At 43.3% G+C, this 288,358-nt stretch overlaps 2 protein-coding genes across 3 annotated transcripts; both read left to right on the forward strand.

The window, feature by feature from the left end:
* The first annotated feature begins 21,368 nt into the window (after positions 1-21,368).
* FGF9 (fibroblast growth factor 9) lies at positions 21,369-47,862 on the forward strand. Of its 2 annotated transcripts, none has more exons than XM_089775609.1 (4): positions 21,369-21,510; positions 22,209-22,472; positions 29,897-30,000; positions 44,146-47,862. In XM_089775609.1, the coding sequence occupies exons 1-4, from the start codon at positions 21,369-21,371 to the stop codon at positions 44,389-44,391; spliced, it is 756 nt and encodes a 251-aa protein (XP_089631735.1). In that variant the 3' UTR covers positions 44,392-47,862. The 2 variants fall into 2 exon arrangements, with proteins under 2 accessions (XP_089631735.1, XP_089631734.1); XM_089775608.1 differs by lacking the exon at positions 21,369-21,510 and adding an exon at positions 28,971-29,010 and having other exon boundaries at positions 22,348-22,472.
* Positions 47,863-68,038: 20,176 nt separating this feature from the next.
* Positions 68,039-169,556, forward strand: LOC149525859 (uncharacterized). Its single transcript, XM_089777894.1, is given in 10 exon segments — positions 68,039-68,242; positions 79,132-79,197; positions 84,924-85,335; positions 128,148-128,802; positions 128,804-129,309; positions 129,352-130,431; positions 138,046-138,125; positions 158,264-158,434; positions 158,671-158,844; positions 169,488-169,556. Coding segments are annotated over 10 exon segments (3,417 nt in total).
* The last annotated feature ends 118,802 nt before the right edge of the window (positions 169,557-288,358 follow it).

A 288,358-nucleotide genomic window follows, 5' to 3' on the forward strand; every position in this document is an offset into this window, starting at 1 on the left:
ATTGGTTTTTTTGATTTAGTTGAGGAAAAGAAACAAACACAATTACTATGTTTAAAGGCAGATTAAAGTTCAAAAAGTAAAGTGTCATTTATACAGAAATAGCTTTAAAGACTAGATCTAAATGACAACATTCAGTCTGGAAACACAGAAAGCTACTGCTTGTCCCTCAACTTGGAGCCAGAGCAGACACTAGGGCATTGACTGCCCCTTGAAAGCTAAAGAAACATAAGGAAAATAAACATATATGTAAGTCATGAACCATTCACTGTCCCCTTCTAATGGTGGCTAGGCCCCATAAAGAATGATGAGTTTTGGCTAACAGAAATAGATCTTTTCTTTCAGGCAGTAGAACCTCATGCACTGATATTCTGAGGCCTCCAAATTCTATCCTTCTTGCTTCTGACCCACCAGAGTGTTGGTGTGACATGTAAGAAAACAGAAACACTAAGAAAAGAGATGGAAAGAGAAACAACACATAATGAAAGACAGCCCTGAAGCCTTTTGGAGGCATCATACTAGAGGTGCTAGAACAATATGTATAGTGTACATGCTGAGAGCCATTGAACCAAATAGTACACTCTGTATATATAATGGAAGCCACTCCAAGCCAGGGGATGCAGCAGCATCCCTAGTTCCAGCACCTATGCATCATATCATCAACAAAAAGATATTGAATAGATCCTTGCAGACTTCTGATTAGCTGGGTGGGAATTGCTACCTAGCAACAGGTAGGGATGTAGCACATACACACTGGACTTTGTTGTGTGTGTGAAAAACTGGAATCATCTGCACTTCAGTAATAAAAAAGAAAAGTCCTCAGAAGGTATTATGAAGATGTCCTGAAAATAAGCAGAGGAATTCCTGTCTTAGGCCGTAAATTGCCAAACACCATTTAAACCTGTGTATGGACTGCACATATGGACCAGATCTGAATTTTAGTCTTTCCCTTTATATATCTTAGTAGAAGTTAAAACTCAGTACATGTGAAATCCAGCCCTTTATAAAGTTAGAACTGCCTGGTGTGTAAGTATGACCATGGTGTGTGTGTGTTTGTGTGCGTGTGCGTGCGCGCGCATGTGCACATGCACATGCACGTGCACATGCAATACTACATAACTAAGACACCAATGTGAGGGCTAACAAGGATGCTGACATTTGTGAGTGTATCCAAGAAAGAGTGCAAATGTGAGGAATAGTTGCTCAAATCAATCTCTCAAAACGAGTGTATGTATGTTCCTTGTTTTGTCATTAGCCAGAGTAATTGGCATTGAGCGGGTAGCACCTCTAATGAGCTGTTTATATTCCCTAGTGGCTTAAGACTGGAAATTAGTTAGGCTCATGCATACTATACCAGTGAACAGTCTGCTGCTGAAACCTCTTGTGTGAGTCTTACATCCAGGAAGTTTGAGGCTGCTGCCTAATGGTTGCCATGAGCACAGCAATTAGGGCTTGAACCTGCAGGCTGCTGAGCATGGCTAAAGAAGTACAGAAAGCTAGCACTCAGCATTCGATCAGCACCTGTACGTAATAGCTTTATCACGGTCTGGGAAAATGTGCATAGTGCTCAGCAATGTCAGCACGCCTCCATGCCCACACTGAACTGAGCACAGAAGAATTAAGGGGAGAATGGGTGTGACAGGAAGGAGAGGCAGAAATAGAGCGTGGCCTGTGTATAAGGCTTAAATGCAATCCCATGAATGCAAAAGAAAGAAGTGCAAAACAGCCATTTTAGGATTTTCAGCTATTCTACCAGCCAGTCAGGAGTAGTGGCTCACTATACCGTAGCTAAAACTTGCTCTGAAAACAAATTAATATTATTAGTCATATTTACTATAGTAGTGCCTAAGGGTCAAGCAAGAATGGGGCCCCATTGTGCTAGGCACTGTATTAATTGAGCAATGGATGGTCCTTGGCCCAAAGAGCTTGCTGTCTAAATAGACAAGACAGGACTAGGTATGGGAAGGATTATAACAAGCAGAGTGAACAATCTGATGGCAGCAAATATTGTTTTAGTTGCATGACTCCTTTCTCTTTGGGTGTGTCTAGACTACATGCCTCCTTCGACGGAGGCATGTAGATTAGCGAGATCGGAAGAGGGAAATGAAGCCGCGATTAAAATAATCGCGGCTTCATTTAAATTTAAATGGCTGCCCCGATCTGCCGATCAGCTGTTTGTCGGCAGATCGGGGGAGTCTGGACGCGATGCCCCGACAAAGAAGCCTTTCTTCATCGACACAGGTAAACCTGGTTTCACGAGGCTTACCTGTGTCGATGAAGAAAGGCTTCTTTGTCGGGGCATCGCGTCCAGACTCCCCCGATCTGCCGACAAACAGCTGATCGGCAGATCGGGGCAGCCATTTAAATTTAAATGAAGCCGCGATTATTTTAATCGCGGCTTCATTTCCCTCTTCCGATCTCGCTAATCTACATGCCTCCGTCGAAGGAGGCATGTAGTCTAGACACACCCTTTATGGGGAGGTGGAGGGTTACAAGGATAGAAAGCTGCTAAATGGAAAGGGAAAAGAGGAGGTGTGAAAGGGACAGGGCAGGGGAGAAGAGGAAAAGAGAAGCAGGTGCAGAGTGAAGCTAAGGTGAAGAGACTCTGAGGGAGGATTGAAGCAAACAGCCCATCACTACAGGGCAGGGAAAGTCCAATCAAAACTGTAGAAAGTTTTCTCAGTGTCTAGAGGTCTTTGCTTTGGCTGCTTCTATTATCTGCTAGTCTGGCTGACTCTCCCAAGGCCACATAGGTACTAGTGTCACCAGTTGGGTACTAGTGCTGCCAGTGTGTATGTGGGGACTCCCTTTCACAGTTCATGGCCCAGCAGGGTGCTGAAGGCCAGGTGGCTGAAGGCAAGGTGGTTCCAGTTCCTGCTCCAAATAATATTGAACTATTTTATACAAGGTGGAAAAGCCTCAGCAGGAGACTCATCTAGTGTGGCCATTCAGACATTCTCGGAATATCAGATCATCCAGTACTTTCAGTCCTTTACTGGCATGATCCTCACCCCAATGACATGACCTCACATGCACAGTGCTTGTGAGGTCACACCGCTTGAGCAGACTCCAATTTGAATAATGTACCACCTTGTCCCCCCCCAATGTGACTCCATAAGCACAATGCTAGTGAGCAAAGTGCTCTTCAAAAGAATATTTTCTATCCAATACAACACAACCCTTTTGTCTCTATATCAAAGGAAGGTTGAAGCTCAATACAAATGGTCTGCCTAGACTCACCCAACAATGCCCAATCACTCACCTGGGAGATGGGAAACCAGATTTCAAATCCATGCTTCAAATCAGTGAGAGGTAAGACTCTGAACCTAGGTCTCCTATATCTTGGTTGACTGCTCCAACCACTGGACTATAGGATATAAAGTGATGGTGGAAGTGGTCACTATCACCAGCTATGTGTTGGGTATGACCTGATCCAATAAATGTGCTCTAAGACAGGTTCTGGGGCACCTATCAGATTGTGTCCTGTAGGTAGAATAGGCAAAAGAAGGCCTAGTTTGAGGATCCCACCATGTCTTACATGTGAGTTATGCACCAGGAGTGAGGTGGCAGCATGCATGCCTAATAGTAGAAATTTAGGCACCTATGGGACTTTACCAGTGGAAAATTGGGCACCTAGGGAATTTAGGCACTTATCGTGTAAGGCAGCAGCTGACAGAAGATTCTGAAGATCTAAATTTTGGACTCCGTTTATTGTTTTAGCTCTTAATTTTCATTGACCTAGGTGGCATTCCTTTGCAAAGAAGGCTAAAAACATTTGAAGCAATGAAAAGTAAGTATAGGATTCTCTGACTTTTCACTTGTAATAAAATGTTAAATAATCAAAAATATAATTTCACTATTTAAAGACAGGGGCCAAAAATTTCAATAAGGGAAAGCCAAAATCCTTATTTATGGTGACCAAGTTTACATCTAGAGTTCCCCTCTGTGCTGAGTAGAGCAGTTCCTTTGTCTCTGGTAGTTTTCTCTGGCAAAAGGGGTTGCTACAGTCAGAGGCGTTGTGTTTCTCCAACTACAAATAGGGTGGTCTCTCACCCAGTTTTCACCTGGACAGTCTGGGTGTTGGCTTGTGTGTCCAGATGTCATCTGACAAGTCCCAATGTCCAATCTTTTTAATCTGTGGAAAAAATAGCTACCCTAAGTAGAGGAAGGAGGTAGTGTAGCAGCTGCTACCACCTCTTGGGCTAGGCTGCTCATGTGGATAATGGCAGCAGGTATCCTTGCAGATCCCACAGGTGACGGGCAGGGTGGCATTGGTGGAGGAGGAGCAGAACGTTGGAGGGAAGAGGTAGAACAGGAGGCAGGCTCTTCTGGGTTTGGTTACCAGCCATTAAAAAGAGGGCAACCCTAGCTTCAAAGTTCACCTCTCCCACCCCACTTCAAGGAGTTAACAATAGTCCAAGTGAAAAAGGCAAGGCTGAAGTAGTCTTAGGGTGCATCTACACTGCACCTGTAGGTTGAAATATGATACACAAATTGTGTAACTTTTTTCAATCTAATTTTGAAATAGCTTATTTCAAAATTTGGCACTGTCTACACAAAATAAAGTGCTATTCTGAAACGCCCCTTAACTCTCCTGGAATGAGGGTTACAGGGAGGCTGGAATAACACGCCCATTATTTCAAAATCTATTTCAAAATAACGGGCACCGTTAAAGATGCGGAATAGCTATTTTGGGATACTTCCGGTATCCCTAAATAGCACCGCTGTCTAGATGCAGGCTTACAGTCCAGGTTCATTCCATTCTCGTTGCAAGGGTACCAGATCAACTGTCTCCGGGAGACAGCTAGTTTTCTAACTTCTTATAAGTCTAAGGGCCTAGTCTGAACTTTCTGAGCTCTCAAGAAAAGAAAGGTAAAGTTTAGAAAATCCCTCCTCTTATCCAGAGAGTCAGGAAATAGAGGATCATCAGCAGCTTGTCCTCACTCTGTGGGTTCAATAAACGCTATAATCGGACTCTGTATCCCTCTGGGTATGTCTACACTACCCCCCTAGTTCGAACTAGGGGGGGTAATGTAGTCATATGGAGTTGCAAATAAAGCCCGGGATTTGAATTTCCCGGGCTTCATTTACATAAAGCCGGCCGGCGCCATTTTTAAATGCCGGCTAGTTCGGACCCCGTGCCGTGCAGCTACACGCGGCATGGACTAGCTAGTTCGGATTAGGCTACACGTGGAATGAGGTGTACAGCTAGTTCGGATTAGGAATCCTAGTTCGAACTACCTAGTTCGAGCCCCGTGTAGCCGCGCTGCACGGGGTTCGAACCAGCGGGGTTTTAAAAATGGCGGCTCCCCGCTTATGCAAATGAAGCCCGGGAAATTCAAATCCCGGGCTTCATTTGCAAGTGCGGTATGCCTACATTACCCTCCTAGTTCGAACTAGCGGAGTAGTGTAGACATACCCTTAGAGCTGATTGTGCCCAGAGAAGCTTATTAACGTCTTTGTGGTAGGGATGGAAGTCCATTCCACCTCAAGGCTCTCACTAATTAGATTTTTTTAAATGTCTTGTAATTTTAGGTATCTTAATTTTGGGGTGCCCACCAATGTTCCCTCTAATTTTTTCCATCCATGTGTGGAATAAATTTCATTATGTGCTCCAAGACATGTGTGAATATGCACCACCAGGAGAAACACATACTGCCATCTGTAGGCAGTGAGGGCATTCTGCTAATCAGCTAGGTGGCACCTGAATCTCTCTGGGTGGTCACCCACATGCTCACTTTACAGGAAACACTAGTGCCCACCTTGAGACATCTTAAAGGGGCTTGAGTTTCTCCGGGCTGGTGCTCAGCACTATCTGAAAATCAGACCCATTTAAGGTGTCCTATTTTAGTCACCCATATATAAGACTTCCAAAACCAATAGACATTTTGAAAATCTTAACCTTGGAGTCTATATTTAGGCCCCTGTTTTTTAAAATCTTGGCCTGTATACCTATATCAACAGCATATTTGGTACTGGTATGTACATTTAAAGATTACTGTATCGGAAGTAACTTGATTCCTTGCTCCTCAACTGAGAGGTGCAGGCATGGGGATCAAGTTAACTTATATTGTGTCCTTTTTCAAATGCCCTTTTAGATGACTAACTCTTTTCAAACATCGTTATTTTGTTGATGCAACTTCATACTTTTTCTAGTTTGTTTTTTTTAATTTTTGTGACTTTTACTGTTTTTTACTTTAAAAAGAAAGACAACCTTCAATCTCATTGATAATGAAAAGTCCATAGATGTTTGTAATAAAGTCTCAACTTTTGAATAGCATTGGAACTTGATAACATTGAATATAAAGTAAACACTAGATTATACAGACTTTGATTATACCTATGGGAAATTTGCAAATGATGTACTGGCTGCAAGACAGCTCCTGTATTGCTCTCTGAATAGTATAGAAACATTACAAATTACAAGACAAAATAATAGTGAAAGTGGCATATATGGGTTGAACCTCTTTGGTTCAGCAGTATCTGTGGTCTGTCATGATTTTAGTGAGCCGGATGTCCACTTATAATGGGTATAGCCAAGTTTGTTTACAGCCACCAGTCCTGACTCTCAGTATTCTGTGCTGTTATTTAGATCCAATTTATCCCTAAATATTTTCTAAGAGCCTATTAAGCAGTGGAAGTGTTGGTAATGCTGCTAGACAATATTGGCCTCCTGTGGTCTGGCAAATTCTCTGGTTGAGCACTGCTCAGGTCCTGAAGGTGCTAGACTAGAGATGTTCAACCTGTATTGACTCTAAAACATAGCCAAAATATTCAGATATGTACACTAAGAGCTAAATCCTCATGCTCAATCCATTGATTAATGTTGAACCTTCTGAGTAGATGGATGGTGAAGAATCTTCCTCCAGCAGCCTGCTTAGCTGCTCCTTAGAAACTACTTCAACTTACTAGCTGAAATAGACTTTTGCACCCTTACAAATACCCATCTGTGTTTCTCTCCCGTGGTTTGCCTCTGCTCTGCCCTTGCCTGCTCTGCTGGGGGTAAGATTTGCCAATGCAGAGTTTTTGTGGATTGTGATGAAATGGTAAGGATCCATGTTGTAGTGAGAAAGTAAGACAGAAAGGGACAGAGCCCTAGCTAGTATGAATTATTGTAGTTCCACTGATTTCAATAAAGCTATGACAATTTATATCAGCTCAGGATCTTTCCCTAAAGATTTTTAAAATAAGAATACACTTCTTTGTGACTTGAAATAATTAATTTTACAATATAATATATACTTAACCCATGAAGGCTCACAGTCTTTGGTGACCATCTCTGGGAACGTACACATTTTAAATAAAGGTCAGGATTTGACCATGAATGCTGTCTTTGCATCAAATTTCTTTGTACCTAAGGGCATGTCTACACTAGGAAATTATTTCAAAATAATTACATTTGAAATAATAACTCCTGAAATAACTATTTTGAAATAAGCTTATTTCCCAAGAAAAGGAGTACAGATTTCTAAATAACCAGCCCATTATTTCAAAATAATGGGCTTGGTAATGAAGATGTCCCACTTAATATTTAGAAATAAGGGGGGTTATTTTGAAATAACTCTCTAGTGTAGACCAGGACTAAGAGGCTAGCAGAATAGGGCTCAAAGTTACAGAAATAAAACAAACTGAAAATTGCAAGAACAAAAGTTATGTAAAATATTTCTGAGTCATGAACAAAGTTCAGATAAAATGTTTTTGCTTGTTCAGACTACAATTTATGGAGGAGTATAACTTAAGACTTGGCTGGAGAATTTTCCTGCATTGTTGCTATATATTTATTTGTAGGCATGGCATCTATTAAAAGTTAAGGGTTTGTATGAGGGCCTACCTGATATTGCAGGGGCAGGGCTTGTGTGAATTGTCCCATTGCCTATAATAGGGCTATCCAGCGGAGTGAGGGAAACAGAATCAGACCCAGAGTTACTGAGTTTATGCATATACCTAGAATGAATAAACTTTCAGTACTTTATGATGATTTGAGGCCAATCTCTGGGATTCCTCACTGGCTAGAATAGTGCTTTTTTTCTAACACTATTTCAGTAATGACAAATTTTTAAAAAGATGGAAATACAAAAAAGAATAAAGCCTCTCCTGAAGATTGATTGTAAACTTTTGCAAGGCAGTGTCTGAAAGCAGTTCTTCAGAGAGCATAGATTTCTGGGTTGAAATCCAAGTTGCTGATTCCCATTGCTGCTACATTTTTCAAACCCTCTTGTTATGAGTTAATAAAGCTCTCTTGGAATAAGAGCTGTGCGGAGAGGACTGCAGTCCCCAAAATCATTTTCTAGGAGTCACATATTCATGAGTTCCCCAGACTTTTTTGAGAACTGCTTCAGAGGCAAATAGTACAGTGTCAAAAACATTTTGTGATTTAAGAATTTTTGGCCCTGCATCTTCTTTTCTTGTGAAATGAGAGGTGACAGGTACAAAGACCCTGACTAAATACCAGTGTGAATGGAACTAGCTGCATATTCAGGCACAGGTTCAAAGACTGAAGGACCAGTTTAACCCTCAGAAGTGTACTGCAGAAACAACTCCATGGGGGTCAGAGAGGGAGAGAACATAAGAATGGTCATTCTGAGCCAGACTAATGGTCCATCTTGTCCAGTATCCTGTCTCCCAATAGTAGCCAATGGCAGATGCCCCAGAGGGTCCACTCCTGTCAGAGGCAGAGACACTCAGACCATCTTGACTTATAGCCCTTGCTGGACCTATCCTCTATAAACTTACATAATTCTTCTGAAGAGCTACACTCAGTTGCTTGTGGGGAAGTCTGAAGCCTAAGCGGGTCCCTTTCTTCTTGAAAAGCCAGAAGGGACTGTTATAATCATTGGCTGACCTCTTATATTGAACATAAAACAGGTTGCCTCTGGGCCTCCTAAATCCCAAAAAGCGAGCCTGGGGAGAAAAAGTCCTTGTGTGAAAAATGTTTATTTGTTGCTGGACCATACACATTGCCCACACCATAAGATGACAAGGTCCAAGAGCTGAAGTGTTGTATATAGTATAAATTACTAAGTGGATGCAATTTATTTTGTGTGGGCTAGAAGGTCAGATTATAGCCAGAAAAGTATCTAAATGGAGGTTGTAAGAAGGGATAAGGGAAAGTAACTTTCTGCATATTTCATCATATACCTTTCAGTGGGGGCTTTTGCTCTTCTATCCTTCAGCATAATTTATACATGAATCAAATGGGTGCAATTTATACCACCATAGTCTTCACTGGATGCACAAAGCTCCTGCAACATTATTTGCATCAGATTTACTAAGTTCCAAAAAAGGTAGCTAACCCTCCTTACAGGATCAATATAAACAGTACCAGTTTTAGGGAACTGTGTAGCCCATGGCTGCAATGATGCCACAAACTGGAGAATCTCAGGTTTCATTTTAATGGATATTTTAGCCCTTTTTGATTGCAAAAATAGCCTTGAAAATGTAAACTGATCACCAAATTTAAAAATTTGGGTTAATTTTCTAATAATGTATGTGTTATTTAGAGTCTCACCTAACAGCCACTTTGTGTAACCAACAGCCATTGGTCCATGGGTTTGTTGGTAGACTTCTGATCAATTGGTGGCTAAGCTACTGTTCTATCTGCCTTGCTGGAGCTGGCTTATCTGTTGAACAGTCAATTTGATCCCGATTAGAAGAAGTTACAGCTCAATAACAAAACAGACAATGGACTGCACTCACCCCAGAACTGAAAGTCAGTTAATCCTTCGTAGTCATTCTCCACTGTGGCATGCAAAATACTTAATACAATGAACTTACATTTATTTATGCACTTTTATTATATTTTATGTGCATGGCTGATTGTGTGTGTTGAAGAAAAGGATTTGAAAACAGACGACAATCTTAGTAAAGAGACTCAGAACAGATTAGAGGCCCCAGGGACTGAACCTTTACCCTACAAGAGGCGTTTCTGAAACATGGTTGAAATGCACTGCTAGGGAACATTGGTCCATGGAATGGTCTAACTTCATTTCCAGTGTCATCAGTCTTGTACCTTCCATTAGTTTTATTCTAGAGTATAATATATTGTGTGATTCTGTGAAAAGAAATACAGTTACACCATGTTGGCAATTTAATATAGACATATAGATTTTGTGGATGGATGGAATCAGTCATCCTGTTAATTCTTCTCCTTATCCCTCCTTAACAAGTGCAGTTTTTCATTTCCCATCAAATACAACAATTTCTCATTTTTTATTAAACCAGTACAACCTCTCTTTACTAATGGGAGAAGCGGTGGATGTCATATACCTAGACTTTAGTAAGGCATTTGATACGGTCTCGCATGATATTCTTATTGATAAACTAGGCAAATATAACTTAGATAGGGCCACGATAAGGTGGGTGCATAATTGGCTGGATAACCGTAGTCAGAGAGTTGTTGTTAACGGTTCTAAATCCTGCTGGAAAGGGATAACAAGTGGAGTTCCTCAAGGGTCTGTTTTGGGACCCGTACTGTTCAATATCTTCATCAATGATGTAGATATTGGGATAGAGAGTACGCTTATTAAGTTTGCAGATGATACCAAACTGGGTGGGGTTGCAACTTCTTTGGAGGATAGGGACATAATTCAAAATGACCTTAGCAAGTTAGAGAAATGGTCAGAGGTAAACAGGATGAGGTTTAATAAAGAGAAATGCAAAGTGCTTCACTTAGGAAGGAACAATCAGTTCCATACATACAAGATGGGAAGCGACTGTCTAGGAAGGAGCATGGCGGAAAGGAATCTAGGGGTCATAGTGGACCACAAGTTGAATATGAGTCAACAGTGTGATGCTGTTGCAAAAAAAGCAAATATGATTCTAGGTTGTATCAACAGGTGTGTTGTAAGCAAAACTCGTGAAGTCATTCTGCCGCTCTACTCTGCACTAGTTAGGCCTCAGCTGGAGTACTGTGTCCAGTTCTGGGCGCCACATTTCAAGAAAGATGTGGAGAAATTGGAAAGGGTACAGAGAAGAGCGACAAGAATGATTAAAGGTCTAGAGAACATGACCTATGAAGCCAGGCTTCATGAACTGGGCTTGTTTAGTTTGGAAAAAAGAAGATTAAGGGGGGACATGATAGTGGTTTTCAAATATCTAAAAGGGTGTCACAAGGAGGAAGGAGAAAATTTGTTCCTCTTGGTTTCTGAGGACAGGACAAGGAGTAATGGGCTTAAAGTGCAGCAGGGGAGGTTTAGATTGGACATTAGGAAAAAATTCCTAACTGTCAGGGTGGTCAAACATTGGAATAAATTGCTAAGAGAGGTGGTGGAATCTCCCTCTCTGGAGATATTTAAGAACAGGTTAGATAGACATCTGTCAGGGATGGTGTAGATGGAGCTTGGTCCTGCCTTGAGGGCGGGGGGCTGGACTCGATGACCTCTTGAGGTCCCTTCCAGTCCTATGATTCTCTGATTCTATGAATGGTGTAAAGCAGCGGTGGGCAACCTGTGGCCCGCAAGCTGCGTATGGCCCACTGGGGTTCCACCTGCAGACCGTGCACCCCTGTGTTTGTCTCTATGCACCTCTCCCACACTGGGGCCCTGCGTTTCCTACTCCTCTCCCTCCCAGCACTTTTGGAGCACCATGAATCTGACGATTCACCCTCCGTTCCCACTTTTCCCCTCCCTCCCAGAGCTTGAATGCAGCAAATCAGCTGTTTGTGGCTGTTCAAGCTCTAGGAGGGAGAAGAGGAGCAGGGACGGAGTGTGAATCAGTGACTTCACAATGCTCCAAAAGTGCTGGGAGGAAGAGGGAGGAGTGGTAAGTGCAGGGCTATCCAGTGTGTGAGAGATTTGGGGGGAAAGGGCAGAGAGGGGGCTCATGGGCTGCAGGTTGCTCATCACTGCCATGCTGCCCACTGAGACAAAGGAGGGCCAATCATGTAGCCAACTCACCAGTCTTGGTTGCCCATTCCTGTTGTAAAGGTTACAAACAAGTCAATCTTTCATGCTTCTGGGCATGTCAATCTTTAAGCACTGAAGCTTCAGAAGAAACTTTCCATATGGGCAGACTAACCCATTACTGTCTATTTCAGAGTTTCTTGCACCTTCCACTGAAGCTGCTAGTGGTCTGGGCCACTATCGAAGCATGACTATTGGACTAACTGTACCACCGGTCTGATGCAGACAGTAATTCCCATAGTGTCCAGCTAATGGCTATTTAGTGCCCAGCTGTATGTGAATGAAAAAGAACCATATTGTAAATATAATTAACATGAAGTGAATGAAAATCTAGCAATCTGGAGAAAATCTTCAACAATTTCTCACATAGTTTTAAATGTTCTTCTTTTCAGTTTTCAGGCATGTGTTTCATATATTGAAGTCATTAGCATATCTAAGAAATCCATGTCATTGTAGTTTATACTGTGTGTAAAGTATATTCAGTCATCATAAGGTAAATAATTCATAAGTAACAACAGATATGAGCCAACAGTTAACATATGTGTCTGATCACAGTACAGAAATGTGTGGGAGAAATTTCAAACATATTTGGCAATGTAGTGCATACTTCCATCTTATCTACCTTGAGATATCCCATATATATATATACAGAGAGAGAGAGAGAGAGAGATTATATATATATATATATATATGATAAGATCTCCTTAATACATATAATGATGCATCTTGCTGTGGATAATTGATAATAGCATTATTTTGTTTGTGCCTAAATCATGACATTTGAAATCACACACAGTTAATTCCCAATGACAGTAAGAATTCTCATTTTCAGCTATGTTTGTCAATATGAGGATGCACCAGTTCTTTCTCTATAGGTCCATGCACTAATTACTACAAGTGATAAAGTATCATATCATAGAAAATTCATGCAGGATATGCTACTGCAGTTTACTTTATAATAGTCTGGACTGAAAAATTAAGTATAATGTGATATTATCCAGCACAGGCTAAATGTGTTTCATTCTTCTGCCATCTGTGATTTCCTTTTGTTAATCTAACCCACTTGAGTCCATATGGTATCAGTAGTCTAGAACAGACAGACTGAAATAGCATTTGCCTATACATTATTTGCTTTTAAGATATTGTTTATGTATCTATCTTAACAGCTTAGCTTTCTCTCCACCCATTTTGAAGAGGAGCTGAAACACTCTCTTCCTCACCTCACAATCTCCCATAGTCGTCCTTGGTGACTTCAGCTTCTATGTTGATCACCTATCTTGACCCTTAGCTGCATATTTCTTCACACTCACCTCTTCATTTGAGGCTTGAGCTACAGCCCTGGTTCAACTCTCCCACTCATTAAAAGGGCCATTCACTTGAGTTGGTCTTTACCAAGCAATGCAATCTTTCTGATCTCTCTGTTGCTCAGTTCCTCCCTCTGACCATCATATGATCTCTTTTAGCATCTCTTATGACTGAGTCCTCCCAATGCCCTGTCACGTAGCCTTTCTACTGACTTCCAGTCAATTAGTTATCTACTCTCAGACCCCTGTTCTAATGATAATGTTACTGAGCCTCTCAATGATTGACTTTCCTTCACCTGTGACTCCTTTGCTCCTCTCTCCCACAGACAGGTTCACCCTGGCTTACACCCTACCTCTGATTCCTCTGCTGTTGCTCTTTCACTGTGGAGCATCTCTGGTGGAAACCCTGTGACAGCCACTACAAATTTGTTCTTTCTTCCTTTAGTTCTGCCATCTTCCCTGCTAATCAACTCTACTTTTCCAACTTGAATGAATCTCCTGTGCATAATCCTAACAGTCGTTTCCCTGCCTTGACTCAATTTTCAATCCATCCCTTCCTGTGAGCAAACTTTTAAATCGTATCACATGCCTAAATTCCAGTTTTTATGTGTGCATCTGATAAGCAAGTTTTTCAGGGTCACCACTAATGTGTTGCTTCTCATTTTGCACTATACCAGGTTATTGTCTTAGAATGTAAGAACTTGAAGGCACAAGTATATGTTTAGCACAGTCCTATTGCTCAATTCCATTTGTACCTAGAATGTCATAATCAATAATAATAATGAGTAGTATCCTGTCCTCCGACAGTGAAGTTTGCAATAGTGAGACAGATATCCAGCAAATCTCCCCTAAATTCACCTTGTGGGTTACATGCAGGACCCAGACCCGCTGACAGGAGTGCAAAGAGGGTAGTTACCCTGGGGCTTAGCAATTCAAAGGGGCTGGTGACCCCTGGTCCCACCTCTTTAGCCCAAGGCCTCACCACTTCCAGAGCACAGAGCCAGCCCCTCCTACAGCCTCTGGGGTCCATGGAAGCTGTTTGGCCCCCCGAGCAAGACCATTTAGGATGCAAAAGTTGCAGCCTCTAAATTGCAAATACTGGGTTCCTCTGGGAAAAGGAAGTTGGAGCCCCACTGAGAGCTGTTCCCTCCTTGGTGATGACTGATCCCTTGTCTTTCATGGCAACATGGCTCCTCTATGTTGCCAGTGGATCCTCTGTCCATATCTGGTTAAACAGTTCCTTCTGCTTAGGGGTGGAAGGCACAAAATAAGAGTTAAATGTTGTCTGAAGCAGCATTAACTCAAGCAGATATATGAGCAGATAGCTATACAGATTAAGGGAACACGACACACAGAATAGATGCTTCTCTGGCACGCTGCCTCCTAAAATAACAACACAACACTGCTTTAAGGTCTGATAACTCAAGACTTTCTAGGACCAGAAACAAATGTTATTTGTCCTTTTGGAAAACTGAGAATCCTTTCTTTCCAATAGTATAAATCTTTGAATTCTTCCTCTACAAAGTAGAGGATCTTAAACCTAATATTTGTCCAGGACTCAAATTTGATCATCCTAGCAGTGAGGCCCAACTGTATTTTGGTGAATCTCCTCCACATGTTTTTGGGAAAAGAAGGTGAAGCAGTAAAAAGTGCGACACATGCACTGTATTTAAAAAAATGTCAAACTTATATGAAACACGCAGGAAGTTTATATGGTGGTGCAACAGGGTGCTAGGAACTACAGTCCTGCTTAAAGATGCAAGAATGTGTTGGTCCACTCTTTTAACAGGAGTTAAAATCCTGTAGAAAACTAAGAAGTAACTTCTGATGACTCATTGTGATAGATGCAACCTTTTAACTCCACCAGGAGATAGGAGAGGTGGGTGTGAATCTCTAGTTGAAGGGAACTAGAGGTGGAGACATTTCTACATAGATGTCTTGGGGATAAAAGAGTAGGTTTTTAATATTGCTTGAGGTGTCAATAAAGGCAAACTTATGTGAGGGAGTGCATTTGACATTATGCATCATGCATAGATTTTGTGTGGTGCAAAGCTGGAACACCACCTACTTACGGAGGGATATCATATTTGGGATATCCTGCATAATTCATATGTGGCTTTGATATTTATGAGTAATTCAGACATCAAAGGCTCAAGTCAGATAAAACCTTTATGACACAAAACTTCTATATCCCATATGTGTGTATGTACTTCTCTTTTTCTCTTAAATATTGTGCCGCTATTTGTGATAACCTTGTAGCCATTTCACCTGCACTCTGCCCACTAACCCATCTCTACTGCTGACATTACAAACTTTTTAACAGCTTTCAAACACCCACCTACTCCAGGTGTAGATTGTATTATGGTAGTATGGAGAAGCCCAAGTCAGGGACCAGAATCCATTATATTACTAGGTATTGGAGACACAGGTAATAAAAAAACTCTGCCCATGATGAAAGACAATTGATGTATGTATATTACCAATACATGGGGAAAGACAACAAAACAGTGAAATAGGTGTATGACTGGCACAAAAACCAGAGGTCCAGCCAATATCACTTTTGGCAGAGGTAAATTTTAAGGAGGGATTTTAAGATTTTCAGCTGAAAAGCTCTTTCCATACATAATGGATGATATGAAGGAGCATGAAATAGCTTATTAAAAAAGTGGACTAATCGGCAATGAAGGTTTGCTTTGTTGACACAGAAGTGGTAATGTAACAAAGTAATCGGAAGGGCTGATATATGGTTGTCTACCAAGGGTTGAAACAAATGCAAAGGTGGCTCCCTGCCCCTTTCCAGGGACATAAATATAGGTGTGTGCACAGGGTGTGCCGGGTGTTCCTGGGCACACCCTAATGAAGGGCGGATTGGCAGACTGGCCGGCTGGAGGAGGAGGGGTGTGATGGGGCAAGCCCGTCCCTCTGCCCCCGCAAGAAGACGCTGGCAGCTGGCAGCCCCGAGCACTTCAAAAGCTGGGGCAGCACACCATGAAGCCGGTGGAAGATGCGGGAGGCCTTTGGGTGAGTGTGGCCCCTCCTCCCCACCTTTGTACCCCCACTGCTGGCTGCAGTCTCAGGTGCGGCTCTGGCAACGGCAGAGGAGCCGCTCACAGGGGTAGGGGGTGGCCGGGCTCCCTGCCTCGCCAACGCCACTCCCCTACCTGCGCCCCAGTGGCCGATTGTGCGCTCCGAGCCCGAGAGCCGCCCCCTCAGTGCTGGAGCCCCGGAGTCTCGCCACTGGCCAGGCCGCGCCACACCGGAAGGAGTGCCTGGCTGGTCAGGGCTGCAGCAGCCGCTTCTTGCGCGCTGGGCTTGGCCCCAAGCTGGGCTGCTGGCGGCCGGGCTCCGGAGCTGCCCACATGGTGGGGGCCCGCTGCTCAGAGCCCACCCAGGGAAAAAATACCAGCCGGGAGGGGGGGCGGGGCTGGCCAGGCGAGGGAGGGGTGGGGATGGGCAGGGGAGATGTGGGGCAGGGTAGGGCTGGCAGGCAGGGGCAGTGTAGCTAGCCTGGGGAGATGCGGGAGAGGGGCAGTGTGGCTGACTGGAGGAGATTGGAGGTGGTGGTGTCGGGGGCAGTGGGGCTGGCCAGGGGAGATTGGGAGGAGGAGAACTGGGAGGCAGGAAGCAGGGGTGGCTGGGAGGGTGTCAGGGCAGCAGTACTGGTTGGGAAGGGTTGGGGAAAGCGGGGAGGGGCGGGACTGACCCCGGCACATGCTGATCCTAGGACACTGTCAGTCCTACGCATGGTCCTGGCAAAGCGCGAGTGAGTCCGGCTGCGGCTCCACAACACGCTCAGGGGATGGGGCAGGGCTTCTCCTCCACCCCAAGGCATCAGACTCAACCAGGAATCACCAATTCGGCCCCACACAGCTTGCTCTATGTTGAACCTGGAGGATAAATGTGGCTTCCGCTGCCTCCGTATGCGCGTCCTGCTCAGAGTGTTGGGGCTCTGTGGTTGCTACGGTCTCATGTGAATCTTGGAGACCTTCCGCCTGGCCCTGGGCCAGCAGCTGGAGCAGTTCCACAGACTCCAGCCCCGCAAACTGGAAAGCAGAAGGTTGGGGAGGAGAAGGGGAAACATAGGAAGGAAGGGGCTTGTGCTGAGGGGAGGAGGGCAGGTCAGGAGAAGAAAGGGGAAGGCACCAAGGGACAGGGTGCAGGAGAGACAAATGCCAGGGGACCAAGTGCAGACAATGAGGAAAAGGGCAGGAGGGGAGGTGTCAGTGTGGGGGGGGACGACAGGGTGATGCTGGGAGAGAAGAGGGTTAGGGCATTGAGGGCTAGAGGAGGGAGGGAGAGGTGCTGGGAGAAGGCTTGAAAGAAGGAGTGGGTATGAGGAAGGTGGGGATAGAGCAAGTCATGTGTGAGGGCACAGGGGCATGAGGAGAACGGGGGCAGAAGGTGGTGAGGGGGTGGACATTAGGGAAAATTAGGACAAAGGGTAGGGGCAGTAAGGGAAGGAGGAGGCACCAGGAAGGTGGAGGGCTAAGGGAAGGTGCAGGTGTCAGGGGATTCTGGGGGTGAAGCAGAAAGGCAGACACCTGCAGGGGAGGGACCAGCACCAGAGGAGAGAGGCAGAGCAGGTATGTAGAGGGAGGTGTTAGGAGAGGGGATGATGAGAGGTAGCTCACATGATCTGAGTGGGGCTACTGGAGGAGTGGGCACAGAGGGGAGAGAAAGGCTGGTGGAGGGGTGCAGGTCTCAAGAAGGGTGAGGGCAGTGAGAAGGGCAGGAGTCAGGACAGCAGAGGAGGAGGATGGGGGCTAATTTGGCTACGACAAATCAGGAAAGAGATCTTGGAGTTATTGTGGCTAGTTCTCTGAAAACGTCCACAGTGTGCAGCTTTGGTCAAAAAGGCAAATAGGATGTTAAGAATCATTAAGAAAGGGATAGAAAATAAGACACAGAATATCTTACTGCCCCTGTATAAAACTATGTATGCCCACATCTTGTGTACTGTGTACAGATGTGGTCTCCTCACCTCAAAAAATATATTTTGGCCTTGGAAAGGGTTCAGAGAAGGGCAACTAAACTGATTAGGGGTTTGGAACAGGTCCCATATAAGGAGAGGCTAAAGCGACTGGTACTTTTCAGTTTGGAAAAGAGGAGACTGAGGGGGGATATGATAGACGTCTATAAAATCATGAGTGGTGTGGAGAGGGTGAATAAAGAAAAGTTCTTCATTAGTTCCCATAATATAAGAACTAGAGGACACCAAATAAAATTAATGGGAAGCAGGCTTAAAACTAATAAGCGAAAGTTCTTCTTCAGACAGCGCATAGCCAACCTGTGGAACTCCTTGCCACAGGAAGCTGTGAAAGCTAGGATTATAACAGAGTTTAAAGAGAAGCTAGATAATTTCATGGAGGTTAGGTCCATAAAAGGCTGTTAGCCAAGGGATAGAAATGGTGTCCCTGGCATCTGTTTTCAGAAGCTGGAGATGGATGGCATAAGTCAAATCGCTTGATCACTGTCTTTGGTCCACCTCCTCTGGGGCACCTGGTGCTGGCCACTGTCAGCAGACAGGCTACTGGGCTAGATGGACCTTTGATCTGACCCAGTATGACCATTCTTATGTTCTTACGTTGGGGGGAACAGGCACCAGGGGAGCTGATGGAGCAAGGGGAGGAGACATGGCAGCAGAGGAAAAAGGTAGAGGTTTATAAGATATTTATTAATAACTTGGGTACCACAGTGGCACATCCGAACATGCCACATGAACTCAGTACTGGTGTACAACACAAACTTCATTCTGCTCATAGGAGGAAACTCTTAGAGTGAACACTTCCCCCAGCCTCTCCGCCCCCAAGTTAATGTCACCCACATTGGGTTAATGCAACTGCAGGATAGTTGCATGAGGGAGATTTGGTGGGGGACAAACTAATCCCTATTGGTAGGAGAATGGTGGGAAAAGTCCTTAGAGGGGGATTACATGACACCTTTTACTTCTGGTCATGTGTCCATCTTGTCCTGAAAGTGTTACCCCCAGTGGTGTGACTAATGGGGGTCAGGGGGTGTGGCTAATGGGGATCGGAACATGGTTAACAGGGGTAAGGGGTGTGGCTAATAGGGGTCAAAGAATACATTTAAAAAAACTTCTTTGGGTGCACACCCTAATGAAATGTGCTGCGCACGCCTATGGACATAAAGTAAATGTTTAGTCCTATTATACTGCAAGATATCAGATTTTAAATCTGTCACTAGTCCAAAACTGATTATTTTGCATTCTGTACTTCAAACTGTTGTACATGATGTGGGTCACATCCAGAGTTGTCCTTACCTATACACAGAATATGCAGCTGCGTAGGGCACCCAAAAATTTGGGGCACCACTGGGTTTTAGTATCCACCCACCGGCCTCTTCCTATTCCTGTTCTATGGCTTTGCTTCCTCTTGAGAGGATCTAGTGAACTTTTAAAAAAAAACTATTAGCAGAACATTGAACCTGTGAAAGAGCCATTCAAGTGGCAATGCAGCCATTTAACAGGCATGTACCAATACCAGGAATATACTGTCAGTTTCTGAATTTACTGAGTTAGTCTACAGGACCCTATTTTAAAATTTGCTTTACAATATTTCATTAGTGTGTTGCTTTGAAGATTATACAATCACATCTCTAAACAATCATCATTCCCCTCTCCCTTGGCTGCCATGGGGCATAGGGGCACCAGTTTACTGTGGATGGCCCCATAAATCCTAAGGTTGGCCCTGGACACACCAGCTCGATAGCCACCTTCATATAAGAACCACCAAATTTTTCACCTACTTGGAAAATTCTTCCTCTTAAAGACCAACATATCTCCAGTTTCCTCCACTGACCTCTTTTGGCCATGCCCCATCAGAGGGTTATGTCATTCAAGCCCCTCCTTAATATTACTTTTTCATCCAGCAACCTATCTCCTAAAAGTATTTGCTCTACCTTTATTTTCAAGGGGCTGGTGGAACTGTTCTCTCCATGCATTAATTACCGTCCCCCACATCTGCTCAAGTAATTTTTCTGGAAAATCAGTAGACCCTTCCGGTTCCTTCAATTCAGTGATATGGGTGTGAGACAAAATGAATAAATCACACTATATTTGTTATTAACCTCCCCCCCCCACACACAGATTGTTTACAGATGAGTTACTTTAAAATTGCCTTGGGTTGGAGTTGGCTCGCGGAAACACGCTGAAGGGCCCGGTTCACAGAGAAGTGGTTTCACTGCGAAGCGTTAAGGGAGTCAGCTGCTACAAGGGACTTTGGAAGCAGCACGGGGACACTGTGCAGATTCTCTACTGTTTGCTCCCGTTTGTAATCCCACGCTTTCAAGCCGTTTGTAACCCCACGGTTTTATCCTAATTCTCAACTGCAGGAGTCTACAGCTTCCTCCGAGCAAAGAGCGAGGCTCTCCCGGGCTTCTGAGTACTCTAGAGCACAATAAAAAGAGAACGAGAGAGCGCTCTTTTTGTGGTGAAAGGCAGAGGAGAGCTCTCCCCAAAGTGCCCCCTACGGTGCAAATTGAGCTACTGGCTGCGGCGCCTCCCGTCCCCAACGCCCCTCGCCTCCCATGCGCTGTGGTGTGACAGTCCCGAAAGGGGTCAGGCTCCTGAGAAGAAAAAAACCCACGTGGTAAAGCTGAAGAATAATGGGGCTCCAATTAAACTATTTCACAGACTTCCAGGTGACCGGTCGAATCCCCAAGCTGCGCTTCAAGGGGTCAGACGACAGCCCACTTACCTGCAATACTGTTTGTATTTGCTCTGACACAGACGCTGCTGAAGAGCGGGTTTGATTTCCAGTCTCTCCTCCCCCCCCCCCCAAAGTGACCTCTAAATCTCTTATCGCAGATAACACCGGGAAGGTCAGAATCCACGTTCAGAGTAGTTTTCCAATTACAATGATAATGCTATTTTATCCAGTGCCATGGTGGACTTGGCTCTGCAGAGATCTCAAAAATCCTGCTTCCCGCAGCAGTGTGGCTTTATACAATAAGCACGTGTTTCATTATACCATAAAGTTTCAGACATTTGTTCATTTATGTGCATGCATGCATTGCCGCAGAGCAGTAAGAGAACTACTTCAAGTGCAATAGAGCTGTAACAGTATCTGTATTGCAGCAGGTAGAGCTGAGCGCTAGGACCTCGGAGAATCCTCCCAGTAGCAATCAGGACTACCTTAAACCCAGCCCAATGCCTCTTCCTGCGCCACTCTGCGTGCTGGATGGAGATCCACAGTCAAGAGCTGCAGCTCAGTGCTGGAGTACAACATTTCACAGAGAGCCCTGCAGAAGCAACACCTGTTTCGAGCCAGCCAAGAAAGACACAAGCACTTGTCCGTTTCTGCTCTGCTTGTGGATCGTCAATAATTCGAACCCAGCGGACATCTGCTGAGCCTCCCGAGAATTCTGGATAATAGATCTGGACGTCAAAAGTTTTTTTTCTTTTTTTCTTTTTCGGATTTATCTCCGCCAGCAACGTGAGATTTCCCCCGCCCCTTGCAGGATTCATGCTGATGTATGCAGTCTGTTATAGAGTAAAAACAGCGCATGCCTTTCTGGAGTCAGAATCCATAAATCCTGACGTAGCCTGTTCATCTTAAAAAAAATCCCTATAACGCCTAGGTATTTAAGTTGCTATGGTCATTCTTATCTTAAACCAAATGGAGAAACTACGGATTTTTTTCCTTATTACAGTTGGATGGGCTGAAGACCTTGCTGCTTGCTAAGAGCTGGGGATATATATACATATATATATAGATATACACATATATATGTTTATAAATATGTCAGTGTGTGAGTATAAAGTGGTGGTTTCTTAGACTAACAGTGGTTTGACCTTGACCCTGTACAGTCAAAACAGAATATTACTTTTATTTATGCATTTAATGGATTGAAGAAAGAACATTTTCTCTGTAACTGCAATAGGGAGGGGAAGTGGAGTGGATATACCCAATCTTATATCTCCTGGGTTTGGCACCATTATTGTTTATTCTTGTTCTCTAAAAGCAGAATCTTCTGATGGCTCCCTTAGGTGAAGTTGGGAACTATTTCGGTGTGCAGGATGCAGTACCCTTTGGGAATGTGCCCGTTTTGCCGGTGGATAGTCCGGTTTTATTAAGTGACCACCTGGGTCAGTCTGAGGCAGGTGGGCTACCCAGGGGGCCTGCAGTCACGGACTTGGATCATTTAAAGGGGATCCTCAGGCGGAGGCAGCTATACTGCAGGACTGGATTTCATTTAGAAATTTTCCCCAATGGTACTATCCAGGGAACCAGGCAAGACCACAGCAGATTTGGTAGGTATTATCATTAACCCTTTAGTGGTCATGTGATGAAATAATGTGACAGAACTAATAAAAAGGGGGAGGGAGACGGGAGGAGAATGACCTATTGTTATTGTTATGACGGGCCAGCTAAGAAGAAATGTGTACGGAAATGCAGATACGCGGGTGGCACAGCTGCAGCAGTCAAAGCAGCGGCATTTACCAAGTCTCAATATTGTTAGTAGTAATATGTCCTAGCTCCAAGTTCGGTTAAAGGATAGCGATTTGAGGAGTTGTATTTTATTTTTTCAAGACGCATCTACTAAATGGGTTGACTTCATGAGTTTAAAGGGCTTTTAAAATCAGTAACCACTACAATTTAAAATCCACTGAGTTTCCTGAAGGGAGTGGCTCTCAGTCTGTAGACACTTACGGAAGGTTTTATTTTAAATTGTTTTCATAAGCAAACTATCTGAATTATAAACTGATTGTCTTGATTCTCAGTGAGGGATACAACTGCAGACCCTCCCGGTCCGCACAAGTGCCCTCCCTGAATCTCTGCGAGCATAAAACAAGATCATAGTCATGAAATGAGAATAGTGACAATATATCTAGGAGGAAGGAATTATATAGGGCGCTCAGGTATCCAGTTAAGACCCGTGCTCGTCATTTTCTATAAGCCTGCAGCAAAATGTGGGCTCTTTGAGCTATGTGTGTGTAAAGCTGGGAGCTAATTTTAAAGAGCATTCCGTGGATTTCATTTTCAGAGGTCGCTATTTGTGACTCAGCATTGAGGAGTGGAGGGCTTATGCCTTCATCCACTTTTTAGAGCTGTGTGCTCACACACTAGTCAGATGGATTTGGAGCTGCCCTACTGGCGATGCAATTGTAAAGATTCGGGTGCATATATAAATTGGACTTAAAGATTTTTAAGGAGGGTGGTGCCTTCCAAGTCAGCCAGGCTTCCAGTCTGTTGGAAGGAGTTAACTTGTGAGTGAACCCACCTGACTGCACTTAAATTAGGTCGTAAAAGCAAAGTCCCGTGGTGGGTTCCCCCCCTTCATGTTTTAATGCCAGATGTTGAACAAGATCTAAAGTGTATTTTATTGCTTTGTGGGGCTGTTTAGATAATTCCAGTGTTGTAAGGGATGATCTCCTAAGGTACTTGAGGGAGGGCGGAGAATTCAAACGTGTACAGTCACCGTATATCAGCCGGCATCGGACTTTTCTAGGATATTTTAACATTGTTCAGTCGCACACAGCCGCAGCACTCCGCTCTCAGGGCTAGCAGCAGCTAAAAAGGAAACTGGCCCGGCTCTCCCTCATGATTGCTTTGCTAAAAGATTTGCAATTGTATCAACAACGACGTGCAGAGGAAGTAACATCCATTGAAGGCAAAAAAATACTAAGGGAAACGCAGCTAGAGTTTCCAGCCTGGCCGAGACTCTGGTGGAAAGTGTCAAGCTCTCTCTCAAGTAATATCTGCCCGATTGCTTCTCTCTCTCTCCAAGGCCCCCATTCTGTGGGCGCACCCCCAGATTAACGTTCTACACCGGGGGCAGGCCCGCGTGCCAGGACGGAGCTGAGCTGCTGGCTGAGTTTGCAGAGCTCCGAGAAACACTTTGCCACGGAGCGGCAGCAGAAGGCTCGGGCGCATCCCGACGCGAGCTTTCCTTGCTCGGCAGCTAGCAGGTGTACGGCGGCCGCGCGGCGGCGGCTGCTGCAACTTCCCGCGTTGGCTTAGCAGGAGGGGCTCTTCAGGGTCCTAGACCCCTCCGGGCTCCGCCCGCTTGGAGAGGCGCCCCCGGCTGGTCCTGCTCCACGCCGCGTGGTTCCGAGCCTCTGTTTGCTTGCCCGGCGGGTTTGCAGCCGCAGTGCTGGGGAGCCGAGGGGGCCGCTGCTCTAGCACTGCGGCGGCGCATCCGCGGAGGAGCTCTGTGCCCTCCCGGCGCTGTGCCGAAGCAAAGGGCTGGGGACTGCTTCTGCCCGTTTGCAGGCAGGGCGGGGAAGAGGGGGCAGGCAGCTTGGCGAAGGAGGGCCCGCGGATGCTGTAAGGGGTCCTGCTATGACTTATCGTGGGGCGGTATTGTCTCCTGGCACGCGTGCCATGGCTGGTGGAGCCCAGGTGGCAGGGCGCTTAGTAACGCTGGCTTAGGCTAAAGGCTCCTTTCCATCTTCTCTGGTGCATGTCGCACGTACAGCCAGGTCCTTCCTGTGCCAGGGCTAAGCGGCTCACATTTGGGCTGGGTGGGGAGGGCAGGGGGGTGTCGGGACAGAGCCAGGAAAAAGTGCCTCAGCAAAAGGGAGGACAAAGGCTGTCCTCTCTCCTTCAGCTGTGCGCTCTCTGGGAGCCCCCTTTGCCCCAGGGGAGCCCTCAGCTAGGCAGTTGACTTTGGGATGCTCTTGCGGAGCCTTGCTTATTGGCATGCAATGAGCCCAGATCGCCTGGGTTTTTGGGGGCCTTCCTAGGTTGTATTTTTTTTTACGGCCAAACACGCCCCTTTAAAATAAAATCGCGCAGTGAGAGCAGAATGACGGCCCCCGTTGACACCCTGTGTGCTCAAGGCTTGATGTCTCTGGGGTGACAAGATTTTTGGATGCCGTCTAGGGCATTCGGTCGGCAGCGGAGGCACCGTGAATTCCGTAACTCCGGGGCAGTGGGCGGCGCGCCCTGTGCGGCAGCCCCGCACGTGCTTGCACAGCATGAAACCCCCAGGAATCGGCAGACGGGGGCGGAGGGAGCTGCTGAGGTGACCTTCGCCGGGGGATGCGCAGCCAGAGAGGAGCGCGGCAATCAGCACGTGTGCCACCCGGCAGGAGGAAGCGCCTTCCAATCCCCCACTCGACTGTCTGTCTAACTCACCGGTGGCCGCTGTGTGAGGCTGGTGTGAGGCTGCGACTGTGTGAGGCTGGTGATCTGAGTTCTGTTCAGGAGAAAGGGGGGCGTAGGCGCGATAGAGCTACCGCGGGACCAGGCCGAGCCTGTAGGAGAGAGGGATTTAGGCTGAGGAAGTGTGCTCTCCAACGTGGGAAAACAATCAGTCTATTTGGCTGTCTCCTTGTGGAAGCCAGTGTCCAGTGGGGGCTGCTTGGCCTGACCTAAAGCATCTCTGCAGCAATCCTTGGACAACAGCTGCAGTGCATGTGACTAACACTTTCACCTGCTGCTGAATGAGGGAGCAGACAATAGCTTCAGAAGCAGGAGTGGAAGTGGATTCTGGCACTTTCCCCTTTTTCTGTTGGTGCGGTGTACATGTGATCTTATCTCTCCCCCCCCCCCCCCCACACCTCTTCACTCTCTTCTCGGAAGGGGAGAGGGCTGGCATTATAAAGGGGGGGAAAAAGGATTTAGCTAGCTCAGTCCTTTAGTCTTTGAATTGTAGAACCATAGGGTTAGAAGGGTCTGCAAGGCATCTAGTCTAACCTTCAAGATTTAGGAATTCTTGTGTCTAAATCAGGAGAGGGGAACATTTTTTGTGTCGGGAGCCACATACAAAACCCCTCACTGAGGTGGTGCTGGACTGAGAAGGAGAAAGATACTCCCCACATTCCTCTTGCACACCAGAGTCTAGGGGGACCCAGCCTAGTAGATTTTGTGTATTCCAGCACAGTGGTGGGAGTGTGTGAGGGGGTCTGGAGTGCCAGTACAGATTCCCCAATGCTGGGGGGGGGGTGGGGGGTGGGCTGTGAGTCTCAGAGGCTGCATCCAGCCCCTAGGCCTAAGGTTCCCCACCCCTGGTCTCAATCATCCAAGACAGGCCTCTGTACAAGGAAAACTTTCACAGAATTCCTAGCCTGAGTAAGTACTGCATTCCAGGGGGGCTGGATGAGAAATAAAGAACACCAGACAGAAGAAAGGAACCCTGCTAGAAGAAGATCTACTACCTGCCCCCCACACCAGTTAGTGAGTGCTGCTGTTGGTGTGCGGTGATGATGATGCAGCACTCCCCCGTCCCTGCCCCCCAAAATGTTGCAATGCCTCTGAATGCAGTAATTATAACAAAATGCAGCATCCCTGGACCTGCAGCTGAGTTGCAGTTGTCATTAGCCAATAAAACTAGCAATTTTTGCCAGCTATTTTAAGTTATCTAGGGTCAATATGCCTCTTGAGGAGTTGTATCTGCTCTCTGGAGTTTTAATTGGCCTAATGTGGCCATGTAGGAAAAGAGAAGTGACAGCTGTGACTGGCAGGCAGTACTTCCCAACTGCAATGTTTGTTCCAGCTGAGTGCCAAAATCAGAGCTTTCCAAAAGTAGGCAGTAGATGTCTGGGGAAAGAAGCTGCAGCAGCAGGATCTGTACCGATTGGGGGAAAGCCTGGGAAATCCCTTCTGTTCTTCACTCCCTCCCCTTCCCATTTTGAGCTATCTGTTTCATGTGTTTGAACTGCAGTAACTTCACAACCAGAGAGTGTGTCTTTTCCTCCTCTCTATTTTTTTCTATGGTAGCATTATCACTTGCTAAATATATTACAGCACAGTTCTATTTACCTAGCTCTTTGGCTTCAGGTCCTTTGTGGCTTTCTTCCTCTGTGCTGGGCACCTCATTACTGCCTATCTGGAAATTTACAAATAAGTCACCAATGGCAATGATGCTTATTTAGTGTATTAGTAATTTATGACATTATTGGTGCTAAGTGAAAGCTGCATGTGCCTCCATCCTGCAATAAGACAAATAACCATACTAAGTGGAAAAAATGTGCAGAGGATGGGACAAATACAGTCCCTAGCTGAAAGGTATTCATTATTTAAATGCAAAGAAAATACATAAATAACGTCAGTCTTATTATTGTGTATTATATTTTTACTAGATAAAAGTTGAATTTATTCTGTAAATGGTGTACCTACCCACCTCTCATGGCATTGGTAGGAAGAGAGGAATTGCTGTACCTAGTCAGACCAATGGTCTATCTAGTCCAGTATATCCGCCATGGTCCAGTATCAGATGGTAGGAAGGTATAAAAAACACTGCTGCAGACATTTATGGGAAGAAACTTCTTCTGTGGGAAGGTTATTCCAACTTCCTTAGAAGGTTAGCTTCTGTCTTGAAGTGGAAGTGTTCAGTGTCCGAGAAGAAGATTCTTACAAGTTTTTAGAAAATTATAGTCTCATTTTGGAGGCTCTCAGATTTTTTTACTAGAAATGTTCAAAGGTATTCTGGCCTGGTATTTTGATTTGAACTACCCTAAATTTGAAGGGAAAAATCCCATTTAATGTAATATCTGATTCAATTTGTAAGTACAATGTGTACATTCCACAGACTATAAAGTAAAAATATTCACAAGGGCGTAAGGCCAAATCCTGCAGTCTTTGAACTGGCAAAACTCCCAATGAAGTCAATGAGAGTTTTGCTTCAGTAAGGACAGCAGGGTAGGCCCAAAATAATCTCTTGAAGGACTCTAATGCATAACATAATACTAGTTGTGAATGGTCTTGTGTATTTAAAATCAGATTGCTCTACTGTAATCTCAAATTTGTGGGTTCATGCCAGTTACCTTGAAAAAAATCTGCTGTTACATTTCCAATAGAACTTATGTCAGCATTTTTTCCCCAAGACAGTCATAAATGTGTACCTAAATATTTGAAATTAGAGTAGCATTTAAGGTCATGCTCTAATTTTATAAATGCTCAACATGACTAACTTAGAGCTACAATACGAAATGCTATAGATAATATAAGAGTTGACCTAATTTAAAATTCCTTAGCCATGTATATCATGTAATTTGATAGTTTAATGAAAATCTTAGAAGAAGCCTAAATAACAAGATTTGGAAGTATTATATATGCAACGATAAAGGGAAAACTGTAATTGTTTCAATGGGCTGATCATGTCTGAAATACACACAATATTTATGGTGGTGGTGGGCCATCTCTTTTTTTTTATTATTTCAAAGATAGAATTTTGGTAATTATGGAATTTTATCCCACACACATTTGTGAAACCCTCTCTCTAAGTGTGTATAAAGCAATTTAAAAGAGAGGCCTTAATATGTCAGGGTTATCAAAATTGTAAACCTGCTGTGTAGCACTGAATAATATATAAAGTAATGATCAATAGTCCTTTGTAAGGAATACATTTCATCTTTACATAATCTTGGCTACAAAGTTTTCCCATAGGCTTTGACTTATATTTTATTAGATTTATGTGGCTCATGCCTATTATTGATTAGCACACACACTACTTTGTGAGAGATGAAAAATTAATTGTTCAGAAATCCATAAAAATACTCTTCATTAGCCAGATGAGACTCAACACTGGAATATTAAACAATTATGTTATTGTTTTATGTAAATATAATTTCCAGTAAGTTTTTTAGATACTTTAATATTAAGCTATGTAGCTGCCTGGATATACATATTCTACCAATTTATTGAAAATGCTACCTTACATTTTATTGTGTGGCTCAGAAAATAGCTTAATGCCACAATATGCTTCTTTTGTATTAATGCTGTAGTATAATTGAGATAATAGTAGTCTTGCATCATTCTCCAAAATGAAAAACAATGTCTATTTTGTTCCACTGAAATTCTAGATTTATACAAGTCTTGGGTGGTAGAATCCTCGTTGATGAGGTAAGCAATTTGCAGGGAGGGGAGGGGAAAAGAGCCAGAACTAGGTGACTTGGTGTTTGGTGATGTAGATACTCTTTGTATCATGCACATGCATGCTGAACACTGGGAACTTTTGCAGAAGCAGTGCTTCTCTGAAGAACATTTTGATCTGTAGTGCACAAATGACTCTTTGGGAGATGAATGTAAAATGTGCAAAAATAATTTATTCGGGATTATTTAGAGCAGGAATGTTTCCATTTTCAAAGTTAGGATGAATAAAAATCTTATGCCAGAGAGTTAGATGAGTAGTTTGTAGACAAAAGTGTGAAAGTCTCTGGATTGTATCTCAAATTATCATTTTTCAAGTTTTTGGAGGACCATGCTGTGAGTAGATTTCTTTCTGTGTATGTATTATTAATTCAATAATGCTTGGAAATAAATGCTTCTCATAACAAACATACAATATTATGTTTTCCTCTTGCAATTTTGATTAAAACACGATTTTACAGATTTATTTGGCAAAACATATTTCATAGCCAAAATTAACATGATTAAAGAATCTGAATACTTCACATTTTTTCTTTGAATATATTGTTTGTGGTGCAAATCAGGATACTGATAAAACATTTGCATAATATGACCATGCTGTAGAGTTTTGTTTTAAAAAATGCTGGGAAAGGTTGAGAATAATCTCTTGGCTGGACACCATTCTGCTATCTGCAATGCATCATTGTTATAGAAACTTATGAGAGTTAACTGTTTCACATAAGGTATATTTTAAAATAATTGAGTAATTCTTTTGTTTGTTCGAGACACACCCATAAAGTGGAAAAAACAATTTTGATATCTCCTTGATCAATCAAAAGAAAAAAAAAATCTGTACATTTGTTATTTATATATTTTGCAGGTATACTGGAATTTATCAGTATAGCAGTGGGCCTGGTCAGCATTCGAGGGGTAGACAGTGGCCTCTACCTTGGAATGAATGAAAAAGGAGAACTGTATGGCTCGGTAAGTTCCTTATCAGTTTAAAAAATCGTGCTCTCCATCTGATTGCTTTAATTATTATTAGCATTACAGTAGCTCCCAGAAACCCCAATGAAATCTGAGGCCTATTGTGCTAGGCACTGTACAAACCCATACTAGCTGCTGCTTTAAAAACAGACTAATTTAAGACAAGATGAAGCAAGTCAGTTGTAACAAACAAGTGGGGAGGACAAGGGTAACAGAGACGGGGAATAGTGATATAGACAGGCTAACACAACTTTTTTTTTTTAAGTGATGGTGGCTAAGAAGCCATTTACAGTAGCCATTGTAGGAATGTCAGTCTTAAGGAGGGATTTGAAGTAGGACAAGATTGCTGGTTTGTGGATAAGAGGTATATGATGAACTAGACAAATAAGGGATACAAGTTATCATCCTTGGAAAGTGCAGCAGAAGTTCCAAAAATGAAAAGGTAGGGAGAGGCTAAATTATGCATGGCCCTAAAAGTAAGGAAAAGAAGTTTGTTGCTCTTGTGTTTGAAACTTAGCAAGATTGTCTGTGGCATGCGAGACGGGGCAGAGAGGGTTTGAGGAGAGAGGACAAACATTGTTTCTAGGGATTTCCTGTGTGAGAGTCAAAATAAATAATTAGTGCTACCAGAGAAGGAGGGTGGCAGGACTTATGAAGGAGAGAACGGGCCTAGAATGGAAGAAGATCATGTAGTCACTGGGCTTCCTTCACAGGCAGGAGAAAGTAGATGCTGGTGAGGAGCCAGAGCTGGAGATTGGTGAGACAGGCCTTGCAATGGGAGGAACAAAGGAATTTAAGGTGGTGAAGAGTTTTGCGTGGAGGGAGTCACTGAGAATGAGACGGGGAGTCCGTGAGAAAGGAGTTGGGGAAGAGTGAGCTGGATAATAGATGATAGCTGCATCAGGGCAGGGACAGGTGAGAAGAATCGGAGGAAATGTCTGCAGGAGTGAGGGAGGAGATGGGCGCACAAAGAACAGAAGAGAAGCCCCGTATCCCCAACTCATGTTCCATTGGGGATGATTTTGAGTGGGGAATATGTAGAAAAGGAGGATCTTCCACATGGGAGAAGTCCAGCAGAGCAGTGTCCACGAGAGATCCAGGTTTTGTGATTTTACCTGACACTGTGTTCTGTGAGAGCAGGGAGATTAGAGGTGTCAGGGATGACTACCATTTTTTTGGAGCTGGAGCATCAGGAGTGAAATGTGGCCTGATGGTAGAGAGGTTTTGGGAGGGGAGTTGAGAAGAACAGAAGCAAGTCAATAAAAGGATGTGGGAGGCACAAAGGGGGAAATGGAGGGAAGATCAGTGTTGGGACAGATATCACTAGAAACCAAGAGGAGACCCAAAGGAATGTGGGATGTGAACTGGCAAAACTAGGATGGGAGATCCAGGAGAGGTAGAGAGGAGATGATGGTATGGGGCGTGCAAAAGGGAGAGAATATAGATCAATTTGGGGTATGGCATAAGGAGGAGGAAAGACTATGATGCAGATAAGAGGGGTGAGAAAAATGCCTATGACTCATAAATACACTATCAGCTCATGTGTCAATCTTAAAAAATAATTATTGTGGAATCAATCAATAGTCCAAAGAACCAGTTAAGTCCTGAAGAAGTTGTATGATTGAATAATGAAGAGAAACAAGTGTACTATTACTGATTTTCAGTTCGGGTACGTCTACACAGCAGCTTTATTTCGGAATAACGTTAGTTATTCTGAAATAATGTATTGTGTGTCTACACAGCAAGCCCATTATTTTGAAATAAATTTGAAATAACAGTCTTTGTACTCCAACTTCTATAAGATTCAACAGAGCTCTGGTATTTCTATGGCTGTGGCTACACAGCAGCATTATTTTGGAATAACTGACATTATTCCGAAATAAGAGTCTGCATCTACACACAAGCAGTTATTTCGACATAATGTCAAAATAATGTTGAGCTGGAGGAGTTCTTGTTCCAACTTCTATAACTCTCATTGTATGAGGAGTATGGGAAGTTGGAGGAAGAGTGCTCTATTTCAGAATAAGTGCTGTGTAGGCGTGCCCAAATTCAAAATAAGTTATTTTGACTTAAGCTACACAATTAGCATAGTTCAAGTTGTGTAGCTTATTTCTAATTTAGCCCTACTGTGTAGATGTATCCTTCTTGAGGTGAATCATTTTAAGTAAATAAACACATGTTCAATGAATCAATTCAATTACATTTTCAAATTTTATTTAAAACAAAAACAAAAGGAAAGGAATTTAAAAGGACTCCTTTTTACTGAAGAGGCTTTAATACATAGATTTGAGAAGTTAATTTTAGTAATGTGACAGATCTTTTCCATGTTAGCTTTGTATTCTGTGCTTGTAATGTCACACAGAACTAGTGAATATACTCCTAGTAAAATGTTTCTTTAAAGTTATATTTAAAAAACTGCTTCAGAACAAAGGCTTTCCAGACTAGGAAGTTTCATTTTTTTAAATGGATGACAAGAGATTGCTTGTCCTCATATTACAAAGATGCAGCATACCAAAGATTGATGGTAATCAAATTGTATTTCTTTCAATGAGACATAAGATCTAATTGCTACTCAGTGTTATAGTAGTCAAAAGCTTTATCGACACTAGCAAAATTAGTACCCATATTTCAGCAACTGCCAGCTACAGTGCTAAGGCTAGTGGAGACAGTGCACAAAGCAGGTTTTTATGACTGTCAAAAGTGCCTAGTCTATGTTGGTGTAATAGGACCAAAGCAGGTACATTTCTGCATGTTGTTACTGTTAACAGGTGCCAATTTTGCTAGCATAGATCAATGTTCCTTCTAGTTTTTCCATCTGTGTGCAGAATAAATTTTATGTGCACCGAGGCATGTGTGCAGATGTGTACCACCAGCAGAATCACATGCTGATGGCTGTGGGCGCTCTGGATGCTCTGCTAATCAGTTGGGCCATTTTTTAATCTCTCTTGGGCAGCTGCCAACCCACTCAGTTTACAGGAAACACTAGTGTAGATTCATTCAGTGTGAAGAATATGTATTTACATTGAAATGTCTGTAGGTGAATACCAAAAAAGGCATAAAATGTGTCCAGTACTTCCAAATCAACTGCCTTAAGGCACACATCCTCCCATTTGTGTGTTAAAAGTCATGGAATTTGAATCCTTATCCTGACATATCTTTAGTACCATTGGAGATGGGACAGGTGGCAGAATGGAACACACAATGTATCTGACATTTCTCACAGGAGGCAAAAGATTGCTGGGAACAACAGTGCCAGTTTTGTCATATCTTGACCCATCCATGCTCCCCCTGGCTCTCTTAAAGCACTGCCTATTGGGTAGAGCCCTGCTAGTGGTTTGTCCTCCCCTCTTTACTATATGTAAGCTTCAGAGAAGGAGCTTGTCCATCATAGCATTTAATTTTTTTAATGGCTGTAAAATGATTTTTCTTTGTAACAAGCTGCTCTGAGGTGGGAATATGCTAAGCAGAATGACTGTTTTCAGAGTCTTCCTCTCCACCCACATCTTCTGGCCTTGGCTATTCAAAACTGAGTATCTGTGTTGCCTCCATAGAGAGGCCAGAGGCAGTTCTTTGTGGTCATAGTTGGGAGGATGCTTTGTTGTAATTTTTCCTTCTGTGAAAAACCAACAAGGAATCCTGTGGCATTTTCAGGACTAACACATTTATTTGGTTATGAGCTTTTGTGGGTCAGAACTCATGAAATCTTATGCCAAAATAGCTTATGCCAAAATAGTGGCTGTCTTGTCACAAACGAGTTCTACTAGTCAAATACACAAGGAGGCATTGGAATTACAATTCATCCACAAATTCAGTTCTCACTCTGATCATCATCTCCTCAATCAGGACAATGGATGGCTGGGATATTACCAACCTAACATTCAATGAAGGTGCCAACAGCTCTCTGTGTGGATTCTTGTGTTAGTTCCCTTTGATCCTTATTTGCTTCCTTTTAACTATCCAACCTTCAGGTGCTTATAGGCACCAGCTCTGCCTACTTGTTTTTCCCTTTGATATTTTCATTTCCTCTGCTCCTTGTTTCCTGCTCCACCCCTTCTCCCCTATTTATTTTGGGTCTGCACATCCTAAACTCATAACTCCAGTCATCTGAAGAAGTGGGTTGTGCCTACGAAAGCTCATGATACCATCTACATGTTTTGTTAGTTTATAAAAGCACTACCAGACCTTTTGTTGTTTTTTAAGTTTATCCTGTACAGACTAACTCGGCTACCCTCTAAAACTTCTAAAATAGCTTTTCTTAGTCTTTAATGTGCTATAGGACTCCTTGTTGTTTTTGCTGGAACAGACTAACACGGCTACCCTGCTGAAACTTGTCCTTTTGAGCAGCTACTTTGTCCCATCCACTCATGTTGACTCCCTTTCTTTGCATGCAGAGAAGACTCAGTATGATTCCTATTTACAATAGGGCACATGCAACAAGATGAGATTTAATATAGATGTAAATTAAGTTTTATTATTGGACTAGGAAATTGTATAGAAAATAGCTAATTAGATTAAGATCTGTGAGAAATAATCTATAGAAAACTAAGCATGATCTGGCATGATAAAAGTATTGTATTTGAAGAGATAATGTTATAACTTGTGTGTATTACTTAGGAAGATAATGCTGCTTGTGTATAACATCATCAGGACTTCACCTGCATCATTATATGCACTTCTGGTTTGTTCCAGTAATTTGGAAGGACATATACAAGAAATCCTAAGACTGGCAAACTAGACATTTTGAGGAGAGAGATTTTCATAGTCCACAGAAAGTAACTTAGTATGGGTAAGAGGGCATAATGTCACATTCCATAATACTTTTCAGACTATAATGTAAATAAAAAAGAGAATTATTTGGTTTTTCAAATGGTAGGATGAGAAGCAAGGAAAAAAGTGAAAACGTTTAGGCTATATGTTAGAAAAAAAATCTTAAGAACAACTGGGATAGATGAGTAGTCAAACGTCACTGCAGATATGTAAGAACAGGAAAGAGAAAATATTACTGGAAAATAATTTCACTTTGCAGTAACACTTAGCATCTTTGGTCCAGAAAAATCCAAAATATTTTATCAGAGGGGTAGCTGTGTTAGTCTGAATCTGCATAAACAATGAGAACTCCTGTGGAACCTTACAGACTAACAGATTTATTGGAGCATAAGCTCCATCTGACAAAGTGGTTCTTTGCCCTTGAAAGCTTATGCTCCAATAAATCTGTTAGTATGTAAGGTGCCACAGGACTTCTCGTTGTTTATCCAAATATTTTAGACTCACTTTACTTCACCATCGTTGTGAGATCAGCCTCAGATGTGTGGGGGAGCAAGGAAGTCATTAGGTATACAACCTTATTGCATATCATAGTGGCACATCTGATCCTGTATCCTGCCTTCTGGAAGTAGCCAGTGCCAGGTGCTTCTGAGGGAATGAACAGAATAGGCAACTGTTGAGTGATCCATCTCCTGTCATCAACTCTCAGCTTCTAGTAATCAGAGCATGGAGCTGCATCCCTGTTCATCTTGGCTACTGTCCATCTTGGCTAATAGCTGTCCAAAATTAATAGTGTGTTGTTTTTCTAATGAACCTAAAAACGTGTTCAACACTGAAGTTTGAACTGCATCCACCGTATTGATTCTGGAATGATAATGTTGTTTATATAATCCCAGTTCTGTAATATGTGTGGTTAAATCACCACAGAGCCTGTAGGAGGATTGAGGCCTAGAAATCTAGTTTACCAGAACTTGACCAAATTATTTTTACTGACAATCTAAAATATTTTAAATGCTATAAATAGCCACTATTATTTGCAAACTACTCAAAAAATATTTTATGTGGATATTGATATAAAAAGTTATGGATTTTATGAGTTGAAACATTGGTATGTACTTAAAGGACAACTTTATCTAATGATACTGATTAAACAGCTTGGCTATATTTTATACTAGCTGGAGTTACCTGGCGTTGCCCGAACAAAATGTAGAAAAACAGTAGTCCATTATCTTTTTTTGAAAGGTAGAAAAGTTGTACTGATTTCTATAGAGATTAAAATATAGGTCTGCATCTTCCCCGGAGGGTGGGGGTGACACCTGGGAGGAGGGGAGGTTACACACAGGAGGGGTGCCCCAGCTCGCGCCTGGGGCTGCAGGTGCCTTGGTGGGCAGGGCAGGTGCCCAAGCCATAGTGCGCGTGAGGGGTCGAAGCACTGTGTGCCGGTGCGGGGGATGGGGAGAAAGAGGGTTGCTTATGTAACCTCGCGGGCGGGAGGGGGCAAGTCCCATATGACGCTGGGGGCTGTGGGCGGCGGACAAGGGACTTAGGGTGGGCGGGCGGCCCTTGCAGTGCAGTGAGGCGAGTTAATTTTTGATGTTTACAGCTTGAGCTCAGGACTGATTAAGGTACTATTGGACCAGAAACCTTCTCCTGGATAAAAGATTATCCCATGTAAAGTTTGGTTGTGGTAGCTTTTATAGTGTCCAAGTTATTAGCGCACAAACTTCTCCTTTATATACTAGATATATTCTATTTAAGTACAGTTTGGTTAAATTAGTATGTCTGTATCTATTTTAAAAGTGACTTCATATTGTCGTGTCTTACAATGCAATATATTCAGAAGAATGAACATATCTGACAGGTCAGAATATTTGATTTTACATATTTGATATCTTTTGACCCCATAGAATGTGGGAAACAAGGATGGCCTGGGGCAAGTTACACACTTCAATAATCTGAATGTGTTTGAAACTATTCATTTATTGTTTTCATTTTTTCCTATTATCATTTTAAGACTGATCCAACTCCCATTTAAGTCTGAGAATTTTTCCACTACCTTCAGGTTGGGCCCTATGTCAGTTGGCATAATATAAGTCACATAAACTTTGTTTTCAGACTCTTGGAAGTGCTCACTGAAGGTATGTCTATACAGTAACATTATTTCAAAATAACTTAGTCTGTGTCTACACAGCAGGCAGAAATAATGCTGAAATACTGTCAAGCTGGAGGACTACTTATTCCGACTCCTGTAACCCTCATTGTATGAGGAGTAAGGGAAGTCAGAGGAAGAGTGCTCTATTTTGAAATAAGTGCTGTGTAGATGCTCCCAATTTCAAAATAAGCTACGTATTGATGTAGCTCAATTTGTGTAGCTTATTTCAAGTTAAATCCTGCTGTGTAGACGCACCCTGAGACTCATTCAGCTAAGTATTCTGAATTATAGGAATGGATCATGTTGACAGCTGTACACTTGAGTATGGCAGGCAACTCTATAAAATAAAGAAATGTCACTATATGGCACAGAAGGATCCAAATCCTGTTGGCAGTGAAGACAATGGAGGGAAAACTCCAGAACTGTCCCTTTGATTGTTTTCCTTACAGATTGACTGCCTTGGGAGACACTGGTAAAGAAAGCAACACATGATCCAATCCTGCCTACATGAATTTGGGGTAGATCTTCAACTTTTGAAGTCAATAGGTCTATGCCAATTTATACAGCTGAGGCTCTGCCCTGGGAGTTCTGCAGTTACTTTCAATGGAAGCCTGGGCAGGCCCTCAGCCTGATCATCCCACTGGGGATGAGTTTGCAAGTATCTTATTCAACTGGCTGTAATTAAAGTATTCCTATCTATACATTAGAGCAAATAAATAGATGTACGCAGTGCATAGTCACTGCTGGCACAAGTGATCAATTTGCGCTAAAGTTATTTTCATTGCTTAAATAAATGACTACATATCTCATGAAAGCACATATTAAAAACTCATTCGAGGTCCCAGGAAAATTGCAATCCAAAGTGTGAGTGAGTGAAAGAGACTGGTAGATATCCTATGTCTTTGAAGTAGGAGCATCCTGTGGCTTGAAGGGGTTTCCATTATGTACTTCCATGATCTACCCCAAATTCATGTAGGCAGGATTGGATCGTGTTGCTTTTTTTACCAGTCTCTCCCAAGGCAGTCAGTCTATAAGGCAAACAATCAAAGGACAATTCTGGAATTTGGTTCAGTGGCTCTTAGCACTCCCATTATGAAAACATTTCCTTCACTCCTGATAGATATTCTATCTCTAGTGAAATCTGTGGAAAAACTCGCAGGATTTAACAATCAATGCTGAAATTTTCTCCTTATATAAAGAATACAAATTATTTGCCCTTCTGCTCATACTGCCAACAAGCAGACCATGAGTAGCCATATGAAAGTATGAGATGACTTGAGATGGGTAAAATGTTATTACCTAATTGGAATTCAACCAACACATGTGACCTAATATCCCGGCTTTTGTGAAAAGTGCCATGGAATAATTAATGATCATAACTGACTGATTTCAATTTGACATTATCTGATAGTCATCTCCTTTAGCCATATAATGCCCTCTACCACCATATTTGGCATTATTTCAGAAGCATTAAGTTTTTTTGTTTTTTAAAACCTTTTTGTCATAATTAGTCAAATGATGTAATAAATAGTATTAGGTATGATAGCATTCTGGCTGAATATTGCCAAAAATATTGCTTGAACACATTTATCTGAGAGGAAATGGCAATGTTAATGAAATGATATATTCAACTATCACACTTATCCAGCTCTGTCACCAACTCAAAAAGACAAGTGATGCTCCTCAGTCATCCGTACCACTTCCAACAGTAGCTGAGGTTTCCTTAGAGGTGTCCTATCCAACTGTAAATCAAACTTGCTTATTATGTAAGATCAGACAAGAAAGTAGTATGGTGGATAGCTGCTGTAATATCTATGATGGCTCTTCAGTCAGAGTAAATAATATAGCATGCTCGTTTAATAGCCTATTCAGTCTGAGACCATTTATGTATATAATAGCCTAGTTTTCTTATGGAAAAGTGCTTCATATTAAAAGGGTCTGTTCATTACATTTTGTATAATTATGTTTTCCTCTCATTGAACACACAACTTTCATTACTGTGATGATATTAATGGGAGATGCAAGCACATATTTAGTGGAAACTGTCTGAAAACATGACAGATCATAGTTGTCATGTAGAGTAGATCCCAAGAGCACTGAGCAAATCCAGTGTATTTATATGTATGATGTCATGGGACTTTGGATTAAACATTTACATGTAAAGTGTCTAATTTGATTCAATTCAATATAATAGTTTGTGTGAAGCAGGGCAAAATGATGGGTTGCACAGAAATAAGTGTATGACAAACAGGATAGATAGCATATTTATTGTCATTTTAGTAAGGATAGGGCAAATGATCAGATTTAATTTTTTTTATAATGTTCGATGTAACGGTAACAGGCTGTAAAAGGTTGAAAGATACTAAATATTTTTGCATAGGATACTATACTTTATTTTCATTTAATAAGCAACACAAATGGTTAATATGAAACTTTTGTCCAGTAGAAGTAATTAGCCTTAGAATGAAGTCATTTTCAGAATAATACCCATAAGGAATAAGCATTTTCTTATTTCCATACATTTTAAATTAGCTGCTCCACAGGAATATATTTTTAAAAATAATCTAGCCAGGCATCCATTGTGGTGTCTGATAGTCTTGCACTCTAATTCATAGTCTTACTTTTAATGGGGCTGGCAGAAAGTTTTGATGTTTTAATTATTGTTTTCTCCACTGCTAAGTAGTGGATAATATATAAAAAGAGAAAGGGGTTTCCATAGTAGCTAATGTTCACCAGATTTTCTTCCAAAGGTCCAGGTTAGCAGACTTCTGAACTAAATCCATATTCACCACTTGGGCCCTGTGATCTAATCAAATAGTTCAAAGATACATATTAAGAGCTACAATTAAATAATCTAAGAGGCAAAACATGGAAATACAATAAAATGAGAATTGATCACTTTATAGTAGTATATTTTATAAACCGTCTTAGTTGGAAATATGATGTATTGTGAAACATCTGATTTGGATAGTTCTGAGATCAAATCTAGAGCACCGCCTTATTTGGTTAGGGCCTCAAGATTTGGCCCCAAACTGAACAGTTTGGTGAAGGCAAACAGACTTTTCCCTAGCAGGAGTGGAGATTAATTTCCACTTCTATCTCATGTAGATACGTGTGGTGTACTGTTGCATTCATCTAGTGACATTAAATTCATTGTACTAAAAAGTAGCCACTGATCACAGCACAGAGAAGCAATGGAATATTCTAAGGCCAACTTCTGTTTTCAGACTGTGCACAATGTACTTTCAGAAAATCACAGCCAAAGGGGGAAACGCCAATAACATTCCCTCCCTAAACCTCAGGATTGGCTTTATGTGAATCTTTCACACATTGAGCTGGAAGGACAAAGGGTGTTGCTGATGGGTGCCTGTATGTTATTGCTCAGAACTACTGCATGCACGCATCATTCTCTGCTCCTGTGTATTCTTCTTCATCTAAATCACATGCTTCTGTCTTGAGTAAGATGCATGGGCACTTATATTATGAATGTAAACTGTTACAAATTTTTGCAACATTGATTTATAGCAATTTCTTTCTAAGTACTTGTAGGGCCCCTATTGCTATGGCAGCCAAGGATTTTGGTATGGGAAGGGGATAGGTAGAGCCCTGCGCAGATACAAAATGTTGAATCTGTATCTGCAGCCACAAAAAATGAGCCGCAGATATCCCCGAATGTGGATGTGGATATACAGCAGATATCTGTGGATTTGCTGGGAAGACAGAGTCAGATGCAGGGAGGACAGAATTAGATGCAGTTAGCATTTGATCATGGTTTAGTGTTACTGTTACATCAATAGCTAACAGAGGGCCTTGTCTCAAACCCATCAAAGTCAATGGAAGTCTATTTACTGCAATGATTTGTAGACCAGGCATGAACATCTGTTCTAAGCAGTTATACACATCAGTTTATGATATTTTAAATGTATATTTCACATTAAAATTTGATAATTTATTCATATACATAAACAATCACCTATATCCCAGTAAGAAAAATATTACAGTGTTGGCTATATGACTATCATACCAGTTTTTTTCCTAAACTAATTATTTTGATATGGTACAAAAAAAGGCCTAGTTCTGTTCCAAAAGGAAAATAAGGGGAAATTGGGAACTGTTCATAAAATAGAAATTGAAATTGTGAGATGCAAAATATGTGAAATGAATGTAGAATGCAGTGTTATAAATAAACTCAATCAAGGTCTGATGATTGAGTATACTGCAATGTTGCTATAATTGATTATGCCTTCCAGATGAAGCGCTAAACTATTTTAAACTGTGGACCTGGGTATGGGAAAATATTTATAAAAGTATACATTTGATAGTATTAAAGGACCATTTCTCAGTATATATGAAATGTAGAAGACAATAAATAATAGGTTAACGAAAGGACAGAATACCGTTTTGTCAAGTTCTCTATTTTTAACAAACACTGATTCTGCAGTGCATATCATGTGATCTGATTCCCTGCAGGGAGCAGAAAACTTAGTCTGAATTAGTTTCATGTCCCCTGTGGAGCTAAAGGCACAGCATACAACACCAATCAGCATCTGTTTTTGAATAGCAAAAACAAAGTAATTTTTTAAATCATCCAATGTAAAAGAAATGTTAAAACAACAAGAGCAGCATTTAAAGATTATTTGACTAGTGTGAGAAAAATCTTGATCTCAGTGATGCATGTGTAATGATCTATATATGTTGTGGCTACTAGAACCTACTTAATTCTCAACTTTTTAAAATTTTCAGTAAAAATGTGTTATTGGTGCAATCCCAGGTCTCAAAGTCAATGGGGCAGCTTGTATGAGTCAGTCTTACACAAGTAGCTGGTTGCAAGATTGGACCCACTGATGCTTGAGGATCTATCAAAAACAAGTATTTTTTTCTTAATTTTCTAACCCCAAAAAACATGAACAGTGTTGCAATGTATAAAATATTTAATTGACTTGCCATCAAAAGTGCAAAACATATAATTACAAACATCTTAAAGTTCTCTATATATTGTAATCTAGAATGTACACGACACATGTGGGAGAGGTGAGTCATGTGCTTAAGGACCAGGGTTGAGAGTCAAGATTATATTCCTGTGTCTGTCATAGATTTCCTTTGTGACTTTGGGCAAGTCATTTCACTTGAAATTTGTTTTCTCATCTCTAAATTTACTACCTAGTTCACAGGTGTGTTTTAAGGTTTAATTTGATAATGACTGCAAAATGCTTTGAGATCTTCTGATTATAGGCAATGTATATAACATACAAAGTATTATCATCATTTGAAAAAAATATAGTGATTGGAGTTCTATAATAATTAAGGTCAGATCTTGAATTTAAATCAGTGGAACTATGCTGATTTACAACAGCTGGTGATCTGTCCTCTAGGACCTAATTCTAGTCTCAGTTATGGTATAAATCCAGAATAATTTGAATGAGTCCCCTGGAATTACAGCTGACTACAGGGTTTAGCTAATAGATGTGGCTCCTGTTTATTTCAATGAGAACTGTGCATATGACTCTAGGGCCAAAAGTGGCTATAAATTCTCTTTTCTGGAGTTTGGGAGTTCTTTGCATCTTATGAAGATTTAAAGCCCTTTTTTGATTTTTTTTTCTACTTAAGTTCTTTCCCTCACTCCGTAGTTCTTGTGTTCTGATATGAGGCATTCTCAGTGGCTTGACATCACTGTTCAGAGGGGTGTGTATTGAAAAATAGCCCTCAATTTTGAGTTCATTGGCTCTACAGCTCTTACATTAGTCATGAAGGACAAGACATTGCAGTCTTTGCTTTATTTTGCCCATGTGAGTTATGCCAAGGTCCTAGGCTAAGGACTTGGGGATCAGGCACAAAGAGAACAAAAGATAAACTTATATATCGTATGGTAGCTGTGAAGAATTGCTGCTTAGCATATTGGTCAGACTCTAGATTCTGTTTTTAATAAGCTAAATAACAGATATTACAATGGTATTTCTTTCAATTTTGATTACTCTGGAACAAATTTGCTTGGATTTTAAGGCAGTAAGTGATATTTGAAACCCACAGAATAATTCTGTTCTCCTTTTGCTGCAATTCACAATTCAAATCCTTTGCAGACAAAAGGGAAAAAATATGATTATTAAGAAAAAAAAGTCATCCGACTGAGCTGCTTGTCTCCTTAGAATGAGTAGTAATTAAAGCATTGCTATTTTTATTGTATTTAAAAACAGGTTATTGAAAGAGCTTTTTAGCTGTCACACAGTTTTTTCTATGTTGTGTTTGTTTTAGGCAATACATAGGGCATGACTACACAGCAGGGCTAAACTGAAATAAGGTACACAGCTTGAGCTACACTAATTGTGGAATTTAAGTCGAAAGAGCTCATTTCTACTTTTGGTGCTGTCTGCACTAGGGATGTTAAGTATCAGTTAATTGAATATTTGTGTAACCTCATGAATTCTTATTGGTTAGTTGACTATTACATAGTCCCTGGGGGTGGAGCCGTCAGCAGCGCAGGGTGCCAGGCAGGAGCTAGTCTGTGGGGGGAGCCAGTTTAAAAACCAGCTCCTCTTGTGGACCGGCTGCTTGTTGCGCTGTGCGGCTGCCTCTGATAAACCCTGTCTGGAGTGGGGTTCTGAGCTCTCGTACCCAGTGAGAACTAGAACTGAGCTGGGCTGCCTGCCCGCCTGGCTCCTAATACACTTTAAATGCAGAACTGCAGCAGGGGTAGGTACTGGACCCGGCATGAGCCAGAACTGAGCTGGGCTGCTGGCCAGCCTGCTAAAAAATTTTCTGGGGGAGAGGGGGAAAATGAGTGTAGTCCTATAGCATTAGCCTACAAGCTTTTGCGTATCGGTTAATCGACTACACTATTACATCCTTAGTCTACACAGCAGTTATTTCGAGAGAGACAGAACTCTTCCCCTGATTTCCCTTATTCCTCATACAATGAGTGTTGCAGGAGTCAGTGTAAGCAGTCCTTCAGCTCCAGTCCTACTTGTGCGTAGACACGGGACTGTTATTTTGAAACAATGCTGCTGTGTAGATCTAGCCAGAGAAATAACAGAGCTCTGTTGAATCTTTTTTATAGTTAATAAGAAAGTTTACCTAGTACATTTTGCTATACTTGCACTAAGACACTGGTATCGATAAGTAAAGATAATCTAGTAATATTTCCTTTAACTATGGTAATACATGCATTAAGTGAATAGAAAGTTATTTTTAGTATTTGTTCCTTACTATATTTTTTTCTTTTGTATCCTCAGGAAAAACTAACTCAGGAGTGTGTATTCAGAGAGCAGTTTGAAGAAAACTGGTATAATACATATTCATCAAATCTATATAAACATGTGGACACTGGAAGACGATATTATGTTGCATTAAATAAAGATGGGACTCCAAGAGACGGGACTAGGACTAAACGGCATCAAAAATTTACACATTTTTTACCTAGACCTGTGGACCCTGAGAAAGTACCTGAACTATATAAAGATATTTTAAGCCAAAGTTGACAAAGACAATTCCTTCACTTGAGCCCTTAAAAAGTAACCACTATAAAGGTTTCATGCAGTGGGTTCTTATTGATTAGCTGTGCCATCACATCAACTCCACTGTTGCCAAACTTTGTCGCATGCATAATGTATGATGGAGGCTTGGATGGAACATGCTGATTTTGTTCTGCACTTAAAGGTTTCTCTTCCTGGGGGAGAGCCTCTGCCCACTCGCTTGATTTATTATGAGAGAGAGAAGAGAGTGTGTGTGAGTGAGAGAGAGAGTGAAAGAGAAAGAAAGAAGCAAAAGCAAGGAGGAAAAAAAGGACTGATGCATGCTGGGAAATAGACACGCTTTTAAATTTTTGATCAGTTGTACTTCATCATATATCAGCATAGCTGCCATACTTTGATTCATCAGGATTTTTGGCTGATGGCCTGCACAAGTGTACGCTGCATTTACAAAGGCATGGAGGGTGCAGTCTTACTTAAACAAGAGACTTTTCAGTTAACTGCTCACTGGGTATCATCCCCTTGAGTTCAAAGCAAAGACCTCTTAGTGAAAAAAATAAAAAGTTAAATTTATTTATAGAAATTCCAAAGGCAACATTTTATTTATTTTATATATTTATTTATTATAGAGAGTTTATTTTTAATGAAATATGTACAGGCCAGATAGGCATTTTGGAAGCTTTAGGCTCTGTAAGCATTAAAATGGCAAAGGCCACTATGAACCTGTGGTAAATTCATGCAAGTAAATATAAAAGGTGCATGGATACAAAAACAATTCTAGTGACCCTAATGTACTAAAGGCGACAATCTATTCTGTGCCCATATTATTGTAAAAGTATGCACACCACTCATGACATTGAGTATTCACTCTTCTGACTGCTTGTTTCATAGCTTACCCCCAGAGGATTAAAGATAAAACTGGGTCTTTAACTTTTTTCTGTGTCTGTAATATTTCCTCTCTGATAAAGTGGCTTATTCCATCATTGTAAATTTCTCAGTTGTGGAAAATATAGGGGTTGGTATATACTCTACTTGTTAAAACCTATTGCAGATTATACCAAAGCTAAATCATAAATGTGTGGGGGGTTTTTAAAAGCAGAACACCAGAAACAATGTAACTAACATTAATGGTTGTACTAATTAAATATTATCATAGATAGCACAGGATGGTGTAAAAGGGCAAGAACCAGGTTAACAAGTTCTCTCTTGTAAACATGTTTATTTGTGCACTTCACCATCTGCTATGAAATTATACAAGTTCTATAGGGGTCATTGTAACATCTTTTATGGAAAATTGCTTTCAGTGTGAACTGTCATAATACATGGTATTAGCACCCTTCTTAAAGTAAAACTTGCAAAATGAAACTAATAAATCTCTATCAGTTATGACAATGAGGGGAAAAGTATTATACTTGGTTTTTTTCCCTGAAGTTACCTTCAAATATTCATAAACTATAAGTGAGATTACAATGTGTAATATACTTTATATGGATTTTGTATCATTTTATGTTAAGCACCTAAACACCTAATGTTACTGGTAATAATTTTGGAACTTGTTAGGAAAGATTATTTTTCACAATACCCTGAGGAAAAAGGAGCAACATTATTAGCATATTTTAAAAAAATTGAATTTATAATTCTTGTATTACTTAAGTTTTGATTTTACTTCACTTTGCCACTGAATCCATTGGGAGAGAATTTAGGCCTTAATATTCCTAGCCAACTGCATGCAGGACTGACTGTGATCATAGACATATTTTGAGGTAGCTATATTTATTTTCTAATCCAATTTTGATAAGTAATCTTTTTTTTTTCTCTAATGCACAATTATCTGTGGTATAAAATGTATAATTTGAAACCGAAATCTATTATGGACCAGCATATGGCTTAATGTCATGGGTACATGACTTTTCTATATTCCCACATATAAAGGATAGCAAAGGCTGTGTGTGTCTTGACTCATACGACTAGTACACTAAATGAAATAAAAATGTGCCATTTTACAATTGTTTTCAAATGCTAAAGCTATATAAATTAACTTAGTTGATTTAAGATATTGTTGAGTATCACCTATTTGTGTGTGTAGGGACTATGTTATTGTTTAAGAAGTTACAGCATTTTATAACAGTTTATAAAGTCATTTGTTTGTTTATTTTTAACCCCTTCATTGTTTCAGAAAGAGTCAGAGTCTGAATACAGGTTGACAGAACACTGAATCATTTGAGCAGAAGGTTAAACCTTTCTGGTCAAAATAAAGATATGAGTTTCCGGTTCCAAGTTCAATTAACTTCAAGTGTTCAGTTATGAACTACAAAAAGGTGGATTATAATTGAATGTACAGTAATTCCACAAACAGATATTAATGACAAAGGTTAACAATGCCATTAGTTGAAGCCACAGTCTAAGTATTAACATTGAGTTTCCTTGGATTTTTAGTCAGTCAGACCATTTATAACACTTAACATGTTTTTATTTATTTTTTGTATTTTTTTAAAGAAAGGATTAAAAACAAGAAACTTTTTATGAGCTTATGGCAGTTGAAACAATAAACTGTACCTAATTAACTCAAATAATCCATAATGGTGTATAAATATTGAATTTGTGTAAATATAGAAATATGGAATTTAACATAGGCATTATTGTGAGACTATACTGTCTGGGAGTTGGCAGTGGGCCACAGATCCTTTCATGTCAGGTTCACTGGTTCAGATTCAGCTCATGTCAAGTAGTGAACAAAAGTTTGTTTGGTCACTTATGTAAAATGTTTGTTTTCTAATAGAGCAAGGTTCACATAACAAAACCACTATTACGTGGGTGCCAATTAGTGCCCTTGCCAGGGACTGAATGGGCAAGGAGACTCAAATGCCCTTTCATTCCTCACATGGTCCTTCTAAATCAAGTGTGAAGATAATTGATGGGGCAAAGTGAGGAAGCTTGCACTACTGCTGTTCCTGTGCTGCGGACAAAGAGAAGTCTTCGTTTTCTAGTGCTGTCAGTCTGGCACCTTTTTTGAGCGCTAAAATTCACATGGAGAAAAATCTGAAAAAATTGATGTTATTTACTTGATCTGTAATGGTGTGTAAATACATATAGAATTATGTAATTTGTATAAATATATTGTTATAGAATTTTGAAAATTGGTATTATTTACTTGATGATCCATTAGAACTGTTTCTTACAACTGTCCATATATGTAATTATGGCATTTAAAAATATTTTCTACGGCTCTTACTGAAGATGTGAGAAAATTCCACACAGAGTAAAATCATGAATGTTTATATTTTTTTTAGCTAATTTGGGATATGGGGAAGCATTTCTTTCTGACAGGAGTTGTTTCAGGATTTCACTACAAGTAAACCTGTACACTATTGGCCAGACATAATGGAAAAAATGTGTTAAGATCCAAATTTAGGTGGATGTATCTCTTGCTTCTGATCTAAGTCTGGTATGTGACCAGCAGTATTCAAAAAATAGCAAAGGGTGGGTGGGAGGTTTGGCAAAGGAGAAAGATGCTGAGGGTAAGATGACAAAAATCAGAAGAAAATAGTTTTACATTGTTACCACTCAGAGTGGAATTTCACCCACTCTTTTATTTAGAAGAAAAGTACATTTTTGTTTGATGACTGTATAAAATCTGTGGAGATGGGGGAGGGGAAAAGGCAGTGATCATTGGAGAAAGAGTGAGCATTAGCAGTGGGGCCTGTGTATGGGGATAAAAGTGTATTTAATAAAAACATGGGTCAATGAGAATTGACAATATAAAGCACTCCTACAATATAGTTTCCTCTGTAAACTGAACATAGCAGAAGGCAGGGGACGACATAGAAGCAACATTGTATGTTTAGGGTAGGGAGTCTGTCTCCTTCATCATCTGAGTTGATGGTTGTGACACTGCTAATTCTAATATTTAGAATTTAAGATTATTTTTTCTCTATCCAAAAACATGAGAGGAGAATTAGTCAAGAACATAGAAGTGACAGTACATGTTATCCTAGCTACACGTTGTCACTGCAGTTGATATCAATCCCACATTGGCCACAGATTGTGATGAGAGAATAAAACGTTTGTTTTTAGCTAGAAGGAAACTCACAAGATAAAACCTGGACTGTAATGATTGTCTCATTCGCATCATAGTGTAAATCCAGTCTTAGTCCCTTTTTTGATGCTTGTATATTTTTGAATAGCCTGTGAGCATTTTCTTTTACTTATCCTTGCAGATCAGTGTTTTTTCCCCTTCTCATTCATCATTTTTGAGGTGCATTATCTGTAATAATCTCCAAGTAAAGGATTCAGAAAATCCGATACTTGATCTTTATAAAGGTGAAAGTAATTGTATGTGTTGCAAAGGATATTGTGCTCTTTCCTCTGATGTACCTTGAAAATCTTGTCTCACTGTAGCCAGCACATGTGGGGCAACAACATTCTTTTATTTTTCATGTTTGTGACTGATTGTGAATATGAGCTCCTGAAATGGTTCTGAAGAATAAGAATGCATAGTCTTTCTATGAGGCACCTGGCTATCTTTTGCTCTCTCTTACATTCACATACACCTTAGCTGGTTTGCATTGCAATAAAGTAATAATTAGTTTTATATTACTTAGCAAGAGGAAGAATTTTGGCTCATTCAAAACTCTTTTCTGGGGCAGAGGGAAATTATTTGTATGTGCAGTCTCATAAAGTGTGACCATGAAAGAACTAATGAAAGAACCTTAGAATTGAATTAACTTAGCAGTGTTTAGTTTCTATGTTTGCTCAAGAAATCAGACCATCAAATTGAGGTGATGTGAGAAACGTGTCCCATAAATTGCTTCCATCTTTTAGAACATGGTCTTCTATGTATTTCTTATTAATAGAGGCAATACTTCTATGAAAAAGAGGTTTTTTTAAGCTTTGCCATTCATGTATCTTCTTAAAAAGAGCATTCACTGAACTGAACTGTCTCTACAGCAACTCAGTTAATCGCTGCTAAACATTGTTTGGAGATTGGTTATAAATCTCTCCTTGCAGCCGTGTTCTTCCTGGCTTACTTTATTTTATGCTTTTTTTTCGATCTGAAACCCAACTCCCACTTCATTTCCCCCCTCCAAATTATACTGTAGGCTGTGCTGTGCACATTGCGATTCAGCTGTAGCCATTTCTACACCATTGTCCTCTTTGGCTATACTAATTTTCTCTTTCTGATTCTCTTACTTTTTTTGCTGTGAAGACATTAATGAGCGGTTCCCTCCTTTATTTTTTTCTTTTGCTGAAATTTCCTCCCACAACAACATTTATAAAATATGGAAATTGTTGCAACATTTCAAGACCATAAATCAGTTATCATGCTAACACTTGGGTATGCCTTGCAACATTGCTTCCTTTTATAAAATACAGCTGTATAACCTCTTACTCTCTGATGTTGAGGTCTAGTTCTGGAGAGGCTGTAAAGTAATGCACATCAGGAAAAATAACCCCAACTATACGAACAGTATGATGGAGGCTAATTTGGCTACGACAAATCAGGAAAGAGATCTTGGAGTTATTGTAGACAGTTCTCTGAAAACTTCCACACAGTGTGCAGCAGCAGTCAAAAAGGCAAATAGGATGCTAGGAATTATTAAGAAAGGGATAGAAAATAAGACCCAGAATATCTTACTGCCCTGGTATAAAACTATGGTATGCCCAAATCTTGAATACAGTGTACAGATATGGTCTCCTCACCTCAAAAAAGATATTTTGGCCTTGGAAAGGGTTCAGAAAAGGGCAACTAAAATGATTAGGGGTTTGGAATGGGTCCCATATCAGGAGAGGTTAAAGCGATTAGGACTTTTCAGTTTAGAAAAGAGGAGACTGAGGGGGGATACGATAGAGGTATATAAAATCATGAGTGGTGTGGAGAGGGCCAATAAAGAAAAGTTATTTATTAATTCCCTAAATAGATGAACTAGAGGACACCAAATGAAATTAATGGATAGCAGGTTTAAAACTAATAAAAGAAAGTTCTTCTTCACACAGTGTATAGTCAACCTGTGGAACTCCTTGCCAGAGGAGGCTGTGAAGGCTAGGACTATAATAGAGTTTAAAGATAAGCTAGATACCTTCATGGAGGTTAGGTCCATAAAAGGCTATTAGCCAGGGGATAAAATGGTGTCCTTGGCCTCTGTTTGTCAGAGGCTGGAGATGGCAGGAGACAAATCACTTGATCATTGTCTTCGGTCCACCCTCTCTGGGGCACCTGCTGCTGGCCACTGTCAGCAGACAGGATACTGGGCTAGATGGACCTTTGATCTGACCCAGTACGGCCATTCTTATGTTCTTATATATGAAGCTAAATGCAGCCTGTAGTCTCCCAGCTCCTTAAAATGAGCAATTGATAAACTGCTTAGTTCGAGGTGGAACCTGTATGTTGGGGCTTGTTTTCTGTGAGGCATGTCTCTGTCCAGAACATTAGGGGATATACAGTGTTTTTAGGCCAAGTAGGCAAGTCCTTGTGCCCCAGCAGGTTGCCAGAAAGATTCTCTGCTGGGCAAACTTTGGGTGGCCATGCCAGAATAAAAAGAAAAAAAAATGGTGTTCAGAGGAGCAGAATGAATGTACTTCAATCTGTTCTTTTTCACCTCTGTGCTGGTCTTTTACTTGAACACATAGCTTTAAAAAAATTAAATTACTCTTGGACAGAAACTTTATAAATTCAGGCCTTGTTATTTGCAGTACACCAAATGTGACATGACTAGATAGATACCGGGGAATGCATGGCAGTTTGTGGGCCAACATGCAGCTGGAGTATCCTGATGGAAAATGGGATTGTTGGTAGGAATGTAGTCTTCAGATCAGATCCAGTCATTATATAAGTGAACTGAAAAGTCAGTACTTGATTAAATTGACCATGATTCATTCATGTCAAAAATATTTTTCATGTGGAGCCTACAAGCTTCCTCAGTTTTCTGAATTCTTGCACACACCTCACCGCTCAGCTAGAACTTCCTTTAGAACTAGGTAGTGTCCCTCAGAGGATGCTACTCAAGAAGTTTCCTTCTGAAAAAGCACCAGATAGGTTGCCTTTGAGAACTAAGGAAGAGGTGGTAGCAAGGAAATGAGCCCCACGAGTGGGGGCATACTGCAGAATGTGCAGAGAAGAGCTGGTCCTGGGGTTCCTCAAAGAACTTTAACTGAATTAATACAGTCTGGATGCAGTTTAAACTCTCTTTTCATGGTGTCCTTTTATCTTTCTGTTGCGGGACATTATTGAGGAAAAAAAATTAAAAACCAGCAAATAGTTCTGCAGCACCTTAGAGACTAACAAAAACGCACCATGATATCATGAGCTTTCATGGGCACAACCCAGTTCTTGAAATGAATGGAGTAAAGGGGTCCAGGTTGCAAATAAACAGCAAAAAAAGAGAGGGGATGGGGAGGGAAAGAGAAGGGCAAAATTGGCAACATTTTTTTCTCCATTATGGTACAACTACATTGCATGCTTATTTTGAAATAAACTATTCTGGAATAGGTAGTCTAAAATAGCTTATTTCGAAATAGCATGTCTACACTGCAAGGAAGCCTTAAAATTAGTCCGAAGCAGGCTTCCCTAATGTGGGCATGCTATCTTGATTTAGAGCCCCAGGAGGCACTGGGGAGGAATAACTTAGAATGACCCTGTTAAGGAGCTTTTACAGAATAGTAGCAGTGGAGCAACTATACATGCCTTATTTTGAAATAGCTATTTCAGAATAGGTGTTATTCCTCGTAGAATGAGTTTTACAGATTTTGGAATAAGCCGTCCATTATTTTGAATTTTTTTTGAAATAATGGAATGGCTGTGTAGACTCTCGCATTGTTATTTTGAATTAACACTAGTTATCTCACAATAATGCTGCAGTGTAGATAGATGCATCCTTAGCATGTCCATGGTAAATGAGGCTAATAGAGTGGGCTATAAGTATTCAAAGTACCCGATGCTTAGCATTTTAATGTCATTAGGATGTGGAAAAAAAGCATCCTATCCAGGTCAGGTCTTTGTTTAAACCTCTATTCAAAGTGTCCAACTTGTAAATGAAACCCAGTTCTGAAGTTTCTCTCTCCAGGGGATTTTTGAAATTGCTTTGAAATAATAGACACTTTTAGATCCCTTAGCGTGTGCCCGGCAAACTGAAATGTTCTCCAACAGGTTTCTCTGTTACCATTTTGAATATCAGATTTTTGTCCTTTAATCCTTTGTCATAGAGAAGCATCAGCTTCTTCATGATAGGCCCAACAAAGAAAACAATAGAACCCCACTGGTCATCACCTATAACCCTTAACTTAAACCCCTCCAGCGCATTAGCAACAATCTACAACCTATCCTGGAAAATGACCCCTCACTCTCACAGGTCCTGGGGGACAAGCCAATCCTTGCCTACAGGCAACCCCCTAATCTCAAATTATTTCCAGCAACCGTGCAGCACACCTCCATCATACTCATCCAGTAACCCACCCCTGCAATCAACCCCGGTGCCAACTCTGTCCACACATCTATACAAGCGACATCATCACAGAACCTAACCACATAAGCCACCACTTCAGAGACTCATATAACTGCACATCCACCCATGTGATCTATGCCATCAAGTGCCAGCAATGCCCCTCTGCCATGTATATTGGTCAAACTGGACAGTCTCTACAACAAAGAATTAATGGGCACAAATCAGATATTGGAAATGGTAATGTTTTTAATAATAAAGGTAGTGGGTGAGTAAGAGGAATTCCTGCAGAACAACTGGACCCATTGCCTGCCTGTGCTCATTTTTAGCAATGCTCAGCAGGTTAGAGGCAGAGAAGAAAGCTGTGACAATTTGTTCTTATAAAGATATCTATAGCAAAGTCCTATCTGTGATGAAAATTAAAATAGAGAAGTCCAGTATAATCAATGAAATAATTAATGGAACTTATTTCTTAGACAAGATAGAATAATCATGAACATTCCTTTTTTTTCATGGCCCATTCATGACATCTGAGAACTATTTCCCAACGTTTTTGACAGCATCCATTAATTGTATATGGCTGTATTTCAATAGTCTGTAAAGAACTCTTAAAGCAAACGATGGTATTTGAGCTTAAGTGCTGCTGCAGAAATACGTAGCAAGAGAGTTCCCTCTGGGAAGTGCCATTTAATTTGATTACAGATGGGCTTGAATCAAAATCACAAACCAAATACTACTGTGGAAGTTCAGATATGCATGTGAATTATTCTGGCCTCAGAAGGGCCACCCCAGACCCTCTTCTTTATTGTATTCTTATGCAAGAGATAGCTGGCGAGAGCTTGCCACCACTCCCCCCTAAGCAGTCTGAGACTTCTGCAATGGACCACTGCTCCCTGTTTTCAAGTGAGCTGGGTCTATGTGCTGGCCAAAACAATCTGCACAGAGCCTTGGGAGGGGGAGGGAATAGCAGGAAGGAGCCATCCACCTCTTTGCTGAGGTGATGGCAGAACACCCTAGGGCAATGGATTTCAGTGTTAATAGCTGAGTAAAATAAATGGGGGTTTTCCATAGTTGTAAATTGACTGAAATAAATTGGGAAGTTCACATCTCACAGAGCTATCTTATCCAGCTCTCTGCAGAGTTGGATGTCACTGCAGCAACTCATGTTTCATAGGGTTTCCTTGTAACCAAGATGGCTAGAGATATTATTAATAATAATTAATAATAAAATAGAAAGCTGAGATCGGTGGTCTCACATAACTCCAGAAATGAGGCCCTCATCATGTGGCCATAATGAGGCAATCTAATGGAGAATCACTGCAACAGGACAATAGGTTCAAGGAAATAGGGACAGCTGATTATGGAAAGAAGAAGATCAGAAGCTTTAGAGTCACCTCATCTTTCTCAAGGGACAAAATGATCAAGTTTAAAAGGCTTCAAACATTGACAGTAAACCATAGCTGAGTCTTCTAGTCCTCATTTGTTACTTGTCTGTTCTCTCAGGGGAGAGAGTGAGTATCCTTTCACTGGTTCCCTATAACAAATAATTGTTATGATTTTGGAAGATGTCTGAAATGCGCAGCTTCTCATCTGCTGTTCTTATAAGTGACATTTATGGAGGTGCCAGACAACTGGTTTCATTTTCTCAGTCCTGTCAAGCCATGTGATCTGATACAAAAAAACAATCTTGAAGCGTTTCATTCTCTTATGCCATTTTCTAATCAAGAGCAGAGGTATCTTTTGCTCAGAGGCAAAGGACACAGTTGACCCATCCACCCCAATTTTTGGTAGGTTTATGTTTCATTGTATCTTACACTTTTTGTGCCCCCGATTTTGCAGGCTATAATATCACATCACAAGTATATATAACTTCTCCCACCCACCCAGTTTTCTGAAATGATGCCCCTGATTAGGAGCTGCTTCTTACAATGATTCTGTTCTATTCTTCCTCCTCCCTCCTTCACTTTCCCAGATTCATCATTTACTGAGCTTTACAGACAGTGGAGAAAAATGTTCTTCATGCTCTAACCTTGAAGCCCCATACTGTCATCATAATTTTTAGTTGTGGGAGACTAGGGCTCCCTATGAAGTGGGTCAAAAGTGTTCCTTATTTGGCTAGGGAATCTGCTGTTGAGAGACACAATGGAGTATATGGTTTCTGTTTCCCAGCCACTGAGTGTATTCCCTCCACAGCACTGTTTGCCCCACCAACCTATGGAGTGAGAGTTCAGGCACAAGATTACTCCTGCCATTATAACTTTTGACTAATTCCACTGAAGTAAAGGCAATATAAATAAGAACGTCATTAGCTCACTTGGACCTGTCCTTTCAAAACAAAAACACCTCAAACAAATACAAACAAAGCCTTCCAAAAGTATACAGAGTGGCAAATGGATAATCATCATTTTAACTCAATGGCTGTGTCAAGACTGGCAAGTTTTTCCGCAAAATCATCTGCTTTTGCGGAAAAACTTGCCAGCTGTCTACTCTGGCCGCTTGAATTTCCGCAAAAGCACTGACGATCTCATGTAAGCTTGTCAGTGCTTTTGCGGAAAAACTATACTGCTCCCATTCAGTCAAAAGTCTTTTTCCGAAAAACTTTTGCGCAAAAGGGCCAGTGTAGACAGCAGAGATTTGTTTTCGGCAAAAAAGCCCCGATCGCAAAAATGGCGATCGGGGCTTTTTTGCGGAAAAGTGCATCTAGATTGGCCACGGACGTTTTTCCGCAAAAAGTGTTTTTGCGGAAAAGCATCCTGCCAATCTAGACGTGCTTTTCCGAAAAAGCTTTTAACGGAAAACTTTTCCGTTAAAAGCATTTCCAGAAAATCATGCCAGTCTAGATGTAGCCAATGGGTTGTGGCTGGTATTGTCTGATATAAAAGTCCTCTTTTCTCTGCAGGAAACTGTTTTGACACAAACAGCTGCATCATGCCATTAAACTATAAGTAGAACTCACCTTTGACTTTCAGTGGGGACTTCTGCTTAAAATCTAATGACCCAACATAGCTGCCTATTCGTATTTGTTTTACACAGAATACGGGCATTGGGAGCTCTGCCCTGGCTAAACTGATGCTGCAGAGTCACATGAAAGTATATAAAACAACACTCAATTAGACAGATGCCTATTAGTGCTTAGCTAAACAAGATGACTTAGGAAATAGTTTACATTGAGGCCTTTTGTTCCTGATATGTCCAGATTGACACTCCAGGACATGAACAAATGGATGAAGGGGCAATACTTCTCTCCTTTTTAATCCAGGTATCTGGGAAGAGTCAAGATCAGTTGTAGAGAGCCCAGATGGGTATCATAAGGCACTATGCATAAAATCTAGGGATGATTATGGAGCTACAGATTATGAAGTTCCACACCAGTGCTGTTTTAAGTAGCACCTGCTGATAATGCCCACTTAAGAGACTATTACAGCAGTATTGGAATGCAAGGGTGCTCTGGCCATGCTTCCTTTCTCTTGTCCCTGCCTCCCAAATGGAAGGAACAAAAAGGAAGGCAGGGTTGAGCTGGTGATATCTGCTCTATATGCTACCCAGAGTTACCCCATGTTGGGGGAATCTTCACCAGGGCAGATCCACCAGGTTGCTGCACTGTGGGCAGAACAGGGCTGAGCATCTGATCCAAGCTGCAAAGAAGTGGGGAGACAGGTCCCCACTTCCAACAATGTGATGCTTACAATGGAAGAGTCTGGAATGGTCATTGCTCTATTTTCTTATTGCTTCACTCCTCTCTCTGTCTGATCTTGTTAAAGTAGCTGCAGTCCAAGAGAGACAGACAGAGACAGAGTGTGCGTGCATGTGCACGTGCGGGCGTCTGTACCTGGAGTTCAGGTTATCTAGGACAGGATCAGTGACAGATGCTCCCAAATAAAGTCTCCTCCTCTTGGCAATCAGAATATTCTAAAAGAGTCCATGTAGAGTGACTGTTAGGACATCATATGGGCTTTCAGGCGATGTTTTGTATGTGCATTTTATTCATCTGTTTGCCTGTTATTCCAGCAGATGAGTTCTCCTGAAGGTGGTGGAATAGTAATTAGTGAGTCAATATTTGCACATATTTGACTGTTATTAGAAAACACTGAGTTATAACGGTTAGCAATGCAATATGTGTCCATATTAGACAATATTTATTACTCTCTTCTACATTAAAGCATAGCAACAGCCTATTAATATTCATAGCATTAAAAGTCCAAGTCTTGCTCTCAGTGAAGTCAAACACAAAAAAATCACATTTGTTTCAGCGGCAGCAGGCAGTTTTTAGCTTAGCAGCCTGATTTACAGTCCTTGCTCAGGTAAGTAGACCCAATGATTACAGCGGGACAACTGTCTTGCATAAGTTCTACCTACCTGAACAAGGGTAAGACGACTGAACCCTCATCTCTTCTGGGTTTAGGTTTGATTAGGTTTAACATTTAAATCAGAACATCATGCAACATCATTCTTACTGTACATTAAGCATTCTGAAACCTGTTAGAAATATTTGTTCATGTTCTTAAACGTCAGCAAAGTCTGGCGTAGCATGGTGCATTCTTCCCAGCTTCCCAAGAGCAAAGTGACCTTGATTAGTTCAATCCTTTCTTTGAAAACAAAAACATGCACTTGGAATGTTAATTAATCTACAGTTAGTTGGCTATCCGTCTTGGTTTTAATTTGTGTTAATGACAATGCATATTTGGGGGTGGGGAAGTTCATAATTTACCATGGAAATCTGACTATCAGAGGTTTACTAGAATTCTTCCCATTACATTTCATATGAACTACGTTTAGGGGGGAAATTAAACAGACATTGTTAAATGCAGAATCAATGCATGACTGATTTGCATTAAAAGAGATAGCTGAAAAACTAAGACTTACGAAATATATCACAATATATTTTCAGTTCACTTTGCTTTAACATTGCATAAGAGTGGTCACATGCTTTATAATTACTGATGAGGAAGCACTTCTTAAGTACACAAGTGCAAGCAATGACCTCCTTAGTTTTAGTCTTGGTTTTACTAACCAACAAGATGGGCTATACTTCTACTTGCAAAAATATTTGAATGTACCAGTGGTTTGAATATAGAAAGGACACTGTATTTGTCTTACAGGGCCCAGTCCTATGCTACTGCCCAACCACTTTACACTAATCCAGCAGCATAGAGTGGTCTTAAACCATGCAGATCTAGTCTCTGTAGCAGTGCTCTTGCACATAGGGATCCTCAAGAAGCATAGAACCGCCCACTACAGTGGCTCTTATTGCACTCCGTATCCCTGAAACCAATGCAGGGAGGCAGGGTTACTGAGGCAACCCTGGATGATGTCACAGCTTGATGATGGGCAGATGGTACAGATTATAGCAGCCTCAAGGCTGCTCTAAAATGTCTTTACAGATATGACCTGGGTGCATAGTAGCTCTAGGACTGGGAAAAATTGGAAGTGTACTTTTTTGTCACCTTCCTAAACTTCAGCGAAGGAATGCTCAGCACAGCTGCTGATTTGGCTCAGAGCGGCTATTATAAAACAGCTGATATGCTGTTTGATTTTCTTGTACTGATGCTGCAGTGAGTCAGCAAAAGCGCGGCGGCAGTGGAATACAGGCAAGACCTGCAGCATGAGTCAGTATTAAGTCAAGAAAATTCCCTGCTGTTATGTAAGTGACAATGCTGTCAAACTTCACTTCCTCCTTTTCTGAAAAATACATGAATGTAATAAACTGCACATTCACATTTTTCTAAAAACTGTGGGTATTTTTGTTGCCTTTCCCAAATCCTTTTTAAACAGATCTTTTACTTCATCTAAATCTTTGTAAAGTGTTCTGGCTAAGAGATAAACATTTATTTGCACTAGCAACTTTGATAAGTTTATCTTTTGTCTAGTCTATTCATTACAGCCTTAATTTCTGTTTCAATAATAAGCTGCTAGGACCAGGGAACATCCTATCTGTTCTAAGCAAATAAAATAATACTACAGTACTACACAAACTCTCTTAAAAAGAGTAAATGTAATATTCATGAAGGATTGGTACTAATTGCAGCATTTTGCAGGATGCCCATCAAAGCTCTTCCAATATCCCTCCATCCTGACTATAATGTTCCTGTTACTTCAGTCCTGGCAGAAGCTGCAGGTAATGGTTTTACAATATAGATTCAGGAATAAATCCTTGTCCTGTTTAAATTAGTGAGCATTTTTCCACTTCTCATATTTTCAGAAATAAGAAGTCCTCGTCTAGTCTGACCTTCTGAAAGTTACAGATTTGCTAGATTAAACCAGGAAACATACTGTTAAAGTTGAAAAGACCTATTAGGCCATCCAGTTCATCTTAGAAAAGAGATGATAAAGAGGCAAGCGATGGAACGTTCATCTTACAGCAGCCTAGAATGGGTTAGTGAGGCTGAGGAGAGACCAGTTAACTGTACAGGCCACAGTTAAGGACATTAGCTGCCATAAGTAACCCCTTGAAAAATGAAAGAACCCAGCAGGGAAAGAACAGGTAGGACAATGATAAAGTCACAAATCTAGCAGTAAAAGGCGCTGGGGGGAGGGGACTGCAGTGAGGGAGCCTGTTGCTACACTCTGGACAGTAGAAGAGAAAATAGATGAAGAAGGTATAGAAGAAGACTGGGAAAAGGTGTTAAAGTTTAAGGTGGTGCAGACCTTGGCTGCTGCTTAGAGGATCTCCGAGCTGGAACCTGGAGTACAGGGCATGCTTTGGTTCCCCTAGCAGACACTGGGAAAGTGGCATGGTTTGAGCAGCAAAGGGAATACTGCCATCTTGGAAGAAGAGACTGATAGCTGAAGTGGGGGGGAGGGAGGCCCTGGTCACAGGGCCAAGCAATGAAGACAGATCTCCTTGAGGCGCAGAGAGTGTGAGGGAGTGGTGACAGGGCCTGCAGCGAGTAGTATAAGGGGGCATCAGACCCCAAAAGAACAAATCCTTAGAGCAGCCAGGAGGAGCCCCGGTGATGAGTCGACCCCTTAACACATACAATAGAGAGGCCTGTGAAATCATGAATGCTGTGGAGAAAATGAGGAGGGAATTTTTATTTACTCCTTCACAGGAATAACCCCTCTGAGACTTTTAAACATGCAAGGCACTGCATTTAGCTATCTGGAGTGGAAATGAATCAACTGCATAAGGAAACTCGCACAGAGCCAAACAGACATCATCTTCTTATCCAAGTGCAAACACATGAACATAATACCCAATGAACCAAAAGTGAAAAACACATTACAATCTACTTATCCCACAGACTACAATGAGAGATTATGACATTAAAGTTACAAAAACTAGGTGTCACTCAGCAAGTTTAAAACAAACGTAAGGAAGTACTTCTTTACACAAGACATAGTCAACCAGTAGAATTTGTTGTGAAGGCCAAAATTATAATGGGATTGAAAAAAGAAATAGATAAGCTCATGGAGGATAGGTCCATCAATAACTTTTAGCTAGGATGGGCAGAGATGCAACTCCTTGCTCTGGGTGGTCCTCAGAAGATGGGATTTGACAACAGAGGATGGATGATTCAATAATTACCCTATTTTGATCATTCTTTCTGAAGCACCAGCCACTGTGGAAAGGCAGGATGCTGGAGTAGATGGACCATTGGTCTGACCCAATATGGCTGTTTTAATGAGGTTATGGGAGAGCCAGAACATGCTAGAATTTTTTTATTCTAGGAATAGCAGATTAGAATAAGACATGTGTTAGTTATTATATGATTGATCCGGCTAAGAAGTGTAGAATAAATTAACTGTTTGATGCAAACTTTATGTAAATCGGATTGACAGGTTGGTTATGTATTTGGTTTGGAACATCTTGATGTCCTAGGAAACATGCTTTCCACTTCTCCTGGTTACAAGAATCCATCCTGAACTCTTCAATGAGCTGCAACTTCTGAGCAAGCGTCTTTGACACAGGAAGAAGCAGGAGATGCCATGGAATTGAACTCAGACCCTGAGTTGGTTGCAGGAATCAATATGCACAGTAAATACCAGTCAGATATGGCATGTATGTAAATTTATGACTCCTACTGGTGAGTCTGTGTACTAGTGCTACCTTGCAGCCATTTTAGTTCCAATTAAGGCAGTGAGTAGGGATGAAATGTGCATCACCTGCTTAGTAGAAAAATACTTTTCCTGATCCATCCATATAAATGGATGAATAATAATGTCACTATCCTTCACACTCAATGGATGCTGCAGATTGGCTCAATTGCCACTAACACATGACCTGCACCCCTTCCTTTCTGCTCCCATTTTTGAATCTCTGGAGGTTTATGGATGCAGTTCAAAATCAAACTGTGGCTGGGTCTCCCTGGCACCAGGGTGGCCTAGTGGTTAGATCCCAGATTTAGCTGACAGAAAAGAGGTACAGACCCCTACCACTTATGCCCCGGGACTGGGAATTCTAGCCTACTATCTGTATGCAGTCCTTTCGTTTGAGGCATGGCCCCAAGAGTTCACATTTCTCCCTCCTCACTGAAGCTTTTGAGTAGTTTCCCCCCTTTTGCCCCAGGGATGGGGGGTTGGAGGCTTACTTGCTCCTTTGGCTGGCCAAGTGGACGAGCTTTGGCTCAGGTCCTGAAGACTGCAGAACCACACTCCTGTCTCCTTGCTGGTCAGCTCCTAACTGAGCCAGGCTCCTTTCTTTTATCCTCCCTCCAGGTCTGGCATTGGCTACAGATAAAGCTGGGGAAGAGCTAGCTAGGCTAAAAGGCTTTGTTTGACTCATGAGAAGCCAGGCCCTTCTCTCTTCACTCTCGCACACTAACCAAGGCTGATTAAGTAAGTTTGCCTTTTGAGTTACACTACAGGCACAGATCTATCACAAAGTCAGTCCTTCCCACTAATATTTTTGTTTCTCTTCTTATAACTTTCAGATGTGACAATATCATTCTTAAGAATGAGACTGAGAATTAGCTACACTGTTCCAGGTCAAGTACCCATCATGTTTAATTGCTGAGCACAGATGATTATGTGGTATAATTTCATGCAGTAAAATATACTAGTTACATATAGGGAGGCCAGAATTTCTTCTCACGGTGGCATAGATCAGGATTAACTCCATTAGAGTTAGTAGTTCCACCAGTGTAAAACTGTTGTGAGGAGAGAATCAGACCCACATTACCTAATATGGATATTCTTGAAGAAATGCCCACTTGGTTGTTGAACTTTCACCTTAATTGATACTTCATTATTTTCTACCACATTTCCAGGAAAGCTTCTGCTTAAAAAGAGTTGGCATGGAGTATAGTTTTTAAGAACACAACACTTACAATTCCCCAGAATACTTTTTCTGTAAGGGTGTGTCTAAACTACATTGCTCCATCAATGGAGCCATGTAGATTAGGCTGATTGGCAGAGGGAAATGAAGCTGCGATTTAAATAATCGCAGCTTCATTTAAATTTAAATGGCTGCCGCGCTGAGCCGACAAACTGAACAAACAAATCTACATGGCTCCGTCGACGGAGCCATGTAGTTTAGACATACCCTAAGTGGGCAAGTTAGCAGTTTTGTTTAATATGTGAATGACAACCTGGTTCACATCTACCCCAAGTTCTATGAAGTGTCCAGGGATTTGCACCGGGAGGCCAAATGCTTATTCTATTTTTTAACTTAGTGGAAACCACTTGGCTTGGAGCTCATTTTCAGTTTTAGCATCAGAACTCAGCTGTTTGAAATAAGGATGTTAGCAAGTAGTCAACTGCAGTATCGACTACTCACTCCCCCAGCTTGCTACCTCTTAAAATTCGGTTCCCCCCAGCACCATCTCCATAGTGCTACCCTGCTACTCCCACTGCTGTCCAGAGCTGGCACGAGCCAGGAATGCTCAGTCCCGGCTCGAGCCGGCTTCTGGAGCTACCCCTGCTGTGGCTCTGCAGAGCGGTCCTTATCGACTAATTGTGTAGTCAATATAAATTATATTGACCACACGATTAGCCAGATAATCACAATTGAACATCTTTAGTTTGAAACTAACACACAGCACACCAGTCTGGCGAGTAATGCAGTTGCTGAATTTAGCAAAATGAAACAACTATTTTTTTCTTCTGGGGTTGACTGCTAAAAAATGTTATGACAGAAAGTTGTTTTTCTGTGAAGCTTATACTGGTTCTAACCATTTTGGGCTGGTTTGTTCCTGCTTAAAGCGTGGGTGTTTTTAATTTACTAAAATACGTTTTCAGTATTTTTGTTATGTTAAATTGTGTCAAATGTCAATAGTTTCAGGGAATTTAGGAAAATTATTATTCACACCTCTGCTATGGCTCTTTCTCTCAACAAAATCTAAGAGGCCCCCTATAGTTGCCAGCTCTTTCCATAGGCTGGGATTGTTTCCTCATGGTGAAGGAGCTGCAACAGCCCACTGAAGTTAAGTAGAGAAAATCGGCTTAGAAAAAAGAAGAAAATCCGACATTTCATTGGAACATTTCAGTTTCTCTTGAAGGTATCAAAAAAGAACAGCTTGTAGTGCCAGCATCAATCTGCCTCTTATAACCACAGCAGAAGCACAAATATTATTTTACTTTTATGTTTTATGAAATTGTATAAGTTAAGGTTTAATATTGTAAACTTATATTTTAATAAGCGAAGCAGCACCTACACTTTAAAATGATATTATTTAAGTGAGTGCCTTGCTTTGCTTTCTCAACTCCCTATTTCAATTCTGGCCTGATTTTGGTAGTGCATTCTCATTAACTATAGTTCATGATTCATGCTTTATGCCATTTGAAGCTGGCATTCCAGACTCTTAGATGATGTACAACTTTGGTTCCACTTCTAAGAGTTTGAGAATGTGGTTTCTAAAATCTATGCAGAATTGAAGTCTGGAATAGAAAGTATAATAGTAATCAGAACAGTGTGATTTTAGAGGCTGATACTTCATGAACCTCTAGGCTAGAAATTAATGGAAAAATGGATAGCTAAAATACTGGTTAGGGCAAGTTTTTGGTCTTGTTACACCACTGATACAGTGCAGAAGGCCTATATTGGGGGCCAGGAGTTGAACCCCTGTATTTAGAGGCTTTTCATAAACAGAATTATTTTGTATTAATACACGTAACCAGATTGTAATGTTTCCTAAATATTCCAAAGCCCCAAATTATGACTTTACTTTTAAAAATAAAAGGACTCTAAATCAAAACGTTTTTAAGCTAGCAAAGAGTGAATACTTGAACTGATATGTAATATATTGTGACCACAATCTTAAACAAAACTCTATTTCTCGGATTTCAAGTATGCAGTATATAGATAGGTTTGATTTTTATTTTTTAAATTGCAACTAAGGGTAACTTTACACATAAATGAATTGATTCTATTATAATTTGCAAAGATCTAGGAAAGCTAGGAATGGTATTCCAATACTGCTGGCAAGATGAGAAAGTAAGGTTACAGAACTAAGGCTTGGCCTACACTATAGATTGAATTTAAGCACATTAGATCAATTTTCTAAACAAGTCCACACCACCAAGCCTGTTGCATTTTATACTTCTGCTTTTCATGGTGAATAACAGTAAAATTCGACCCTATATTGTTGTCTTTAGTGTAGAGTACTAAAGTCCATGTTCTTGGCCTCCAGGAGGTATCCCATACTGCCCCAATGTGTCTGTTCTGGCCAGGACTTTCAATTCTGCTGCTCTTCAGGTACACAGAAAAAGCTCTGGGAAAATTTGAATTTCATTTCCAGTGCAGCCAGCATGGCGAGCAGACCTCAGTGTAGGCAGCACACCTCAGCAGCACATCTGACCAGGAATGTCCAGGATCACAAATGAGCTGTAGGATGGAGTGTGCAGGAGATCCTGGACCTCATTGCTGTGTGGGAAGAGGAATCAATTCAGGTAGAACTACAAAGTGTCAAAAAAAAATGCTAATATCTATGTCAAGATCACACAGAGCATGGTGGAAAAAGGATACACCAGGGGCGCATCTGGTCAGCCGCTGGTGAGTTTTAGCAGTGGCTGAATCATGGACGCCTGGGGCAGAGCAGCTGGGGTGCTGCAGGGTTGGTCCCGTAGGGCCCGCCCCTCGGCGCTACGGGGACCAACCCGGCAGCACCCCAGCTGCTCTGTCCCAGGCATCCCCAAGTGCAGCTGGGGTGCTGCTGGGTTGGTCTCGCAGTGCCGAGGGGCAGCGCTACCGGACCAACCCGGCAGCACCCCAGGTGCTCTGCCCCAGGTGTTCCCAATTCAGCCGCTGCTGAAACTCACCAGCAGCGGCTGAATCGGGACGCCTGGGGCAGAGCCAGACTATCGGAAGGGAGGGCTATGAGGGGTCTGGGGTGGCATCCCCCCACCCCAGACCCCTCATAGCCCCCCCTTCCGATAGTCCAGCATATTTGATAATCTGGCACCCCCTGGGTCCTAAAGGTGCCAGATTATCCAAAGTTTACTGTAGTAAAAAAACCTATGCGGATGGAAACCAGCAGAATCTGGCAACCCTGCTCATGGGCAACAGTAAACAAAATGTCTCATGGGCCACATGTAGAACCCCAATGGGCCACAGGTTGCCCATCACTGCCTTAAGCTATGGCAGCTCACACTTAACTGGTATGTCAGCCAAGATGGTGGCTCTCACATACGAGGATATTAGTCAAGGCTATCTAGTAGGGACAGTAAGAGACTCATGTTACATATGCTCAGCTGCAGTTTATGTAACAGCTTGTGAGGCATTTGGTGCTGTCCTCTGATTGGTGGCAAGGCTTTCATTGATCCTGCTCAGAAGCATAAGGTGTTTCAGGAGCCATAATCCAATTCAGCCTCCTCAAAAGATAATTTAGAAATTATGTGATGGTCATTACTGACTGGACATATTTGCATCAGTGTAGTGGAGGGTAAAGGGCTCAGTGTCCAGCTACCGGTAACACTAGCCATTTAGTTACACTCTCTGCAATAATAGTGGTATATAAGCATAGATGTATATGTGCAAAATAAAGGGAGAAGTGCAGTGCATATTGGTGAGACTGTTATGAAACTGTTATGAAACACAGTCATCTTTCCTTCCTAGTGGACAGTCACATTTCCCTCCCCCCCCCCCACACCTGTTCCTGGATTTTTTTATGTGTGGAATGCTGGCAATGCACTTGGTTACAATGTGGGAAATCACCAGATTCTAAAATACCATTGCAAACCTCTTTGTGTCCCTGTTAAAATGACCTTCTTTTTGTTTAAAAAGAGAAACAAAGAAACACACCTAGGTAAACAAAGCAGTGCAAACATTGCCAGGTGGGAAAAAAATCTGGGTCTTGAGTTAGGCCAGTATTATTACAAGATATGTTTTGCACTAACCCCAGTATATAGAGAGGAAAATAAGTTTGAAGACGGGACTTGGGATGTTTGATCAGAATGAAAATATTGTAATGAACCTGCTGGCCCATTATTGGTGCTGTGTTATTCTCCGGTTTGATATCTGGTCAGTAGATAGTTCCATTCTCCCCAGAAGATGTCAAAGTGAAGTACAATCTGAGGTGGGAGGAAAGTGGACTCATAAGAAATATGAAGGTTGCATGAGATCCAGAACAAAGCCACAGGTAGCAGATCGGATGCTGTCTCTGGAGAGAAGGCTGGGCAGCAAACATATCCTGCAGCTGGCAGGGGGTTAGTAATTGCTGCAGTAGCCTACTGCTTGGAAGATGGCCAAACGGAACACTTTGGCTACGTCTAGACTGGCATGATTTTCTGGAAATGCTTTTAACAGAAAAGTTTTCCGTTAAAAGCATTTTCGGAACAGAGCATCTAGATTGGCATGGATGCTTTTCCGCAAAAGCACTTTTTGCGGAAAAGCGTCCGTGCCAATCCAGATGCACTTTTCCGCAAAAAAGCCCTGATTGCCATTTTCGCGATCGGGGCTTTTTTGCGGAAAACAAATCTGAGCTGTCTACACTGGCCCTTTTGCGCAAAAGCTTTGTGCAAAAGGGACTTTTGCCCGAATGGGAGCAGAATAGTATTTCCGCAAGAAGCACTGATTTCTTACAGTAGGAAGTCAGTGCTTTTGCGGAAATTCAAGTGGCCAGTGTAGACAGCTGGCAAGTTTTTCTGGAAAAGCGGTTGATTTTCCGGAAAAACTTGCCAGCCTAGACACAGTCTTCCTATCATACTCTGTATTGGATTGCCCTTAAATGCTGGATTAGGAACTGTTTTGAGATTTTGTTCACAGTGTTGATGTAGCCATGCCAATCCCAGGGTACTGGAAAGATAAGGTGAGCAATATTGGTGAATGAGACCAGCTTTCAGGCTACACAGAGCTCTTCTTCAGAGCTGAGAATGGCATTTACGGGGTATGTCTACCCTGTGATTAAAAACCCATGACTGGCCCATGCCAGAGAACTTGAGCTCATGGGCTGCAGGCTAAGGGGCTGTTTAATTGTGGTACAAACGTGAGCCCAAGCTCTGGGACACTCCCACCTTCCAGGGTCCTACAGCCCAGGCGGTGTTTAGACACTGAATGTTTATACTGCAGTTTAATCGCCCCTTAGCTTGAGCCTCTGATAGCCTGAGTCCTTAGTCAGGAGGGTTAGTGGGTTACAGGTTGCTGAAAGAAGCCATAAATCCATTATCTTTATTAAGATCATTATTTTAAGTGTCTAGCAAAGTTATGATTTTAAATAACCAGGCTTGTCTTTTGAAGGTGCTGTGCAGGTTTCCTCTGAGGCCCAGGGTGGAGAGATAAGATAGGGAGGATAATTTTGTGAAAGGTGTTTGCCCAAAGGTGAGATGCTGTTTTATCTTTTATCATTTTGCCATGTGAGCTCATTTGAAAGTGTAATGGTTGTCTGGTTTCACACACCTAATTGTTATTGGGGGTATTTAGTGCACTTGATGAGGTACACTGCAGCTGCAATAGGCATATGCAGGCCAAGGATCATGAAAGATGTATTGTGGGGGTATTGATCATGGTAGCAATTGAGATACACCTGCAGGTTTTATAGCTGTTGTTCTGGTGGAGCCTGCTGCTGATTTGAGTTGGTGTGTCCTGACCTCCCGGGAGTTTGTTTCTGATAATCAGAAGTGGTAAAGTTGTGGAGGAGGGGTTGTTTGAAGAGGGATTTTGGGAAAGATTTCTTTCAGGAAGTGGTCCCCATTGAGTAATTGTTTAATGATACTGTGATGGGGAGCACTCACCTTGCACTAGGCAGGAATGGGGTAAACCCAACTCTGAGCGCTGAGAAAGCCACATCCCCTTCATCTTACTGGGCATGCTCACAGATAAAGTTGGGGCCGGTGGCTGGAGGGAGACGATGTGCCTTGTCTGCCCCAGGGAAGCTGCAGTGACCACTGAAGTACTACAGCACAGGCTAAAGCCAGCTGCTCCTAGAGATATCACAGGATCCAGAGGCAAACAGGAGCAGGCAAACCACAAACAAGGAAGGGAGACAGAGATCCACACTGGAGATGAGCTGACCACATCAGGAAGCAGACCAGAGGAAGTCAACAGCTATCAGGTGAGTGAGCCTACACTGGGGAGTCAGCATGTTTTGGTCAGAGCATTTCCCCGCTGACTCAGTGGCAAGAGCTACAGCCATTAAGAGGTCCCTGGGGTGAGATCCAGTGGAGTGGGAGGCTCTGGACCCCCCTGCTGGGGGATATAAACTGTTCCCCTGTCTCCTGTCCCTTGAGGAGGTACTGTACAACCCTGTGAGGTGGGTGGAACTTATTGATTTTGGCCATTAGGCCACACTACCCTATAGCTGGGGGGAGTTACAAACTCTTGCTATTGAGCCACACTGCTCTGTCAATAGGGGTGAGTTATTGACTATAGGCCATTGGACCGCACTACCCTGAGAATAGGGATGAGCCATTAACCTTAGCCATTGGGCTGTGCTGCCCTGCGAATAGGGATGAGTCACTGACTCTTGCTATTGTGCCCTCTACCTGACAAATACGGGCAAATTTGTTGACTCTGGCCATTGGGCCACCCAGCCCTGGATCAGGATGGATTTGCTGACTTTGTCAGGTGCACCACTGAGTCGTAGGACTGCAAGTAGAGCCACAGGCATGGATTGGAGAGAAAAAGACTAGAATTGTGGGAATGCCACAAGGGAGATGGGCACACTCACCCTGCACTGGGTGGGGTTGTCCCCAGCTGCGTGATGGGGACCACTAGAGAGTATCAATTGTGTAATTGCTCCATGATACTTTCCAGGGATTCCAGTGGTAAGATACAGCTAGTGATGTGCAGGTGGAGCCAGCAGGGTTTCTGTACTGAAGCAGGTTCTCTCAGATTATTTGAATGGCCTATTCTTGATGTGATCGACTTCTCTGGTGGAGTGTCCATGTTTGAAGGCAATTTTAAACCTGTCAAAATGTGTATCTGACCTTCAGAACAAGACAGAGGGGATGATCTGACTCTGGGATTTTCCCATCAGCCCCAGTGTATATTGTGTTGAGATTCACCTTGGTGGAGCAAGCCCTTGCAAATCCTTACCTGTTGCTTAAGCAAAGCCTTAGGTGTTCCACATGCCCACTATACTGAGTGCAAGTGCATTCTGTCTGAACAGGTGAAAATGTGAAACAGAGTGGTACCTGGCTAATGGTCTCTCTTTTGTGTAGTTCCAAGGTGAACTTCTGTGTTTAGACATTGATTTGTATTGAAGATCCTGACTATATATGTGTTAGGCTTGGAGTCCAACCCCTGAGATGAACCCAACTGTTTTTGCTGAATGTCTTTATGGCTTTTATCAAACCAAAATCCAGCCTTAGTGTAAAAACAACACATTTTCTTTGGTTCTTTTCTTTCAAATAATTTATCATCCTCTCCATTTTAAGATGCCATTTCTACAGTCTTCACTGGGAAAGGACAAACTCTTCCAGTTCTGGAGTTTTAGAATTATAGTGGGGAAGAGGGAGGGGAGAAACAAGTTTGAAAATGTAAGGTAGGAATAATCCTGAATTAGGAGTAAGGTGAGCTGCATGACCTCAACAGGTGTTTTCTGTCTCTAGCTTCCAGCCTACTATGACTCTAGGGTGCCAAGTACAGGACTAATTAAGAGTCTGAAGGCAAGTTGGGAAAACAACTATGGAATTTAATAAAACTTGCCTGACCTGCTGCATGAGGGAACGTCCACTCCTGAACGCAGGGGGATAGAACAATTTGTACAGTGGGAATGCTGAGAGCTATTGAACCAACTGGAGACCCTATATTTGATGGATTCCACTTCATGCCAGGAGGTGCTGCAGTACCCTCCTCTTCCCCTCCCCCCCACTTCTTGTTCTAGCATGTGTGCCTGACCTTTCCCTGAAGGATATCAAAGGACAGTAGTAAGGCAGTGAACACTCTACAGGCAGTCAGACCTAACTCTCATTGGCTAATCTTGCAGTGAGGGCTTTACACAGTTTCTAGTAGCCTCCTAATCCTGCCCATTTCAAATTCACCCTTTCAAAGAATAGCATTTGTGCAAACATTTCCCTCATATGCAGAGACTCCTGTTGCAACAAAGAATTACAGTTATTTCAATTTCATTTTTGTGGATATTTTTGCTCATGAAATAATGGCTATCAGGGAGGAGGGTCAGCTGGGCTACTCTTATAAGAGAATGCGCCAACTGCACACCTGCATGGCATATCTCACTTGTGGCTTCAAGCAGCTCTCAAGCTTTGGTAACATCCAGAGCCAAAAACGGATCCCCATCTTCTCAATGGCATGAAACCAAACCTCAGCTCCAATTCACTCCTCCCTCTCTGTGAACTCTGAAAAAATTTGGTTCCCAGTGAGTTCTATGGCCTGTGCCTAAATCTAATCTTTATATATTGCAGAAGGTGTTTCCTAACATCCAAAGTAGAACACCTTTTTTCTTCTTTCTTTGGTCTTATCAAATACTGGAGGCAGCTTGGTTTAAGGAATAAATATTGTTAGTCAAATAAACACTCTCTCATATTGGCCAATACAAGCTATAATTAATAACTGAACAAAAAGTCACCATCCCCTATTAATAAAATACTGTACTGGAACCATTTCAGTTTTGAATACACTTTCTGAAGAGTGTTTACATGAACTCAAAAGTTTATTTATCCAAGAGCACTTTCACAGAAAAGCATCTTTTTGCATTACCGTATATTTTCCTTGCCAGTTTATTGACCTTTAGCAATGCATGGCTATTAGTTTGGCTAAAAAAAAAGATAAAGTTAATCTTACCCTGCCATGTGTAATGTCTTTGTAGCCATTTTATTAAAAATATTTTAGAGGCTGGAATGGCCCATGGGACTGGGATGAGGTTTGAGGTTTAAATGGTTTGGATGAAATGAGTTGGTGGACTCTGCTCATTAGTATCTGAGGCTTGCTACTATCACAGGCCAGTGTTTCAATTGACAACAAGAAGTTCATTTTACATCCTCAGTAGCATTGAGCAGTCATGGAGGCTACAACAGATGTCTCAGATTGTCCATTCAGTTTATTGGTGAGGCATGTGGATGGTGCAGTGTAGGAGATACTTGTACTGCTTTTGTGTGACTAATCAGAGACTTGAGTTTGGTTTGCCACCTGTTCTGACACTTTCTGAACACTAAGCCTCTGACCCACCTTTTCCCCCCAGTGTTCATTTTAGCACAATCCTTCCATAAAGTTCAGAGGCCAGCACATACTGGCCGCCCCGCCCTCCCCCTTTTTTTTTCTTAAATCTTTGGGACACCCATCTTGGATGCTGGCATTTCTATAATCACCCACAAGGCTGTGCTTACAAGAATGACTTCAGTGACAGACAGTGATAATTTGTTGGTCAGAAGCATGAATGCAGATCCTGAACTGTGGATGAGCTGCCCATGGGAGGGGACTGGAAGGGGTGCCTGGAGGGTCAACAAAGGTGGCTTTAATTAACCTTTACACCTCCACTCCCAGTCCTGGGTATGTCCGTCCTTGACTCAGTCCCCAGCATAAATTAGGTATGCTCTACTCTGTCTCGTCTGCCTGTGGTCTCAAGAGATTGTTCTAACACCTGAGGATTACCAAGGGGAGGAGTTCCTCATCCCTTTTCTCTGGCACAGTCCATGTGCCTCCATCTGGAAGTGGAGATGGCACAGGAGATGCTATGATTGCTCTACAATACATCATCTCAGGATTCACTGACTCAGAGGTCTCCTCAGTGGCTGGCTAGGTCAGCTTGAGAGTTACTCTGTGGTGCTACAGTGGCACATGGAGGCCATCACACATTGGATGATCTGAGCTGTTGTGTAGATGCAGGAAAAGCAGTCAGGAAGGAGACAACGGCACAAGATAAACCATCCACAGGAAACACCTGAGGGATGTTGTGGGATAATGGCAGAGCCATTAGTTCCCTAAAGCCTGCCTCCTGTGGAGCTTATCAAACTAGTTTGACGAAGCAGGCCAAGGCCTGAGATTGACACGAACAAAGGAGTTCTGGCTGGGTTAGAAGCAGTACTGTGACAAGGGTGGGGCAAACGGAGTGTTCGCCGTGGGAGCATCATAATTGGGGCACAAAGATGCAACAAATAAAACTAATGTCATGCTCTTTACTTTTGCAGGTTGTGTGCTAACCTAAGTCCCAATTTACATGAGCCTGTCTTGAGGTCTGACACAATGAAACAGGTGTGGTGAAAGGCTCACAAAGTCTTTGTTTACACGTTTTCTTGAAAAGCATGAGGCTGAATTTACATGGAGCATTTTGAATGTTGAGCGTTTACAGTGTTACCAAAGTTAAAGCCAGAAAACAGTTCACATTGGATGCAGTGGTTTTTTAATGTGCGTGCATGCGAATACGCTTTGACATGGTGTTGAGCATGGGGAGAGCATTAAAGGTATTTCATTGTTGACATTTGGCCTAAGTATTCGATCCCCTATAACTCTTTTCCATTCACAGACATTATAAAATATGTGCCTACTATTGAAAATATATTTTGTTACATTACTATACTATTTTTTTATTTTTCTTGAAGTAAAGATAAATAAAACTTAGTAAACTAGAGAGATTTTTAAATTTGGAGAGAGTGCACACAATAATATTTTGCTATGGAGGCAAAAAACCCTAATTACGGAACTGGATAGAAGGACTCTTCCTGGGGAGGGAGCCATTGTTTGGGTGCTGATTGGGGAAACCATTGTGATACAGGTACCCTCTGGGATGCCTGAAGAAATGGGGCCTGCTTAGATTGTCCTGAGGAAATGGCAAGTCTTCAGGCAGCATAGACACACAGACTGATGTTTTAAAATCTTAAGCTTTGCTCCTACTGTTAAAATAATCCATACTGTTGGCCAGTCAGCCTTCTTAAACCAGATTCCCAAAGGGGAGGACCACAGGTGCCAAACTCAGTTGGATCTGCTGGGTAAACATAGCTGAGGAACAGGTTACTGTAGCTCAGGACCTATTTGATGAGCAAAAGAGCAGCTGAATTTCAGCCCAGAAGAAGAAAAAAAACACAGGGGCTGCACTCGGGGTGGGGGGGGGGGGGGGGGGGGGGGGGGAAGAAAGGAGACAGATTCAGTTTGTCCTGGTTACAGGGCTATCATAATAATCCATTTTGACCTTAACATCCATGGAAAACTTGCAAAGTAACCACAATGCCCACTACTGCTATTGGGAGCCAGGAACATTCAGCATTTCCTAGGACTGGACTATCAAAATTATTTTAGTAGGACATTTAGTAGGGTGTGTCTAGACTGCAGGGTTTTGCCGACAAATGTGGACTTTCGTTGACAAAACTATACCTGTGTCTACACTACTGGTGAGTTCTGTCAACAGTAAGTTGACAGAACACGGCAGTTTTGTCAATGGCGCTAAACCTCATTCTACGAGGAATAATGCCTTTTGTCGACAGTGTTCTGTTGACAAAAGGCGCTATTGCATCCACGCTGTGGTGGTTTTTTGGAAAAAAAAAAAAAAGAGCGGCTTGCTTTGTCGACAGAACTGGCTATAGTCTAGACACTCTTTGTTGACAGAGGCTTTGTCGACAGTGTCTGTCGACAAAAGCCTGTAGTCTAGACATATCCCCAGTGCTGAATCCTGGAACAGGATAAGCTCTAATGCAAGAAGGTTGCTTTTAATTAATTAGTAGCACATGCCACATGAAAAATAATGATCAATTCATTTTAATAACTGCTATTGAAAGAGCTCCAATGGTGAGCTTAACTGCCTTAAGTTAAATACACATTTTTTACATTAATGGGTCCCAAAAGATAATTTGTCAGAACAATTTTTTTTGTGCTACCAAAAAGAATTCTATCACTCAGCATACACCATTTATTTAATTAGCTAGCAAACATATGCTGAAAACTGGATTAATTGTACTAATTTAAACAATTGTACTGGCACAAACCACTAATAATTTAGGCTTATGGGGGCTGCTTTATTTATTTCCAAAAAATTGTTTCTACTACTGTGTGATAAAATAATATGTAACCAAACATTTAGATTTTTATGATGAGCTTCAGCTAATAAAAATGTTAGTTAGAATGGAATTAGTTGCCTTAAGATCCTGGAATGGTATAGAGTTTTATCAAAGGCAGACAAGTGAACCCAGAATCTTATACAGGCAGTAAGTTTGTTTGTTTTTGTTTGTTTTTGTTTGTTTTTGTTTGTTTTTGTTTGTTTTTGTTTGTTTGTTTGTTTGTTTTTGGTTTTGACTCAGCAAACATTATTTTTAGTGATGGCATCAGTCAGTTCTTTATAAGTAAAATCATGCTTAACTTCATTCATAGAAAATTGATGTGTCTCTGTTGATTCTCTTTGTCCCCCCCCTCTTTTTAAGGGAAAAAATAGTTTTTTAAAAGCTTGTCTTCATTTTACAGATCTCTGTAATGTTCTACTGCTATAATTGAGGGGTTGATGTGAGTGTAATCATTTTGCAAGTCTAGATCAAATAATGTGGAAATATATTTTTTGAAACCACATCCATGGAACTGATCATTGGGGAAACTATAATCATACTAGTAAAAAAGCAATTAACAGGGATATATTAGCTATTGGTCAACCTCATTATTGGCACCCATGGAAAGCAAGAGCAAAATTTATCCTATCAACTGCAGTCTTGAACTTCTTGCTGAGCATAATGTTTAGGGATGTGTTGATAAACAGAGCAGTATTACTTGAGTATGTGCTGTAGGAAACAGAGGTTGGACCTTTCAATGTTGCCATTCCCAATCATTCAAAAATCACCTTTTGCACCATAAAGCCACAAAATAAAAGTGGGCTGTGCTCGTGAAAGCTCATGATACCATCTACATATCTTGTAAGTCTTTAAAGTGCTACCAGAAGCTTTATTAAGTTAAAAATTATGAGTTTTGTAAAAAAGGCAGCATTTTGGGTCCTTTTATACTTGCCTTTGGATTTTGAGACTTTAGATTTTGTTTTTAAACATTTCTTCACTGTCTGAAGGGCCAAACATTTCCTTTTTGTGAAATTGAGACTCATGTGGTTACACAACTCTAGGAGCTGAGACTTACAAATGCAGCAAATATCACAAAAACCTGCACACTCCCCTGTGTGCCAGGGAACTCAGGGATTGCATTGCCTTGGGCAGTGAGTCTCCTGATTAGTGGTACAAAAGTGTGATGTCACTGCTTAGCATTCCTTTGCTTCCTTCGCATTTGTGTAAAATTTATCTAGGCAATGGTGATGCTCCATTATTTTAACAAGCATTCAACCACATATACATGCACAGAGATTATATTTGCATCTACCTTAACTGAGCTTTGATTTGCTATACTGTGCTGCAAATATGCTTTCTATAAACTCTGCAACATAGGCTTCCACTCACCCTTGCTTTGAAACACACTTTACTGACTCACTCATTCATGCATTGGACAGCACATTTAATGCCTTGATAACTCCAGTTTCTTCTTACGCTAGTCTGGAAACAGAGTCCCATCATGCCTTCTGCAGGGTGGATTTCCACTGTCTCAAACTCAATCAATCTAACAACTGATCCTTTTTTTGGTGTTCCTTTCATCAGAGTAGCTGGGTGCCATACATCAGAGTGAATACAAGCTTTATCTATTGCATTTTCAACCAAACATTTATACTCTTAAGCTCTTCATGTCTAAACCCCATCTACTTTTGTGAGTTCAATTGCAGTCCCAATGGACTGCCAGTTCTGACCTTCTCTTAGCTTCCCTCTCCCTACTCTTCTGCTCTGGCCGTCTGTCCAATGCTGTTGCTGTATCAACTGTCTAGATTAGTCCTCTTTCTTTTTCTATCACACTAACTTCCCATCTGTTACAAATATATTGCTCAAGTCCCATGTGATCTGATCCTTAACAAAACAAGGAGCTCTTATTGGCTTCAACATACTCCGAGGAAAAAATAGGTGGTATGATTATCTGTGCTTATGTAACCCACACACCTAGGCTGTGTCTACATTGGTGCGATCTTGTGCAAAAGCAGCCGCTTTTGCCCCAAAACTTGCTGCCTGTCTACACTGGCGGGGAGTTCTTGTGCAAGAACACTGACATTCTAATGTATGAAATCTGGGCTTCTTGCGCAAGAACTATGATGCACCTGCTCAGGAATTAGCCCTCTTGCGCAACTGTTCTTGCTCAAGAGGCCAGTGTAGACAGGCAACAAGAATTTCTTGTGCAAGAAAGCCCTATGGTTAAAATGGCCATTAGAGCTTTCTTGCGCAAGAGAGTGTCTACACTGGCACGGATGCTCTTGCGCAAAAGCACATCTCTTGCGCAAAGGCACATGCCAGTGTAGATGCTCTCACCTGGAAGAGTTTTTGCATAAGAACTCTTCCGCAAAAGAGTTCTTGAGCAAAATCATGCTAATGTAGACGTAGCCCTAGTGTGGTTACTGAGCAATGCAAGTGGTACTAGACCACAGCAACAGTTAAGATCGAGAGACCTCTACAGCGTGGACTGGGTGCCAGCTGGCTTTTAGCTCAATGGGTAGAGGCTCCTATACTCAGCTTCAGAGGTCCCAGGTTCAAATCTGCCTGGTGTCGGTTACACTACTAAACACCAGAAAGGTGCTAGCCAGTTGTTCACGATATACAGTCCCTGACATTGTTTGCCTAAGGCTAGATTCTGTAAGGTACTGAGTACTAAGGTACTGAGCACATGCTTAACTGTTGTTTCAATGGGACTCTTTCACTATTCTTAAAGCTAAGCATATGCTTAAGTCCTTTGGGCCAGAATACTCAGGAACTATCAGGATTGCATCTGTACTGTGCAAAATTATTCCAATCCAGCAGTGGGCAATCTGCAGCCTGAGGGCCGCACATAGCCCATCAGGGTTCTATGTGTGGCCCGCAATGCTTTGTTTAAAAAAAAAAAAAATTGCCCAACTGCGGGGTTGCCAGATTCGGCTGGTTTTCCCTCCACACCTTCTTTTTTGTTTTTGTTTCCCCCCTACCAGTATTACTAAAATGATACACATGTGAAGTGAGTGCTGATTATACACAATGCTGACTGAGAGCCGTGCATTCCTTCTGCATCCAATCAGAGCACTGCTATGGTTCAATCAGCACACCCCACAAATTCTAAGTGTGCAAATGCAGTTAGCAAAACTACCCTATCCTGTGAGACCTTCTAGGTTACAACAATCTTGCGGTCCACTGGGATGGAGGGCCACTCACATGACCTACTCACCAGCCTAGGTTGCCTATTGTTATTCTAAAGTCTCACTGCAACAAATATTGCCTGCTGTATCAGTTTCTGAGCTTTGTGGGATAGTTACAGCCCCAAGCCTGCACACATGTGTGTTTAACTGTATGCTTGTGAATAGCTCCCTTTAAAGATCTGTTTCCCTAATCTCATACCATAAATTCTCCAAACACCAGCTGGGCTACGTCTACATTGGCATGATTTTGCACAAATACTCTGTAATGCAAGAGTTTTTTGCGTTAGATTATTTGCGCACGAGAGTGTCTATATTGGTCCGGGACTCATCGTAAGGACGATGAGCTTTTGCGCAAAAGAGTGTCTACATAGGTGGGACGCTTTTGCACAAAAGCAGAAGCCCAGAACCATTTTGAAGAGGGCAAAAGGGCACCAGCCCTTTCCGGGTGTGACGTAGTGGGGGTACTTGCTGGGCTGTGGTGACCTCTGCTGTCTGGAGCAAGACCCAGCAGGGAAATCCTTATTATGCAAAGGTACCATACCGGTTGAACCAGCCTACTCCCCATGGAGAGGAACAAAGGAAGGTGGAATGCTGCCCTGGCTGGGGGGCAGGGCTGGAAGAGGGTTTTAGTTGCTGGCCGGGAGCATGGAGGAGACAGCCTAGGGAAAGGGGCTGGAGTTTAGGGGCCCAGTCTCCCCCATCTCAAGGGGGCCTGAGGCATCCTAGCCCAGCTCTGTGACCAGATTACATCGGTGCTGTGCTGTATCCTGGAGAGGCAATAAACTTCCTCTATTCCACCGGCTGGTGCAGTCTGTTCATACCATTTCAGGGTGCAGGAGATGGGGGACCGTCACACCGGGGGCGGGGGCTGGAGCTCCTTTGAGACACGTGCTTAAAGGGATCTCCCCGGACAACCGTTTCTCTCCTGCTGAGAGCTGTAGGACCTCTTGCAGGGACTGGCAGCCGTAGCAGTTCTACTTGTGGTTTCCCTCTGCTTGTTGGACACCACTACCTTGTGCCTTAGTGCCATTAGCTGATTTTTGGACCTTAGCTCTCTTTTTGTGACATGGAGCCGGGGTGGCCTTGTGCCTGCTCTGGCCCCTTCCAGCCATTTTGGAGTGCCTGAAGGTGCTGCTCCAGGCTGCTGCACTCCTCCTCCGGGACCTCGAGGTGCAGGTTGCTCTGGACTCCCTCACCAGGGAGGCCATGGCGTCCCTGTGGCATCCCCACCTCACTGTTGAGAGGCCCTTGTGGAGACTGGACACCAGTACCGACTGGTGGGACCGGCTGGTCCCGGGGCAATGGGACGACCAGCAATGGCTCTGGAACTTTTGGATGTGAAAGCAGATGTTTCTGGAGCTGTGTGCCTGGCTCACCCCTGCGCTCCAGAGAACCACCAGCCGGCAGCGGGCACCCATCCCCATCAACAAGAGGGTCGCCATCGTAGTATGGAAGCTGGCCACCCCGGACAGCTACCGATCAGTGGCACACCAGTTCAGGGTGGGCAGATCGACTGTCGGTGCCTTCGTCATGCAGCTAAGTCTGGGGGGGGGGAGGAATGTGAGGGAGGGTGCTGCCCAGGGGCAGGCAAGACTCCAGGCTGGGGCGATGAGGAATGCCCCATCACCCAGGGGTTTGAGCCGTCCCTCTCTTGCACAGGCCTGCTGGGGGGGGGGGGACCTGTGGGGCGAGGGGCCCCTAGTGTGTGTGAGTGTGAGGGCAGAGGGCATCACGGGGGGGGGGGGTGAGAAGCCCCCAAGGGAGCACACACTCACCCTGCCTTATGTGATGCGTTCCCCTGTGTGTTTCTGTGCACCCTTCTGCAGGTTGTCTGTGCCATCAATGATATCCTGCTCCAGAGAGTCATCAGCCTGCGGGCCGTGGAGGCTACGGTGGCTGGCTTCGCTGCCCTGGGGTTCCCCAACTGCGGGGGAGCCCTGAATGCAACCCACATCCCCATCCGTGCCCCGGAGTATCGAGCGGCCCATTTTATAAACAAAAAGGGGTACTTCTCCATCGTGCTTCAGGCCCTTGTGGATCACCATGGCCGCATCCCGGACATTTATGTGGGCTGGTCTGGCAGGGCACACTATGTCCGCATCCTACGCATCCCCGGCCTGTTTGGCAGGCTGGAGGCGGGCACTTACTTACCCCAGTGAGAATTTACTGTCGGGGACATGCCAATGCCCACATGTGTTGTGGGGGATGCAGCCTACCCCCTGCTGCCCTGGTTAATGCAGCCCTACACTGGGCAGACAGACCACAACCGGGTTACAATACATGGAGGAGGACCCTACTCCAGGGGTGGTCCTCTATGCAAACATACAACACTGGGGGAAGGGCGGAACCGAGTGGGCCCAAGCCACACTACTGTGGTGTCACCTGGGCTCAGGGGTGGAGGGCATGAGGTGTGGGGACAGTGGCCAAGCTGCCTGACTGACCCTGTGCTCTAGGCTGGCTGTCATAGCCCCACACCTTCCATCTTAGGCTCTGCTCCTTCCGGGAGTATGGAGCTAGTCCTCCTCCCCCCTGCAACTTTCCCAGGAGCCTGTGAAGGCTGTCAGCTCCCCTGCATAAGACTAATTGTCACAGCTTCTGGATCTCATTAGGTTACAACGTTTTGCAAACAGTAACAAAATATTCCTCAATAAACCATCTCTAATTAAAATTGTGTTAGTCTATATGAGTCCTGAATGCAATGACGAACCGACAAGTGTTTTGCATGCATTTGTTTTGAAGAGTGTTAAGTTTGTACTTCAAAACGTGTCAGATTTCTTGGTACTTTGGTGTATTCACATGTAGCTAGAAAAAGGGGCACTCTGGTGCATCTGGTCCCAACAAACCTAGATTCAGTGTCATTCATTTCCAGACTACATATGTTGTAATCATGGGATGAGAAGATAGACACTTTAATGTAAAGGAATGTATATGTAGGAGAATCAGTTGCCTCCTTCATAGGAGCCTAGCAGAGCATATGAGAGGCAGAATTCATAGTTGGGAACAGCAGTTTTATAAAATGAAGTTGAATTTAGTACTTGGGATTTATCAGTGATATTGAATAATAGATCCTACACCCGTCTTTTCAGTGGAATGCAGTAGATACATTAGCAATAGTATTTTAATAATATTTGATAAAGGGTTGGAAACTGGTAGGACAATAAACAAATGTTAATAAATTGCTCCAAGTCAAGTCGAGGGAAGCACCATCTTGAGACTGGTACTAAGCCTGCTTTTAGGGTCTAATCTTTTAAAGAGCAGAATAACCCAACTCCCACTTAAAGCAGTATAGCTGAAAGCCTCCAGCAAAGAATCGAATACCTGTAGCAGGATTAGACACCACCTTATATTATGATACTAGAAGGGAGATGTTTTGAACACTGTGAGGCCAGAGAAAATAATCAGAAAATATCCAAAAAGGACAGGAAATAAAATGGAATTCATAGAAGGAAAAATTAGAGCTAAGAGATTTTTAATGGGAGAGAGCTACTGGGGATGGGGCAATTAGTGGATATTAAATGAGTTTGCAATAAAAGTAAAGAGGAAGCATGCAGGAACCCTGCTGTCCCTAAATTGCACAAGGATAGCAAGAACTCCCTCTGACTCTGTTTGGCTTGGGGAGCTTAGCTCCCTCCTCTGTGGCTGGTGAAAAAAGCACTTACCAAGCAGAAGAATCTAAACAGTGAAGAGCAGGTGCCTGGCTGAGGCGTTCTAAGGCTTACTGCCTTTTCCGCCAATGGATGGGAAAAGCAACAACTCCTGATAGGGGAAGATAATGTGTTCTATCAGGGAGTCAGCTATCCCCTTCCAGTCCTCTAAAAGAAGATCTGCTTCCTTCCACTCCTCTCCCATGTGGGGAGGAAAACAGATGAACACTAGGGCTGTGTCTACACTGGGCCACTTATTCCGGAAAATCAGCCGTTTTTCCGGAATAAGCTGTGAGCTGTCTACACTGGCCCTTGAATTTCTGGAAAAGCAACGACGCTCTACTGTACAAAATCAGCCGCTATTCCGGAAAAACTATTCTGCTCCCGTTTGGGCAGAAGTCCTTATTCCGGAACACTGTTCCGGAAAAGGGCCAGTGTAGACAGCCCAGTAGTCTTTTCCGGAAAATAGCCCCGATCACGAAAATGGCGATTGGGGCTCTTTTCCAGAAAAGCGCGTCTACATTGGCCACAGATGCTTTTCCAGAAAAAGGGCTTTTCCGGAAAAGCAGCATGCCAATGTAGATGCTCCTTTTCCGGAAAAACTGAAAATGGAATAGTATTCCGTTTTAAGCAGTTCCGGAAATTCATGCCAGTGTAGACACAGCCATGGGGTCTCTTTGGAAATGTCTTTATAGCTTTTATAAGGTGAGAAAAGGTATTGTGGATTTCAAAGTTTCCAATTTAAAGAGTCTCCTTGGCCCCTCACGGTTTGACTATACTACAGAAAAGATTGACGCTGCTCCTGTTGATCTTCCAGGGTTTGAATTAATGGATCTAGTTAAGACAGCTAATTCAAACTGAGAGGGGTACTCCAGTGGATGCTGATAGTCCTGCTTCCATGAGGAGTAAGGGAAGTTGAAGGGAGAGTGTTCACCCTTTGACTTCCTGCAGTGTGGACAATGCCAAAAGTTGAGTTAAGGTAGGGTATGTCTACACTACAAAGTTAATTCGAACTAACGGATGTTAGTTGGAATTAACTTTGATAGGTGCTACACTAGCGCTTCGCTAGTTCGAACTTAATTCGAACTAGCGGAGCGCTTAGTTCGAACTAGGTAAACCTCATTCCACGAGGACTAAGCCTAGTTCAAACTTACTAGTTTGAATTAAGGGCTGTGTAGACCCTTAATTCGATTTAGTGGGAAGCTAGCCCTCCCCAACTTTCCCTGGTGGCCACTCTGGGCACCACCAGGGAAACTCGTCTGCCCCCCTCCCGGCCCCGGAGCCCTTAAAGGGACACGGGCTGGCTTCGGTGCCCGTGCCAGGTGCAAGCCTGCCAGCACCCAGCCAGCAGACCCTGCACCTGGCACGGCTTGAGCCAGCCACCCGATTCCCCCCAGCCCTCCCCCTCTTCCCGGGACCAGGCTGGCGGCTCCCGGGAGCTTGCCCAGGAGCGCAAGAGGCGGGCACCCGCCTGGGCTAGTGAAGACATCGTGGACCTTGTCCACGACTTCCGCACTAGGCACAGGAAAGCGGCTGTCTAGGGCAGGATAGCCACCAGCCTGGCCACCCAGGAGCAGGTTTGCATGAAAATCAAGGTGGTCCACTGAGACCCCCGACCCTGAGCCCTGAGCTTACAATGGCCGTCCTGGGTCAGACCAAAGGTCCATCTAGCCCAGTAGCCTGTCTGCCAACAGCGGCCAACACTAGGGACCCTGGAGGGGATGGACCAAAGACAGTGACCAAGCCATTTGTCTCGTGCCATCCCTCTCCAGCCTTCCACAAACGTTGGGTAGGGACACCACTCCTACTCCCTGGCTAATACCACTCCATGGACCCAACCTCCATCACTTTATCTCACTTCTCTTTAAACTCTGTTCTAGTTGTAGCCTTCACAGCCTCCTGCAGCAAGGAGTTCCACAGGTTGACTATTTGCTTTGTGAAGAAGAACTTTCTGTTATTAGTTTGAAGCCTGCTACCCATTCCTTTCCTTTGGTGTCCTCTAGTCCTTCTATTATGGGAACTAATGGAGAACTTTTCTTTATGCACCCTCTCCACCCCACTCATGCTTTTATAGACCTCTATCATATCCCCCCTCCGTCTCCTCTTTTCTAAGCTGAAAAGTCCCAGTCTCTTTAGCCTCTCTTCATATGGGACCTGTTCCAAACCCCTGATCATTTTAGTTACCCTCCCCTCTCCCAGCCTCTCTCTTCCCCTCTCCCACCTCCTTTTCCCAGTCTCCCCCAGTTTTGTTCAATAAAGAGAGATTCTATTTTTGAACACAATTGTCCTTTATTTTGTAAATCAGGAAGGGGGGCTTGGGAGGGGTAAGTGGAAGGAGGTGAGGGAGGAATGGGGTACGAGCCCCCGATGGGGAGGACTGGGCTGGCTCTGCGGGCTTCTGGGGGTGGAACCTCTCCTGCAGCCCCCCAATTACCCCCTCTCCCCAGATGGCAGCCTGCGGCAAGTGCAGCCGGGCTGATGGCCGAGTGCTGTGATGTGCCCAGTGTGGGTACTCCGGGCAATCCAAGCCAGGGCTGCTTTGCAAGCGGGGCACCCCTGAGAACTGTCTGCCTGGGGTGGGGGTCGGGTCCCTTAAGCACAGCCCTCGGCTAGCCTAAGGCAGCAGCTCCACGCTCTAAGTTGTACTCTGATGCCCTGCCGGCACTGCTTCCGGCCATCCTTAACCCCGGTTCAGGGTCCACTCTGTGTGGACATGCTAGTTCGAATTAGCAAAACGCTAATTCGAACTAGTTTTTTAGTCTGGATGCGTTAGGTCGAATTAGCTTAGTTCGAATTAACTAATTCGAACTAAGTTAGTTTGAGTTAGCACTGTAGTGTAGACATACCCGTACTTTGACTTCAGCTATGCAATTAACATAGCTGAAGTTGCGTATCTTGATTTGACCTTGTCCCATAGTGTAGACATACCCTCTGGCTGTGTCTACATTGGTAACCCTTTCCGGAAAAGGGATGCTAATGAGACCAGTCGGAATTGCAAATGCCACGGGGGATTGAAACATCCCCCGCGGTATTTGCATGAACATGGCTGCCGCTTTTTTCCGGCTTGGGGTTTTGCCGGAGAAAAGCGCCAGTCTAGACGGGATCTTGCGGAAAAGGGCAAGTAGGAATAAGGGATCTTCCGGAAAAGGGCTTATTTTCCGCAAGATCCCATCTAAATTGGCGCTTTTCTCCGGCAAAACCCCAAGCCGGAAAAAAGCGGCAGCCATATTCATGCAAATGCCGTGGGGATATTTAAATCCCCCGTGGCATTTGCAATTCTGACTGGTCTCATTAGCATCCCTTTTCCGGAAAGGGGTGCCAATGTAGACACAGCCTCTGTGTGGTATATTATAAAGGATCATGCTGGAATTTCAAATCATCACTCTAAGAGTATGTGTTTGTGTGGGGAGGTGGGGGAGGAAGGGGTAGAGGTTCCTGGTCCTGCTTACAGGCTAGAGCAGTGATGGGCAACCTACAGCCTGAGAGTCACATGCAGCCTGTCAGGGTGCTAAAGCACTATGGGATGGGTCAGTGAGCTGTGCTTTTGCTGCCTTAGGCTATGTCTACACTGCAGTTTTTGCTCAAAAACTCATGGAGCGTCCACACTACAAGCATGTTTTTGTGCAAGAAAAAGTACAGTACGTTGTCAGAAGACAGGACTTTTTGCACAAGAGTAATTCCTTTTTCTACGAGGAATAAGCCTTTTTGTGCAAGAGCTCTTGTGCAAAAAGGTGTGTGTAGATGGGCAGCAGGATTTTTGCGCAAGAACTAGCCTCCTGGAAAAAGTACACATGCTCTAGTGGCCATTCCATGCTAGTAATCACAGCTCTATGGTTCCTGTCTGCTGGCCCCTCCTTGAAGGTGCAGCCACCCTGGAGAAGCCTCGTGGCAGAAGCTGATCCCAGACAGCAGCACCTCCCCACATGGGTCTCCCTGCCACAGGCTTCAAGACTCCTGTATGTCTGCCCCTGAAGCCTCTCGAGACCCCCCTGGTCTTCATGGGGAGCAGCCCCAGAGGTCACAGAACCCACCCAGGGGCACAAAAAAGTGTGCGCCCTCCTGATCTGGCTCAGAAGTTGGAGGCCCTCCTGGAGCTGTGGGGACAGGAGGAGGCCCTGCAAGATCCCCAGGCCACACGGAGGAATGCCAACATCTTTGGTCGGATGGTGCAGGCCTTGGCCAATCGCAGACACCCATTCCAGACCTTTAAACAGGTCCAAAGTAAGGTAGAGGAACTGCAACTGGCATATGTCCATGCCAGCAAGCGCTCAGGAGCAAGACCCCACACCTGCCCCTACTACAGGCAGCTCCAACGCATCCTGGGGGATGAGGAAGAAGATGCCTCATCCACCGTCGTGGACACTGGCCTGCAGACCCCTGTCGTCGGTGAGCAGGAGGGTGACGACCAGCCGGCTGGGCAAGCTGAGGAGACCAGTCCCACTGTGACCCTGTCCCTGGAGCCAGTGGCTGCTAGCCAGGATGTCTCCCAGGCCTCCTCGGACACCAGGGATGGATCCTCAGGTGAGTGATGTCTTTGTCACTCACTCGGAGGGATGGGGGGGTGAATGGTGCTCCAGCTGGACACCATGCTGGGGTCTACGCACGTGCAACCCTGTGCCGCATTACTGCGCGGCACGTGGATGCAACAGGCAGCCCCAGAGCACACCTGGGATCCTCCTGGACACACACGTCCTGCCAATGGGGGTGTGTGTGTGTGTGCCTGCGTGCGTGTGCGCGCGCCAGCTGGGAGCAGGCTAGTCACAAGGCACAGGCCAGACCCCCCCCCCACACACACCAAGGAGTGCTGCACACACTACGCAGCCATGCCTGCCTGTGTGAGACAGCAGCCGTGCCCATAGACAGGGCTGCGAGATGCCACTGTGTGGCTCCGAGAGCCCCAGGCTGCTCCTGGCTCTCCTGTGGCCCCTGAGAAAATCCCCCTGTGGCCACACTTCCCTGGGCTGCTTGGCCTTGGGTGGGGTGGGAGGGAAGCAGGCAGCCCGCTGCCTAGGTGCGGACTATTGGTCATTGCTCACAGAGGAGGGCACAGCCTCAGGGACAGTGTCTGCAGGGATAATTGACCGCCCCTCGCTCTTGTGTGTTTTCCACAGCTGGACAAGCCGGGAGTGAGGGGCCAGCCAGTCCACCGCTGCCAGCTGCCACAGGTTAGGGGACACAAAGAGGCACCAGGCTCCAGGACCAGCTCTTGTGGCAGCATGTGATGGCCATTGAGCGCATGGCAGACGCTGGTGGAGAAGGCTCACACTGACCATGAGTGGTGCCTACATGACTGGGACTAGTTCATGAAGTGGTGCCATTGCTTCGGTGACCTCTTGGCCAGCATGGTGGCCCATATGGCACATGCTGCTTCCCATGCCTCCCACCCTCCTGCCCCCCTGCCTATGCCCCCTCCTCCTGCCAACCCTGACCTTGCTCCTACCCCCATTATCACCATCTCCATGTGCTCCCCGCACCTACCTATCCACCAGGCCAACAAGATGCTGCAGGCAGCCGCCTCGCAGAAACATGAGTCCCCCTCCCAGTTTAGCGCCCCCCCCCCCGCCCACCTTTCCTTCATGTAAAATAAAAAAAGTTTATTTTTGGTTGCAAAACAAAGAGGCTTGTTTATTGAAGTTGGGGGAGGGAGGGGATGTAGGCGGGAAGGGACATGGCTGCCAGGCAGGCGCCCCTTGCTAGGATGCCCTGGGGACAGTTACTGGGGTGTTTGTGAGAATCTCCTTCAGGGCCTCCCAGATGCCCACCCTGGCCTGGTGGGCCTGTGTGATGGGCTGTCACTAGCCCGGGGGGAGAACGGCCGGAGCCACCACCCGCAGACAGCCGGTGGCCAACCCCAAGCCACCCAGCCTTACCCCGGCGTAAGCCGGAGGAACCGGCGGGACTGCCTGCTGCCGCCGCGCCTGCACCGGCAAGGGAACGTTAACCCCTTCCCCGAGGCCCCGCCGGGCGGGTGCAGGGCAGCGCAAGGCGGACGTACGGCGGGGGAGAACGTCGGCACGCCGCCGGAAGGGGAGGGCCCCCGGATAGCGTCCGGCGCGGCGGGCCAGTTCAAAAGGGCCCGCTGCCAGCGAGGGAGGGGGCAGCCTCCTTGCTGCGGCGGAGGAGCTACCCACGACCCAGGACGGACCCCGAACGCCTCCAAGGCCGGGAGTCAGCCTGGCCTCGGTCCCGGGGCCACCGGGACCGTCACTACCGCTGGTGGTTGGTCAGCCCCCCCTCCGACGGGGGCCGAACTCCACCGCGCCGGAGCAGGAGGGAGCAGCCGAGCCGGGAACGGACCCTGCCCAGGGAGCTTTCCCCGGAGACCTCGTCCGGATGACCCAGGACCCGAACCACTGAATCAGGGTAGGCCCTGGGGATTGGGGCTGCGGCCCCAGGAGACGCGAGAAGGGAGGAAGGAGCCCGGGGCAAGGCACTTTTGGCGGCCGTGGGTAGACGGGTTACAGCCGGAGCAACCCCCGTCTACCGCGTCGGGGCGCGAGCAAACCCCGGTGCTTAGGGCCCCGGGCTGGGACCCAGAAAGAGGGTGGGTCTGGGTCCTCCTCCCTCCCCCAAAGGAGCAGGCGGCGCTAAGCAACGCTGACTTGAGCGCTCAGTAGAACTGAGGTACACCCCGGGTGGGTGGAGACTGGATTGAGGGGCTATAGCCCCATCCCGCAGGGATGGGTGATAACTCAGGGGTCCGCAGACCCCCCCTTCCTCCTCGGGAGGGGGTGATCACACCCGTGGGCCTGGACCTCCGGGCCGGGGGCCGGGCCAGGATAGACGAAAGAAAGAGGGGGTAGGGGGTCCTCTGAGCCCCCCTCTCACGCCAGGAGGGGGTAATTGCACCCCTCACTCCTCACAGACTGCCTAATGGCAGCTCTCTGGGGCTGCTCAAATGCACAGCCCACTTGGCTGGCATCTGCCCCCTGCCCGGGAGGAAGGCCTCCCCATTTCTCTCCACAGTGTTGTGGAGGACACAACGTGCTGCGACCAACTCGGCGATGTTGTGCTTCCCCATGTCGAGGCAGGTCAGCAGGCAATGGACGCACACCTTCAGACAGCCAAAGGCGCACTCCACCTGGATCCTGGCCCAGTTCAGGTGGGCATTAAATTGTTCCCTGCTGGGATCCGGGTGTCCGGTGTACAGCTTCATGAGCCCAGGTATGAGGAGGTAGGCTGCGTCCCCCCCACGATGCACAGTGGCATTTGCACATCCCCAACTGCAAATTCACGGTGGGAGAAGAATGTGCCCTCCTCCAGCCTGCAGCACAGGCTGGAGTTTCTAAAGATGCGGGCATCGTGTACCCTGCCTGACCACCCCACAAAAACATCCATGAAGTGTCCATGGTGGTCGAACAGGGCCTGCAGCACCATGGAAAAGGAGCCCTTTCGATTGATGAAGCGGGCGGCTTGATGGTCAGATGTTCGTACTGGGATGTGTGTCCCATCTATGGTGCCCCTGCAGTTGGGGAACCCCAGGGCAGCAAATCCAGCCACGGCTGCATCCAGGTCTCCCATCCGGATGACCCTCTTCAGCAGGATGGAGTTGATGGCCCTCACCTGCAGAAGGACACAGAAAACACACAGAGGATGAGAGAGGGGGAGTGTGATCCCTTAGGAGGTGCCTGCCCCCCTTCCCATCTCCTTTCTCCCCCAGAAGCTCCCCCCCCATGAGTCTGCCCCCCCAGCAGCAGGGCTGTGTGAGGGAAGGACTGCACAATGCCCCGGAGCACGGGGCTTCTTCCCACCCCCCACAGCCAGGACTATCCTCCTCTCCCCCGTTCAGGGACTGCAGCCTCAGAGGGCCCTACACCAAACTGGTTGCCCACCGACCGGTAGCCGTTCAGGGTGGCGAGCTTCCAGAGGGCCAATTCTCCAGGTGGATGGTGGGCCGCACGTGGGTGTTGCTTCTCCAGAGGGCAGGGGTGAGCCAGGTATGCAGCTCCAAGAACATGTTCTTCCTTATGCAGAAGTTTTGGAGCCACTGCCAGTTGTTCCACTGCTCCATGACCAGCCAGTCCCACCAGTTAGAACTGGTGTCCAGCCTCCAGAACCAGGCATCAAGTGCAACACACACTGCAGCATGGCCATGTGGGGCCAGGACATGCCCAGGGGCAGTTCCGGCTCCATGACAGCAATAGAAAGGTTGTGGCATCCCAAGAAGCACAGGGCAACCACAGCAGTCACTGATGAAGCGTTGCAGGCTACAGCAACAAAGAAATGGCAGTCCGGAGGGGGGAGGGTGTCCCTTTAAGCACGTGTCTCTTCAAGGCTCCAGCATCAGCCTTTGGAAGCAACTGGTAACCTTCTGCCCTTCCCAAAGTGGTTCCGGGTGGCCTTTCTTGTACAAGACCATCCACACAGTGTAGACGGTCTCTCTTGCACAAAAGCACATGCAGTGTGGACGCTCTCTTGTGCAAGAATTTTTTGTGCAAAAAAATTCTTGTGCAACAAGCCTGCAGTGTAAACGTAGCACCCGAGAGCAGCCTGTTTTTGCGTTCTTGCCTGTTTGTTATGCGTTCTGTGAAATATAGTAATTTCAAGAGTTATGTCGCAATCTCCCGACAAGCCCATTTGTTTCTGTGTCTGCTATGAACGTAACATGCTATTGGATTTGTTTTCATCTCAGTACAGATTCTTCATCAAATGGAAGTTACTATTGATAGGAATGAGGATGGGAATACCTGTGATTTGTGCGCACACATATACACTTATTTTGGCTATGAGCCTGCCAGGAGACATGAAACCTTTTCAGATAAATTCCTTCTCTTGTCCATGGTCTTTTTTCCCTACTGCATACTGCCAGCACAAGCTGATGTATTGCTGCATCACCATGCTGACACATGAGCTTCTCTTTGCGCATAATCAAACAGAGAGCTCCACAGATCTTTTTCTCTCAAATGGGACAAATTTCCCATTGAATTAATAAACATTACAAGGTAATTCAGATTTATTCTTGTTCATATTATCCCTAAGAGCCCAAGTAACTGTTGCCCTGTGCCTTGTGTAGTCATTTAAAACTAGTGGAAAGTATCAAACTTCCATCCAGCTGCTGCTTCCAGGTAGTAGTCTGCTCTTGCTTTTTAAAATAACTTTCCTTCAACCCCCCTTGGCATTATGAAATCTCCAGCCATTAGAAGATTTCCCCCTGTAAGGGTTTTCTAGAGAGAAAAGAAGGGGGAAAAGATCCAGCCCAAACGTCTACTCTCACAGCTGCATTATGTTCCCTTGATTCAATCTTAATTGACCTCACGTTGGTTGTTTCCTCCTTTTCCCCTTTTCAGTCTCTGTAGACCATCTGACATGCCTAAGCTATCTTAGGTACTTGGAGGAAAAGAGAAAGAACTGAAAAGTCATCAAAGAATGGTCTGGTCTGCCAGGGGTAGTCCCTGATGGGCCCTCACACCACCTGCACCTCCGCAGATCCAGGAGATCAGAGCTCCCGTGGCCCCAAATTGCCATTCCCGACCAATGGGAGCTATGATCACCCACATGTACGGAGATGCAGGTAAATATAATGACAGCAGCCCACCAGGGGCTAATTCACCCACATGTACAGAGATGCAGGTAAATATAACGACAGCAGCCCAGCCATGTCTTAGACAGCACTACTGCCTACTGCTGCCTGTCTGTCAGGATTTTGCCTTCCTAGACTACTTTGTCCAGTTTCTGGTCCCCTCTTCGCCAGAGAATCCCACTGCTATTATGGTCCACAGATCTTCCCTCCTTGTGAGGGAAGGGAGTTTATTTACTTTAATACTTCCCCCTTCCCAACTGGCCTTTGGAGGTATATAGTTCCCCTGGGAGTTGCAGCATGCTGGAATGCTAAGTTGTTAGAGCATGACTGTGCTGAGCTGACTCAGAGGGCCCAGCACACTGTTATGCCACTCAGTATTACACATTTCTGGACATGGATAATCCTTCACCTGCCTATATTCCTGAAGTAATTCTGTCCAGCTTTTCTTTCATGCTGCAGGTGACCCTGTAATGATCTCACAGAGCCTAATCCATGTACTGCTATTTCTGTGTATTGCAGGACACAGGCTGTGTACATTCCATTGGGAATCAAATTTTTGATTAGCTAACAAATTTAAACAAAATATAAATGATCACCTCAAGAAAAGGTGATATAGTTATGTTGCCATTTTCATAAGAGTTGCAGAAATACCCAGAGCAAGAGATCTCTAGCGATCAGTATTGCCAAGCCCAGGTGCTCAAAAATTGTGAACCAGGCCCCCAAAAGTAATGAGATTTTAAAATAAACAAAGCATTTTGAATTCATATTTGCATCCAGTTTTCGGAGCCTTTTGGGTACACTTACAGACTCATACAATCATAGAATCCTAGAACTAAAAGGACCTTGAGAGATCAAGTCCAGTCCCCTGACTGCACAGCAGGACCAAGCAGTGTCTAGATCAGTGGTTCCCAAACTTTTCAGCATAAGGCCCCTTTTTGATTTTTGAGAAACCCTCACCCTCCCTCCCCAATAGCAGCAAAACTTGTTGAGAAAAAAAAAAAAAAAAAGAACTGACCAGGGCCAAAAACCAAAAATAGCAGCACAACTTGGGGGGTGGTGGGTGGGAAGGGGCTGGGTTGCCTCGCGCCCCCCCAGGAATTTCATCATGCCCCCACCAGGGGGGCACGCCCCCCAGTTTGGGAACCCATGGTCTAGAGATTATCCCTGATATTTAACCTGCTCTTAAATATTTCCAGTGATGGAGATTCTACAACCTCCCTAGGCAATTTATTCCAGTGTTTAACCACCCTCACAGTTAGGAAGTTTTTCCTAATGTCAAAAACATAGACCTCTCTTGCTGCAATTTAAGTACATTGCTTCTTGTCCTGTCCTCAGAGGCCAAGGAGAACAACTTTTCTTCCTTCTTCTTGTAACATCCTTTTAGATCAGTGTTTCTTAAACTATGTTCCGCGGAACACTGGTGTTCCGTGAACAACTCGCAGGTGTGCCGCAACTTCTTCCTTGTTTTTTGTTTTTGTCTTTTTTTGTCTGACATTTTTTTTTTGGAAGAAAATTTTCATAGGTGTTCTGCATAAAAAATATTATTGTTTGGTGTTCCGTGGTCTCAAAAAGTTTAAGAAACACTGTTTTAGATACTTGAAACTGCTATCGTATCTCCTCTCAGCCTTCTCTTTTCTAAACAAGCCCAGTTCTTTCAGCCTTTCCTCATAGGTCATGTTTTCTACACTTTTAATTATTTTTTACTTGGGTCACAACTGCAACCATGAAGGCTAGAAAACCTATTTTTTGTTTTCAGATTAAAGCTGAAATGAGAAATAACATGACTTTAGGAACTGGAGCTTTATCAATACAGCCATTACCATGAGACTTGTAATAAAACTGGGAGAATTGGAACCATAGAATTGGCCTGGCAATCAGATCTGCCAGTGTGGACTCCTGAAAGCCTCCCTAGATATACAGTATTTCCACTAGTGGATCTGACTGCTTGATCAGGGACAGTAACGCATGCTTATTCGGTCATCACTGTATTTGAGATGTTTTTCACATTAGTATCAAAGCAGCCTAGTATAGTTTCTTTAAGAATATGTCCAAAATAATTCTTGTCTCATATTTCATTTAAGGTCAGAGTTGTGTTTATTGACTTTTTAAATAAATCCTTGAAAATTTGGACTGATTGTCCAGAATTGTTATGGTCATATCCCATCCTTAATCATATCTCCATGGATTTCACTGGAGTTATGTAGATGTAACCGAGGACACAATATAACCTAATTTGTTTTTTAAAATAGACATTATGGCATACTTTTTCAAAGACGCATTTAGTTTCTGTCTAGCAGTGAAGTAAACATCTTTTCCTTGCATGACTCTGGTTGCTTCTTTGCTATGCATGAGAGGGCTGCTGTTGAAGTGAAAAATGAGTCAGCTAAAATAAGAGTCCTCATAATTTCAACATAAAACCCCAATCATTGTTTTTCAGCTAATGTCCAAAAAAACAGGCCTCCCTGTGCAGATTGAGCTTTGGCAAATAGTACTCTAAGTATTTTAACTCTTAATTATTAATTTCACCTACAGTACTTTAACACAGATATTTTCCACAGCAGCCTTAAATAATGTGATGCTACTCTTAATATACAGCAATTTTTCTTCTTAAAACAACACAACTCATACTTTTGTATGCTTTTCTTTTGTTAGTGTAATATAATATGATCTACTAAGGTATTAATTCCATGTTGCCATCACTCTTCTTTGCAACTGCTTTCCTCATGTTCATATTTTAATTTTTCACATAATTAAGTGAACCACAACATCCTTTGTCACCAGGATTATGGTGTAAAATGTTGTTAAATTATGTAAGGGTATGTCTCTGTCGCCAGAGGCATGTAGATTAGGCTACCAGGCATAGGAAAATGAAGCGGCAATTTAAATAATCGCCGCTTCATTTAAATTCACATGGCTGCCGCGCTGAGCCAACAAACAGCTGATCAGCTGTTTGTCAGCTCAGCGCGGTAGTCTGGACGCATGGGGGTCGACATCAAAGGCATTTGTCGACCACCCAGGTATGCCTCCTGGGATGAGGTTTACCTGGGTGGTCGACAAATGCCTTTGATGTCGACCCCCGCGCGTCCAGACTATCCCGTTGAGCCGACAAACAGCTGATCAGCTGTTTGTCGGCTCAGCATGGCAGCCATGTACATTTAAATGAAGTGGCGATTATTTAAATCGCCGCTTCATTTTCCTATGCCTGGTAGCCTAATCTACATGCCTCTGGCGACAGAGGCATGTAGTCTAGACGTACCGTAGATGGAGTCACTTTCACTCTTAAGCCTTGGAGGATAGAAAGATTGGACAATTTGTATGAGAGTCCAAAAGAGGTAAGAGGTCAATGACATTTCTCTCTATTTAAAAAAAAAAATTCCTATAGGATGACAGAATGACATCATCACATTGTCTGTGTCCCCAGGAGCCTAGCCCCACCCACTCCCAGCCAGGGCTGCCACACTGCAAACCCGACCTGGCCCTCCTTTCTCAGCCAGAGCTGCCACAGCCTTGGCCTGGGCCTCCCTGGCAGCTTGCGGGGAGGAAGAGCTGGGGCTGTCTACTCCCAGAGAGAGGGGGGTTGGGGAGTGTAGTGAGCAGGGGGCACAGCCTTGTAGTAATTTGTAAAGGTTTTTGTAAGAAAACATTTGTTTGAGAATGGTAGCCATCTTTTCTTTCCAAGCCATTCAACTGAAAATATATTTAACTAAATGTATTGTACGACAGTGATTTACTAAGCACTCTCACATTTTAAAATATAAACCTAATAAAATATACAACTAAGTTCTTCAGCAGTTTTACAGAAGAATAACATTGCAGTGAGCTGTGTGCTGCCAGAGTTACAAATACTCTCAAACAGCCTGTTTTAGATTTTCTTGGAAAAGCTTGTGATTTCTCAGTTATTAACCACTTTAATTTAGAAATGTTGTGCTTCATTCAGGTCCAAAGAAATATGAGAACCAGAGGGCTTGATATCGCTGTCACTGACACCAATGTAAATCAGGGGTGTTGCCACTGAGGTCAGTGCTGTTACACCCAGGTGAAAGCACGATGACAACAGAATTAGGCTCAGAATCTTTAAGTAGGAAACAACTATTTTGAACAACTGGAATGATTGCTGACATTGGGTCAAATCATCCACTGCCATGGAAAATGCATGGAAGGGGAAAACATACTTTTCAAAATTCAAGCTCATTGGAGCATGGGAACCACAGGACATCATCCCGCTTATGAATAGCAGTAGATCCACACATGAGAGGCAGGACATGGCTTGCTAACCAAAGAACATATGCACAATTCTAAATCCAACTCTGTGGATGCTGGGACAAGTGCATGGAGAAGCAAATTCAGAATCAAGTCAAAAGGGCATGTTAATTCATGTAACATACTTTTTTTCTGGTTTCCTCAATGAATATGGTACACCAAGTTAGATTAGACTAACTGATGCTCTTATAGGCTCTTACTTATTTAGACTCCCTTATATTATTCACTCTGTCACACATTTTACAGAAATACTAATAATGAGAATGGAAGAATACAGATTGAATGAGTGACTCAGGTGGGTTAGCCAAATCACTTGACATAAAGCTATATGGGTGAGGTGTGATAGCTGATCAGAATAGAGTTAGGTGACACAGCTATAAAAACACATAAGTCCTTCCTGCACACCAATTGTCATCATTGGTATTGTTATCACTAGTGAAACGGTGCTAATGGAGAATTACAATGCTGTTTTTGACTGTATATACACAGCCTTTGAGAGAACTTGGCAGGGCAGGCAAGTGTAATTAGTTCATGTGGTTACATAATTTGCCTAACTTGATGGCTTTGTGATGCCAGTTATGGTCCCAAGAAAACTCAGGGATGAGATTTGTGAGAGGGAGATGAAGCTTTCCTGAGAGCTGGACTATGACTCTAGAATTACTACAACAGAAGAACAGAATGAAGATAAAACTTACTACCTTTAGAACACAGAGCAAAACATCACTTCCCTCACTGATGATAATAATAACAATAATAAAATAGTAATAAAATCAACACATTATATCCCAAAAGAGAGAAAGGGAGAGAGATACTAACAGATATCATAGTGATTAGTGAGTTATAAATATCTACACATTATATAGATCTATGAGACATATGCATGCGATTCATTTCTTCTGCATCCAGTGATGTTGCTTTTATATTTTGTGCACTGTGGTACTAGAAACCTAAGAGCTGAAAACAGGTTTTTTCTCTTGGTGCCATAGAGTAGTTATGGGGGAGGGGAAGGCATTTGCCTCCTACCTTGTGATATATCTTTGGATAATCTAGTAATAATAATAATACTGTAGTGTTATGGTTCTCAAGAACAGGAAACATTAAGCTTGGAGCATACTTAAAAAAAACAACAAAAGGTTAAATGAAGGTTGTGTCTGTTTTAAAACACTTGTAAATTTAAAGTCCCTGCATTTTTTTTCTTGGGCTTTTACACTCTGCTGATATAGAAAGAACAGTCATCAGTCATTTTTAGCTGCTGCTCTCATATGCAGGAACCAATAAAACATTTTAGGTTGAACACATACATGTTATGTTTAGAACAACCACCCACTATGTACCATATGTTGTCACACTCTCTTACCAGAATGAAAAAGAATGAGTTTTCCTGATTTTGTTTATTTTAAGGTATTTCAATTTAATATCTATTGAACCTTGCTTAATTTATTTTTAATTTACAAAAAAACCCAGACATTTCTATTTTAAATAAATGGGGGTGCAAGTTGTTATGATCATAGTATTGTAACTCTCTTGCAACATTGTAATCCTTTATTACTGGAAGAAAATTAAATTTGACAGATCTATATAACTAAATAGCAAATATACTACAGGCTACTTCTTCAAAGGCTTTATCCTGCATGGTAGTGGGGTATTCAGGCCCCTATGCAGCAAAATATGCATGTTTATGTTTAACATGTATTTAAGTGATTTCTAGATTGGGCCAGAAAGTATACCATCTCACAGCATACAGCTGTAATAATATAAGAAGTCATGTCTCATTTACAGATAATGCTGCAATTGCTTTATGCTACTACTTTCTCTAAAGTTGAACCTTAATAGAAACTAAGGTGTGGGTCATCAAAGGTATTTAGAAGCCTAACACCCATTACAATTAACTGAAGTTATGCACCTAAATACCTTTGATCTGGTCCTAAGTTCCAAGCCTTGGGTAGTAGCACACAGCTCTTGGTAGGCTGAACATTGTTTTGTGTCATGAACATGGTTTGAGGCAGGGATGGAAGAATTTTCCCCACATCCAAGGATATGACTTCCATGTATCATGGTCTCCCTCTCTACTGTAGTATTAGAAAATTGTAGGGATCATCTAACATAACACCATCATTAGAAGTTAAAATAAGGGAATGATTGGGTTTTTTTTGAGGAAACTCTCTTTCCCTCCAGGTGGTAGGTAGAATACTACCTGTGAAATCCAACTTACTGGAGGAAAAACTACTAAACATTGTCAAGAGCTGTGGCAATTGTGGAAACATAAGGTGACTGGAGGGCTTTTAAAAATCCTTATTGGGTAGAAGTTCCTGGAATTGAGATAATATTTAACTATTTAGCATTTTTATTTTATTCTAGTTATTAGTATATAATATTTTAGTGACAAGAAGAGCAGTGTTCCCCTTTAAATTTCTTTCTGCATTCCTGTCTTTTATAAATTCAGTTTGGTACATTTGAGCTCTATGTTTTTGCTGTTAATAGGAATGACCTGCCAGTTGCCATGATACCCCTTTTGCTATTACATTTTCTAGCCACTGAAAAGCCAGTGCATTTCCTTTTCTTGTTACTCTCTATGGCTACATATCCTGAAATAGCTATCCCGTGTCTTAACAGCAAGCCCGTTATTTTGGGCTCACTATTCCAATGTCCCTGTAAACCTCATTCCATGAGAAGTAAGAGATGTTTCAGAATAGCAGGTTATTTTGAAATGTGGTGCTATGTAGACAGCACTAAATTACAAAACAAACTATTTCAAAATAAGATCAAAATATGATACGGACTTTGCATAGCTCATATTGAGTATCTTATTTCAAACTTAGCCTATGCTACTGCACATTCCACATTAAAGATAATTTAACAGACAAAGTATAAGAGATCCAGTGAAAGGATCTGGAAGACAAATTCAGCCTAAAAATAAAGCATTTTTAATAGGGGAGTTAATTGATCATTGGAACAACATATAAAAAGCTATGTGAATTCTTCCTCAATATTCTTCTTCTAGTTCAAACAGGAATTTATTCAGAGAAATCCTAGGGCCCGTGTTATACAGAATGTCAGAGTAGATGACCAGTGGTCTGATCTGGCCTTGGAATTAATGAATCTATAAATCATGTCAAAACAGCTAAATTCATTAATATCCAGTGTAATTTCCAGATCAGTACAGAAATAGTAAACAAGAGGGTCTACATTTATGCCTTTAAACTTTCTGCATCTAATCTTCCATTAATTACAAGCTTTCATTGAAGGTGGAGAGATGATTTGTATAGGCAATTACAATGATACCCTTGCAAGAGATTAAAAGCATCTTCTATGGGGAAAAACAAGATATTCTCTCAAAAAATGTGTAACCTGATGTTGATATCCCTGATGTTACTATCCTGACTGTTTGTACTTCCCCAGTTAATTAACCTCTTATCTTGACACTTGCACCCCTGGAGTGAAATATGGGCTACACTGAAGTCTGTGGGAGTTTTACCATAGCCATGTTCCATTGCTTTGAAATACTGATTCAGTCATACTAGTTCGACCTTTTCTGCGTATTTAATAGCACTTCAGAGCATCTTACAAAATATTTATTATGTTCAGTGATTTTGTTCTAATAGTCTTGAGTGTTATTTGTAACACTAGCACATACAGTATTTTCAGATTAAAATGTGACCTTTGAATGGTATTTCTTGAACTGTATCTTACATCTTTTAAAGTTACAGACTAACACGACTACCCCTCTGAGATATATTATAGGGCATGGTAATATGATGGGAGTTTCTTTGGAGCTAGTTAAATGGGGCTTGACTCATGATCTGCTAGTCTGATGTGATTGGAATACATCCCTTGCTGTTGATTGGAAGGTGTTAGAATAAAGAGACAATTTAGCTGTATGATATAGTTTCTCTATACCAACTACAGAATGTCTCTTAGTATGAAATATCTTCCAAACAACTGTTATCCAAGCTGCCACCCTCATTCAAATCCCTCCTAAAACCCAGTTCTTTCCATGTTGCCCATAAAAAGTGAGTATATTTACCAAACAAACAAAACTTCCATGGAACCATCATGCTGATCACATACCACAACTAACTGTGTGATCTTATTACAGTAACCCTTGCCTTTCCTTACCCTTTCTCCTGATTGTTTGTTGTTGCTTCTCATTGTGTCATAAAAAAAGTTAGATGAAACACTTTGAGGGAAGGATCAGATCTTTTTCTTTTTAATGCACTTTGCATACTCACCGTCTCTATACAAATAAGCAATACACACATATTATGTCATACGTAGATCTCAAAGAGCTTTACTTATGAAGAGAAGTGTAATTATTAGCATTTACACATTGGGAAACTAAAATTTAGAGAGATGAACACCCAGATCTCCACAGTAATTTAGGGGCCAACATATTTTTGAGGATTTGTGACTTGTCCAAGGTCATACTGCATGATATTGTTAGAACTGGGAATAAAACCCAACCCTCCTAATTCCTAGTCAAGTGCCCTATTTATTGAATCCCATGGCTTCTTTATTAATAATTGGACCCAATTAATGGTTCTTTTGAAATGCTGACTATGTCTTTCTCTGGCTTGCAATTTATTCATATTTGCAGTGTTGATGCAGCTGTGTTGATCACATGATCTGAGACACAAAGTGGTGAGGTAATATCTTTTATTGGCCCAATCTCTGTTGGAAAAAGAGACAAGCTTTTAAGTTTACAAAGAGCTCTTCTTCAGGTCAGACTTGTGGCCAGTAAAAAGATTTCTATTTCTACGCAGATATGACAGTAACACTGTATCAGATGGCAAGACGACTTTTAGTGAAAATGGAGGAAATGAGTACTTTGGTTTTCATAACTGAGGCTTGCAGCAAATTTACTAACTTATTGGAAGAGATACGAACACTCAAGGAGCATGCTAATATGCAGAAAGCCACATTCTTTATTAGCCAATAACCGTAAAATCTGGCAACATTTTTGAAACTTCAACCAACACATTTGAATAAGTGGCAATGACAAACTATTATTACCCTATTTCCTTTAGCATTTATTATAATAATATTGAAAATGATGGCTTCCTTTGGCATTCAAGTGGAGGTAATGGGTAGTTCTATAAGAATTCCACTGTAAGCATTAACAAATGTCTTCTTGTTATGAAATGTTACCACTATACCTTACAAAGCAATAGTGCAAAGATGTATCTGTTTCTAGTTTGCAAAACTCCATTCTTCCTGTGTCATCTGAAATGGACACTTTTTTATGGAAGTAAAAGACACAAAAATCTGCTTGTGAACTTTTTGCTGCTAATCACCACCATGCTCAGGTGCTAGAATTTTCACACATAGCACCTAAACAGCTTTGGTATGTGACAGTGTTATCACTTTTACTGCAAGTGATGGTGTCTGATGCCTGCTGCACAGATGACACAAATAGCATATGTGTACCCAAACTGAGGATAGAAATCAAACTCTCTCTGTGAGAAAAGGGTGGTGGTGGCAGAAAGAAAATCTAGACTCATTAATCAGAACAGAAAAGGAGTGACAAGCATTTACAAAAGATTGCTTTCCCAGTTCTAGTTAAAATACACATTTGTTACAAAATAACAAAGTCTCTGGTTAAATCTGGTGGATCAGAGATGTGGAAGGCATAAACTCTTGTTATATTTTGGCTTTGCCTTTGACTCAGATGCCGCCTAGGGCAAATCACTTGGGCCCAAGTTTCAGGTGACCACTGATTATGTATTTTGATTTGAGTGCCCAACTTCAGATCTGATTCTTGGAGCTGTTCAATATCCTCGACTTCCACAGGACCTGAAGGTGCTCAACACTTCTAAAAATTAGCTTAGGTTCATCACAGAACATTGAGTTACTCTAAAACAGTGGCTACATCTGAAAATTTTGGCCTCAATCTTCTTGCCTCAATTTCCCCATCTATCCAGTGGGGATAACAGTGCTAACTGACCCACTTTACAGGGTTATTGTGACAAACAATTATATATAGATAGAGTGGCACTCTCACGGAGAATAGTGTCAACGATTTGCATGAGTAAAAAAAATTCTGCTATCTCTACTGATATGAATAAGACCTGCTTGCCACAGCCCCCGTGTTTATGAAAATTAGCTTATGAATATGCATAACTTGAAGATGCTTTAGACAAAATCTCTCATGTAAAATATAGATTTTAACGTTACGATCTGGGGAATGTGCATATCCTGTTTGTATGCATGTATTATTTGTTTATGTGACATTAGAAATAAAGTGTGGATCTGTTTATAATTTCAAATGTGCTAATGAGGGCCATTAGTGATGCTCTGGAAACTTAATGGCTTGGTGATCAAACAAACAACTTGTGAATGGTTTTATTGTTCTTGAAAGTCCAAATAGTGGTTGGTCCTAGAAAGGCATGTGGCCAGGCCACCTGATGCTGAAATCCATTTTGTATCTGGTGCTTTTCCATTCAAGGTGAGAAGTTTGAATTGAGCACAAAGAAGTCCTGCCTTGGATAAAAGGGTTATAAAGTGGGGAAAGGCAAAGAATAGGCAGATGCCAGGAACCTGCCCCCTCCTCCCGTCTCCCTACTTGCCACCTAAGATGCCTGCTAAGACATAATAGGGGGAAGGATTGACCCAAAACTAGAAGACATCTAAGACATAATAGGGGGAAGGATTGACCCAAAACTAGAAGGCTGCTTAGCTTGTGAGAGATGTTTAGAACATCTCTTTAGGGTAAGAATTTGCATCTAACAAGTTTCTTAGGGTATGTCTACACTACAAAGTTAGTTCGAACTAACGGACGTTAGTTCGAACTAACTTTAATAGGTGCTACACTAGCGCTCCGCTAGTTCGAATTTGAATCGAACTAGCGGAGCGCTTAGTTCGAACTAGGTAAACCTCATTTTACGAGGACTAACGCCTAGTTCGAACTAGCTAGTTCGAACTAAGGGCTGTGTAGCCCTTTAGTTCGAACTAGTGGGAGGCTAGCCCTCCCCAGGTTTCCCTGGTGGCCACTCTGGCCAACACCAGGGAAACTCTATGCCCCCCTCCCGGCCCCGGACCCCTTAAAGGGGCACGGGCTGGCTACGGTGCCCGTGCCAGGTGCAAGCCTGCCAGCACCCAGCTAGCAGACCCTGCACCTGGCACGGCACAGAGCCACCCACCCAATGCCCCCCAGCCCACCCCCTCTTGCCGGGACCAGGCTGGCGGCTCCCGGGAGCTTGCCCTGGACCGCAAGAGGCGGGCACCTTCCTGGGCTAGTGCGGACATCGTGGACCTCGTCCACGATCTCCGCACTAGGCACAGAAAAGTGGCCATCTAGGAGAGCTGCCAGCCTGGCCACCCAGGACCAGGTGTGCATGAAAATCAAGGGGGTCCACTGAGACCCCCGACACTGAGCCCTGAGCTTACAATGGCCGTACTGGGTCAGACCAAAGGTCCATCTAGCCCAGTAGCCTGTCTGCCGACAGCGGCCAACCCTAGGGACCCTGGAGGGGATGGACCGAAGACAATGACCAAGCCATTTGTCTCGTGCCATCCCTCTCCAGCCTTCCACAAACTTTGGGCAGGGACACCACTCCTACCCTCTGGCTAATAGGACTCCATTGACCCAACCTCCATGACTTGATCTCACTTCCCTTTCAACTCTGTTCTAGTTGTAGCCTTCACAGCCTCCTGCAGCAAGGAGTTCCACAGGTTAACTATTTGCTTTGTCAAGAACAACAACTTTCTCTTACTAGTTTCAAGCCTGCTACCCAGTCCTTTCCTTTGGTGTCCTCTAGTCCTTCTTTATGGGAACTCAGGAAGAACTTTTATGAATGCACCCTCTCCACCCAACCCCTGCTTTTAGAGACCTCTATCCTGTCCCCCCTCCGTCTCCTCTTTTCTAAGCTGAACAGTCCCCGTCTCTGTAGCCTTTCTTCATCTGGGACCTGTTCCCAACCCCTGATCATGTTAGTTGCCCTCCCCTCTTCCAGCCTTTCTCTTCCCCTCTCCCACCTCCTTTTCCCAGTCTCCCCCAGTTTTGTTCAATAAAGACAGAGTCAATGTTGGAAGAAACGTTATCTTTATTTTGTACATCAATAAGAAGGGGGGCTAGGGAAGGGTAAGTGGAAGGAGGTGAGGGAGGAATGGGGTACGAGCCCCCGATGGGGAGGACTGGGCTGGCTCTGCGGGCTTCTGGGGGTGGAAGCTCTCCTGCAGCCCCCCAATTACTCCCTCTCCCCAGATGGCAGCAAGTGCAGCCGGGCTGATGGCCGAGTGGTGTGATGTGCCCAGTGTGGGCACTCAGGGCACTCCAAGCCAGAACTTCTTTGCAAGCGGGGCACCCCTTAGAACTGTTGTCCGGGGTGGGGGTCGGGACCCTTTAAGCGCAGCCCTCGGCTAGCCTGAGACAGCATCTCCATGCTCTAAGTCCTCCTTTTATGCCCTGCCGGCACTGCTTCCGGCCATCCTTAAGCCCTGTTCAGAGTCCACTCAATGTGGACTTACTAGTTCGAACTAGCAAAACGCTAGTTCGAACTAGTTTTTAGTTCTAGATGCGTTAGTTCGAACTAGCTTAGTTCGAATTAACTAATTCGAACTAAGTTAGTTCGAACTAACTTTGTGTGTAGACATACCCTCAGTGAATTAGGACTATCTGGCATTTTTTATTTATTTTAACTCAGTAATTTACTTTGATCTGACTGTTTTCACTTACAACCTCTTGAATCCTACTTTTTGTACTTGATAATAAATACAAGTGTTTTATTAAGCCCAGTGTAAATAATTATTAGAGGGGCAGGGAGAGCAACCACTGTGCATATCAATCTTTCATTGATAAAGGGGGAGAACTTAAACTTTCTCTGTGTACAACTTTTAAACACAGTAAGACCAATTTATTTGGGATTTTGGTTCCATTTGGGGGTTAGTTTCTTCAGTGCTGAGTCCTTAGAACTGAGCTCTCCTGCAGCTGAACTGGGTCAGTGTCTATGCCATTCTGCAGGGGGGCAGCAACCCCAGCTCTGTGCCTTGTCTGGGGGAGACCAGAGCTTCTGGCTCAGCATGACAGTTTGCGGGGGAGTCCCAGAGGGCAGGATAGCGGGCATCAGCAGCATGATCAGCAATCCAGGGGACAACCTTATGGGGACTTCTGTGATCAATTTCTATGAATAGTCACTCTGAGTGGAAAAATTAAACCCTTAATATTTGTTAAGCACTTTGAAAATGTAAAGTGCAATGTAAGTGCTAAGTAGTATTTGTTCACATAGATAAATGTATGTGGGCAAAACATTTTCCTTCAATTAAGCTTACATCCATTTAGCTATATCCACATTTTAAATCTTTTATCTTTATAAGAGCAATTCACAGAGTTTCACCGAGACATGTAGAACTCATGAAAATATGGATTGCATAGCAGTTACTCCATTCGGGAAGATCTCTGATCAGAAAAATACCCTCTTTCCATTCACAATTGTTTCATGCCTTTGGAACCCCCCCTGGTCAATAGGTGGAAGGGCCACACTGAAAAGAAAGAAGTTGGCATTGTTGCAAAATAGTTTTGGAGCTCAGCAGAACAATCTATGCATATTTTCAAAGCTATTTTTAGTGGCGGTGGTAGTGGTGGTGGGGGGGAAAAGGCGCATAAGTTAGACCTGCAAAGGGGCATGTTTAACTTGCATTCTACTCTGGCCTCTTACATGGAACTTTACTCTCCTCCACTCTCTAAACACAGATAATTGCCATGGTAACCACTGTATTTCAAGACTCTTACATATATACTCACACCTTTCTTAAAGAAACACAGAGCACAACAATGTAGGATTAGAACAGTAAATCATTTGGCTGTTTTTTATTTGTTGTTAAATAACTGTCAGGATTTAGTGAAGAGCTGGACACTATCAACCAGTATCAATTTCAGTCAGAAAAATAAGGTGTTTAGACAGACACTTTGACATCTTTCCTAAAAAACGGGATATGGTTTGTAACTGCGTTTAACTAATGACCTATGACTCTAGGGCAGCAGGATGAGAGGATTCTTGAGCCAACGAAGGAGACTAATGTCCTAATGCTGAGAGTGACGAGCCATGCTTCGTATTAAGCTCTAATTTATGAAGATACTGAACTCTGGCATCCCAGGAACTCCTTGGTATTCACTGAGATATTATCAAAGCTGCAAGGATCAGAGGTAAATGTCTGGAAGAAATACTTATAGTTATAACTATGGCTTTTATAATTAATGATTTTATCCCAAAAGGTTCTAAAGCTGCAATCTGTACCCCGTGGGCCTAGATGCTATACAAACACACACAGGAGACTGTGCCTTCCTAACAGTCCATTCATCTGAAGAAGTGGGTTGTGCCCATGAAAGCTCATGATACCATCTACATTTTTTGTTAGTCTCTAAGGGTATGTCTACACTACCCCGCTAGTTCGAACTAGCGGGGTAATGAGGAGTAATGGTAGTTCGGACTAGGAAGCCTAGTCCGAACTACCTAGTTCGTGCCGCGTGTACCCGCGCGGCACGGGGTTCGAACGAGCAGGGATTTAAAAATGGCGGCGCCCAGGTTATGCAAATGAAGCCCGGGAAATTCAAATCCCTGGCTTCATTTGCAAGTGCGGTATGCCTACATTACCCTCCTAGTTCGAACTAGGAGGGTAGTGTAGACATACCCTAAGGTACTGCAGGATTATTTGCTGTTTTTTAAGTTTGTCCCTTCCTGAAAGAACTTACGCCCTACAGAAGTCTGATTAATTTATATTATATCTGCCTTGTATCGCCCTCTGCTTTGTCAGCATGGAGTTGCAAGTAATCCCTACCTTAGGGTATGTCTACACAGGAACATTATTTTGAAATAACTTAGTTCATGTCTACACAGCAGGCAGTTATTTCAAAATAATGTTGAAATACTGTCAAGCTGGAGGACTTCTTACTCCTACTCCTGTAATCCTCATTGTACGAGGAGTAAGGGAAGCCGGAGGAAGAGTGCTCTATTTCCAAATAAGTGCCGTGTAGATGCTTCCGATTTCAAAATAAGCTATTTTGAAATAAGCTACACAATTGACGTAGCTCAATTTGCATAGCTTGTTTCGAGTTAAGCCATGCTGTGTCGATGCACCCTGAGTGTCCATTCTCAGGAAGTTAATATTTCCATTTTGGACACTCTTGATGTGAACCAATAATGCCCTTTTTAGGGCTTGTTACAAAACCTTGTACAAAAAGGGGTCATAACAAAAGGTACATCTGGCTTTTAGGGTTCCTCCAAAGCCTGCCCCTTAAGTTTTGTTCCTACTCTCCTCAGAGTTCTCGCTTAGTCATGGCAGGAGCCCTAGCTCACTTTATATCCTTCAGCTGGCCTCATGTAGTCCACAGGCAGAATGGGTTTGGCCGCTATCTGCCTCAGGAGCATTATTCTTTCTGCATCTGCAGGCATCTCTCCCACTATGGAGAAGGAGGCAACATTTATGCTGGTCTCTTTCTGCACATTCCTTATTGTCTGGGTGAGGGTGGAGCCTTGCCTCACCCTCTTTTCTAGTCAGAATACAGTTAATGGTTTAATAATAATAACTAACCATCACTTTATGGTTATTAATTTAGCCATTGTATTATAAATTTCACTTAGAGATGCCTAGTGAGACTCTTCTAGTAAGCGCCATAGAAACAAATAGTAAGAGACCCTCCCTGTCTCAAAGAACTTACAGTCTAAAGCAGGAGTGGGGAGCCTTTTTTGGGTTGGGGGCCACTGACCCATAGAAAAATCAGTTGGGAGGGCACACATAAGTGAGAAGTTGGGGGGGCTGAAGCACCTGCACAGGCTCCCCAATTCTGGGGAAGGGAGCTCTGAGTCTCAGAGGCCGGATCCAGGCATGTTGGGGGCCACATCTGGCCCCCACGCCTGAGATTCCCAATCCCTAGTCTAAACAGACAAAGAGGAGGATGTGTAATTTTGAGTGGGGGCCAATGTGACTCCTTCCAAGATAAAATCTTTGGAACTTGTTTGGACTCCCTTGATGTTGGAAAGATTCCTGCTAATTGAGGAAGAAATAGTTATAAGGCTCAAATGCCACAAGTTATGTGAATTCTTATTAGCTTTTGCAAAATCTAGCTTTTGGTGAATCAGAAATGAAAAACTAATCCAAAGACATGTGCAGGTCTGGAGTTAGATTAACAAAGAAGATGACCTCTGTTTTCATGCTTGTGAACTGTTGGTGCAATTTAAGTTATTTAGACATCTTTCCATCAGCACATCAGGTATGTAGCCATTGAAACGAACTAATATGTCCTTACAGGAGGAATAACGGTAGTTTGAATTAGGAGCTTTAATTCGAACTACCTAGTCCGTGTTGCGTGTAGCCATGGGCAGGTAGTTCAAACTACGGGCATTTAAAAATGGTGCCTGCCCGGGAACATGCAAATGAAGCCCGGGATACAGCCGCTCCTTGAGTTGCGAACGGTCGAGTTACGACCTTTCGCACTTACGACCAAAGCTCCCATGGAGCGGTCATAAAGGCGGTCCCCGAGTTACAAACGTTACCCTCGCTTACAAACAGCGCGGTCGCGTGTAACTCAATGGGGTCTGAGTTACAAACAGTTTGAGTTACAGACCACTTGGTCTGTAACTTGTTCGTAAGTCGGAGAGTGGCTGTATTTAAATCCCGGACTTCATTTGCAAGTTCGAATGCCTACATTAGCCACCCTAGTTCGAACTAGGGTGGCAGTGTAGACATACCCTGGGTGACTAAAAGAATGCCCAGTTAAGGACATGGCACATTGCTGACTCTTCCGCATAATGGTATAACTACTACTTTAATTTAGCTTGGATATGACAAACCTCAAATTCTGAGACAAATCTACTATGTGTAGAAAATATTTGGTATTTCCAGTAGCAGATGTCAGTAATTTCTTAGAATATGTCTACACTGCAATGCTGTTTTGGGATACTGGAGTATCCCAAAATAACTATACCGCATCTTCACAGCAAGCCCGTTATTTTGGGCTCACTATTCCAATGTCCCTGTAAACCTCATTCTATTAGGAGTAAGGGATGTTTCAGAATAGCGCTTTATTTCAAAATTTGGTGCTGTGTAGACAAATGACGAAATAAGCTATTTCAAAATAGCATCGAAATAAGATACACAATTTGAGCTTCACAAATTGCATATCTTATTTTGAGTTACACTGCTGTGTAGATGCACCCTTAGAAAGTAAACAGAACACAAAGATTTACATACATTTACAGTTATGCTGATCCTTCTGTAATTTCTTTTCTAATTCATCATGTGGAGCTACGTTCCCTGCCATATCTTTCTAAGTACGTTTAGAGTGTATTCAGAAATTTGAATGTACATTTTACAGGAGATCAAAACTTCCTTCGCCCTGCTCCCCATAAAAAGTACTCATTAGGAATGTAACAATATTTGGTATGGTATTTTAAACAATCCTTACTTTTATTACTAATAAGACCTCAGAAGACAGAAATAAAAAGTAAATTAACTTTTTACTATGTATGTTTCTTCTTTGTACTTTACTCTGGCAGGACAGTGTAACTAAAATGGTCCTTTTCAAGTTCTGGCGCTCAGGTATTTAAATAATGTTGTGCTTGACCTTCCAGCACTGCAGAGGAATGGTTAAACCCCACCAACACGAATTCATTTATTCTTTAAAAAGTCATGACAACAATTTCTATTAGTATTATGCCCTGGGAACTCTCTCCCTTTTTTGGAACAAAACCTAAATATTAGGCTTAAACTACTTGGCAGTGACTCTTTAAAGTGGGATTTTCCATAGTGAGGATAAAATTGAAAGATCAGACAATTTGAACTGTGGCTATTTTCTTGGTCCATAATTACCTCTATTCCTCTTCCTTTTATTTAGGGCCTAAGAGTAAAATAGTTCTATATCAGAATGCAGGGACAGATCTTCAGCTGGTGGAAACAGCATACCTCCAGTAATGTTAATGGAGCTACAATGATTTTCACAAGCTTAAATTTTGGCCCCAATCTTTGTTCTCGATCTCCCAGTGAAATCATCACCCTTCATTGTCACAAAGTCATCATTATGATTTTAATGCAAGATCCTGGAATTAAAGATAGGCTATAAGGTGGAGCTGGAAGGAAGGTCTCTTAAAATATAATAGTTCTTTTTGATGGATATATCAGGCACTAACAACAATAAAAGATATAGGAACGATAAATGGAATTATCTAGGTATGAAGCTTGCTTATATTTTCCTTCATGTTAGGGTCCTGAAGCTCAGTGTTTAAAGTTCAAACATGTTTCTCCGTTTATTCTTACATTAGTGAAACATTAGTGCAGATCTTTACTGAAGATGTGAACTTTCATGGATGGACAGCCTGAAATATTTAACAATGTCCAAAGAAGCTTGCATGGTTAAAGTAAAATTAAGCCTTGAATGCTTAAGTATCCCTATAAATCAAAATAGCCCCCTCCAAAAGAAATTGTCTGTGTTTGGGAGTAAGGATATTAATTTATCTAGATGACATGTTGATTGTAGCCTGTTCTCAAGAGATTCTTTCCTTCCATCTCAGATGTGTAGCTCATCCCCTTCTGTCTTTGGTATTTGTAATAAATTTAAAAAGTCCATTCCAATCCCGTCATGGGGAATGGAATTTTTGAGAGTTCACAGTAGTTTGTTTTCTAAACCTTAAAAGTTTCTTTTCTATGGAAAGAAATATTTGTATTAAATAGTAAGAGGGTTTGTTTTTTCTAATAGGACAGTTTGATTGTATGGGAATCAAACTGATGCCACAGAATTTTTTATTCTGCATCACTTGGGATCTTTATTATGTAATTTAATCACATCTCAAAGAATTCAAAAGCTGATCAATATTAGACTTGTAATTGGGTTAAGAACCTTGGCATTCAAATATATCTTATCTGTTAGCTGGTGATGCAGTAGTAAGTGATTGCGTCAGCACAACTGGAACATTCAAGTTTTTGGGGAACGGCATTCAACTGTCTACATTCCATCTGAATGCTGAAACTTGCACACAATCCTCAGCAAAACCGCGTCTAACTTACCGTATTTAAAAAAAGGGACTTGTTTGTCTGCTACAATTTTGCGTCTGAGTGTGTATTGTTATTTAGAGTTTATTCGTTTAAGCAATGCTGCCTTGTTCTCTATAAAAATATAGTTGTCCTGACCCCTGGCAGTATCTCACTTGTAAGCTGTGGCATTGAGGATCAGTATTCTGGGAGTGCTGGTCACTCTGAGACTTTTTTTTTATAAGGGGAGCTCTCCTTTTCATGGGCAACAGAGACAGATAAAGGGGAAAGCAGCTCTTGTCATTATACTGCTATGACTCAGTTGCTTGGCCACAGGCTGGGGAAAGGTGGGGGTGGTCTGACATGGCCTCACATCTTTAGATCAGATCTGAATTTGGCTTCCAAGAGAAAAAGTTTGTCTTGTAGTTTGTGTCAGGTCCTCTTTGATGGCAATAGCTGACAAATCTAGGTTCTCCTCTTTGAGAAGTATCAGGGGGAAGCCGTGTTAGTCTGAATCTGCAAAAGTGATGAGGAGTCCTGTGGCACCTTATAGACTAACCGATTTATTGGAGCATAAGCTTTCATGGACAAAGACCCACTTGCTACTAAGCTAGGCTGCTTCTGTCTGGGTTGAGTGTCATAATAAATACTATGGTTTTCATACCCCTCTGGGTGTAATTCTTCCACCATCTCCAGTCCTCCTGCTTTTCCGGTCATTAGAGAGATAGGTGGGCATATTATGATAAGCTCTGGAGGAAGATCATTTTATTTTCCTGCAAGCCTATTAGCTTCCATGTAGGTTTCCAGTGAGCGTGAAACCTAGGACTTTCATTAGCAAAAAAACAAACAAAACAAACAAACAAAACCCAACCAACAACCACGCGGTCACTTTTTCAAAAGTAATAACTCCATTATCCATCATTAGTAGCAGGCTGTTAAACCTCACTGGGGGCCAGCCACTAGCAAGTGACATGATAGTCACACAAGCAGTGTATTACCTGCAATTTCTGAGGGTACGTCTACACTAGCTCATTAGTTCGAGCTAGGTAGGGTAATGAGGGCAAGCAGAGTTGCAAATGAAGCCCGGGATTTAAATATCCCGGGCTTCATTTGCATGTTCCCGGTCACCACCATTTTTAAATCCCCTTTAGTCCGAACTCCGTGCCCGTGGTTACACACGGCATGGAGTAGGTAGTTCGAATTAAAGATCCTAATTCGAACTACCGTTACTCCTCATTCCACGAGGAGTAATGGTAGTTTGAATTAGGATTCCACGAGGGGTAATGGTAGTTCGAATTAGGATCTTTAATTCAAATTACCTATTCAGTGCTGCGTGTAGCTGCGGGCACAGACTTCAGACTAAGGGGGATTTAAAAAATGGCGGCGCCCGGGAACATGCAAATGAAGCCTGGAATATTTAAATCCTGGGCTTCATTTGCAACTCTGCTTGCCCTCATTACCCTACCTAGCTCGAACTAACGAGCTAGTGTAGACGTACCCTGAGACAGGTTAATATTGGGTGAAATCCACTAAATTCATTGCGAGCTCTGCCATTGACTTCAGAGGGTGCAAGATCCCACCCACCGTTCTCATATAGGTAGACTTTTTTACTTAGGTGGAATCTTCATCCAGTTGAAAGGCCTACTTCATTCCAGGAAGAAAGAGTTTATTGCTTGGAATTACACTCTGACTTGGATTGGCCAGAAAGACTCTGATAGTATATCTACTTATCCAGAGAGGAAAGATGGTTTTGTGGTTAGAACTCAGGAGCTGAGTTCTGTGAGACCATCGGCAAATCACATAACTCCTACCCGCATACCTAAGGTGCCCATCTGTACAATGGGATTAATAATAATTTTCTACCCTGAAGGGGTGTTATAAATACATTAATTAACTGATGTTTTTTAAGTGCTCCAACAGTATGTTCCTGGTGTGTCTATAAAAAAATGAAATCAATATGTAGAATCCAGGATTGGCACTTTGAAAATAAATATAACAGTGTTCATAGTGATATGTGTAGTTTACAGGCAAATATAAAGGCGCGGAAAGGTATGTTACACTAAATCATACTGACAAGGAGTCCTGTGGCACCTTATAGACTAACAGATGTATTGGAGCTCCAATATGCTCCAATACATCTGTTAGACTATAAGGTGCCACAGGACTCCTTGTCGCTTTTGCAGATCCAGACTAACACGGCTACCCCTCTGATACTTAAATCACAGTATTGCAAATGAATGCAGAAATGGGCATATTTTTTGTGAAATGTATCTGCTGGTAGACAATTGACTAAGAATTAAATAATCTATGTAAAGAACTAACAATTAGCATATATGAAGGTCTAAGTTTTACTTACATAGGATTATTTTGAGCAATTTATATGTTGCCATTTGCATGATTTTCTATTTATTGATATGTCCACAATATCTGTTTTGGATATGTTAATCAGTGTTTTTCATAATATTTCAGTTCTGATACCCCTGACCAATCAGAATCCTAGGCAAATTTTAAATAAGAAACACAAAGAAAGGGGATGGTAAACTAACTGGCATTTGCAAACAAACAAACACTGTGGTTTGCCAACCACTGACAAATATGCATGGCCTAGTTTAGGACAACTCTGTTTACATAATGTGCTACTGTAGGAAGGACTGTGATAGAAATACACTGCAAGTATTGCAATAAGGTTTTCTGTATTACTGAATGACTTTTAAATTGTCCTTTTGTATTCCTGATCAGACTACAAATTGATTTAATATTCTAATGATGACCTACACTGATCTTAAAAATGACCTAAAATGGTAACATATTCCTAAGAGTGCTGAACATCCCTTGTAGCATTGCTACTTTTTTTTTTATCTATAACACATTTTTCTTTCTGATCAATTTCTCCGTCCCTACAACTGGATACCTCTTGATCCAGTATGACACTCCTTAATAGGACACTTCCAGCCCACTTAATTAGCCTTGTTAGCACTGGTTCTACAATTGACAGGCACTTTTTGTTATCTATCTATCTATCTATCTATCTATCTATCTATCTATCTATCTATCTATCTATCTATCTATCTATCTATCTATCTATCTATCTATCTAATCTTCATTTTTGTTATTACCACTCCAACTCATCTGATGAAGTGGGTTTTACCTACGAAAGCTCATGATACTATATATTTTTGTCAGTGTCTAAGGTTTCACAGGTCTATTCATTACTCCTTAATGTAGTATGATATGAAATCACCACTGCCAAAGAGAGCTGACGAAGAATGAAGCTCTCTCCCAAGGGCCAGGGAAGAGCTGGTTTTTAATTTTGTGGTGGTGTTCTGAAGTTTTTTTTTTTAAATTATGTAACATGTATGTGGTTTGCATGAGAAGGGGAATGTGTTGGCTAGCCTTTAATATGCTTTTTCTGTTGCCGTCTCTAATACCTTCACAACATTTGATTATATCATGCAAAAATACATGACTAACAATTTAAAACATACTGCAGGACACTCTGCATATAGAAGTGGAGTCACAGTTCTTTATTTACATGGCATGGGGCCACTATTATACTGAGGTAACATTTAGTTCTGTGCCCCTCCTCCTTAAAATCCCACATGAAAAAGCCTCAAAATTGTCATGTTGGTTTAGGGCCTGGGTTAGAAACTTTCTACCAAAAAAATGGCTAAGGATTTCACAGCTCCTGTGTTTGTATAACTACTTTTGCCTCACTATGGCACAAAAATAAATCAATAAAAAATAGTCCACTGGACTCCCTTAGTTGAGAGCAGAGCAGTTGCCATGGGTGGGCCTCGTTGGGCTATGCCCCCAAAGCCTGGCTCTGCTCTAGCCCCAGTGCTTGCCCAGCCCTGCTCGTCCGCCCTGTGTGCCTGCAGGGGAGTGGAATCAGGTTGCAGGGGCTTGACCCTGCTCTGCGCACCCAGTTCTCCAGCAAGGGAGCAGGGGTCAGGGCTCATCCCACTCTGCCTGTCTACTCAGATCTCCAGCAGAGGAGCGGGGTTGGGGCATGAGGGTTCACCCTGCTCTGTCCATCCACTCAGCACTCCACTCCATCCACTCGTGCTCTCACGCTACTCCCCAGCTGGAATGCTGGGAGAGGGCAAATCTCCATGCCCCAAACTTGCACCCCAGGTGCGTGCCTGGGACTCAGGGGGTATCCTGGCCAGATTGTCCATTGCACCCGGCAAGGCCAGCTGGAAAGGGTGGGTAGAGGCAGCTCCAATCCCTTCTGAACCAACTATCTTGCTCCTCCTGCCCAGTTATTGCCCGTCCACCCAAAGTTGTGGCCCACCCAAGTGTCCTGTCCTGGCCATGCCACTGGTTGTGAGAGAGCACAGGAGTAAAATTTAATTGTATGAAATGAAATATCAGATGTCACTGTGGTTTTCATTTTGCAATTGAGCAGTGAGGCACCAGGTCTGGCAAGAAAATCAGGAGATTGCTGGAAAACTAAGCTTCAGTTTCAACATAATAAAGTGATTCACCCAAGACCTCTTTCTCTTCAGAATGTTACACTGATGACTCCCAAATCTCCTCAGTGTCCTCAAAGCTTTCCCTTTGCCTCAGCTTTCATTTCCTCCTGGGTGTCCTGCCACCATGTCATACACAATATAGGGGAAAGGTGAATTCTGGAACGAAATCCAAGGATGAAATCCATTAGTTTATGAAAGTTTGGCCATTGACTCCAGTGTGGACAGGATTTCATACATAGTGTTCTCTTCCAAGCTCGTCTGCAGCTCTCTCTGTTCCTCTCTCTTTGCTAATCTTTCTAAAGCAACTATCACTATGGTATCTTTAATATTGCATTCATAATATATTAATTTGGAGCTGCATCTATATATAAACAGCAGTCACAAACTGTAGCCTATACAATTACCTACAAAAGTTTAAAATAAAACGTTTCTGCCATTTTTCTCCTTTATAGCATATAAAGGAATATTTTCCCTTTTTTCTATTTTTCTGATTTTTTTTCTATTGCAAAACTAATCTAACCTGTTTTCATGGATGACTCAATAGTTATTGTAATCAGTGCTTTTTTTGTGATGGTACTGCCTGGTACGCAGTACCGGCACCTCCAGACGTAGTACCAGTACCTCCAGTCAGAGCTCAACAACTTTTCCCCTGGAGTACCGGCACCTTGCTTTTTTTGTTAAAAAACAAAACAAAACAAAACAAAACAAAACAAAACAAAAACAACTGATTATGATTATGATATCAGAAGTACAAAACAGTGATACCTGGACCATTGAGAGGAGTAGGGATATTTACTTATTTGGTTGTTGAGTCTTTTAAAGTCTATTCTGCTTGGTTTATTACCTTAACAACCATTTAACTCTAACACCTAAGAAAAAGTTGGGAGAGCTGGGTTTTATGTAAACTATTAAACATTCTGCCCCTCTACTTTTGGACTACAGCAGGTCCTATTTCAGTTCTCTGGACCTCCAAGGTATTTTGATTGACAGAATTTGATTTTTCCTGATGAAGATGAAGCAGATGGAGAATTTATGCAGTGAAAGAGAAAAACCTTGTTAACACAAATATCTTCAGTAATAGTAAAATGAACAGAGAAATATAAGTCAGATGCCTTTCATGTTTAACTTTTTGTTTTTTGACTATTGTACCTTTTCAGGGCAAAAGCCCCACTTTAATGTTTAATCTCTAGGGTGTAATCTTTAAAGGAAAGAAGGTGTATGAAAATTTGTACTTCATCTTCTGACTAACATCTCATTATGTCTCAGGTCAAATTTAGCACTTGCCTACAGTGAAGAAACATAGTAATTTTACAGGTTTTTATATATTTTCTTTCTGCATGTCCAATTTGTTCACCCTCTTATGGCCTCTGACACCCACGCTGCCAGCCATGAAGATTTGTACATATTCTTCTGAGCAAATAATATCTTTCCAGGAGAGAGATTAAATTCACTAGAATTTCAGTTTAATTTTACTAAATTACATAGGGCACTACACTTTATGTGGCAGTTAGAAATTCACCAGTTTTAGGTCAGGCAGTTTAGTTAATCTGTGTAGTTTATGTGCTGTATAGCATTCTGCTTTTTATACAGCACTAGACATATAACACAGGGATTTTCACAGTTTAACAGTGCAGTTTGCTATCCAGTAAAGAGGGTAGTATCCGAGAAAATATATTATAGTTTAACTTGTTAATTAACATATGTAAGCAAAATCCTGTCTTCAAAATGAAAGGCACAAAATAGAATATTTCTAATGCTGTTTGCCTAGTAACTACCCTAAGTTATAGCAAAACCAAGTTATTGCAATTTAAAAGTATGTAGCACTCAAATTATTGGGGTGATAACATTTAAAAGTAAACTGAATGCTTCTGAAAACTCTGCTGATAAGACTTCAAAACACTGGGAAGATTTTCAACCAGGTTGAAAAAGAATCCAGAAATTGAATAAATCAAGGGTACAAAGTAACTTGTTTAAAGGGAGCTCTGACTGCCCCGGTTATCATTACTGTTTCCTGAGAGACAGTTTATGGAAGGTGGTTTTATGATGCATTCCTGAAACACCTCCAATTTTCAAATATGCAATATAAACCACCTTCTGAAAACTGCATAACTTGTCCTTGATTTATAAATACTACCACGCCTATTTTAGACGTAGCAAAATTTCTGAAGTTCTAGTGGCATCAATAATAAAAACATAGTTTAACTTCTATACAATGATTTGCTAAAGAATCAGAACAACAAGAGATAGGAAACCACTTCATAGAGTAAAGCTTGTTGTCTATTCCTGTGGTAATGGACAAAAGATTTTAATGGTACATGATTTGTTTTAGCAAGAATGGCTGGGAGAAAAATATGAAGCAAAAATATTTATTATGTATGCTGTTTCCCTTAGAGATAAAAGGAAGAATTCCTTGTTGGACTTAACAAACAAATCGTACTGATTCATTAACACTGGATTTAGTAGATTTTACCCTATTTCCTGTCCCCAGAGAATGGATTGCAGCCATTCACATAACAACTGCTATTTGCCATATTGTGTGTAAAATGTGGAGTTCTGTACACTATCTCCCCCAGTTTATGTGTGTCCTTCAGCCCCTATTTTGTGGGTTGCTCTGCAAGCACTTTCCACTGTGCCTGGTACAAGCCATGTTTAGTATCATGCCTGACCACAGCATCCTTTCACCATGCCAACCAAGGCTTTTTGGTAAAATTCTCTTTAACACTGTATCACCATCTGGAAATGGATATGTAACCAAAATGTCCCACATGCTCCCTTCATCCCATGTAGAGTCCAAACACTACAAGTCTTCAAGCTCAGTGTCTTTTAGAAACCCTTCTCTTCTTCAAAGGGAAATTTTTCATAAAGGGCCTAATTCAATGGGGGACAAGGACACTCAGCTCATCACATTGCAGAATTGGGCTTAATGTCTTTTCTTATCAATATGAGCCACTGCTCTAGTCCTGTGAGGTGCTACATGCCCTCTCTCCATTGACTTTCCTTGTCATTCTTCATAAAGTTGTATGTCTGGGATCTAATTGTCTTGTTTACACCGGTTTAACTTTAACTTCACACATTCAGTGCAGGCCTCTTTCTTGCCTTTCCACTTTGTGTATTGTATGTACAACTCTGTTGTAGTTGCATATCAATATTTTTGAGGCTCTTATTGTGTTTCCCACTTTCTAAGATGTCCTACAAGGTAGAGTCAATTAAGCCCTCACCAGCTGCGGATTTGAAGTTCTCTGTTTCCTTAATGTTCTAATATCAACACCACCTCTATGGTATTTGAGGGTTTACCACAAATACATAGTTGGAGACCTATAACAACATACACATTTCTTAGTGAACACCCTTATTTGCCACTCATGGTTATCTAGAAACCTCACAGAAAACAGAACAGAAAACATAAATCCCATGATTTTTGAAGGAAAGAGTCATAGCAGATTTTCAAAGGTATTTAGATACCAAAAGACACAGGTGTCTATTGGGATATACAAAAGTAATTAAGCAGATTAGATTGCTTTAGTCTCCTACTGATTCCTGTCTGCATCATTCTGTTGATGATGCAGAAGAGAGGATAGAATACACCTCACTTCCTCTTAGCTGTGTGACCTCTGCAGTAATAACAGGAATAAAAAGTAGCATAAATATATTGTCGCTGAGGAAGATATGATAGGACACACACAGAGCAGATACATTGAGTGGAATATTTGAGAGGAAGTAGGACAAGGCAGCTGGCTTTTTAACAACACTAAGTAGCATATGTGTCAACAAGGAAGCCTTGACTATTACATGTTTTCTGCATATTGTGTCAAGGATGGGAGATCAAAGATGCAACTTTTTCTAGTTCATGAATTATGTATGTACACAATACTGTAATTTTCTATCTTGATTCTGTCAGACTGGGAGACACTGTCAAAACTGTGCTTCTGGTTATTCCAGTCTTTATAGTTTTATATCTGACAGACAGGATTCCACTTCCTAGCACCCTCTAGCATTGAAACTACTGGTGTATCATTGACCTGGTAACAGTATAGTGCCCAGAAGGCCCAGTTCAACTATTTGCAAAGAATTGGGACCCCAAATAAATGAGAGAAATTAGCATCCATGAAGATTTGGGAAGTAGGAAACTGCTGAGCAATTGTGGACTGATGAAGTAATGATTAAAGTCTGCCATGGTTTACTATGTCTACTAACCTAGAAAAGATGGATGCTTTGTCTTAATTATTTTCTAAGAGTGTCATTTCATCCAATGGAAGAATTAAAGTCATACTAGACCAGCTTTTATATAAACCCTTTGTTTTTATTGTTTAAACATCCATCCATCTGTATTTTCACTTTATTATATGGTTACCAGAACGGGTATTTTAAAATGTTAACATGAGGTGTGTCTGAGGCAGAGAGATTTAAGCACATGGGTGATGAAGTGGTGCCCTTAAATCCTTTTGAAGTGAGGAAAAAAGATGCTGACATGTCATTGTTTTCGATATAATTTAATGGGAAGACATGGTGCAATAAGTGGTTTAAGCAGTAGGTGGCGCCTGACTGGAGTGAAAAGCAGATAGAACCTTGTGTTCCTTAGGGCTACTGATGTATATTTGCAATGTGAGTAATCCCATTGACTTCAGTGGGACTACTCCTATAAGTGCTCCCCAGTGCGAGTAAGGATTGCATAATCTAGTTCTCAAGTAGGGGAATTTTTCTCTCCTAGAGTACAGTCTGCACAAGAGGAAGAGGCAATTCAGAAAGAAACAGAAGGATCCAAAAGAGCCAGAGACTAACATAGAAGCAGAGTTGGAAGCTAGCTTAGAAGCAAAGCACTTGCACAGACTATTGATTTAAAATGCTTGAGATGCTTCTGAAGCCAGTAAAAGTCAGAAGAGGCGCTGTTGTGCCCTCTCGCTCTACAATCGGCTCCATTTGTAGAGGAGTTTATGTTGCTGGTTACAACAGGCCATGATGTCTTTTTAAAGGCCAGAATTCTTCCTTTTGTTATTCAGAAAGAGGAAAAGAATCTTAAATAAGTACATAATAAATATCAGGCAATGTATAAGAAGACAGTTTATTAATGTGCTGCTGCGAAATAGATTGAAATAATAATTTATAATAACCTTAGGCTGAAGTAACTAACACAAGAGTAGTTAATGCCTACTCACAAGCTACTGTAATCCAATATGGTAGCTGGGGATGCCTTTTCCTGAGAGAGGCTGAAATTTGATATTGTGGAAATAATAGTATGTGATTATGCAATGAAAGACTGTGGTTAAAATTTTCAAAAGTGCATGAGTTCCATTTTCAGAAGTGACATAGGTGTTTAGGAGCTTAAGGGAAAGTTCACGCTGCAGCTGAGTGTGTGACTGCAGTCCACATAGACATATCTGAGCTACTTTAATCTAGCTATCTGAGGTACCAACAACAGTCAATACATGCCAGCATGAACTTCAGCATGGAGCCCTCCAAGCCTTCCTGGAACCTTAGGTAATTTCCTGGGTGGCTAGCTAGCTCTAAGGTCCATTTGCCAGACCTTCAATGCTATCTATCCCTACTGAGCTAGTTTAACATTAGCTCAGGTATTTCTACACAAGCTGCAATGAGGCCACCTGATTGCAGTGCAGATATACCCTCAATGAAAATCAGTGGAACTTAGGCTTTCAAGTGCCTAAGGCAGTTTTGAAAATGGGACGTACGTGCTTTTGAAAAGTTGACTCTAGTTCACAATGCCTCAACCCAACGGGTGCAGAATTATTGTTGCATTAAGGACCATCAATTGCTATTAGCTAGGATGCACAGGGATGGTATCCTTAGCCTCTGTCAGAAGCTGAGAATGAGTAATAGAGAATAGATCACTGGATGATTCCGTGTTCTGTTCATTCCCTGTGGGGCACCTGGCATTGTCCACTGTCAGAATACAGGATACTAGACTACATGGACCTTTTGTCAGACCCATTATGGCAATTTGTATGGGCCATCTAAATCCTGGCATTATCTCACTTCTGAGTGCATGACTTTACAATCTAAATAATGTTCTTTTAGCAAAGTTTTTTGCATGTAACATATGTACAGGTTGGATCTCCCTGGTCCAGCACCCTCAGGACATGAGCGGTCCCAAACCACGAAGTTTGCTGGACCAGGGGAGGTCAAAGCTCCCCTCTCAGCTGTCAGCTCTGTTCCCCTGCTGCTCCTAGTCCTGCTAGCCCCAGGAGAGGGGCTGTGCTCCCCATTGTACTGGAGGAACTAGGCCCCATTGTCTCTAGCCCTGGCTGGGGCTGCACTCCCTGCTGGGCCGGCCCTACAGCCTCTGAAGGGGGTCGGGGGCTACATTCCCCACTGCCAGCCCAGCCCCTCAACATGGCTAGCCGTGGCTCTTTGATGCAGCAATATCTGTGGTCCTACTGGACCACAGATGTTGCCAGACCAGAGTCTTGGATTTTTGAGGTTTAACCTGTGGCTACGTTTACACTGGCATGATTTTCCGGAAATGCTTTTAACGGAAAAGTTTTCTTTAAAAGCATTTTCGGAAAAGAGCATCTAGATTGGCACGGATGCTTTTCCACAAAAGCACTTTTTGCGGAAAAGCGTCCGTGCCAATCTAGATGCGCTTTTGCGCAAAAAAGCCCCAATCGCCATTTTAGCCATCGGGGCTTTTTTGCGCAAAACAGTACTGTGCTGTCTACACTGGCCCTCTTGCGCAAATGATTTGCGCAAGAGGGCTTTTGCCCGAACGGGAGCAGCACAGTATTTCAGCAAGAACACTGACGATCTTACATGTGATCGTCAGTGTTCTTGCGGAAATTCAAGCGGCTAGTGTAGACAGCTGGCAAGTTTTTCCGCAGAAGCAGATGATTTTGCGGAAAAACTAGCCAGTCTAGACACAGCCTGTGTGTATATATAGCAATGTTTGGCAGAAGATTATATAAAGAGAGACTATATATCAAAGGCATAAGCAAAAGAAGGCAAAGTTAAGTCTGGGTATTAACTGGAACATTTTTGAATATTTAAATTTTGAAAAGTATCAACAAAACATGATTATTGTGAATTATTAATGTAGTACATTATTTCCTTACTAGTTATGATGTATCATTAATACGATGAAAAGTAATTCTCAAAGTAGCAAGTTAAATGTTTTCATTTTGCAGTATTCTGGATCACTTCATGCTAGACTAAACTAATGCAATGCCAACAGAGAAGTGTTAACTAAAGCTACTTCACTATCTTGCATTTCATTCATTTCATTCTTACTAGCAATGAAAGAGCAACAATACATTAGTGCTTCCCCTTCATTTTACTATCACATGCACACAAATAGGAAACTCTAATGTTGGCATATTTAATATGATACCTGTCTAGTGCCGATATACTGTTCCTTCCCAGTCACACTCACTTGTAAGCATACAGGCAAAAGAATGGCTCATATTTTTAGTTTTATGAATAAAATCCCACAGTATTCCACATGGGAACACTCCCAGTATTCTTTTATAGGCTAAAAGGGGGTCCCTATGCACATAAATAGTAAAGTGTGCACCTGCCTTCAATAAGTCCATGTCAAGGTATGCAAGTGAACAACACGCCAAATTTGCCTTGTAAAGTAAATGTAAAAAGAACAGACTTGTCGCAGTGAAAAAAATATTTTGAAAGGAAAATCACAACTGAACAGGTTTAGTTGAAGTCTGGAACATAAAAGTACCTGAGCCAGGACTATGAAATAATGGAGGAAAAAAGGTCATTATAATTACAGTAGATTTTTTTCAAGTGTCTTTCAGAAAAATTACAGAGTATGTTCTGTAGTAGCTAAGTAGTTTCCAGGCCAGCCATAGACCAAATAATGCCCTTGGCAAGGAGCATCTTCAGTGCTCCCCCTCATTTGCTAAACTTTTAAATACTTTATCTTTTATTGCATTTGTAGCCCATGTCATGACTTTGATGCACGATTTGCATGCATGATTCATCCCTGTCTTATGATAAATCTGCTCACTAGGATCTAGTATTTATCTGTATTTATTCATGTCATACATAAGCAAATAAAAATTAAACTCCTTTAACATCATAGAAATCTTTTAATTAAAAAAATTACTGAAATATATTAACTACAAGAAATTGAACTATGCACCAACTTTGGTTAGTCTAGTATTAAACAGTGTTACAATAGGTGACAGCCTTTAAATGTTAACTGTAGTCCTTAGTTCAAAAGGTTGCTCTTCTTTCCTTTGCCCTTGTGAGCTGAAGCACAGCATCAGAGAGAGAAAAGATGGCCAATAGCATTTTCTAATGATAAAATAGCAAGCAATGTCAATGACTCATTGGCTGTAGTCAATCAAAGATATGCTTAATGAGACTGAGTTTCAAAAAGCTGCTCTGACCACTCATAACGGTGCCCAGCAACACAAGCAGAATCCCCAAGACCATCCTCACATTAGGAAAAGTGTTCTTCAGCTCTGGACCATAAATGAATTGAAGAAGTTGGAGTGGAGAGTGCTTCCTGTATTGCAAAATGTGATGGATGTTGTCTAATTTGATATAGAAGTTTTTATCATTGATGTCTGAACATTTCCCAGGATCCAGTCAGGGTCTGTATAACTGTTCATGGGTGATTTCCTGTCCATTGACAGCTTATTAAGGTCGTACAAACCACAACAGATTTTGGTTGTGGTGCTTCAAATTTGTCCAAAGTTTTCTTCAGTGAACACTTGAGCAATGTTAGAGAGTAAGCAAAATAACTCCTTGAGAAATTTGAAGTCAGAGATCTGGTTTGGCATGCTTTTAGCCCTGTGTTGGATTCTGGCCTCAGCTTTACTTGCCTGTGCCAATTTATCAGGATGTCAGATACCTCAGTCACTTGGTACCTCACTGGCTTTATGCTGTCATTGTGAGTGTCCCAGTGAATGTCACTTAATAGCTTTAAGGTCAGATTTGATTATAAAGATTTTCCACCTGATCGTTGATGCTGAAAACAGGATGTATCTCCCTTGCACTACTCCAAAGAGAGATACTCAATCTAGAGAAAAATGACCCTGTATCTGACACAGCAAGGTTGCAGGAATGGTAGCCACAAGGCACATAGCTCTTGGATTCAGCAAAAGGATCTTTGCCTGGGTGCCACTGTTTCTTCCCTTCATGTTCACACTATTTTTGTAGCCTTGTCTGCTTGCCTGAAGCCATGGGCAGCTGGTATGCTAGGTAGGGAAGGCATAGCCTTTCTAAACTTGCAGCCTCGCCCCACCCATACTCTACCCCCAGAATGCCTACTGTAGGCCAGTGTTTCTCAACCAGTAGTACAAGTACCCTCAGGGGTACTCAAGAGAAGTTGGGGGTGGGAGGTATGTCAACACAACTGAAATTTAAAGAAAACTCAATTTTTGTTTTAAGTGTTACAGTGCTTTATTATTTTTGTACTTTTTATACCCAAAAATGTCATCACCCGCCCGGCTATGATTAAGTTCTTTAAACAAATATATTGCAATGGTAGAAAAAATGTGTGTGTCTGAAAACTGTATTGGGGGAGTGTTGCTGCCCCCCAAGTGCCTGCCCTCCCTGTGCTCCAGGGCCAGGGAGGCTGGGGCTGCCCGCCCTTCACACTTTCATGCTCTAGGGCTGGGGAGGCTCAGGCCTCGTGCCTCCCACTCTCCCCATGTGCCAGGACTGGGATGGCTCAGGCATAGTACTGCCCCACCTCCCTGTGATGGAGGGCATGGCCTAGGCAGAAGGAGCAGGACTGGGGGTGGGGCTGGGGGCTTGCCTCCTCCAGCCAGCCCTCCTTTTATCCACTGCCCATTCCTGAAGCTTTATTTTATTCTCATTCAAAACATTCATAAATAGATCTATTGGGTATCTTGTTCCTTGACTTGGATACATCCATCCTCATCATCAACAAATCTTACCATCTACATGTTTTGTTAGTATTTAGAGTATCATGAGCTTCCGTGAGAAACTACAAAACATCAGTAATCTTCCTGAAAATACCATCCTGGCCACCATGGACATAGAAGCCCTGTAGACCAACAGACCACAGGCTATCAGGAACACCATCCCCAATGATAGCATTGCACACCTGGTTACAGAGCTCTGCGACTTTGTCCTCACCCACAACTACATATATAGAGAGAGCCGGAGGCACAGCCGGATGGAGAACAGCACCTGGCGCAGGTATGACAGTCCCGGTTGGCGGGTAGGAAGTGGCCCAGGGCGGGGTCATGAAGCCCGCAGGCTGACGAGTTTAAGAGAATGCCCCCATCAGCTAGGCATGGGAAGCAAGTGTCCCTGCCTTAAGACCCTGGGCTGGGACCTGGGAGAGAGGGTGGGCCCGGGTCCCCTTACCATGCCACCAGCAATTGAACCTCGATGCTGAGGAGGCTGGTATCCATTGAAAATAGTGGCAGAGATTGAATAATTGCTGGACCATGGGGAAGACTGGTGGTGGGTTTGAGACTTGGCCCATTCGGACTCAAGCGGGCCATGGTTCGGGGGAACACTGGGGGTACCTCTAAACTACATGCCTCCGTCGACAGAGGCATGTAGATTTGTGTATTCGAAAAAGGGAAATGAAGCCGCGATTAAAATAATCGCAGCTTCATTTAAATTTACATGGCTGCCGCGCTGAGCTGACAAACAGCTGATCGGCTGTTTGTCCGCTCAGCGCGCTAGTCTAGACGCTCCCCTGTCGACATCAAAGCCCTTTGTCGGCAGCTCCGGTAAACCTCATCCCACGAGGAATAACGGGGCTGCCGACAAAGGGCTTTGATGTCGGCAGGGGAGCATCCAGACTAGCGCGCTGAGCGGACAAACAGCCGATCAGGTGTTTGTCTGCTCAGCGCGGCAGCCATGTAGATTTAAATGAAGGGGGGTATGTCTATACTACCCTGCTAGTTCGAACTAGCGGGGTAATGTATGCATACCGAACGTGCAAATGAAGCCCAGGATTTGAATTTCCCGGGCTTCATTTGCATAAGCCGGCCGGCACCATTTTTAAATGCCGGCTTGTTCGAACCCCGTGCCGCGTGTAGCCGCGCGGCACGGGGTTCGAACAAGCCGGCATTTAAAAATGGCGCCGGCCGGCTTATGCAAATGAAGCCCGGGAAATTCAAATCCCGGGCTTCATTTGCACGTTCGGTATGCATACATTACCCCGCGAGTTCGAACTAGCGGGGTAGTGTAGACATACCCGGGGCGATTATTTAAATCGCGGCTTCATTTGCCTTTGCCTACAACCCTCATCTACATGGCTCCGTCGATGGAGCCATGTAGTCTAGACACAGCCTGGGTGTATAGGGTTGACGATCGGGGAGTCAGTTTAGGCTTAATAAAAGGTGGGACATGCACACCTCGAGTCTTCTGGCTTACAGTACTACCAGACTGTTTGTTGTGTTTTAAGTTTTTCCTGTTACAGACTAACTCGGCTACCCCTCTGAAGCTTACTGTAAATGACATCTTTTCACAATGACTATTGTTGGGAGTGAAGTCCTTTATTATATCATAATACTTTGCTTTGCAAAACTGCATCAGTACATTATCAATACATTATCAAGTACCTACCTACCATAATGTCAATCAGTTAGTTTTGTTTTACTGCAGTAATGGTCCACAGCTTCTTTGTTAACTACTCAACACTTGAAGTATTTCCCAAGGAGCTCTACCAAACAGAGGTAATTAGCTTTATGTTCAGTGAACAGCTGATTCAACCTGGGCTGCCTGCTTCTAAATCCAGCCCTGGCTATGTCTAGACTACACCGATCTATCGGGAAAAGGTATGCAAATTGTGCTCCACATCTACACTGGGCCAAATTTCAGAAAAACCTCCTCTTTCAGAAGAGCCCTTCTTCCTTGTGGATGGAGGAAGAAAGGGCTTCCGAAAGAGTGCATCTGCTTTTCAGCAAAAAAAACAGCGGAAAAGCAGATGCATTTCCTGGACGCGGAGGAGTGTAGACATCGCCCCTGTGTGTATCTCTACTGATCTCAGAGATATCCTTTCTGCTGTGATTACTAGCTGTAATTTGCTTAATTAATATTTGAACACAGGCCTAGTTCCAAAACTCCTCCTCTAGTTGTCTTGTGGTTTTTGAGCTGCTCCTCCTTGTCCATTTGCATGTGAGACAGAAACACATTCATGGGGAATTGGTTCTATCCCTGGCCCCCTGGATGCTCTAGTGAGATTTACATTCCCACAGAGACTAGGAATTCAAATGTCTTTTCTTTAAGCTTGCAATTTACCACCATAACACCAATGATTTCAATAGAGATCCTTCTCACTTTCACTAGTTTAACTGGGAGAATAATCTGGTTGCAAATGACAGATCCTATATAAGGAATCTTTACCGAAGTTAACTATTAACCTGAGGTTCTTTGGTTGGAGCAAAAGCTTGGAAGCCAGGAGGGCTTGGGGTTTTACTAGCTAAACCATAGACTTTGAACAAGATGATGCAGTTCATAGTCCTTTGTTCTATGTGCAGATAAAATATCTTCACTAAAGATGCACACAAAAGCTTAGAGCACTGTGTGTGATATGCTCCTTCTGAAAACGGAAGCCTGGGCTGAGAGCACTGGTAACAAAGCATGCAGATATGGGGAGGAGAAAGAAAAGTCTCAAAGAAACCACCCTGGAGACAGCACGTGGCACTTCTTTGATTCCTTTAGCTATATGTCAGTTTGCATTTTTCATGCCCCATTTTTTTGTATGCCCAGTGCCTCTGTGTGCAGCAGGGGAGCTTACTGGCCAATAAACGGCAAATGACATTCAATGTTGATAAATTCACATTGGAAAAGGGAACTCTACTACACATACAAAATTATAGGTTCTAAATTATGTATTTACCATTCAAGAAAAAAATCTTGGAGTTATTGTGGATAGTTCCCTGAAAAGAGCCACTCAATGTGCAGCACAGTCAAAAAAGCTAATAATGTTGGGAGCCATTAGGAAAGGGATGGATAATAAAATTGAAAATATTATAATGCTGCTAGATAAATCCATGGGATGCCCACACTTTGAATGCTGATCTGGTAATCTCATCTCAAAACAGGTATATTAGAGTTGGAAAAGATGCAGAAGAGGGCAATGGAAATTTTTAGGGACATGGAATTGTTTTCATAGGATGAGAAATTAAAACAACTGGGGCTGGTCAACTAAGAAAAGAGATGACCAAAGGGGATATGATAGAGATGTATAAAATCATGAATGGTGCAGAGAAAATGAATAAGAAACTATTATTTACCCCTTCACATAACACATGAATCAGGGAACATGCAAGAAAATTAATAGGCAGCAGGTTTAAAACAAATGTAAGCAAATATTTCGTCACATAATACATAATCAACCTATGGAGCTCATTGCCAGAGGATGCTGTGACAGCCAAAAGAATTGGGTGGGTTGAAAAAAGAATCAGGTCAATTCCAAGAGGACAGGTTCATCACTGGCTATTAGCCAAGATGGTTAGGGATGCAATCCGATATTCCGGGTGTCTCTTAATACCTGACTGTCAGAAGCTGGGGCTTGATGATGGGGAATGGATCATTTGATAATTACCTTATTTTGTTCATTCCCATGGAAACATCTGGCACTGGTCACTGTCATAAGACTGGACTCTGGGGTTGATGGTCTACTGGCTTGACTCAGTAAAGACACTCTTATGTTCTTAAGTAAAACTTTAAAGAGTAGTGTAATGTTCTGAAGTCAGAGGTGGTTTTAGTGTTCATCTTTTCATATACTCTTGCCATTATAAGATGTTCTTCTGCATTTACTAATAATGTCTTGTATTGATTATACTTAACTCCGCTGTTGCCTGGTCCCAAGTCCAGGATGTGAAAGGAGGAGGGTTGTATGTTGGGCTAATAACCCACTACGTAAAAAACTCTTGCTACAGAAACGTCAACGAAAACTTTAAAAAGCCATCAAAGGGGTGATCAGCTGAGGATCGAGGCAGCAACGCTTAGCATGATGAGCAGAGATGAAAGCCGAAAGGAAGTTTCTGCTCCGATACAGTCCCTAGCGAGACCCAAGTAACAAGTGAGAGTGGCAGCATGGAACGTAAGAACCATGTACGAGACCGGGAAAACAGCACAGGTGGTGAGAGAAATGTCCAGGTACAAGATCAATATTTTGGGCATTAGTGAAATGAGATGGACTGACTCGGGGATGCTAACACTTGGTTCAGGGGAGACTGTCTGTTACTCTGGAAGGTCAGATGGACAGCATCAAGAAGGGGTTGGCATCATCCTGGATATTCAGGCTAAGAAGAGCCTTCTGGGATGGGAACCAGTCAACTCTCGTATCATCAGAGCAAGATTCTTTTCCAGCTACGCCAAAACCACCATTATTCAATGCTATGCACTCACCGAACAAGCTACAGAGGAGGAGAAGGACTTATTCTATAGCAACCTGCAAGAGCAGATAGACAAAACACCTTGCCATGACGTTTTGATCATAATGGGGGATCTGAATGCAAAAGTTGCGTCGGATAATGAAGGTTACGAATCCTGCATGGGCCCAGAGGGTGTCGGCGAAAGAAATGATAATGGACAGCGTTTTGTAGATTTGTGCCTGGAGAATGGTCTGGTGATAGGAGGCACTGTCTTTCAACATACGACAATACATAAGTTGATCTGGATATCTCCAGATAGAAGGACTTGTAACCAAATTGATCACATTGCTATCAACCATGAGAGATGGCCGAGCACTGAGAGGAGCCGATGCAAACAGCGATCATCATCTTCTTCTTTGCAAGCTGCAGCTCAAGCTGAAACGGCTGAAAAGGACAGACAGAAAGACTGGTGGCCAGCTCTTTGACTCCAGTAGACTAAAACATCCAACAGTGAAGATCCAGTTCACTCTAGAGCTGTTCAACAGATTCAGCCTGCTCGAAGACCCGATAGCAGATGATATTAATATCCTCTGTGAGGAGATCGAGAAGGTATACCTGGAAACCAGCAAGATTGTACTGGGGTACAAGAAGAAACAGAAAAGGGAGTGGATTTCAGATGCTACATGGCAGCTCATTGAGAACAGAAAGGCGGTTAAACAGCACACACTTGCAGGCAGTGATGAAAATAAAATAACAGCTGTACAGGTCTACAGGGACTTAAATGTTGCTGTGAAGAGAAGTGTACGAAGAGATAAGAGAACGTATGTGAACAATATTGCCACGGAGGCCCAGTCAGCAGTAGACAGAGGTGATACTAGGACAGTGTACAAGATCTCCTAGACTCTTCTAGGAGACTTTACCAACAAGTCTACTGTAGTAAGAGACAAGAATGGGAAAATGCTGGTGACAGCAAAAGAACAGCTCAGCAGGTGGACGGAACACTTCAGGGAGACTCTCAACAGACCAGACCTAGAGGAAGAGGCTGACATTAGAAGTATGAACCTCCAAGTAGACATGGAATGTGGGGACATCAGTGAGCTGGAGATAGCAGATGCTATCAAACAGACGAAGGGCAACAGAGCGCCCGGGGAAGACCAGATCACTGCTGAAATGCTTAAGGCAGACCCCAAGGTAAGCGCAAAAGCTCTGAAGGGTCTCTTCAACAGGGTCTGGGAAGAAGAGAGGGTACCGGAGGCCTGGAAGAGGGGCATCATTGTGAAGTTACCCAAAAAAAGCGAACTGTCCATCTGCGGGAATTGGAGAGGCATTAATCTGCTGTCTGTGCCAGGAAAGATTTTCTGTAGAGTCCTGCTACAGAGAATGTGAAAGGGCATTGAGAAAATCCTCAGGGAAGAACAGGCTGACTTCAGAAGTGGAAGGTCGTGCACGGACCAGATCTTCGTCCTACGCACCATAGTGGAGCAGTCAATAGAGTGGAACTCTTCACTCTACATTAACTTCATCGATTTTGAGAAGGTGTTTGATAGCATCCCCCACCCCTCACTCTGGAGGATTCTACAAGCATACGGGTTCCCTGAGAAGATCATTAACATACTGAAGGACCTGTACACTGAGAATCAATGCTGTGTGTGACATGAAGGACAGCAGAGTGACTGGTTTCACGTGAAGACAGGGGTCAGACAGGGCTGTGTAATCTCACCTGTTATCTTCCTTGTGGTCATCGACTGGGTGATGCGCAGAGCCACTGAGGGCAGATCAAAGGGAGTGCTATGGGGACCGACTGCTCGGCTTGAGGACTGCGACTTCGCAGATGACCTGGCGTTTCTCGCGCATGATCAGCAGGACATCCAAGAAAAGACCGACATTGTTGACCGGACAGCCAGAAGCGTTGGGCTCAGAATTCACCCTAGCAAGTCCAAAGTGATGAAACTGAGGACAACTAACACTGATAAAACCATCGTCATAGGAGGTAGAGGAAGTAAATGACTTCAGGTATCTCGGCAGTTACATCTCGGCGGACAGCAACATCGACAAAGAGATCTCCGCTAGAATTGCCCTGGCAGCGCAAGCCTTCCAAAAGCTTAACAACATTTGGAAGTCATCACTGTTGCAGACCAGGACTAAACTGAAGATCTATAGGTCGAATGTGCGCTCAGTCCTGCTGTATGTCATAGAGACTTGCAGGACTAACAAGAAGATTGAGAGCAGACTCAGAGGTTTTGAAGGACGGTGACTTCGTCATATCCTCAGAGTCCACTGGGAACAGCATGTTACCAACAAGGAGATAAGCCAATGCACTGGCATCAACAATGTTGTGGACGAGATCAAGCAGAGACGCTGGAGATGGCTGGGGCATGTCCTTCGGATGAGCGAAACAAGACTCCCTCATATGGCACTCAGATGGACTCCACCTGGAAAGCGTAAAAGAGGGATGCCGTTGGGCACCTGGAGGAAGACTGTGGAGGAGGATATGAAAAGGAAGGGCACGACTGGGAAGAAGTCAGCCGGCTTTCTCAGGACTGTGAAGGCTGGAGTAGATTCGTTGGCGCCTTACGCTCCATCAGGAGCGAAGAGGACTAATAATAATAATTGATTATACTTAGGATTGTGAACACAATAAACTGAAATTTCCTAGGGAGAGTGTACCCAGAGTTTAATTTTTGAAATGGCAGAGCCAAATACTGCTCTCATTTATAAATCTAAAGAAAATTCATAAGGTCAGAGTCTCTTGTCTGCTGAATTTATACAGCTGCCATAAACAGCTGTGGTGGTTGTAGTCATGTTGTTGACCTAAAGAAGTGCTGTGTGTAGTTCAAAAGCATGACTTTTTCACCAACAGAAGTTGGTCAAATGGAAGGCTTTAGCTTGCTCCCTCCTACCCAATATGGAGATAGCTATTTTACAGATCAGGCAGAATTCAACAGAACAGAAAAACAGGGTTGGAATGGGAAGGAAGGATAAGAGAACCAAATTTACCAAAACATTAGAATATAATCTCAGAACTGATGTACCTTTCTTTACAAAGGGTTAGGGTCTGATAGGGTTACCTGTCAGGAGAAGGGTATACATGACTTGCTCACTATTGGAGCCTATTGTATAGAAAGTGATCAGGGTCTTTCAAAAAGGTTGAATGGGCATTGAGAAATTCCAATGAGAATTGTCAAGCATGCATGGCCAAGGTAGATTAAATGAATTATATATATTTAGCACTATAAAATGTGATAAATGCAGGTTGCACACATGCATATTCAAGTCCACTGAGAATTTCTTCTCAGAAACTACTTATTTGCCTACATTGCTATGAATTACGATATCTCCTGGATTACATTCCCATTGTCAGAAGATTGTAGGGCTGGAAGGGACCTCATGAGGTCATCTGATCAAGTCACCAGCATTCCTTGAAGTATAAAGTCTTAGCTGGACAATCCCAAACAAGTGTTTGTCTAACTTGCTCTTAAAAATATCCAGTGATGGAGATTCCACAACCTCCCTAGACAATAAATTCCAGTCCTTAACCACTGACAGGAAGTTTTTTCTTAATCTCTAACCTAAACTGCTCTTGCTGCAATTTAAACCTAATGCTTTTTGTCCTATCCTCAGACGTTAACAAGAACAATTTACCTCTCCTAATTGTAACAACTTTTTATGTACATGAAAACTGTTATTATGTCCCCCTCAGTCTTCTCTTCTCCAGACTATACAAACAAATTTTTCAGTCTACCCTTACAGGTCATGCTTTCTAGACCTTTTCTTGTTCTTCTCTGGATTGTCTTCAATTTGTCCACATCTGTGTAGTGGCCAGGACTACACATGGTTTCCTAGTTCAAACTACCTAGTTCGTGCCCCGTGTAGCCGCGCTGCACGGGGTTCAAACCAGCGGGGTTTTAAAAATGGCGGCTCCCCGCTTCTGCAAATGAAGCATGGGAAATTCAAATCCCGGGCTTCATTTGCAAGTGCGGTATGCCTACATTACCCCGCTAGTTCGAACTAGCGGGGTAGTGTAGACATACCCTAACTGATGAAAGTAATGAATAGAACCAGATCCAGATCTCATCCCTGGGGATTTCCACTTGGTATTCTCTTCTAGCTTGATTGTGACCATTGATAACTATTCTCTGGGAATAGTTTCCTAGCCAGTTATGTACCCACTTCATGGTAGCTCCATGTAGATTTTATTTCTCTAATTTGTTTATGAATAAGTCATGTGAGACGGTATCAAAATCTTACTAAAGTCATGATATACCCCATCTACTACTTCCTCCCATCCACAAGGCTTTTACTATCACATTATCGTCTAGGTATTTACAAACTTATAGCTTAGTTATTTGCTCCATTATCTTTCCCGGTACTGAAATTGAGCTGACTGGTCTGTAATTCTCCAGGTTGTCCTTATTCTTCTTGTTATAGGTGGGCATTCTATTTGACCTTTTCCAGTCCTTTGGAATCTCACCTGTCTTCCCTGAATTTTCCAAGATAATTACCAATGATTCAAATATCTCCTCAATCAGTTCCTTGAGTATTTTAGGATGTATTTCATCAGGCTCTGGTGACTTAAAGACATCTAACTTATCTAAGTAATTATTGATTTGTTCATGATTCATGCCTGGGTCCAGGTTCCGATTCTCATTTATTTTGATAAAAACGTGGAATAAGACAATAGTATTGGAATTAAGATGTCTAGATTAAAACTGTCTAGATTTCTTCCATATTTACAGGTCAGACAGCAAGTCAATTGAATTACTCCAGACTTATATAACTACACTGACATCAGCAGAGTGGTATTTCCCCAGATTTATTAAAATTATTTGGCTGAATCAGACGTGTTGCCATAAATGGAAGCATGGACTCTTCCCCAAATTTTAAATGTATGCAGTAAACTGTTCAAACTTGTTATGCCACCAGCCAGCACTGCTGATATGAAGTCATTTTACATTTTAAATGAGACAGAGGGCTTATGTATGCAGTGTTGTTCCACCATGTTGGTCTCATGATGTTACAGAGAAAAGGTGGACATGGCAATATCGTTCATTGGAATGACTTCTGTTGGTGAGAGAGGCGAGTTTACAAGCTACACAGAGATCTCTTGGAAAAAAGCTTGGTAAAGCTTGAAAGCTTGTCTCTCTCATCAACAGAAATTGGTCCAATGGAAGATATTACCTCATCCACCTTGCCTGTCTAAGGATCTTATAACTCTTGTGGCCCTCTGAAATTCTGAAGGCTTGGTTATGCACTTTAGGCTCTTCCTTGTTAATTTAGGTTTATGTGGTGATTAGTAGTAATAAAGATACCTCTCTGTATTAAAGGAAGGTTACTGTGACTTTTATTTAAATCCCCATAGCACCTTAACATCTTATTTAAACTGTCAGGAAATACAAACTCTATAACTTAATGAAGTTGCATTACAATTTTGGGTCATCTGATATAAGACTTCTTTGCTTTAAGTTGAGACATACGAGACAAATGCAGTATTGCAGATGGCTAAGATTTAGTAGACTAAGACACCTGGATAACATGATTTGGAATGTATGGCCTTGGAGTATATAAAACATAGTTTGCCACAGCTGCCTGGTCTTAGAGGAAAGCATTTTCACATTACCATGAATGCATTTGTCATTGCAATAGTTTTTCTCTGTGTATGTGGCACTCCACGCCAATAGGCTTGTAGTTTGTACCCATGACATTGCCCATGTGACATGAGAGCTGTGACATAGTTTGGAAGCAGTGGCTGATAAATGAAAGACAAATTAAGAGGAGGAAAAGAAGATTCTGCCCGAAAGTATCTATTTTTTAAAGGCAAAACCACAACATTGATGCTCATTTACAGTATGGAAATAGTAAGCAATCAAGACAAAGAAATTCTACAGGGGCTGAGGAAAATAACTATATTTGTAGGGAAAAAATGGATAACATTTTCCTATTTGCCTTTAAAGAATTTGTCTATAAATTAAAAAGGTACAGCTTGCCAGATGTGTTATAGCAATTGGTTATGTATTAAAAAACAAGCTACTGTTTTGGTCTTTGAAGTGAGAAATAAAATTACTTCTGATTGTTTCTGATCTGCAACAGCATCAACCTGTTTTTTCAATGAAAGTGGAATAACAGGGCCTGTGGTCTTGCCAAAAATGTTACTTTATTGCAAAATTCAAAGACATTTATTGCTCTGTATGTGATAAATTTGTTTTTCTTTTAATGTCAATGGCACAGCATTTAGTCTTTGGCCAACTCCTCCTATTTAATGGGGTTTACATGGGTGTAACTGAAAAGAGAATTTGTCCTCCTGTACCCTGCCTGCTATTTTCTTCACTTGACCCAAAAGCTAAAAAAGTAGCAGTGAATCAAGAAAATCCTGTGAATTTTTTGTATAGTGTTGCAGCCCACCTCGAGTGTGATATTTAGTGAGATGAAAGGGTGTTAAGTTGTGAGTGCTTTGCGCTTTCAAAAGAAACCTTGTTCCTTATATTGAAAGATATAACTAACATAATTTAATTAAATTCTAACAGTAGCTGAAAATCTGTCTATTACTATAGGCAATGTATTTCTTTGCTTAGAAAATCCAGAATTTGTGTACATTGTATAATAGTACTGGAATATCCCCTTTAGTAAATGTTTATTACCAGGGTGTTGTCATATGCATATTTCAAGATGCTACCTATGCTAACAAGCCTTGGATTTTTTTTTCTATTTTGAATTTAAATGAGATTCAGGGGATTATTTTATTCCATCCTCCCTTATTTTAACATTCTCAGTGTGACCATGTCCAAATTCCTCAGTACCTATAATGCCCATCTGTGGTTTGCAGCACTCACATTAAATGGGATTACTCCCAAAAGAGCCATTTTTGTTCTTTTCCATATTAAATCACTGAAAACTATGTATAAAGTTTTCCAAAATTTTAGGAGTAGGAAATATTGCAACAAAAGACAAGAGCAGAGTTAGCATGATCCCTTTAATCACGATATCATCTCAAATTCATACTTGTACCCCAGTTATTACTCTATGTAGCTAAATCTAAATAAAAATATAGCATATGCAAACCAGTCAGATAACTTCACACAAATACCATTAAGTCGCTAGTACCACATTCTCCTCTGTTACCCTGTTAAAGATACTGAGGTTGCACTCGCGCAACTGAGAGCAGAATTTGGCCATAAGCTTTATCAATATGAACTTTTGTCATACAGTAATATTCAGCCCTGCTGTGATGCACTACTACTGCCATGGTAAATCTGACCCTTTTCTGGGTGTTTAAGTTACTTAAATGGAATAACACACAATATAGTCCCAGACTTCTCAGCGTTGGCTGCTCCTGGAATGAACCACTCCCTTATATTAAGCCACCTGATCCAGTGAGTTAGAAAAATCAAATTTACCCTGTCCCAGCGGAACCACTGTCTGCTGATGGGATAAAGCGTTTCACGCAAACACTGACAAACTGGAATAGGATGTTATTCAGTTGCTAATTCTACTTATTTCTCACCAGAAAGCACAAATTTCTGTGTGCAATCTTAGGGTGCAGTCCTGTAAACATTTGTGAGCATAAGTAACCACTCCCATGAGTTGTCCCATTGAGCTATGAGCTTATCCCTAATGAACAATTTATGGATTGAATTTTGTCCCTTTTTCTGTTCATGGAGACCTGCAAACAGAAACTGGTTTTTATAAATTCATTTTATCTGCATTTCTGTTCTAGCCAATTCATGACACATATAGAACATTTTGTTTTGTAGGCAGTTTGCTTTTCAAAACACAAGGCTGGTGTTTCTGTTATGCAACATTACTATAAAACATGGCACGCATCTATTTCAATTGTAATTTGGCATGGTCTTTTTTCTTGCTGGCACTGTTGATTGTACATGTCCTGTTTTCTTTTTTCTCAGCTGCAGAACTGAAGCCAGTGTTCTTGGCAACACACATGATATGTATGTCTCAACTGTGGGACCCACATGCCATACTCTGGAATGTGCTTTACCAGCAGCAGCGTGCGGGCCTATGTTACTCCCTTGCTGGCTGACTGATTCCAGCTTCTGCTTTGGTTTCACGGCAAGCTGTGGACTTGTGTAAGAGGTCAGGCAGAAACCATTTCTTTTGATTTACATGTGATGGCATTTGAATGTTGGATGTAGCATTTCTTCTCAATATAGTTGGTCAATTAATATCACATCCATCCATCCTAAGACAGATCACTCCTTGAAGAGCCATATATAAATCTAGAGTAGGAGCAAACTAGAAATGACCAGAGGAGAGCAGGAGTTCTTTGATAAAACTGAACATCTGCCCAAATTCATATATTTCTGTCTTACCACTTGTCTTACCACCTGTCTTACCACCTGTCTTCCTTCCTATCTCTCTAAATATGTAGGCTTAGCAGATCCCTCCACCTAAACTTAATGCTCATTATCATTAACGTGGTGCAAAGTCACAGCAAATGAAACAGCACGCCTTGGTATTTTCCTACAGCACAAAGTGCATGTCAGGCTGAGATTTTCAGAAGTGATTAAGAGAGGTTGGTGTCCAACTCCCATTGAAAGTTACTGGGAGTTAGGTGCTTATTTCCTGTGCATTGGCCAGTGTGGTTGGAGAGCTATGTTTTGCACACATTATACTATAAAGACCTAAGCGTGTCATGTGGTGATTGTGGAACTTAACTAAGGCTTTACAGGGAATTATCTTATTTGGGCTGCTCATTTTAACAGTGCAAACCCTTATCTGTTCATCTACATTTGTACTGCTTTTCGATCAAACACAGAATGAACAGCTGGGAAGAATTTGCTTTTGTGACATTATCTAGGACAGCTACTTCCACAGAGTTTGCTGCTGCTGTTGCTGGCACTGCATGCAAGGGAAGCTATGCTTTGATATCCTTCAACTAGGGTGTTATTTGACATGGTTGGGTGATGCATACGATAAGGGCATAATCCAGCCTTTCACAGGTCTAGAGAACAAGCACTGCATGGATGTGTCCACAGTGCAGGATAAATCAGAAAGAGAAAGGTGTAAATCTGCCAATGCCCATGCCATTCTGGGGTTCTATTTTTAAAGTGACAAACAGATGAATTATTGTCACTTGGCTTTAGTACATGTGCTTATATACATAGCTAGATGTCCCCTCTCTTTATACACTGATGTTATGTCTGTGATCGTAACAACACTTTGTTTCTGTGTAGTCTCTGACTCTTTCAGCTTTCTGCACTCTCCAGTGGTTGTCTGTTACAATTATTTGTTGTAAACATCCATTATTAAGGCCCCACCAAATTCATGGCTATGAAAAACACATCACAGACTGTGAAATCTGGTCTTTTGCATGCTTTTACCCTATGCCATATGAATTTCATGGGGGAGCCTAGCATTTCTTTATGTGGGAGCCCTTGACCCAAAAGGGAGTTGCAGGGGTGGTCACAAAGTTATTTTAGGGGGTTGCAGCTTACTTTACCTTACTTTTGCACAGCCTTCAAAAGTGGGTGGTTGGAGGGTAGTGACTGTTGGCCAGGTGCCCAGCTCTGAAGGCAGCACTCTGCCAGCAGCAGCACAGAAGTAAGGGTGGCAATACTGTATCATGTCCTCCTTGCTTTTGTGCTGCCTTCAGAGCTGCGATACCAGCCAACAGCCACCATTCTCCAGCTACGGAGTGCTGAAGGCAGCGCCACCACCAGCAGCCACACAAAAGTAAGGGTAGCAGTTCTACACCTCCCCATCCCCCAATAACTTTATGATCCTCCCTGAGTTATTTTTTGGGTCATGATCCCTACAATTACAGCACTGCAAAACTTTAGATTTAAATACATGAAATTGTGAAATTTATAATTTACAAAAGCCTAAGGCAGTGAAAGTGACCAAAATGCACTGTGAATTTGGGAGGGCCCTATCCATTGTGTAACAAGTAACTCAACTTTGCATTGGTTTCAGTTTTGTGTATGCAAAATGACCCAGACTAAACAGGGCATGGATCATCAAGAATTGTACCAACTAGTACGATATTGCAGCACTGATTGATGTCAATATTATCTGAAGGGGAATCTGAGATGACGTTTTTCTACTCTGGTCTACTTTATTAAACAAGCTGTCATACAATATGAACGATCCATGTAATTGCACTGGTTCTAAAGCTCCATTTTTTAATACTACTAGTTAATATGATGAAGAAATAAAGAACCTAACAGTCTTTAATTACTCAAAAAGCCCCTAGACAAGGAAATCAGGAAGGCATATGTTGAAATCCTTCCAAATTGCTAGTTTAAATTAGTATCTGGCACCATGTGGGCACTCTGGGCAGCACACCACAAATACTTGCAGGTATACAGACCATTTGTATTGATGGCTCTGACTACTTTTAGCTTGAGAAAACAAACAACCTATCTGTGGTTTTAGTCAAAGATTGTACTTGAAGTCAATTCTGAATGCCTTTTCAGAGCCATTTAAACCAGAAGCTGCTGTTTTTGAGCTATACAAAAATGGATTTGACTATTACAGCCTGTAAAAAAAATAATCTAGCTTTGTTTATATGAACCTCCTCCCTCTAGTCAATAAAGCAGTGGTGGGCAACCTGTGGCCCACAGTGCAGCCCAGTAGGGTTCTATGTGTGGCCCACAAGACGGTTTGTTTACCATTGCCCACACGCAGAGTTGCCAGAGTTCATTGGTTTCCATTTTTCCTACTGGTATCACTAAAGTGACAAGCACGTAAAGCGAGGGCACATGAAGTGAGGTGTGTGCAGATTTCACACACCATTGATTGTGAGAACTGTGCGCTCCTGCTGCATCCAAATCAAAGCACTGCTACCGTTCAATTGTCCCACATCGCAAATTCTAGGTATGTCACTGTCGCTGTCATCAAAGCCACCTTATTCCAGGAGACCATCTTGGTTATTACAATCGTGCACCCACTGAGATAAAGGAGGGCCACTCATGTGGCCCATTCACTAGCCTAGGTTGCCCATTGCTGCAATAGAGTAGACTAAGTCAATATTAAGTCAACTGAGCCTTTACCACAGGGGGGCTGGAACAATTTGTACAGTGACAGTGCTGAGAGCCATTGACACAATCTGTAAATCTTCTATATAATGGAAACCACTTCAAGCCAGGGGCTGCAGCCCCTAGTTCTGCACCTCTGATTTAACATACTGCTAGCCCTTGTAGTCACTTATTTTAACTAAAATAACTCATTTTTAATAAGAATAATATTTTCATTTCTTTTTGCACACTGCACTATACCATAGAAATATTCTATTATAACCTTCCTTCTCTCCATGCTCCTACTTTTCTGAAAAACAAATTGTTTGACATTTCCATGCCTGCTCCCAGTTCCAAATAATTGTTACACTTTGCACAGAATACATTCATACGTTACATTCATATGCTCTTGGTTATAATAAAGTTAAAAGGGCTTTTTTGCTGTGAAAGTATGTCTCATTTTCAGAAGTGCTGGGCAGCCACAAATCCCATTGAAGTCACCGGGGAGCTGCAGGTGTTCAGCACTTTTAAAATCAGGACAGTACTTTGTTTCATGCACACATAACCAAAATGACAGCATTATAAGTTGGAACTTTCCTAGTGAGTAGTCCCTAAGGAGGATTAGTCTGCAGGCCCATTTCCAGTTGAATAAGTGCAATAATGATGGTGTTAAACAATAGAATTTTATACGCAGATATGTGCACACAACTCCCTAGACTGCAATGGGGGTCGTATACATGCACAGTAGAACTTCAGAGTTATGAACACCAGAGTTATGAACTGATCCACCAACCACACACCTCATTAGGAATGGGAAATGTGTAATCAGGAATCATCAAAGATGAGGGGGGGGAAAAAAAGGAAACAAAGGGGCTTCGTCTAGATTGGCATGATTTTCCAGAAATGCTTTTAACGGAAAAGTTTTCCGTTAAAAGCATTTTCAGAACAGAGCCTCTGGATTGGCACGGACGCTTTTCCGCAAAAGCACTTTTTGCGGAAAAGCGTCCGTGCCAATCTAGACACGCTTTTCCGCAAAAAAGCCCCGATCGCCATTTTCGCGATCAGGGCTTTTTTGCGGAAAACAAATCTGAGCTGTCTACGCTGACCCTTTTGTGCAAAAGCTTTGCTCAAAAGGGACTTTTGCCGGAACGGGAGCAGAATAGGAAGTCAGTGCTTTTGCGGAAATTCAAGCATCCAGTGTAGACAGCTGGCAAGTTTTTCCAGAAAAGCGGCTGATATTCCGGAAAAACTGGCCAGTCTAGACACAGCCAGACAGTATAGGACTGTGTTAAACGTAAACTACTAAAAAATAAAGGGAAAGTTTAACAAAAATTGACAAGATAAAGACAATTTTTCTATTCTCGTTTCATTTAAATTAAAATGGTTAAAAGCAGCATTTTTCTTTTTCACTGCAAATTTTCAAAGCTGTAATAAGTTAATGGGCAGTTGTAAATTTTCAAAAGAACAACCATATTTTGTTCAGAGCCCTGGTCTACACTAGGACTTTATTTGGAAATAACGACCCCTCAAGGTCGAATTCATAAGTGGAGCGTCCACACTACCAAGCCTGTTATTTCAGAATAATGGGCCGTGGAATTTGAAATCTGTACTCCTGCTTTTCATCAGGTGTAATGCTAATTCTGAAATAGTTATTTTGAAATAACAGTTGTGTGGATGCTCCAGAGTCGTTATTTTGAAATAATTACTCATCAGAGTAATTTGAACTAATTACTCCCCAGTGCTTCCTGGGGCTTTTAGTTGAGGTATCATATCCACATTAACAGAGCCTGACTCGGACAAATTTCAAGGCTTCCCCATAGTGTGGACATGCTATTTCAAATTTGTTAAATCAGGAGGTAAGTTGAATTTAGTAATTTCAAAATATTTTCCAAGTGTAGACATGGCTAGAGTTATAAACATTCCTGAGGGGTTTGTAACTCTGAGGTTCTGCTATACTTGAAAGTAAAATTTAACTCCATGCTATATGTGCAATGCAGCAAATAAGTGTTGTTGTACCCATGTTGATTCTTGGCTGTTAGAGAGACAAGGTGACAAGTTATTTATTTTTATTGGATAAACCTTGGGAAGAGACCTTATCTGTTGTATCCTTACATTTAGCTGTACCTTTCCCAGACTCAAGAAAGTTTTGTGTAAGTTCCAAAGCTTTTTTCCCTCACCGAGGGCACGTCTACATTAGGCAATTATTCTGAAATAACATATTTAGAAATAATAACTCCTGAAATAAATATTTTGAAATAGCATGTCCACACTATGGGGAAGCCTCAAAATTAGTTCAAGGCAGACTCTCATAATTTGGATGTGCTACTTCAACTTAGAGTCCCAGGAAACACTGGGGAGTAATTACTTAGAATTACTATTTCGAAAGAAGCATTATTCTTTGTGGAAAGCAGTAATTATTATTTCAAAATAGCCAGCTCCTTATTTCAAAATAATGGGCTTCACAGTGTGGATGCTCCACTTGTTATTTCAAACTAAGGGGAGTTATTTTGAAGTAACTCCCTAGTGTAGACCAGGGCCAACAGAAGTTGCTTCAATAAAGAGATATCACTTCACCCTCATCTCTTAATTATGCAGCAAATACCACTAGTCTGGGAACTGAAGTTCTTGACTTCTGAGCATGTAGGGAAGAGATTTTCTAACATGGGAGAGGCATCTGAACTCTATTGAAATTGCCTGGGTTGAAACCCTAACTCCATTAGCTTCTTTTGAAAATGTCTAAAACTGTAACTCTGTGCAGTATCACCGTACTCATTTCTACCTAGAACTTCCTACTAAACTCGATGGCCTGTCTGCCTCCATTTCCTCATCTGTTACACTGTAATAGCAATACTTACTTATCTACACCCAGTGGGTTATCAATGTCTGTAGAACACAAGAGTGTCAAAACCAACCAACCAATCAAAAAGAACCAGGTGGTCACATAGGGCATAGGGCACTCAAAAAACTGGGTCTAAATGTCCACCCAGATGCCTCTTCCTATCCCTGATCTGTAGCTCTGCTTCCTCCAGAGAAGATCTAGTTAACTTAAAAGTGAAAAAGTTTCCTAGAACTATTAGCAGAACATTGAACCTGTGAAAGAGGCATTCAAATGGTAATGAAGCCATTAAACAGGCATATGTCAGCCTCAGGTATAAACTATCAGTTTCTGAATTTACTCTGGGTATGTCTACACTACCCTGCTAGTTCAATGTTCTGCTAATAGTTCTAGGAAACTTTTTCACTTTTAAGTTAACTAGATCTTCTCTGGAGGAAGCAGAGCTACAGATCAGGGATAGGAAGAGGCATCTGGGTGGACATTTAGACCCAGTTTTTTGAGTGCCCTATGCAGCTGCATATACTGTGTATAGTTAAGGATGGCTCTGTATAGAGTGATGTTGAGTTTACCCATTGCCACTGAATCGCATATTCTGACAAACCATTCCTCCTCAAAGGGAGGCAGAATCTTTTACAGAATATGCCACAATACTTCTGTCCAATAAAAGCAGTGATATGAATGCTTTGTAATACTTTCCTGTGTTAGACTCAGCAGGAAAAACACTGGCTGTAATTCAGTATAATCTTTAGCTATGATTATTAATATTAATTTTAACTATTGAGTAAAAATGTCAGGCATGGTGGAATTGTCACAGAATATGTGGGAGGCAATCTGGTCTCTTGTCTGGTTTGATAAAGTGCAGTTTGGATGATGTCAGCTAGCACCTGTGTAATATTTTATGTGTAAGGCCCTCCCAATTTCATGGCCGTGAAAAATGTGTCACAGACCATGAAATAATCCCTTCCCTGTGAAACTGGATCTCCCCTGTGCTGCTGGGGGAGCCTGTCCTTTCTCTGCATGACAGTTCTCAGAGTGAGATCAGGCCCACCTCCAGAAGCCTACTCTAGCAACAGAAACTGCCATGACTGCTGCCCAGCCATGAAGCTTCCTACAACAGGAGGAGGTACCCAGAGATGGGGCTGATCTCTTCCAAGGAGCGGCTATGCAGGGGAAGAGGAAGTTTTGTCCCTCCTGAGTATGGCTGGAACTAGCAGCTAGGATCTTCTAGCTGGGACACTTTTAGCAGCAGAGAGGAGACCAGACCCACCTTCACCGCCAGGAACGTCCTGCAGCTGCAGGAAGCTCTGTGGCTGCTGCATTCAGAGCCCAGTTTTGAAGGCCCAATAGAAGTGAGGGTGGCTATCCTGTAACCAGCCTACAACAGGTTTGTGGACCCCCCTCCCCACAACCCTCTTCTGGGGTCAGGACTCTCATGATTACAGCACCATGAGATGTCAGATTTAAACATCTAGAAACATGTATTTACCCAATTTTAAAATACAGAATGGATACTGAATTTTAAATCATGTTCTTAACAAGGTAAACTTGACATTTATTTTAAAAGTGTACATTTGTGTAGGGCTTGAGAAATATAAATCATTCTAAGATACTTTTAATCTTAGATTTTATACTGTTAATCTCACATGGTTAATCCTACACATCAAAGCAGCACTGACCAACAGAGATCTTCAGGCTAGGTCAGTTGAATGAATGTCACCATGATTTCTATGCATATACCTGTGTTTGTTAAACTACTTAGTGCATCACTAAAAATAAAACATGATTCTATCATTTGCCTATGGAAGGAGGGCATACATCTGAAGTAGTCCACATATGTACCTTTGAATATATTATTTTCCCTTTTTTGTTGAAAATACTGCCTAAAGCCCACACCCCATTGTCCTAAGTCCTGTAGATATACATAGTAAAAGACAGTTCCTGCTGAGAAGAACCTGCCATTAAAATAGACAGGACAGACAAATGGTAGGAGAAAGGACGCTTTATTACCCCCATTTTATAATTCAGGATTTGAGGCACAGAGGGTACGTCTACACTGCAACGTTAATTCGAACTAACTTAGTTCGAATTAGTTAATTCGAACTAACGGATCCAGACTAAAAAACTAGTTCGAATTAGCATTTTGCTAATTCGAACTAGCATGTCCACATTAAGTGGACCCGGAATCAGGCTTAAGGATGGCCGGAAGCAGTGCCGGCAGGGCATCAGATGAGGACTTAGAGCGTGCAGATGCTGTGTCAGGCTAGCCAAGGGATGTGCTTAAAGGGTCCCGACCCCCAACCCGGACAGACAGTTCTCAGGGGTGCCCTGCTTGCAAAGCAGTCCTGGCTTGGATTGCCCGGAGTACCCACACTGGGCACATCACAGCACTCGGCCATCAGACCGGCTGCACTTGACGCAGGCTGCCATCTGGGGAGGGGGGCAATTGGGGGGCTGCAGGAGAGCTTCCACCCCCAGAAGCCCGCAGAGCCAGCACAGTCCTCCCCATCAGGGGCGCGTACCCCATTCCTCCCTCACCTCCTTCCACTTACCCTTCCCTAGCCCCTCTTCTTGATGTACAAAATAAAGGACAATTGTGTTCAAAAATTGAATCTGTCTTTATGGAACAAAACTGGGGGGCTACGTCTACACTGGCCCCTCTTCCGGAAGGGGCATGTAAATTTCACGAGTCGTCGTAGGGAAATCCGCGGGGGATTTAAATATCCCCCGCGGCATTTAAATAAAAATGTCCGCCGCTTTTTTCCGGCTTTTAAAAAAGCCGGAAAAGAGCGTCTAGACTGGCCCCGATCCTCCGGAAAAAGTGCCCTTTTCCGGAGGGTCTTATTCCTACTTCAAAGTAGGAATAAGAGCCTCCGGAAAAGGGCACTTTTTCCGGAGGATCGGGGCCAGTCTAGACGCTCTTTTCCGGCTTTTTTAAAAGCCGGAAAAAAGCGGCGGACATTTTTATTTAAATGCCGCGGGGGATATTTAAATCCCCCGCGGATTTCCCTACGACGACTCGTGAAATTTACATGCCCCTTCCGGAAGAGGGGCCAGTGTAGACGTAGCCGGGAAGACTGGGAAAAGGAGGTGGGAGAGGGGAAGAGAGAAGCTGGGAGAGGGGAGGGCAACTAAAATGATCAGGGGTTGGGAACAAGTCCCATATGAAGAGAGGCTAAAGAGACTGGGACTTTTCAGCTTAGAAAAGAGGAGACGGAGGGGGGACAGGATAGAGGTCTCTAAAAGCAGGAGTTGGGTGGAGAGGGTGCATACAGAAAAGTTCTTCATTAGTTCCCATAAAGAAGGACTAGAGGACACCAAAGGAAAGGAATGGGTAGCAGTCTTCAAACTAGTAACAGAAAGTTGTTCTTCACAAAGCAAAGAGTCAACCTGTGGAACTCCTTGCTGCAGGAGGCTGTGAAGGCTAGAACTAGAACAGAGTTTAAAGGGAAGTGAGATCAAGTCATGGAGGTTGGGTCCATGGAGTGGTATTAGCCAGGGGGTAGGAGTGGTGTCCCTGCCCAAGGTTTGTGGAAGGCTGGAGAGGGATGGCACGAGACAAATGGCTTAGTCACTGTCTTCGGTCCATCCCCTTCAGGGTCCCTAGGGTCGGCTGCTGTCGGCAGACAGGCTACTGGGCTAGATGGACCTTTGGTCTGACCCAGTATGGCCATTGTAAGCTCAGGGCTCAGGGTCGGGGGTCTCAGTGGACCACCTTGATTTTCATGCACACCTGCTCCTGGGTGGCCAGGCTGGCAGCTCTCCTGCCCTAGCTGGCCACTTTCCTGTGCCTAGTGCGGAGGTCGTGGACGAGGTCTGGGGGACATCGGGTGGGTGGCTCGAGCCGTGCCAGGTGCAGGGTCTGCTGGCTGGGTGCTGGCAGGCTTGCACCTGGCACGGGCATCGTAGCCAGCCCGTGCCCTTTTAAGGGGTCCGGGGCTGGGAGGGGGGCAGATGAGTTTCCCTGGTGTTGGCCAGAGTGGCCACCAGGGAAACCTGGGGAGGGCTAGCCTCCCACTAGTTCGAATTAAGGGGCTACACAGCCCTTAATTCGAACTAGTATATTCAAACTAGGCTTAATCCTTGTGGAATGAGGATTACTTAGTTCGAACTAAGCGCTCCGTTAGTTCGAATTAAATTCGAACTAACGGAGCGCTAGTGTAGCGCCTATGAAAGTTAGTTCGAACTAAAGTCCGTTAGTTCGAACTAACTTTGTAGTGTAGACATACCCAGAGATATTTAAGGCTATGTCTACACTGCAGAGCTGGAATGCCAGAAAAGCTCTGTCGTGTCTAAGGAAAGCATCTGCTTTTTCAGAACTGTTTCCGAAAAAGCGGACGCGTTCCTTCGGCATCCCTGCATTCCTCATTGTATGAGGAAGAAGGGATGTTCTGAAAGAGGAGTTTTTTCTGAAATTTGGCCCCGTGTATATGGGCCAAATTTTGGAAAAGCCTCTTTGAAAAAAAAAGCAGAAAAAGATATGCAAATTGCAAGTTGTATATCTTTTTCCAACTTTTCTTTGCAGTCTAGACATAGCCTAAGTGATTTTGCCCAAGGTACCATGCAACAAATTTGTAGCAGGCCTTCGTCCAAATCAATCTCAAGAGCATCTTTCCTTTGCAAATGCATCCTGTATTTTCTATGCATTTTGTGAGAACCTACAGACCTAGAACAGGGGCTTAGGCAGACACAGTTTCTTCACAGCAAATAGGAGCTCTGGTAAATTTGCAACAAAGAAATACTGTGAGGCTAAGCCCTGCAGCAAGTCCTGCCCTAAGGAATATGAGCAACAACCCTGTTTGATTCCCTGAGTGGCTGGCACTCAGGACTATGACTGTCCCATAAAATTTGCAGTCAGGGTGAAGGCCACATATGCACACCATATCCAAACCAGCACTGCACACCTGTATCAACTCCTGACAAGATCTTTTATTCCAGATTTCTAGTCCAGATTGTCTCAGACCAAGGACACCAATTCACCTTGTGCTTCTGGTGTAAAATCCTGTGGCTACTCGATATTCACTCTTCCACCTCTACTGCTTATCACCCCCAAACTAATGGACTGATGAAAGAGTAAACCAGATACTGGAACAGAATCTCAGATACTTCACTATCACCAAGATAACTGATACAAACACTTACCACTTGCCGAGTTTGCCTATAATCGTGCAGATCATACCATGCCAGGACAGAGCCCCTTCATCACAAATTATGAGTTCCACCTCTGATTCCATCTGGCACTACCAGCAGCTTTGCTGAACCTGACTGCTGCCAAGAAAACCATCATAGGAGGAACTGGAGGACCACCTAGAAAATGTGAACAGTGTTTACAGGCAGTATGTCCATCAGTGGTGCTGGAGGGCCCTGGCCCTTTCCATTGGCCAGAAAATGTGTCTTGTTTTGGTGCATCTTCTGTACAGTAGACCTTCCTGCAAGCCGGACCATCAGTTCCTGGAACCTCTCTGGATATTCCTGCTGCATTCAAATTATAGCTTCCTGATTTATTGAGTTTCTGAGCCATTTATTGAATTGGTGCTGTGCTTGGCACGTATGGGGGTTAAGATCAGCATAGTGGATTTTTATTCTGTTCACCAGTTGTTCCCATGGGACATCATGAAGAACTAAAAAACTAGGTCATGGAAAATTTTCAAGGCACAGCACTATCTGGTAAAAGCAGGTCACTAGCTATGCAGGCTCTGTTCTTATACAGGTAATGAGCAAAACTCTGAAATCTTTATTGAATTTGTATTTGGTCAAACTTCTCATTGAACTCAATGGGAATCCTGAGTAAAATGTAACAGCCAGATAACCTGTTTCTCCATAGTGTGATTCAGAACTCAACTAGCTGTTTCCTAGAACAGCCATTGGTGATCTTCTTTAACACACAGACATCAGCAAAATACATCACTGACCTCAGAAGAGGTGAAGCCACATAGAAGAACAACCTTTGGGAATGCAAGAGCTATTTATAGCAAATGATAGAACTTGAATGATCTTATACCAGGCAGCTCACATATAAAGCTTTTAAAGTCTTCCACTCTAGCGTTGCTTCTTATTCCGAGCCTGAAAAATGATAGACAAAATGATAGCTCTTCTGTGACAATACTAGGTGACATTGACATTAGAAATGTCCTTTTAGTTTTGCACATTTGTTCTACAAAATGCCTATAATATATTTGAGAGAGTTTGTTAGTGAGAGAGTCTGTTTGTCCATCCATCTGTTTAAGGACTTCCTCCTAAATGGTAAGAGTTAGGAGCACCAAATTTGGTATGCAGCTTCCTCTTATCATAACTTAAAGCAAGGTCAGGGTTTGGTTATGCCAGGATAATGGGATGTGCCTGGACTCCCAACTGTTTTCCCTAACACGGAAAGGGAGAGGGGCTGCCTGCAGGGATAGTTAATTGTGTAAAGACCACAGGGAGGAAGCAAGGGGCCAGAGATGGGGACCAACACAGCTCCATAACTTCATTGGGCCAGCAGGGGGTAAGGGTGGAGGTCAGCTTCCTGTCCACCACCCAGGCAGCGTGGCTCCCACTGTGGCCAGCCCTGGGGAGCCCCTGGTTGGGCAGTGCAGCTCCTGCCAGCTTCTACACCCCCCACAACCATGGCTCCTTCCCTGAGCCCCTCCTAACCCAACAACTCTGATTCCTGCACCCCCACACCTCTTGTTCTGAGCTCTCCACATCCCCAAGCTCCTGCCATAACTTCTGCACCCCCTCCATACCCCGCAGTCTTCTACCCTGAAGGTCCCAAACAATGCCAGTTCAATCTAGAATAAATAAATCATTGGCTTTTAAAAATAGGTGACTTTGCCTTATTGGAAGTGAACAGTTTCAAATAGATTTTCAAGGATTTGGTTGAGGTACAAACAGAGCATGTGATGTTCACTCTAGTCCAGCAGCGGGCAGTAATTTTTAATGGGGGGGGGCCACTCCAAGATTTTGGCAAGTGGTCCAGGGTTGCATTTCTACCAAGGGGGTTTGGGATCTGGAACAGAGGTTGGGTGCAGAAGGGAGCTTGGGGTAGGAGCCTGGGGTGTGGAGTCAGAGAGAGAGTTTAGGTGAAGGAGGGGGTTGTGATCTGGGGCAGAGGCTTGGGGTGCAGAGTTCAGGAGGGAGTATAGGTGCAGGAGAGGATTCTGGCCTGAGAGAGGGCTCTGGGAGAGGGTGCAAGGTGTGGGAGGGAGTTGTGACCTGGGCAAAGGGGGTGCAGAGGGTTTGGATGATGGCTTTGGGGCAGGAGAATGGGGTGCAGAGTCAGGGAGGGGTGCCAGAGAGGATTCTGGCCTGTGGGAAGGATGTAGGAGAGGGTTCAGGGTTTGGGAGGGAGTTGCGACCTATGGGAAGGGCGTATAGAGGGTTTGGGTTGTGGCCTGGAGCAGGTAGTTGGGTGTGTGTGTGTGTGTGTGTGTGTGTGTGTGTGTGTGTGTGTGTGTGTGCGTGCACACCAGAGGCAGGCTCTGGCTGGGAGGCACTTACCTAGGCAGCTACCAGTCAGCAACCCTGCAGGAACCTGAAGGCTGCAGCTGCAAACTGCTCCACCTGACTGTGCTCCCGACAGGATGAAGGAGTTGGTGGGGGGGGGGAGAAGGGAAGAGAGGAGGTTTCATTAGATGCCCCAGTTGCCAGCAAAGTATCTCAGCTACTATTGGTTTGGAACTGGCCAATGGGAGCTGAGAGATTTTGCTGAGGGGCGGGACAGAGCACAAAGCCTCCCTCCCAGAATACAGCAGCCACATTTAAAGAGGCTGCCACTACTGTGCTTAAGGGTCCCAGTGAGGTTGCAGGCAGGATCAAGTGGGGTGGAGGGCTGGATTCTGTCCACTGGCAGCTTCTAGCCCACCCCTGTTCTAGTCAGCCTCAAATAAGTGCCTGTTCTTAGTTCAAAAGTTGCTGTTCTCTTATGTCCATATCTGAAATCATCACGTGCACCTTGGTACTTGTGTGCTGCTGACGTATTGTAGCAGCTTTGTAGGTAGCTCATAGCAAAAGTATATGTCCCCACATTGGGATATGTAAAAATTAATAGGGGTTTGGGATGGCTATACATTAGTATTTAAGAAGTCTAGCCAAAATTATCACTGCTCTTTAAACATGTTTTCTCTCCTTTGTCCTGGCAGCCTTGTAAGATGGGTTGCACTGAACAATGTCTTGTTTTGTCTTTGCACTTGTTCTGTAAAAACATTTTCAGGGTCAAAGTTCTTTCCCCTGCCCTATAAGCTGCTGATTAAGACGGTAAGTAATGCTGATTTAACTAAAACCCAGTCAACAACAAACAGGGGCGGGCATAATTGTATTCATCACCTGCTTATTAATATTCATTGTGTAGGAGTTAACATCACTAAATGAGGTTTTAGGGAAAGTAGAGATAGACGTGTGAATTAACATACTAAAGTAGATAAAAAGGTGTAATTGGTGTCAAATTGTTGCCACTCAGGACTATGTGTTGTGGGTCCAAGGTTAACGTGCATGAGCAATAAAGCAGTTCTGTTTACCCCATCCACTCCGGGGATGCCTGTTTCTTCTATACACCCCACACTTAGCCTTTGTTATTACTCTTGTCCCAAATTCTAGTCTAGGAGGGGATTAGATCAGGGTGCATATGATGATTTCAGATATTGGCGTATGATAACTTTTGAATTGATAATGAATAGGCACTTAGTTGAGGTTGACTAGAGAGAAGATCACATACCTTGTTTGGACCTCAACCAACTAGACTATTATATGTTGCCTATGTGGGCTGATTTCCATCAAAGTTGAGTAATGGAGGAGGTCTATCATAACATCTTGCATGATTAAAATGGTGGCTCCTTGCCAGAGGATGTTGTGAAGACTAGGTCTTTAACAGGATTCAAAAAAGAGCTAGATAGATTCATGGAGGTTAGGTCCATCAATGGTTATTAGCCAGGATGGGTAGGAATGGTGTCCCTAGCCTCTGTCAGAGGCTGGAGACGAATGACAGGGGAGGGATCACATGTTGATTCTCTGTTCTCTTCACTCCCTCTGGGGCATCTGGTATTGGCCACTGTTGGCAGACAGGATACTGGGCTAGATAGACCTTTGGTCTGACCCAGTGTGGCTGTTCTTATGTCTCCTAAACTTCTTCCAGGGGCTGGCTGCCAGCAGTTCTCCTTCCACTCTATTGGGCAGGCTTTTCATGGGGCTGCTCTACCATGGTGGTGTCAGATGCAAGCAACTCCTCTACTCCATAAGTAATTTGTTTCCTATCAATCCCAGAATATAAAACTATCATAACTGGAATTTGTTGATTGCAGAAGTGGGAGATGTGCATGACTGCAGCTTAGAAGGGAAAAGGCTACCCACGTTCTAGCGCCACTGCAATTGAAAGTATGCCACTGTTTCTGTTATACCTTTCCATCCTTTTTTCTCTGGTATTTGCATGCCTCTAGTATATTTACTGAACTCCTGGTTCTCAACCTTTTCTATACCAGGTTGGCTTCCGTAGGTGACTTGTTACCTTCCTATGTTTCTTTCAAAGACTAAGGCTACATCTACATTGGCAAGATTTTGCGCTAATACTTTTAACGCAAGAGTGTTTGTGGTATTTAAAACAAAGGGGGAAAGAAGCAGGTTGGGCCAGTCTTACAGCTCCCACCTGGCAGGTGTGAAGCAGGCTGACTCAAGCCCTTTAACCCTTCCTCCCCAGCTCGGTTCACTCAACTCTGGAAGGGGGGAGGCTTGTTTCTCCGACACTTCTTACAATGATGGTGTCTCTCCTGCAAGCACTGGTGTCATGACCCCCACAACAGCCCCAAATTATTTACAATACATCATATTCCATTCCAACACTGATCCTCCATCAGCCCTGGCTGAATTGGATTTACATAGCCACACCTCGTATTCCCTCCCCCTCCTGGCATGAGCTGTATTTACATATCAACAGTTAACAGTTAATTATCTTGCAGAGCTAAACAACTGTAGTGGGCACACCCAAGCCCAGGACAGCTCTCCTTTTAGCTGGCTGATAGCAAGCAGCAGTTCAGCCTCTGCTTACATACAATTGACTAAATATCTGATATGAATAATCATCAGGCTAAGCTATATCTTGTTACCTTACTTGACTGATGATAGGAAAAAAGAGATTTGCTGTGGCTTTTGTATTTTTGATTATTATCCTTTCAGGACATTGTTTTACAGAGATCAATTTTTAATTTATTCTGATTTTGTAATGTGAATGTTTTTCCAATGGCAGCTTTTCCATTTCAGTGGCCTAATTTGAAGAATCAAAATAAAATTTCAACAATACTTAATGGTTAATTATCCCAAGAATTATTTGAATGACTGGTGTTTACTTCTTTGTATTTTGTAAGTAATTTTTAATAGGTCATGAAAGGCCAATCCTTGGACTCCTTATTCAGTCCTTACTCAATCAAAATTTGGATTGTAAAAAAAATAACCTGATTCTGACCCCCACCTACGTTGTTGCCAGTCAGTTGCAACTGACTTAAATGGCTGGTTTTACATCAATGTAGCTGACAGCACATTTAGGTGCAATAGAGTTACCCAAATATAAAACTTTCAGGATGTTACTGAAAGTCTGTTAGGGTATGTCTACACTACAAAGTTAATTCGAACTAACAGACGTTAGTTCGAATTAACTTTGATAGGAGCTACACTAGCAAACCGCTAGTTCGAACTTAATTCGAACTAGCGGAGCGCTTAATTCGAACTAGGTAAACCTCATTCCACGAGGACTAACGCCTAGTTCGAATTAAGTAGTTCGAATTAAGGGCTGTGTAGCCACTTAATTCGAACTAGTGGGAGGCTAGCCCTCCCCAGCTTTCCCTGGTGGCCACTCTGGGCACCACCAGGGAAACTCTTCTGCCCCCCTCCCAGTCCCGGAGCCCTTAAAGGGGCATGGTCTGGCTACGGTGCCCGTGCCAGGTGCAAGCCTCCCAGCACCCAGCCAGCAGACCCTGCACCTGGCACGGCTCGAGCCAGCCACCCGCTGCCACCCAGCCCTCCGCCTCTTCCCGGAACCAGGCTGGCAGCTCCCGGGAGCTTGCCCAGGTCCTCAAGAGGCGGGCGCCTGCCTGGTTTAGTGCAGACAACGTGGACCTCATCCACGACCTCCGCACTAGGCACAGGGAAGTGGCCGTCTAGGGCAGGATAGCTGCCAGCCTGGCCACCCAGGAGCAGGTGTGCATGAAAATCAAGGTGGTCCACTGAGACCCCCGACCCTGAGACCTGAGCTTACAATGGCCGTACTGGGTCAGACCAAAGGTCCATCTAGCCCAGTAGCCTGTCTGCTGACAGCGGCCAACACTAGGTACCCTGGAGGGGATGGACCGAAGACAATGACCAAGCCACTTGTCTCGTGTCATCCATCTCCAGCCTTCCATAAACAGAGGCCAGGGACACCATTTCTACCCCCTGGCTAATAGCACTCCATGGACCCAACCTCCATGACTTTATCTCACTTCTCTTTAAACTCTGTTCTAGTTCTAGCCTTCACAGCCTCCTGCAGCAAGGAGTTCCACAGGTTGACTATTTGCTTTGTCAAGAAGAACTTTCGCTTATTAGTTTGAAGCCTGCTACCCATTCATTTCATTTGGTGTCCTCTAGTCCTTCTATTATGGGAACTCAGGAAGAACTTTTCTTTATGCACCCTCTCCACCCAACTCCTGCTTTTAGAGACCTCTATCCTGTCCCCCCTCCGTCTCCTCTTTTCTAAGCTGAAAAGTCCCAGTCTCTTTAGCCTCTCTTCATATGGGACCTGTTCCCAACCCCTGATCATTTTAGTTGCCCTCCCCTCTCCCACCCTCTCTCCTCCCCTCTCCCACCTCCTTTTCCCAGTCTCCCCCAGTTTTGTTCAATAAAGAGGGTTACTATTTTTGAACACACGTGTCCTTTATTTTGTACATCAGGAAGGGGGGCTAGGGAAGGGTAAGTGGAAGGAGGTGAGGGAGGAATGGGGTACCAGCCCCCGATGGGGAGGACTGGAGTGGCTCTGCGGGCTTCTCAGGGTGGAAGCTCTCCTGCAGCCCCCCGATTGACCCCTCTCCCAGGATGACAGCCTGCGGCAAGTGCAGCCGGGCTGATGGCCAAGTGCTGTGATGTGCTGAGTGTGGGCACTCAGGGCACTCCAATCCAGGACTGCTTTGCTGTCCCTCATCGAGTTAGACAAGCGAGCAGGGAACCCCTGAGAACTGTCTGTCCAGGGTGGGGGTCGGGTCCCTTTAAGCACAGCCCTCGGCTAGCCTGAGACAGCAGCTCCATGCTCTAAATCCTAATCTGATGCCCTGCCGGCACTGCTTCCGGCCATCCTTAACCCCAGTTGAGGGTCCACTCAATGTGGACATGCTAGTTCGAATTAGCAAAACGCTAATTTGAACTAGTTTTTAGGTCTAGATGCACTAGTTCGAATTATCTTAGTTCGAATTAACTAATTTGAATTAAGTTAGTTCGAATTAGTGCTGTAGTGTAGACATACCCTTTTTGAGCAGAGATCCCAAACAACTGAAAAAAACCCAACCAGCTCACTTTTCATGCAGCCTTTATTCATTCCTCACATTACTGCTGAGTACCTCTGTCACCTTCATTGCACTGTCTGTAAGAGCAATGACAGCAGCCTACAATTGTGCTAATGAGGTAGGTGACTCCAGTATCACCATTACTCACACCAAGATAAAAATAAAAGTTACATTCCCTTGGGAAACAACATTAAAAAAAACTATTTTATAATTCTAATGTCTATCACTGCTTTCTTTTGTTGGTAGTGCTGTGAATATACATTGCTCACTTTCCACCCTCTATTGCAGTACACAGGTCAGGGCTAGACTTAAAAATTAGATTGATCTAACTACATTGCTAAGGACTGTTAAAAATATTGCACCTCCTGATGAGTGAGCTAGTTATGTCTGCTTAGCACCCAATCCAGAGAGATGGATTGACTACACTGATGGGTTAAAAAAAAACCCTTCTCTCAGTATAGGAAGTATTTACACCATAGGTTGGCCACTGTAGTGTAAGCCCCACCCCCAAAATTTGAGATGCGGAATGTGTATTCTCTCATTGGGTGAAACTCAACCCCATTCAGATAATCTAGAGAAGCCAATAGAAAACTGGATGCTGAAATGAACAGGATACTAATGGAGGTGTCTGAGGATGGAGGTGATGAGAAAATATTATTGAAACATCTTGGCCCAGTGGTTTATTTAAAAATGTTGATATTTATCAGTTCCCACATTAGGATATTTGGGATGCTCTACAACAATAATTCCTTGTATTTAGATTACCAAATAACTGCCTCTCGAAGGCATCGTGATGTGGGGATGATATGTAAATGTTGACTTAACTACTACTGTTATCTCAGTTGCATATAGTGTGATAGTTGGAATAAGTGTACCAGAATGAGAAGACTGCAACATGTGTGCACAATGTATGTTGGAAAAGCATATAGGGTTATATTGTGCATGCCATGTAACTTTCCAGAAAAAAAAAATCATTATGCTACACTGGAATTGCAGTGTTTATGTAGCTCCTTTAAAGTATCCCCAAATATGAAAAAAACCCAAACCCCAGCATTAACATCCACATTCTAAACCCAGAGATTTTTTTCTATATATTATACTGGAAGACTTACCCAGCGCTAGTCGAGTCCTTCAGGGCAGGAGGCTGGTGGTGTGGGGAGTAGAGGAGTCAGTACAGGGGGGTTGGGTGGGGTGCTTAGAGTAGGGGGATGGGAGGTGTGAAGTGCTCATGGTGGGGGGATGGGAGTGTGGGGGGCTCAGGGCAGGAGACTTGGAAGTGTGGGGGGGGGCTCAGGATGGAGGGATGCAGGATTCAGGGCAGGGATGGGGGCTCAAGCCATGGGGCTCAAGGCAGGGGGCTGGGAGGTTTGGTGGGGGCTCACTGGGGCTGCCCATGACAGTGAGGATGGTGCTGTAGCTACCACCCTGGTTCTTCCTGGGGAGCGGAGCTGTGGTGTCTGGTCCAGATCTTCTGGGGTCCAGGGGCCAGACCTGCGTGGCTTGATGCTGGCCCCAGCAGTGCCCCTTGGGATGGGCAGGATTCATGGCCCAGTCCTGGTCCGGCAGTGCTAATGGGGTGTGTGTGCTCAGCCTGGCCCTGGCCTCCAGCTTGTCAGGGGTGGGGGGAAGGGCAGGGCTGTGCTGGTTGGCCCTAGTCTGCAGCTTTGTGGGGTGGGGCTTTGCTTTTCCAGGGAGGCAGGGCTGCTGACTTCCTCCCCACATCTGGCACTTTAGCTGAGCACCAGGGAGAAGGGTTTGGTGTAGAGAGGCCACTTACCTGCGCCAATGGCCAGCAACATGGAGCATGTTATTTAGAGAGAGAGAGAGAGAGAGAGAGAGAGACAGAAGTTCAGACATTTATGTCTTAAGAGAGTGGCTGAGAGAGCTTTATACTACTTTTCCCTCACTTGACCATTTGATAGCTCATTAAAAACTCCCAGAGATGGCAGGGGGGAAGGACTGTGAAACGAAGAAGAAAACCTCAGTACTGACAAGCCTGTTGAACCATTTGATATTTTTCTGTTTCTTATGTTGTATGGCATCAAACGATAGGCTTATGGATGGATAGAACAAAGTCAGAAGTGTTTGGACATAACATGAACACTCACCTCTGACTATTTAACTAATGGATACAGCTGAGTCTGGTATCTAATGCAGAATACACCAATAAAACAAATTCAGTAAATACAAGTGGTCACATAAAAAAGTGATTTGCTTGGTGGGAACTTCTAAGGCTCTAGTTAAAATTCTACCCATGAACTGCAGAGAAGTTTGGGATGAATGCCACTCCTTCTCTGAGAAGAATTTCATGCTATCTAGGCTAAGATGATATTTTTCTTATTTTCACCACACTGTCTTTAATTGTGTCACATTTTTAATCCCTACAACCTTTTTTTCTCCTTTCTTGGGGCTGTATATTGAGTAGCTTTTGTGCAAGTGTGCAGAAGGAGAGGAAGAACTAAGGCTCACTGGTCCTGAAATTTGCATGATTGACATAAATTCTGGGCAGAACTTCAGTCCAAGAGCCGAGGGATACCTCCCAAATTACTTCTCCATAGGCACCTGGCACCCCAGTCAAAGCAGGGAGATGCGGAATTAAGTAGATTGATGGTTCTGGCCTTTCCTGTTATTTGCTATAGTAAGCTGTATGTGCCCCTAATGCTGGTCTATGCTGAAATGTCATGATCTTGATCTTGGTGTTTATAGCTAGTGGGTACCTGTGGATGGTATCACCTCCTCAGAGTTGTTCTTTGGCCAAGGTATGCCTATTTATGGATTTACCCTGTCAGACTCTAATCTACATTTAATAACATTTCAGTGCACATCATCATATCATGCCACTTCTGCCTGAACCTACCTGACTTCTTTCTTAAAAGGCATTGGTATTTCCAGTTTGAAGTGGTAATAAATTAAATGCTACACTATTGAATTCTATCAGAAAAGTTACAGCATTTGTATAATGTAAAGGGACACTAATGAGCTCCTACTACAGCTAGGCTAGGGTCAGTCTGAGTCATCTTATTGAAGGCTGTATTTCAGACACAGCCTGAAATCTTTCTTTAGTGGCTGCCTAAGTTTACACCACAGGAATGCAAACACCATGCCTTGTCTTAAAACAAGGGTTGTCCTTAGGTGCTGGTGTTGCTATTAATGTTTTTCTGTTTAACAATGTAATCAGGATCAAGCAGACCTCCTTATCATGGATGATTTTAAGATATGTGCCTTTGGCATATCTACTAGGAAATTATTTTGGAATAACTAAATTCAACATCATAACTCCTGATATAGCAAAATAGACAGTGTGTCCCCACTATGAAGAAGCATTGAAATTAGTTAGAATTATTTTGAAAGGGTGTGTCCACACTGATTGGAGCTTGCCTTGGACTTAGAGCCCCAGAAGCATTCTGGAGAGGGCACCAAGAAAACGGAGACTTCCTGTGGCTGGTCAGGCAAACTGAGACATGCTTTCAGGGACTCCTTTCTATGGCCGTGTCTCACACACCACTGCTCCACTGCCTCCTCTTGCAGATGTCACAGTGCTCAAGCATGGAGCCAAAGCTGCTGCAAAGCAGTGATAGGGTCATGAGCCTCATGCTGTACCTCATGATGCAGTTCATCCTGACTGCCCACATGCTTCTCCGCCTGGACAAGGACCTGCAGGATGAACCCCAGTGTGGACCGCAGGCCCTGATCACCCAAGTCCTGGCATTCCTGCTGCCGCTTGTCCTTCAATTGCCTGGACACTGTGGCATGCCAGTCTGGTGGCACAGACGAGTTCAGACTGGTGGGACCACATTGTCTTTCAGCTATGGGATGACCAGCAATGGCTGCAGAACTTCTGCATGTGAAAGGCCACCTTCCTCAAGCTTTGCGAGTGGCTCACCCCTGCCCTTAGGTGACAGGACACCCACATGAGACCTGCCATCCCTGTCCAGAAGGGCATCGCCATCGCACTCTGGAAGCTCGCCACACTGGACAGCTACCGCTCTATCAAGAACCAGTTCTGCGTGGGGAAAGCCACAATCAGGGCCATGCTCCTGCAGATAGCCAAGGCCATCAACAATGTGCTGCTACAGAAGGTTGTCACTTTGGGCGACGTGGACATCATTGTAGATGGCTTTGCTGCCATGGGCTTCCCCAACTGGGGGGGGGGCATCCCCATCCTGGTCCCCAACCACCGCGCCTCAGACTAGATAAACAGGAAGGTGTATTTCCCCATGGTGCTGCAGGCCCTCATGGATCACAAGGGACTCTTCACTGACATCAATGTCAAGTGATCAGGAAAGGCACACATCGCCCTTGGTGATGCAGCCTTCCCCTTGCTCCCCTGGCTCATGAAGCCCTACACAGGCAGCCTGGACCCCACCAAGAAGCACTTCAACACCAGGCTTAGCTGGTGCTGCATGGTAGTGGAATGTATGTTCGACCATTTAAAGGGGAGGTTCAGGAGTCTTCTCACTCATCTGAACCTCAGTGAGCACAACATCCCCTTTGGGGTAGGGAGCAGAAGCTGAATGGCTGGCCAGGGAATTTAAGCAGCCATCAGGAGAGCACATCAAGGGGCTGTGCTCTTGAGGGAGGCCTTGAGGGAGAGTTTTGTGCAAGGCTAGTTGTGAGACTCTCCCCTGTGCCTCTCCAGAAGAGGCCCAGGTATTCCCTCTGTGTGCTTTTCCTTCCCCACTCCTCTCTTCCCCTGCCCTCCCTTCCCAACTTCCCTCCTCCCCAGCAGAGCAAGTAATAGACTTCTTTTTTGAAACAACTGGACTGTTTATTGGGAAGATATGCAACAGGGGAGGGACTGGGGAAAGAACCAGGGAGGAGGGGGGCTCAGGGATGGTGCTGGGACTGGTGCTTGCCTTCTGTTGGTTGGGAAGCTTCAGCTGCTTGAGAGATCTCACTGCCCCGTGTTTTGAGGTCCCAATGATCCCTGGGACAACTAGGAGGGGAAGCCATGGAGGTGGGAAGGTGTCTAGTGGCTTGCTCAATGCAGGCTGCCATGTGTTCCATCACCCAGGTGAGGAAGCAGCACATGGAATTGTGTTGGCTTGCCAGCTGGTCCCAGGGGGCCTTCTGTTGTTCTTGGCCTGCCTGGCACTCCTCCTGGTAGGTGGCCCACTCCCGGCACTCCTCCTCAAGACCTTGGATGAGGGACTGTAGGCAGGCCACCTGCTCCTGCATCAGGTCCTCGCAGGTTCTTTTCCTCCTGCAGATCCCATGGAGTTGTGCAGATGGCATGGGAGGTGGGAGATGCATCAAGCTCACAGGTGGGCCAGCTGTGAAGAAAAGTGACAAGGGTAGTCATTTCAGGAGACTCTGTGTCTGAAGCCTACCGCTCATCTCTGAGCTGACACCGAAGGTCTCGGCACAGACATCCCAGGGGAGCATTGCTACACTGAGAGAATAGCAGGCATAGGAAAGTGCTGGCCAGGCCAGAAGCCCGGGGACAAGGTGGCTCAGTCTCCTTCTGTGTCCTGCACACACCGGGTCTGGCACTGGTGATGTCCCGCAGTATCCCTGCCCTCGAGGGAGGGGGGAGTGTTGGAAGAGGTGTGTGAGAGTGGCAGAGGCCACTTGCCTGAGAAAGTGCTACTTGGGTCCCCTCCTCTTCCTTCCCCCTGGCAGGTTCCCATGCTTGGGACCAGTCTCCTCCACATTGCTGTGCTTGACTGTGAGCCTGAGTGCAGGCATGACCCTGTGCCATGTGTAGCATTGCTCCCAGAATCCTTAGTGGTGGCTTCTCATGGGACCACCGCAAAGGCCGGAGTAAGGCAGGACTCTCCGTGTAGCCGCGGGCAGTTAGTTTGGACTAAGGGGATTTAAAAATGGCGCCTGGACGGGAAGATGCAAATAAAGCCCGGGATATTTAAATCCCAGGCTTCATGTGCAACTTCGAATGCCTACATTAGTCTCCCTAGTTCGAACTAGGGGGCTAGTGTAGACATACCTCTAGTGTTACGCTGACCATAGGTCCTGAATTTTCTGGTTCAGTCTCAGATTTAAATGCTTTTTCCCAGTGTCCCCATCAAGTAATGAAAACCCCATCAGACATTTCACCACTTGATGCGGACACTGGTTTGCAGGGAAGAAGTACCCAAGAAATGGCTCCGTGCCATTATTCCTTGCATGGCGCAGCATCCTCCTTCCCCTGCCCAGCAGAGCATGTAGGAATCTCCATTGGAGCTTTGCTGGCAGGCAGCCAGCCAGGGCAGCTTCCGATGGTGAGCAGTTTCCAGCCACCGTGGCACATGCTGCCCCACCACCGCATGCTACGTGGCTCCCTCCCTTCCCCCTATGGGTACGTCTACACTACAGCGCTAGTTCGAACTAACTTAGTTCGAATTAGTTAATTCGAACTAAGCTAGTTCGAACTAACGCATCTAGAACTAAAAACTAGTTCGAATTAGCGTTTTGCTAGTTCGAACTAGTAAGTCCACATTGAGTGGACTCTGAACAGGGCTTAAGGATTGCCGGAAGCAGTGCCGGCAGGGCATAAAAGGAGGACTTAGAGCGTGGAGATGCTGTCTCAGGCTAGCCGAGGGCTGCGCTTAAAGGGTCCCGACCCCCACCCCGGACACACAGTTCTAAGGGGTGCCCCGCTTGCAAAGAAGTTCTGGCTTGGAGTGCCCTGAGTGCCCACACTGGGCACATCACACCACTCGGCCATCAGCCCGGCTGCACTTGCCGCAGGCTGCCATCTGGGGAGAGGGGGCAATTGGGGGGCTGCAGGAGAGCTTCCACCCCCAGAAGCCCGCAGAGCCAGCCCAGTCCTCCCCATCGGGGGCTCGTGCCCCATTCCTCCCTCACCTCCTTCCACTTGCCCTTCCCTAGCCCCCCTTCTTATTGATGTACAAAATAAAGATAACGTTTCTTCCAACATTGACTCTGTCTTTATTGAAAAAAACTGGGGGAGACTGGGAAAAGGAGGTGGGAGAGGGGAAGAGAAAGGCTGGGAGAGGGGAGGGCAACTAACATGATCAGGGGTTGGGAACAGGTCCCAGATGAAGAGAGGCTACAGAGACTGGGACTGTTCAGCTTAGAAAAGAGGAGATGGAGGGGGGACAGGATAGAGGTCTCTAAAAGAAGGGGTTGGGTGGAGAGGGTGCATTCAGAAAAGTTCTTCCTGAGTTCCCATAAAGAAGGACTAGAGGACACCAAAGGAAAGGAATGGGTAGCAGGCTTGAAACTAGTAAGAGAAAGTTGTTCTTCTTGACAAAGCAAATAGTTAACCTGTGGAACTCCTTGCTGCAGGAGGCTGTGAAGGCTAGAACTAGAACAGAGTTTAAAGAGAAGTGAGATAAAGTGATGGAGGTTGGGTCCATGGAGTCCTATTAGCCAGAGGGTAGGAGTGGTGTCCCTGCCCAAAGTTTGTGGAAGGCTGGAGAGGGATGGCACGAGACAAATGGCTTGGTCATTGTCTTCGGTCCATCCCCTCCAGGGTCCCTAGGGTTGGCCGCTGTTGGCAGACAGGCTACTGGGCTAGATGGACCTTTGGTCTGACCCAGTACGGCCATTGTAAGCTCAGGGCTCAGTGTCGGGGGTCTCAGTGGACCCCCTTGATTTTCATGCACACCTGGTCCTGGGTGGCCAGGCTGGCAGCTCTCCTGCCCTAGACGGCCACTTTCCTGTGCCTAGTGCGGAGATCGTGGACGAGGTCCACGATGTCCGCACTAGCCCAGGAAGGTGCCCGCCTCTTGCGGTCCAGGGCAAGCTCCCGGGAGCCGCCAGCCTGGTCCCGGCAAGAGGGGGTGGGCTGGGGGGCATCGGGTGGGTGGCTCTGTGCCGTGCCAGGTGCAGGGTCTGCTAGCTGGGTGCTGGCAGGCTTGCACCTGGCACGGGCACCGTAACCAGCCCGTGCCCCTTTAAGGGGTCCGGGGCCGGGAGGGGGGCATAGAGTTTCCCTGGTGTTGGCCAGAGTGGCCACCAGGGAAACCTGGGGAGGGCTAGCCTCCCACTAGTTCGAACTAAAGGGCTACACAGCCCTTAGTTCGAACTAGCTAGTTCGAACTAGGCGTTAGTCCTCGTAAAATGAGGTTTACCTAGTTCGAACTAAGCGCTCCGCTAGTTCGATTCAAATTCGAACTAGCGAAGCGCTAGTGTAGCGCATAGGAAAGTTAGTTCGAACTAACGTCCGTTAGTTCGAACTAACTTTCTAGTGTAGACATACCCTATGGGACTGCCACTGCCTCCTGGGGCCTCCTCCTCCAGGCCACTTGTTCTTTGTTACAGTGGCTGCCACTGCTGGGGGACCAGGCGGGTCCCAGGCAAAACCCAGCAGAGCTGTTCCCAGACCTCCACACCTTGGAGCTGCTGCCTCAGCCCTGACAGGGGCTGTGGAGAGCCTGGCTGGGGAGCTGCAGGGCAGGAAGAGCTTAGGCTCGGCAGGTACTCTCTGTGCACTGCCGCTTTCTCTCCCCCTGCTGGCAATGAGCCTGGTTTGGTAGGGAAGGTTGGGGTTTCTTCACTGCTCCCCCATGACCTCCAATCAGGGAGCTGGTGCAAATCCCTACTTCATGGAGGTGCTGAGCTCCCTTCCCCTTCCCACTCCACTGGGGGAGTGACAGCGAGCCTGGTCTAGCGGGGAAGGTCTGAGTGGGGAGTTGGTACTGCAGCCTCGCAGCTGTGCCAGGATCCTCACTCTGTGTGTGTGGGGGGGGAGAGGAGGGGCTCAGCTGCAGCATGCTGTGCAGAGGCTTTCCCTGCTGCAAGAGGGTGTGAAGCCAGGTAAGCATCCCCCTCTCACGCCCAGACCCCCACACCCCAATCCCCATCACTCACATCCCACCCCTTTCAAGACCCCACGTCCGCAGCTGGCTCCAACACCCTCCCTTGCTCCTGCACCTTCCCTCCTACCCAGAAACCCTACGCCCAGCCTGCTTCTGCACCCAACCTCCCATTCAGACCTTGCAACCTCTCCCCCTTCTGCACCCCATCTCCCAGCCATGTCTATCACACACACTGGCAGCCCTGTCCCACACACTGAACTCATTTTTGTCCTCAACCCAGAGACTAAGGGAGTTCATAAAATCCACTAACTCTGGAACCCCAGAAAAATAAATCTGTCCTATGGGAAACTCTGAACCCCAGTCTTCCCCTTTCCCCATGGGGCTGGAGCACCAGAGGAGTGTCAACTGGGGGCCACATCAGTGAGGGTTGGGGGTTTTTGGAGGAGTTTTTTTTCTTCTCACTTGTGTGGTCCCCAACTGATTTTTCTGTGGGTCAATGGCCTCCAACCCAAAAAAGACTCCTTACCCCTGTCATAAATAAAGAAAACTTTGAAACCTTCTGTGTTAGACATAAATTAAGCTTTTACTTTATTTAAAATGAAATTTGATAAACTAACATGAGAGAGTTAAAATGCTTAATCTGTTCAATAATTTAAATTAATCCATTCTCCTTAGCTGCAGCACTAGTAAAATGGCTCAGGCATAATTATGTAATTAACAGTGAGTCTCCATTAGCAACTGGTTGTCCTTGGAAAGGTTTACATTGAGCCACCTTGTTCATGGGCCAAAAACTTTGCGAACCACTGAAATAGAGGCACCCCTGGCCTCTACCCCTGAGTTAATGCAATGCTAGTTGGGTTAAAGCAATTGCAGCATAGTTGGATGCGGGGAGTTCCTGTGGGGCCTAAACCCATCCATATTGGCAGAGGACAGTGGGAGGAGTTCTTAAAGGGGTGTCACAACACCCCTTACTTCTGGTCATGTGACTATCTTGACCCCGGGAGTACTATGTCCAGGGATGGGACTTCTTGTGGCAGATGGGTGTGGCTAATTGGGGTCACGGGGCATAGCTAATGGGGGTCAGAGGGCATGGCTAATGTGTCCCTAATTTTTGTTCGGAAATTATGGTCACCATAACTAGTGTAAACATGCTTTGAGAGGCATGCCAAGAATGAGTTCTCCCCCAAACATGGTAAAGTGAAAAAATATTTATCCTCTAATATGTATAATGACAAACAGTCAATATAGGAGCAATGAAAAAGTAGATTCCATAGAAAATTCATTTTTGAAAACTAAAGAGCCTTTGGTAGTGCAGGCAGACGAATGACAAAGTATAAATTAAAAGTCTATGCACCACTTAAGTTCTACTTAAGCCCCTAAATAGTGAATTTCATCATTTGAGTTTTCATCTAGTCCTTTGACATACCAAGACATGTCCTTGAGACTGGGTGCATGATAAAAACACGTTGGTTGCATGGAATAGCTTTTTTAAAATGCCTTTTGATCCACTCACTTTGGTTAACCCGATCAAGTGACTTAAAATTGTTTATTTTTGTTTAAATAACTCACTGCAACTGACTGACAATGCGCTGAGATTTTTTTGTGTGAAATATAACATTTGGACCCAGAGAGACCAATGAAAAAAACATTTGAGTCTTTGACCTCTGCTTCGGCACTCACCTGTTAAGAAATGTCACACTTGTTTGCTCTACAGAAAATTCAGCTCGCTGGGATAAGCCCTTTGCAAATCATTTTTGTATTTACTTTGCTCATCTGAAATTTGTCCATAGTCACGATCTCCCAGGGCAAAGGCAAAGCACACACCATTTTCAATTCCATTTCCAATTTAATTTTTTAAACAGGAAAATTCATTTATTCTTCAACTGGTGAAAGGCATGCTTAGCATTTCAGGGTCCACTCTGCTAATTAAAAAGAATATTTTGCAAAGACGTAAGGCACCAGAGTCTGAAGTCCTTCATCAATTTTCTCTCTGTTTGAACTCATGCAAATTCTATGGGAGTAAAAACAGAACGAGAAACTCCTCATTTTATAAACATTTTTGCCTTTATTGGTTCAAAATTGAGTTAAAGTTAGAAATTTGCCATGAAGGGAATGAAATTCTTGCTGACTGCCAAATATTTTACCCCTTGGTAAATCTGAGAGGCTATCCTGGAAGCTGAGGCCCATATTGTGTAGAAGCTGCAGGTGGAAAGAAGTCCGATCCCCTCCCAAGAAAGGGAGGATCAGTGATTGCTGAATCCATATAGCAGCTGTTCTCCCGTGCCCACTCTTCCCCCAGAGAGCTCCTACCCTGCCCTGCAAAGCCCATTGTGTGGGAATCTTCAGCAGAGTTAGGCTCCATGAGCAGCACATGGACCCTTTAAATAACGTCCTCAAATCCTACACACATCAGGCCCCCCCCCCCCCCCCCATTGCACAGCCCTTTATTGCTGCAGAAGAGGGGACAAGATTTCTTTGGGAATGTGATTGTTGTGCAGTCTATCAGGGGAGCCAACAGCATCCCTAGGCAAAGTGCGAGTGGCTCTGCGCTCCCAGAAGAGTTTGGGCTTTGGGAAGAAGGGGCGGGAATGGGGGCAACCAGCCCTCAGTGGTACCCGGAGTGTGGTGCTGGGCCTCCCAGCTGTCAGAGCCCTATGACGCGTGCAGAGAGGCGCTGCTGTGGCTATATAAATGGCCCAGGGTGCCAGCTACCGCCTGTGTTATTGCTTGTTATTATTTGAATTGCCAGGCCCTAGGACAATTGCCCCCTTTTATCTCCTCCCATCAACAGGCCTGCAGCCTATTATCAGAATGGGATGTCCCTAAAGAATAATGACCCTAGAGAATAATGGTTCAGAATATAGTACTGGGGAGTACTCCAGGGCAGAGTTAGTGTGTTGGCTGTATTAGTATTTGAGTTTACTGCTCACACATAGTCTGACAAGAGGTAAATATTTTCCTTCAAAACCTAGCACTACTAATCTTGTATTGCTTCCCTTAACCCTAGGTGAGTCAGACAGGACAATGCTCATAATGTCCCAGAGAAAAGTTCCTGAGGAGAAAGCATCATTTTGGATATTCTGAGTGGGAAGTACAAAACTCCCCAGGCTAAAAATGGTCTAGGGCATTCCTTTATTCTGTGGTGTTCTCTGATGATAATCGTGGGGGAGGTCAGTGATGAGTTGGAGTTTGGGAACAGCTGAGAAGAACATTACTTTGTGGAAGCTTTGAATGTACAGCTTTAAACTGCATCAGTGTTTTATAGATTTACTCTGCAAAGCTCCTCAAATACCTGTTGAACACTAGAGGGGGAAAAAACTCCTAACTCCATGCGTCACCGATGTTCCTAGATTGTAAGTAATTTGACAAAAGCATCCATACAAAGTACAAGTTAAAGGTCAGTTTGGATTAAGGATACTGTTTGTTGAAGAATAAGGTGGTTTTAAGTCAGAGGATGCTCTTCTTTTAGTAGAAGTTTTATAAATATAACTTCTATTTTGAAGATGTTGGGCCTTTTTCTTTAATTTACAGAACTGTAAATCAGGAGCAATGCCAGCAAAGTAAAAAAGAATTATCCTGATATAAAATGGATAGAAAAGGAGACTCAATACCCGTTAATTATTAAACTCAGGGGCAGCCCTTGCCTCATAGCCCACTGCAGCTCATGGAACTCATGCAGTACAAACTGTTGCCAGTTTCATCATTAAGATGTGTGCATAACCTAATCCCACCATACATGTAGTAGCCACTCAGATCAAGATAGTGATCTGAGAATTATAAAGTAGATTCAAGGACCTTTGAAGAGAATTATAAAGTAGATTCAAGAACCTTTAAAGTCAGGGGGAGTCTCTTCATTAACACCAATGAGATTTAGTTCAGGTCCATAGATTCTGAGGCCTGGATCTCCATGCCAAAAATCAGGGTAAATGCAATCTTTTCTGTATATACAAATTAGGTGTGGCTGTCAGGATCCTGGCAAGTGGCCATTGTAGCCCTCAAATGGGCCAAATTTTGTAGCCACTGATTTAAAGGAAAAGAAGTATAATTTCCCTTTTATCCCTTCAGTGGGTTGTGGGCATTTTCTGGATCTGCTGGTCATACAGACAAAAAAGTCTAATACTTTGCTAGAAAATGATAGTGGGTTTTGCAACAAGCTTAAGGAAAGGGAAAGAAGATTACTCTGTTGTTACCTTTTGCCCACTCTTTTACCACCTGCTGATTTCAAGTAAAATTTTTCTGAAGAAATTTTTCTGGATTAACGTAAAGGCTGCTTCCATTACGCTGTACATTTTCTGATGAAATTTGATCATTCTACTTCACATTCCTCTTCCTTGCCTGCTCTGAGAAAGCAAATGTAGTTCTTTGAACAGAAAGACAGGCTTATTCTCAGTCACAATTTTTTTTCTTCTTAGATGTATGTTGTACTTAGGCTTGGCAGAATTAAATTTTTATGTAAAAGTACAATGGATACTATTTATTTTTAGGATTTTTGAGATTTTCAGTAATTTAAATGTTCTTAGTTGTGTGAAATTATAGGCGGGTCAGATTGTTTCATTACATTAGATGTTGAGATTCAAAAAGTTAAAGCTTTATAAACTGTTAAAATACAAAGTATCCACCTCACATATCAAATATACAAAGTAAATATCCTTAAAAAAATCATACCTGATCTTACTTTCCATTTGCTAGTCCATTTGTAAGAAGCAAAATTCAAAAGTTTAAACCACTAAATTGACTAATAAGTTCTCAAGCAGCAATTTTCTTATTTTCTCTATCTGTAATCTTCAATTATTGTTGATGGAAATATTATTGTCAGTTTCTGTGTGTAGTGAAATCAAAATTTGTCAAGAATTGTTGATAACAAATATCTGAACTTTCCAAGACTAGTTACATAGTTTATTCGTTATGGTTCATTTTCAGATGCTCAGAAAACACAAGATGTTTTGCAGCTAATTTTCTGAATAATGCTATGTAAGCCCCTACACATTTAAATGAAATCTGAACACAGAATACTTTAAATGAGTTTTGTCTTGGACTCATTTTGAGGTAAAGTAGAAGTCCTCTCATTTTCTTATTCACCAGAGTTATCTAATCTAATTACTCCCATCACTGTGGGATCTGAACACCTTAAATATACTGCACACCCAAAGTGCTGAGGAGGGACAGTCTTGGGGGTCAGGCACCAGATGAGGCAGAAACAACCCATCCCTGCCCATAGTCAGGGGCGGGGCAGAGTGAGGGTAGCTGGCTTTAACATTGTTACTGAGCATTCTCAGTATAAGCCATCCAGCAAACCTTGGATGCGTGCATGGGACTTCACAGCCACACCCATTGCGTCTGTGATGAGGGTTCAATTCTTGGCTCTACCACTGACATTTTATGAGCAAAATACATAATCTCTCTATAGCTCATTTCCTGCATACATTCTATCAAGTGGGGATACCTTTTTATCCCTTTCTTTGTCTATGTAGATTGTAAACTCTAGGATAATGGTGCTGTAATCTTCTTGGAGATTTCCATGTGCTACTGTAATAAAAATTATAATAAAGTTGAACTACACATGATCTAGATTAGCAGGCCAAGAGACACATGGGATTAGTTAAAACAAATAGAAATCTAGTAAAAAAACTGGTAAAGCTTTATGTTGCTCCAGCATGGGCCAGTGTGGTCCTAGGGGGCACTGTGATGCTGGAAGTGCTGACAGGTGTTAGCCGTGTGGTACAATCTGGAAAGGATCTTGCTGCATGAAAGGCTGTGTATTACAGAAGGATGTAGCAACTCCCATATAGGTAAGGCTGTACAGAAGTCTTCTTTCTAGCTTCCCATTTTCAATACTTATCTTCAGAAATGTCACTGCTGGGTCTTTGTCTAAGGGGGGATTTTTTGGGTGAAACTTGAGGAAAAAATTGGCTAGTATCAACTAGTTTAATGGTGCTAAGTAAGAGTCACATTCCAAATTCTGAAACTGATGCACAGACTAATGTCCAAATTATGATCAAGACATTCATTTTCCTTATTCCATTGTTCAGAACACCTCCGCCCGGGTGATAGTTGTGATCTTCATCAAGGATGGACCCATGCTGGTAGTGTCCCAATGAAAGAGCTGCAGAATATGACGCTCTGAAATTTTTCTCAAGCCTGTAGAACTTCAAAGCCCTGGAGACATTAATTTTTTCTATTTATTCTTCTCTTTCATCATCTCTCTTTTCATATATTGAAACAAAACAATAATAACCTAGATTTTTGCATGGAATGTTGTATAACAGAACATTAAATTGCACATCTTGGAACTCAGAAATCAGTTTATTCCAATGCTCAGCTCTGCTTTCTATGTATGTTTTTTAGAAAACATAGATACATGTATAACATCTTGTAATCTGATAACTATCCACATTTAGAGCTGATGGACCAAATCCTGATAATTGTGCAGTTTTTACTAAGGCAAAACTCCCACTACGTAGGGATTTTCTTTGTGCAAGAAAGACTAAGCTCTTTATTATTTGGCTCTATGGCTTTGTACTTGTGCCATATGTTATGCACATGACATACATCAGTCTAAAACATGTTAGAAAAACTGAAAATGTGACAGTATGGAAATAAATATCCCCATTATACAGTGTAATAGCCTGATATGCAAATTATAACTGCAGCAATGAAGAAGTTTAGCTACTGTCTGTACATTTTGATTGTATAAAATAATAATGACTTGGTAAAAGAATTACTGTGGTTGAAAGTTGAGTTAACATGAGGCTTTAAGTCAGGCCAGGAATGTAACAAAGTACATCCCTGGAGTCTGTTCACTGTAGCAGCTGCTTTAAACTGTGCCTGAGAATTCCATAGCTTTATCCTGCTATCAGCTTTAGTAATTTTATGGTTCCTGATTCTCTTTTGCTTAAATGGGTATTATTGTGCCACAAGAGTGTTCCTTGGCCAGAAGCACCCTGCTGCAACATCAGATATATCCAAACCCTCTCAGTATTTAAATGACTGAGACACAAAGTATAAATAGGTTATTCGTGGTCTTCCTGTGGTAGGGATGAGGAATGCCAGCTTATGTCTGTTGAGGGTTGCCCTCACTTTCCAGTCAGACAGTTTAGGACAGCATTTCTTAAAGTGTGTTCTGCAGCATACTGGTGTGCCACGAGGCAGTCGGAGGTGTGCCGCGGTGAGAACAGAATTAAAAATGGCTGCCCTTAAAGGGACAAGCCTTTTTTTACTCAACAACTTTTCCCTGGGGAATGGCCACCCTTAAAGGGGCAAGCCTCCTTTTATTTTTTTTTGCTCAACAAAAAAATCCTTGGTGTTCCTCATAAAAACAAAATTTGTTTGGTTTTCCTCGGTCTTAAAAAGTGTAAGAAACACTGGTTTAGGACTTTCAAATAAACATGAAGGGAAGAGAAGTGAGAAGAGTGTGGTAAAAGGAGAGGAGTTAGAAGGGGAAAATAGGGAGAGGATTTGAGTGGTTTAAATACTGGCACAATTATAATACAAATAGATGGCCTGACCCTGCAAATCCTTGCTCATTCAAGTAATGAGCAGGTCATTATTTTGTAAAGTATTGTTTTGAGAAACAATGCCTTAAAATACTTATAGTTAAATAATAAACAACAGAACAGGAAGAGAGAATTCAGTGGAACAGGCTAAGGAAGAAAGAATAATATTCCACTGAATTTGAAAGAAGATAGCAAGTCAAGGGGCATGGAATTATAGTAAGGAGATCTGGCTGAAAAATGCCATTTTTTCAGGAAGATTAATAAACCCATTTTTGACCCACTCCCTCTCTTCCAAAAAAGCCCCAAAGAAGAAATTTTGTTTGTTTGTTCTCATAATTATTTTTGGCTTTCAATAAAAATGTTCAGCTTTTGAAAATTAAAATCTTGAGATATTTTACCAATTTATAACTGAAATTCAAAACATTTGTTTATTGGACACCTAGTTTTGTATATCCACTTTTTTGATCATTCTTTTTTATTTTGGGTAAAAAGCCATTTCCACCCCAAAATTTGAAAGAAAAAATTTGATCAACTCTAGGAAGGGACACAAGTTCTGCATTACATTGTTTAAAGTAATGCAATGAGAATTTAGGGCAAAATTGATCCTCAAAGGGTAAATTTTACCATTCATAACTAAGATCTTGTCTTCATTGTGACACTTCAGGTAGAATGTGAAATAGTTTTCTTAGGTAATAGTGCACCTTGGCTTTTGAAAAAAATAATTTGAAATCTACCTCTAAATCATTAATTGGTCAATTCTGTTTGCCTTTAAACATGAGCAGTCAATAGGATTGCTAATGTGACTAAAGTGAACAGAATTTAGCCAGTTATCCATAGGCACTCTAGTCTAGTTTCTCACCCTCGCATTCCTTTGTCCTCTGTTCTACTGAGGTATTTAATGGAAGGCAATGCATAGTTACAAACAAAAGAAAAGCTGTCAGTTTGACGACCCAACAGTGAATGCAAGTGTAAATGCTCTTCATCCACCAAACAGCTCAATTTCTGTACAGTTAATCTCGTGAATGCATACTTAGATTTAACTTTGACTCTTTTGTAGAAACTTGCTTTTGCTATTTGGACAGGTGAAAACATCAACCATGCAATTCATGTAAAATAATAACTAGTCGGTGTAAGTTAACAACGTCTTAAAGTGTATCAGTTACAGTTCTCATTTCCACTTCATCAAGGTTTGATTTACCCAGCAGGATAGTACATCTACATCATTTTAAAAGGAGAGTCCCTTATGACTGACACACAATAATTATTTTTTTTCTTTTTTCTTTTTGGCTTTAAGAGATTTGGAAGATATAAACAATAGGGCTGTGTCTACACTGGGCCACTTATTCTGGAAAATCAGCTGCTTTTCCGGAATAAGCTGCGAGCTGTCTACACTGGCCCTTGAATTTCCGGAAAAGCAACGATTCTCTACTGTACAAAATCAGCTGCTATTCTGGAAAAACTATTCTGCTCCCGCTCGGGCATAAGTCCTTATTCCAGAACACTGTTCCGGAAAAGGGCCAGTGTAGACAGCCCAGTAGTCTTTTCCGGAAAAAAGCCCCAATCGCGAAAATGACGCGCGGGGCTCTTTTCCGGAAAAGTGCGTCTACATTGGCCACGGACGCTATTCCGGAAAAAGGGCTTTTCCGGAAAAGCAGCCTGCCAATGTAGATGCTCCTTTTCCAGAAATATTTATAACGAAAACTATTCTGTTTTAAGCATTTCCGGAAATTCATGCCAGTGTAGACACAGCCCTGGATGTATAAACAAAAAGAGTAAACTAAATGTTTTTGTTTTAAAAGTAATAGGATAATAGACTGCATATTAGATATTCGATTGAGGAATATTCCATGCAGAAGGTGCTATGAATGAAAAACTATTTTAATAAATCTTAGTAATAAAATGAAAACAGAAAGATTTCATATGCCTGAAGATATTCGGGCTAGATATTTATGTGAGGTAAACCAGAATAATGGCATCTATCCACTGAAATCAGTATAGATATGCTAATTTATACCAGCTGAAGGTTTGGTCAGCAGTGTGACGCTACATCTACACTGCAGGCTTTTTCACAAGAAGCTTTTTGTGGAAGAGATCTTCCACAAAACTTCTTGTGCAAGTGCGCGTCTACACTACAAAAGCACATTGCAAAAGCGATGTGCTTTTGTACAAGAGAGTGTCCACACTCTTGCGCAAAAAGGACTTATTCCTCCTAGAAAGAGGTATACCTACACTGCAAAAAGCCCTCTGTTCTGCCATTCCACTGTAAATTTTCTTGTGCAAAAATGTGCGTGAGGTTTGGACGCTCTGTGGGTTTTTGTGCAAAAATGGCCGTTTTTGCGCTAAATCCCTGTAGTGTAGCCATAGCCTGAATGTTGCAAAGACCACGAGTACACCTCAGTACAAAAAAGAATTAGATAAGTTTATGCAAAATAGATCCCTCAATGGCTATGAGCCAGGAAGGTCATGTTCTGAATGTTCCTAAACCTCTGACTGACAGAAGCTGAAACTGGACAACAGGGATGGATCATGCAAAAATTGCCTTGTTCTGTTCATTTCCTCTGCATCATCTAGAACTAGATATTTTTGAAAGCAGGGGTTTCCCCACAACTGGGCCTGAGTGGCGTGTGGACCACCCACTTTCTATTCAGGTCCAACCCTTGCAAGCCCACACCGTGCTCTGTCTGGGACGTGGGGCTGGAGCTTCCTCCGCTGTGCTCCTGTGCTCTGGCTAGGGAGCCAGGTTGGGGCAGCTAGATCAGTGGTAAGTGGGTGCCAGGGCTTTCCCTGCTTTGCCCCAGCCAGAGTCCTGGAGAATGGAGGGCTGGGGTGTAGTGGTTTTCCCCGCTTTGCCCTGACTGGAGAACCAGAGAGAAGGGGCTGGAGCTTCCCCCACACTGCCCTGGCTGGAGCACTGGGAGGTGGGTGGCTGGGGCACTGGGCTTCCCTGGTCTGACCCTACTGGAACACCATTCTGCAGGGAGTTAGGATCCCAGGGCTCCCCTTGCTCTGCTGCAGTTGGAGCATTGGGGAGCTGAGGCCTGGCTTTCCGTGATCTGTCCCTGCCATAGCAATGGACTGCAAGGAACGGGAGGCTAGGGAGGAGGGGAGGGATTACCCCACTCCACACTGGTGCTCTGGCTGGGGACTGAGGTTGGGGCTTAGCCCCCCCATCCTTCCTGTTCTGCTCCCCCCCATTCTTGCCCATCCAAAGTCAGGGCGCACCCAAGTGAGCCCACTGGTCGGAAGACAGGATGTTGGGCAGGATGGTCCATTAGCTGACCCAGTTTGGTCATTTTTATAATCTTATGCTATGTTCATATGTACACACAGAATTTCTAGGCTTAATGACTACATACTATGGTATTTCTGGAACAGGATATATGATAATAGCTATATTTAGAAATACTTATAAATAGAGAAACAGATATAGAGAAGTAGATATAGGAGATATACAAACAAACAAAAATAGATGTGTAAGTTAACTACTCTTGCATTTAACATCCCAAACAGTATACAGTTGAAACCTTTGTTATCCAGCATTGCTTCCAGCCACAATACTGTCACATCTTCAGGCGCACAGGCCTGGCTTGGTGTGCCATGATTGGCTTAACAATTTTTTATTTAAGAAGTACTAATCATCTTTAACTCAAAATAGAAATGAGAGACCAACTGCCTTATACTACAGAACTGCCAATATTAAAACCTTGAGTTTTACTATTAGTCTGTGTCTAAACTACATGCCTCTGTCAGCAGAGGCATATAGATTAGACAGATAGGCAAAGGCAAATGAAGCCGCGATTTAAATGATCGCGGCTTCATTTACATTTACATGGCTGCCGCGCTGAGCCGACAAACAGCTGATCAGCTGTTTGTCGGCTTGCGCGCTAATCTGGATGTTCCCCCTGTCGACATCAAAGCCCTTTGTCGGCAGCCCCGTTATTCCTCGTGGGATGAGGTTTACTGGGGCTGCCGACAAAGGGCTTTGATGTCGACAGGGGGAACGTCCAGACTAGCGCGCGAGCCGACAAACAGCTGATCAGCTGTTTGTCGGCTCAGCGCGGCAGCCATGTAAATGTAAATGAAGCCGCGATCATTTAAATCGCGGCTTCATTTGCCTTTGCTGAACAAACAAATCTACATGCCTCTGCCAACAGAGGAATGTAGTTTAGACGTACCCTTATTGTCCATTGGTTTTTCCTAAGTTGATGGGGACCCCTAGATAATGGGAATTTTTAAATAACCGGAATTCCCTAATCCCTGAGCATGCTGGATAACAGGTTTTACTGTATAATTGAATGTACTATGGGATAGGATGTCCTGAACATTTTCCTATAAATTATAACAAACATGAATTCTAGAGGCAGATGGTAAGTAAAATAATGCTGTTCTACACAAGATTTCTCAAGAGTCCAGGTAATTTCAGAGACAAAAGCAATATTACAGTGTTGCCTTTTAAAGCATCTCTTACCAGTTCACCAGATTAAAGTGACCTTAAAGGAAGTGATACTATTAGTTTGTCATTGTTTCTACTTGATATAATAATTTTTGCTCGGTAAGAGCCACAATGAGATGTAAAGGAAAACCGAGGTCCTTACTCAGTAAAAAACTTAATTTACTTTCATGGGTGAAAATGAAGCTATTAATTCAGCAGAAGTTTTGCTTTTGTAGGAACTCAATACAACCTGGATGAACTTCAAGGATTTGCCCTACTTTCTCATAAGCTCTTGGCTACTAGAGACAACATCAGAATCTCAGCTGTTCTTTAAAAATAGAGCATTTTTAGCCTTCGTGGTTATGCTTATTTTAATTTCAAAAGTTAATGTGAGTTTTGTCATTGAATTTAACACATACAGAATTTCATCCAGTATTTCTGAGTATTGTGCACTGCTCCAGGAATCTTAATGAGGTGTTAACTACAAGAGCCATTGCTCTAGAGGGGATTGGTCTACCATTATCAACCCAGCAGAGGACTCCATATGTGCAAGAGAAGAGTGCAGTGGGCCTAGTCCACTTATCTGTCTGTGTAGAGACATTCCCCCTGCTGAGTTAAGTACTGAGAAACCCCATGCTCCTATACCTGTGTCTCCATGATCAGTATTGTTAGGGATGGGGATCATACTGCTACCTTGGCTGCTCCTGAAAGGTGGGAACTTTTGTTGTCACTCTCGGGGTACAATGGAGAGACCATGTGTGATGGACTGGTGACACCATGCTGTTGCCCTTTCCTCGGTGGAAGAACATGGAAGACGTTGCCACTCCAAATGGGAGGCTGGGCTATAGTGCAGTGGTAGAACCAATACAGCCCCGTTTACAGTATGTCTTGGTAACTAACTCCTTTGTGTGGAAAAAAAAATAGAAACAGAAAACGACTCATATCACGGGAACCCAAAACACTCCACAGATACTTTTTAATGTTGGTATTGAAGCTGCTAGAACAAGACTTAGTAATTCTCCTATCATTAATGGTAGGAGTATTATTTGAACAACCAGGCCTTAAGCCTCCTGTGAGTCAAAAGTGATACTTTATTCCTGGTCCCAATTTAGATCTGTTTCAAAAGGCAATAGCAAAATAAATCAATTGGTTAGAGCGGGTTATCATGTCTACAGCCACCATTGTTTGTCACCTCAATATTATCAAATCATTCATTCCATGCATCCAAAATGTGCTGTGGAACCAGTGTGTGTTACTTTCTGGATTGTTGGGTTCAATACTCTCAACCAGAATAATCTGTGTATATCTGAACATTGACCCGATAGTCATTTATGGTCAGTTATTCCTGTTACAAAAATAGAAAGTAACTGGGGACCTAAACCAGACGCTTGTGGTATTCCCCAACACTTTGCAAATCCAAGAATTTGCAGCCATTAATAGAATCAAATTAAAGTGCATGTGACTGAGAAAATTTAATACATACACCAAAAGTTGGGCAAAATTCAGTCAATAGTTTTAACTGTAAAACAAACCAATTAATTATTTCAAATTGTTCATACAAAGATGTAATAATGGCACCCAATTGCATGTTCAAAGCTGGAGAAAAGTCATTCATTACTTTGAACAGAGCAGCAGTTGCTAGATGATTTGCTGTGTGATCAGATTATAATGGATGAAGAAGGTTCATTTGGAGTTAAAGGGAATGTTCTGATATTGGGTTTTAGCTCTCATTTGACCTTCAGTATCCCAGGCTGCTGAATGGATGTTCCTCATATGTTTTGCCAAATTGTGTCACTTGGAATACGGCAGAATCCTGATTTAGTTTGTACCCTTTATTGACAGAAGGAGGACTTTTTTGTCTGGACCCTGGTTGGAGTGCTAGTGACAAATTACTATAGCCAGAGCTAAGTTCAAAACCCATCTCCTTAATTGGATTTTTTCCTATATTAACCTCACTCTAATACTTATATATTCAAAATCCAAGGCTGCGGCAAGAAGCTCTAGAGGGTAAGGAGCTCTTTGCTCCCATCTGTTGGCAAACAGTGGAGAGAACATTTGCAGAGCTGCTTCATCTACATAAACCACTTAGCCAGAACTCCAGATGAACAGATGCTCCAGAGAGCAAGGAGATCTTTGTCTTAATCTAGTTGTCAATAGGAGGAAGTACACTTAAAGTTTCATTTTCATAAACTTGCTACACAGAATACTTCCAATGACACTTTGGGACTCACCAGAACTGTACACCCACTCAGAATTGGTTGGATATAGAACTGATGAAACAGGGCTCCTGTTTTGTGGTAAGGATGCTATATGCTAGTGGCTCCCCTTTACTGAACTTGTGCTGCTGAGACATAGTTCTTAGGCAGGCCATGACTATGTTACTGGCCGACCCCCAGCTGTGAGTGGAGAATAGTAGTTGGTGAAGAAGGAAGTGGCTTGGCAAGAGGACATTTGGCTATAAGACACACACCCTGTTGGGCAGGGATCTGAGTTAATGGATGACTGCCAAAGTTATCTGTGGAGTAGGGTTTTATTTATCATTCACATAGATACATTATTGCTGTGTTTTGAAAATTTGACTCTATGTCCTTCTTTCCTCCATAAAGGGGTTATTTTAAATACAAAAGACCTGATACCTGTGAGTGGGGGTAGTATTGGTTATTGAGGGTGACCAGGGAAAAAAAATCAGTGATCCCAGAAATTCTGGATGATGGATTGAGAAGGGGATAAGTTGGTTAGTTTTAAGATGGACCAACAGTTATTTGATTCTGGCTTTTATTGCTTCCAACCTGGCAGAAGGACACAGAAAATAAAATAAAAAACCCACTTTTATGCATCAATTTCAATTGTGCTAAAAGAGTAAAATAAAAGTGTTTCTTATGTATTTGTGATGTGCAAACTATAGTAGCTTATATCCTCAGCCTTAAGTGTTTTGTAGAAGTGAAGCCTCTGTGGACTGCAAGATGATAAAAGGTCCGTAGCAGAGGAAGTAAAGTTGGCTCAGTTAGGATTTTATCCCTTTTTATACTTGTGTATTTCTGCAGGAGCTTATTCTTGAACACATCCCTGGAGTATTTATGTCCAAAATTCTTTACACATGATTACAAACTCTTAAAAAGGAGGATCACTCTTGGGAGACCTTTAGATGGCTGGGAAGGTTGACCACAAAAGCAAGGCAGAAATTTCATTCAGAAATCAAAGAAGAAACACTTGAAAGAAAAGTCTAAAAGGAAAGAAAGTCAGCTACTCAGGAATGCTTTACATGGACCTATTTAATTTATGTTTTATTTGTATCGGCTACTTTGAGGAACACTGTAGTTAGCAGGAGGTTACTTAACCCTTTCCTTGCTCTTCAGAGCAGCGGTGCTTCCAACTCACTGGGTTTGTACCAGTACTGGACATTCACAAACTCTGTGGATAGCACTTAGGCTACATCTACACTACCAGTTTTGCTGGCAGCGAGTATACAAATGAGGTGTGGATTAGCATATTGCCACACCTCATTTTCATAATTTATGCAAGGCGTTTTTGAGCCCTAAACACTACCAATCTGGCGGGAAAAGGGGTTTTTGCGCAAAAAGAAAATGTCCACACTATTTTTTTTCTGCAAAAACCCCTTGCGCAAAAACGCCGTGCATAAATTACCCAAATGAGGTGAAGCAATATGCTAATCTGTGCCTCATTTGCATACTCACTGCCGGCAAAACCAACAGTGTAGACGTAGCCTTAGGGATTTACTTTACTCCTTATACATTATGTCAATGCTGATGTGTCTCTCATAGGTCCCAGAGCTGCCTCTCATCCAGCTGCACATATGCCCACCCACAAGGGGGGGACTGGGCTGCTCCAAATACCAATCTTTCTGTGTGTATGTATGACCTGATTCACCCTTGCTTTGTGCCTTTCATTTACACTTGTGCAAAGTGGGCGGAAAAGCACAAATGCATTGGAATGGCTGCGTTTTCCATCCACTCTGTACTTAGTGGGCAAGGTTTCATTGGCTCCAGGAGGTTCAAGGAAGACAAAGTTCAGTCCTACAGTCTCACCAGCCAACAGGTGGGCATTGTATTAGTAAGAAACTCCCTCTTCTGGGCAAACTCAGACATTGTCATGAGTGTGCCCCAGGTGACAGAAGGGTTGACATTTGCCAGCAAAATGACATTTTCCACTGGTGAAACTGCCTTTCGTTTCTATAGAAACAGAAAGCGGGGAGCTGATAACAGCTTCTTTGTGTCTAGTGGCTGGATTCTGTCTGGCCCTTCTGTGGTGGGGGAGGGGGCAAGCAGATGCCCACGAAAGCTCATGATATTTTATATATGTATTTATTAATCTCAAAGGTGTTACAGGACTACTAATTGTTTCCTTTACAGCCTGAGCTAAGAGCCAACTGGCTTTTAGCTCAGGTGGTACAGGCTCATGCACAAAGCTACAGAAATCCCAGGTTCGGTTCTACCTGTCGGCATTACACTGGGATATAGGGGTACATCTACACTACAGCGTTATTTCAAAATATCTAATTTGGAAATAGTTAATTCAAAATAAGATATTTCGAAATAACACGTCTACACACAAAATGCATTTCAAAATAGCCCTTTGCTATTTCGAAATAGCGCGTCCACACTGATTGGATGCTGAATCGCATTTAAGGCCAGCTGAAACCAGTTCCAGCAGGGCATCAGGTCAGGAGTTACTTTGTGTGGCTGCTGCCTAAGGCTATCTGAGGCCTGTGCTTAAAGGGCCCCCCCCTCCCCGGACAGCCAGTTCTCAGGTTTCCTTGCTTGCTTGTCTACCTCTCTGAGGGACAGCAAAGCATTTTTTTCTCTGGATGCTTTGGTTGCCCTTACTCAGGACACCACAGGACCCTGCCCCTGGGCACTCTGGTGCTTCTTTTGGATGTGTTGCTGCAAGCCTGCCTGCACTTTCTGCACGCTGCCACACAGCATCTGCTGCAGCCCAACCCACACGCCATCATCCGGACCCTCCTGGGGTATATGGAGGAGCAGCTGCACCTCTTGGATGCCTGCGTGCCCCCGACGCATTTGGTGTCTGGACACCAACAGCGACTGGTGGGACCACATCATCCTGGAGCGCTGGGGGGACCAACATTGGACCCAGAACTTCTGGATGAAGTACAACACCTTCCTCGAGCTCAGCGAGTGGCTCGCTCCTACTCTGCAGCAACAGGGCACGCACTTGAGGCCCGCCATTCCCCTTCAGAAGCATGTGGACATCGCCCTCTGGAAACTCCACACTGGATAGCTACTGATCTGTAGGAAACCAGTTTGGAGAGGGGAGATCCACCATTGGAGCAGTGCTCATGCAGGTATGGTAATCTCTGGCCACAGTGCCAGGAGGGTGTGTGTGCAAGGAGGGGATGAGCTGCCCTAGGGAAGAGGTGGTGAAAGTCCCCTCCCCGGGAGGGTTTGTATTGTCTCATCCGCAGTATGGACTGGCCGCAGTGGCCAGGATTGCAGGGGAGGTTGCTCCTGAGGAGTGGGGGGCGTGGGGCAGTGACAGGGAAGGAGCACTCTCAGCCATCCTGGCACCCCAGTGACTCTCAGTTTTGTGTGTCCCTCTGCAGGTGGTCAAGGCCATCAACAGAGTGCTGCTCTGCAGAGTCATCCGCTTCACTGATGTGGATGTGGTGATCGAGGGCTTCCCCACCTTCGGGGGAAGAGGGCAATCAATGGGACACACATCCCCATCCCTGCTCCGGAACAGCAGGCCTCCCTGTACATAAACTGGAAGCGATACCTCTCTATCATCCTGCAGGCCGTGTCTGACCACCGGAGCCACTTCGTGGACATTAACGTGGACTGGTTCGGCAAAGCACATGATGCGCGGGTTTACTGCAATTGCTCCATGTGCCAAAGGCTGCACGCTGGGACTTTCTTCTCTGATCGCCACATCAGGGTCAGGGACGTGGACATACCTGTGTGCCTGGTGGGGGATGTGGCCGATCCCCTACAACCCTGGCTCATGAAGCCCTACATGGGACACCTCAACCCCTCCTGACTTGCCTTTAATGCCAAACTCGGCAGGGCCCGCATCGTCGTGGAGGGGGCATTTGGCCAGTTGAAGGCCCATGTTAGATGCCTCCTCATCCGCCTGGACCTCTCCGAGCGGAATATTCCACACATGGTGGCAGTGTGTTGTGTGCTGCACAATTTATGTGAGAGGAAGATGGAGGGTTTCCTGCCAGGCTGCATGGCCGAGGCCGACCACTTGGCCGGCCTGTACACTTAGCCCCGCACAGCTGCCAGCTGGGAGGCCCATCAGGGGGCTGTCCATATCCGAGAGGCCCTGTGGGAGAGCTTCCACCCAGAGGAGGACTAAAGTCTTCCTGGTGTGCCCCACAGGGAGGCTGAGAGTGCTCCTTCCCTGTCACTGCCTCACGTCCTTTCACTGACCCCTCCCTAACCCCCCTTCCTCATGTAAATAAAGACACGTGTTGACAAAAACAAACTCTCTTTATTGAACAAAGCTAGGGTGGGGGGGAATGAGGGTGGGAGAGGAGAGGGGTAAACCTGGGAGGAGGGAGCTGGAAGGGGGAGGCAAGGGGAGGAAGGGAGAGGAGTAGCTCAGGGTTGGGGGGTCTTGCTGGCCCACCTGTCTCCCAGCACTGTGGGTGCGGGGGCCTCGGCATTCCCAGGGGGGAGCGGGTATGCAAGGTGGGGCGGGGGAAGTGAGGGGGAGGAAGAAGCAGGATGGGGAGCAGGAGTGGGAGGAGGAGCAATAGCTGGGGAGACAGCAGGGACTGGAGTGGCAGGAAGCAGCAATCTCTGTACCAGGGTCTGCAGGTAGTCACAGATGGCATGGCCCTGGGCAAGCAGCTCCCGCCCGCTCTCCTGCTGGAGCTGCAGGTCTTCATGCACCCAGTAGTCCAAGGTACGGTGCTGGCCTCGCAGGATCCCCAGGTGCTGCCGCTGGTATTCCTACTGGTTACGGGTCAGCCTGCTGGCCCGGGTGCGGGAGGCTGTCCTGGGTGGGGTGGGGTGCCCTGCACTTGCAGCTGCTGCAGCTGTGGAGAAACAAGAGAAGTGGTCAGTTCTCCCTGGGGACACAGTGGGTGAAGCCCAGCCCACCTCTGCAAGGCAAGAATAGCAGGTCTCCGCATCATCAGAGCCGATGTGCTTGCTCACAGGCAATGTTCGGCATGTCCTGCTATCCCTGGGAGTGGGAGCTGGTCAGCGACTGCACCCATGCCTCTGTGCTGTATATAGTGCGGGGGAGATGTCCCCCTGCCTCTGTGTAGAGGGGGCTTGTGGAGGGAGGGCATCATGCAGTGTCCCACCCTGGGGTCAGGAGCACGTCATGTGCCTTCATACATACTTGCGTGTGGGTAACGGGCCAAAGCCCCTGTGTAGCAGCCAGCTGAGGCCACGTGCCCAGTGGTGGCACGGCACATGTGTAACCCACACCTAATGTGGTTACTGAGTACTGCAGGTCGCACCTAGACCACTGCAACAGTTAAGATCAAGTGTCCTCTACAGCATGGGCTGGGAGCCAGGTGGCTTTTAGCTCAGAGGGTAGAGGCTCCTGAGGTCCTAGGTTCAAATCCGCCTTGGTGGTGGTTACACATGCACAGGTTGCTGTGTGATTCATGGTTTCCCGCCTCCCCCACCGCATAAGGGAACAGTGATGGCACTCACATGTCCTAGCCTCCCTGGCCTTGGATGACACTGGCGACAGGCTCACTGGGATGGCTCGGGGGTCCTGAGTGTGCGGCACACTCGCTCCTGCAGCTCCTGGCCATTCTCCTCCTTGGTCTCATGGTCAGGGCCCTCTGCCCCAGGGTTGATGACCACCTGGGGAGCACAGACCATCTGGCCCCCCAGGATGCGATCCATGGCATCAAAATAGGAGCAGGGGTCTGGGTCTGCCCCTGGTTGGGAGCTGTGGCCCTGGCATAGGCCTGCCACAGCTCCTTTATTTTCATGCGAACCTGCTCCTGGGTTCGCATGTGGCCAGGCTGGCAGCTATCCACCTGTAGATGGCTGTGTTCCTCTGTCTAGTGCAGAGATCATGGATGTTGGAGGATTCCTCCCAAACCTCAATCAGGTCCATGATCTCCGCGCTGGACCAGGAAGGCGCCTGCCTTTTCTGGCCCATTGCAAACTCCTGGGAGCTTGCAGATTGGTCCTGGGGAGCGGTGGAGGGCTGGCTGGCACTGGCTGCCTGGATCATGCTGAGGCAACTGGGTCAGGGGCAGTGACTGCTGGCTCTGGGCTGGCAGGCTTCGAGCTGGCACAGGCACTGTGGCCAGAGTCTACCCCTTTAAGGGATCCGGGGAGGGTGGGGAGGAGAGGAGTTTTCCTGGTTGTGGCCAAAGTGGCCATCAGGGCACCCTGGGGAGGATTGAAGGCCCTCTATTTCGAAATAAGCATCTAACCAGGAATTTCAAAATTGGTGTTATTCCTTGTGGAATGAGCTTTACCAATTTCGAAATAAGCCCTCCACTATTTTGAATTAATTTCAAAATAGTGGTTGGCTTGTGTAGACGCTAGTGAAGTTATTTTGAAATAACTTTGTGGTGTAGACATACCCTAGCAGAATAACCGCTGTACAGTCACACAAGCCATTCGGCCTGACTTCTTTTGCTCACAGCAGTAGAGCTCCATTGCCTTCATTAGTGATTTATACCAGTGCAACTCCCAAGAAGTGTTCCTTTACATTAACGATTTCTATACAGTACCACCCTGTCAGAGTAAATTCCAGCCAGGGCCTACAGCACCCCATTCAAATGAGGGGCAAATCTACAATGGCATTTGGGCTCCTTAGGCCTACGTTGCATTATTCTAAGAAGTTTCTGCCTTTCATTATGAAAAAAGTTGTGTGCTTGCTGGAAATAGTAACTTTAAGCCCTAGATCAAATTTCCAAAGGCTGGTGTTAGTTCTGCATAGTTCTATTTAGGGGTTCTCAGCAAGTTAAAATAAAGTTAGTAAACGCTGGAGTCTGTCCCAGAGGTTCTTTGGGAATCATATTCGACCCATGCCTAGCAGATGAAATTCATGGGGTTAAGGCAGAAGGGGAGTTAAAATAGGCAGCTGAGTATTCACTGGGAAATAGTATTACATGAACCCAGCTGGTCAAGTGACTGCAAAGAAGAATCTAACCAAATGTGGGAAGAGATCCCAATTTATCTCTCAGAAATCTATTGTTTCTATACTTTAACTCCTTTCCAAATTTAAGACTGGATGTGTCATGCCGATGAACTGGATGAACCATGTTAGTGACAAAACAATTGGGTACTAGATTCAGTCTCTGTAAAATCTTATACTTTCCACTTTATTGGAGAACTAAGATCCAGCAAATGATAAGATGTTTGTTTAAAACATTCCGGGTTTAATTATTCTCTGTCCTGCACCTCAGGTGGTCATTTACACCAATGTAAAGCAGGATTAAAATGCTACTATGATTGGATAATGTTTTACACCCATTTTGCACAGGTATAAAATGTGGTGGAAAGGACTGGCAACAGCCTTTGCTGGTCCCCGGGCTATGTGTGTGGGGGCTTGGCTCCGGGCCCCTCCATAAGGGGCAAAGTCTCAGACAGAAAGGGCAGGGCTAGGGGGAGCCAGACCACAGGGCTGCCTAGAGTATGCCTCCCGTAGCCAGCCGCTGCACTGCATGGACCATGCTGTGTGGGGCTCCGGCTTACACTGTTGCCACAGTAGCAGCCCAGTCTATGTCTACACTGCAGGCTTTTTGCACAAGAAGCTTTTTGTGGAAGAGATCTTCCACAAAAACTTCTTGCACAAGAATGCATCCACACTACAAAAGCGCATCGCAAAAGCCATGCACTTTTGCACAAGAGAGCGTCCAGACTGCATGGATGCCCTCCTGAAAGAAAGTTCTGATTGTTATTCACAGAATAGCCACCAGAGCACCTGTACTTTTTTCGATTGGCTCTTTTTGCACAAACCCTCCCTGTTGCCCATCCACACACACCTTTTAGAGCAAGAACTCTTGCTCAAAAAGGAGTTATTCCTCATAGGCTACGTCTACACTGCCGTTTTTTATCGGCAGAAGATATGTAAACTGTGCTCTCATTTGCATATTTTCTGCTGCTCCTTTTTGCACAAGTGGTTTTGCCCCTAAAAAGCCCCTTGTAGCTGGTGCCATTTGTCGGAAAAAAACCCCTTTTTTGCAAGATCTTGTAAACCTCATTTTTTGAGGAATAAGGGATCTTGTGAAAAAGATTTGTTTGTCTTCTGCTGATTAAAAAATGGCAGTGTAGACGTAGAAATAGAAAGAGGAATACCTACGCCACAAAACTCCTCTGTTCTTTTGATTTATTATAAAGTTATTTGTGCAAAAACGTGCTTGAGGTGTGGACGCTCCGTGTGTTTTTGTATAATTCAGAGTTGTACTCTCATACACAAACTGAGACTACTACTATTGTGGTTTTCAAGTTTTTAGTAGTAATAAAACACTAAGGCTGTGTCTAGACTGGCCAGTTTTTCCGGAAAATCAGCTGCTTTCCCGGAAAAACTTGCCAGCTGTCTACAATGGCCGTTTGAATTTCCGCAAAAGCACTGACAATCTCATGTAAGATTGTTAGTGTTCTTGCGGAAATACTATGCTGCTCCCATTCAGGCAAAAGTCCTTTTGCGCAAAACTTTTGCGCCAAAGGGCCAGTGTAGACAGCTCAGCTTTGTTTTCCGCAAAAAGGCCCTGATCACGAAAATGGCGATCAGGGCTTTTTTGCGGAAAAGCATGTCTAGATTGGCATGGACGCTTTTCTGCAAAAAGTACATTTGCGGAAAAGCGTCCGTGCCAATCTAGACGCTCTGTTTCGATAATGCTTTTAACGGAAAACTTTTCCATTAAAAGCATTTCGGGAAAATCATGCCAGTCTAGACGTACCTAAGAGGGCATTCCATTTACTTTCAGCTTATGCATGTCAACACCTAACCAAATAAAGAGATAAAACAAAATAGACTGACAGTGATTAATATCATTAATATGTTGATTTGCTTATTTTCTAAAGCAATAACTTGTTTGTATGAGCTAAATTCTGCTCTCAATTCCAAATAGAATTACTTGGTGTTCATTCCAGTTTTGCACTGGTGTAACTGAGAGCAGAATTTCTGCTCTGCATTTAAAACAGAGACAGAAATTGCTTCTAAATGTGGCATTACTTATCTCCTGTTCATACGTATTCCCTTTGCACTGTTGCCATAGTTGTTGTTTCCCTATGATAGCAAATAAACAAATTAACATATATTTGTGAGGAGGATCTGTTTAAAGAAGTTAAGACTGTAGGATGAATAATTAATGCGGCAAAACTTGCATGAAGCTCCACTTTGAGGAGACCTACTGTCTTCCAGTGTGAAGCAACTATTGTGAAGTATCCTCAGGATTTCCAAATATAATATCTAGTTAAAGATCACCCCTAGCAGTCAACAAGGTTTTAACTGTTCTTTTGAGGATCAAGAAAGACAGGGTGCTCTGTCCACATATGTTAAGCAACAGCTGTTAAGTATTTTATTATAAAATGACACAAAGTATTTAATTCTAAAATGAGGGAAGAAACTGCAGCCCATTCTTCAGCTGGGCTATGTCTAGACTGCAGGCTTCTTTCGAAAGAGGCTCTTTCGAAAGCATCTTTCGAAAGAGCCTCTTTCAAAAGATCGCGTCTAGACTGCAGGCGGATCTTTCGAAAGAGAAATCCGCTTTTTCGAAAGAGAGCACCCAGCGAGTCTGGATGCTCTCTTTCGAAGACGGCCTCTTTACATTGAAGAACGCCTTCTTTCGAAAGAGGAACTTTCGAAAGAAGGCGTTCTTCCTCGTAAATTGAGGTTTACTGCCATCGAAAGAAAAGCCGCGTTCTTTCGAAATAATTTCGAAAGAACGCGGCTTGAGTCTGGACGCAGGGGAAGTTTTTTCGGGAAAAGGCTACTTTTCCCGAAAAAACCCCTGAGTCTGGACACGGCACTGGAGTAGTGAATGAAAAGTGCTGATCTCCAGGTTTCAGGAAGAAAACCCCACTAATGGAGACAATATTACATTATACAGCAGGTTTTTCTTCCCACCAGGGCTTCTGAGGGAAGAGCTGCTGCACAGCCTATCGTTCCCGTCTATCAGTACTAAAAATAAACCTACATCTTGCCAGTTCCAGTGATTCACTTTATGCTAATACTGGGACTAGCACGGAGAGGTTCTGAGTGCCTGCTGCACACAGTGTTGAGCAACTTTGGTAAGGGGGATCCAGCACCTCCCAGGATTGGGTCCACTGTACATTACTTCTGTGCTGTGTTTCTACCACCTGGTTTTGCGGTGAGCTGAGTGCTTCCTGCGAATGGCCCTCTCACCTCCACATTGCAGTTAAGGGGGATTGAAGGCTCTCAGCAATGCACAGATAAGGAAGTAATGCATAAGCAGGCACAGTGGAGGCAGATATACACTATCCCTGTTGAGAAAGTGACTTATTCATTAATTTCTCTCCCTTACCCATGAGCATTACTGCTGCCAAGTAAGATTGAAACAAGAGCCACTGGATCCATTTGTAAAGCAGAGGTAAGGGACCAAACAAGGATTTATTGCAGTTGTCTAATTCTGAGGTACTGTCACTTTGTTTGGATTTCAGTTCTGCTGTGCGTGACTCTGAGTGTCAGCACAGCCACATCAAACCCAAATTGCTGGGTACATTCAGTTCAGCTGGCCCATTGCGTGATGTCAGCTTGGAGAATGACTCTACAGATGGGTGAAGTAAAAACAGCTGGTGTTTTCCTGTTTACTCATTCAGGCTTCCTCCTAGGAGTGCCAGAATCAAAACAAGTGGCCTTGACAAAATAGCGTTTCTATTTATTTTATTGGAAACAAGTTTAGTGATGGCGAAAGGGGCTGGGTTAACTGAAATCTTCTGTCTACCATCAAAACAAGTAATATGCAGACATAAGACGCTTCCCAACCTCTGCATCTGAGATACGCTGAGCTCAGGAGAGGGGTGGAGAAAAGGGTGGCCTTACCATCCTTTGGGACCCACGTGTTCTGAGGAAAGCCAGGACTCCTGGGGCCATTCTGGCAGTTGAGACTAGCTGGAATGCAGATTCAGTATTGCTGTGCCCCTCTCCCACTGCCATGCTCCCGACATACCCCGCTCCTGGGGACTAGCAAGGAGCATAGGAAGTCTGTTCTGCTGGCTCTGTGCCACACAGGATTCCTTATACCAGTGGAATTCCCTCTATGCTTCCCGGTACACTGAGGGGAAACTCCAAGAAGCCTGTATTCTTGCTCTGTGTTTCAAAGGAGAAACATGACCGAGAATTGGGAAAATCATGTTTAATTCTGACATAGTGAGAGGGTCTCTGTAGAAGAAAGGGTAGCTCTGGTCTCCATGCCCTAGTTTGTCTTTGGTCTCCTTTGCGGAGACTGCCGATAACCTGGAATTAGGCTTACCAATATTGGTTGGATGGATTCCTTGATTTCATTACATAACACAATCTTTAATTAAAGGTTAATCTTTAATCCCTGGAGACTTCAGAACAATCCTGGAGGGTTGGCAACCCTGCCTGGAGTGCCATTCTGGAAGTTGGACTGAAACTATACTCATTTCATATGAGCCAGCACATGGAGACTGATTTTAGTTGCTAGCAAACCAGTGCAGAGGTCTAAAAGCTATTACTGCAGCCATGCCATTCTTTAAAAAATAGCAGCATTTCTGACTGTTCTGGAGTAAGCAGACTGTGATGTAAAATAAACGAGAGAGTGTCTTCCATTTCCCGGTCTACCTGAGGCAGGACCAGCATCGGCATAAGGAATGAAATGAAAGGAAGAAAATTCAGGCAGATCATCAGGACGGACTTTTGTTGTACCTCTGAAAATCAGGTTACAGATGTCTAATGTTGGATTCTCAGATTCAGGCCTTGATTCAGCACAATGCTTAAACCCATGTTTAACCAAGCAAAACAGTAGTCCATTTGCCATACATGGGACTACTTATGTGCTTAAAGTTAAACCCATGCTAAAGTGCTTTTACTTTGCTGGATTGAGGCCTTAAAGGTTATTCCTGAAAATGAGGGCTTAATTCTATAAATTAGACCCTCAATGGGGAGCCTAAAACCCCAGACATCTGCCATTTGAGCAGAAACAAGCAGAAATAATAGTAGGTCCCTTATTTTCTCTGTGGACAGCCACTGGAGGACATCCTCACAGGCACTACTATACACAAATTCAGTACATTCATAGATTCACCCCTTCTGTTGTCAAGAGCGGAGACAAAAAATGATGCTTTTTCAGCCTGCTCCCTCTTAAGTCAGACATAAAGTGAAAAATGGTTCAAAATCTGTCTGTTCTGACAGAGATTTCAAGTGTGTGGAAGAACGCTTTGAACACTGTGTCCTCATATGAGCAGTCATCCTATGGGCTAGTATGAAATATGCATTTGAGTTTAATCAATTAAAACATGACAAATCACCTGTGATTCTGTATAACTCTCCCATTTGATTGCTGGATTCCACTGCTCATTTATTGCTGTCCCAGGCCATAGTCCATCTGGCTTCCTATATATGTCTGGGCCACATTCTTGCTAGAGGTCTGCATTTTCTATGATGAGAAAGTCAATGAAAAGAAAAAGAGAGAGAGAGAGCTGTGAAGAGAAGATTCTTAGAAATTTGGTGAGCAGTATCATGATGATTCTTGTCAAGGATTTTTTTGAAAACTGGAAAAACAACAGGACTGGCACTGTCTAGTGATGAGGTAAAGAAGCTTTTAGATTTGACATCTCCCATTCCACAGAAAGACACAGATTCTGACATATTAATCTCTATCACGGTCACAAAAGGATCTTACTTTTCATAGTGCTGCAGCAGCAAAAATCCTTTTGGAAACAATTTAACAGAACCTTTGTTTTGAAGACAAAAGAATCTCAGAGTGGACATACAGAAGCTGGTTTTTAAGGAACTCAGGCTATGTCTAGACTGCAGGCTTATTTCGGAAGAAGCTTTTCCGGCAGAGATCTTCTGGAAAAACTTCTTCCAAAAGAGAGCGTTCACACTGCCAAAGCACATCAAAAAAACAATCTGTTTTTTCGGAAGATAGCATCCACACTGAATGGACGCTATCTCGCATTTCAGCTGTGATTACTATGGATGGAGTGGTCACCAGGGCACCTGTGCTTTTTTTTCTTTCCTCTTCTTTCGAAAGAACTCTCTCTTCCCCGTCCACACATGCCTTTTCCCGAAAGAGCTCTTTTGGAAAAAGGCTTCTTTTTCGTAGAAAGAGAATTGCCAATGTCAGAAAAGCCCCTCTGTTTTTTCAATTTTCTTTCGTAAGCACGCAATTGCAGTGTGGACGTAATTGAAGTTTTTATATGTATAAACTTTGGAATATAGAATGCACTAATGGCCTCTAAAGGACTCATACAATATTTCAAAGGTTACTAACCATTTCCTATACACTACACTTCTGTTTTTTCTGGAATAGACAAAACCAGAGTTACATTTATCAAGGTAGCCCTTTGCAAAACTGTTAAATCAAAGATGTCTCCCTTTGGGTTATCTTGAAAAGTCATTTAGTTTTAATTGACTACTCCCTTTTGCAGCAGTGGAGACTACATATGTTAAATTGGATCTGATTGTCTCCTGAGGTCTAGGGGAACTTTGCCTTAGCATGTGAGCTCCTAGTTCTTAATAATGTTTAACATCTATGATTTAGTGAGACAAACCACTTTATTTTGCCTTTTGTAAGTTCAAATAATGTTTCATGGGATGAGTTCTATTGCATTTCTATTTTTCCCAAGCTGAGAGCTTGAATTCCAGAGTTCAGAGCCAAATGCATTGTTACAGTTTATCAATATCCCTCCCCCTAAAAATAGTTGTATAAAAGAAGCTCTGAGCCCTGGTTTGCACTTAAAATTTAGATTGACTTAGCTGCGTCACTTGAGGGTGTGAAAAATTCACACCCCTAAGTGCCATAGTTTAGCTGATCTAATCCCTAGTATAGACCATACAAAGTCCATCGACAAATTCTTCTGTTGACCTAGCTACCACCTATCAGATATTACCAACATCAACAGATACTCCCATCTGTTGATGTAGGAAGCATCTACGCTACAGTGCCACTGCGTCATAGCAGCAGCACTGCAGCTGTGCGGCTGTTGGCCTATAATATAGACATGGCATGGGACAATGTTAGCTATAGCAGAGTGATCAAACAAAATTATTGGGTAAAGGAAATGAGACACATGATATGAGACTAACATTGCTCACTGCTCATCATCTCTTTTGATAGGTTTTTGTTAAACTTTGAATAGTCTTGATTTTGCTGGCAATGAAGTCATGCCTCATTAGCATAAGAAGAAAATATCCTACATTGGTGGTGTGCATTTTTTGGAGAATTTATGCTTTTTCCTTCAGCAGTTTCCTGCAAAGAAGAGAGGACACTATGAAACAAACTATGCAAATCCATGCTGTGACTTTATTATTTGCAATTTGTTTATTCTGTGGCTAATATTAATGATGTACTATCATTATCATTATTCTTGGGATTGTGTGGAATACAGCACAAAAGATAGCCTGGTTACTTCCAATATAGCAATTAAGATAATAACATGGTTGAAGGTTTGTGTGAGTTTAATTTAAAATAATCTGTAATTTATAATGCAGGCAAACTGGCCTTAGAGACCAGGCTCAGAGCAGAATAAAAACTAAGAACAGACAAACAAATTCAGGAGAAAAAAAAAGTTTTATGCCAGGGGTGGGCAACCTGCAGCCGACAGGCCACAGCTGTTCATGGCTCTGGGAGGGAGGGACAGGAGCAGGGATGGTGCACGAATCAGCAGATTCATGGTGCTCCAAAAGTGCTGGGAGGGAGGAGGAGGAGTAGGCAGTGCAGAACCCCCGTGTGTGAAAGGCACATGGAGAAAGGGGGGGAGGGGAGCACAGGCCGCAGGAGAAACCCCAGTGGGCCAAAGGCCACATGTTGCCCACCACTCATCATGGGGCCCACTGAGTGGAGGGAGGACCACCTATGTGGCCCACTCACTACTCTAGGTTGCTCATTGCTGCTTTATACACATTGGGTCCTTTGGCCTCTGCCATAATGTAAATGAAATATTTACTACTACTACACTAGTAATGCATAAGATGCCTCACAGTAATGTAGTGGCCTTTATAGTCTGTAGTAATGTCACAATGTAACCGTGGTCTTTCATGGCAAAGGATGATGATCAATGCTCTCCTCCGTGCCTTCTGGTGTCTTGTAAAGGATCTACAGTGGGGTGAGGAACCTTTTTTTGGAGTTGTGGGTCAGTGACCCATAGAAAACTCAGTCAGGGCCTAGGCTAGTAGATTTTGGAGTGCCAACACAGGCTCCCTAATGCGGGCCTCAGGGGCCAGATCCAAGCAGGCAGGGGGCCACATCTGGCCCTTAGTCCTTAGGTTTCCCACCCCTGATCTACAGCATTCAGAATGATCTCAGTACCACCCTCTACTGTCAGATCTTGAAAGGGCAAGTTAATTCACCAAGACAGTCTGTTGATTTCAAATTCATGGGCTTTGGAGGGGAAGAAGATTGTGTTTCTGAAATTCAGTTTTTTCTGGGGACTTGTTTATTCATACCCTTCTCTCCCTGTATGTCTATTTTGCCTATTTAGACAATACTGTCTCATTGTTTCCTTGAACTCCTCTGTCGGCTTGCATCTGTCCGTTATCTCTTGTCTGACAGATTGTGGAAGCACTTTGGAACATGGACTTTTTGTTCTTTATTTGTACAGCACCTAGCACAAAGGTTTGTTTCTCCTTTTTTTAACTGAGGAAATTCAGGTCTTCTCTGCTCTGGAATACTCTATGGTGATGTCTAGAGTACCAAACACCCTGAAATTATGACACCAGAAGATAGAAAATACTGAAAGCTGAGTTAATGAGAGGAAAAGTGATTTGCAATTAGGAGGCTGGATTGTGGATATTTACAGCATGGTCCTCAGTAGGTAGTAATGTGGAGCTGTATAGTTCTTCTGGTGCTTATTAGTGCATGAGATGGTCTACACATTCCACCCCTCCCAGAGAGGCCATTGTGCTGCCCAATTCTTCGCAGCAAGATAATGGCTCAAGCTTGCACAGACATATTGGAATGGGGAAAAAGGGTTCTCAATTTCCTTGGCTCACTCTAGGATTCCTATATAGAGCCTGGCTTAATCTGGCCATAAGCGTAGTGCTGGAACCAAGAATTTGTTCAGCTTGAGTATCCAGTTAATGAATGGCATGAAGGACTGCATGACAGTGTAAGCACAGCTGAATCAGTGTGATGTAGAGCCCTGGAAATCCCCTTTAATTCCATGAATATCCACTTCTATGGATGTGGCTGGGGATATCTGTGGACCATTTCTGTGGTAGCAGTACAGATAGGGATACAAATGTTGTATCTGCGCAGAGCTGTGATGGAAGAGCGGGTGGGCAGCTGCGAAGAACCGCCGTGCAGATCTCCCACCTGACTTAGGTTGGAGTCTGTGGGGCAAGGACATGGGCTGCGGGCTGCTGTCCCCTCACCCAGGGCAGGTGGAAAGACCCAGGCTCCCCATTATTGCCAGCATAACTCTCTGCAACCCAGCTGTGGCCAGGGTGGGCAGGCTCGGAGATACAGCCTGGCCATGATAACAGCCAGGTGGGCAGCTGTAGCAGACTCTCCACCTGCCCTGGATGGGGGGGGGGGGCCTGAGCAGCCTCTGGGCAGCTCTATAGGTCATGCACCCAGCCAGGCCAATGTGGAACTCATTTGGGAGCTGCACAGACCCTTAACCTGCTTGTGGTGCAAGAGTGGGGTGGAGGACTGAGAGCAGCCCCCAGCCAAGGGCAGATGGAAGATCTGCAACTCTGCGGGCTCCCCACAGCTGCCCATGTAGCTCTCCCTGACTAGGCTATGAAGGGAGGAGTGCACTGGAGCCTCAGTCTTGTCCCCGTGTAGAGCCCAGCAAAACCACGGATATCCACAGATAATTTTTGCGAATTTCAAATTGGATGTAGATACACATTTGTGTATTCACGCAGGGCTCTAGTGAGATGCTAGGCTCACTATCTATACCTGAAAACAGCACATCCACTGGCATATAAAAATAATGAACTGAGCTGCAGAATTTTTCAGTGATTGAGCAGATTGCAAGACTTACCTGGAAATGGTGTCCTGAGAAATTGAAGATTGTGCGGTTTGGGGGTAATCTAAACCTCATGAAAAGGAGTTTTGCTGTTGACTTCAGTAGAGCCAGGATTTCACACTTTATATGACTGCTGTCATAATGATCAGCAGCAAGTAAGACAACAATTTCTGCTTTGAAAAGAAACATGCTATACACATTTTGAGAACTATTATTAATTTATACATACAGAAGGGGCAGAATGGTGGGTTCGAAGATGAGGTTTCAAAGACTGTAATCACTTTGGGGCAGGGACTGCATGTCTGCATCTGGCTCTCTCTGTGGACAGTGTCTAGGATGTTGGGAGCAATTACAAGAATACAAATACATAATGGGAATGTTATGTTAAAAATATCTCAGTTATTTCTAATTGATGAAAATACCCTGGTGTTTATACAAAGCTACATAGTGACTCACAATGAAATGAAGTCAGCAAAATACCAGACGTTTTTACATCCAAAACAGAGACAAGTGCCATATGTTCATAAAATAGTTTTCTGCTTAGGAAATGTTTATGAAGAGACTGAATAGATATTTTCCAAAAAGAGAAACTTGTGTAATATTATTTTCAGATAGCAGAAGTATTTTTCCATTAAGAATAACTTTTTTCTTTTCATTTTGCTCATCACTTTCCACCAGAATACATGTATCATAGACATATCTAATTTTCATCTCTAAATAGGCTGAATGCACTGTCTACAATCACTGTCTGAAGTGCCTCTCCAGTGGGTCGATCACAGGATGACTACTGGCCAACAGTGGGATGCAGCTGTGAAATAAGGCAAATGGAATCCTAGGATGCATCAGGTGAGGCATTTCCAATAGAAACAGAGCAGTGGTAAGTCTGCCTTTAGAATATTATGTACAGTTCTGGTCACCAATATTCCAGGAAGATGTATTTACACTAGAAAAGGCAAAGAGAAGAGCTACAAGGATGACCCATGGAATGGTGGGCCTAGTTGGAGAGAGGAGAGTGGAAGAGCTTGGCTTGTTGAGTTTAGCATAAAGAAGGATGAAAAGAGATATGATTTCTCTCTATCAATACAGTAGGGGATAAATACCAAGGAGGGTGAAAAGGTATTTAAGATAAAGTACAATGTTGCCACAAGAACTCATGACTATAAAGAGGCCATGAATAATTTGAAGCTGGAACACAGAACGTTTCTAACCGTCAGAGGCTAGTGGAGGGGAAGTTCTGAAACAGCTGCCCAAGAGGAGATGTAGGGAGTAAACAACTTGATTAGCATTAAGAGAGAGCTGGACAAATTTATGGGTGTCATTATGTGAAGGTCTTTCTTCTGATGGTAAGGGGCAGGGCTCAACAATCCTAGGGCTCTCTTTTGGTTTATGTCTTGTGGCCCTAAAAGTTCATGTTTCAGGGCTTCAGCCAGCCATATGCAGCGATCAGTAAGGGCTTTAAAAAATGTTGTTAAAGTGCGTCCCCCGCTATAAGTCATCCCGATATACATCCATTCTGCACTAAAGTCGTTGATGCGTGTAGGAACTGATGTGTTATAAATCCTCCCATTCCTTGCTCTTAAGTCGCACAATGCCCCCCCTCACTCACACACCTCAATTGTGCAAATGGAAGTCAGCTGCAGGAAAAAAATTCCCCACTTTAAGTTATTTCGCTATAAGTCCAAGTTTTTTGGACCGTATCTTGGACTTATAGGGAGGATGGTCTGTATCCTTCCTCTAAAGCAACAGGGATAGTCACAGCAGGGATGGGACACTGAAAGTGCTCTGAGCATTCTCTTTTTCAGGTGCTTGGCTGGCTGGTTCTTGCTTGCATGCTTAGAGTCTCATTGATCACCATATGGAGGGGTTGGAAGGAATTTCCTCTTTAGCAACAAGGAGTCATGTGGCACCATAGGGTACGTCTAGACTACAGGCTTTTGTCGACAGAAGTTTTGTCGACAGATTCTGTTGACAAAAGATTCTGTCGACAAAGAGCGTCTAGACTACATTCAGTTCTGTCGACAAAGCAAGCTGCTTTGTCGACAAAACCCTGTAGTCTAGACGCAACCCTAAATGCAATAACACCTTCTGTCGACAGAGTTCTGTCGACAGAATGCGTTATGCCTCGTAAAATGAGGTTTACCAGCGTCGACAAAACTGCTGAGTTCTGTCGACGTTATGTCGACAGAACACAGCGGTAGTGTAGACGCAGGTATAGTTTTGTCGACAAAAGTCAACTTTTGTCGACAAAACTCTGTAGTCTAGACACACCCTTATAGACTAACAGATGTATTGGAGCATAAGCTTTCGTGGGCAAAGACCCACTTCGTCAGATGCATGTGATATATAAGGTGCCACAGGATTCCTTGTGGCTTTTGCAGATCCAGACTAACATGGCTACCCCCTGATACTTTCCTCTTTAGGTTTTTTTTAGCTTTTCTCTGCTTAATGTGAGCAATTTACCAGGATTATTTGGGTAAATTTCATTTAATTGTTTCCCTGCCATTGCAGGGGCTGTGGCAATTGGTTGCACCTTTGTCCCCCCTAGTCTCTGCCTGTGGCATATGATATTCTAATCTCCTATAAGACTGTAGTCCTTTGGTCTAATTGTGGTTGTTGGGTTTATATTGTGGGTGCGGGGTGGTGTCGGTGTGCTAGTAGGTCAGACTAGGTGATCTGGTGATCCCAGTTGGCCTTGATTTCTATTACTCTAATTCCACCTTAGACCCTCTCCAAACCAGTTTCTGCCCCTTTGCACTCTATTGAAACAGTTTTTTGACAGAGTCTCTAATAACTTCTTCCTAGCTAAAGATCAAAACCAATGATCTAGCTTCATCCTCTTGATCTGTCAGGTGTTTGTGCACTGTTGACCATATTATTTATCTTGAAAGCTTGTCCGACCCTGGCTTCCATGATGCTGTCGTCTCCTGGTTCTTCTCCCACCTCTTTACTAACTTCTTTAGTGTTTCCTTGTCCACCCTTCAACTTCGTGTGGGAGTCCAAAGGGTTCTGCCATTGTTCCCTTTCTCCTCTTACTACACCTTATCTCTGGGTAATCTCATCCACAAACACAAATGCAACTACTGCCTCTTTGCTGATGATTCATAGGCGTTCTGTTCTGCTCCAGACCTGTTTTCTTCTGTCCAAACTAAAATCTCAGCCTGTATCTCACATCTCCTTGTGAATATCTAGCCATCAGCTCAAGCTCAACAAAGCTAAAGCAGAGTTCCTAATATCCTCTTGCCCCAGCCTTTCCCACTACTTCCTTTCTTTCTTGATTGCCATTGACAATGCCATTATCCTACCTGTCACTTAGGCCCATTACTTGGGCATTGTCTTCGATTCATGCCTCCTTCTAGGTCTTCACATCCAGGCTATGTCTACATCTTGTCAATTCTTTCTGCATAACATCTGTAAGATAGGGCCTTTCCTATCCATCTACACACAATGCGTTCTCATCCAAGTGCTTATTATTTCACATCTAAGTTACGACAACATTCTTCTCTGGGGCCTTGACAAATGCAGTCTTACCCCGCTCCTGTCCATTTGGAATGCTGCTCTAAAGTTGACTTTCCTTGCCCATCACTTTTACCATGGCCCTCCCTCCCTTCACTGTCTCCCTCTTTTCTACTCCATCAAATATAAGTTGCTTGTCTTTATTTTCAAAGCTTATCCCCACCTTTCCTATCATGCCCCATTCACTACTGAGCTGTCAGTGCTTGTCTCTGAGCAGCCTGTGATGCCAGTCTCCACTGCCTACTTGTCAGATTTTCAATCAAGCACGTTTGGGTTTTTTCCCAACTTGCCCTCAGGCTTGGGAGGAGCTCCCTACAAAGCTGCCTCATTATTTTTCTTTACATTCTTCCTTTACTCTCTCCATTACTGTGATGCTTACAGGAACACTTAACAATGGTTAGGCTATTGGTGTGATGGGACTCTGGCATATCATGCGGACTCCTTGAACTTTCCTATCTGTTTATGTGCCTCCACCATCTCTTGTTTTAAACTCTCTGAGGGTACGTCTACACTACAGCGCTAGTTCGAACTAACTTAGTTCGAATTAGTTAATTCGAACTAAGCTAATTCGAACTAACGCATCTAGAACTAAAAACTAGTTCGAACTAGCGTTTTGCTAGTTCGAACTAGCGCGTCCACACTGATTGGACGCAGGGGGGCATTTAAGGGCAGCTGAAACCGGTTCTGGCAGGGCATCAGGTCAGCAGTTGCTTTGTGTGGCTGCTGTCTGAGGCTATCTGAGGCTCGTGCTTAAAGGGACCCCCCTGGACAGCCGGTTCTCAGCTTTTCCTGCTTGCTTGCCAACCTCGCCGAGGGACAGCAAAGCGTCAGTCTCTGTGCCCATCTGTGTCGGTGCTTCCCTTCGGGGGGGACCGCCGCAGGTGGCAACATGGAGCCACGGCTCGCCCTGCACCTTCTGGTGCACGTTCTGGACTTGCTGCTGCAAGCCTGCCAGCAATGGCTCGAGGCTGCCTGGCACCACCTGGGGAACGTCAGCCCCCTGCCTCTCCGCCTGGCCGCCCTGAGGGCCGTGGAGGAGCCGCGGCGGCGCCCCGGCACCGGCGTGCCCCGCCGCGTCTGGCGTCTGGACACCAGCAGCGACTGGTGGGACCGCATCGTCCTGGAGCGCTGGGACGACCGACAGTGGACCCAGAACTTTAGGATGAGGAGGGACACCTTCCTGGAGCTCTGCGAGTGGCTCGCCCCTGCCCTGCAAAGAAGGGACACTCGCATGAGACCCGCCATCCCCCTCCAGAAGCGGGTGGCCATCGCCCTCTGGAAGCTCTCCATGCCGGACAGCTACCGATCCGTCGGGAACCAGTTCGGCGTGGGGAGATCCACCGTCGGAGTGGTGCTCATGCAGGTACGGCGCTCATCGGCCACCGAGCCGGGGGGGAGGGGGGCTGCGAGGAGGGGATGGGCCGCCCCAGGGACAAAGGGGGGGGGCGGGAGGAGGCGAAAGCGCCCCGCACCGGAGGGGTCGGGCTGTCCCGGCCGTACTACATGCCGCCAGGGGGGTTGCTTCCGGGAGTGGAGCGCGGGGCACTGCCAGGACACACACGCTCCCAGCCACCCGGGTGCCCCACTGATTGGCGCTTTGCTGTGTCTCTCTCCGCAGGTGGTCAAGGCCATCAACCGGGTGCTGCTCCGCAGGGTGGTCCGCCTCGCCGACCCGGACGCCGTCATCCGGGGATTCGGCGCCCTCGGCTTCCCCAACTGCGGGGGGGCCATCGACGGGACGCACATCCCCATCCGTGCCCCAGAACACCAGGCGTCAACAGAAAGGGGTACTTCTCCGTGATCCTGCAGGCCGTGTGTGACCACCGGGGACAGTTCACGGACATAAATGTGGGCTGGTCCGGCAAAGCACATGACGCACGGGTGTACTGGAACTCCTCCGTGTGCCAGCGGCTGCGGGACGGGACCTTCTTCCCCGACCGCCACATCAGGGTCGGGGACGTGGACATGCCCGTCTGCCTGGTGGGGGATGCTGCCTACCCACTGCAGCCGTGGCTCATGAAGCCCTACACGGGGCACCTCAATCCCTCCCGCCAGGCCTTCAATAACAGGCTGACCAGGGCCCGCATCGTGGTGGAGGGGGCCTTCGGGCGACTGAAAGCCCGCTTTCGATGCCTCCTCACCCGTCTGGACCTGGCCGAGCACAACATCTCTCCCGTGGTGGCGGCATGTTGTGTGCTCCACAATTTGTGTGAGCAGAAGGGGGAGGCTTTCCTGCCAGCCTGGATGGCTGAGGCTGACCGCATGGCTGGACACTACGGTCAGCCCCGCACCGCCGCCATCCGGGAAGCCCAGCGGGGGGCCATCCAGATCCGGGAAGCCCTGCGGGAGAGCTTCCAGGTGGAGCAGAAGGAGGACTGACCTCTCCCTGCATGCCCCACCGGGGCCTTCTTCCACCCTACCCCCCCTTCCCTTTTCCCCTCCCTACCTACTGTCAAATAAAGACACCTGTTTTTCAAACATAAACGTCTGTTTATTTCACAGAACTGGGGTGGGGGGAGGGAGGAATGAAGGTGGGAGAGGGGAGGGGGAAACCTGGGACGAGGGAGCTGGAAGGGGAGGGGAGGGAAGGGAGGAAGGGAAAGGAAAGCTCAGGGGTGGGAGTCCGGCTGCCTCTCCCGTCTCGCCACACTGCGGGTCCGGGGGCATCGGTGGGGAATGGTTGTGGAGGGGGGGGGGGGTAGAGGGGACAGGGGGTGTGGAGGAAGCAGGAGCGGAAGCAGGGGGAGCAGGGGGAGCAGGGAGAGCAAGAGGAGGAGCAAGAGGGGGAGCAGGGGGAGGAGGAAATGGAAAGCGGTCCAGCAGGCTCTGGAGGTGGCCTCGCAGGGCACGGCCCTGCTCCTCCAGGGCCTCCAGACTCCTCCGGCGCAGCCTGAGGTCCTCCTGGACCCAGTGGTCCTGGAGACGGAGCTGTCAGTCCAGGAACCGGAGGTGCCGCCTCTGGTAGTCCTCCTGGTTCCTGGCTGTCCTGCTTGCCCAGGCGCGGGCGGCTGCTGCAGGCGGTGTGGTGCGCCCTGCAGGCCCAGGTGCTGCGGCTGTGGTGCAAGAAGACCAGCGGTCAATTTCCCCAGGGGCCCAGGTATGTGAAACCCAGCTCCCCTCTGCAAGGCCAGGGCCCCTGCAGGATCCCCAGCTGCTGCTCCATGGTGGGCAAGGCCCAGGCGCACGGTCCCGGGGCTCCCTCTCGCCCCAGCCCCCCGTACACATAAGGGGAACACGAGGGTACTCACAGGTGGATGCCTCCCCGGCCTCTGACGATGCAGGCGAGCGGGTCTGTGGCGTGCCTCGGGGGTCCCGGGTCCTGGGCAGGCTGGTGGCAGGCTCCTGGCTCTCAGAGCCCTCTTCCTCCTCCTCCGTCTCCAGGAGCGGTCCCTCTGCCCCGGGGTCAATCACGTCCCGGGGGGCAGGGACGGCATGAGGCCCCAGGATGCGGTCCAGGGCATGGAAGTGGGGGCAGGCCTCTGGGTTGGCCCCTGGCAGGCAAGCCCGGGAGTAGGACTGCCGCAGGTCCTTAATTTTGCAGTGCACCTGCTCCCGGCTGCGCTGGTGGCTCCTGGCGGCCAGACTGGCAGCCATGCGTCCGTAGACGGCCGCGTTCCGGTGGCTAGTGCGGAGATCGTGGACATTGGAGGCTTCCCCCCAAACCTCAATGAGGTCCACGATCTCCGCACTTGACCAGGCGGGCACCCGCCTTTTGCGCCCCCGGGCAGGCTCCCGGGAGCCGCCAGGCTGGTCCTGGGGAGCAGTGGAGGGCTGGGAGCCCTCGGATGGCTGGCTCATGTTGTGGCAGGTGCAGGCTGTGCAGGCACGGGTGCTTGCAGCCTTGCAACTGGCACAAAGTGAGTAGCCAGCCCGTGGCCCTTTAAGGGCTCCGGGGCCGGGAGGGGGGCAATAGAGTTTCCCTGGTGTTGGCCAGAGTGGCCACCAGGGAAACCTGGGAAGCCTTAGCCTCCCACTAGTTCGAACTAAAGGGCTACACAGCCCTTAGTTCGAACTAGCTAGTTCGAACTAGGCGTTAGTCCTCGTAAAATGAGGTTTACCTAGTTCGAACTAAGCGCTCCGTTAGTTCGAATTAAGTTCGAACTAACGGAGCGCTAGTGTAGCGCCTAGGAAAGTTAGTTCGAACTAACTTTGTAGTGTAGACATACCCTGAGGCAGGGAGAGTCTTCTTATTTGCAGTTTGTACAGAGCTTCACACAAAGAGGCTCCTAGGTGCTATAGTTTTACAAATAAATAACAACTAACAAATGGTGATGTCCATACAGTGAGGGATATGGGAACTAGTTTTATTACAAGTCAGAAAACTGTCTTAAAGTTACACTCAGCAATAATGCAGATTGAATGGGATCAGATTCTGCCGCCCTTACTCCGACCAAATAGCATCTCTTAGTGCAAACCAAAAGAGCCAAACTACATCAAAATTCAGAACAAGTGGTCAACAAAGAGCCAGTATAAGAATGCCCATTTGCATGACTAAAAATATACAACTTAATTAGTAAGATGAAGGCCTAAAACAAAAGCCCATGTAGCACAGGCCTGGTTTGAGGCCTGAGGCCTAGCTAACAATGGACAAAACATGGCTAACAGAAGGCAAAGCTAAGGCCTCTACTCACAGAACTTGGCATGAACAAGGCTGAGAGTGCAAAACATTAATTGGTAATGGGCCTACGTGTAGAATAGTAATTGGTTCTGATCATGAGTTGAAAGCACATAGTACCACCAGCTCACTAAAAAAGACCTTGGTTTCCATACTCCAGGTTCAGGGAAGGGTCTAAAATGACAGCATGATGGATAGAGATGATCTAATCAAACAACGAGGTACAGGGTGATGGGTGGTATTTAAATAGTGTCAGAGGGTGGCAACCTGACACATCAGGAGTGATATGTAACTTGTTCATATCCTGTATATAAAGTGGTGTCTTGGGGGGGGACAGCCTTTGTCCCCCTGGGGGGAAGTGGGAGTTTACCACTGGTTGCGCTGAGGCCATTGTTGTAGCGATTCGGTAGAGTCTACTGACAACTATTACTGTACTTTGCTTAACAATAAACTGGACTGGGCACCTTCGATCCTTATCTGTTTTTGGTCTTTGGGGGGCTCTCTTGGGTCTGCTGAATAAGTCAACACAGCACACATCATTGAACACACACGTAAGCAGCCTTCTCGGTATCATCATTGATGGAGCCAGAGACCTGTTAGGATACCACGGCAGTAAATCCTGACCCAACAACATTTAATATTGATAATTGACATGGTGATTAATAATAGCATAAATGAAACATTGTACTCACAGACTTTATTTAATGGGACTTCTGCTGCTGCTGGGGGTGCAGTTTGTGGATGGGGGGTGCAGGAGTTGGGGCTGGGATGTATGAAGGCAAAGGATTGGGGCATGTGGGAAGTACAAGAGTCAGGGCAGGGCTCTGGGGGAGGGAAGCAGTGTATGGGGTGAGGGTCTTGGGGCCAGATTACTCTACCTGGCCGGGGCTGGGCTGCTGCACCTGGGCAGCAGTAGCTGGATGTGGAGCTGGGCCAGAATCACCACATCTGGACCACAGCTGCAGCAGGAGGGGGGCTGCTGCCGCTAGCACTTCCTGCAGCCAGATGGGGGCCAGACTGCAGGGTCTGTCCTAGGATCAGAGCCAGGGATAGGAGGCTGTGGCCATATGGGGGCCGGGCACTTTTACTTTCTCATGTTAGTTTACCAAACTTAATTTTAAATAAAGTAAAATATTATGTCCAACACAAAAGGTTTCAATATTGTCTTTATGACAAGGGTAGGAAACCTTTTTTGGGTTGTGGGCCACTGACCCACAGAAAAATCAGTCAAGGAGCAAAGTGAGGAGCAAAAAAACAATCCCTTCAAAATCCCTCCAACCCTCACTGATGTGGCCCTCAACTGACACATCTTACTCCCATGGTGCTCCAGCCCCATGTTGGGGAGTGGCAGGGAGGACTGAGGTTCAAGGCCTCAGGACAGATTAACTCTTCTGGGTTCTAGAGTGAGTGGATTTTGTGGGGCCCAGTAGGCTCTAGAGTTGGGCCAAAAATGAGGGGTCCATTGGGATAGGGGCAGAGGCAGTGCTGGGGTAGGTCTCTTGCCAGGCTGGAGGGTGCAGGAAGAAGGTGTGGGTGAGAGTCTGGCCAGGAAGAAGGGTGCAGGAGGAGGTTGCAGGTGGGTCTCTGGCCAGGGGGAGGGTGCAGGAGCAGGCTGGGGGTAGGGTGTCTGGCCAGTGCAGGAGCAGTCTGGGGGGTGTAGGGTCTCAGGGCGAGGGTTGTCAGGGGCAGGGCAGCACTTACTTGCTTTTGTACCCTGCACTGCTCTCAGGCTCCCTATCCCAGGCATGGCTTCTTGCTGCTTGTATTGGCCAGATTCCAGCCAATTGTAGCAAAGCAGAAAGCCTCCAGGCAGCGCGTCCCTGTTCTGCTGTTCCCCTTCTCCCTTATCGTGCAGTGAGCCTCGGGGCTTTCTCCACCCCCCCTGCAGGAAGCCGGGGCTGGCTCCAATCTTGTGGGGAGCATAAGGCTGGAGCACCACTCAGGCTCCCTGTTACTAGGGCACTGGGGGGGCGGGCCGGGGGTTGAGCTTGAGATGTGGGCCATATTTGGCTCCTAGTGAACCATATTTGGCTCATGAGCCATAGGTTGCCAACCCCTGTCTTAGTACACACACAATGCCAGGGAAGCCGGTAGGGCCACACCTGGAATAGAATGCTATCTGAGGCTCATGCATCCCACACTCCCTAAACTCTACTTCCCATCCCTCCTACAGTCACTATACCAGCTGCTGATTCTAGTTAGCTCACAAAGCTGATTCTGTTTGGTAAAATTTCAGGAAATATTCAGTACATTGTTTAAATTTCACCTCCATCCCCCACCCCCACAAGCTTGAGACCCCATGTGGCACCTCTGGTCACAAAGACAAGTAATACTTGAATAAACAGAATATGTATCTGGGAAGAGAACCACACATGCTAGTGTCCAGAGACAGAAACAAGAGTCGAAAGGTAGAAACAAGAAAGAGGAACAGAAGGGAATGTAAGTTAATGCAGAGCACAGGGGAGAACGATAAGAAGAGCTAGTCCTAGAGGAGGTCCAAATTGTAGGGTTGATACTCTCTTGACAACCAAAGTCCTGGAACTGGATGTGATGACAACAAAATAAGATTCTCTTTTTAATTAAAAGAGATTTGAAGGAGCCTCACAGAGCAGAGAGTTAGTATGTGTATGGGCGGTGGGAAGGGAGAACTGGTTGGTGTGTTTGTATGAAAACTCCCCCCCCCCCCCCCCCCAAAAAGCTGGTATAAAAAGAACACTCTTTGCCTAATTATCTCTTCTCAAATTCTTACAGAAAGTTTTCTGTAACACAGGAAGTAGCCAAAGTCATATAACAGTTTTTCCCGTATGACTGCATACCATTCACTTGATACTGCTACCAAAATGATATCATAGGAGATTAAAAGAAAAAAATAGGTAACTTGGAGCAAATTTGTACTATCAAACATGAGAATCTGCATGGGCATTGAGTTTATTTTTACTGACCAGCTGAGCAGGGCAGGACATGATTCCTTGATTTTTATGCATATATATATACAGTGATAACTTGGAACACTACAATATTTGCAGCCAGTTCCTAAAATATTTGTAGTAGAGACCTGTATGTCAACAATAGTATTTTTGCAAGTCATCCAGCAACAAGGTGTATACAGAACTCTAGCTTGGGTATAGAAAGTTTAAAGGCCAAAAATCTAAATTCAAGGTGACTGTAATGAGATGTTTATAACAATCTCTGAAGGGGTTAAGGTAGCTAGATGGGTTAATTAACCACTTAAATTGCACCTGGAGGAGATCCAGGCCTAACTGAACAGAAGCCTAGTTGGGCAAAAGTAGGCTGGACTACAGAGCCAGAAACTTAGCAGCAGAAGGGAGCTGCAGGGGTAGGCTCTGCTGTTACTCTCGTGGGCTACGTCTACACTGGCACCCTTCTCCGGAAATGCTTAAAACGGAACAGTTTTCTGTTATAAGTATTTCCGGAAAAAGCGCGTCTACATTGGCAGGATGCTTTTCCGGAAAAGCACAATGTAGACGCGCTTTTCCGCAAAAAAGCCCCGATCGTCATTTTTGCGTTTGGGGCTTTTTTGCGGAAAAGAAATCTGTGCTGTCTTCCCTTGCTCTTTTCTGGAACAGTTTTCCAGAAAAGGACTTTTGCCTGAACGGGAGCAGCATAGTTTTTCTGGAAAAGCACTGATGATTTTACAGTAGATCGTCAGTGCTTTTCCGGAAATTCAAGGGGCCAGTGTAGACAGCTGGCACATTATTCCAGAAAAGCGGCTGATTTTCCAGAATAAGTGGCCAGTGTAGACACAGCTGTGGTGTGTCTACAATGCAGGGATTAACTTGAAATAAGCTATGCAAATTGAGCTACGTCAATTGCATGTTTTATTTCAAAATAGATTATTTGAAATAGGGAGCATCTACACATCACTTAATTTGAAATATAGCACTCTTCCTCTGACTTCCCTTATTCCTTGTACAGTAATGCAGGACTTGGAGTAAGAAGTCATCCAGCTTGACAGTATTTTGACACTATTTTGAAATAACTGCCTGCTGTGTAGATGTGGACTAAGTTATTTTGGAATAGTGCTAGTTATTTTGAAATAGTGTTGCAGTGTAGACGTACCCTGAGAACACAGAGGCGGGGAAGTGAAAATCCAGGAGGGAGAATAAGCCCTGGGGTTTTATTCCTGAAAGAATTGTCAACTCCACAGAAGCTGTGGCAGGCCTGGGATTCCTTACTAGTCACTAGGAAGTGACACAGGAAAATTGGAAATGCCAGTTAGGCAACTGGGCCAGAGAGACTTTGTTACTCCAGAAACAGAGGATATATAGTGACTTCGCTGGAGGGCCGAGTCATGAAAAGCGAGCACGCTGAGTCAGGGAAAGAGAGAGGAAAAAAGAGAGAGAGAGGTCACAGCTTGAGTAACCAATGAAAGAGGGCTCCAGACAGGGTGAGAACAGATCTCCAAGGAGGTGCCATATGGCCTGAGTGAACCCGACCACATTGCCATGTCAGGATTGGGGCAATTTCTGTTGCTAATATGGAAATAAGGCATCTTTGATGGCAAGAACAGATGCCTCCCAACAAATTCAGTCCACAAAAATTGCTGTTTATTATACTGTAGATATCTGACAGGCATCAGACAACACTAACACAGCTCTGGGAAGAAATGTTAAAAGAAAAATACAGCTGTATGTCATCAGCAGGCAGAGAAGCAAGCCTCATTATGCAAATGGATCAAATCCCAGAGCATCAGCATAGAGCTCAGACACAGTGTTGAGCTGAGAATGAACCCCAATGGAATGCTATGAATTCCTGGGGAACTTCCAGGTCTCTGTTTACGGACAGATGATGAGAAATTGCCCACAGAGCAGAGATACTAGTCTGTTGAAAATGTAGGCAGTAATTTGAATACCTCCAGACAAGGAGAACCTGCAGAATATATTATTCTATTCAGTTGGAAAACTCCACCCATGAACAAGATTTGCATACAGATCACTTAAAACAAAACCATTGGTGGGCATGAAGATGAAGAAAAATAGAAAATATCTTTTGAGAAAACATTATTTTAATGCCACACATTTTTTAAAATCTGTGACCTAAAAAACTAAAACAATATTATTAAACTACTCAAACTATATGTTCCTTGAAATATTTTCTTAAAGTTCTTTTTATTTAAAATATTTCTGCCTGGTAAAATATTTAGAAGTGTATGTTTGATACTTGATAATTAAACATTATTTAGAAACTAACAATCTATCTTCTGTTTTTGAAATAACATTCTAGTCTAATTTTTCCTTAAGGCATATTCCATTTGGAAATGGGTAACAGGGACTCCCATCTCTACCATGATCAAGCCCAGCCACTGCTGACTATGGAAAACCAAATCCAAACCAGAGGCAGAACATACCAAATTTTCTAACTGACCTAGTTATCAATACTATATATGTCTGTTATTGTCTGATGTAAGTTCTTTGTGAGATCCAGCCTGCATTGAATGCTTCATGAAAGATGCTGGGATTAGTAGGATTTAAGGCACACACAGGATCCAACCTTCTAAAGGGAAGAGCAACATTTTCTGCTTAAAGAAACTTTAATTTCCTATTTTTCGGGTGATTTTGCAGTCTAGATCTGCCCCCACTCTGCTCATGTGCCAAGAATGGATGTCATAGATATTCTCGGATCTCAGGACTAACCACACTATATTAAGGTCTGATCTTAACATTGTTGGGTGCCCTCAGGTGCCATTGAAATCAGTAAGTGCCTTAGCACCTGCAGGATCAATCCCTTCATTTTGAACAACTTTAGAGCATGCATGAAGCTGAATTTCTCTGAACTCATCTTAGTCCACTCTGATAGACTAGCAGCTATTGGGTGTGCCCTCATCTGCCAGCTGATGTTGCTTCATCCAAGATGACAGTTGGATGTTTTAACCACAGCATGCATTAAGTTTCTCTGAAAACAAATGCTCTCAGTCTTTTTAAGTGATATTTTGCAATCAGGAGAAGAAACTGAATTTCACTTCATTTCCAAACACGTCAAGCATTCATTCAGAAGAAAAGCTGATAACAAAAGGATATCAAATCTGGAAGGGAATGGCTGAGCTGTTCCCTTGGCAGAGAAAACAATTTTGCAATGCTTATGTCAAAGTCTTGGCAAAATGTCCAAAAAGTAGGTCTGTTATGGTAAAATACATTGTGTTGCTATGCTGATTTGTACTGGCTTGTTTTGTGTTGGACAAATATATGTAGGATTTGGAGGACATTAAAGGCTAAACTTGATTAAAAATACTTCCATTGCAAAGATGTCCCTGTAGAAGAAAACAAGAAGGTGTGTGAACATCAGCCTCACTGGTATGGTCCATTGATTCCAAAGGGCTTTGGACCAGGCTCTGTATGCACAATTATGGAACTGGAGCACATAGCTACAGACTTTGTGCATATAGTTATTTTATTGAGTGTGTACCTACCTGTTGCAGCATGGTCATGTCTCTTAGGCACAGGGTTTGTGGCTACGTCTAAACTGCAGAGTTTTATCAGGAAAAGATACACAAATTGCGGTTTGCAATTTGGATATCTTTTTTCCGTTTTTTTTCCGGAAGAAGCTTTTCCAAAATTTGACCTGTCTACACAGGGCAAAATTTTGAAAGAACCTTCTCTTTTGGAATATCCCTTATTCCTTTCACCAACAGGAATACAGGGATTCCAAAAGAATGTGCCCGCCTTATCAGAAACTGTTCCAAAAAAGTGGACGTGTTCCCTGGACGTGACAGAGCTTTTCCGGGATACTCTGCAGTCTAGCCGTAGCCTGTTTTACCTTTATTTATCATCTTTCAAAGGTGCAAACTAAAACGAGCTCTTTGTGGCCAAAGAACACCACCACAAAAAATGGCTTCTCACAGTGAGAGTTTGAACAAATAAAACGAATCAAAATTCTCATATCCAGTCTTTCTAATAATAGACTTTAACTAGAGTCTTTCACTGATCTCTTCTTTGTCTACTTCACTTTTAGTTCAGCTCTTTGGAAACAACATTCACTGTCTTGTCCTTTCGTACAGTGATTTTCTCATGGGGAATCAACACCATCTGATTACAGCCCTATTTCCCTATAGTAGTTTCTCTGTGATTCTTTCAGTGCAGACATTTCTCACTCATTGCTCAGGAACAGAGTCCTAACTCTAATTTTATGGGTTTTATAAACACTGTTCTAGAAGGTTAAGTACTTATGTTTTAAGATAGGTTCCTAGTAGGCAAATTGAAGAAAAATTCACTTTATAATGAGAAAATACTTTGTAGCTGGTAAATATATTTAGTAATTAATTTAAAATATTTTTACCCCGCCTCTCTATTTAAAATACTAGAGGCGGCTTACAAAAATTTTTAAAACACAATATAAATATATATAAAAAATTTAAATATGAGATCCCAGAGGGGCATAAAACCTGCTAAGACATCACGAGAGGAAGGACACACACACACAAAGACTCAAACACAAATGAAAGCAGGAGTAAAAAGGTGGCTTTAGCCTGACGCTGAAACAATGCTTGTTCTGGAAGGGTTGCAGCTGGCAGATCGGATGAAGCTGCCCAAAAGCACTCCTGGCCACTAAAGAAATTTGGTTCTCAAATGTTAAAAAAGGGTGCAGGATGACTCCAAAGTTGCATATCTGTTTTTTCAGGGGGAGAGTAACCCCGTCTAGAACAGGTACCATGCCACATTCCTGAGCAGATGTCCTCCTGATGACCACAGGATGTTCAGTATCCACAGGATATTAAATCCTTTATATTAAGGCCACTTTAGTTTGTTAGCATGAAGGGGCTTTAAGTGAACAGAGAATCAGGCCCTCGGGCAATGTTATCAACTATTGTGTGTCTTGCAATATTTGGTATTTTTTGTATAGCCCCAAATGCTGGAGGCACGTGATTAGGTAAGAATCTCATTTTTTTAAAACCTAGTATGATTCTAGCCCCCATAGTCATGGAGAAAAGTTAAAAAGCCTGAAGCAAGTGCACCCTAGTGGCTCAGAAACCTATAGTTAGTTAATACCTATTACACCCGCTTGTGTGCAAGACAGCAATGAAGGTTCTCCATTTTTGTTTGTCTTTGGCCATTTTCTCCAGTGTGTCCCAGTTGTAGTTCATTCTCTTCATATCTGATAGGTCCCCAGAGAGGACTTAGGAAGGCATCGCACAAAGTTGTAGGAGAATTCTTTGTTGCTGTTTCCATAACAATTTTTTTTCTAGGTCAGGGTTGTTAGCCCTGAGCTGAACCTCCAACCTGGAGGACCAGTGAATCATACTTAGTCTGGTCTCTACCCTTTGACCTGTCCGGCATGGATGATCCTACCAGGAGCACTAGGCTCCCGCTGACATAGCTCTAGGGGTCACTGAGACACACAAGCCCCCCCATTGGAACAAGGTAGTGATCAGAAACCTATAGGCAAATAAAAAGTGTTTTTCCTAAAGATCATGACTTTAAAAAAATCACATGATTTTTGACCAAATGAATACCTGGGGCAGTCAATGGCAGGGACTGGCAGTACTTCTGCAATAAATAAGATGCTAAGTTTTTGACAGACAATTGCATCAAATTTAACAATTATTATTAACACAGTGCCCAACATTTGTAAACAAATACAATTCTTAGATTTTTAGCCTCTTTTTCAGCCCACAGAGCATATCATTACCGGGCCTGATCCTGGCTAAGTACTTGGGGGCAGTGATGAAATTAACAAAAGTTATATGTTGTGCTAGTAGCACTGCCTATGATTAAAGTTGCCTAACAGTTTTCATTTCAAGGCCCTGTTTTCAGTTGCTTATAATTTTTCCAGACTTTAATGATTTGGACTGAAATTTCCTATGCCTGGTATCTGCCTCAGGCTGAACTTTTTAAAAAAGCTTCACCAGAAATGATTCAGAAGTTTCTCATATTAAGACTAGGGAAAACATGTTGTTTTGCCCATGTTGAAAAATGCTTATAACTTTTTAATTGAGAAGCTCTGGCATTTCCATGCTTTGTAGTATGGAACTTGCAATTTGCCATTAGACTGCCTTGGTATCAAGAAAGTGCCTGAAGATGGTCTTTGTTCAGAGCCAGAGTATTAAGAAAGGGATCCTTAGACATTTTTCAGGAAGTTGGCATCACCAGATTTAGGCATCAGTTTTCCAATGGGCCTTTCCTATTTTATAAAGAGGCCCTGGAAGATTTATGAGTGTCCAGAAATAAATCAGAGTCTTCGGGAATGAGGTGGTGCTTCTCAGACATACTCATACTTCTTAAAATGGATACGTTCTTATAGGCTATGTCCCTTCCAAAATTCCCTAATCCAAATTTAACTAGGGCTGGTCATGATCTTTTCAACAAAACTTTTCTTTAAAACTATGCCAGTTTCTCAAAACCACCAGTATTTTCAGGAAGAGTTGGTTTTGACAAATTTCCCATTTTGTAAAATGTTGAGAAAATAATTAAATTATCTAAATGCCCTGTCTTGGAATTAAAAAAAAAGGCAAAATAATTTACATTGTTAATTGAAAAATTCTTTATAGAAAAAAGATTGAAATCAAAATGCACCACTTGGATTGACCAAATCAGAATTTTATGATGTGCCATTTGAAAGATTTTGAATTTTAGGCCAATCCAGCACAAGAAATAATGTTAAAAACTCAAAAAGGGGGGAAGTTGCCAAAAAAGCCATGTCCTGACTACTTTCACTTTTGAAAGCTCCGCTTCAAAGATTTAGATATTGACATAGAGAGTACGCTTATTAAGTTTGCAGATGATACCAAGCTGGAAGGAGCTGCAAGTGCTTTGGAGGATAGGGTCATAATTCAAAATGATCTGAACAAACTGAAGAAATGGTCTGAGGAAAATAGGATGACATCTAATAAGGAAAAATAAAAAATACTCCGCTTAGGAAGGAACAATCAGTTTCACACATGTCTAGGAAGGAGTATTGCAGAAATGCATCTCGGGGTCATAGTGGACCAGAAGCTAAATAAGAGTCAACAGTGTGACTGTTGCAAAAAAAGCAAACATGGTTCTGGGATGCATTAACAGGAGTGTTGTGAGCAAGACCCAAGAAGTCATTCTTCCTGTTTACTCTGCTCTGATTATGCCTCAGGTGGAGTGTTGTGCCCAGTTCTGGGAACCAAATTTCAGGAAAGATGTGGAGAAATTGGAGACTATCCAGAGAAGAGCAATGAAAATTATTAAAGAACTAGAAAACATGAGCTATCAGAGAAGACTGAAAGTACTGGGCTTGTTTAGTTTAGAAGAGGAAAGACTGTGAGGGACATGATAGCTGTTTTCAAGTATCTAAAAGAGTGTTACAAGGAGGAGGGAAAATAATTGTTCTCCTTGGCCTCTGATGATGTTGGACATCAGGAAAAACTTTGTGCCTGTCAGATGATTAAACACTGCAATGAATTGCCTAGGGAGGTTGTGAAATCTCTATCACTGGAGATATTCAAGAGCAGGTTATATAGGCATCTGTCAGGGATGATCTAAAAGGTGCTTGGTCCTGCCATGAGGGCAGGGGACTGGTCTAGATGACCTCTTGAGGTACCTTCCAGTTCTAGTATTTTATAATTCTGTGATTCTATAGGAAAGAAATATTAAGGTGACAGAATGAAAAATTAACTTGCATTCATTCTCATAGGCCTTTTGTAGCTGGGTTAGCTCTTTTGGTTGAATAAAGGCTATTACTTTTATTAGACCTAAACTTCTACCTGGAAGACACTGCCACCATTTACCTCCTTCCAGGCCACTTTGTAGTTTGGTTCTGCCCTCCTGTTTGTTGGCTACTCCTTCAATTTTATTGTTACCCATAAAGAAACATTTAAGAAAGAAAACACAGACACAAGTGCAGAGGGTGAAAAGGGGTCTTTGGTTTTGTTTTATTTTAGTTGGCCAAGAAACCTCTGGGAAACTATGAAGCATCCCAGAAGACAGATTCACAAACATTATGACAGAAGCAGCTCTATGGGTCATCTAGTAGGACTCCATGGATCAGTGGTTCCTAGACCGTAGTTGTAGACCCTCTGAGCTGGATGGCTGCCATACTTTTAGGTAACCTTTGGAGCATTTTACACTTCACAGTCTTGATAACTGTTGGGACAGAAGGTCAGGATAACTATATATAACCTATTGATCAGAGCAAAAAGTGACACTCTCTTCAGGCATAAGAACAAACCCCAGAGTGTATGACTTGCTCAGCAATGCTTGGCACTTAAGTAACGCCAACACTAGAAATTTTAAAGTTTGTGAGGAATGTGATATGTGTCTGCTTTATAGTGTCAATATTTTATGGTATAGGATGTATCAGGTGGCAGAGTGAAAAGCCATGCTACCCTTCCCCCATTACATCCCATCCAGCAGTATCATAAGGACAACAATCCCTTCAGTTTGTTATGATCTTGGAAATTGCTGTGAAAGTTTATTTGCCAACATAATGGTTCTGGCTTTGATTTAGATTAGGGTTATCATTATCTTCATCATCATTATTATCATTTTGTTCTCCCAGGCTTACAGCCTGATTGTAAGAGGTGCATCTACATTTTGCATTGAAGCCAGTCTTCTGAAAATCAGAGCCTCATGTCATTGTGTGCACCACATTGTGCTGTCATGCTTTCATGTTATGGTGCAAAGCCAGGGAGAGGAGGGTGATCAATTCACAACAAATAATGTGGTGAATTTAAGCCCCTTTGTGATTTTTATGAAGCTTTGTAAGTGATTGACAAATCATGTGCACAAAATTGTCCTGGCTCAGAATAACTCTTCAGAGCAGCTAGTGATAATTCATTATTCTCTATTTGAATTGGTCCCCTAAGTCACATTGTAATGTTTTAGTTTCCTTATGGGACCAAATAGGAGAAATTGGTGTTACTACTTCTAATGTAATAAGATGCTGCAGGATCTGAGAGGGAAAATGAGTATTTGCAAAAAGCTATGTTTACTACTCCAGCAGGAGCAGCAGGAGGGAGAACGCAATGCAGCAAGTGTTCAACAATTGTGAACAATGATGTCTTGGACATGTGATCAGTCTTCTGCTGAGAAACTTATGCAATTTGTCTCATATAATCAGCAGATCATGCAGCATAGATTTAATCCCCATTAGATAGGTGTCTTGTCTGTGTAAAGTGAGTGGAGTATAGAATCAAGAAAATTAAGGAGAGCAACCCCATGACTCAGGTGAACCTAAGTTCAATGGAGGTCAGTGTGTTAAGGCAAGGGCAGCCACAGATATTGCAGAGCAGCAGTGCATGCAACATCAGCAGTACATTCACAATTACCATTCCTCCCCACCCGGAAGGGCCTTCTTAGAAGCACTCAAGTTTTGAAGAGTTTTCATTTCATTGCATAATACTAGAAATCATGGGCCATATTTGAGATCTTGATAAGTGATTTGGACAACCATGCAGAAAGCTGAGGGGCCAGGAGCCATACTCCCAATCGAATGTTACTGCAGCTACTGCTACTTGCTCCAGGAAGTGGACAGAAGGGAGACTGTATGAAATCCTTTCCTGCTGAAATTCGGAAGGATGAGCTAGGACATTTTGGGTTGCTAAGTTATTGATGTGAGGGGCAGAGTGGGAGAAGGGACCACTGGGCCTGCAACTATTTGAGTCGAGTCTGTGAGATTTTGATTAGTTCATTTAGCAGCTTAAATTCAAACAACTAACCCTGCTGGAAACTGTTTCCCCTGGATTCCTTGGGAGAGCTCAGACAGAATTAGCCCAGGGAATGAGCTGATTCAGCAAGAGTAAAGCCTGGTTCAAGAGGAGGGTGCTATCAGCTAGACCCCAATCCTTTTATAATTTCATGTAAGCAAGGACTCTGACCTGAGCCCTGCCATCAAGGGTGTTGGACTTGATGACCTATGAATCTAAGACAGGGGTGGGCAAGAGGCTGCCAGCGGGCTGGATCCGGCTCGCCAACTCACCAGATCTGGCCTGTGGCCTCACCAAAACCCTTAGGCAGAAAACAGCTCATGCTTTAAAAAGCCAGCTGCTCTCTGCTCTGGATGGCTGGGGAGGGAAGAGAGAGACCTCTCATGCTGTTCCCACACAACCAGCAAAATATCTCAGTTCCCATTGAACAATCTCTGAGTTTCCGACCAATAGGAGCTGAGAATTTTTGCTGGGAGCAGGGGCAGTGTGGGAAGCCTTCTCCGTCCCTTCCCATCCCGCCTCCCCATCCCCCTCATGCCCAGAGCAGAATCATGTGGAACCGCGATAAGCCTGCAGCAGACAATCTGCCTCAGGTTTCTGCATGTAGGTGCCTCTCAGCCAGAGCCTGCCTCTGGCACCCCACCTCCTCTCTTCCCTCTGACTACCTGTCCCAAGCCACCATCCAAACCCTTTGTGTCCCTTTTCCCCCCTTCTCTGAGGTCACAACTCCCTCCCAGACCTTGCACCCCCTCCTATGCCCTTCCCACAGGCCAGAATCCTTTTCTACACCCATACTGCCTCCCTGACTCTGCACTTCAGTCCGGGTATGTCTACTCTCCGTATTGGGCTCAGTGTAAGGATAACTAGGTGTACTTCTGTGGCCTGTATTAGATGGGAAGTCCAAGTTGATGACCTAATGGTCTCCTTGCTTGGGGAGTTTTTCTGTCCTATCAGATGGAGACTATATGAGAGATAATGTCAACAGGGTTAATAGGATCTTTTATACATCCTAGAACAGGGGTGGGCAATAATTTTTGGCCAGGGGCCACTTCAAACATTTTTTGAAGTGGTCCTGGGCCATCCTGGAAGAGGTGGAGCTTTAAATGGAAGGGGCGGGTCCAGGATGCTTCTGGACTTCCCCACACACAGACCATTATTGGTCTGGGGGTAAGGGAGCCCCTTTGCCCCCACCTTCCCACTAAGCATCCATGTCCCTGGTGGGGTGAGAAGAGGCTTTGCAAGCTTCCCCACCCCCAGGTCAATTAGGGCCTGGGGGCTGGAGAAGCGCACAAAGTTTCCTTTGCCCTGTCAGGAGCACATAGCACTTTGAAGAGCTGTGCGCTCCTGACAGGGTGGGAGGAGACTTCACGTGCTCCCCTGCCCCCAAGTCCTGACTGGCATGGGGGTGGGGGAGCGTGGAAAGCCTCCTCACAGGACGGGGGAAACTTTGCCTGTTCCTTCATCCCCAAGGACCAATCAGGACTTGGGGGCAAGGGAGTGTGTGAAGTCTCCTTCTGGCTTGCCAGGAGCGCACAGCACTTCAAAGTGCTACATGTTCCTGGCAGGGTGGAGGAAACTTTGTGCACTTCTCCTGCCCCAGGCCCTAATTGGCTTGGGGACAGGGGAGCAGCAGGGCCTCTGCAGGCCAGATCAGCCTGCTTGGTGGGCTAGCTCCAGCCCGTGGAGGCCCTTTTGCCCACCCCTGTTCTATAAGATGTGAGGCTGTATCTCCTGACCTATTCCATCGCACCTTTGGTTTGCCCATCACAGGACTGCAGTCTAGCTGCACTGAAGAGGAGGGCTTCTGTGGCATGATAAGGAAGTGGCAACATTCCATGGAGCCACTGTTTCCTCTGCTTTCATTCCCCCCTGTCCTAAATTCTACGAGGTTTGATCTGTCTCTGCTCTTGCTTAATGTAGAGAGAACATGGGTCTTAAAGTCCAGGAAACTAACTGACCTTAACTCCAGTGGGTAATACAACATCCTAAAAGAGGAGCAGAGATTAAATATACACCTGACGGGTTTTTAATTTGACGAGTTATTACATAACCCTCATACCAATTTGAACAAGGTTATCTGTGCTAGTTGTGCAGTTCCAGTTTTGAATAAGTGAAATATGAATATACAAACTAAAATTTGAGAGATGGACAGCACCAGAACCTTGTATCAAATTTCTCTGTATTTAGTGGTTTGGAGGTAAAGTGGGATCTGGATTAAAAAATTCCCTGATGTAGGGTTTGAAAAATTCAGTTAAAGCATTTGCTGAGCCAGCTACCACTTTTCATTGTGCAACTTTTTAACGTGACCAACAATATTTTTCAAAATTTAACTTCACCCTGTTTTTACTCATGACCCTCTCCAAACAAACACTACTTCTTGCCAACTCCTCCATATGGCACTTACAGTTTTGAGGGTTAGGTGTGCAATGTGAATACATTCATTTTTAATGAGCCCAGTTATCTTCACTCACACCAGCTGCGTACTGAGAGCCTCATAATAACAAATTTTATACTGATGTGAGTGGAGTTAATTCTGATTTTCACCAGTGCAAGCAGTTGAATCAGGCCCAATATTTTTCATTCTTACATTTTTAGGAGTTTTCACTGCATTCCTCCATAGAACATTCCATTCTTTTCCTTTTATTTTGATGTTTAAGTCATGTTCTGTCTAGTGATTAATGCTTGGATCTTGTGGTCAGTTTATCTAGTTTATCTCTCAAAAACACATATCCATTCATTATAGTTTGTAGAATTAAATGCTGTTGGAACTCTGTTCTGCTTAATTTCATTCTCTTGGTATTCATTTAGTTCAACTATAAGTTGAACCTCTCTAGTCCAGCACTCTCTGGTCTGGCAACATCTGTGATCCGGCATTATTTTAGTTAGCCAGATGACCTCTTGTCATGGGTGTGGCCAAATTTTCTGTGATCCCATAGAGATTGTTTACAGCCTCCCGTCCTGGCTCCGAGTGTTCTGTGCTGTTATTTAGCTCTAATTTACCCTTAAATGTTTTCTAAGAGTCCATTAAGCAGTGGAGGTCTTGGTGATGCTGTTAAACAATATTGACCTTTCATGGTTTGGCAAATTCTCTGGTTCAGCACCTGTCAAGTCCTGAGGGCACGAGACTAGAGAGCTTCAACCTGTAGTATCTTTCGCTTCTTTAAATAGGGACTCTAATGGTAAATACATGGATGCTTCCGTTTATGGAAGAATATCTTATTCAGAAAATCAGTCACAGTCCTTTAACTCAGCACAGTTCTAAACTCCAAAAAAAGGGCCCTGTAGCCATCCACAGGGCAGCTTTGGACAATCCATGTCCCAAGATGTACTCCAAAACTGAAATATTATTGCAGGAGGAATGATGGAAGCTCACAGTCACACCCACACAACCTATTATTCAAACCGTTTAAATAAACAAGACATATAACTAATCTTAATTCTTAAGAGACCTGCACTCAAAAACCAGCTAAATGCCACCCAGAAGAAAAGTAGGAGATCAGAGAAGACACTATGGTATTCTGGAGCCAAATTCTGCACTTAGTAACTAGTGGAGCTAAATGAGTGAAAAATGAGGCCACACGATGCCAGATAGGTAAATGGGTATGCTGATGAAGATGGATCCAAACTTCTAATTTAGTTTATTGTCAGTTAAAGTTTTTCCCTTTGCCCTCCCCTGGTTTTTGTTACACAGACAGAAAGCAGAAAACCAGAAGTTCAAAGTGTAGGCAAGGCGATGTTAATAGGGTTTGTACGCTGTAGAGCCTTTACAGCTTTCCAGTTCCCTTCCTTAGCAGTCCCCCCACCTTACTGTTTATGTCCATGTTCTGTTTTGGAGGATCTTAGGTCTGAGGGCTATAGTGCTACTTTTTATGTACTCTTTGGGAGGGATAGAGAGTGAGGTTGTGCTTCGCTCAGGGAGAGACATGTCTTCAGTTTTTAGTATTTTTTATACTTTCTTCCTAATCTCTCTTGCACCTCAGGGTTGACCGTATTTCAGGAGTGGAGTTGAGACAGGATTGTCCTTTAATCGTGTGCTCGTATATTAAACTCCCACTTTACCCAGCAACTCTTTAGCTCAATCTTTTTCATCCCATCTGCCTCTGGGCAGATGTAACACACAGTATCTTTGTTCTTTTCTCACTCATATTAGTAAGACTATAAAAATATTAAAAGTCAAACATTCAAACAAGTCCCAGAATTCTATCTCGGACTAATATACAACCCTGAATACTACATTATCATTGGTAACACTCATAAAATCAATCACAGACTGTAAAATTTAACGGGGCTCCACAAGTGTAAACAAAAGCAGAATTTGTCCCAGAATATTTATCTACCGAACCCCTTACAAGTTTCCTGTAAGCCATTTCTTACTAATGTGTTGCAGGTCTGCGTTTCAGTGATTGACTTTTCAGTCAACATTTCCAACAAGGAAATAGGCCTGAGAATAAAATCCCTGAATCAACATATCTTCTTTTTAAAGCAGTCCAATAGTTAAAGAATCCATTATCACCCAGCCATGCTTCACTGTTATTGCATCTAGAAGTAACTGCACCTACAGACACCCACAGATCTAATTTTGAATGTTTCAAAGAAATATGAAAGCCACGCTCAGGATTGTTGAGGCAGTTTGAGAGGAATCAGAGCTAGGATATTAGTTTATCTGGTTAGACCTGTAGTGTAGATATAATATAGAGCAGAACCTGTAATGTGAGAAGCTGAGGCAGTATTGTGAAGAAAGGAAGTATTGTTTGGTTGTATACTAGCTACAGGAAGAAAGGCAAATAACTGAAGTTGGCTATGGATATGCCTGTTCCATGCAGCTAGAGCAATCTGGTTATCTGAAAGCTTTTGACTGGACATAAAAATCAACTGGGGACAAAAGTAAGACCGATTATTGCTTGTTACAGAAACAGAAGACAAACCATACTGACTTCCTTCATACTGAGCTATCGGGAACTGGCAGATGTGCGAGTAATTGCTGCTCTTACTGGTGTCTCATCCAAAAGCAAAGGTAGAGCTACACTGACAAACTCTTTGGTGATGTGGACCTTTTAAGTACTGATAACCTTTTATTCCAACAACCAGAACATTTATGTTGATTATTTTGTTTAAATTACTCAAATTTTAAATAAAATATTGATACAGTGCTATTGCATTTGTATGTGCAGCATTTAGCAAAGCCATTGAAATGTCCTCAGGACTGTGTCATACAAAGAGACTGCCATCCAGGTTTCAAATGACTGTTTTTCTAGGTAAGCTGTGTTCTGTATAGCCATCTGTTGGTTAAATATATATACAAAGGAATTTCACGGATCCTTTTTTGTCCTTTATGCAGCTTGGTTTTAACACACTAGCGATCACAATTGATAGGAAGACAAATGTTCTGATAATCTATGTTATTTTTATAGAAAACAGATGACTTAACAACTTGAACCAACTTATGGTTTTAATGGAAAAAATGTGTGTGTCCAGGCCAGGCACTTCCATGAGCAGATCTCCTTGCTACCATGCAGAAGTGACCCTAACATTAGAAAGGCATAGGGGACGAAGAGCAGGTATGCAGCATGACCCTCTGGGGTCTGTCTGATTCCATTATAGTGCTACCTCATTTACTTCTGCAGGTTTTATTTGTATGTCAAAAGCAATGTGATCTGGCCTTTCTAGCATTACACACAATGACCTGCTGTGTGCCATAATATTGTTGCGATCTGACTCGTCTTTTATGCACTTTGTTGTAAACTCAAAAATATTTCCTTTGTATGAGTGTAAAAGGGAATACTGAACTCCCTCTTGTTCCTCTGTGATTGTGTCTGACTGGGATTTTATTGCTATTATTGATTTTAGAAGAAAATATCTCTACAAAATGTTATCTGCTAATGCAAATATTTCAGTGGATCACAGTACAAAAAGGTCAGTGTTTACATTCCCCTTAACCTGAGTAGAAGCTTCCTCGAATGAATTGTTTGTATAATACTCCAACGGTTTCTGTATTTACTTTCTGTTTTGTAATAAAGTGCATTATGATTTTTGACCCATGTATTAATATTAAATCCTTCCTGAATTAGCATTCCACTTGTAATCAAAGAATTCAAGGATTCAAAAATAACACTGGTTTGTAGTGGCTACAATCCATACTAACAGTGTGTGAGGACGATGTGCATTTACTCAGCATATTGCAAACTGCAAAAAATAATGCTTCTCAGCATTGCCAATTCAAGGTTGGCTCTTAAATGAGGTGTTAGAAAAATCTTGTCTTCCTGGAAGAAAGATTTGTATATTTTTGATAGAGTCAAACACATTCATATCAAAGTGAAAGCCATTTTCCCCTAAAATGATTTCTTATGTGTATTATATATTATTTTTCAATAAAAATAATGTCTGAGAAATGTTTCACCAGAGGAATAAAGGCTGTATTGTAACAGAGCAAAGTTACGTTTGCATGTTTGCTCTTGAATTTGACATTTTTTACTTGAGTGCACGCCTGTGGAGGTCTGAATGCTGGACTGACAGGCTGCGTCTAGACTGGCATGATTTTGTGCAAATACTTTTAATGGAAAAGTTTTTCTGTTAAAAGTATTTGCACAAGAGAGTGTCTATGCTGGCATGTGCCTTTGTGCAAAAGCATCCATGCCAGTGTAAACGCTCTCTTGTGCAAGAAAACTCCGATAGCCATTTTAGCCATCGGGCTTTCTTGCGCAAGAAATTAACGTTGCTGTCTACACTGGCCCTCTTGCGCAAGAATACTTGCGCAAGAGGGCTTATCCATGAGTGGGAGCGTCAGAGGATTTGTGCAAGAACCACTGATTTTGTACATTACAAAGTCAGTGTTCTTGCACAAATACTCGCAGCCAGTGTAGATGTAGCCACATAGTTTGGGGGAGCAGCACAGAGGATCTATGCCAGTTTACTGCTGCTAATATTTATTTATTTTTATACTCTATTTCCTCTGTAAAGGTCCTGTTAACTTTAGTGGCACAAAACCAGGGCCATAGTGGTACATATTCTTCACACAATCTTCTTCTGTTGAATAGACCCCATCACATTCCCTGCTGAGTCCTACAGCACTTTGCTGTGCTTCCTTCTTAGGCGGGTGAAGGGCAAAGGCCAATAGAATGCTACTCCTCTCAAAGATTCCATGATAGATAGCAGACTTGGTCTTACTACTAGTATTTTCTTTTGGAGGGGCAGGGGGCAACATACAGGAGTTGATATGTCCGATTAATCATATGTGTGGTGGGACGGGCTAAATTGATCATTTCCATATGCAATAGCAGAGAGATCATGTATCAGGTTGTGAGAGAAAGGAAGCATGTGCTAAGGATCTTAAGGATCAGGTATTTGGCTGATCGTGCAGTTGATACAATTTGTATCGACTACATGATTAGTTGATAAAGGGAGGCACTCTGCCTTTTAAATGTACTAAGAGCTGGTGGGCTCTTACTACAGTACATTTAAAATGCAGAACTGCAGCGTGGGTGGATCCCGGAGCCGGAGCAAGCCCACCAGGTCCCGGACTGCTGTGGCTCTGCCTTTTAAATACATAGGCAGCAAAGAGTGGGGGAAAAGCAAGTAGTTAAGTACTTGACTCAACTACCCGATAAGCTTAGGCTCAACTACTCTCTTCCATCCATAGCATACACAGGAAGGGCCTGACTCTTCTGTCACTTAAACTAATTTGACACAAATGTAACTCCATTGATTTCAGTGGAGATATTCCCCATTTACACCTGAGAGAGAAAAAATCTGATCCCTAAAGGTTTTTTTTTTTCTGTTTCAGAGATCATACAGAAATGCAACCACTCATGTTGCAAGAACATGTCAAAAGGCTTCTGTTGACCTTAAGGTGACCTGATAGCACCTGTAAAAAATCAGGACTGTGTTTTTTCAGGGAGCAGAGTATATTTGCATTTATGAGACAAAGACCCTAAACTTGGAACTTCTCATCACTCTATAGTTGACCTTCATGATCATAGCTGTCAAGCCAATCTCACTGGAATGCCATATGATTTCATCTGGCTCTACTTCCAAATAGTCTTGCAGCACCTTAGAGACTAACAAAAATTGTAGCTGGTATCATAAGCTTTCATGGGCACAATCCACTTCTTCAGATGGATTACTCCCAGCTTGAAACTCATAAAGGCGTCCTTCGCATTTTCATGGCCATCTACAGTGTGCAAAAAATCTTAATGCCAGTGGCAGCAAAAATTTCATAAGGCAGCTTGTTTGTTTGTGGGAGCTCAGCAAATTCTTAAGTTACCAAGATTTACGATCTCTGCTTTCAAGCTCACTTTGGCATTGGACCTGTAAAGTACCAAAGGGGTTGGGGTGGCATCAAGCAAATGTTCTAGTTCTACACTACTGACAGAATTCTTACCTACTCAGGTCAGCTTTAGAGCTGGTGACAGTGCAGGGGATTAAAGGGACTGTCGTGGGTTGGGGTTTTGTCCCCTACTATTATACATTTTCCAACAAAAATTCTGTGCTGTCTGTTATTGCCAAGTATTTTAGTGGTACCCACAAGTACCACAAGTGGAAGAGATTGTAATGTCAGTACCTGCCCATCACAAAGTGATTACTATACTTTTTGCTAGCTTGTATAAAACAGCTACTGACCCAGTGCAGGAGTTTAACTACATAGAAATATAATTAACAGTCATTTAATAGGCACAGGAGGAGTTAGAGATCAAATCAGAGAAAACTTCTGGTCCCATGCCAAAGTAACTGTAGCACATGGACTTCATATGCACAAGGCATTTATTTCAGAACCTCATTCAAAATTCTATACTCAAGAAGAACACTTGCATGTATTAAAAGCATGACAGTTTCCCCTTTCTATAAAAAGAAAGTCAGGAAAAATAGCTTTTAATTTTTGGTGTGTATTTCCTTAATAACTTAATTAGTTCCTTTGACTCAAAATTGTCAAATAGAGAATTAAATGCAGGGTAGCCTCTTTTCACAGAAGTAGAGAGTAGAGTGCTAAAGATGGTAATTGGCCAAATTCCAATATGCATAATTGCATTCTGCCTCTATAAAATAGCATAGTCCCAAATTGAAGAGCACTGTGTGATGTTATTGTAGATGATTAAAAAGACTTTGTATTTCCTAGTGATAGAAATGTAGCCGTGTTAGTCTGGGGTAGTTGAAGCAAAATGCAGGACAATGTAGCACTTTAAAGACTAACAAGATGGTTTATTAGATGATGAGCTTTCGTGGGCCAGACCCACTTCCTCAGATCAAATAGTGGAAGAAAGTAGTCACAACCATATATACCAAAGGATACAATTAAAAAAATGAACAAATATGAAAAGGACAAATCACATTGCAGAACAGAAGGGGGATGCGGGGGGGGGGGGGGGGGGGGAGGAAGGAAGGTAAGTGTCTGTGAATTGATGATATTAAAGGTAGGGAGAGTGGGATGTTTGTGAGTTAATGGTATTACAGGTGATAATTGGGGAAACTGTCTTGGTAATGGGTGAGATAGTTCAAATTCTTGTTAAGTCCTTGTTGGCAAGTGTCGAATTTTAACATGAATGACAGTTCAGAGGATTCCCTTTCAAGTGCAGATGTAAAAGGTCTTTGTAGCAGAATGCAGGTGGCTAAGTCATTTAGAGAGTGTCCTTTCTGGTTAAAGTGGCAAGAAACTTTGTATTTCCTGACATAGATGGCTGTTTCATGGAAACAAACCATAGGTCACTTGACGAAGAGCAAAGACATATAGGATGAATTTTTGGACAAATCCTGGCAAAAATTCTCATTGACTTCAAGAGGGCCATTTTTGTATGTCTTAGGGTGCGTCTACACAGCAGGACTTAACTTGAAATAAGCTACACATGTTGAGCTATGTCAATTGCGTAGCTTATTTCAAAATAGCTTATTTTGAAATTGTAAGCGTCTACACAGCACTTATTTCGAAATAGAGCACTCTTCCTCCAAGTTCCCTTACTCCTTGTGCAATGAGGGTTACAGGAGTCTGAATAAGAAGTCCTCCAGCTTGACAGTATTTCAACACTATTTCAAAATAACTGCCTGCTGTATAGATGTGGACTAAGTTATTTCAAAATAATGCTAGTTATTTCAAAATAATGTTGCTGTGTAGAAGTACCCTTAGTCTGGTTACTTAACCTTTTCGGATATCAGTTTCTTGATATTTAAAACAAGGATAACACCTCTTATCTTCTTTTGTAAAATGCTTTGGAATCGAAAGATGATGTATTCTATAGATGGCTTAAGTAGTTTTATTAAAGGCAGCACAGGTAGTGATATATAAATACACTTTTCCAGTTGTTTATATTGTTTTCAGCTATTATTTCTCATTGTTTAAATGTTACAAGCAGCATGTCTCCCTCAGGCTAAATTGGTATGTAAAATTTCAGTTGAAATTTCAGTTCTCAGGAGGTTAAGAAAAAAACATTGTTTTTCCCATGTTAAAAAATTCTTGCAGTAGTTTAGCAGAGAAACTCTAGTGCCTCTGTGTTTTGAAAAAGACACCTACAATTTGTCAAGGAGTTTGGAATCACAAGTATGGTTTTTGCCATTCCTGTGAAAATCTGCCCAAATTTGTCCATTTCTTCTGTAAATTTCAGTTCTGACATGCTTGGTAAAAACTTGTTAGGGCATGTCTACACGGGGGAGTTATTTTGAAATAACTCCCCTTATTTTGAAATAACGAAGCAAGAGTCCACACTACCACACACCTGTTACAGGCAGTCCCCGAGTTACACGGATCCGCAGTTACGAACGGGGCTTTTCTTGCCCCGGAGGACGGGAGCGGCGGGCTGCCCAGATGCGCCACGGTCCACCGCCCCCATCCTCCGGGGCGAGAAAAGCTGCTCCCCGTCTCCCTGGTCTGCAGGGAGACGGGGAGCAAAGTCTTGGAGCACGCCCGAAGCGGGACAGCCCGGGCGCGCTTGAGCTGTCCCCCTGCGGGCGTGCTGCGCGGCTTTGCTCCCCGTCTTCCGACCAGCAGACCAGGGAGATGGGGAGCAAAGCCTCGGAGCACGCCCGCAGTGGGACAGCCACAGCACGCCTGGGCTGTCCCGCTGCAGGCGTGCTCCAAGGCTTTGCTCCCCGTCTCCCGACCAGCAGACCAGGGAGATGGGGAGCAAAGCCTCAGAGCATGCCCGCAGTGGGACAGCCGCGGCGCGCCTGGACTGTCCCGCTGCCCAGTGCTCTGCGGCTTTGCTCCGCGTCTCCCAGGTCAGCAGACCAGGGAGACGGAGCAAAGCCGTGGAGGACTTGGGCAGTCCCTCCACCCCCGTCTCCCTGGTCTGCTGGGGGAGGGGGTGCAGCTAGTGCCTCCCCCCAGCAGACCAGGCTTTTCTTGCCTACCCCTAGGGTAGAGCAGCTGGGGGCTGCCAGGTTGGTCCCGCAGCGCCGCTCCGGACCAACCCGGCAGCACCCCAGCTGCTCTGCCCCAGGCGTCCTGATTCAGCCGCTGCTGGTCAGTTTCAGCAGTGGCTGAATCAGGACGCCTGGGGCAGAGCAGCTGGGGTGCTGCTGGGTTGCTCCAGTAGCACCGAGGAGCCACGCTACTGGAGCAACCCAGCAGTACCCCAGTTGCTCTGCCCCAGGCTTCCTGGAATCAGCCGCTGATCAGTTTCAGCAGCAGCTGACTTGGGGACGCCTGGGTTTCTTAAGTTGAATCTGTATGTAAGTCAGAACTGGCGTCCAGATTCAGCTGCGGTTGAAACTGATCAGTTTCAGCAGCGGCTGACGCCAGTTCCAACTTACATACAGATTCAACTTAAGAACAAACCTACAGTCCCTATCTTGTACGTAACCAGGGGACTGCCTGTATTTTGAAATATGGGGGTTGTTATTTCAAAATAATAACTCCTGCTTGTGAAGTGAAATAAGCTTATTTCAAAATAGTTATTTTAGGAGTTATTATTTTGAAATAACTTATTTTGAAATAACCTGGTAGTGTAGACATAGCCTTAGTGTTTGGGAGCTAAATTCTTCAAAGATTCCATCTGTGACAGGCATGCTCAATCCTAGGGCTATGGGAGCTCAGAAGTACTTTCCCTGCAAATGTTCCTGTTTGCATCCAGGCACTGGAGAGGCACTGTAATAGGAACTGACTGCTGGTATATTGTATCTTCGGTGATCTCATTTGTTCAGGAAATTAAGAGGATAAGGAGGAGTAGCTTAACTGGAATGTAGGGGTAAAAATGTCTCCTCAGGAAATGAGGAACACACAATATTTGACCAGCTGTGGAAAAAATTGGTTTAAGCGACTTGCCTAGCATCACATAGGAATACTGTGGCAGAGGAATGGATAGACTTCAGTTATCAAGGGGGGCATTCATTTTCCTTAGTCATAAAACCATCTTTTCTTTTTCTGCAATCCCCAGCATCATTCATTATACACCTTCCAACGTCAGCAACAAATGAGGCAGGTGTCCTATACAACATAGCCTTCTTCCGTAAATAACCTTGATTCATCCCCAGTGTAGTATGTGCTCTTTGCACTGAATGAGGCAGGGTCCTTTGGAAAAAATAGCATGTGATTATGTAAATAAAGCCTACCATGATACATACACTCAAGATGGCCAAATTTAGTTTGCACAGTCAAGTGAAGTTCCGAGCCAAGGGTGACACTAGAGTGAGAAATAGAGAATAAATCTGATCCCAGCTCATTGTTCTTTTTGCTTGCTATTTTCTATCATTTTCCTTCACATTTTCTTGTATTTAATTTTCCTGTTCATTCTTCAGGAAAAAACCCCAATGACACAGATTTCTTGTTTAATTCAAAAGAACTGCTCAAGTTTAGCAATTGCTGGAGAAAGAAGTACTGGCTATGAGCCATTATTTCCAATGGAAATCATAATGGGAGGTACCACAACTTGCTGTAAAATTTGGAGGAAATGTCAATAATCCTACAGTCAGAAACCGAACATAGGTGCCATTTCTGCCTGTCTGTATGTCATATGTTTGAAACAAAAAAACATAGGAAAATTCTTAAACTGACAGGTATACAACTTACCCCACTCACTCTTCTATACAGAATTACAAGTAATTTCATCCACTATTCCACAGAGCATTCAGAAAATTTTCAAAACCAGCCATAAGATCCATCCTCTGAAATGAAACATGCAAACAAAGTGTGGCCTGCACTATATGAAGGTATGTCTACACTACAGTGGTTTTTCAGAAAAATGGCTGTTTTTCTGATAAATCTTCAATTACATTCACACTTGCAATCGCGTTCTTCTGAAAAAATAGACGTTTTTTTCAACATTGGTAATCCTCATTTTACACAGACGAAGCCTTTTTGTGAAAGAGCTCTTTTGGAAAAAGGTGTGTGTGGATGGGAAGAGGGAGTTCTTTCAAAAGAAGAAGAAAGGAAAAAGCACAGATGCCCTGGTGGCCATAGTAATCACAGCTGAAATGCGAGATAGCATCCATTCAGTGTATCTTTTGAAAAAGCAAATTGCTTTTTCGATGAGCTTTTCCAGTGTGGACGCTCTCTTCCAAAAGAAGCCTGCAGTCTAGACATAGCCTGAGAAAAGAGGAAAGAGGTTGAACTTGAAGGAAACATCTTTAGCATATACCCCAGGGATAAACTGACTCCATGGCACAATGACAACTGTACTCACATGATCATATGCAGAGAACACAATGGCAGGATTATTCAGGGAATGAAGAATGACATAGCTGCAAGAATTAACCAACATGTTGATGAGAATTAGAAGAAAATAGTTCTACTTCCTCACTTGGAAAACATGCATAAGCCGCAGACAATATAATAAACAATAGTGAGGCCAGAGCAATCATTACATTTCAGGTTCAAGAAAGTTATGTATGGGATAGAACCCCCTTCTCTTAACAAAACAAACAAACAAAACCCCTGACTGCTCTGTCATCAGAGAGGTTCACAGTATTTAGGCTATTTAAAGCAATATATACAATGATGGTGGATCATGTCAGCCAAGTGCAACAATGACTAGTAAACTGAGAAGTGATAGAGTGGTGATGTAAGCCAACCTCATGTCTCTTGAGAGAGGTCTAGCTGTATTACAACTAGCCATCCTATTAAAAAAGCCTCACAGTGAAACTTAAGAAGTGCTATCTGTGGTGGGTTAATGAGTGAAGGTTATGACTGGGTGATAATAGAAGCAATAAAGAGTGTCATCCCAGCTCAGGCAGGAAGGTACTTCCCACAAGATATAAGATGAGGATACCGTGTAACACAGGGAGTGCCAAAAGCAAACAGAAATATACACCAACCTAATATTCTAGTCAGCTGACACACAACATGCAAACAAGGTCTCTCTCCTGGAGAACTAGTAATATAAATAGACATGTAGATGGGGCATGAGGTATAATGCTGGATAAGTGATGGAGAAGTTAAGTTAGCATATGTTTAGTTAATTCTGAGTCTCTTATGTAGAGTGGCCTTTTCTTAACTCCTTTGTTACCTTTTTGATTAACACTGTTTGAGAAGAGGACTAACTTTAACATAATTTTTGTAATGGTTAGGTCTGTAACTATGTACACATGCATAGAGGGACTACTGGTGGGTGCTTCTAAGAGGGAATACTTCCTCACTCACAAGTGAAAAATCTGAGCGTAGAAAAGAAACTTTTAATGAAAGAAGAGAAGTCACCTGGCATTATTTAGGGAAAATGCCACAAGAAGAATTCATAAATATAAAACTGCGAGCAGGACACCCACGTCTGAGTCATCTGCCTCATGGTCTTGAGTTCTACCCCCAAAAGTTCCTTTACTGTGTCCCCCTCTCTTCCCCCCCTTAGCATACTCCACTCACAGTGGCTGTCCTTAGTCAGGGATGACCCATGGTTCAGATATGCGTCTCTGTGAGTTCATCTCCTGCCTCGGGAAGAATAGACCTTGCATGCTCTGCCATCTGAGCATTTGCCCTGGCTGGTTGCCCTGCCAGCCACAGCTCTTTTCTGGTGACCATGATGCTAGCCACGGTTCCTTGCTGCCCGGCCATCTTACCAGTTGATGCTCACCATTTTTGATGGCTGCTTCCACTTGCCATCTGCTTGCCACTTTTGTTGGCTTCCCCTGCTGGCTGCCCACTCACCGCTTTCACTTCCTGCCCATCAGTTACTTTCTGCTGCCACCTGTCTTTCTGCTGTGACCTCTGTAGGTCAGTCTCTTAGGCTATGTCTATGCTATACTCTAACCTCGAAATAAGATACGCAATTTGTGCTACACAAACTGAGTACTTATAAGTTTATTTCAAAATAGTCTATTGTTAAATTTGGTGCTGTCTACATAGCACCAAATTTCAAAATAAAGTGCTATTTCAAGACATCCCTTAACCCTCGTGGAATGCGGGTTACCGGGATGCCAAAATAGCGCACCTGTTATTTTGAAAAATATTTCAAAATGTGAAGATGCAGGGTAACTATTTTGGGATACATCTAGTATCCCGAAATAACTTGGACGTTTAGACATACCCTTAGTGATTTTTAGCTCTAAGCAGGCAGGGCAGAAACATTGTCCACTGCCTGTGATTTCAGCATTTATGAAATACTTAAGGCTACATCTAGACTACCCGTGGCTTCCGAAAGAAGATATGTAAATTAGATTGAATTTGCATATCTTCTTCCAATCCCTTTTGTGGAAGAGTTTTTTTTTTTAAAGCAGTCTAGATGGGGTTTTTTGCGTGAAAACCCCCTTTTTTGAAAGAACCCTGTAAACCTCATTTTTTAAGGAATAAGAGTTCTTTCAAAAAAGGGCATTTTCATGCAAAAAAACTGATCTAGACTGTTTTTTTTTTTTCAAAAAAAAACTCTTCCGAAAAAGGGATTGGAAGATATGCAAATTCACACCTAATTTGCATATCTCATTTTGGAATCCACAGGAAGTCTAGATGTAGCCTAAAATAACAATAAAGATAGAACATTGATAACAGCATCTCACTACCCCTGCATTCAGTACTAAAGTGGTTTGTAACCCAGCACCAGCTAGAGTTGATTGTTTTGAGCAACACAACTCCTCTGTGCTGTATATCTTGGCAGAGAGGTGTGTTTATGTAAATACAGTTTGTGCCTGAAGTCTGTCCCCCATCCTGTTATCTTCGAGGGGAAAACTAATATCTAACTACCACTGCAGGGTTTACCTTGGATTCTGTGGCATTTCTGTGCTACCAACTCAGGCAGGAAACATAGTGGGTTACTTAGGAAAACCTTGGGAGATCACTGCCTCTCCCAGTAAGTAGCATGGCCAAGGGCAGGCTCAGTATTTCCATTGCCTAACAACTGAGAGACAGAGAAAGAGAGAGACTCCAGTTCAAGAGGAAGAGACCTCTGCTAGCTCAAGGGAATTGTTGCACTAGGTAGCTGGAGGGTCACCAGCACACCAGATTAAAAGAAGAAGCAGAGAGAGAAGGATTAAAATGAGGAGGATTTACAGGCTAAGCTCAGGGAAATGAGCTATCCTAGCCATTGAGGAAGCTTCTCTTGATAGACTGTCCTCCCTCCACACCCCCAAGGAACCATGTTGTGAGGAGAGAGGAGCTCTGAGCCTGTCTCGGAGCATGTTTTTTGGGGAGTTCCATGGCTGCATGTAGGGTTACCTCTGAAACATAGCCTGTGATATTTGGCAACAATATCCCTCATCCCGTTTTAGTCTCTGTTCATGGTAGCTCAGTTTATAGCTTTCATCTGGGAAAGTTCCCAACTGGCTTAGGACAAGTTTGGTCCCTTAACACTCTAGCTAACACAGTTACCACATGACAAGAAATACTCTTGTTGCTAGATCAGGAATTCCTGCCTGCTTTAACCTACATTTGGGTTTTATAAAATACAAAATTGCAGTTTAGGATTTATTAGAATTATTTTATATAGTCTGTGCCTATTCCCTGAGTCCCTCCGTGGGGAGAGAGCTCTCTGAAGCAGTATACTTTTGGTAGAGAAAATGCTACACGATTAGCATAGGATAGCATAGGACTTTGACTGAGATTTGGACTTAGACCCTTCCTACAGATGTGGAGACAAACAGGCTAAGATCTAAATCTGAGGGTCATCCAAGTAACAGAATCTCCAAGTACATCAATTCTTAGTTAGGTAGTCAGGCTCATTGTTTGAAAGGTACCTTTATAACTTGCTCTCTGTTATTACCAAACACATGACTCTCCCCAGCTAGTCAGGGCCCCAGAGCCCATAGTGGTACACATACCAACAGGACATTAGTGTCCTATTTGCTCTGGCATAAGTCACAGTATGAATTTGCTTGCAATGTTAATTGATGTTTAACTTGATTTGATATACTGTTTATCTGTTTTATTCCTTGTGAGTTTCCATATATCAGCAGCTGAGCCAGGGTTAGAGAGTAGTATACCCCTGGCACTTTTGCCATGGGTTGGGAAACTACCAATGGGTTGTGTCTCAGAACAAGACAAAGAAAACACTTAGCTGGAGCTGGAGACAGGACTCAGAAGAAACCAGGCTTCTCATCAACCCACAAGAAAAGTAGGGACAAAGGAGGGAATTGGATGGGATAGGAGCTTTACATATACGTTGAATCTTTTTTGTAATTTAAGCAAATACAGAATATAAAATTTATAGCTTCACTGCATGTATGAAAATAGAGTTGTTATTATTACCAGAAATTATGGTATGTGTAAATCTATATATATTACTAGGTGTTCTTAGAATTTCTCATAGAGAAATATTAACATTTTGAATATATATTTCTTACTTGAATGAGACAAAAAAGATGCAAGACCATTGTGTCCAATAGTACATGCATCATGAAGACAATGAAAACACTTAAAAACATCAATCACAGCCTGTCTTTGAATCCTTTGAGAATAGAAGATCCAAGAGAAGGCATAGATACTATAGCAGGAATCACAGAACATTTATAAACTTCATGACCAGGTCCAGACCATGAATCAAGATAAAGGTAAAAGAAATAGGTATTTTTGCAGTATCTATTACTGCTAGTCTTATTTTAGTCAAACAACCTTCCAGCAGGTTTTAGAGAAAGGTAACAATGTCAAGATACTAAAAAATATACAGTTTGGAACATGGCCTCCTGAGGACAGACTGGTTGATCCAGTAGGCCCCTTTAATTGCAGTGATTCTGCAAAGTTTCTATGATTCAATGATGAGAGAAAGATTGGCTAAGGTGTTGACCCTGTTATGGAGGGTATGTATAGAATGGTTTTGAAATTTTCAACTCTCTCTCTGCAGCAGCTCTTGTTAATTTCCCATTCTTCTCCAATGAAATATAGAGTTGAAGATTTGTCAGCTTGACTACAGCAGAACATGTAGATGATTAGCACCTCAGAAAATCAGATCTCTTGTTGAGGGACCAAAGCCAGCCCAAGCTACGGACTGACGGGGCTACCGCCTGAGGTGCCCCATTGTAGGGTGTGCCGCGCAGGGCTGCTGGACCGGGTGGGGGTGGGGGTGAAGGTGGGGGTGGGGCCATGCATGTGCCGGGCGCCCGGGGGTGGAGCCGCACATGCTCCGGGCACCCGGGGGTGGGGCTGTGTGCCCAGGGGCGGGGTCACGCCTGCACCGCACTCCCAGGGGTGGCGCCGCGCTCCCAGGGCCCGGACGCACGAATGGCTCGGGCCGGCCTTGTGAGGGACCTAAAATGGATTGAAGGGCTCATCTTTAAACACCCACATTTGGAAATTTTGGCCTTAATTCACAGTCTGCATACTAAAAGACAGAAGTATGTAGCACTTTAAAGACTAACAAGATGGTTAATTAGGTGATGAGCTTTCGTGGGCCAGACCCACTTCCTCAGATCAATATGTGGAAGAAAAACAGCACAACCATATAAACCAAAGTGATACAATCAAAAAAATTAACACGTGTGGGATTGACAATCATCACCTAATAAACCATCTTGTTAGTCTTTAAAGTGCTACATAGTTCTGTCTTTTGTTTCAGCTAGACCAGACTAATATGGCTGCATCTCTATCACTAGTCTGCATAATAGTTTGTTAAACTGCCTAGTTCAAGGTTCTCATAGCTATGGAGATCTGTCCCTCTGCATAGACGTTCCCCCTCTCAGTTATGCTTTGTGAAGGTTGGAAAGCTAATGTCCTTTGATGTCAGAGGAAATTTTTTTTTACATTTTTAAGTCCAAGGATCATCATTGTCCTACTCTTTAGCCTGCAATGGTTACCTCCATTGAAATCTAATCTTTAGATAACAGTGATGCATCAAATTAATGGGCAATTTATCCCAGAGTTACAAGATATTTGGCCTTATTATGGTATAAGATATTTTAATCACATGTTGCATTTGGTGAGCTATCATGGCCAATTGTCATTTGATAGCCTGCTAGTTTCTGTGCCTCAAATGACAATATTTCTGATGACTGAGAGGGAAAGGATGGACTCAAAGTGTAGGGAGAGACACATAGGAAATTGATTCTGGGTTGGTATATGAAGAAAAGAGTAAGGAATATGGAAATTCATAAGCAGAATGCTGACTAACCTAGCCAGAACTGGGTAATGGAATAACTGGAGCCATTGAAAAAAGGATAAATATATATGTCACTTACACACTTTATTTTCTGAAGGGGTATGGCTTAAGTTGAGGATTACAGGTCTTTCAAACGGGGGGATTTATTTTGAAACCTCCCCATCTTAACCACGTTTTCTTTTTGAAAAGCAGATTTAAAAAAAAAAAGACGTGGCCGCCATTATGTAAATGAAGCATGAGAAATTCAAATCCTGCCTTCATTTACAATTTTGATATGGCTAATTTACATCCCTTTTTCGATAAAAGGGATGTAATCTAGACATAGCCTTTGTGTATTTGACATGCTTCAGATATGTCACACACATCAGTTGCAAAGAAAATGCCACTGTTTGCATCCAGAATGATGCCATAATGAAGAGAGATTGTTCATTATGTTTATATATGTTTCACAAGCTTCTGTAATGGAAAAAAAGTTGCCTGCTGGTGGTATGGGACAAAATTTGATTTAAGTTTTTGTCTGACTCATCCTGGCCACACTGATGAGTCTAACATACACATGCAGGCTCCTAGTGAAGCGCTAGCTGACTGGGTAATGTGCTTGTTTTTGCAGCCACATGGCTCTGGCACACAGTTAGCTGCGCCTCATATCTGTGGCTGAGTTAATCCTAAATGGATTGGTGAAGTGAGGATTTAATGCTGCAGTTGTAGAAAAGCAGTAGGCCCTACACATAGATCTTGTTTGGGTTGTCTTGTGTGACTATTTAAATGTCAGTATCAAAAGATTTTAAAGCTAGTTAATTCAGGCCATTACTTTACATTTCTGTTTTGGTTTATTCTTTATCACAGTCCTCTTGTGGCTGTTAAGCTGCTATGCCAAGGGACTAGCTGCAGTTTGCTCCAAGCCACTGAAATGTTTTCTGGTTTGCAACCACAGTGAAAATCTTCTCTTTCAAATAAGGTCAAAATAAATTCTTTGCCAACAGAAAAAAACCCCCATTCTTCTCTTCCACCATGCAACCGAAATAACAGAAATGCGTGGAGATGTCTCTCTTGAAATCTAGCTCATCTGCCTTTGACATTTTAATATAGAGTTGAACTTTTTGCTCAATTTATTTTTTAACCCCCAGGGGATTTGAGACTCATTGTGGTCCAGTGGCTTGTGTGCTGTCTTGGCAGTCAGGAAATGTGGGTAAGAGAAATGTTTTTGTACTTGCAATGAAGCAAAGCATTATATTTTATAGCAGCTTAGAAATGGGATAGCATCTATTCTATTCAGGGGAAATTATCAGTCTTTTCCACATTAAGGGAAAGAAGCAGACAGTGAAGCAGAATACACATGCGATAGCTTAGTTTGCACTCCCTTAGAATAATGTGCTTCACCCTATACTTGACCCCCATGCCAAAGCTGCAAAAAGGACATTCTGAATTAGATCATGTGATACTAGAGGTCCCTGATGCTTCCTGTCCCTCCACTTCACATCCTGCATGGATTACTCCTGCCCTCACCAAGAATAATCTGTGAGGATGGCTTTTTGTGACGGTGTAGCTGGCCCACAGTAACACTACTTTAGCAGCATTTAGATACTCCCATTGATACCCAGAAACTAACAGGGTCCAGGCCTGGCCCAGTAAGAAGACAGTATTAAGAAAAAGCTTGGTCTTTAGGCAATTATTCCTAATTGCCCATTTTTTTTGCATCGTCACCTGAAGAATCTGGTTGTGACCCCTGTCAGAGGACGCTCCATTTTGGTGATGCCTTAGCAGCTTTTGATTTGTCATTCTAAGAAACAGACCTGCGTATGATGGACTCATTTTTCAATTTTCAAAAAAGTACAGAACTGAGGCAATCAAGTCTAATGCAAGCACGCATACGTCTGAAGAGGTCAGATCTCTAAGGATACAGATATGGAAAACTCATTTCCAGAGGGTATGTCTATACTACCACCCTAGTTCGAACTAGAGTGGTAATGTAGGCAACTGGAGTTGCAAATGAAGCCCGGGATTTGAATTTCCCGGGCTTCATTTGCATAAAGCCAGGCGCCGCCATTTTTAAATGTCCGCTAGTGCGGACTCCGTGCCGCGCGGCTACATGCGGCACGGACTAGGTAGTTCGGACTAGGCTTCCTACTCCGAACTACTGTTACTCCTCATTTCACATGATGGGATGAGGTTTACCTGGGTGGTCGACAAATACCTTTGATGTCGCCACCCACGCGTCCAGACTATCGCGCTGAGCCGACAAACAGCTGATCAGCTGTTTGTCGGCTCAGTGCGGCAGCCATGTAAATTTAAACGAAGCGGCGATTATTTAAATCACCACTTCATTTTACTATGTCTGGTAGCCTAATCTACATGCCTCTGGCGACAGAGGCATGTAGTCTAGACGTACCCTAAGATATCACCCTGATTTTTCAGTTATTCTAATGTCTCTTTGCATTGCCAGGGTATGTCTACACTACCCTCCTAGTTCGAACTAGGAGGGTAATGTATGCATACCGCACTTGCTAATGAAGCCCGGGATTTGAATTTCCCGGGCTTCATTAGCATAAGCGGGGAGCCGTCATTTTTAAATCCCCGCTGCTTCGAACCCCGTGTAGCGCGGCTACACGGGGCTCGAACTAGGTAGTTCGGACTAGGGTGCCTATTCCGAACTACCGGTACACCTCGTTTCACGAGGAGTAACGGTAGTTCGGAATAGGACCCTAGTCCGAACTACCTAGTTCGAGCCCCGTGTAGCCGCGCTACACGGGGTTCGAAGCAGCGGGGATTTAAAAATGGCGGCTCCCCGCTTATGCTAATGAAGCCCGGGAAATTCAAATCCCGGGCTTCATTAGCAAGTGCGGTATGCCTACATTACCCCGCTAGTTCGAACTAGCGGGGTAGTGTAGACATACCCCCAGAGTGGTGCAAGAGGGGCTTTGTGTAAATAAGAATCAGTCCTGTTTTCTTTTAACTATAAAAATAAAAAAGTTGGATCAAATATAATCTTTTATTGCCTATCCATGGCAGTGTTTGTGATTTTGTCTGTCCTCTACCTCGTAGATGTATTGCGTGGGTCCCTGGGCAAGACGTGTGTGTGTGTGTGTGTGTGTGTGTGTGTGTGGAGGGGAGACTGGGCTCCATGCTCCTGGAAGGGCCAGGCCTTGAGCAGATAAGGCAGAGTTGAGGGCCCTCCGTGATGCCCAGAGTGCGGCACGCCTTCTCTCCCCCAGCCCTCAGAGCTGCTTGGAGCACATGGTGCAGCAGTCGGCAGCAATTTGAAGGGCCTGGGGGCTCTGTCCACAGTAGCGGAGGCAGTGGCTGGGTGACCCAGGCCCCTTTGAATTGTTGGGGTCTGGGGCAACTGCTCCTTTTTCCCCTGCTCCCCCCCCCCCACAGGCAGGCATGACTAAACTAACCCCACATGCTGCAGTAGTGCAGGCTACTGGCCCTGGTGCTTCGCACTTCAGATGAGAGAGGAGGCCTTCATACCTGATCCCCATGGAAATTAATGCTGATTTAGGTTTCATACATGTTTTGGGGATAAAGGAAAGAAGCCACAGAGCACGACCTTTACTTCACTCCTCTTCTGACCAGCTGTGCCTGTTGTGGGTTTGGGGAGAGAAGGAAACGTTCTGCTGGGCCTGCACACATTCTCTATGGCTTTCTATACCAGACCCTAAAGAAGGCCCTTTCTCTAATCTTTGTGTAAGGCTGCAACCTAAAAATACTTTATTTCTTAGAATTCAGAACACTAACACATAAGAAGCTCGAAACAGAGAGAGACAAAATAGGCTGCTACCTGCGCTGCAGAGGCACAGCTCACCTCATCTTGCTGCACATTGACTGCACATCTTAGTCTAGGCTGGCTTGCTGCGCATTGACTGCTGCTAGGCCTATATTGTACACTTACCTACAGAGCCCCCTAATCTGCAAGCAGGTCCAGGAAAAAATCCCTGAGAATCTAAAGTGACGGTTTATTATTTTAATACAGGTTTCAATGCACCACACTTATACCCAGAATGGTCTTTAAGACCAGCTGAGGACTCAAATAGGAAAAAAAAAAAAAAGACCTGTAACAGCATCAGACTGCACAGGCCACCAGCTTTGTTACTTTTTCAGATAGAACTCAAATTGACAGTTAGGAAACAGAAAACTCTATTCTAGTCTATTGGGGCTATTCAGGCATTTGTCAGTCTCCAGTCACCATGGCATCTAGGCAGGAAACATATGAGGTGTCGGCAGGAAATGTATCAAAGGAGTCATTTTCCAATGGGTAAACCTGATATCAAAGAACTGAAAAAACAAAACCAACATTTACAGGTGTCCTTGCTTTGATCACTAATTAAAATGTGACTTATACTCAGTGTACCTGTTAGAGGAGTTGACACAACAAAGAATCTGAGGTACCTGACTATTTCTTGTTATGCTGTGAAAGACAGGTGTTCATTCCTGGGAAAGCTTTGAAGCTAAAAATAAAATAAAACAAAATTAAAGTTAAAGGATATTTCCAGGTACATAGTAATCATCTTAATACTTACATTTCAGGGGTTTTGTGTGTGTGTGAAATACTGACAGAACTCCTGGCTGGAAAGGAATGCAGACAATGAGGTAAAGTAAAGCCTTGTAAGTCATTTGAGATCAATAGGCAGAGAATGTGTCTCAGCCATGTCATTATCAGATTAATAGCTAAGTTCCAATTTAAGCTAGAATTATTTGGATAACAAAATCAAAAGGAAAGTTTTAACTAACAATTTGCCTTGAAGCAAAATAAAAGTATTAGAGATAGGATTTTTGTGATTTACCCCACGCCCCTTCAAATTCCATCCAGGCTAGGTTGCTTCACAGATAAACCATGGGGCTCTTACCCTGAAATTCTTATTTATTCCATCTTGCAATTTAAAGTGAAACAAGCCATCTGATTCTCCCTGAATTCCCAATGGATGGCATGTACTCCATAAACTCACCATATAGATGTTTACAGTATTTGCGGTAACTGTAAGTGTCCATGATCCAAAAGGGATATATACCATAGATTAGATATTTGGGGATAGCCTATTGCAACTGGGTCATATGGCAAGTTGGCCATTCTGATCTCCTAGACGCTGTTGAAAATCGTATCTTTTTCTTTTTCTCCTTCTCCTTTTGCCTTCTATCCCATCATTCTTATTCTTTTCTCATAGGTTTTTAACTTAACATTTGAAATGTTACTCAATTTGCACAACACTGAATCATATTTTCATATTTCATATTTATCTGTAGGATTTGGCTAGTGCCAGGGAAATCCCCCTCTTTATAAACTTTAAGCAACTTCCTAGACAGTGATGTATTTGTCCCCTCCTCTGTTTCTATTTTTCTCTTGGCTTCATTATAATTTAATAACTATAATGTAACACTATTTATTTCACTCCGGAACAAGAACTGTGCAGTATATGGCCTCCACCTTATAATCAGAAAGAATTTCACAAATAAATCAATGAGTTTTCTTCAACATTGTGGCCACAATAAGAAGCAATAGGTAGAGATTTCCAACACCATGACCGAGGATGAGCATGGATGCATTCCACACATTCATGGAGAGAGATATTGGAGAAGAAAAGCCTGAAGTCGTCCATTCCTCCATAATTAGGTGCTATTGTCCATAGCTAGTTTGAAGCAGCCAGTTCCTAAATTTAGGAAAATTGACTAATATCTTGCTGCTCAAGAGATCTTGTTCATTTTGTGCTCTGGTTGGAGGCAGAGACAGTTTTGGGAAATCAGCACTAAATCTGTCATGACTATTTCATCTCATGAATTCATGGAAAGCTCTTCTTCCAGTGCCATGGGGTACTGGGGCTGGTTCCTCAGCTGATGCGAACCTGAGCAGCTCTGTTGGCTTTAATTAACTGAAGATGTGTTTAAATCCACTCAAATTTCAGCTAGTAACAATGTCATTAAAAAAAATACAGTCAGTGATGTAATAGTAAGAAATTCCTATTCCATGAGCAGTATGGGAAAGAGAGCTGCAAAGCAAATCCCAACTGTTTTTGACACCCATACTGCAAGTGAGATGGCACTATCATGCCCAAACAGCATGTATAAACTGAGATGAAATCAATCATTCCCAATCATATTTTCAAAGGCTCCAACCTTAGCTATTACGGAATGTTCCGCCTGCAGGGACAGCAACCTGTCACCAGCCAAAAGGATTCCCCAGCATTTTGAAGATGACACATTAGCAAAATATGTGCCTTTAGAACATGAGAGATTCTGCTTGCTGATTGGCTTGTGAGGACAGTGATTTATAATTCATTTCATAATGTGCCAGATTTTTACCTTGCCCTTCTTTAATAGTGCACCCATATGTGCATATGTAACTTTCAGTGTGTATAGCAGGTATTATTCCCATGCCATTTTTGGCATATGTGGTGAAATATTAAAATTCCCACTTGTAACCTATTTTCACCAGATGTTACACCCATTAATAGAAACTGTTAGACTCACCTACTCTTCCTTTTAGCTATTATCTTAGCTTGTTTGTTGAGAATCACCTCTGGGGAATGTCTCAGCAGAATAGGAAATACATTTAAACCTAACAAAGAAAAAGCAATTTGCTACAGGAGTGACTAAAAAAGGAAAGATTAAACAAAAGCAGTCAGAAATTCAGAATAGTCTTTGTCCTTTCCTGCAGGAATCTGCTTGATTTCTATTATTAACATCTGCAGTCCTCAATTCAGATCATATGTTTTAAAAAGCAGTTTAAATTAAACGCATATTCTAAAACTTTCATTTCTAAACATGAGCAACATAAATCTACCCAGTCTGGAAAAAATGGAATAGTCACCTTGTTACTAACAAGTTAAAAGTGTGCAGTGTGAAGTGGCGGGGGAGGGGAGAAGTAGGCGTAGAAAAGCCCCCTATCATCCTTCTAACCATCAATATTTTGCATTCTTTACATGTTCAGATTCAATAACCCAAAGTCTAATGCTGATTCCAAGATTTTGAAAGAAAACAAAATCTTTGATTATCACTGCTATTTCTGAAATAACCTCTCCCTGCTCTGCCTTGTCTTTTATTTACTTTTCTGTTTCTTGAGTGGTGTTGGTTGTGCGTCAAAGGATTTGCCATGGAAAGCATTTCTGAACAAAACAATTATTTTTAATCCTGCATCCTTAGGGGAGGGGGAAAATGTTGAGTTAAAGGAATTAAAGAAAGGGGAAACATTTGCTGTTGAATTCTGAAGTACCCATAGGGCTCAAGCAGAAACAGAATGCACACAACTGCTTCTATTCCAGTGACCTTTACTATAACCCATGCATTTTATGTGTGATTGTTATAATCATGTCTTAGATCAGCATGTGTTGTGCAGTGAAATATAGATCATTCAAAAGTTCTGTGCCAGCAGTTACTAATTTCCAAGAATTGCTCAATCATTGGACTCATCAATATGTTTCTCTATGCTTAAAAGCTGAAGTCTTTGGAAAAAGAGTACACAAGATGTACATTTTCTCCTATCTGGGGGAGAAAAGGTAAACCAAAGCATAGGTCAGGTTTTCTTAAACTTTCATATGATATTTTAATGCTATTGTCAGTGAGAACAACTACTGTTGTTTTACAGTACCAAGGTATTAGCCCAAAATTCAACTCTTGTGTATTCCTAATGATTACACCTGGAATGAATTAGATCCAGTGGACCCAATTCTGGCAGCACTTACTAGACGGTATCTTCTGTTGACTTAAGCAAGAGTCACACATAAGTGAGGATGGAGTTGGACCCATTCTCTCTCTAATTCCCACTGAAATACACAATCATTCTGCAGACCTCGGAGATGGCTCCACTCATTAGTTTTCCTTGGTGGGTAGCTCTGTTAAACAATTGACAGAAACTTATCCATGCACTCAGTTTGTGTATCAAATGCTGTTTGCTTCAATACTCCAGTGTTTCATTGAAAATAATGTGATAGAAGTAAGTGTCAGTTTCTCATAATACTGTACCACTATTTTAAGTAGAACACATACTGGTTTAGTTTTAGGTAGAGTATTATTCTTGGTAAAATTTGTCATAACATGATTGCTACTGTATCATAGCCATGTCATGACGTGTGAAGATAAAAGCCACTCAGGTGCAGTGTGGATAGTCCTGCCGCAGAGAAGACCAGACTGTGCTCTTACCCTCAGCCTGCCTGGACCAGCTATCTGGATGTTCTAATGCTACCCAAAGAGACAGTAGTTTTGTGCTTGGTGGTGACTAAAGTGCAGAGGTGGGCAATATCAGGCCTAGGGGCCAGATCCGGCCTGCCAAGCATTTTTCTCCAGCCCACCGAGTTGATTAGCAGAGGTGCATACTGGCAGCATATGTTCAGCTGCCTCTCCCCCATCTTGCTCCTTCCTGTAGCTGAACTGCTTCCAGGATCATTCTGCTAGGGTGTGTGTGTAGGGGTGGGGTGGGGGTGGGGTGGGATGGGGGGAGATGCTGAAGTCAGGGTGTCCTCCTGCCCCTGTAAGCCATCTCTGCAGAGTAGGGGTCATAGATGGAGACACGCAGTCAACAGAGCTGCTCCAATCTGAAGTATGTGACTTCAGTGCATAAACAGAAGGTGGAGGGGAGGTTGGGGGAAGACAACAGAGCAGGGCAGATTTTCATTAAAAAGACAGAGTGTGGCTTCTCTCAGAAACTTAGCCAGCACACACACACAGTCTGTTCCTCACTGTCTTTGTACCACATACACAGTCATTGTTACACACACACTGCCACATACTCACCCATCTTTGCACCACACACACTCAATCTGTGTCACAAAGTCTTTCACATGCAGTATCTCTCTTTTACTCACACACACTCTTTTTCCCTCTCTTTGTAGCTCCATCCCTTCCACTCTAGGCACTGCCCCTTCTGGGGGGGAGAGGAAGGGAGGGGCTTGAAGCCAGCTTGCAACCATGTACCAAAATTGGCCCCCCCAAAATTGGAAGTTGTGGCCCCCCCCATAGTGTAACTGACTCCTAAATCACTGAATAAAATGATAGGCCAACACTTGTGATTTTATTATGAGTCTCATAATATTTAGTGTTCATCTGAAAGACCCAGATGCTGGAGTCATGTGATTACATATGACTATCAGCTTTCATTGTTAAAAAGTATGCTTCTAGCCCTCATGGTTATGGAGAAAAGTTAAAAAGTGTGATGTGAATGCAACCTAAAGGCTCAATATTTAGAAGGCACACAAAGCACACAAAAACAACCCCAAATTTAATATATTTTTTTAAAAAATCATGATTTTTATGGCTCGACTTAATGTTTGAAAGCTCAGGGTTGGCAGTACTGGTGATGGTTCTGAACTCTTTGCTCCACCCTCTATGAACTCGTATGGAGGGAGCCACAATTGCAGTGTTTGCATAAAAACTGATTGCACAGTTCCAAAGGCAGAATTGTGATACTCAGATACTGTGTGAATGGAGCAAGACAGAGAGCTAGATAGATAGTAATACTGGTTTTCAACCAGTTTATAAAATGGTCAACTTTTATAAATATTGTAATTTTGGTAAAGATATTGCCAATTTTTTCTGCATTTTGACCAGATAAAGTTGAAATACATGATTTCAAGGAAGATGCAAGCCCTTTTAATAGAAGCAGTTGAAAGGGCTTGTGTGTCCACGCTTCCAGGCACCGCACTAGCAGCGAGACTAGGAGCAGCGAGCCCTTTAAATAGCAGGAATTGAAAGGACTCTCAGCTCCTGTCTTTGGCAAATGTGATGCCTGGGAGCTGCCGGGACAGTGCGAGTCCTTTCAGCTCCTGCTATTTAAAGGCTCCACCACTTCCGTCTGAGGCCCCACCCCTTCTGGGGTGGCCTGCAACCACTTCAAAAACTTTTGATGTGGTCCCTGCTCAAAAATTATTGCCAACCCCTGTTCTAGTACATACTCTTCAAGATTTTGCTTAAATGAAAGTTCATGACTTACTATGCTTGCCACTGATACATAAACCTTTGAGCTTTAATCTTCAGAAGTGTAGAATTTATGGGAAACTTAGCTTACTTTGGGTTCATGTATTTCAAAATCTTACCATCCTTAGACTTTGATGAAGATTCTAGAAATAAGATCATAAAATGAAGAAAGCACTTCGCATAAAATGTTATATTGAAAAATCCATTCCAAATTCACAGATGTCTTCTTTAGTGTTGCAAGATGCAAACTGTGCTACTTTGAATGCATATTTTTTCTTTAGAGTGGAGTGAATTATTCCATCATTACACAGGTCTATCTACATGAAATAATCTTCAAAGATGAGGAAAAGTGGAACAGCCTACCACTATTTCTAATGCAACCTTTTGTTTAAACAATCATAAAACAGATAGGTAGCGTTGCGTTTTTATGGGGCCAGATATTGGTCACGTCAATAGAAGACATCTGGAAAACACTTTAAAATATAAAAGTTACAATTAAATATATAGGTATGAGGCTAGCAAGTGTGTTTAGAGACTGGTTCATTATTTTTGCTGTTAACTCTGCCTTTAAAGTGTTTCCTGGTTTCATCCTGAGTTATTTCAATGCCAGAAGGACAGCTCAAATTCTGAAACCCTTACCACCATGAAGGGCATGCAGTTACATGTGAATAATCTTAATCAGCATAATTGCTATAGTATTTGGTACAAAAGTAGCACTGGGATAGATGTTGATTGATTAACATTGGCTTATTATATTTGGAACAGAAGCCTTACCAGCAGTGATTTAAAATTATGGGTCTCCCCTGAAACTCTGCATCTAACATACCCATAGATAGTTCAGGTATTTGGATATCATTGCATTGTATTGTATAGAAACTCAACTAAGCCCCTCATTCCTCTCAAACATAGATGAAATACCAGTTGAAATAGTTCTTCCTTCTCTCTTATTTAATATAAGTTCTGGTAATTACTACATTAGAAGTGTTAATAAGACCATATATAGAAGAAATCAAACATAGTTGCCTATGATGGTTAATCCAAAACCTGAGATTGAAAGAGAAATATCTTTCTCTATTTCCATGTTGCCCATAGTTGACTAGATGGGTTAACATTAACATTTATTACCTATCTCTGGATAATATTAAAGCATTTTTTTGCACAACCTGTATTCTTAATTTTCTTCAGTACTGGTAAGTTCTATTGAACAAATGCCAGACTGAACATTGATACCAGATGCCTGTATTGGCAAAATCTAGTACAACACATGCAGGTACAGTGTAAAATTACATCATGTTTCATGCCTGGGCACTACAAATAACTTTTTCCTTCATCTCAAATAACCTTATAAAGTATACTCTGAGACTTCAGACAATGTAACCTTGGCAAAATGCAAGTTTTGTAGCCAAGCACATCACATCTAATATATTTTATTTTAGCATGGGATATGAATTTTAGAGAATATTCAACCAAGTTAAATATATGACTGGTGTTGAACATAAAAGTACCCGTCCTGTGCAGGTAAGCCTGATAAATTTTATTTGATCAGTTTGGAGGAAATCATAATTTCTTCATGCTTACAACTAAAGAATCAAATATTAAAAGCTTAAAGGTGATATTATATATATACATATTTCTTCCTGTTATCCTATCATCTGGGATTGGGTTGTTGGGTAACTGTCTGCCATCTTTGTCTGTTTGAAGGAGCCCTAAGGTTTACCTGCTTACTATCTTTTCTGATGCAATCCATCTGTCAGGGGTATGCCCCTTTGATGGTATGAAAAGTCCCCATCGTCTGTTGTATGGCCCGTTTCCCTAGGGCCAACACGACCCGCAGGTTCAGTTTTAATTAGTGCCCTTCCCACAGAGTATGTACGGCTCTAAGGCCTAGTCAAGAGTATGTGTCCCTCTCTCAGGGTACTTATGGCCCTATGGCCCAGCCAAAAATCAGGTCCCTCTATCAGGGTATTTATGGCTTTGAGACCTAGTCACCAGGTAAGCCCTCCAAAGGCTAGGAAGCTACTTGGTGGGACAGGAGGGAGAGGTAGGGGGACCTGGGTCCTCCCGCTCCACTGGGTCCCAGCCCAGGGCCCTGTAGGCAGTGGCAAGTGCTGCTGCCTGCTCGGCGGGGATTCCTGCCGATACACACTGAGCTCCCTAGAGGATGATCCTCCACCCCGGGCTACTTCCTACCACTCTCTGTGGGTTGCTCAGTACATTGAACCCCTCTAGGCAGCCCCCTTAATCAGGGCTGTTGTTGGGGCTGTGGCTGCTGTCACTGCTCCTCAGGCAGCTGCTGGAGGGATAACTCGGGAGCGCCTTCCCCTCTGGCAGTGAGCCCCAACTGAGAGGCTAGCTGAGCTTTCATACCCTGCCTCCCCTGGGAGCATGCCCAGTAGGGCTCTGGGGTGGGGCCTTTTCAGCCAGCTGGTCCAGGGCAACTGGCGGGGTATATACACCCATCCATAACTTCTTTGACTTTACTCAGGGTCTCTTTCCTGCCATGCTATCTTCACCAGGTCCTCTTGATTCATTACTGGTATATGTCCAAACCAGTGAAGATGTGCTTCCTGGATTTTTGTCTGCTACATCATGTAACTTGACTTCCATCTTAATACATTAAAGAGAGAATTAGGAATGATAGGCTCTATGCCCTCAACTTACATTGACCTACTCAGAAACCCCATTCTTCATGTTTTTTCCCATTCTCAAAACACTTTCCCGGATCTGAAGGAGGCAGAGGTATTACTCAGAATTTTCGGAACCCACAATTATGGTAACTTCTTTCTATTTTCTCTCTGCAGGTGGTTTCAGGAATAAATCAATGGGGAGTTCTTCCATCTGATAAATCATTGGTATAAACATTGGTGCTTTTACTCACCCAAAAATACATTTTATTAGGACTATAGCACACATCTAAAATAGCAATAGTCAAGAGCAGCCAAGTTACAGGTACCCAAAGTCTGAATGGTGTTGAGTGGTCAGTGGCAGGTTTCCAGTGTCCAGCCTTTCTCCTAGCTGCTGAGAAGTAGAATGCCTCAAGTTTGAAGAAAATTGTCTCTAAACTTCTCCAACTTATACACTGTGACTTTTTTAGAGGTTGCTCAAAGCAGATAACATAACTCATAGTAATCCTTTGCAAACTAACAATTTTCCTAACATCAGCAAGCAGCTACTAGTCATAAAATCAGCAAAAACTCATAACCAGGAACATTCAGATCTAATGTCAGCTATCCATACTTCCACTCATTCTCATGGGCCTTCCAATTTTTATTTTCTGTCCTTATCTGAAAAACTGCAGCTGCAGATATTTTGTATGCTTATGCAATACTCAAGTTACTCTTGACTACATAGTATTCTTACTACTATGATGGATTTGTGAACAATATTGCTGTGGTTATGCCAAGTCCAGTTCTTTTGTAACAGAGGTCCAGCTTGGAATGCCCAGAAAGACATCAGAGGGGAGATTAATTTATCCACCAAAGATGTTCAAGTAGGATAGCAGGCCACAGCTTCTTCTCAGTAAGATGACACCTACCATGTGGGTAGATGGAAGATGTCAGTGGAAGGCTTCTCACATATATGGGACAAGAGGTTTCCCCCATTCTGCTACCTGTTTCTCCCAGATTATGGGCTAGTGGGCTCTTGAGTTCATAATTTATCTCCCAATCTTCAAACATACAAGGTGAGTAACTAGCATGCGAACGTGTGCTGAATAGACTATACTATTTAAAACAAAGATAGCATATGCCAGTACAGAAGATGGTTTTTCAGTATTTCTTCTTAACGAAATACCTTACAGAACGTAGTAAACATTTAACAAACCATCATCACAGGTATTGGGAGTGAAGTTAAGACTCTAAAAGCCAAATTCTCAACAGTCTCTAAAAAATGTGGTTGCACTATTTGTCATGTAAACATTGGCATGAGCAAGTTTCTGACTTTTGTGTGTGAATGCTCAATTTCACACAGAAATGGATGTGACCACACAACTGCGGACTGCTTGGGGAAGTCAGGTGAAAATGTACATATCATTAAAGTGCAAACGGTACCTTCTTGTTTATCAATGTGTAAGCAATGAAAATAAAATATTTATAAGATCTTTTTGGAAGGTTTTGATGAAGTGGAAGGAGGTGGGATTTCCTTTGGTGACATTTCTTAACCAACCTCAGATATGCTAATGATATGGTGCATTTTACTGCGTCATCAATGCAATACCATGAATACTGGAATCTGCAAAACAGTGAGAAATATGGACTATAATGCTTGAATGTAAAACAAAATGCTTGAATGTTGTCACAATCAATAACAAGAGGATGAAAGATCATGTTTAACAGTCAAGCTGTAGCAGCAGTAGATTAATTTAATACATATCCAACCAAGGAGGCTGCTCCAAAGAAATCAGAAGGATATAAGAACATAAGAACAACCGTACTGGGTCAGACCAAAGGTCCATATAGCCCAGTATACTGTCTTCTGAGAGTGGCCAATGCCAGATGCCCCAGAGGCAGTGAACAGAACAGACAATCGTCATATGATCCTTCCCTAACTCCCATTTCCAACCTCTGACAAACATCATTTTGGCACATCATTCCTACCCATCCTGGCTATTTGCCATCGATGGACCTATCCTCCATGAATTTATTTAATTCTTTTTTGAACCCTGTTAAAGTCCTGGTCTCCACAACATCCCCTAGCAAAGAGTTCTACAGGTTCACTGTGCTATGCATGAAGAAATACTTCCTTTTGCTTGTTTTAAACCTGCTGCCCATTAATTTCATTTGGTGACCCCCTACTTCTTACGTTATGGGAACAAATAAACCACTTTTCCTTAGTCACTTTTTTCTTACCTGTCATTATTTTATAGACCTCTATCATATCCCTCCTTAGTCTCCTCTTTTATAAACTGAAAAGTCCCAGTCTTTTTAATCTCGCTTCATATGGCACCTATTCCAAACCCCTAATTATTTTGTTGCTCTTTTCCGAACCTTTCCCAATGCTAAGGTATCTTTCTGAGATTAGGCAACCACATCTGTTCACAGTATTAAAGATGTGGGTGTACCATGGATTTCTACAGAGTTAAGAAGTTATTCTCTGTCTTATTCACTATCCCCTTTTAAATGATTCCTAACATTCTGTTTGCTTTTTTGACTGCTGCTGCACATGGAGTGGATGTTTTAAAAAATCAGAAAGCTAGAGAAAACTTCCTTAGCCAAGTACAGAAAAACCATAGCATCTTGAAATGTACAAAGGTTTGACTGGCGAAGAACTTATTTTTTTCCATAATGACTTATGGATATGAATTCCGGTAAACTAATGCTGCTGATAAAAGAAAACTGAAGCTTTTGAGAAGTGGTACAGTGAAGACTCTTACGTATCTCCTGGACTGAAAAGATGAACACTTATATTAGAAATATTATTGGAGCAAAACAGACTTTGTTTTTAGAAAGCAGCATATGCAATTTATAAATTTTGGTCACATCTGGTGTAGAGATGGAAATAAATCTGAGAAATATGTTATGAAAAGAATGGTGTGGTGGGACATTACAAAAGGGGATGACCAGAGAGGAGAGAGTGCAGCAGATAACTGGGAGGTCAGCTGCTTAGTGTATGAAGTTAGCAGTGGAGTGAGAAGGCTTCAGAAAATTCTGCTATGTTGTCACCAACATTTAGATATGAATAAATGGACTTTACTTATTTAAGGTCTCTCCAAAGAAATTATGCCTAATCTAGCCCAGATTTCATTGGGAGATATGGGGGGTTTAAATCTTTACTGAAAATTATGCTTTTCATGGACAGAAAAATAGTGATCACAATTTCACTTCTCATCTCAGATTCAATTAAAATTTCGGTGCTTTATGCATTTTCTTGTAAAATAGTGCATCTGTCTGTGTTTGTGTCTGTGAGTCCATTTGTTCAAGAACTCCTCAGAAACAGTAAGAGCTAAGGCCACCAAACATGGCATGCAGCTTCCTCTTCTCTTAAATTAAAGCAAGATCAGAGTTTGGTTGTGCCAGCAGAACCAGACAACCCGGGAAAGGGCATAACATGCACAAGGAGGGGCTGCTTTTGGATGGATGCAACATGAGAGTGGCCACTAGGGGGCAGTGAGCCTGCAGGAGAGAGCTATTCTGCAGAGTGTCCATTGGGGGCAGTCCTACCAACAAGAGCTGGGGCTCCCTTATTTTGCCTCCCAGCACATCATTAAGTAGCTCCCCACCCCAAACCCTTTCCCTCATTGGTCACAGTACTGGAGGGAGGGGGAGAGAACAGGCACTAGGTGGGCTGACAAAAGTAACCTGGGGAAGTGGAAGAGAGAACAGGCCCAGGGAGGGCTGGAGGGTTGCCTGAGGGGGAAAGAACAGGTTCCTGGCAGGCTGGGTACGGTAGCCTTGGGGGAGAAGAACAGGCCCCAGGTGGGCTGGGGAATGCCCTGCGGGGAGAAGAACAGGCCCCAGGAAGGTGGGGGATGCTGGTGCCCTGACCCCCAGCCTCTTTCACTCTTCCCATCCCCAAGGCCCTACCCTGAAGGACCTGGGCAATACCAAGTAAGTCTGCTAATCACTATTATGGAGATGGCCTAGGTAAGGACATAAATCTTTAAGGACAAAGATAATCATCATTACAGCTTGCAAATTTCTTATTAACATGCAAATAGTGTTACTATAAATTCAAGCTAAGCATTATGAACCACACTTTTTTAGCTGTTTAAATTAATTCCCTGAATATTTAGTAAGATGAATATGAAGTAAATGGCAGTTTCCCAGCTGGACACAGTTCAACTTAAGCAAGATGATAAATTCTAATACGAAGATGGAACTTGTGGAAAGTGGCCAGAGCAAAAGAGTATTTCAGTTGTGGAATTCTAGTCCAGATTCCATTCTGGAAAGAAAAAATTCTCCAAGGTTGCTCTCCCATTGGAGGACTTCTGAAAAACTGAAGGAAAAAACCCACAGGAAAGTCAAGTGTGTGGTCTCATGAAATTTCTTCTTAGCGTGCAAAGGAGACATGAAAGATGGTTTGCATGAAAAAAATAGAAACAAATTGCTATTGATACTAGTAAACAAGAATTATTTGACAGGTTTCAGAGAGGTAGCCATGTTAGTCTGTTTCAGCAAAAACAACAAGGAGTCCGGGGGCACTTTAAAGACTAACAAATTTATTAGGGTATTAGAGAATAAGCTTTTGTGAGCTGTAATTAATTTCCTCAGATAAGAAAGAAAGAAAGAAAGAAAGAAAGAAAGAAAGAAAGAAAGAAAGAAAGAAAGATGGGACTATAACATCAGTAATAATTAAATCAGAATAGATGTGGCTCATCTCCAAATATTTGTTCTCACAAGAAGACCCAAACCTTTACATACAGGCTTTGTCTACACTACAAGTTTTTGCGGCAGAAAATACGCTAATGAGGGACTCATTAGCATAAGTCATTATCTCATTAGCATTTTCTGCCACTTCTTTTTGCGTGAGGGATTTTTGTGCAAAAAGAAGCAGTGTAGCCACTTCCGTTTTATGCAAACCCCCCTTTTTGCGCAAGAACCTCATGCCTATCCCCGAGAGACATAAGGATCCTGCACAAAATGGGGTTTTTGCACAAAACGGAAGCGACTACACTGTTTCTTTTTGCACAAAAACCTGTTGCGCAAAAAGAAATGACAGAAAATTGCTAATGAGATAGTGACTTACTCTAATAAGTCCCTCATTAGCGTATCTTCTGCTTCAAAAACTCACAGGGCTACGTCTACACTGGCACCTTTTTCCGGAAATGCTTAAAACGGAATACTATTCCGTTTTCAGTTTTTCCAGAAAAGGAGCGTCTACATTGGCAGGCTGCTTTTCCGGAAAAGCCCTTTTTCCGGAAAAGCGTCTGTGGCCAATGTAGACGCGCTTTTCCAGAAAAGAGCCCCGAGCGTCATTTTCACTATCGGGGCTTTTTTCCGGAAAAAATTACTGAGCTGTCTACACTGGCCCTTTTCCGGAACAGTGTTCCGAAATAAGGACTTATGACCGAGCGGGATCAGAATAGTTTTTCCTGAATAGCGGCTGATTTTGTACAGTAGATCGTTGTTGCTTTTCCAGAAAAGCAAGCGGCCAGTGTAGACAGCTCGCAGCTTATTCCGGAAAAGCGGCTGCTTTTCCGGAATAAGTGGCCCAGTGTAGACACAGCCACAGTGTAGACATAATCATAGAGTTTTTCTCTTCCAACAAGACGCCTAAGACAGAAGTCCCTATGCAGATCATTAGATCTATTTGTTTTTCTAGATTTTGAAGAGGAAAAAAAATTGAATGCATGCATGTGGACAATGAGTTAGTGAGGATACTACATAGACCTTGGGGTTTACATTTGGGGGTAATTTAGATTCTTTGCCTAGTTTTTGTCCCAGAAGACATGAATACACTGAATTATTCTTGCAGGCATGTACAATACTGAAATGGGACTTCAGTGGGCACTTGACTCTGTAAGGGATGAGTAAGAAGCTACAAAGAACTTAATCTCCTTAAAAATATTGAGCCTGATCTTGGTGCCAGTAAAGCAGCTTTGCAGTGTTCCTAATGCGTAATGGAGGTTTAAAGTTGTCTTAACCACTTACATGAGGGGATCCCTCTGGTAGATTTGCAATTGCATAAGATCTGGCCAATAAGGTATAGTCACCTAAGGAAAAAAAAAAAGGAGATTCCTCTATTCCAAAAAAAATTAATATCTCCAAGCCCTCCTCCTGAAATCTGAGACAATATTTAGGCTTCTGTTCAGTTCACACAGCAAAGCTCCTATGCTGCATTAAAAAATTACCAAAATAAATCATGAGCTATTAGCACTATGTTGAAAATAGGATATTTCAAGCAGTATAAAACTATACAAATATGGACTAAATCCTCCCCCGCACAGAAGCAGCCTCTGTTTGAATGGCAAAAGTAAGAGTATTTGTCCAATTTTTCTCTAATTTGAAATATTTTCCTTCTTTTGATAGTTATCAGACATTTTATACATTGGGCCTATGAGGCGTGTTAGCTTACTAGAAGAATAAAGCCATTATTTAGTTTGACTTTCTCTCATTTAGTTGAGAGAAAGTCAAAAGTTTTGTAAAACACTGCACCTCAAATCTATCAAGATTATTTTCCCAATATTAAAGCCAGCCTCACAGAGCTGTGTGCCACATGAAGGAAGCTACCTTATGAGTGATTACTCTGGGAAGGATAGAACAATCCAATTTTTTGTCACTCAGCTGTAGCAAACGACAGATGTCCCCCCTATAATTTGCTCTGGTGTACATCCGTTCTGCACTAAAGTTGTTGACTCTTGTAGGAAGTGATGCATTATAAGTTCTCCCATTCCCCGCTCTTAAATTTCACATGGAAAAAAAAAGAAACCAAATTTGCACAAATGGAAGTCAGCCATAGGAAAAAAATTCCCCGCTTTAAGGTGTTTCGCTATAAGTCCAAGTTTTTTGGAACGTATCTTGGACTTATAGCGAGGACGGCCTGTATTAAAATCAGTGACCTGCTTTGGTAGCATTCTTCTTTGGAGATGACTTTATTGGCATCGCAACGTAGGGCACATCTACTCAGCAAAACACTCTTACTTCACTTCCCTTACTCCTCATGAAATGAGGGTTAGAGGAGTCAGAGTAAGAAGTCCTCCAGCTCGCCATTACTTTGAAATAATCACTTGCTGTATAGACGCACTCTTTGTTATTTTGGAATAACATAAATTATTCCAAAATTACGCTGCTGTGTAGACATAGCCTTAGTTATTCTGTGTAATATGATAGCAGAGTGTCCTGTGAGAGAAGCTCTAAAGAGTATGAATGAGGGAAACCAACAAGATTTTTTACTAATCATTTTTTCTTACATGAGAGCAAATACAGGCAGTCCCCGGGTTACGTACAAGATAGGGACTGTAGGTTTGTTCTTAAGTTGAATCTGTATGTAAGTCGGAACTGGCGTCCAGATTCAGCCGCTGCTGAAACTGACCGCCAGTTCTGACTTACATACAGATTCAACTTAAGAACCCCAAGCTTCCCCAAGTCAGCTGCTGCTGAAACTGATGAGCGCTGATTCCAGGAAGCCTGGGGCAGAGCAACTCTGCCTCGGGCTTCCTGTAGTCAGCGCTGGTCAGTTTCAGCAGTGGCTGACTTGGGGACGCCTGGGGCAGAGCAGCTGGGGTGCTGCTGGGTTGCTCCAGTAGCACCGCTCCTCGGCGCTACTGGACCAACCCAGCAGCACCCCAGCTGCTCTGCCCCAGGCGTCCTGATTCAGCCACTGCTGAAACTGACCAGCAGCGGCTGAATCAGGACCTGGGGCAGAGCAGCTGGGGTGCTGCCGGGTTGGTCCAGTAGTGCCCAGAGCGGGTGCTGCAGGACCAATCCACAGCGCCCCAGCTGCTCTGCTCCAGGGTCCAAAACAAAAGCCTGGTCTGCTGGGGGGGGGGGCACACTATCCGTGCCCCCCCCAGCAGACCAGGGACATGGGGAGCAGAGCAGCAGCGGCAGCGGGGTGCCGCGCCTCTGAGGCTTTGCTCTGGCAAAGTCTCAGAGGCGCGGGACCCACCCCCAACCCCCCGCGGCTGCGGCTTCAGTCTCGGTGCCTGTGGTCTGCTGGGGACCGTCCCCAGCAGACCACAGGCACCGGGTCTCAAGCGGCAGCAGCGGCGGTTCCCGCGCTTCTGAGGCTTTGCTTTGGCAAAGCCTCAGAAGCGTGGGAACCCACCCGGTGCCCCTGGTCTGCTGGAGACGGTCTCCAGCAGACCAGCGGCACGGAGCAGCTTACGAACGGGGCTTTCTCACGCCGGAGCTCGCAGGTAGCAATCCGCTATCTCGACCTCCGGGGCGAGAAAGCCCCGTTCGTAAGTGCGGATCCGACATAAGTCGGATCCGCGTAAGTCGGGGACTGCCTGTATAGCATTTTCTTTTTCAAGTGAGGATAACAAGCAGTTCATTCCACCAGTGCTATTATTTCTGACTTTAAAATAAAAGCATAACAGGAATACTGGAACTAGAATGTAACGATTCATAACAACTACACCCTTACTGTTTGCTCTAATAATAAGAAATATAAAAATGGATCCCTTAGCACTTAATTTTGGAAATTTATTATTGCTCAAATAGTTGTGGTACAAGAGAGATTTAAACAAGGCTGACAGCATTCTGTGTGAAATTCACTACTGTGCAGTAGGTATAATGCATACAAGTCCCATTTGAACCTCGAGGGCTTAGCGATGTAAAGGCCTTATGCTGACTTGCTGCACGTGGGTGAATTTCATCCCATGTGCCTTTCATAGGAACATCAGTCTGGCCATGATGCAATACTCTGGCAGGAAAGTCATGAGAAAATTCAGGCAGATTCTTTTCTCTTTCATATATATAACTTCTTTCATTTCTTCCAATTCTGGCTAAGGCCCAATCATTCTTCACGAGAATTCAAATTCACTTGCAAATCTTTGCATTAGCTACAATACATGAACATAAATAATACTATTTTATAGCGTTACAGTCCAATTCTTGGCAACAGTGATCCATAGAAGTCCTGTTTTATGCCTTTATAAGTTCAATTAAAACATCCTATATTTTCCTGAAAAAATGCACAAAAAGCTGAAGAAACAGTGGGAAGAAGAGGTTTGGGGCCTGAATTCTCACTTACACTGCTGTGCCTCTGGTGATGTAAAGGAGCCATCAGAAGCCTGAAAATGTACTGCCAAGGCAGTGTAAAGGACATTAGTATAAATGAGAATCAGTACCTTCAGTTTCTGGGAGCTTGTAAGCCATTGACCATTTTACCATGCTCCAGAGAAAGGTCTTAGTTTCACAAATATTATTCCCTTACCCCACTCTATTACATATGTTGTCTTATTCTATGACTCATTGTACTTTGAAGTATTTCACAGGGTGTAATACTCTTTTCACCGAAATGCAGAGAGCCCAAGTCAGGTCATGCACACACTTAAGCACATGCACCACAAAAATAGTTGTGAAATTAAAACTTTGTGAGGCTACAAATCTGTGCCAGACATATACACAGAGTCTATCAGTGTATTTTAGTACCAAAAAAAAGTTTGTAATTTTTTTCTCGTTGCTCTTATCCTGCAGGGCAATCACAGTTAAGAAGGACTCCCAGGGATGCTACTCCTTTTGTGCTCATTAACAGAGCTTTTTACTAAGCCCAGTCAGTTATACCTTTACAAACCCAGTGAGGGTCATTGTTTGCACAGGTGTCAGTGATGGTCCAGTTTGGCTTGCAGAACCTTTATTAATGGTGAAAATGTGCAAGAAAGATAAAAACTTGACTCAAAGATTATAGGCTGAGTTTGTAGAGTTGTCAGAAGAGACTTTTTATTTGCAAACAGCACATTTGATATGTAAATTGCAGAGGCACATTCAAGATATCCATAATGCTATCTTTAAGGCCACGTCTCAGAACAGAGCTCCTCAAAGGTGCTTTGTATAGGCCACTTGTACGAATACGAATCCAATCTCTGATTAACTGAAATGTGCTATTATCAATAATGTAGCAAAATTATTGCTGTGGACATGAGAACAATCACACACACACGCACGCACACACATACACAGAGCATATTATGGCTAAATGTGCAACCACAACTTTTTTTTAACAACTAATACCTAACTGCGATATATCAACCAAAAATACCTGGTAGGGTTGTTCCAGCGTGAGTTGCAGCTGGCACCAAAGGCTCATAGAGTTCTTTAAACTTGATGGCCAGTGTGTAGCTCTAGCCACCTCTGTACCCAGTGACCTGCCAAGCCTCCCTGATTGGATACCAGTCTGCTGATCCCTCCATCCCAAATCTTCCATGCTCAAGGTTGGAGAGATGAAATGAAGGAACCCATGAGCTGCACCAGACTAATTGCATATCCCCTCTCCATGCCATGTGGATGTCATGGACCAATGCCCAAGCAACTCATAGGCTTTTAGAATGCTCAGCTGGATCCTTCCGACCCACCAACTTCACTGGGACTTACTTGTGAGACTTGTCATTTAAATTCCCCAGAAGCCAAATGCTTGGAGTAGAAGGTGAGAAAAACTCAAACAGCAGTTTGCCAATTTTGGGAAGAAAATTCCTTTCCAGATACCACCACAGGTATCATGTACCATCAGCATCACCAGAGATCCAGCAACAAGCTTATGAAATATAGGTGGGGCTGAAGTGGGGAACCTGAAGTAGCCACCCTTTCCTAGATACACTACCACCTCCATCAGGGCCACATGCCATGCATTATACCTAATGGCAATGGCAGTAGGGGGTGGGACAAGCCCCAGAGCCTGGACCAAAGTGCAACATGTGGATTCCCTTTCCCCCCCTTCTCTACCACACTCTGCAACATGAGGATGGGGAAAAGGGAAGGAGGAAGTTAAACAACAGCCCCTATCTGCTGGAAGTGAGGCAGAGAGAGAAAAGAGGGAGCCTGTGGATTATTATTTCAGCTTTTCTAGTCAAGATCTGCCCTTCCACATGGAAGGTGTCCTCATTGACCTTGACCCCACCCTGGTTACGAAGGTGAGCATTTGTGCAACCTGTCTACGTACCATAGTCTTTACTTAAAATATTGAGCAATGTAACTGAACAATTATTATTTCTCATGAAACAAGAATGAACAATAACCATATGTGTAATGTAACTATGACCTGTGCATGGAGATACGCTCACAATGTTGAGGCAAAAATATACCCTTCCTCACGCATCCAGAACAGAACATTAGAAGACAAATTCATCCTGGTGTAACTCCCAGAACTGATGCAATTTATCTCAAGCTGAAACCCAAGATACAGATTTACCAGCTCTTGATGAGTTGGAAGGGGATGTAAATTCCTTGGCAATCTGAAAGTGCTCAGAGCCCTGAAAAATTCTCAGACTGTTCAGGTCTTTCTGGAAAAATTTTCCTTCAAAAAGAGGGAAGTCAGGAACTTCTATTTCTGTGTAAAAAATGAATAATGTTATTAAAAAAACCAATTCCCCTTCACACACAAATTCTCTCTAAGACCATTTTTATCCATCATGCAAGAACAGAATAGGGCACAGTGTTTTTGTTTTATTTTTTAGCTCACCTTTAAAACCTAGAGTCAGTATTATTTTTTAAAATTCATGAATAGATGTTTGATACCAAAACAGTCTTTGTTCTGAACTAAAAATACAATATATGCTAATCACAACTGGTTCATGGGCTGCTGAATTTGTTTTTAACCTCATGCCCTAATATGGTGATCAAACATTAGTGAACAAAGAAGGTGTTTTCTAAACCTAACACATTACCCAGGCTCTGTTTACACTACACTGTTCTTCCAGAAAAAGCTATGCACAGTGCAAACCTCAATTTGTGCAGCTTTTTCCGCTTCTTTTTTCGGAAGAGGCTTTTCCTTCATTTGGCCCATCTATACTGGGTCAAATGTCAGAAAAAACGCTTTTTTGGAGCATCCCTTCTTCCTCATAAAATGAGGTTTACAGGGATGCTGAAAAAGTGCATCTGCTCTTCTGAAAAAAGTTTCAGAACAGCAGATGCGTTCCCTGGATGTGGCAGAGTTTTGTGTAGTCTGTAGTGTAGACATAACCCCAGAGATGTAACTAGAACTCAGAAGCAAGCATAGCTGCACAGGGATTTACTTGGGAGTGCTAATATTGAAAAGTATTCACTTTTCTTATAATTTCTTTAGGTTTATAAGACAACATAGGAAATGTGAGGTGTCTAGGCACCTCTGACAAATAATTTAAAATAATGGCTAGATTAGGTCACCTGCTCACAGACTTTTGAGTTAATCTACAAGGACTTGTCACCTGTCAGAATTCTGTCAGAGTGGCTTCTGCAGGGCCTAAAGGGGGGTGATACAAAACAAGGATTCAAGATGTCTTCAAATATATTTTGCTACCTTTCTGTACAACATGTGGGTCAAATTCTGCAGCTTTCTTCTTTCATTTTTTTTCTGGATAGCTTAATTCACAAATTCCTTTTGCCGTCTTTGGTTAAATGAAAACCTAAATGACAAGAAGTTACAGAATGACTGTTTTGGACAATGTTGCCATGAGTGCGCTCTCCAAGATTTTGATTTCCTGTGTGAAATTTGAGAGTGTATGACATGCAAGTATAAATAGCATTCACCTTCCTACACACTGAGAAAGCCAGACTTCTTTTGAAAAGAGATAGCTTTTCATTTTGTTTGTTTTGCTGAGAGACAGGAAAGGAGAGAGACAATGTGCACTATGTGGAACAGAGCTTTAGGGATGAGCTTTTCATGGGTCAGGCAAAAAGAGAGACCGTCTCCAGCAACAACAGATGGAAAATTGCAGAGAAGCAGAGGATGATCAATTATTAAAAGGAAACGGAGAAAACAACTTCTGAGAAGCTGCAAAATGGAATGCTCACCATTAGTGGTGCCTAGTGGTTAGGGAAGGGTGGGGACTGACACCCTCTCTTTTCAGTTCTAGTTTGTCTTTTGGGATCTGTCCCTTCTTTTGTGGCTCAGCCCTCTGGCCATGTCATGCATTCCAGTTCACCCTTTTTGGGGTGTGCCAAAAGAATATTCAATCAAGGTCTTTCAGTGCCTGCACATGCTTCAGACCTTTCACCTTAGTTTGCGGGTCTGAGATCTGTGCTCCAAAACAGGCCAGGTCATTCCCAGTTGGATTCTCCACAGGGGTTCTCCAATTGTTACCCTGTCTTTCAGAGTTGGTAAGGGAGACCAGAGCCACCAATCCCACTGGACTCTGATCCAGAGCTCAATGATGGGCAACCCAATTCTGCATCTGGGGATGCTAAATAGCTGCCTCCATGACCACTTCCTACCAAAGTCCCCCTTTTCCCAGAGGTAAAGAACTTCAAATAACATTTCTGACCTTCATGATCAGTCATCAGTCTCTCCTCTGCAGGCTCTATCTGTGTTGCCAGGTCTCAGACAGTGAGAGCTCCTGGGCAGTCCCAGAATTCAGAGCAGAGCTTTGCTCCCTTTCTATGCCTGCCTCCTCCAAGCAACTCTGCTTCCCTTTTTAAACACCACCTCCAGCTCATATAGACAGATAGGTATAGCAAGCAGGCCTGCGTAACCTACGGCTCCCTACTTCATCAGAAAGCCAGAGAATTCAACTTTGGTCTCGGAAATGGTAAAATGCCAGAGACTTCTTCAATTCCACATTCCTGTCCTCCTTCCTGGCTGAGTGAGCAGAGTGTGAATGAGGAGTAACAATAGCACTCACACTGTTTTACAGCTGTGGTCACCATTGAGCAGCGGTTGAGTCAAACTTGCCTAGTTAGTAGGAAGTCTACTGACATACAAGCAAAGCTGTGCTACAGTTGCAACAAGGTGGTGAGATATTGTGAGTCTGATATGTTAGAACAAATTCTCATCTGGACATGGCTCTTTATGTGTAATGGCCTCCTACTACTTTTCTTGTGATAAGGTGGGCTATGTCAGTATCAGATTATGAACTGTATTTTGTATTATATGCTGCATACATCTAAACTTGACTGAAGGAAGCTTATTGCAATGTATCCTGGACGACTTCCCTTCCCAGGAAAGGTGCTTGACACCACACTGAAAGTCTATCACTGAGCAACTGCTGAAGTCTATAGTCTAGGGCCATTGACTTTGATTATCTCTCAACTACTGGCAAATACTCATGGAACAATAAACTTTCACAAAGATGGCACATTGAAGTGGAACATGTATGACTGGAGGAGAGCTAGAGCTTCCCAGGGAAAAAAGAGAGAGGGAGTCTACTTAAGAGCACTGCCTGCTGGGAGACAACCACTACCATATGAAAGGAAGACTTGCAGGAGGTTGATTGTAAGAGAGCATCAGCCTCCCCTGCACTGCTGACATACCTCTCAAGAAGAGGTGAGATCAGTTCAAGAAAGGGTGCGTCTCAGGACTTGTCTTTTGTTTTCAAATATTCGCAACTCCCACATGCTTTGAATATAAAATTTCTGTTGTTAAGAAATGTCTTTGCTCTCCTGTCACGTTGTCCCCAAGGGGGTTAAACTAGAAGCTCAGAGTGACCACAGCTTAGGTGGAATTCTGGGACAGTGTGTCTAAGGAACTGGGGTAAGGGCTTAGAAGCTGTCAGACACTGATTTCAGGGTTAATGTAGCTGAGTGGAAGTGCCCAAGAAGGAAATCAGAAAGGAGTCCTGAGTCTGGGAGGGTGTTCTATAGTCCCAGAGGTAAGAACAGTGCCCAAATTCTACCCACAGCCAGTTGGATTGGCAGGTAAGTGCCTCCCAACCTTCTCATGCCCAAATCCTGCAACCTCCCTTGCTCCTGCACCCTTCTTCCGGGCCAGACACCCCACCCGCAGCACCCTCCTGCACCCTCCCTTGTTCCTGAACCCTCTCTCATGTCTAGATAATCTAGCACCAGCCTGCTCCTGCACCCTCTCTTGCTCCTGCACCCTCTCCCCACCCTGGTCCCCATCCTCAGCCTGCTCTTGCACCCTATTTCTCAGCTAGACCCTTCACCCCCAGCCCATTCCTATACCCTACCTGCCACTCAGAGTCCCTCACACTCAACCTGCTCCTGCTCCCAGCCAGGATTGACAGCCATGACAGGCCTTGGGGCAATGTGTGTGATGGGGGCTGATTCTGCACCCCCAGACAAGGAGGGGCCTAAAGTAATCTCATTTCCACCAGCTCCTTTGGAATAATTTAACAGCATGCTCGAGACAAGCTGCAATATATATAATTGCATTGTTGGAGACTCCTAGGTTTAAAGACGACCCAAATTGTCTTCAGGTACTGTAGCTTAATGACCAGCCACAGATGGTAGCAATTTTGGCTACTATTGAGCTGGGATGTATCCAAACCTGTCAGAAGTGAACGGCTCCATAACCCATTACTCATCCCAGAGTCCTCCTGCCTCCATCACAAGATGAGCTATTAATAAACAATGAGATACATGGTAATAGATCAAGACTGTGATCTATTGCCATTTAGCTCATCAGTTATGCATATTCACTAGCAAACAGTAATAAATTGTGTGCAAATAACATATAAACATCCTGAGGATTTATGGGAACTACCTGATCTGAAAGTGGTTTCCTAATTTGCATTAAGATATTGATTTATTCCATAGGAATCTAAAATGAATGATAATGACTGAACTTGAGCAAGATGCCCCCATTTGCAATACAGAATTATTCATTACAAATATTAATTGTAAATGTCTTTTTTTTCTGTTCATGGATATATTTGTTGCTCACAAATACTCATGCAAGAAAATTTCAGTCTATGGGCTAGTTGCAAACTGGTAATTTCATTTATTTGTGATGTGTGATTAGTTACGTAAGTCACATGGCATTATCTCTGTTTCCTGAATGGATGAGAGGGACTTTTAAATCAGAAGAATTATGAATAATGAATAGCGAATGCTGCACTAAAACTTACTGGACACAAATCATATGTGCTAAAATTTTGAAACTAGCATGATTCATGATTATCATCACAAATGCCTAGCAGCTGTGTGAGCACGTATGATCATCAAATAACATGAACCCACCTATAACAGGAGACTAACTTGCTGCTTTTGCTTACACATGTTTTCTTGAATCACATCTGTATTGTAAATGCCCACTTTTACAATGATACAGTGTTTGTCTGTCTCAGCAGATGAACTTCATATATTATTTTCCAGCATCCAAAGCCTAGCTATTATAATGTACTGTAGCTATTTATGTAGTCCTCAGATAATGTTGCTTCCACTGGCTATCCCACATGGGACCTAAAAAATCTATGGTAGCACCTCAAGTAGTTCTCTGTTAACTCAAGTGTCAGCAGTCTAGATTTTGCAATACAAGAATGGCAAGGTGCTTGTGTGTCTGTGTGTAAGAGATTCAGTTGACTGTGGCACTGGGATTTCCTACAGAATAAAGAGACATTATCTCTGCCCTGACACAATGAGTGCGAGGGGTGAGAACCAGTAGGAAGGGTTAGGGGTGAGGAAAAGTGAGGGTTACACCAATAAGATCACATAGTTTAGGCATGTGCACAGCTTGGTGGTTAAGGCACACTGTGTTGAATAAATAATTATAATTAAATTGTATGTAGAGCCAAAACAGCCAAACATACCTAAAATATTAAAAATTCTCCAAACACAAAACTTTCCAGAGTGTATCTTCTGTAATACCACAAAGAAGGAGGGAAGAGGAGATGAACATTCCAAGTGGAAATACATGTGAACATGTGTGTTTGTGCGAATACAAGCTCCCCCTGAGTATTCCTTATGAACAAACCCTTACCCCGCCTAGTGTTTAGCTGCAAACAATAAAGTGCATATCATCAAATCACATTTGCTCAAATACTTGTAGATTCTTTTCTGCACTATTAATTCAGTGCTCATTAGAATCAATTTACCAAATGCCCATCTCCATTACATCTCAGTTAATCTGAGGCCAAGAGTGGTCTAAAGAAACAATAATGATCTTGGTATGCCTATAAAACTTGTATTGTGGGTATGTCTACACTGCTGAGTTTTTCCAGAAAAACAGCTGTTTTTCTGGAAAAATTACACTTATGTCCACACTGCAACTGAGTTCTTTTGACAGAAAGTTGAAAGAATGCAAGGGTTTTTCTGACAGTGGTAAACCCCTTTCTACAAGGAAGAAGCCTTTTTCCAAAAGAACTCTTTCAGAAAAAGGCGTGTGTAGTAAGGGAAGAGGGATTTTTTTGAAAGAAAAGGCCTCCAGGAAAAAGCACAGGTGCCCTGGTGGCCACTCCATCCATAGTAATCACAACTTAAATGCGAGATAGAGTCCAATCAATGTGGACGCTATCTTTCCAAAAAGCAGATCACTTTTTGATATGCTTTTGCTGTGTAGACTCTCTCTTTCGAAAAAAGGTTTTCTGGAAGATCTCTTCCGGAAAAGCTTCTTCTGAAAGAACCCTGCAGTCTAGACACAGGCTGAAAGACACTGGTTCTAATAGTCATATTTGGAAGAAAAAAGAAATTTAAACTACTCTGAAGGGAACAGGCTTAATGTTGATGAATCTTCACTCTTTTCCCTCCTCATGAAATGAGGTGTAACAGTTAATTCAAACTAAGGACTTAGTTCGAATTACCGTTTCACTGCCACATGTAGCCGCGGGCAGTTACTTCGGACTAGGGCAGTTACTTTGGACTAAATCCCGGGCTTCATTTGCAACTTCGAATGTCTACATTAGCCTCCCTAGTTCAAACTAGGGGGCTAGTGTAGACATATCCTTTGAGGGGAACCTAAATCTAAGCAGGTCCCTTCTTTTCCACATTTCTCTGAAGGGCATAGGCCTAGTAAAGATCTAAACTATGCTTCTTTCCTATGTCTTTTGCCCCTGATTGAGAAGGATACAGAAGAGGTTTCTCATTTGGAAAAAAACTTTGGTTATCTGCTCTTGTTGTATATAAGGGGGTGAGGGGAGGTAAAGCATTATCCAATACAGGTTCCTGAAAATAGCCCTTTACAGCCGCCTAATGCAAAGAACTGTAGGAATATCCACAAAGGTTGAAAATTTCTGTAATATGCTAATTTTTATACTTACTAGAGCATATGGCTGTGAGTTGCTTATTTCACTTTCTCTCTCTGCTACCGCTAGCTAGAACTTGGCATGTCCAACTGCTGTAGTGCTTTTTATCCAGCTTGTTGTGATTCTGGCTGTACGGAGGTTTCTTTGCTCAGATACTGCCCAATATGTCAAAATTTGGTGAACTGTATATATACAATATCAACATGGAATAAGTGGGCAGCATCATACACAATCTTTCACATTAGATTTGTGAAATAGTGTGATTGTATAGGCCACCCAACACCCCATCCCATGTCCAGTTAATAAAGAAATACATAATCTTTGCCTTGTATTTTCTCCTTGCTAACAAAGTAGTATATTATTTTTTTGTCACTAAGCTTTGCCTTTTCCCTGCACAATGACTAAATGCAAAATGCATTAGTGCAAATGTCTGTATGAACTCTTAACCCATCTGGCATTAAGGAGCTATAAAATATTGCCATATTTGTCTACAGTAGATTTTAACAGGCTTTCTGGACAATATCATTTAAGAAACATTGTTGTGTAGTAGAATTAATTAATACAGGTAACATGTATAACATAAATTTTTATTGTTTCTTATAAGCCATAAAATTTCCAAGACAGAAGCACCTGGGAAAACCATACAGTCTGACTGGGCATCACATTAGGAAGGCCTAGATGAGAGCATATGGAAAGTTTGAGGATGAAATAAGAACAGATGGTAAGTCTGAAGGTGAAATTTGAACTTAGGTATTTCAAAGTTCACATTGCTGAACATAAAGTCCCATTAAACAAGTTCTGATAAAGAGTTAAACTGACAGGCTCTGCTGTGACCTCCCTCCTGATGGATTTCCAGTGTCACTTAGCTGTCAACAATTTTTGTGGCAGCAGTTAAAAAAGCACTTCCTTTAACTCTGCCTGCTTATTTAAAAACCAACAGATTGTTAGACAGCCATTCTGTACCTGGGATTTTATGAAGGCGGTGGTGCTATAAACAGGGAGAAAGGTTTTCACTTTTTTTTTATAGATTTGATTGCCTCTCCCCTATAATTTCCCTCTTCTCCATTTAGACAACAGTGCGCACACAGAAAACCATGCTGGCAAGGACTTAATGAAGTGCAGCCGGTGCAGACCTGTGCACTGACCAGTAGGAAGTATTCTGGTGTTTTAGAAGATGTCATGCATCCCACAAATGGCCTGTTTCATGAAAAGAAGTCCAAAGTGGCTAGCGTAACTATACACAGAGTACGGTGTGGCTTATTATAATGTGTACTGCTTTTTGGCAAAAACTTCACCACCTACCGTTCCTTAAGCAATAAAGGTCGGTCACAGTTCTATGAAACAAATATGACCTCAAAGTATAAAATTTTATTACCACTAGTATTTTGATGGAGCTCAAGAGCTGGCCCAGATAGGAAGGAGAGGCCTTGTGACTCCTGGGCTGCGTTTAGACTGCAAGCCTCTTTCAAAAAAGAGCATCTAGACTACAACCAGTACTTTCAAAAAAGCAGGCCGCTTTTTCAAAAAAGAGCACCCAAGTAGTCTGGATGCTCTCTTTTGAAAAAGCAGTTTTTATTACATAGCGCCTTTTTTCAAAAGAGCACTTTCAAAAAAAGGCATTCTTCCTTGTAAAACAAGGTTTTCTGTGGTCGAAAAAACTGCCGCAGTCTTTCGATTTACTTTCGAAAGAACGCGGCAGCAGTCTAGATGCGGGGGAAGTTTTTTTGAAAAAACCGTGTAGTCTAGACACACCCCTTGTGACGGGGGCCTGGCGAAGTTCTCACAGAAGTTGGGGAGTGAGCACCAGCCTGCTTTTTGCCTAAGGCCCCAGTTGCTGGTCTTGGCCCCCGACCAAGGTACGACTGGCCCTGGCCCAGCCCCAGCCTTGGCCCCTTTACCACTGTTCACATTCCCCTCTTTCCAGAGCCACTCCCCACCCCACCCCAGCCACAGCTCCAGAGGAGGGGCATGGACAGGGTAAAAGAGGACCACTGAACTAGGCTAAGAATCTCTCTTCCAGAGTGATGTTAACTCTGATACAGAGGGCTCTTGTAAGATACAGGAAGCTGAGACCTTGTTAATTCAGCTTGGGAGGATTCAAATAGGGCTTATTATTACCATTTATTGTTACTATTTGTATTACTATAGCATGTAGGAGTCCTAGTCATGAGTTAGGCTTCATTGATGTATAAAACCCCTTGTAAACAGCTGGACTGGGATGTCATTCGCCTTTTCAAAATACCACGCATGTGTTACATGGCTCTATGCAGAACATGGAACTGGATAAGTTCCCCACTCTGACAGAATGATTGATGCTAATCCAGGAAGGTTTGTTTGATTTATGGATTTAATTCACTTGATAGCATTCATTTGACCAGGTGGAGGTGAAGGGAAGTAAAATTAAGAAAACTGCATATCTATGTGGTGTCTCCAAAATCAGTGATGACAAATACAGGTCAAAATGCCTTTATGAACTTTTATACCAGTGTTTTACTTGATTTGTTTAGTCCTGAAATTTCAGTTTTAAAAATACTTCAAGATGCTGCATGTTGCTGCCACCACAAAGAATTTCCTCCCAGTTGTTGGACATAGTCTCTTTTAGTCTCTTAGGGTGTGTCTACATAGCAAAGTTATTTCGGAATAACGGCCGTTATTCTAAAATAACTATGTAAGCATCTACACAGCAATTCTGCTATTTCAAAATAATTTTGAAATAATGGGTGGCTTAGTCCGACTTCTGTAATCCTCATTCTACAAAGCATAATGCCTATTCCGAAATAACTATTTCGAAATAAGGCATGTGTAGACGCTCTACTTCTGCTATTTCAAAATAGACTCTCACCAGAGCCATTCTAGGTTATCCCTCTTGGAGCTCTAAATTGAGATAGCAGGTCTACATTAGGGAAGCCTGCCTCAGACTAATTTTGCGGCTTCCCTGCAGCGTAGAAGTGCTATTTTGAAATGAGCTATTTCGGAATAATTATTCCAGAATAGCTTAGGGTTCGTCTAGACTACATGCCTCTGTCGCCAGAGGCATGTACATTAGGCTACCAGACATAGGAAAATGAAGCGGCGATTTAAATAATCGCCGCTTCATTTAAATTTACATGGCTGCCGCGCTGAGCCGACAAACAGCTGATCAGGTGTTTGTCGGCTCAGCGCGATAGTCTGGACGCGCGGGTGGCGACATCAAAGGTATTTGTCGACCACCCAGGTATGCCTCCTGGGATGAGGTATACCTGGGTGGTCGACAAATACCTTTGATGTCGCCACCTGTGCGTCCAGACTATAGCGCTGAGCCGACAAACAGTTGATCAGCTGTTTGTCGGCTCAGCGTGGCAGCCATGTAAATTTAAATGAAGCAGCGATTATTTAAATCGCCGCTTCATTTTCCTATGTCTGGTAGCCTAATCTACATGCCTCTGGCGACAGAGGCATGTAGTCTAGATGTACCCTTAGTCTGAAATAACTGTGCAGTGTAGACATAGCCTTACTCCTGTATCCCCTGCAGGAGTCCCCACTCTTGAGTAATCTTGTTCTTCTTGGTGGGATTTCAGTTCACTCCTAGGATCCAATTACCTCCAGCCCCTGGTGATGCTCCCCATATTCTGTCAGAATTTGCTGTTTTGGAGTGGTCCTCCATGGTTCCGTGTCCATATCACATTGTAGCATCAACCTGTCCCCAAACAAGGGAAGGGGGAGGGAGGAATAGTTAGTTGCTGTCTAAGTCTGGTCTCCCTTTGCTCCTGGGTCTCAACAATCCCTAGCAGTCTTTCTTTTTGGGCAAACTTCTCCCCTCTCTGTGGAAAATTTCATCTTTTTAAGCTCACCTTCTTCAGGTGAAACATGTTCTGTTGGTGATTCTGGTCTGTATTGCCAGAGTGTGAGAATGCTCTTTAGCCCTTCTACCAGTGGGATGGGGTATGACTCGCAGAAAACACAATAGCAAAGTCTTGGCTTGTTTGCTCCAATTGGTTCTTTTGATTCTTTAGTGAAGGGCTTCACTAAATGGTATGGGCTCAGGTGCCATCCAAGCCATTACCTCAGGTCCTAGCTCAGGGCTTGTCCACCAGGGCTCTATCAGGAGGGCTTCCAAGCTTTTCATGGCTTGAGAAAATTTTATATAGTAAGTCTTTGTCTATGTTTAGACTGCAGGCTTCTTTCGGGAGAACCTTTTTTTGGAAGAGATTTTCTGAAAAAAACATCTTCCGAAAGACAGCGTCCACACACAAAAGTGCATCAAAAAAGTGATCTGCTTTTTCAAAAGATAGCATCCACACTGAATGGACGCTATCTTGCGTTTCATCTGTGATTACTATGGACGGAATGGCCACTAGGGCACCTGTGCTTTTTCCTCTCTTCTCTTCTTTCAAAAGAACTCCCTCTTCCCCATCCACATATGCCTTTTTCTGAAAGAGCTCTTTTGGAAAAAGGCTTCTTCCTCATAAAAAGAGGATTACCAATGCCAGAAAAACCTCTCTGTTCTTTCTATTTACTTTAGGAAGAACGTGATTTCCAGTTTGGACGTAACTCAGGTTTTGTCGGAAAAATGGCCGTTTTTCTGACAAAACTCTGTAGTGTAGACATACCCTTTGTCTCCTTCCTCTTGCCAGCTTAGTATCAGAATCTACCAGGCTGGTTTGTCTAAGTATTTTGAACAAGTCCTGCCTGTGGGCCATTAATTTTGGCTCAGATGATAGAACTGTAACAGAACCTTGGCCTCCGGGGTGGAAGATTCATAAGTGACTATTTGATTATACCTCTGTTGAGTCCAGAGGGGATTCTGTTTTGCAAAAGTGCTCAGCTTAAGTCATTTCCAAAGGCAGATGATGTACAGCAAAACCTCAGAGTTACAGACATCTCAGGAATGGAGCTTGTCCGTATCTTTAAGATGTTCTGTAACTCTGAATAATAGATTATGGACTCCAGTCATGAGATGGGGGGCTGGGGAGGTGGGAGGGTGAAGCTGGGGCTACATCTGTGGTTCAGGGTTTTTGAACCTTGGGGAGCCAGGGCTATGGGTGGAGGACTAAAGGCTTCTGCCCCAAGGAAACACTGGGGCTCAGGGCTTTAGACTTGAGGGAGCACGGAAACTTGGGTCTTTTGCCCCATATTTGCATCCTTAACTTCAGCCCAGCACAGGACACCAGAGCTTGGGACTCCCCAAACTCTGTTCGTGGCTACCTTGACGGGGAGACACTGGGGATTGCAGCTTTACTCATGGGGGATATGCTGATGCTGAAACCGGGAGCTGTGGGCTTGAAGCTCCAAACTCTGGTGCCTTCCATGAGGCTAAACCTGGGAGCAGAACGGCAGGACTGAATCCCCAAACCCCAGCTTTACACCCCCCCACACACACTTTTAAAGCCCCCATACTTCCAGTACATCTGCAAGGTGAAATGGGAGCCCTGATCAGTCAATATTTCCTTTGGGAAACCTACCTGGACAAAGAGTCTCATAAGCCTGGGAGCAATTGCTATCACCTTAGCTGAATGCAAGGGAGTGGCTTTGGGGTAGCAGGTAATTTAGTCCACTTTTATGAGTATTCACTGGTTTTTCTGAAGAGCTTTTTAATGAAGGCTCCACCATGTACATCCCTCTTCTCTGAGGGTGTGTCTAGACTACATGCCTCCGTCGACGGAGGCATGTAGATTAGCCAGATCGGCAGAGGGAAATGAAGCCGCGATTAAAATAATCGCGGCTTCATTTAAATTTAAATGGCTGCCCCGTTCTGCCGATCAGCTGTTTGTCGGCAGATCGGGGCAGTCTGGACGCGACGCACCAACAAAGAAGCCTTTCTTGATCGGCACAGGTATGCCTCGTGAAACCAGGTTTACCTGTGCCGATCAAGAAAGGCTTCTTTGTCGGCGCGTCGCGTCCAGACTACCCTGATCTGTCAACAAACAGCTGATCGGCAGAGCGGGGCAGCCATTTAAATTTAAATGAAGCCGCGATTATTTTAATCACGGCTTCATTTCCCTCTGCCGATCTGGCTAATCTACATGCCTCCGTCGACGGAGGCATGTAGTTTAGACTTACCCTGAAATGGGGCTTCCATTAAGGGCAATGGGATCAAGAAAGTCTTTGGGACATACTGACACTAAGGACAGAAAGAGCTATACTTGCTGACTTCATGGTGCATACTGATCCAGAAAAAGCGAGATAATACCTGCCCTGGAGTCTTCTCACACCCAAGATGCCCTGCACAGGAAATATTTTGTACCAAGTGGATTACTGCCTCCAGTATTTAGTGACTTCTTATTATTCCTGACAGTGGATGCCACTCCACATGCTACAGCTGTTTTTTCTCCAGCACAAAGTAGGAGTATTGTTCCAGGCACTGTGGGGTCTGTTGCCTCTGCATGCATGGATACCACCTGTTCATAGGCATAGTTTAGTGATTCCTGATGCTTTTGGATGACGATTCTCCCCACTTCCAGAGTAGGGCCTCAAGGTCCATGGCAGAGGCTGGCCATTCATGCCTCTCTCTGATCAGCCCTAGTCCCCAGGTCATACCCTACTCAGGGTCATCCAATTCCTCCAGGCCTATCAGGTTCATGATGTCCACCTATCATGGGCCTCAGCTGTGTCACTGGTCAGTTAGTTATTTGCAGAATGAAGGACCAATCTCAGCTAATTATTAAGGGGTGTGCTAATTTTTCTGCTAGTGCTACTGTAAATAAATAGGTATGAACCCCACCATTGGTTCTAGTCATCTACTGGTGTAGGGCTTTATGTCTGTTCTGCAAGTAAGTCATCCTCTCTGGCCACCCTTATGGTGCCTTTTATCACCCTCTGGCTACACTGTGAGTCTAGAAGCCCTAGTACCTACTTCCCTTGTACCCATTCTGGGACCATCAACTTGGAGGGAGTCCCTCTACTGACCCCTGTCTTCCGCCATCTAAACCTGTGTGTTTTCACATTCCATCAGTGTTGACTCATTCTTCCTGTATCCCTGAGCCCATAGACGCCAACTCTCAAGCTTTGGCCCTGGAGTGCTCCTCAGGGTGAAGCCACAGCCAGTAATGCTCCTATAATCATTGTGCCACCAGCCAAGGGCATGTCCGTTGGGGTAGGCCTGTGTTCTAAAGAACAGCTGACATGTCTCTACACTGATATCCATGTAACTTCAAATAGTGGCCTTCACCTGACTGTAGTCTCTAGCCTGCTTGGGATCAAGGTTACACTATGCCCTCTGTACCTGTCCCATCAGCTATGGAGGTACAATTAACGTCCAGTGCTTGAGAGACTAGCATCACCACCTCAAAGGTGGTGAGGAAAGACTCTGGATTGTCCTTATGGCCCATGTTAGTTAACTTCAGCAGTGCAGGTGTCAGAGTCTCCCCCTGTAGAGTCTCCCCATGCATTCAGCCTGTCTGGGTTCTTGCTGCTAGGATACTAATCTCCTTTGCTGGTTGGTCCTATTTGCTGGGCCATCCACTGGTGCAATGTCTGCTGCTGGAATTGTTTTTGCTGGCTGGTCTGCTGTTGTTGCCATACTGCCATTCATATGCATCAGCATTTGGAGCCATCTCAGTAGGAACACCCTCTCAGCGAACTGGTGTGGTACCTGTTTCTGTCCTGGGGGCTTGTGTCAGGCATACAGTTTCATGTTTGTATTCCGACTTGTCGGCCAGCCCTCGGCTACAGTCTCTTGCCCTAAATCCCCCAAGGGACTCTCCATTCCAGGGAAGCCAGCTGACTTTATAGCTCAAGCTGTCAAGGCTCCTGCACTAAGCTCTAAAGGGGCCAGGTTCAAATCTGCCTAGTGGCAGTTACAAGTGGGGGCTCAGCTGGGATCTTAGCTGGATCTCTGAAGCTTGGAATGCCCTTCTTTAGTTAGGGGAAGTATATAATCCACACACCTAGTGGGTGTGGTTCACTGTCCCATGTAGTGGCACTTAGCCCACTTACAGCAAGAGATAAGAATGAGTGAGCTCTACAGCCTAAACTGAGAGCCAGCTGGCTTTATAACACAAGGGCTGTGTCTACATTGGCACCCCTTTCCGGAAAAGGGATGCTAATGTAGCACTTTGGAATAGGCAAATCCGCGGGGGATTTAAATATCCCCCGCGGCATTTGCATTAACATGGCTGCCGCTTTTTTCCGGCTTGGAGAAAAGCCGGAGAAAAGCGCCAGTCTAAATGTGATTCTCCGGAAAATAAAGCCTTTTCCGGAGGATCTCTTATTCCTACTTGAAAGTAGGCTTTTATTCCTTGAAAGTAGGAATAACAGATCCTCTGGAAAAGGCTTTATTTTCCAGAGAATCACGTCTAGACTGGCGCTTTTCTCCGGCTTATCTCCAAGCCGGAAAAAAGCGGCAGCCATGTTAATGCAAATGCCGCGGGGGATATTTAAATCCCCCGCGGATTTGCCTATTCCAAAGTGCTACATTAGCATCTCTTTTCCGGAAAGGGGTGCCAATGTAGACACAGCCAAGGTGTAGAGCCCCCTACACTAAGCTCCCAAAGCCACCTGTTGGAAGTTATACAGGGACTCCCCAGGTTCCCACCACAGGTCACTGTCTTGCTGGAGCCCTCTAGGGCCCATAGTAGCAGCACACAGAGCCCAGGATAGAGGGGGAGAAAAAAAAGGCCAGACACAGCCTCAAATTGGGCTCCACTTGCTACTGGTGCTCGCTAGTGGTCCTTGACAGTCTCTCCTCATAGGCAAATGGTAATGTGTTTCACCTTTTTAAACTCCCTTTTTGCAGGTGGACCATGTTCTGCAAGTGTACCTGATTGGTTCTGCCTGACTGCTCGCTAGCCTATCAGTGGGATGGGGGCGTGTCTCACCAAGCTCATGACTAATTCAGATTTGGGGAGTTTTCTTTAACAGCCCAGTGTTGGCAGAACAATGCAAAACTAGGGTGGACTGAGATTTTAATTACTATACATGTGTTCAGATGCTGAGGCAATAGGCAGAAAGGTCTCTTTCAAATCTAAATGAGATGCTGTTTTCAGCTGCCAGTGTAGCAATGGCTCTAAATTATTTCTCTGGTTTTTAATAGCTGATGTGACAGGCATTATCAGTTTTAGGACCTTGTGAAGCATGTGGAAAGTTTACAGAAGTGTGGAGATTCATTTACAGTTTGTGAAGGTTACAGCTCATTTGCTTATCTCATGCATGTGTGTCCAGCTAAGGCAACCACCTGCAGCTTATGGTGGACTTTCATGGTCTGGAAAACTATGGATCTTGCCAGGTGAATAAAGCCCTAAAGTATCCCCCTTCAAATCAATAACCCTGTTGCCAGACAGCTTAAGCTGGGTCTGAAGGAAGAATCATTGTATTCTGAAATTCTGGAAAGCTCTTGAATAATGGTCTGAAAAGTGACAGGCTCACACATGTCCCTACTGTACTTGAGGAAGTGCATGCCCTATGATTAATGGCCTCTCTGCAGTTCACAATGCCTTTTAAGATTTTTTCCTCAGTAAGCCAAGCCAAGGAATGTTTCTAGTTTCTCAGGCTCTATTTACTTTCTCTCTCATTAGAAAAGGCTATTTTCCTTGCATTCTGATGATTGTGCACATACTTAAACAGTTTTGACTGTTTTCAGCTGCTACTGCTGAGTTCCAGAAAACTGAAACATAAAAATAGATACCTCATACCACATAACCAGCAGACACCCTGCTACGCCATTTATAATTTGCTTTGGTTGTCTAGTGGTGGCAGGCTGCAGAATTACGGCCCCATGTCTCTTGTGTCAGTCGGTATGATTGTAGTCTGACACTTATCCCCTGCTTTCTCCTGGGATTCTTGCAGTTGCTTCAGTGTTTCAAGAGAACTTTAGGGTTGCATAGGAGCCTAACTAAGAACACAGGACTGAACGGAAATTTACTGAGGATTGGGCCAGACTAGCAGACTGGGCGGCCATTGTAACTGTTCATTGTGCACTACCAGACCACCGGAGAACAATATGTTATAAATCCTTACCTCAGTCTCAGCCAGTCAGCTCCATCCAGTCTTCAGTGTTGCAATCTCTCTTTTCTTACCGTAATTGCTCCCTGATGAAAAAGTTATATATTTTTAGCATACCTCAAGTATAAGATACTAAAATTATACTACCTTTCATAAGGGTTGCCTCATAAATACAGCATTCCACTTTTATGGACACTGCAATGGGTGTTTCATAAAGTATCATAAACAATTTATTTTGTAATGAAGTAACCCCATGAATTATCTTGGTTTAAGACAGGGCTTGCAGACATGCTGAATGTGTTTCCGTTTGTACCTTGTACACCACAACAGTGGAGAGCTGTCCCCACTTTTAACCTTTGGACTGTCAGGGAAGAAAAAGCTAACAGCTTAAAATGCTTTGAAATGTATTTGAGTTTATGTATTGAGTTCATGGATGAGTGAGGGAACACAGCTCCCCTCAATGGAATGAAGCAATTTGTTTCACTTCTTTTCCTATTTGGAGTTGTTGTTTAGCATCACTGAGCCCTGTGAAACAGATGCTACATTCCACCCCAGATCTACTTTTTGGTAGCCAATGGAAGTGATTTGTTTTCTAGTAGAGACGTCTGTTCAGTCAAACACTTAAGCATGTGTTTATATCCCATTGATTTTAGCCTGTGAAGAGGGATGGGATTACTCACATACTTAAAATTGAGCACGTGCTGAATTAGGAGAAAAGTTTGTAAAAGTGCTTAGGGTCGCTCCAGCCTGAAAGCGAACATAATAAATGTGAGACAATAATAATTTGGTTATTTTCTATACGAAAGTGATTAGAACAAAGAAGAAACACACTTGAGGAATGTTTCTTTTCCCAACTCTGTGTATATAGAGTTACTGCTGTTGGTGCCTCTTATTTAGTAAGTTCTCAGTAAGTTTCATAGATTTGGTGTAATCTCTGCTTAATTTCCATCTGTGGTTCTGCTACTGAAACTGAATATAGGACAACTCTATTAAGAGGTCATCACAGTCATGTATGGACAACTGGAGGGGAGGCAGCCTATGGAACCTGCCCCCCTGACAACCTGCAGGCTGTGGGGGGCAGGAGCTGTAAAGGGGGAGGAGCCCCCAGAGCTTTGCCTCCCCACAGCCTGCAGACCATAGGAGAGCCCTGAAGGCTGGCAGCAACCCACAGAGCGCCCCACTGAAGGCCAGGGGTATCTCCTGGTATACTGCCCCCCCAGACCAGCTGCAGTGAGGGAGGGTGGTTAGAGGCCAGAGCCAGCACACACAGAGCCCTGAAGGCTGGCAGCAACCCACAGAGCGCCCCACTGAAGGCCAGGGGTATCTCCTGGTATACTGCCCCCCCAGACCAGCTGCAGTGAGGGAGGGTGGTTAGAGGCCAGAGCCAGCACACACAGAGCCACAGCCTCCACCCAACATGCATGCAGACCTGGATCCCCCATCTTGGGAGGAGCCACCCTCCAGGGAGTGCAGCCCCCAGCACCTTGGAAGAAGTTGCTGGCCAGGGAGCACTGTCACGACATCCTGGGAGGAGCCACTGCTAGAGCAGTGCCTCCATCACTGCCACAGGTGGATCTGGGATACCCCTGCCCCCAACCTCCCAGACCTCTTTCCTGAGCCCCCTACCCTGAGTCTTGCACCTCCCACCTGCCTTGACTTCTGCACCCTCACCTTCTTCCCCCTGAGCCACTCACCACCTTCTCCCTGCCCTGAAGCCCCAATCTCCTGGTTTGATCCCCCAGATTTCCCAACTCTCTGCCCTAAGCCATCCACCCCCTACCTCTCCTTACCCCTGAATCCTCACTCCAGCATTTTCCTTCATTTTTTAAAAAGTCAATCATTTACTTCAGTTAAAGACCTGGGCAATGCTAGGTATATCTGATAGTATATAGATGTGAGTGTATGTCTGTGTGTGCAGATGCACGTATATTCTCCTTGACATTATTGATAAATACCTTGCAGAAATTGCCCACACTTTTGTTTTTGTGTAAACTGGTGCATTTTCCTGCTGTGCTATTATGCACATATTTTGCTCTTTAAACTGCAGTTCTACTCTGAAAAACTGTAGAGCTGGCATTATGGATTTCTTTCAGTGAATCCCAGTGCAAATGTGCTCAATTTACAGAAAATTGTTAGCTCTGCAAACTCACCTTGGGATCTGAGAAGCAGATTCTGTACCTTTTCTGTTCTTTTTTGTAATCAGTTCTACCACAATGTTAGCGTTAGCATTCTCCACCAAAACTGGAAAACAGTAGAGAATCAAGCCCATAGTTTTATAATGAATTGGCAGTGCCCCTTTAAAAACACATATTTTTTGTTATAAAGTTATAATTCTGCTCAGTATCGGTACTTCACATATTTTATTGTATCTATCCACATTACTGCATATTCCTTATAACCAATTACAAAAGCTGTACGTGATGCTACTATCTAAAGGCATAGGCAGTTACAATGCAATGCAATACAATTTGAAACACAACAAAATGACCGGTATGTGACCAGTGTATGCATTATACTTATAATCATTCTCAGTAGCTGGTCAGGATGCAGTAGATATGGTTAGCCATTTTTTCTTCATAAAGAAAACAACAGCATTTTTTTGAAATAGATAGTAATTTATGTAAGAACAATACTTATTGTATTTTATACACATGCATTAATTAAATACATTCAAATTGATTGCACTTAACATAACTATTACACAAAAATAGTCCCTTTTTTGTTTTGGTGAAATGAATTTTAAAGTGATAACAGTGAGATTTGCACAGAAAGAAAAAAGCGAAGGCTAATAGCATTGCAATGATGACAGATGGCAGCTGGTAGGGTTCCCCTAAAGAACAGTATTACACCGTGACATTACTCTGAGGCAGCACCAGAAGAATTTATCCAAGAGCTATTGGGACCACACATGTGGTCTGATTACGCTTAAGTTAAATTCCTTTCCTTGTCTGCCTACTTTAAATACCCCAGAGTTTCCATTTCATCCTTTGTGAAGAAGTTTTCTAATGTGTTGGCCCATGTTGGTTATTCATTCAAATTGAGCTCACTTTCAGAGCTGGCATGATTATTTGCAGGGCCTAGTTTGAATATATAGAGCAGGAGCAGGGCCTATAGTGAATCCAAATTCACTATAAAACTTTAACTAAACCCACTTTCCACCACATTAATGTCATTAACACACTCATAATTGTCAAAACAACCATTAGCCCACTCTGAATTGTACACGAACATATCTCCATATTTAACACTGCAGCACATGCATTCTGGACTTTGGTATGGCTCTTGGTTTAAAATGGATGCACATATTTCGACTTTGTTTGTATATGTCATAAGGAACATTTTACATCTACAAAACAAATGTATGCACATTGGTATTTTTAATATCATTTGCACTTTGAATCATTATTGTTTTAATATGTAATAAAAAAAATTGTCTAAATCTTCAATACATGAGAATAAAGCCTAGAGTGAGTCTAATAATAAAGGGGCCATTTGTGGGGGAACTGACTGCACACACCTCATGTGGGCCTTGCTCACTTTTCAGTCCATACAGTCTTTCTAATTTTGTTTGATTGTAAAAATAATCTATATTTTTGAATGTAGCATATGTGGTTAACGCGACAGGACCTGATTAATTTCTACTGGTACAGGAGAATGGGGAGGGTAGTTAGAGATTTGCCCCAAGGAAAGGGCAAGCAACAGTTGTCCCTCCACTCTCCCCAGCATTTTTGCTCGGAAGAGTGGAGTTAGGTTGGTTCTGCCAGTCAGGTTGCCTAGGGGATGTCCTGGTTCAACACATCCAGCCATTGCAGCATTGTGGGTCAGACAGAAACCACTAGGGAAAGGTGATTTTGGGCCTCTCACACCAAAGGGATTTTCCACGCAAAGGCTACAGCTACACTGTAGCCTTCTTCTGGAAAAGCTTATGCAAATAAAGCACAGCATGGAATATCACCGTGCTTCATTTGCATAATTAATTAGCAGCTGCTTTTGTGCAAGAGGCTTTTGTGCAAAAAGGAGCTGTGTAGACAGCTCCTTTTTTTGCAAAAACCCCCTCTTGCGCAAGAGCCGTTCTTCCTGAAAAAATAAGAACGGCACTTGCGCAAGAGGGGGTTTTTGTGCAAAAAGGAACCGTCTACACAGCTCCTTTTTGCGCAAAAGCCTCTTGCGCAAAAACGGCTGCTAATTAATTATGCAAATGAAGCGTGGCAATATTCCATACCACGCTTCATTTGCATAAGCTTTTCTGGAAGAAGGCTACAGTGTAGCCATAGCCTAGGGGATTGTAGCCTGGGGCTGAATCTAATTCATTAGTTTAAAGCAAATATACTTGTGTTTCTTAAGAAACTACCATGCCCTCAGAAAAGCAGTGTGAATATTGTAGCTGCCCGGAAGATCAAATGCCCAAGGTGCCAGTAGCATGCCAGGTGTATCACAACTTGGAGACAAGCACTGTAGGTGCTTCAGCAACTAGGCCAGGTAGATACTACTCCCAATGGATCCCCATAACCTCACAGGCACATGGTAAAGGTAACGGTTATTTCCTTAGGGTTGGTAATTGAATGAAAAGTTGTCAATATTCCAGGTAGAGAGCCTTAAAAAGTTGCAGTTCAAAGCCAGTCTCCTGTTTAGGTCCCTGGGGCAGGCCAGCTAAAAGTCAGGGTTCTTTCCAGCACCGTCTCTGTTCCAGAAATTAGGTGCTTGCTGTTTTCTATGCCAGAGTCAGGAGGTGTCTCATTGGGGCTCCTCTGCACTGACTCCCTGCCCAGCCATTGCTGCTCCCCCATAAGTGTTGCACAGATCTGCAGCTAGTCAGGCTGGCCATAATACCTTTTGTGTTAGAAATCCTCATTTATATTTCTTAGAAATTCCACTTATGTTTTACTGCTGGGTGCATGAACCCTCCAAAATTTGTCTCCCAAATTAAAGAGAAGAGAAGACCGAGATAGAAAAGGAATAGGACACGGAGGAGAGACCTGAAAATCCCATCTTATGACAGGCTAATTGGCTAGCATCAAATATAGCAGGACAGAAAAGGAAAATATAAAAATAGTAATAGATTTGACATTCATGTAGCACCTTTCATTGAAGATCTTAAATCCCTTTCGGAAAGGAATTCATGTATTTTGCTAGGCGTTTATGGATGCCAGTCAGTGTAGAAGCTAGACTTGCTGGAATATTGAGGCAGGTAAATGTTATTAGCCTGCTTTATGCAGTTGGGGAAATTGAAGGGCAAAGTGATTGCGTCCAACTTTTTCTAAGTGAGGGATACCAATGCACATGTACATAGTTCATCAGTCTCTTCTGAGGTAACTTACCCCAGGGCACACAGGAAATTGGTTTCAGAACTAGAAAGACAAGCCAGTCATTCTGACTCCTTATTCTATGTTTTCATGAGTGCAAAAGTAAAATTAAGATATAGACCCTTCTGCAGGAAAGTAAAGATAAAAATTATTAACAGAGCTGCCAAGCATGGCGTATTTTTCACCCTTGCCCCAGTGACACACACACAAAATATCCCAGAAAACTTTTTGCCAATTGCCACCTCATTTTCCACAGCTCTGAAATTTTCCATCCATCTGTACGTGTCATTGAGCCCATATTCATACTTAGGGCCTTTTTCAATGCCTAAAAGTAGCACTTTTAGCAATAAAAAAACATAAAAACTAGGTTTTAAACAAGCTCATGAGCTGACTGGCTTTAATCTCTCCAATTTGCTTGAGCTGAGAGAGTGCTGCTTCTCACACATGCATGACAGAGCAGAGTGTTTCAGTTATGGTCTGGTCCCAGAGCATGAGTTTGCAGCAGAAAAGGGTACAGAGGAAGCACTAAGAGAAGATGGCTTTCTATTGAGAGAGCAAAGAAGGTATTTGGCAGTTCAGAATAGAGCATATGGAATGTGGTAGACACAGCAGTATGATGATGAATTAATTGTTTGACAGATGTAAAATCCTGGGATCCAGCCCCAAGATGCTGCATAAGCTCATTCTTTACAGGTATGAATAGTGGTATTAAAACCTGAGCCACCAAATGCATAGGGAATTCAAACTGCTTCCAGTGCAGGTGCTGCCAAAAGGAAAAAAAAAATATTTTGAACGAGTTCACTGCACCTCAGTCTGAACATGATTCTCCTCCCTTCCCCCTTTCTGGCAAGCTCTGGATCAGGCTTATAATTCTGGTAAGAGAAGCAGAACAAAAATGAAGTGCGGGAAGGGGAACAGAGTAAGCACCATGACATGAAAAGCAGCTTTACTATCCTTTTCCTTACCCAATACCACTGCCTGAAAACAGCATAGTAAATAGCTGGGAACTGAGAGCTAGAACCAAGAAAAAAACATGGTCACGAATATGGGTGCGTCTAGACTGGCAAGATTTTGTGCAAAAGCAAATGCTTTTGCGCAAAAACTTGCCAGCTGTATACACTGGCCACTTGAATTTGCGCAAGAGCACTGACGTTCTAATGTAAGAATTCAGTGCTTCTTGTGCAAATACTTTGATGCTCCCCATCAGGGATAAGCCCTCTTGCGCAAGAATACTTATGCTAGAGGGCCAGTGTAGACAGGCACCTTAATTTTTTGCGCAAGAAAGCCCGATGGCTAAAATGGCCATCGGAGCTTTCTTGTGCAAAAGCGCATCTATACTGGGCATGGATGCTTTTGCGCAAAAGCATCCGTGCCAATCTAGACGCTCTTTTGCGGAAATACTTTTAACGGAAAACTTTTCCGTTAAAAGTATTTCCGCAAAATCATGCCAGTCTAGATGCAGCCTTACACTTTTGTTCTACCTTTTGTTCTCCCTCGCCTTTAATCACATTCCCCTGGGTCATCACAAGCAAAGAAGCTTGGAATTTTTCTTTTTTAAAGGGAGCTTTAATACTAGCCAGGTTTTCCTAAACACGTGACTCCCTTTTGAATCAGTTTTTCCATGAGATGAAAGTGAAGAGGGAAAAAGAAATCAAATGTGGCAATAGAAACACCATGTGTGTGATGTATGTTCTTTAGAGATGTGGCAGTGGTTATGCTCTCTGGGAAGCATTGGGCAAATGAATCATTTATTGTACTTGTTAGGAAGCGGGTATTTTTGTGTCCTCTCATTTCATGAAGGGTAAACTGTTTTGTAAATTAATAAGGTAATTTTCACTTAGCAGTGGAATTAAATATTAGACGGAAAGACAGAAAGTGGAAATTTCATAGATGTCAGATACTGAATACGAGCACGTAAGAGATCTCTCTCTCTTAAATTTGGAAGCGTTTTCACACTTTGTGACACTTACCAGAACCAAACCTCCAATATTTTGAAGTGCACCCATTGCTCACAGGCAACATACTTGAAAGAGACATAATGAAGTAAAAGTGCTAAGGTGAATTTTAGATATTTAGTATGGGCTGTTCTGAAATGCTCAGCAGTCCCCTGAAGTGAATAACTCAAAAAGGAACAGAGCTAGGCCAATAGCGAACACTTTTGAGAAGCATATATTGTGACCACAAATGTACAATTAAATGTATTTAGTGCACGTGACTGACAGATACCAAATATATAAATTACAAGTGAGAAAATATTTCACGGGTATGTAATGTTGTCTTGCTCTATGGGTACGCAGGACTTAAATTGTTTTCCTATCTGGAAATGGTTTGTGATTGACTAGTTAGTACATCACCTGGGCATGGAATTTTAAATTGCACCATTTCTATTTCCAACAGCTACAAAAGGAAATATGCTGATTTAAGGTTAAGTGAGTTGAGGGAATAAGTAGAGTCTATTTTGGTTGGGATATGTGTTCAGTCAAAACAAAACAACAAAACAAAACAAACAAAACCCCCTAGAAATTCTAGATTACTTTTGGCACAATTTTTATCACGTACACATATCAAGAAATAGGGGTGATTAGCACAGCTTGTTCAATAGGGTTCAAAGAGCATGTGCTTTGTATTCTCCTAGAGTAGATTGGGTTTGGAAGATAACTTGTTTTACCTCATTTCCCACTTGCTACATATGCTTTGTTTCTACTTACATGGATTTCTCACCCACATTTGTTTCTTGTAAACAAACTAGAAAGGGATTCTTTTATTCCAGAAAGTGCTCCCCAAAGTATATTTTCCTATATTAGTACATTTTTCAAACTTTTCCCTTAGCTCTCATGGTAGAGCTAAATCTTTCTAATATTCGTGGGGGATGGGGAGAAACTTTCAGACATTGTTCAAGTTAAAAACAATGATTGGTTCACATAATTTTACCTGCCACACTTGTATTCTGGCCATAAGATACTCTTCAGACAGAAGTGAAGTTTTAGTTTCATATTCATTTATAGTAAGTAGAGTCTAATTAAAAACTGATTCTAATTACATACTCAGTTTTGCCATTTGTTGAAATGGAGGCCCTAAATAGCTAAAAGAGCAAAAATTTATAAGAACATAGGAGTGGCCATAGCAAAATAGACTGCTCATCTAGTTTGATAGCTTCTCTCCAACAGTGTCTCTATGGCACATTTTGCAGAGGTAATTGCAGCACTCCCATAATACATCTAATTATGTAACTTTATACCATGAGAAGAAATTTCTTCCTCTTTCCAGCTGGTGATCAGTTCATGCCCTGAAGCAAGAGGACTGTGTAATCAAGAAGGGTGTAATCAGGAAGACGAAAGCACAACGAGAATTGCAGCTAGCAAGGGATGTGAAGGGTAACAAAAATGGTATCTACAGGCATGTTAGTAATAAGAGGGTAGTCAGGGAAGGTGTGGGACCCTTACTGGATGAGCGAGGTAACCTAGTGACAGATGATATGGGAAAAGCTGAAGTACCCAAGGGTTGGTTTTTTTTGTCTCTTGTCTTCACAGACAAGGTCTGCTCCCAGACTACTGCACGAGGCAACACAGTTTGGGAAGGAAGTGAGCAGCCCTTGGTGGAGAAAGAACAGGTTAAGAACTATTTAGAAAAGTTGGACATACACAAATCCATGGGATCAGATCTAATGCATCAGAAGGTGCTGAGGGAGTTGGCTGATGTGCCTGCAGAGAAAACTCATGATGATCGGGGGAGGTCCTGGACAATTGAAAAAAGGCAAATGTAGTTCTCACCTTTAAAAAAGATAAAAAGGACAATTCAGGGAACCAGCCAGCCTTACCTCTGTTTCTAGAAAAATCATGTAGGGGATCCTCAAGGAATCCATTTTGAATCACTTGGAAGAGAGGAAAGTGGTCAGGAATAGTCAACATGAATCCACCAAGGGCAAGTCATTTCTGACCAATATGATTGCCTTCTATGGCAAGATAACCAGCTCTGTGGAAATGGGAAAGGCAGTGGACATGATATACGTTGACTTTAGCAAGGCTTTTGATACAGTCTTCCACAATATTCTTGCCAGCAAGTTAAGGAAGTATGGATTGGAAAAATAGATAGATAGAAAGTTGGTTAGATTATTGGGCTCAGTCAGTAGTGATCAATGCTTTGATGTCTGTCTGGCAGTTGATATCAAGCTGAGTGCCCCAAAAGTTCTGGTGCTGGTTTTGTTCAGCATCTTGTATCCTCAGCAAGTTCGCAGATGACATTAGACTAGTGGGAGAGATAGATATGCTGGAGGGTATGGGTATGGTCCAGAGTGACCTAGACAAATTGGAGGTTTGGGCCAAAATAAATCTGATGAGGTTCAACAAGGACAAGTACTAAGTCCTATATTTGGGACAGAAGAATCCCAAGCATTGCTATAGACTGGGGACTGACTGGCTAAGCAGCAATTTTTCAGAAAAGGACCTAGGGATTACAGTGAATGAGAAGCTGAATATGAGTCAACAGTGTGCCTTTGTAGTCAAGAAAGCTAATGGCATATTAGGGTGCATTAGGAGGAGCATTGCCAGCAGATCCAGATAAGTGATTATTCCCCTTTATTCATCACTTGTGAGGCCACATCGGGGCCCCCATCATAGAAAGGATGTGGATGCACTGGAGAAAGTCCAGCGGAGGGCAACCAGAATGATTAGGGGGCTGGAGCACTTGACTTACAAGGAGAGGCTGAGGGATCTGAGCTTATTTAGTCTACAGAAGAGAAGAGTGAGGGGGGATTTCACAGCAGCCTTCAACTACCTGATTGGGGGGTTCCAGAGAAGATGGAGAGAGGCTGTTCTCAGTCGTGACAGATGACAGAACAGGGAGCAATGGTCTCAAGTTGCAGTGGGGGAAAGTCAAAGTTGGATATTTTACTAGGAGGGTGGCGAAGTACTGGAATGGGTTACCAACGGAGGTGGTGGAATCTCCATTCCTAGAGATTTTTAATTCTCATCTTGATAAAGCCCTGGCTGGGATGATTTAGTTGGGATTGGTCTTGCTTTGCGCAGTGGGTAGGACTCAATGACCTCCTGAGGTTTCTTCCAACTTTATGATTCTATGATTCTGTGACTTTATGACTGATGACTGGCCCTTGTAATTTTTATCCCAGAGCAGCTGCAGATGCTTTCATTGTATTCAAAGGGACACATCTATCAGCAAGTTACATGCTCCAAAGAGCCAACTAGTGCAAGATGTTAGCCCTAGTTTTAGTTAACATTTTTACTACTGATCAGTCATCATATATATAGTAGCCCAATGTCTGTGACTCTGTCATGCTGAAACGCCGGCTGTTCCCTCTGGGAGGCGCTGTTGCCTCCCGCTGTGGCGCTCAGCTGACTTCTGTGCCGCTCGACCATGCAGGAGCAAGCGGCGCAAGCTGCTGTTTGGGGTCTGTGCTCCCCATGCAGCTGAGCGGCGCAGAAGTCAGTCGAGCAACACGGTGGGAGGCAAAGACGTTAGACTTACCGGTCTGTAATTGCTGGGATCGCCTCTAGAGCCCTTTTAAAATATTGGCGTTACATTAGCTATCTTCCAGTCATTGGGTACAGAAGCTGATTTAAAGGATAGGTTACAAACAATAGTTAATAGTTCCGCAATTTCACATTTAAGTTCTTTCAGAACTCTTGGGTGAATGCCATCTGGTCCCGGTGACTTATTACTGTGAAGTTTATCAATTAATTCCCAAACCTCCTCTAATGACACTTCAATCTGTGACAAGTCCTCAGATTTGTCACCTACAAAGGACAGATCAGGTTTGGGAATCTCCCTAACATCCTGAGCTGTGAAGACTGAAGCAAAGAATTCATTTAGATTCTCCACAATGATGTAATCGTCTTTAAGTGCTCCTTTTGTATCTCAATCGTCCAGGGGCCCCACTGGTTGTTTAGCAGGCTTCCTGCCTCTGATGTACTTAAAAAACATTTTGTTATTACCTTTTGAGTTTTTGGCTAGCTGTTCTTCAAATTCCTTTTTGGCTTTTAAATTGGCAGATTTATTAGTTTATGCAAAGGTTTTGGAAATTTTTCCTATATCAATTCATCTTAAGGTTCATTTTCCCCTGAAATAAGATCTGACCTCTGTACTGCGACAGATTGCCAAACAGTAGGAGAATCTATGACTGCCTTTTTTTATGGGATACACCTTGATAGTAGTGGGACTATAATGAGGCATAGGACTTAACTAAAAAGTATTTCAAGGGAAAGTCTGTACAGAAAAGCTGCTAGTAGGAGCAACATTTTTTAGAAGTTATCATTTCTCTTTTAATTTGTGCTCTAAATTACACATTCAATTGTGTTTAATTGTGTTTGTCTCTGAAGCTGGGAAAATGTGTCATTGTTTATCATTTTGTTAAGTGCCTACATATTTTTATTTTGCCATAATACCCATCAAAGCACATTTGACTTTATAAAACAGGCTAGGGACCAATTCCCTTCAACTTACCCGTTGTCTTTTAAAGAACTGTTCCTGCAATAGCTGGAGTAATTAATTTAAATGAACAGATGTTACAAACAATGGTGAGGATAAATAAATGATGTATGAGGACCTAAGTGGATGTATAACTATGGGTTGGCAATAAAACCTTATTTGATTTAGAAAAATGCAAGTTGAATAAAAATAACCCAAACCACAGGAAATTCAATGCAGAGAAATGCTTAGAAAACAGTTATGTCATGAGGTAGAAGTTGACAGCATCATAGACATGGGCTGGCAATGCAACAAGGTGATGTGATATCTTTTATCTTTCTTGCATTTGAACCATTACCTAAAGTTTCATATTAGTGGATGAAAATGCAAGCTTCTGGAGAGCAGTAAGCTATATTTTAATGCATTTTTGCAAAATGTCCATTTACATATTCTGTACCCTATGAATAATAATAATGATGAAAATTAGTATCAGACCACATCCCAGGAGGTACCAGCCCCTGTTCTTATGAATGTGCCACCAATGAGGCCAGTGACACTAAATGCAGTTGTAGACAACTGAGCACTGTAGACATAGAGGGATTTTGGAGAAAAACGAAACAGAAACAGAGCATTGTGGCCAGTCCTCAGTTGATGAAATACTTTAATTAAATATGTTAAGTACTGGAGATCATTAGCATTCCTGAGGCTATCTGGCATGCTTTGTTTATATAATGTGGAAATGAGAACTATTTCTTTCAGTCTTTATGAAATATTGGCAGTGTCAACTCCTATAACCATCAGCCTACAAATTATTTGACAAAATGTGCTGATTACTGAAGTTTCACTGCAATATGTATTGGTGCCAGAATATTATTAGCATGCACCCTTTATTGCTAGAAGGCACAAAACATGCTCCGGGAGTGATTCAGTGCTGCTTCACACATTGAGGCCACAAAATTGCAGGACTAGTCTGATAGTGTTGACTTAGATGACTATCAACAATAATATCTTTTCCCTCTGATCAGAACAAGTACTTGTTTTACTGGTCTCCATGGTATTCTCCTCTGAATGCTGGGGACAGATTTGTAATTGCTAGTGTAGGGTGTGTAAGTTACATTTCCTCACCTGGCCCTTGCTCCCCAGGAAGTATTTGTGAGGTGGCACAAAAGGGTTGCTGTTGTTGTAGAGGACCCAGCTGTATCTAACAGATCAGACTCTAAAGGGGATTCTCACTGTATATTACACAGCAAAATGCAGGACAATGTAGCACTTTAAAGACTAACAAGATGGTTTATTAGATGATGAGCTTTCGTGGGCCAGACCCACTTCCTCAGATCAAATAGTGGAAGAAAATAGTCACAACCATATATACCAAAGGATACAATTAAAAAAAATGAACACATATGAAAAGGACAAATCACATTTCAGAACAGGAGGAGGATGCGGGGGGGGGGAGGAAGGAAGGTAAGTGTCTGTGAATTGATGATATTAGAGGTGGGGAGAGTGGGATGTTTGTGAGCTAATGGTATTAGAGGTGATAATTGGGGAAGCTATCTTGGTAATGGGTAAGATAGTTTGAGTGTTTGTTCATTCCTTCTCGGAGAGTGTCGAATTTTAACATGAATGACAGTTCAGAGGATTCCCTTTCAAGTGCAGATGTAAAAGGGTA

This window comes from Pelodiscus sinensis, chromosome 1 (genome assembly GCF_052426305.1).
Source record: "Pelodiscus sinensis isolate ZL-2025 chromosome 1, ASM5242630v1, whole genome shotgun sequence".
NCBI classification, from domain to species: domain Eukaryota; kingdom Metazoa; phylum Chordata; order Testudines; family Trionychidae; genus Pelodiscus; species Pelodiscus sinensis.

What these genes read in the sequence shown, in the direction of transcription:
- FGF9 (XM_089775609.1), top strand. Translation starts at nt 21,369, where the DNA reads ATGCCTCTTCCTGCGCCACTCTGCGTGCTGGATGGAGATCCACAGTCA. An exon ending in CAAGAAAGACACAAGCACTT is followed by an intron (nt 21,511 to 22,208) that starts GTCCGTTTCTGC and finishes TGGCTCCCTTAG; the next exon opens with GTGAAGTTGGGAACTATTTC. An exon ending in GCAAGACCACAGCAGATTTG is followed by an intron (nt 22,473 to 29,896) that starts GTAGGTATTATC and finishes TATATTTTGCAG; the next exon opens with GTATACTGGAATTTATCAGT.